The following is a 245,364-nucleotide window of genomic DNA, read 5'->3' on the forward strand; positions in this document are numbered from 1 at the left end:
AAGTTCTTTATACGTTATGAATATTAAATCCCTATCAAACATAGGGTTACCAAACACTTTCTCCCACTCTGTAGGCTGTCTCTTCATTCTCCTGATAACATCCTTAGATGCAAAACAGTTTTTAATTTTGACGAAGTCTGATTTATCTATTTTGTCTTTTGTTGCTAGTGCTTTTGGTGCCATATCTAAGAATCCATTGCTGAAAATTAGGTTCTGAAATGTTGTTAGCTGCCGTCAAGTCAGTTCCGACTAATGGCGACCCCGTGTGTGTAGAATAGAGCTGCACTGCATAGAGTTTTCAAGGCTGTGACTGTTACTGCAATTTTGTAAGTTAGAGCCGCCTGCAGCAAACAGCAAATTCTTGAGGCAGGGGTGAGGTGGGTAGCAAGAACGTTATTAGATATACCAGTATATGGAGACAGGGGAATGATCTTCTAAAGCTGTCTGTCTCCCAAAACTACAGGCCAGCTAGGGTTTTAAACGGAAAAGGGGCCATAAGTTTTAGGGACTTGTGGAATGTGCATTCTCTTTCTTTTGTTTGCTTTTGGTCATATGTCAAACATGTTGATCTTTTCCTGCCATTATCCCATCAGCCCAGAGGGTGGCTGGTGCCATCCTTTGTCTTGTTTGACAGGCTTAGATTGATATCATTTGTTTTCCAGGATCCTGTAGGGTCGCTATGAGTTGGAATCGATTCGAGGGCACTGGGTTTTTTTGTTGTTGTTGTTTTTAGGGGAAACATTGGTTAACACTTAACATTTTAGAGGCGCTAACAGTGAACTCCTACTTGGAGACAGAGACGGGTTATGGAAGGGAAAGAAAAGAAAGAAGAAAGGAAAAAAAAAGAAAAAAATGGCACGGGTACTGTTCAAGATAACGGCTGAGCAGCGTGTTTCATGACCATTTGGAAGCAGATCACAAGGCCTTATTGCCTCTGCTTGGGTCTGGATCACCAGCCTACTCCTGTGTTTTGTTCTAAGGGTTTTATGGTTTTCATCCTTATATTTAGGTTTTTGGGTTGTTTTTAGTTAATTTGCATATATTACATTCTTTTACATGTGGAAATCCGTTGTCCCAGTGCCAGTTATTGAAGAGACTATTTTTTCCCCACGGGATAAATTTAACACCTTTGTCGAAAATCAGTTGACCATAGATGTATGGGTTTCTTTCTGGTCTCTCAATTCTATTCCATTGCACTATGTCTCTATTATTATATTAGTACCAGAGTCTTTTGATTACTGTAGCTTTATGGTATGTTTTGCGATCAGGAAATGTGCTTTGTTCTTGTTTTTCAAGATTGCTTTGGCTATTTGAAACTGCTTGTAATTCCATATGCATTTGAGGACTGGCATTTCCATTTCTGCAAAAAAGGATTTCCTGAACGTGTAGATCACTTTGGGTGGTATTGAGATCTTAACAATATTAAGTACCGCAATCCATGAACATGGAATATCTTTCCATTTGTTTAGATCTTCTTTAATTTCTTGCAGCAATGTTTCATAGTTTTCAGTGTAAGCCTTTCACCTCCTTGGTTGAATTTATTCCAAGGTATTTTATTCTTTTTAGATGCTGGTGTAAATGGAATTGTTTTCTTAATTTCCTTTCAGATTGTTCAGATTTTTGTGTATTAACCTTGCTTTCTTGTGAGTCTTTTTGAATTTTCTATATATAGGATCATGTCATCTGTGAATAGGGATAGCTTTACTTTTTCCTTTCAGCATTGCATGATTTTTAATCTTTTTCTTGGCTAATTGCTTTGGCTAGGACATCCAGAACAATACTAAATAGCAGTGGTGAGAATGGACATCTTTGTCTTTTTCCTGATCTTGAGTATAGTATTAACAGTGGGTTTTTCATAAACACTCTTTATCGGATTGAGAAATTTCCCTTCTATATTCTATTTTGTTGAATGTTTTCACCATATAAGGGTGTTGGATTTTTTCAGATACCTTTCCTGCATCAATTGAGATGATCGTGTGATTCGTTTCCTTTGTTCTATTAATGTAGTGTGTTACATTGATTGAATATCTAATGTTGAGTCAACCTTACATTCCTGGAATAAATCCCACTTGGTTATGATGTCTAATCCTTTTAATATGGTATTAGATTTGGTTTGCTAGTATTTTGCTAAGGATTTTTGCATCTATATTCATAGGGAACATTGGTCTCTAGTTTTCTTTTCTTGTGGTTTCTTTGTCTGGCTTTGGCTCAGAGAAATTATTTCTAAGTTTCTATCATCATAGGTTAGTTTTACCTGATCTAGTACATCATATGAAAGCAGCTACACAGCATGAATTATTTTGTGTTTGGCCTCTTTAGCTTAGCATAATGGTTTTGAAATTTGTCCATGTTATTGCTTGTATCAGTACTTCATTCTTTTTATTATTGAATAATATTCTCATATGGATATACCACCTATCATTTGAATAGTTTTGAGATTTTTGGCTTTTAGAAAGAAATATGTTGTGAACATTTATATACAAATCTTTTTGTGGACATATATTTTCATTTCTTTTGGGAACATGCCTAGGATTGGAATTGCTAGGTCAGAGGGTATCTGGTGGTCAGCAGTTAGAATCCACCAGACACTCCTCGGAAACCCTATGTGGCAGTTCTACTCTGCCCTATAGGGTGGCTATGAATCCAAGTCAACTCGACGGCAATGGGTTGGTTGGAGGGTATCTGGTTCTTATAATACATTAAATATGACACTCAGGTTTTATAAATCTCCTGTGAGAGTTGGATCCCCTCTAAGCATGAAGACAAATAGAGTTTCTAAGACTGAAGAAAAATCCTGAATTGTGATAAATCAGTTATGGGAAGCCCCTCTAGGAGGACATTTCTGGACATTAGCAGGCCTTTTCCCCATGTTTCTCTTCTGCCCCGTTGTGGATCACGTATCCTTTCATTTAAACTCTATACATCCTAACTGTTCTATTGACCCTCGACACACTTCCACCTTTGTTGTTTTTGTTAGCTGCCAGTGAGTCGATTCCAACTCATGGTGACCCCATGTGTGCAGAGTAGAGCTGCTCCATAGGTTTTCAAGGCTGTGACCTTCCAGAAGCAGATTGCCAGCTCCATCTTCTGAGGTGCCTTTGTTGTTGTAGGTTGTTAGGTGCCATTGAGTCGATCTTGACTCATAGTGACCCTATGTACAACAGAGCGAAACAGTGCCCGTTCTGTGCCATCCTCACAATTGTTGCTATGCTTGGGCCCCTTGTTGCAGCCATTGTGTCAGTCCATCTCACTGAGGCTCTTCCTCTTTTTCCCGGACCCTCTGCTTTACCAAGTATGATGCCCTTCTCCAGGGACTGGTCCCTCCTGATAACACGGCCAAAGACTCCTCTGGGTGAGTTCAAATCTTTAACCTTTTGGCAAGTAGTCAAGGGCTTAACCTTTTGTGTCACTTGAGGACTCCCTCTTCCACCTAGAGTCCACCATTCACTGTCCACCTAGAGTCCACCATTCACTGTCCACCTAGAGTCCACCATTCACTGTCCACCTAGAGTCCACCATTCTCTGTGTCTTCAGAGTTAACTTTCCACCATGTAAGTCCAATCATATCACTGCCTAGAATTCAACAATTGCTACATACCGCCTATAACAACAACAACAAAAAAAACAACAACTTATTGCCTTCAAGTCAATTCCGACTCATAGTGACCCTACGGGGAAGGTTCAAATTGCTATCTATGGAATACAAGGCTGTCCTTGATTATGATTTTATGAAACTCTCTGGTGTTACCTGTTACCATACCCTCTGCTTCCTTTAGGCCACAGTATTTCATGAGCTCTCTCTCTCATTTCCCTCTCTCCATCATCTCTCTCTCTCTTTCTCTCCCTCCAAGGCATGGTAGCAAAGGAGCCATGACTGGCAAATCTTATGGTCTCGCCCTAGACTGCCATACTCTCAGTGCACTATTTAGGGGAGGCCCTATGACTTGAAGAGTAATAACCAAATGGCAGGCTAACCTGTCATTTGTACCTTCAGTGTCTTGGAAGCCTGAGAGGTAAATGTGTGATAACACATCAACTAGGCTCTCCAGTTAACCCATTTTAGATGAGGGAGAACGGGAACATCTCCTCACCCTTAGCCGTATCATCACCTTGGCTGGAATAGAGTCAAGCACCTTTCCCACAACAAAAGATGTTGCTCTAGTGGCTGGTTTTCAGTTTTTGCTGTTGTACTGTTGTTGATTGTGCTCATGTTTCCTTAGCCACTGTCTATAGGGCTCCAGCCTAGTCATAGAGAGTGTGGCAACCAGAGTACAAAGCTTCAACAAGCTTTGAATCAATGGAATAAATCAATGGGAGTGAGCATTGGTGGACATGGGTCATCTCAGAAAGAAACACGACTCTAATATTAAAGCTCTGAAGAGTGGTGGACGTACATTACCGAAAAAGACAACCCAAAGTAAAAAGGGAGGAAGGTGTTTAAAACTCAGAGGCAAAGTCCGTTACCACATTCCCAAATCGATTTAACAATGCTGAATCATTCATCCCCACCCAAATACGGGGCACACAGCTTTCAAGTTTCATTCTTTGTGTGACCGGACTACGATGACTGTAAAGCATTGTGAACTGCTAAACAGTCAGCAAAGACATGCATTTCCTTTGCATGTTTTATTTCTGATCTTCGAGCTTCTGTAACTGTTGTGCACGCTTAACATACAAAACCTGTCCATTAGAGAGATCTGTTATAGGTTTGTAATATTTGTTGACATTCTCTAGTTTTTACGGGCACCTGGGTTTTCTCAATTCAGTAGTAAGGTGAATTTATAGCAGAATTTGAAAATGATATCAGCATACTGCAGTACTTTCTGAAGTGTAGTATATGCATGCTTCCTGTACTTCTATCCAGTGAAATAAACATATTTAAACAGAATAGGCACTTTTCTGATGAATTCTATCTTCCTCAGAAAAATGAGGAAAAATTCTTTCTATGAAATGTAAATGGATTCTTTTCTTAGATTTGAAAATCTAGGTGTGATTATTTGTGATTTTCATGATAAAAATAAAAAAGTTTTCTCTAGATCTGCTAAAATAGAAGCATCTCAACTGATCAAAGTTCTGAAACAAAGAACAGAATTGGAAATTGCTGTTTCTTTGGATGTAGACCTGTTCAGAAAAAAAAAAGGAGCTAGGTGGTAGACAATTTAGTCATCTAAAGACAGCCTAATTAGAACACCTGAAAAATGTTGAATTGGAAGAGATGTGTTATATATATTTTTACAATAATCAAAAAACAAATAAACAAAAGCAGCCCAATTATTTACTGTAGATCACAGTCTTATTAATCCTTAATTCAAGTCTCTGTATGTCACTTTTTAATGTTTAAGTTTAATGCGAGGAGCGGCAGCTCTTGCTACATAACGTATCAAAGATAATAAAAGCAACAAAAGCTGGACTTGTCTCTTAGACTTTAAAAAAGCACCAAATTTACACGGAAAACGTGATATACAGCGATGACACAAGCTATACTCCTGTTATCAGAAAATAACACAGTTGAGTCGCACTGAGCCAGCTCAAGTTGTCATATTGCGTTGCTGTTGTTTCTTATGAAATAAATAGCTTTGTTTATTGTGGGCCGATGTGACATGGCAGCGCAAAATCATATTCCACGCTGTGGCAGCTGGGAAGAGAGCAGGCTCACCACTCAAGGAAACCTGCAAAATCCTTTGGAATTCCTATTTATTAAAGCCCACAGTTTGTGTACCTTGTTCACTGGCCACTCTACAGCTTCCGCAGGCAAATTTACAATATCTTCACTGATAAACCAATAGAGGTGCCCATTTGGAAAATTAAAGGTTGTTCTTAAGAAACACTGGAATACAAATTGATTTCACCAGGGGCAACCCAGCAGCACTGTGTCACGTACACTTACTTATGACCAATTAGTTGGCACTTTCACCACGGTTAAAATGCAGCTTCTAAAAATAGCTCGGTTCCTCTATACATAAGGGCAGTGCAGAAACCTTGCAATGTGCCATTCATAACAATGATTTCGTTTACTGGTCTCGCTACCTCCTCTTGGTTTTTCTCATTTTCTCCCCAGCATCGTGTGGCTTTTCTTTTCTAAGCTGCACTATAGAAGGTTACAGTGAGGGCATGATAATGAAGAAAAACAAAAGTAATGGGAAAAAATTATAATTAAGCAGTCCACGGCGATTTCTGCATGAAGCAATGAAGGCAATTCATGGTATTGGTCAGACCTGAAGGAAAAGCTTTGGTTGTGGTAAGGCATTTTTTCATGCTGGTAAACTATCTGTTGAGCCTAGAGTGCACTCACAATGGATTTTCCCATAAAATAACCATATTCTATATCCTGAGGTGAGGATAAAAGTAAAAAACAAATATAAAAGGAAATTGATAACAGGTATACTTTTTTCCTGCCAAAAGGGGGAAAAAATGTTTCCTTTCTCATGGACTCTGAATAAATTGTCATTTTGTTTTTTAATCGTGCTTGCCTGTGTGTATATATATGTGTGGGTGTGTATATGCACCCACACACATACATAAGTACATATATAATATAGTATATATATAAATAAATACATAATACATATATATGTAATATAGTATATAAACATATATACACACACATACACACACGCACATACATATTACCTCAGAGGACACTATAAGACAAAAAAAAAAAAAAATAAGACAAGATACCATAAATTTAGGGTTCATATTCATAGACTATTTTCTCTACATGAATCTCAAGGGACCTTTTAAAAAGTTCATTTTCAAAACATGCCTACTGATCACTTTCTACGTTCCTGATTTCAGAGATTTGTGACCTACGATAGAGGAAGGAACAGTGGTTTGCACATGTCGGTGTAATAAATGAAAGAGCTAGGCAGGCGTCGTGTCCATTTCTCCCTTCTGATAACAGCATCCTATTCCTTCCCCACCCCTTTGTACTTAGTCTTCATGGGACATGGAGGCCAAAGAGTGGCCCTATGAGCCAAGGTAGGACAATGAAGTCAGACTCTGCTTGGAATTAGAATCTTGAGTGGAGTGTCACCAGGATGGAAAATTGCTGGTACTGACTTCCCTGGATCACATGGCCTTGGAAACTTTGCTCACTACTTCCTGTAAACCAGATCTCTCGGTCTTCTCTGGAAGCTGACTTTCTAAAGCTTGGTAGTCTTGCTTTTCCTCCAGTTCCATGAGCTGCCATATACACTCCTAATAATTTTTTTCTTATTATTTAAATTAGCCAGAATAGCTTTCTGTTTTATGCATCCATAGAACACTAACTAATGTAACCAGCAATCTTTTCCACCCTGTGTAAAAGCCGCTGGATTACTCCTGAAAAATTTCTATTTCCAGTGTATAGAAAAGGCTTTCACAAGTGTAGCCATGATATAATAAATAAAGCCTGCAGTCAAAAGTTATGAACTCCAATTCTGGTTTTGTCTCATTAATTCTGGACTTTTGGCAAGTCATTTAATACCTATTTGTGTCGGTTTTTATCATTTGTAAAAATGGTGATATGTTACCCACTTAGATATTTTGAGGATTAATTGAAATATGAATTATTTGAAAATCCTTTGTAAGCTGTGAAGTGTTAACCAACTGTTAGATGTTATTAACTCCTTCATTCCAGCTCTGCCACTTACAGACTATGGGACCACTTACGTTTCTATACCTCAGCACCCTCATCTATAAAATGGAAAATGGAAAACAACAAACTCATAAGGTTGCTATGATGACGAAATGAGCATATAAGCATAAAGCACCTAGTACAAAGAATTATAGAATTGTTACCTATTATTAGCTAGAATGGAAACCGTGGTGGCGTAGTGGTTAAGTGCTATGGCTGCTAACCAAAAGGCTGGCAGTTCAAATCTGCCAGGTGCTCCTTGGAAAGTCTATGGGGCAGTTCTGCTCTGTCCTATAGGGTCGCTATAAGTCAGAATCGACTCAATGGCAACGGGTTTAGATTTTTTTTTTTTGGTATTAGCTAGAATATTCTTTTCCTAACATGAGTTCACAGTAAGCTAAATATGCATATTTTAGCATGGTATCCACTTTTTTCCTTCTATCTTTTTTCTCCCTATTTGAGATTTTGAAAAAAAAAAAATAATAAGCCACAGTAGAGACAGCCATATTGGAAAGAAGGAAGTAAAATCATCTCTACACACAGATGACACAATTTTATATATAGAAAATGCTAAGGAATTCACTAAAAAAAAACCTTCAGAACTAATAAACAAGTTCAGCAAGATTGAAGATAAAAGATCAATATAGAAGAATCAAGTTTCTATACATTTTTCAATGAACAATACAAAAATGAAATTAAGATAATAATTCCATCTAAGATAACGTCAAAGAGCATAAAATACTTGGGGAAATTTTAACAAAAGAAGTGCAAAATGTACACTGTGAAAATAACAAAACATTGCTGAAAGAAGTTAAAGGAGATCTACCTAAATGGAGGGTCCCTGGGTGGCACAAATGGCGTTCTGCACACGTAGGGTCGGAATCAACTCAGCAGCAACCAACTACAATATTTATGGATTGGAAGACTTAATATTGTTTAGATGGCATTACTCCCAAAATTTATCTACAGATGCAATGCAGTCCCTACAAGAACCCCAGAGATTTCTGAGGATTTCTTTGTACAAATTGACAAGTTGATTTTAAAGCTCATATGGAATTGCAAGGGACCCAGAATAGACAAAACCATCTTGAAAAAAGAAAGAAAGAAAAAAAAAAAGGTGGAGGACTCACACTTCCCAATTTTGAAACTTACTACAAAGTTACAGTAATCAGCACAGTAAGGTACCGGCATAAGGACAGACATACACAGCAATCGTCTAGAATTGAGAGTTCAGGAACACACATTTATGCTTCTGATCAGCTGATTTTTGACATAGGTGCCAAGACCATTCAATGAGGGCAAGAATAATCTTTTCAGCAAATGGTGCTGGGACAAATAGATAGCCACATACAAAAGAATGAAGTTAGACCCTGACTTAAAATCGTATACAAAAGTTAACTCGAGATGTATCAAAAATCTAAATGTAAAAGCTAAAACTATAAAACTCTCAGGAAAAAAGATAGGGGGAAATATTCATGACCTCAGATTTGGCCATGGATTCTTAGCTGTGACACCAAAAGCACAGGCAACAAAAGACTTTTGTCGAAATTTAAAACTTGTGCTTCAAAGGACATTATTAAGAAAGTGAAAAGTCAACCCACAGATGGGAGAAAATATTTGCAAATCATATATTAATAAAAGATTTGTATCTGGAATATAAAAATGACTCTATAACTCAAAAATTAAAAAAAAAAGTGAATCACCCAATTAAAAATGGGCAAAGAATCTGAATAGGCTTTTCTCCAAAGACGATAACTAATAAGCACATGAAAAGCTGCTTGCCATCATTAGTCATCAGAGAAGTGGAAACCAAAATCACACTGAGATATCACTTCCCATCCACTCGGAGGATGGGTAGGATCAGAAAGACAGACATTCACAATGGTTCTGAGGATGGAGACAACGAGAACGCTCACACACTGCTGGTGGGAATGTAAAATGATGCAGCCACTTTGGAAGGCCACCGGGCAGTTCCTCAAATAGTTAATTTTAAAATTACCATAAAAAAAAATTTACCACATGATTCAGCAATTCCACTCATAAGACTATATCCAACAGAAAATGAAAATACATCTACTCAAAATTTGTACATAAATGTTCATAAAAGCATTATGAAACAACACAGATGTCTACCAGCCAATGAACAGATAAACAAAGCATGGTATATCCATACAACAGAACATTATTCAGCCGTGGATGAACCTTGAAAATATTACGTTAAGTGAAAGAAGCTAGTTGCAAAACAGCATGTATTATAAGATTCCATTTATATGAAATATCCAGGATAGTCACATCTATGAAAAAAACAAAACAAAACATTGCCAGCAAGTCAGTTCTGACTCATAGCCACCCTACAGGGCAGAGTAGAACTGCCCCATAGAGTTTCCAAATAGTACTGGTGGATTCAAACTGCTGACCTTTTGGGTAGCAGCCGTAGTACTTATTCACTACACCACCAGGGTTTCCCTACAAAGACAGGGTGTATATTAATGGTTACTTAGGGCTGTGGAGATGGATGGGAGAATGGGGGGGGCGGTGAGATAGCTAAAGTACAGTGTTTCTTTTTTCAGGTGATAAAAGTTTCTAAAATTAACTGTGGTGCAGATGGAACGTATTTGTGAATATAATAAAAACAATTGAATTATACATTTTAAAGAGGTGAATTGTATGGTATGTGAGTTATATCTTAATAAAGATACAGTACATCTACAGGTAAAAAAAAAAAAAACAAAAACCTGTTGCCATGGAATAGCGACTCTATAGGACAGAGTAGAACCGCCCCATAGAGTTTCCAAGGAGCGCCTGTGGATTCAAACTGCCGACCTTTTTATTAGCAGCTGTAGGGGTCAACGACTACGCCACCAGGGTTTCCGTATCTACAGGTAGAAAGACTTCATCTCACGTACTTTGGACATGTTATCAGGATGGACCAGTCCCTGGAGAAGGACATCACACTTGGTAGAGGGTCAGCGAAAGAAAGGAAGACCCTCAAGGAGGTGGACTGACACAGTGGCCGCAACGATGGGCTCAAGCGTAACAAAGATTGTGAGGACGGCACAGAACCGGGCAGTGTTTTGTTCTGTTGTGCATAGGGTCGCTGAGTTGGAACCGACTCGACGGCACCTAACAACAACAACATAACCACGGGCAGAAATATTTAATATAAATGAATAAATACTTTTCGCAGATCAAGTCAATTTTGTATATATATTTGGAAAGTATACTATGCCCAACAGGGGTAGATAAATCGTGTAACTTATACATGGGATTCTACGTTGTGGTTGTTAGGTGCCGTCGAGCTGGTTCGGACTTATAAGGACCCTAGGTATAACAGAACAAAACATGCCTGGTCTTGTGCCATCCTGACAATCGTTGTTATGCTTGAGCCCACTGTTGCAGCCACTGTGTCAATCCATCTCATAGAGGGCCTTCCTCTTTTTCGCTGACCCTCTGCTTCACCAAGCATGATGTCCTTGACCAGCAACAGGTCCATCCTGACAACATGTCCAAAGTATGTGAGATGAAGTCTTCCCATCCTTGCTTCTAAGGAGCATTCTGGCTGTACTCCTTCCAAGACAGATGCGTTTGTTCTTCCAGCAGTCCATGGTATATTCAATATTCTTCACCAACGCTGTAATTCAAAGGCATCGATTCTTCTTCAGTCTTCCTTATTCATTGTCCAGCTTTCATATGCATATGAGGTGACTGAAAACACCATGGCTTAGGTCAGGCACACCTCAGTCCGAGTGACATCTTTGCTTTTTTAACACTTTGAAGAGATTTTTTCAGCAGATTTCTGGATGAGTCTATCAGTTTGTCATAGTCTGGTGGCTTGCATGTTGCTGCCATACCGGAAGTTCTGCCACCAGTGTTTCAAATACCAGCAGGGTCACCCTTGGTGGACGGGTTTCAGCAGAGCTTCCAGACTTAGACAGACTAGGCAGAAGGACCTGGCAGTCTGCTTCTGAAAAACTGGCCAGTGAAAACCTTATGAATGGGACTCTATAGCAGTGTCTCTACACACATCTACATGCTCAGTATTGGGTGCAGGGCTAAATACAGGAAAACACAGAACCATACTTTACTAATCTTGTCTGAGAGTTTCTCACAGTAAACTGAAGTACCTTGGCGGAAAGTAATACAATGTGTTCTTTGCTTAGGGTTGTTGACCCTTCTTAATTTTTGTTCATACTCCTTACCCCCACCCACACACAAAACAAACAAACAGAAGGAATTAACTCCCAGCTTCTCTGTTAAGCTGCTCCACCCCTCCCTCACCATCGTCTCCATCAGGATTTAACACTGTCATGTTTTGTCACAGAATTTGCATAAAATTGCATCACAGCATTGATTCTATCCTGGGACATTTCTGTTTTCAAATGCTTTTTTTCTCCACTAGATTAGAAGCTCTTTGAAGTCGGAGACTGTGTGCTATGTATTCTTATTCTTCCACAGTGATAGCCCTTCAGTCAAATTTTTTTGTGGACGTGGTGAAATTTTTAAATTTGGGCATTTTAGTAGATGGATTTTTCTAGCAACTATAACATGAAATCATAAAAATTCAGTTTTGAAAGAGGCCTTTGGAAATATTTGGTCTAAAAAAATGTATCCCTAAATGAAAGAAAACTTTTCTCAGTGTTCCTGAAGGATGGTTCGGTCAAGCTACCATGTGAACGTTTCTCATGCCAGGGAACCCACTACCTCACAATCCACTACATTTTTGATGAGCTTTTATTGTTGAAAGGCTCATCATTAACATTAAACCTGAACTTGTACCTTCCACCCTTTGGTTGGTTCAAGATCTGTCACGTATGGCTATACGACACTCTTTAATTCATCTTCCATGACAGCATATTAATTATTAAAAGACACTATTATAGTCCTTTGTCTTTGTGCAAGGCATCTCACTTTATTCAAATGTCTCTTATAGACGTGGTTTCTGGACCCCTCACCATGGGACTCAGCTCCTGTGATATCGCCAGATTTTCGATGTCCCTCTTAAGTTGTACTTTTCAGAAATGGATTCCAGTGTTTGGGACCAGCGTCAAACAGACCAAAAAAACCAAACCAAACTCGTTGCTGTAGAGTCTATTCCAATTCACAGAGACCCTATAGGATCAGAGCAGAACTGTCCCATAGGGTCTCCAAGGAGCGGCTCGTTGAACTCGAACTGCTGATCTTTTGATTAGCAGCCAAGCTCTCAAGCACTGTGCCACCAGGGTTCCAGTGTCAAACACAGGGATGCTTTTTCCTTCTTAGATATTGACACTGTGGGCTTCTGTTCATGGTTCTAAAAGTGCCTGAGCTATCTTGAACATCACATCACATCACGCCAAGGCTCCTACTAAGCTTGCACAAACTGAACTTGTATTTTTTGAATCCTGTTTAGTGAGATATCCTTAGTGCCCAAGCTTGCAGTTAATTTTGCCAGCCTCCATACAAGATTCTGCATTGATTTATGAACTACACAAGAAGCAGTGGACAAACCAGGTGCTTGGCAAATGTCTGTTCCTCTCCTTCACAGCAGCAACCGCAGAAGTAATGTTACTCCATTATGTGAGTATTTGAGAGCAGGGCATGTATGTGTTTGATCATTACTATATTCCCATCATGCGGAGGAGTGGCTGGCATGCAATAGTTGCTCAACAACACTAGTTGCTTCCATTGTCCTTTGACTCCATTTCCATGATGCTAAAAATAACAGCCAAGTCAGAGAAAGTTTGGTTGCATTGTCAGTCATGGCAAATGATGTACCTTGAGAGAAGGTAATAGTACAGTGTGCTCTTTGCTTTGGGCTATTGATCCTTCTTACTTTTCATCCAAAAGGGAGATAGAAATGGGAAGAATTAACTCCTGTAAAAGTTATCCCAGTGATGTCATAGTGACAATGTTTGAAACAACATTCCAAAAAAAAGGGGTCAGTGTCATGAACACCCAAAGTCAGTGCCAGATTTCCAAAATACGCCCCATTGTACCTAAGAATCTAACCTTTGTTTTAGACAGCTGCTAATCCCACAGCCTGAAGACCATTATTTGTACTAAGTGACTGTTCACATGCCTAGGCTCTGTAATGCTGCCTTGGAAGTCATGGGCTCACAGCCTTGGTGGTCACTGCTACCATATATAAGGTTCAAAGGAGACAGTGATGTTTCATTTTCCTAGTTTGACTCACTCATAAAAACTTTTATTTGAGGGCATAGAATTTGTGAGGGATATAATCGATTCTTGTTTCCTCGTTTAAATTCAAAGGTAAATTCAAGGATGACTCAACAAACATCTCTTTTTTTTTTTTTAGTACAAAGGCAACATAAATAAATCATAGGTACTATTGGAAGAAGAAAGCTTCTTCTCAACCTAAAATTTCTAATTAAAACTGGGCTGTCACGATCCTGTAGTCTGTGGATGCTAAAGATTACTTTTTACACCCTCTGCCAACTTGGACATATTATTTCACAAACGAAGCTTAAGATTTTAGAATTAGGCAAGCTTTTTCTCATTTTCTGAGAGTCCAATGTTTGTGAAAGAATAGGCGGGCAAGCCTCTTGTTCTTTAATAAGATCACGTCAGGTCCTTCTTGGAAACAGGACACAATAGAGAGAGAGGGACTGTTTGTGAGTCAGGGGAACACGTGCTACTGTCAACCTGAATAAGAGGCAGCAGATATTTCTGGCAATGAAAACCTCGCAGTGAGGTGAAACAGGCCACCTTCCGTCCCTTTTATTTTCAGAGATGTGATGGACTTGAAAACCATAACCTGGCTTCTTGATGCAAGGACTCGCCACATGAGTTAGTCTCCAGCACATTACTATTGGCAAGCAGGTCTTTTCCCCTTTTGTCTCCATGCATTACAGAAAATGTTAAATCAGTTTGGTGTCCACATAAACTTTTGATCCTAGGAATAGCCTAGGGTACCATCATTATCTTCCAAGAACCATGGGTAGGCCTTCAGTAGGTAGTACTAATTTAATTTCTTTGCTAGAGGGAAAAAGTAGCTGATTTTCTAGATCAATATTTGATTGAATATGTTTGAAACGTTGGCAGATAAAGGCCCCTTTTTCTGGTCCAAAGACTTTTTGAAGCACAGAGGTGTAGCGTTCTAGCTCCCCTGGGACTTGAGTGGAAGGAGGTCTCAAAGATCTGTAAGAAACCTTCCTGCTTTTCCTTGTGTTCTTCCAGCAAGACTTTCTAAAGGTTGAGATGAGAAAAAGAGAAGATCAAGAACTGGAATGTCTTTATATCCCATTTTTTTAATCTTTCCTGGGGCTTCTCTTAACTAAAAATAATCGTTTATAACACTAGTTTACAAAAACCTCCTATAATAGGATGGTAGAAAGAGAGCCCATCAGATCAGCTTTAAGGAAATAACCCAGTAACTTTGGCAAATAAATTCGAGACCTCGGATTCTACCACTCAGACCACTAATTAAACAAGAATATCAATGTGTCGTCAAAAGGGAGACGAATACAAATTAAAATGCTGAGATGTTCAACGCAGATTAGAACTTTCGTTGTCTAGATAGATTGGTAAGTAAAAGAGCTTTTCCACAAACTGTACTGGCTTTGTGAAGATATTCATAAAGAAAAAAATGGAGATTGGGAAAAATTCCATTGATGTAATATTTGAGCACACAAACAAAAAATCCAGTTGATAGGTATATATGCCACTGTTATCAGTTTTTTCTTTTTAAAGTTTTACTTAAATTAGCACCTTTCCCCACAACAAAACATGAACAGCTTATATGTGACTGAAAAATATTATTCAAAGTAAACAATTGCTAGCAACACTATGGTTTCTCAGTCTACATAGGAAATTCAAAGAAAGATTCTTGAGGAGAACGTTTTCCTTTAATTTTCTCTTTTGCTGCAGAAATGCATGGGTGTTCCCTAAGCACAAAGAGGAAAGGATACTCACAAATTCCTTCTACTTTCTTTTCTATCATTGAACTTTCATTTGGCTGAAGGATAAATTTGATTTTCCCTAGCTACTGACTTTGAACACAGAAGCACATTTTATCAAGGAGAGTAGCCACTACATGTAAGGCCAACTGCAACCCCTCTGAAGTGCAGACCCTAAAGGACTCATTTTCCCTAGGTTAAGCCAAATCAATCTCTTATTTTGAGATAGGATTATGGTCATTTAATTTTTTTCATGACAACTCCTTACAACTTCAGTCTGTTTTGGTAAAATCATCTAAGCACAGTCATGATACTTAGAATATAAACTGAATAACTATTCAGGGCATCATATCATGTTTTTTAAGTGAAATAGGAAATAATTAGCTTGCAAAAAGGGACTTGGTTTTCTCTGCTTTATTTTATAACGCTTTGCTCACTGCTAGGTATGGAATGAAGATTTAAGTCAAATATTTAATTTTTAAGTTTCTTTTTGAGAAAGAGGCATGATTTCAATTAAATAGACCAAGTTTCTATCTACAATTATATTACGTAGTCCATAATGCTAAGGCCATCAGAGGTTGTAATAGAATACTTCTCCAGAGTGCTTGTATGTCAATTTTCCATAGCATATAAGCTACTGCTACAGGAAAAAAAAAAAAAAATTTTTTTTTTTTTTTTTTTTTATAGGCAGAAGGATCTTAAATGCAAACTCAGCTTGCCCCCAGAATCTTTGATTTAGAATTCCTGCTTCAGGGTCTTCTTGAAACCAAAACCTCCCTCGTCAACCAAGCAGCTCTGATTGTTAGTCCCTGAGTTTCCATTTTTTTCATGACCTAAAAAGGAAAAAAAAAAACCAGCGAGACAAGTTATTGCATGTGAAAATTTAGAGTGACACCGGTAAGAAATATAAATTATTTCATATATCTTCCTTTAATATTATTGTTACTTAAAATTGTGATTTTACATGTTCCTTAAAACTTCACGTTTTTTAGGTAAGGTTTCATTTACATATCTCTTATTATTATTACTGTACTAGAATTCCTTTGATATGTTAAGATCCAAGGTTTTGAATTTCCTGATAATTTCCCTAAATAGAATGATGGCCACTGGGCTAACATATGTCATTAAGCACATGTAAAATCAAATCTGAAAATTTTGCCTAATTCTATAATGCACATATGGTGGTTACTTTCACAGATTCCCCATCCTTTCAGAAACAAGAATTTGGTGGGGGTTTATCTTTTCCTTCTGTACACAATCCATGTTTTCAGAGAAACTTGGCACTACTCCCAGCTCCAGGGGAGCCTACCGACTTCCTTGGAAACTTTCTCTTCCAGGAGTTGAAGAGGAAGCATGAACCCAGCTGAGGCTGGATGTCATCTTATCACCACGGCAGGATATAAAGGTTTAATGAAAGATACAGCCCTGATAAAGAAACCCATTAAGAAGAGCACAGGGTTACATCCATACCATAAACACTCTGTTGAAGCCCAACAGATCTTGTTACTCCAGCAAAGGCTATAAGCAAAGTAACTCTACTCATACTATAAAAAATGAAAAGATACGTTTAATTACATGTTGTTATGGATTGAATCGTTTCCCCCCAAAATGTGTGTCAACTTGGCTAGTCCATGATTCCCAGTAGTGTGTGACTGTCCACCATTTTGTCATCTGATGTGATTTTCCTACGTGTTGTCAATCCTACCTCTATGATGTTAATGAGGTGGGATTATGGGCAGTTATGGTAATGAGGCAGGACTCAATCTACAAGGTTAGGTTGTGTTTTAAGTCAATCTCTTTTGAGATATAAAAGACAGAAGTGAACAGAGAGACACGGGGATCTCACACCACCAAGAAACGAGAGCCAGGGGAATAGTGCACCCTTTGGACCTGGGGTCCCTGTGCTGAGAAATTCCTAGACCAGGAGAAGATTGAAGAGCAGGACATTCCCCCAGAGCTGACAGAAAGAAAGCCTTCCCCTGGAGCTAGCACCCTGAATTCAGACTTCGAGCCTCCTAAACTGCAAGAGAATAAATTTCTCTTTGTTCAAGCCATTTGCTTGTGGTATTTCTGTTACAGCAGCACTAGATAACCAAGACACATGACATTTCATTAGACTAAGACAACAAGACCAAAATATACCACCTGTTTTTTCTCTAACTACTACCGTTACTTATGTTGTTGTTGTTGCTGTTAGCTGAAGTTGAGTTGGCTCCAGCTCATGGCAACCCCGTGCACAATGGGACGAATGTTGCCCGGTTTTGTGCAATCCCCATGACTGGCTTGCAGATTGGGACTTTGAGATTCATTGGCTGATTTTCGGAAGTAGTCCATCTTAGTCTGGAAGCTCCGCTGAAACCTGTTCGGCATCACAGCAATGTGCAAGCCTACACCGATGGACGAGTGCTGGCTGTGCTTGAGGCATTGGCCAGGAATTGAGCCCGGGTCTCCTGCATGAGATGTGAGACTTCCATCACTGAAGTACCCACTGATCTATATAACAACCTTTTCGGTGATGATGATCTTAAAATAGAAAAAAGATGAATCACAGTGGCGGTATAAATTCACTCCTAGAATTTGTGGTAAAGAATTGAATACGCCACTTCCTGGAAAATGTGAGCAAACTTTGAGTTTGTATAGTATTCTGTGTGTATATATATAGACGGATAGATAGATACAGCTATTCTGTGATACAGATATATTCTGAAGAATTTGTTTTCCTTTTTCCTTAACACTGATATTTTGGAATGATTACATTCATCTTTAAACAAGCTAGTAAATAATTCTGAAAAACGAAAGCAACAACAACAACGAAAAATGCCGTGATACAACATTCTGGGTGGCTGTCAAACTGAAGCCTGAGGCATGGTGATTCCCCACCTACAGAGCAAGAAAGCCTTAGGACCACAGGGGATAAAAATGTGGTTCAGTGAGAGCAGAAGAGGAAAACATGCGTGGACGCAGTCAGAGCTGACTGTGAGGCTGCACCGAGTAGGCTGAGCACTGTGCACGGGGTCTCCCTTGCTTCTCCAGAAAGCGCTGCAGCCAAAAAGTCCAATCATGTAGAAGAGCAGAGTCACTGGGAATGCAGGAGGTAGTATGTTCTCTGTCAAATAAAAAGGGGTGGTTATCTGAGAGGTGTCCATTCTTCATCCTGGGGATGAGGCTGCTGGGTACAATGAAGGCAGCCTGGTACCATCTCCATCACTGGATGGGAATTCAGGAAAGGGTTTCAGGCCAATAGGGTGACTGGGATAAGTAGCCCATGGCAAAATAACACAAACTGGGTGGCTTATAAGAACAAAAATGCATTGTCTCATAGTTCAGGAGGCTGGAAGTTCAAATCAACACATTGACTAGGCCATGTTCTATCAGGCTCTAGAGGAAGACTCTTTCTTCTCACTCCCTGTCTCTGGTATCCCTAGGGGTTCTTCTGCTTGTAGATGGATCTGTCTGCCTCTCTGTGTCTCTTTCATAAGGACACGACTCAGATTGGATCAAGACCCACCCTGCTCCAGTATGATCTCATGTTAACGTAATTGATAACATTTTCAAAGACTTTATTTCCAAACGGGTACCAAGGGTGAGGGCTTCAACATGTCTTTTTGGGGGAACAAAATTCAGTCTACAAACTGTGATTGCAGACTGGTCTTCACAACCATGAGGCGCTCATGAGTTCATAGAGATGACGAGGGAGCTGACAAGCAACCTACGAAAGTCTTGAACCATTTCCACAGGAGATGGATGTATCAGATGATGCCATTTCTCACCAGCATTAACTATTGTTCAGAGGTTCAAGTTTCATGTTGAACAGCAACAAGCGTACTGAAGTAAGGTGGTAGAAAGGAAAAGAGCATTGATACCTGTTTGTCTCAGGAAATCTGCCAGAAACGGGTAAAACTTACAGCAGGAAGTTAATGCTGCTACTGATAGCATAATGCTGAACGATTACTCCAAAGGTTATGAATTAGGGAACATTTTAGATGATATCTTGAAATAACTTTACGTGTGGAAGCTACGATATAGGCATAAAGAAATAGGGTATGTCGGTTACATGGTGGTTGGTGGTTTCCATCAATCACGTCGCATGCTGAGCATGGTATACTGAATGGCATAGGGTCAGAGGCCCTGCCTTCCCGTCTTAGCTGTTGCCAACAACTGCATTGCTTTGGGGAAGCCAGAACCATTGTGAGCCTCCATTTCCTCATCTATGAAATGAAAGTAAGGGATTTGGTTAGGATGATCTCTAAGATCTCTCAAAAATTCCCCAGTTTTACACATTTCTGGTAGATTTCCTGAGACATCTTTATCTTTCCTTGCCCCACCTAACTTCAGTAGCCATGTTACTATTCATCATTGCATGTAAGCTGATTTTCCTAAATTGCTGTCTTTTAAAGATTAGCTACTCTCCCTCTATTCCCATAACATTCTTAAGGAAGTGGATCATATCAAACCGTGATGAGTCACTATGGTGACTCTAAACTAGTAGAAATGAAGCACCCAGCAGTGATGCTGGGTATGCAATAGCCCCCAAAAGGATAAAAGTAAGCCAGGAAACAAATCTTTGTTTTGTACCTGCATCCGGTACATTTGTGAAGGAGTGTTAATGAAAAATGAGAGTGACGTGCCCTTCGCACGTTTCGGATTACTGTGCAGCACCATCGATTGGAAACCTAATGAAACAGACACCACCTACGGAGTAGGGATATTGTGTTCCTCTGTTTGCCTGCATCCAATTTACCAAGTGACTGTATGGCCGAAGCCGCCTGTTTGAGTCCCCAGTACCGATTGGCCGTACATTTAACATTGATAATTGGCAGTGCCAATTTCCACCAGCTTCCATGGGTAAAAGTATTTTGTAGCACTTGACAATTTTACAGCGATGGTAACAGGTAGTGGGCATGTTACCACCTGGAGTGATCTCAAAATTTCAGCACTGTACCCCTTCATGATGGTGCACTGTTGGAGTTAGCCTAGGTCCCCGATAAATTAGCTGGTCATAGCTGTGTTTAACCCTTTCCATTGACAAAGGGAGCATGCTATGTATTCGTCAAATGGAACTTCTCCTAAGCAGAGAAATAACCATAAGAAACCTAGCAGGTAAGTTTCCACAAAGCATCTGAGAGACTACACAAAGCCAAAAGCTGATGTTCCAAATGGAAGCATTCTGTTCTCTGTGTTTGTGTTTGCACCTGCTCACAGTGGCATCTGGTATTAGGCTTGTGACTAGTCAGACATTACTACTATCTGTCAAGCTGGCTGGGAGAAACAAAAGAAAGAGAATACAGTGTAAAAAATGAGTTCATCCTTGTGTTATTTCCAAATGTAGTTATTGCATTTTCCTTGTCAGGCTCCCTACCTGTGTTTATCATCAACCGCCATTTCTTCTTCTTCTTTTAAATTTGATGTCTAGAAGTCATCTGGCATTCAGTCTAATTCCCACATTACAGCTCTCCGTAAGTCAGTCTGCTGACTACCTGTCAGGTTACAGGATTAAGTTTAAGGTTTTCTTAATTCATTGTGAGGTTCTTCATGGATTTGATCTATTATAGCTTTCTGAGCTTGTCCAGTCGTAGATTTCTGCGTGTGATTTATGTTGAGCAGGTGTTAGTCTGCTAGGGCTCTCTAAATATCAGCTTCACAATGTGAGGGAGGCTTGGGAAGACACCGGGACTCAAAATTGCATTGCTCCACAACTGGAGAATGGCCTCCCTGCTGAAATTCAATGTTGCTGAGCTATTTATTAAACTGAAAAGATGGATATTTCAATATATGGAAATGTAAAGAGGCTCAGGTTCCATCACCAACTCACGAGTTGCATCTATGTATTCTGTGGCTCTCAGGATACAATATGTCATTTAACAAGCACGAACTACTAGGTGAGTTTAAAAATACAGACTTACCCTTTCTGTGAATTCAGTGTTTTTTGGCTTTTGTTTGTAATGTCCTACTTTTAAGCTGAATTCTTTTGTATGATTTTTGTTTTCCTGGTGTAAAGTCTAAGTGCCTAATGGAAACCTAGCCATTGTTAAGGACAGAAAAAAAAGGCTTCCTTGAAAGAGTGTACTTAGTAAAGCATTTAAAAAATGCATTATTATACTTTCGGAAAATGTAGACAGCATTGAAGAAAACACTAAATAAAGAATAAAGTTAATTTAATGATGAATGTCCACGTAAGTGCCTGACAGCTGCTAAAAAATTCTTATGTGTCTTTTATGCAGTTTAATAAAATTTCTAGATGCATCACTTTTTAAGCAGGATGTAGTGATTTCCATAGTTCTCATGGCAGTGTGCCACTTGTCTTATCCCTGTGTGAACGACATAACACAATGTTAATTAAACCTACAAAATCCTTAGCCTCATATTGGTCTTTTGCGTGATACATATATACAGCAAATCTGCTGCAAGAGACCTCTTTAAAGTGTTAAAAAGCAAAGATGGCACCTTGAAGACTAAGGTGTGCCTGACACAAGCCATGGTGTCTTCAGTCACCTCACATGCATGCGAAAGCTAGACAATGAATAAAGAAGACAGAAGAAGAATTGACCCCTTTGAATTACGGTGTTGGCAAAGAATATTGAATATACCATGGACTGCCAGAAGAAGGAGCAAATCTGTCCTGGGAGAAGTACAACCAGAATGCTCTTTAGAGGCAAGGATGGTGAAACTCCGTCTTACATACTTTGGACATGTTGTCAGGAGGGATCAGTCCCTGGAGAAGGACATCATGCTTGGCAGAGTACAGGGTCAGCGGAAAAGAGGAAGACCCTCAACAAGATGGGCTGACACGGTAGCTGCAACAACTGACTCAAGCATAACACCAATTGTGAGGTTGGCACAGGACCCGGCGGTGTTTTGTTCCTTTGTACGTGGGGTCGCTACGAGTTGGGACTGACAAGACGGCACCTAACAACAAAGACACATACAGGTAGTTCCTGACTTACGACAGGGTTCTGTTTCAATGACTCCCTTGTAAGTTGGTTCTGACCTAAGTGCTTTTCTTTTCTTTTCCATGATTATTGCCATAGCCTGCTGTATGACCATGTTTTGGAAAGTAAATCATAATAGTGAACATCTGTGGGTGAACATCTGAGAACGCTAACATACATATTACCAATGGTAAGATGTATTTAAAAAAAAAAGACGGTTGTAAATGTGGTTCATTGTAACTCAAATACATCATAAGTCGAGGATTACTTGTATATAAAAAAAATCCCATTGCTGTTGAGTTGATTCCAACTCATAGCAACGCTATAGGACAGAATAGAACTGCCCCATAGAGTTTCCAAGGAGTGCCATAGATTTGAACTGCCAACCTTTTGGTTAGCAGCCATAGCTCTTAACCACTACGCCACCAGGGTTTCTACTACCTGTATACACACACATATATACATGTGTAGATATAAGTATAGATATATATCTATATGTATACAGATATAGATAATTTTAACCTATTCTGTTTTATAGTTATTTCTCACCTCAAGTACAAGAAGGAAATTGTTACATACGTGTTATAGATGAATAATCCAAGACACAGGGAGTTTAAGGTACTGCGCCTATGTTCATACCGAGAGTTAATAGAAATTAAAATGCACAGCTCTGAGTTCCCAGGCCACTGCTCAGCCCCTGGAGCAATGCTACTTTGCACTATAAACTGTCCCTATAATTTTAAAAATTTATAATGTGCTCATTGATTTGCATATCTGAGTATGAACTGCAAACATTAAAATTAGCTACAACTCCTCATCACCCAATTACTAACAAGAAGCATTTAAAAGGTCAAAGTCATGAAAGACAAAGTAAACAGATATGTGTGCACCTTTTGCTAAACACCAGGCATACATTCCAACATGTATTCATTATTTTTTTGATGCTATAGATAGTTTGGAAACCCTGGTGGTGTAGTGGCTAAGTGCTACGGCTGCTAACCAAAAAGTCGGCAGTTTGAGTCCACCAGGTGCTCCTTGGAAACTCTAAGGGGCTGTTCTACTCTGTCCTATAGGGTTGCTATGAGTCAGAATTGACTCAACAGCAGTGGGTTTGGTTTTTTTTTTTTTTTTAATAGTTCAAACATTGGCTTATCCATAGTAGTTGATTTTGAATTTTTAGGGATATTAAGAATGATATTTTAAAAGTTATTTGAATATGATTCAGACTTGACGACATTATCTTTAGATATGAAATATTATGGAAGGTACTAATGTACAGGAATCAGTAATAATATATAATTTGTCAATTGAAAATTGGTAAAATTAAAAAAAATAAAGTCGGTAATCTATAAAAGAGTCATGAAGCATTACAGCATGTATTAAGAACTGACTGAATATATTCCAGTTTTAGAATTTTTTGATTTTTAGGTGAATTTCCTACATAGTAAGAAGTTTTCCAGAATTTTCTACCTTCAGCCGTCGATGTTCTCATTCTTTGTCCTATTATGGTTCCATTACCTGATTTCTCACAGTTAGCTTCACTGCAGCAATTAGCCATAGAGCATCGATGAGAATGCTAACTGAAAAAGAATTGTGAAAAATTGGGAAAATCCAGGATCTTTTTAAAAAGCATGGCCATCTTCCTGAAAACTGTAACTAAAGTCCGTGTGATTCTGCTTATGTGTTTGTTACACAATTCTAATTCTACTGGTCTAGAGTTAAAGAAAATGTGGGCCCTACTGTGGTTCATAATGGAAAGCATTTGTATTCTCTAGTCAGTGATAATAAAGCTTAACTCCTTAGGGAGGGAGTTTTTCCCCTATGGTATTTGTACCACCTTTCTTTTAAATGCCGTTAAGTGTGAAATTAGTGTTGTCCCTCAAAGTGCATAAGATTAATTGTCTGTAATTGAACACATTTTGGGGGCTAATTATATTAAAAATTGATACTAAAAGAATACTACCAGATTGATTGAGTTTTATAGTTTGCATTTAGTTTTTGAATTCCACGAGTTGAAAGGCAGTGGTAAGAAACAATAAAAATCCATTCAAAGTTGCTAAAGCAAATTAATGTTTACTAGTCCTTTGAAAGGTAAATGAGTCAAATGCTGTAAGGCAGGGAAAGCAGTAAAAAATGATTCTGACATTAACTATAGAATTAAAATATCAAATGTTCTAAGATCACATGGGTTGACCACGTTTTGTGGAGGTGACTGGCTTTCCCTGTGGATCTGACTAGTTAAAGTAGAGCGAACCAGGAAATCAGGGCTATTATTTGAAAATGTAAGTTATGGTGATTTGATTGGACAATTGAAAAAACGTGTATACACTTCATTGCTTCTTATTCTTTCCAATATCTTTTTAAATTTTCAGCAAAACCCGGGTCTCCATTTCCTGAAAGATGTAGTAGATGCACTTTCCCCTATTCCTCCCATTAAGTACAATAAAAACGCTAGACATTATACAGAAAACAAACATAAGAATACTCTGAAATGTGGAGAGAAGACGGCAGACTGGCGGGGGAACTTGGGACTCAAGGAATGAGATGGTGGTGAGTTTTCTGGATTTTCTCTTTACCTCTTATATCCCAGATTGGGTGCAGAAGCTGGCAATTTGGAAACACCAATGGGTGTAAGCTATGGATTGAATCACGTCCCCCCAAAATATGCGTTGGAATCCTTACTTTTCCATACCTGTGGATGGAGTCCCTGTCGGGAACACGATTTTCTTTGCTATGTTAATGAGGTCATATCAGCGTAGGGTGTGTCCTAAACCTAATCACTTTTGAGGTATAAGGAGCAATAAGACACAGGGACAGGTGAGCACAATCGGGGAAGATGGACGCCACCTGAAGATCGCCAAGAAACTGATTAACACTGGAAGAGACAAGGATCTTCTCTCAGCATTGACAGAGGGAGAGCCTTCCCCTAGAGCTGATGTCTTGAATTCGGACTTCTAACCTCTAGGATCGTGAGGAAATAAATTTTTGTTTTTTAAAGCCACCCCCCTTCGGGTATTTCTAGTACAGAAGCACTAGGAAACTAAGTATAGTTCAAAAAAGCCTCAACAAATCCTACTCTTTCTAGGCAAGGGAACATGAAAGGGGAATCCTAGCAAGACAGAAATTTTCAGACAATAATCAAAATCGCTCTGCTCCAACAAACACCATATCAGCACCCGAGGCCAAGTGGGGAGCCCAAACTTCCACCTTCGCCAAGTTGAAACAAGGCACCCCTAATTCACCTCCCTGAGATGAACAAGATAAGAAAATACAATGAAATGAAAAACACACTAAACAGAATTACATTAAATCTTTTCTAGACATAGGAAAAAAAAAAAAAAAAAGGTTTAAGACTACAAAGAATCAAATCAAAGACAAAGCAGTTAAACTTGAGAAATGCTTCCAGACATCCAAATGACTACAGAAAGAGGGAAAACATGAATAAGAATTTAAATAGTTATAAAGAACCGAGTAAGCAGATCAGCAACAACCATCAAAGATATAACAGGAAAAAAACTCAAGATATAAAAATAGGCCTAAGACTAGAGATTAACAGGACTAAATATGTAACAGGCAAAAACTAGGGACAGAGATTAATCGCTAGACATAGCCTGGTAAATCTTTAATTTTATTCTTTTTTCTTTTTTATTGTACTTTAGATGAAAGTTTACAGAACAAATTAGTTTTTCATTAAACAATTAATATACATATCGTTTGTGACACTGGTTGCCAACCCCATGACATGTCAACGCTCTCCCCTTCTCGACTCTGGGCTTCCCACTGCCAGTTTTCCTGTCCCCTCCTGGCTTCTTGTCCTTGCCGCTGGGCTGGTGTGCCCCTTTAGTCTCGTTTTATGTTGCTGTTAGGTGCCGTCAAGTAGGTTCCGACTCATAGCGACCGTATGCACAACAGAACAAAACATGCCCAGTCCTGCGCCATTCTCACAATCGTTGCTATGCTTGAGCCCATAGTCACAGCCACTGCGTCAATCCATCTCGTTGAGGGTCTTCCTCTTTTTTTGCTGACCCCTGTACTTTACCAAGCATGATGTCCTTCTCCAGAAACTGATCCCTCCTGATAACATGTTCAAAGTACGTGAGACGTAGTCTCGCCATCCTTGCTTCTAAGAAGCGTCCTGGTTGTGCTTCTTCCAAAACAGATTTTGTTTTATAGGCCTGTCTAATCTTTGGCTGAAGGGTGAACCTCAGGAGTGACTTCAGTACTGAGTTAAAAGGGTGTCCAGGGGCTATACTGTTGGTGTTTCTCCAGTCTTTGTCAGACCAGTAAGTCTGGTCTTTTTTTGTGAGTTAGAATTTTGTTAAACCTTTTAATTTCTTGATTGATGAAGGACGCTTGTAAGCAATCTGTAGAAACACCCACATGTGCAGACCAGTTTGTCTTCGGAAGTAATTAAGTTGGCCTCTGCAAAAAATAAATATCAGAAGACAATTGGGGAAGTTTCTACAGATCTTTTAGGGGAAAAGTTATGTCCCAATCGTTTTATAACCGACCTAGTTGTTGTCCATGTGTAATGGCACTAGGAGACATCCTCAGGTACCAAAGGCCACAGAAAATACATCAGCCAGGTATAATTTCTGGAAAGCTACTTTAAGGTTCTCTTCACATTGAAAGATGAATTGACAGTAAGTTGAAAAAAAAAAAAATTTTTTTTTTTTTTTGTATCAGAGGGGGATGAGAAATAAGCACCAGAAGGTTTCCAAGGCTGTGAATCTTTACGGAAGCAGACTGCCACGTCTTTCTCCCCCAGACTGGCTGGGAGATTCGAACTGCCAACCTCTTGGTTAGCAGCCAAGTGCTTAACCACTGTGTTACCTCTGTATTGTCACAATGGTTAAAGCCATTGTGTGGTATTGTCACACAATAACCATTTAACAATGGTTAAAAAATAGACTAAAAAGTCCAAAAAATGAAACTTATTTTTTGCAATAACAGTGCTCGTGACTCCAGATTAAATTAGTGAAAACTGGTAAAAAGCTTGAGAGTGTAAGGAGAAAACTTGGAGCTCTCTGTCGACCCTAAAAAAAAGAGTCATCACTCATTATTTTGATTTTGCTAATAGGTAAATACAGATTTAACTTTAAGGCAAATAATGTATATTAAATCAACATGTTTGCCTCACAAATTATTGAAGAATATAACAGAATACAGAATGCGGTACATATCACAAACGAACTTCTGCCAACAAATAGCAATCAAATAATAAGCCAAAGAAACATAAAAATAGAAAAAGCTAAACACATAACAGTGAGCCCTGGTGGTACAGTGGTTAAGCGCTCAGGGAAGGTCGGCAGTTTGAACCACCAGCCACTTGATGGGAGAAAAACCTGGCAATCTGCTTCCGCGAAGATTACAACCTAGGAAACCCTATGGAGCAGCTCTACTTTGTCACATGGGGTCCCTATGAGTTGGAATTGACTCCATGGTATCTAACAGCAACAACAAGAGAATTTATGACAAAAAACAAACAAAAAAATCCCCTGCTGTGGAGGATTCCAACGCATAGTGACCCTAGAGGACAGAGTAGAACTGCCCCATAGGGTTTCCTAGGCTGTTATCTCAAAGGAAGCAGATCTCCAAGTCTTTTCTCCCACACAGCATCTAGTGGGTTTGAACCGTCAACCTACAGGTTAGCAGCTGAACTCTTAACCACCACCCCACCAGGGCTCCTTATATATTTTGACTAAAGAGTCAAAAATGTTTCAGATGAGAGAACCTCTAAAGACTCCTTTTTTTTTTTTTTATCAGCGTTGCCATGAAAAAAGTGCAGGAAAAAAAATGAAAAACAATTTGTAGTCACAAAAGATTTCAGCACTGTCTTAAAGAACAATTAAAATAATTACTGATTTACCCTAAAACATAGCTTAAAGTCTGACTTTTGAAGTCTCTGTTTCCCCAAACTGACTAAATTCTTCAAAAGAGAATGCCCAAGGCAAAACAGTCTTACTAGTTTATCTAGAACCTTGACTCAGAGGTGACTTTTAGAAACCAGTTTCTACAAGGCTCAAGGTTCAAAAGGACATCTAAGGGAAAAATAGCCTGGGTGGGTCATCGCAACTGGATTCCTGGAGAATTTAAAACTGTTTCTCACCACAAATGAAAACATATAATCTTATACTAACTAAAATAGTAGATTTTGGGCTTAAATTAGACACATAGGCCAATGGAACAGATAGTCCCAAAATAAATTCTATTGTGTACGATAAATGAATAATGATAGATCTTTTTATCATGTGTAATAAATTAACATGATAACCAAAAAAACGAACCAAGCCAGTTGCCCTCCAGTCGATTCCTACTCATAGTGATCCCATACGTGCAGAGCAGAACTGCTCCACAAGATTTTTAAGGCCGTGATCTTTTGGAAGCAGATTGCCAGGCCTGTCTTCCAAGGCACCTCTGAGTGGATTCGAACTGTAAGCTTTTCGCTAGTAGCGGAGCACTTAACTATTTGTGCCACCCAGGGAGCCAAAACAAATCACTTCTCACAATCGCTTGCCAATAAAAGCGGTTTCCTAGAAGTAGGGATGCCTGGCTTGTGTTTTGAAGGGTAACAGCTAAACAGAGAAAGAAAAGTTAGAATAAACAAGTGTTTCAGGCTTCAGAATGAGCATGATCGAAAGTGTAAAAACCACAAAAAGAAAACAAAAACAAAGATCACACCAAACCCATCACCTTTAAAGTCAATTCCGACTTAAGGTACAGAAGCATAAAATACTCCTACTCACAGAGACCCCGCAGGGCTTCCAAGGCTGTAAATCTCTGCGGAAGCAGACTGCCAAATCTTTCTCCCCATGAGCCGCTGGTAGTTTCAAACCACCAACCTTTCAGTCAGCAGTCCATCACTTTAACCACTGCACCACCAGGACCCCTTCCAAATAGCATAGAATATAAGGGAAATGTAAGTGGCTTGGAGAGTCTAACGCCTACACTGTGAAGCTGGAAGTGGTTGAGGTAAGATCTGGGAGATGGACAGGGAGGAGCCAGGTCAGAGAGGGCTCAGAGAGGGCTTTAGGAGATTCCAGGTTAGGAAGCTTTGACTTTTTAGGTAACAAAGGGCCAAGAAAGTACTTCAAGCAGAGCCCAAACCCATTGCCATCAAGTCGATTCCAACTCATAGCGACCCTATAGGTCAGAGTAGAACTGCCCCCATAGGGTTTCCAAAGGGCGGCTGATGAATTCCAACTGCTGACCTTTTGGTTAGCAGCTGAGCCTTTAACCACTGTGCCACCAGGGCTCCAATATGGTCACTGCAGACATCTAAAGGGCTATATGTCTGCTAGGCAGTTGGATATGTAAATATTAAGGGAGAGAGAATAGGTCAGGGCTGAAGACTTTTTTTTTTAAGTCATTAGCATTATAAGTGGAGCCAATGTTATAAAAATGATGAGATTGCCACACAGTTATACAAGAGTGTGTAACAGAAAAGCGTGAGTCAAGAATGGCACCACCATAAAGCAGGGAGGCAAGGAGAAAATCCACAAGGAAATGAAGAAAGAATGGTCAGAGGTGAGGGGAGGAGAATAAACTAACAGCAAAATGTCAACCAAGGAAATAGACAGTTGCAAGGAAATAATAATACTAAATGGAGTCACTAGCCTGGTGGCTCAATGGCTAAGCACTCAGCTGCTAACTGAAAGGCTGGGAGTTTGCACCCACCCAGTGCCCGAGGGAGAAAAGTCTGGCAATCTGCTTCCATAAAGATTTAAAAAAAAAAATTTTTTTTTTTTTTTGTTGAAAACCCTATGAGGCAGTTCTACTCCGTCATACTAGGTCACTGTGAGATGAAACTGACTCAAGGGCACCTGATAAAAACATTAAATGGACTAGGGGGGGTGGGAGGTTCAAAAAGACAGGACGAAGCCTGACCACTGGATTTGGTTACCTGAAAGTTAATGGTAGTTTTTCATCTCCCTGAGGAGTGTTGGAGGGTAATAAATGAAGCAAGGCTACTGCTTCTTTAGAGCAGTGAAGAAGAGTGGTAGAATTTCATCTTTGTGGGGCTGAAGCAGAGGGGTAGTTGTTGCTTTAAGACTACAAGATACTTGAGCATATTTATAGGATGAGAAAAATAAACCAGGAGAAGATAAAGTATGAAAATTATAAAAGAGAGAGTACAATCTTGAGTAGACAGCAAGCACTCAGCTCTAAAGCACAGAAGTGTGGATCTTAAACAGGAGAAAGTAGACCTTAATTTGAGACTTGAGAACAACAAGGAAGTATGAACACAGGTGTAGATAAGCTGCGGAAGAGGTGTAGCAGAAGACGGGGAACAAGCGGACACCTCAAACCTCAGAGCCTTCGTTTTTCTGTGAAGTGGCAGGCCAGCTCATTTGAATGGGGAGCTTGAAGTATGTAGTGAAGATATTGAAGAGTCACGGAGTCCAAATGGGGAAGAAAGCTGGTAGGACACAACGCAGAGCTGTGAAACCACATCGAGGTCCTTGAATATGCAAACAGCGCCAACCCAGGTGGCCCTGTGATCTTTCTCTAGCTATATTTAGCATCCCTGGTGGCACAGTGGTTAAGATCTATGGCGACTAACCAAAGGGCCAGCAGTTCGAGTCCACCAGCTGCTCCTTGGGAACCCTCTGGGGCAGTTCTACTCTGTCCTATGAGTCGGAATCCATTTTTTTTTTTATACTCAGCTTCAGCATCCTGAGTGTATTCACATAGAAAGTGGTCTGCCAGGTTGGCCAGGGTGAGATATTGCTGGATGGTGTGCTGGAAGCTTGGAGGCTGAAGAGCTTGGAGAGAAAATATTTCAAATGATTAAATACATAGTTTAGGCCAGGTATATAATTTATATATACAGATATATATAAATTAGGCCAGAAGGAGGCTCAGAGATTACAAAGAAATTGACAGATCAAAGGATTTTTACCTTTTTTATTTTTATAAAATCAAAGGCAGGTATAACAAGAGTGAGCCTTTATCTAAAATGGGTTTGTATTATTATTTTATAAGGAAAAATAATTTGTAGAGATTTTATGTCCACCATCAATTCAAAGTGTACAAGAACCTTATATTAATACTGCATCCAAGGATTAAAACATACCCATTTTCAGGTTATAGTAAGAAAAATAAATTAGTATCAAATACAAAATAACCATTATGGTATCAACACCCTTCCGATATTTGTGAAATCTGCACCACTTTTTTATTTGTTCTAGACGGTCAACCACAAAAAAAGCTTTCTGACAAATCCACTTCAATATTTGCACACATTTGCACCTAGATGTTAAAATTACTGTAAGTATCAGAATAAGCATGAATAAGCTTTAGCATATGCAAACAAAAACTTTCGATTTGTTGGTGTTGGTTTCAACCACATTAACACCTGGGAAGATTAAAGGAATTAAAAGGCATATGCCAAAGCATTAAAAAACGAACACTTTAATGACACCGGTCTGGTGGGGAAAGGCTAAACTGGCTTGGGTGAATTTTTCCCTTGCAATGATTTCAGGCTTTTTATTACTGATCAGAGACTAACTAAAGATAGTTGGTTCATTCATTATTCTTTCACACATTCATCATTCATTCGACAAGCATGTTTTGAATATCTACTATACCTCTGAGCTTGGTTACCAACCAAAAGGTTGGCGGTTTGAATCCACCATCTGCTCCTTAGAGACCCTATGGGGCAGTTGTACTCTGTCCTATAAAGTCACTATGAGTCAGAATTGACACAACAGCAACCCATTAGGTTTTGGTTTTGGTGTTTAGAGCTGAGGATCATGGGTAGGGTGACAAACTCGTTCTGGTTTGCCTGGGACTTCCCCAGGTACATCACTGCAAGTCCTACATCCCAGGGAATTCTTCTTGTTGCTAGGTTCCGTTGAGTCGCTCTGACTCACAGCGACACTATGGGCAACAGAACACTGCCTGGTTCTGTACCATCCTCGCAGTCGTCATAACGCTTCAGCCCACTGTTGCAGCCACTCTGTCAATCCATGTCTTTGAGGGTCTTCCTTTCCTTCACTGACTCTTCACCCTACCAAGCATGACGTCCTTCTCCTGATAACATGTCCAAAGTATGTGAGATGTAGTCTCTCCATCCTTGCGTCTAAGGAGCATTCTGGTTGTACTTCTTCCAAGAAAGATTTGTTCATTCTTTGGCAGTCCATGGTATGTTCAATAGTCTTCGCCAACGCCGCAATTTAAAGCCATCAATTCTTCTTTGATCTTCCTTATTCATAGGAACACCTAGTCCAGGGCAAACCAGGACTGTTAATCACCCTACACAGGTGAATAAGACATGATACTTGGCCACAAGGACTTCCCAGACAATTACCTAATAACTGTAGTATAACGTAGTAATGTAAACCACCACACATCTGTTGGTTTGTCGCACTGTGGTGGCTTGCGTGTTGCTGTGATGCTGGAAGCTATGCCACCGGTATTTCAAATACCAGTAGGGTCGCCCATGGTGGACAGGTTTCAGAGGAGCTTCTAGACTAAGACAAACTGGGAAGAAGGGCCTGGCGGTCTACTTCTGAAAAAAGTGGTAGTGGAACATTGTCTGATATGGTGCCGGGAAATGAGCCCCTCGGGTTGGAAGGCCCTCCAAATGTAACTAGAGAACTGCCTCCCCTAAGTAGAGTCGACCTCAATGATGTGGATGGAGTCAAGCTTTTGAGACCTTCATTTGCTGATGTGGCACGACTCAAAATGAGAAGCAAACATCCATTAATACTCGGAACATGAAATGTACCAGGTATGAATCTAGGAAAACTGGAAGTCATCAAAAATGAAATGCAATGCATAAAGATCAATATCCTAGGCATGAGTGAGCGGAAATGGACTGGTGCTGGCCATTTTGAATCAGACAGTCATGTGGTCTCCTTGGGGATAGCTGTGTTCCAAACGTCAGAATCCGTCAGGTTTTAGGGAAGGAGAATCGTGCCCGTGCCATATCTTAGGTCAAGCCCCTAGTGCGGTCTGTGCTGCTGCTGTCGTTGTTAGGTGCCGTACTGCTGGTTTGGACTCACAAGGACCCTATACACAAGAGGTCCTGCACCATCCTCACTGTGTGCATGCAAAGCAATCTAACAGGCATATTAGTGGTGGGGAACATGGGGCTTGATCCACTAGGTTATGCAGGGAATAAGCTGACAAGGATCTGCCATCTTTGGTTTCAAACGTCACTCTAAGACTCACTGCAGCAGTCCCATAATCAAACATACTGCTGTTTCTGCAGAAAACTTCATAGGTCAGGTTTGCCCCCAAATAAATGTACACCAAACACACACACACACACAAAACTTTGGTTTTCAGAGATTTTTAGGTTTTACAATTGCAGGTTAGGGGTTATAATTTTGTACAGGGCTGTCCACAGATTGACAGGGGAGCACGGAGAAGGAGGATTAGGAAAAGTTTCCCACATGTGGTAAGTCTTGAGGTGTTTTGAACAATCGTGAGCAATTACCCAGGTGAATGAGGAGGTAACAGCACTCAAAACAACAGGAAATTTACCTGTTACCCTCTAAAATTATTAATACTAAATTAATTTATGAAATAATTAATCCTAAATTAGATGTTCCCTAGTCACCTGGGTGGTGCAAACAGTTAATGTGCTCGGCTGCTAACCAAAAGGATGGAGGTTCAAGCCCACCCAGAGGCACCTTAGAAGGAAGGCTTGGTGATCTAGTTCTGAAAATCAGCCACTGAAAACCCTATGGGGCACAGTTCTACTCTGACACACATGGGGTCACCATGAGTTGGAATCTACTGGACTGCAACTGGTAGGTTTCCTTTGAAAACACTTTAGCTTCTATAGTTCATACTTGATCCAATAGGCAGTCAAGCCAGTCACCTCAGGGCCTGCTGAAAAAGACATCAGTTGGGAGTCCTCTGTTTAGGGGGAGAGCACTGAGCGAGAAATAGCAGAAATCAATACATCTAAATCATATACAGACACGGACTCACTGAAGCATTACTATAGGGTCACTACGAGTAGGAATCTACTCGACGGCAATGGGTTTCTTCTTTAGTTTCAGTAAGTCAATGTATCAAAGTTCCACGTTACTCAGAATTTAAGAGAAGGTGCCTGTATTACAAAAACCTTTTCATGCTGGAGGAAAAAACCTTTTTGGGGAGGGAGGGCAGCCGGGAAATGTTTCTGTATTATATTGTACACTCACATTAGCATTTGCTAGTTCAAGTCTAATAAAGCCCTCTCCATGAATGCATCGTTAATAAACTCTTCAAAGTGGCTCTTCTCAACGTTTTATTTTTGATTTTCCATGATTTAATTAGAGACATCTTTAAAAAGGCTGGTTTTACGACGGTAGTATCACATCTCCATTTTCAGCAGTAGGCTGTTTAATCACAATGGGTTATAAAGTGAAGCTCCCAGTACTTATTGTAATATCTAGGAAAACCCACGCGTTTTGTATTTTTAGTGCCCCTGAGTCATCATCTTATATTTGTTCATCAACATTTTAACTGCCCCTCTTAAAAAAAAAGTAATTCGACAGTTAATTCTCTAAACCTGTTATTCTTTTATTTCTTTTCAAAGTAATGACACTTCATACCCTTTTGATATGCTTCGTCTTGTACCAGAATTCTTTTCTCCAACAAGTCAAAAGTTATTTGTCTTTTTCACCGTATATTGTTTTCGTTTAGAGTCTTGATGAATCAAAATTCTTCTAAAGATCTATGACGATCGATAAAAATGAATTAGCTACCTTGTGCCACATTATTGGATAGCTTTAGAATATAAATAAACACTACGGTGGTAACGTGGAACTTGGTAGCATGAGGCTAAAGGTCTACGAAAAAATTTAACTCAGTGATTAAGAGCTCAGCTGCTAACCAAAAGGTCAGCAGTTCGAAACCACCAGTCACTCCTTGGAAACCCTGTAGGGCAGTTCTACTCTGTCTTGTGGAGTCTCTATGAGTCGCAATCAACTCGATGGCAACAAGTTTTTATATAGGTATATAAAGGAAGTATTGGTTATCTTTGATAGCAGAAAAAAAATTATTTCAAGTTATTTTCAAAGGCAAGATCACTTTTTCTAATAAAGAAAAATTCTCAGACTTTTTTTTTTTAATACTCAAAGACTGGTGAAAAAATTTTGGGGTTAATTGGCAGTTTGAGCATTTTCATTCACATCTGCTTGGCAGAATCAGGCAGATACAAAATGGGTCCCAAGCCTGCTGATGTAGGACTAGGTCTGAGTTTTCCCCCTTTCTTTTTTAATTTGCAGAGAAAAGCGGGAGGGAATTATTGAGATACCCATGCAGTGTTTGTATTGTAAGCTCCCCTGAGAGCAGGAGCCAGTTCCTAGCACTTCCCATCACGCCCAGCACCCCACCACGTTATCACTGTCTACGTTAGATGGACTTGTAGCTTAGAGTATGGATTCTGGAGTTCAGCTGCTTTGGTTTCAGTCCTGGTCCTGCCGCTTAATGGATGTGTGGCATTAGGCAAGTTACTTGATCTTCTTCCTTTCTTCCACAAAACAGCAAGAGTAACAGTATTTCCCCTATAGCCTTGTAGGAAGTCAGATACTACCATGTAAAGCACTTAGAACAACCCCTGACACATAGTAAGAACTTAATCATCGTTTCTCTGTTTCATTTTGATGGCAAGGTAAATTCTTTTACTATTTTTTATTTTCCTTTTAAGTTAACTTACTCAACAAACTCTTCTTTAAGAAGTCCCCCCCCCCATTATTTCATTCTTTTATCCAACAAGTATTTTTTGGGGCACTCTCCATGTTCTGGAGCCTTGGTGGCGTAGTGGTTAAGAGCTTGGCTGCTAACCAAAAGGCTGGCAGTTCAAATCCACCAGCCACCCCTTGGAAATCCTATGGGGCAGTTCTACTTCATCCTACTGGGTCAGAATTGACTCCAAGGCAACGGGTTTGGTTTCCACATTCCAAGAACTGCTAGATTCTGGGGGCTTAAGAGTAAACAGAAAACACAAGGCCCTATTTTCAAAATTGAGAATGAAGAAGGGACCACCCAACTAAACAAGGAATTACAATTTAGTGTTATTAAAGGGAGGACAGAAGTGGTGGAGGTTCTATGGAGCCAGAGGGGGGACACCCAACCCTGGCTGGGGAATGCACCTAGTGGGGAGCCCCAGCAGGTGGCAGTAACATTACCTTATGGGAGAATATTCTGCCTTGCCGCTCAGACTTTTTAACTCCTGAAATTTGTCCCTCCCTCATTTTAGTAAGTGCCTGCAGATTCACAAGTTGGTTTATTTGACCTCAAGGAAGGGTGTGGCCTCAGGAATCCATATATTTAGAACACACTGTAGTTGATTCTGATGCAGGGAGTGTTGAGGGTGCTTTGTAAGGAGTCTTAGGCAAAATAGACGAGACAAGAAATACTGGAATAAAACCCCAGTGCTGCTTCTCCACGTCCAAATTTCACGCAAACTGGTATCTCATCCCAATTGTATATTAAAGAAGGAGACCCTTCAGGGAGGAAGCATTTCAGGGAGAGATTTAGCCTAGATAGGACAATTCGTCAGTGTAATCACTTTATATTCAGACGTATACATGGACTATGCCAGAATTCTATTTTTAAAGTCTTCCAGAAAAGACTGTGTAGCCTCTATTGTTAATACTTTCTAATGACTGTAATATGAATTATCACAGTCCTGGGCAACATCAGGAAGTTACTCTCTGTTGCTCTTATGTTTCAAGTTCTGCACATTTTTTAACCTCAGCCACAGCTGTTGAGTCGAGTCTGACTCATAGTGATTCTATACAAAACCCATTGCCATCGAGTGGATTCTGACTGTTATGGACCCTATAAGACAGAGTACAGCTGCCCCATAGGGTTTCCGAGGCTTAGAAGCAGACTGTCACATCCTTCTTCCACGGAGTGGCTGGTGGGTTCAAACCAACATTTTTTTGGTTAGGAGCTGAGTGCTTCTAACCTCAATGGTTTCTCTAATTTCTTCTTTCCATTTTTAGTGCCCTCATCCCACCCCTTTTCTAAACTCAGTATCTATAAAGTATGTGAAGCTCATTCTCATTAAAATAATGTGATAATGACAAAGTTCAAACAATTATCCATTTCGTGGAACGTGCGTATTTTAAGGTGAGGAAAGCCTTAAAGAAATAGAAATTAAAATTCGAAATTTAAGAAAAGACAACTGGCAATATGCAGCTGGGTTTTCTCACTGTCCCTTCAACCACTCCACTATCTATGGCTCTGAAAGACAGGCAATGCTCTTTGGGGTGTTTAAGTATTTGCAATATGCAGATGATACAAGCTTGCTTGCTGAAAGTGAAGAGGACCTGAAGCACTTACTGACCAAGATCAAAGACTACAGCCTTCAGTATGGATTACACCTCGATATAAAGAAAACAAAAATCCTCACAACTGGGCCAATAAGCAAAAAAATAAATAAATAAATAAGCAACATCATAATAAACGGAGTTATCAAGGCTTTCATTTTAGTTGGATCCATAATCAACACCCATGGAAGTAGCAGTCAAGAAATTAAAAAATGCATTGCATTGGGCTAATCTGCTGCAAAAGACCTCTTTAAAGTGTTAAAAAGCAAAGATGTCACTTTGAGGACTAAGGTTTGCCTGACCTAAGCCATGGTATTTTTAATTGCCTCATATACATGTGAAAACTGTACAATGAATAAGGAAGACCAAAGAATTGTTGCCTTTGAATTACGGTGCTGGTGAAGAATATTGAATATATGGTGGACTGAGGGAAGAACAAACAAATCTGTCTTGGAAGGAGTACAGCCAGAATGCTCCTTACAAGCAATGATGGCAAGAACTCATCTCATATACTTTGGACATGTTGTCAGGAGGGACCAATTCTTGGAAAAGGACATCATGTTTGGTAAAGGAGATGGTCAGCATAAAAAAGTAAGACCCTCAATGAGATGGACCGACACGGTGGCGGCAACAATGGGCTCAAAACGTAGCAATGGTTGTCAGGATGGTGGAGGACCAGGCAGTGTTTTGTTCTGTTGTACATATGGTGGCTATGAGTTGGAGCCGACTTGACCGCACCTAACGACAGCAACAATCCCTAGGATGATTACTTTCATACTCCTCATCAGTGTATATGTTTGTTCCAGTCTGAGTGTATAGCTCATATACCGAGACATCTATGCTGTGATTTCTGAGGCATAGAAGGGGGAGCAAAATGAAATTGTACACAATAGTTTAAAAAGCCAATTGTTACCCTTTATCCATGGCAGAATAATAATAATAATTGTTACCACTTAAATAGTGCCTTTCATCCTCAGACCTCAAGGCACTTGAAAGTTTTTCACATTATTTGAGTGAATTTCTTTTGGAAGACAGAGCAAACCCAAAGACATATAATACATGGTTAGATATGCTAATTTTGTTTTCTTTAACAAATACAAAATAAATAGCCTGCTAAAAAGCCAGATAATATCTTGAAGATAAACCTTTTCTAAAATACGTTATTCTAAAAAGATGCTTTTTGTTTTGTATCAATGTAATTAAAATTTTTTTTTTTTTTAAATTCACGTACATATAAATACTGGACTTGATTAACTATACTGAATTTTTGGCTTCTGTTTGATCAGAGACACAGAAACAAGCAACTTGCCTGCACACAGAGAAACGGCTTTAATGAACAGAAAAAAAAAAAAAAAAACCTACAGCTTTTTAAAGCTTTGCTGCCTTCTAAATTTCAGGAGTAAATTCTGTGGAAAACTGTGTAAATAGAACATAATTATTTGTAAAATAAGAGCCTTTGTTATTAGTCATCTAAGTGTCATGAGTACACAAAGCACTCTGCTGTAGAGACAAAGGACTGAAAAAAGTTACCTGTAGAGAGAGTTTTTGCTTTTGAAAGAATAACAACTAAAGCAGTGGGGTGAACTTCTGACTCCCAGATGCCAATACTGAATGCTAAACCTGGCCGAGGAAATCACTTTAGCCTGACATCCAGATTACTTAGAACAAAAATAGAGAAAATTAAGAACTGAAGAGCAGAAATTAAGGTGGAATGCAATGTAAAGAGTAAGTAGAAGATGTAGGCTTTCATTTTCTCCCCCCCGCCGCCCACCCCAGCGTCCAGCTAATTAAAATCACAATCAAAATGAAAGAGTCTAAACTTGTAAATATCTTTAGCTAATGATTTTCTCTTTTTAATCATCTTCACATTCAAAGACTTCTTTTATTCATTTAGGTCTTTACAATAAACTGAAATTGTTTTTCCCCTGTAAAAATCCTGCTTTTAATTTTCCTTATCTCCTTCTCTTTACATAGTACATTTGCTAGTCCTTTTTCTCTGCCCTATTTTTTCAGCTTTTTCTTTCAACATACTTTACAGAAGGCAAACTTGTGTGAGTTCAGAGTCTGTATTTTATTTAACAATTTAACAGCTGATGCACATGCAATCCTTCTGTTGTTGTTGTTAGCTGCCATCGAGTTGATTTCAACTCATTCTAGGCCACCGTATGTATAATAAAAATAATCACTCATTATATAATATATAGGGCCCTGGTGGTGCAGTGGTTAAGAGCTCGCTAACCAAAACGTGGGTAGTTGGAATCCACTAGCGTTCCTTGGAAACCCTATGGGGCGGGTCTACTCTGTCCTATCGCGATGGTATGAGTTGGAATCGAATGGATGGTAAAAGTTTTTTTTTTTTTTTTTTTTGTATATAATGTATGCTTTATAAAATTACATTTTCAAAAATTAAATAGGTTCAGTTCTCTTACTACAAATATTTCTTTACTGACTTCAACACCAGGAATATGCTTTGTATTCCCGAACCGAATCAGAGCTGAAGATGCTGCTGACCCATGGAAATTTTGCTTTACGTCTGTGTTTACAAATGTGTTATGCTTCGAACTGGAATGAGCGTTTGCAAACTTACGGTACTCATTCATAAAGTCGCTCCAGGGCTATTTCCTTAATTCCTACCATTGCACACACAACTGTAGTTGTTTTAGGGGACAGAAATACGTGTTTATTTATAATATTGTTAATTTCATGAGATATGATTATAAAGGAATAATAATGACTTTTATAGGGGGAATGAGACTTACTACCTACTCTATGGTTGTTCTTGTTGGGTGCTGTTGAGTTGATCCCAACCCATAGCCACCCTATGTGAAAGGGGACAACTGCCGCATAGAGTTTTCTAGGCTGTAATCTTTAGAGGAGGAGATCGCCAGGTCTTCTTCCCCAGGAACCACCAACTTTTTATCTAGCACCAGAGCACTTAACTGTTGTACCACCAGGGCCCCTTTTATCATATGGTAACGTACCACATGTTCATGATTTGATATGGTCTGGGAAGCCCTGGTAGCATAGTGGTTAAGAGCTATGGCTGCTAACCAAAAACGTCAGCAGTTTGAATCCGCCAGGCGCTCCTTGGAAACTATATGGGACAGTTCTACTCTGTCCTGTAGGGTCGCTATGAATCAGAATTGACTAGACAGCAGAGGGTTTGGTTTTTTTTTTTTGATAGTCTGGTTCGCTAAAGTTTTATATTTAAGAATTACTATAATCAGATTGGAAACCTTGGTGGCATAGTGGTTAAGAGCTATGGCTACTAACCAAAAGGTCAGCGGTTTAAATCCACCAGGCACTCCTTGGAAACCCTACAGGGCAGTTCTCCCCTGTCCTGTAGGGTCACAATGACTCAGAATTGACTTCATGGCAACGGGTTTGGTTTGGTTTTTTATAATCAGATGTGTTTCAACAAATAATCTCATCAAATCTTATGTCTAACAATCTCATTAGATTTCATGTCTAACAATATGACAGTAGAAGTTGACCTGTATAGACACAGATTGCTTTGGCAAAATAAAACACACAGTAGTTACAGATTGTCTACCACTAGTAGGGGAGAGTAGAAATGTTCTTTGGGTTGTTTTCTAAAAGGTTAAATAAAGAAACAAAGTCGATACTAATAGCATAAAGTAGCAATTTATCCAGAATTTTCAGACTTAGAAAAACATAAGTCCTGAAATACCTAAAAATTTATTTGAAAAAAATCAATTTTTAATAGAAATCAATTGACAAAAATGTTCTAAGCTTTGGTCAGTGGCCTATATTTATATTGTCTTATTAATCTCATTTTAAAATTTGCTATGATAAAAAAATTCCATATTAAACACGAGACCATGTCATAAAAATCAATTTATGTGGCACATACATATTTCACATTAAAAAAAAAAACCAAACCCGATGCTGTCGAGCTGATTCCAACTCATAGCCAACCTAAAGGACAGAGCAGAACATCCCCGTAGGGTTTCCAAGGAGCACCTGATGGGTGTGAACTGCCGACCTGCTGGTTAGTAGTCGTAGCTCTTAACCACTATGCCACCAGGGTTTCTATATTTACACAGGTATACATTTAATATTCATAAGGAAGATCATGACTTAACTTGATTCCCAGCCTGGTGCTCTCCCCCACTCATCTATAGACTCAAAGCATAAAGGGGTTAGAAGAATCATTGTTGTTGGTCAATCTTTTCCTCAGTGCTGAGTCCTCGCTACGCAGCCCAGCACAAATGAGTGATCCATCCACAATCTATAACTGGCCATGGAAATTATGTTAAATTATCTTTTCTTTTAAAAAATCTATTTCTCTAGGTCAGAATTAAATGATCTTATTTGGAACTGGTTGAAATGGACCAGTCCCATGAAAACCAGCTCACTTTCAGATCCATATTGCTGTGTTTCAAATCCATACCCACTTGTGTTGCCCTACAAGTCTTGTTAAATGTAATCTCAGAATCTTTGACACATCCTGTAAGCTATATAAGCCTAAAGCAAATAGCACGTTATTCTGAGGGTTGTTTAAAAAAGAGTTTATCAAGCCCTGTCAAAATCTTTTAGGAATGGAGTAAACAAACTTTTGTTTTTTGTGTTTTCCCCAAGCGAAATATTTTCCGTGACATTACAAAGCAGCACGTGTCAAAATGAAATCTACTTGAATGCAAGGGTTCCGTTTGTAAGAGGACCCCGTGAAAAATGCTAGTCCTACATTAGCTAATATTGTCGGTATTGAAAGAATAGGACAATTTATGGTGTAAGAACTGTTCCATGAACACCACAGATTAATTTATATTCTATTCTTTATTAATGATTTCAGTATTTTTCCACAAAATTTTCAACTATGGATAAACTCTCTAAAAATGATTACTATTTCTCCTTCTCTGGTATAATCTTAATTGTATATTTTTCATACTCCCTCACTGAATCTCAAATTAATTAAAGCATCCTAAAGATCTATTTTACTGGTTCTGATACTTCTGGGCTTTAAAGTTCACTATTTTTAGCTCCTGGCAAGTACGGTCTAGCTATATGATCTAGTTTATGTTTTCAAAAAACAGAAATATAAAATTAAGACTTAAACTTTCAATTTTCATCTCCTTAAAAAAAAATCAAAATGTAAATCTATCAGTAAAGGCTTAGATTCAAGAATTCATAACCTAACCATATGATTCTAAACAAATTAGACGTTTTTAGCAACTCTTTTGTATCAGCAAGCACATCCGTGAATGTATCATCCCCACTCAAAACCCACTGCCCTTGAGTCGATTCCGACTCACAGCGACCCTACAGGACAGAGTAGAACTCCCCTGTAGAGTTTCCAAGGAGTGCCTGGCGGATTTAAACTGCTGACCTTTTGGTTAGCAGCCGTAGCTCTTAACCTCTATGCCACCAGGGTTTCCAAATGTACCATATCAGAGCACAAAAGATAGGGTACTTGCTACCAATTTTTCAATTTGTGTGGGGATACAAACTAAAATTACATGTTTCAACAAATAATCTCATCAAATCTCACGTCTCACAATCTCATTAGAGTTGATGTCTAATGATATGACAACAGAAGTTGAACTTCGGTGTAATAAGCTCACCAAATCTCACGTCTCACAATCTCATTAGAGTTGATGTCTAACGATATGACAACAGAAGCTGAACTTTGGTGTAATAATCTCACCAAATCTCACGTCTCACAATCTCATTAGAGTTGATGTCTAACGGTATGACAACAGAAGTTGACCTTCGGTGTAATAATCTCACCAAATCTCACATCTCACCATCTCATTAGAGTTCATGTCTAACGATATGACAACAGAAGTTGACCTTCAGTGTAGACACAGGTTGTTTCAACAAAACAAAAGACACAGTAGTATCTAGCACTAGTAGGTGAGATTAGGAATGTTCTTTGGATTTCGAAGAAACATCAACGAGTGCAAATTTCTATAATGAAGAGACCTCGCATAGCATAAAATTAAGGTGTAGGTTAAAACTAAGATGTTATTAGGACACCAAGAAAAAAAAAAAAAAAGAAACCCATTGCCATGGAGTCAATTACGACTCATAGCGACCCTATAGGACAGAGTAGAACTGGTCCACACGGTTTCCAGGGAGTGGCTGGTGGATTCAAACTGCCGATGTTTTAGTTAGTAGCTGAGCTCTTAACCACTGCACCACCAGGGCCCCATTATTAGGATTAGGAAAAAAAAAGAATACTCTTTGGAAATGAGCTCTGGGCAAGGTTTTGAACAAGTTGTGGCATATGAATTGGCAGGTGGAGGTAGAAAGTTCCAATAAGAAGAATCAGACAAACACAAGAAGAGAAGCAATTATAAAATAGATTTAAAAAATACTAATGGCCAGAGTGGAGATGGGTTACAAGAGTATACCACTTTTTTTTTAATAATTTTTGTTGTGTTTTAAGTGAAAGTTTACAAATCAAGTCAGTCTCTCACACAAAAACCCATATACACCTTGCTACACACTCCCAATTACTCTCCCCCTAATGAGTCAGCCCACTCTCTCCCTCCACTCTCTTTTTGTGTCCATTTCGCCAGCTTCTCGCCCCCTCCACCCTCTCATCTCCCCTCCAGGCAGGAGATGCCAACATAGTCTCAAGTGTCCACCTGATCCAAGAAGCTCACTCCTCGCCAGCATCCCTCTCCAACCCATCGTCCAGTCCAATTCATGTCTGAAGAGTTGGCTTCGGGAATGGTTCCTGTCCTGGGGCAACAGAAGGTCTGGGGGCCGTGACCACCGGGGTCCTTCTAGTCTCAGTCAGACCATTAAGTCTGGTCTTATGAGGGGTCTGCATCCCACTGCTCTCCTGCTCCCTCAGGGGTTCTCTGTTGTGTTCCCTGTCAGGGCAGTCATTGGTTGTAGTCAAGCACCATCTAGTTCTTCTGGTCTCAGGATGATGTAGTCTGTGGTTCATGTAGCCCTTTCTGTCTCTTGGGCTCGTAATCGCCTTGTGTCCTTGGTGTTCTTCATTCTCCTTTGATCCAGGTGAGTTGAGACCAATTGATGCATGTTAGATGGTTGCTTGCTAGCGTTTAAGACCCCAGACGCCACTCTTCAAAGTGGGATGCAGAATATTTTCTTAATAGATTTTATTATGCCAATTGACTTAGATGTCCCCTGAAACCATGGTCCCCAGACCCCTGCCCCTGCTACGCTGGCCTTTGAAGCATTCCGTTTATTCAGGGAACTTCTTTGCTTCTGGTTTAGTCCAGTTGTGCTGACCTCCCCTGTATTGTGTGCTGTCTTACCCTTCACCTAAAGTAGTTTCTATCTATTATCTAATTAGTGAAGAGTATACCACTTTTTGACTCATTCGCTCCTCTAATTGTTTAATTCCTTTTCTTTCAGTCCATCACCTATCACCTTCTTGCCCAATCAGCCTCGACTTTATGGTATACAACCACCCTGTCGCCAGAACACTAAATGCCATAGATCGTGTCTTGCTCCAATAACCCCAGGTATGGCCAGTTTCAGGCACCTGAGGAATAAGCTTTGTAATCGTGCCTGTATCTTGGTTGCCAGTGAAGTGAACTCATGACAAAGGTGATCGAACGTTGATTATCTTTCCAACATAACTCCTAGTCTTGCTCTTATGCAGCTTTTTCTCACGTCTTTTCATCATAATCTTAACAACTTTCATGTCAAACTATTACCTCTCTCAAAAAAAATTTTTTTTCAAAAGTCACCAATTTTGGGAAATGGAGAATTTGCTCAGGGGGAGCAGCAGCTTCACTGTTCCCTATCCAACTCCCCCTCCAGCTTTCCTTCTGTTATAACCACCTGCAAACACCCAAATTTAAATTCAGCTTCTCTGTTCTTACATTGCACAGTGTTGAAGAAAAATTCATAATTTGTTGTGGTGCTGCTACAAATCCATTATCTCTGACTTCATCTAGGCCTTCAAACCATTTGGCAAAAGTCCTACACATCAGGGTCTTAGAAGCTTGTAAGCAGCCATCTAAAACACATCACATTCGGAGCAAAAAAGAATGGAAAGAACCAAAAACAATGAAAATATTAGTCCAAAGGACTAATGGATCACATGAACCACAGCCTCCAACAGCCTGAGCCCAGAAGAACTAGATGGTGCTCAGCTACCACCACCTACCGCTCTGGCAGGGATCATAATAGAGGGTCCCGAGCAGAGTGGGAGAAAAATGTAGAACAAAATTCAAATTTAAAAAAAAAAGACCAGACTTACTGGTCTGACAGAGACTTGAGGAACCCCCAAGACTATGGCCCCTAGACACCCTACTACTCAGAACTAAAGCCACTCCTGAAGTCCACTTTTTTAGCTAAAGATTAGACAGGCCTATAAAGCCAACAATAACACACGTGAGGAACGTGCTTCTTAGTTCAACTAAATATCTGAGACCAACCAGACAACACCTGTCCAAAAGCAAAGATGAGAAGGCAGGAAGGGATGGGACATGGAGAACCCGGGGTGAAAGGGGAAAGGGGGAGAGTGTTGACACATTGTGGGGATTGCAACCAATGTGACAGAACAATTTGTGTATAAATTTTTGAATGAAAAACTAATTTGCGCTGTAAACTTTCACCTAAAACATAATAAAAAAAAAAAAATTTTTTTTTTTTTTCTCTTATTTTCCATTTTCTGTCTTCCAACTCCCTTCTGACATGGTAGGATGGCCTGCCTTCGACTTCCTACCTGCGAACCACTCTGTTGATGTGTTCTTTGTTCAAATACTGAGCTGAAGCCTATGTTGACCAGTTAATTATCAGGAGCCTCTTCTGTTATGGTGGCCTTCTGGTGAGTTTTTTTTGAAATACAAACATTTTCAGGCTCTGGGACTATTTTAGGAGAACCACCACATACATATATACATCTATTTCATAAACTTGCTTCTCATCATTTCTGCAGTTGAGTTTCTTCTAAATCATACACGATCCATATGCTCAACCACTGCCCAGGAATTTATATATATCCGACTTCCAGCCAGATCTTCTTCCATGAAAAGTGGCTAGGATGTAAAGGACAAGTTCTTCCCACTAAAGAGAGTTCTGATTTCCATGTGCTAAGACCCAGCAGTGTTCTCCCATCTGGTACAGGCATATTGTGTGGCACAATGCTAAAATCAAGCTTAAGTTTTTACATCTTCAGTTGACTGCTAGTAGGAAACTGTCTCTAGCCTAAAGGTGTGAGTTGAGGCAGGTGTGGCAGTTTGGAGAAGGCATAGGAATGTAGGACCTGTTCGGCTCCCTTGCATATTCAACTTCCACTTGATGATCAAATGTTACTAGGCAGAACAAACTTTATGGCTGGGTTGGTTGGAGAACACACAGTTCACTACCAGTAGTATGAGCCAGGTAGAATACCATGGTCAGACAGTCTCCTCCAGAGCTAGCACCAAACCAGGAACTTTTCACAAAATGTTAGCTACTGAAGAGGGCACGGGCTTTGTCCAAACTTGAGAGCCCTTCTCCGTGATTCTTCTACCTAGAGTAAAAAGAGTAGCAAGTCTATATTTAGCATTCCAGTCGGCTACAGAAAGTTCAAGTCCCATGAGAACTTCCAGGTCATAAAAACCAACTGTTGCCATTGAGTCGATTCAGTCTCATAGCGACCCTATAGGGCAGAGTAGAACTGCTCCCTAGGGTTTCCAAGTAGCGGCTGGTGGATTCAAACTGCCAACCTTTTGGTTAGCAGCAGAGCTTTTTACCACTACACCACCAGGGCTAGTTACTTGCACTGAAATCCTAGACCAGGTGCTAAGTTTTCTTTTATTATGGACCACAATCATAGATAGACAAATTTTGACTTATCTTTTTAATGGTAGAGTAAGACATACAAACATGTTGCATCCAAAATTTACATACCCACTTTGAAAAGAATAGCCTAGAATGTCACAGATCTTCAAACACCAGAGCTCTTCATTTTTACAGAAATTTATAGTCACACATATATATTAGTGAGACATCGAGGACCCTTGCTACTTTCTGATCGTCACGTCCTATCAGCACGAAGTAATACGTGTATTGGATGAGGATGACGTCCTATGCAATGGTAAGATGGTCAAGATCTCAGCAAAGTAGACTGCAGCATAGTGTTTGAGAGCTAACATATCCTTCTGGTATGAAAATAAAGATTTACTGCGCCGTGTCAATGAAGGCAATCTTCAAAATAGAAAAAAAAAAAAGTTTTGGTTACATCCATAACTACACCCTAGGTGCTAAGTGTTATCTAATTTACCCTGGTAGAGAGACCAACATTGCAGTGGCAGCCACAACTAGATCCTGAACTGATTTCGCTTCCAACAATCCACCGTCATTCTCAAAACCTATCAGATTGCTGAAGCCAATCACCAAACCTACATCTTTCGGGAAGCACTAATCTCTGCAACACCTCCAGGGTTGTGGTGTTCCTGTTCATTCCCTATTTTGACAGAAAAAGACAATGCCAAATGGCTTTCGTTTGGCCCTTCTAAAAATAACAGCCCTTACTTTACAGGTCAGGGAAACTGTATAGGAATTCTGCCAGTTTTCTGGAATATCCATTCCAATAATTCACTCAGGATTTGAGAAAATGACCCTAAGATGAATTTGGGGGTCCCATTGGGTCTTCCAGGAAATAAACTCAGTCAGAACTTCATTTTTCACCTGGACTCTATAATGATCCCCAGCTCTGACCAGCTGGCTATAGTGGAATTATAGGTCCCCAGGAATCAATGATAACTTTGAGCCAATATTTAGTATTTCCCAAGTTTAAGTATTTCCCTTTTTTCAGTGAGCAAGTTCAGATGAATGGCTGCCGGCCCTTTTTGGAAGGATAAGGCAGAAGGTTCACACTTCCCTTGTGTAGTCTTCCAGCGGTCTCTTCCCTCATAGGTACTACCCTCCCCTTCATTGCATGATGCTGGGCCTGTGAACCCAAGGCCTCTGTTCCCCAGACCGAGAACAGCGTTGGTCAGATAAATGAAGGCACACCTTCATTGGTGGCTGTCAGTTTATCCCTGGGGACCCTATGGTTAACTAACTGCAGCCAGAGATTTCTGCTACTGAAGCCATTCCCTGATCCCGGAGTGGAGCACCTGGCTGTGAAAACAACACCCACTTTGCTTCAGACTGTTAACAGCCGTCACCTGGACCAGGGCTCAGCTGGCTTCCCACATCCCCACTGAGATCGGGAATACCATCTTTATTGCAGCTTCTCCCATAAGCTTTCCCAGCCCAGGGGGACAGGGGTGGGGAGGGGGGAAGCCAGCAGACCTCTTTTATAAATATTTGGGCATTTCCTTTTCTGCTCTATTTTTATGGGCAAGGGAGAGGACTCTTCAGAGCCCTGGCAGAATATAGGGGTGAGACATGTGATCCATCCAATCTACCTTCTTATCTCCAAAAGTCTTTAAATTCTTTCCTCTACATTGTGCCAACGACGGCACTGGGTTTTTCTGGGTTACATTGTGCCAAGGGCTTTCTGGCCTTCTTTTCCCCCCCTACCAAATGAGACCAGCAGTAGGTTCCTGTTTGCTTTAGCAAACCCAGGAAACCGTTAAAACCATAGCCAACCTCCTGAGCTAACGTGCTCAGTGCAGTTTATGTTGTGTGTGAACTCATCAAAATGAATGCAGCCTGTTTGTGTTCAGAAAAAAACAAACAACAACTTAGATTTCCAACCCTGACTAAACAATAAAATAATATGGGGTGTTTTAAAAATATACGATGCCTATGATGGTGCCAAGGGCCCTGCTGGCATGGTGGTTAAGAGCTAGGCTGCTAACCAAAAGGTTGGCAGTTTGAATCCACCAGGCACTCCTTGGAAACCCTATGGGGCAGTTCTACTCGGTCGTATAGGGTCGCTATGAGTCGGAATTGACTCGATGGCAATGGTTTTTTTTTTTTTTTTTTATGACAGTGCCAGAGGTATAGCTAAGGTATGGTAGGCAGGGCACCTACCCTTGGTGCCGCTACAGGAGGAGCTAATGAGCAATTTCTATTGGCCATTGTAGGTTCCATTGCCAGCTGTGAGAGATCTTACAGCAATTTAAAACTAATTGCCATAGGCGCTACTTTCCGTCGACAACCTTCTGTAACACGCTCCCTACTCCCAGACATTTAAATCAGAATCTGTGGGACTGGACCTAGCAGCTGTATTTTTTCAAACCCTCCCAAGTGATTCTGATGCATGGCGAGGTTTGAGAACCACTACTTTAGAAGTTCTTAAACACTTCTAAGGTTTTCACTACTGCCTGAGTCCTAATGGGAAACCCTGGTGGCGTAGTGGTTAAGCGCTACGGCTGCTAACTAAAGGGTCGGCAGTTCGAATCTACCAGGTGCTCCCTGGAAACTCTGTGGGACAGTTCTACTCTGTCCTATAGGGTCGCTATGAGTCGGAATCGACTTGACGGCACTGGGTTTGATGTCCTAATGGGAGCCCCGTGGTTAAGCACTACAGCTGCTAACCAAAGGGTCGGCAGTTCGAATCCCCCAGGAAACCCTCTGGGGCAGTTCTACCCTATCCTTAGAGTCACTATGGGTTGTAATCAACTTCATGGCAATGTGCTTGGGTTTTTGGTTTTTTATATCCTAATAACCCACATTTATAAATTCTTCTAAGATCTTTCTTCTGAGCTTCAGCTCAAACCCACTATTTCTCTCTTTGCTCCCTCTCCCCAGTTTTCCAGGATGCTAGAGGTATACACAATCTAAAACGGATAATCATATATTTGCACACTTGCCATCTGCCAGGAGCTGGGCCAAGCTCAGAGTCAACGAACCAATCCTAGTCCCTGCCTTCTTTGTGCTTGCACTTGGATGCCTACGGCAGGGTTTCTCAACCTCCACATTTTGGGCTGGAATAATTCTTTGGTGTGGGGGGCTGCCTTGTACCCTGTAAGATGTTTAGCAACATCCCCGGTCTCTACCCACCAGATTCCTGGTGCACTCTATGCCCATCCCCAGCTGTGACAACTAAAACTGTCTCCAGACATTGCCAAATGTTTCCTGGGGACAAAATTGCTTTTGCTGAGAACCACTGGCCTATGGTCATCTCTAAATAAAGGTTTCATGAGAATCTACATTTTAACATCTTGTATACTAAATACAAATGGGCCCTGGTGGCACAGTGGTTAAGAGCTCAGGCTGCTAACTAAAAGGTCAGCAGTTGTAACCCACCAGCTGTTCTTTGGAAACCCTAGGGGACGGTTCTACTCTGCTCTATAGGGTCGCTGTCAGTTGGAATTGACTCGACTGGCAATGGGTTTTTGTATTAAGTATATTATTTTATCCCTTCATTGTCTCTAATCTTGGATGTTTGTACCATTATCGAGCCAGTTATTTCTTCAGGAGTTACAAAATGGTCGTTTTCAGCAGGTTTACTTCCTATTTTTTTAATTTTAAAAAATTTTCTTTGTGCTTTAAGTGAAAGTTTACAACTCAAGTCAGTCTCTCATACAAAAATTTATATACACCTTGCTATGACGGCACTGGGGTTTGTTTTTATGTACTCCTAGTTAGTCCCCCTAATGAGACAGCACACTCCTTCTCTCCACCCTGTATTTCCTTGTCCATTCAGCCAGCTTCTGACCCCCTCTGCCTTCTCATCTCCCCTCCAGACAGGAGCTGCCCACATAGTCTCATGTGTCTACTTGAGCCAAGAAGCTCACTCCTCACCAGTATCATTTTCTATCTTATAGTCCATTCTAATCCCTCAGCTGGCTTATTTTTGACACACACAATTTGAGACTTTTTTTTATTAGGTATCTAAAATGGAGACATCATTTAGTAGCTAGGTATTCAAGTCTGAATGCCAGGGCTGGAGGGAGAACTCTGTAAGTCATCAGCATATGGCTGGCATTGAATATCCACAGACTAGATGGGATTACTAAGGGCAGAGGGGAGGTGAAGAAAACGGTCCAGCCGTCAGCACTGTGGCATCCCTACTGTTACAGCCAGACGGAGAGGAAGAGCCAGAAAAGGGCTAGAAAGGCAGGATTTAAGTCCTTAACATCATTTCTTTTAACTTTTTCTTTCCCATCAAGCCCTCACCATCTCTTCCTTGGACTATGGGAATTGTCTCCTAATCGGTCTCATCTTGCACAGAGCTCTCTGAGTAATTTTTCTAAAAGCTAAATCACATCAATTCCCAGATTAAAACCCTTTAATAACTCTGTATTGCCTTTAGGATAAAGTCCAAATACCTGCTATGACCATATGAGACTCTCTCTGATGTGTTTCTTGGCTACTTGCTCAGACTCACCTGTTGCCATGGCCCATCCCTCGCCTGTAAGCATCTCATGGCAGTTTCCACAAACAGTCCAAAGTGTTAATGTTTCTATAATTTTATTAAACTCCCTTTGTGGGAAAATTTGTTTTGCTTGGTGAACACCTAACTCGTATTTTAAGACTCACCTAAAGGCAACTCACTAATTAAATCCTTTCCCAACCCTAGCTAGGTAGAACTAACCATGCTTATTTTTCCTCCAAGGAGTCCCTGGGTGGCACACACAGTTAAGCACTCAACAATTAACTGCGAGGTTAGCCGTTGGAACTCAACCAGAGGCCCCTCAGAAGACAGGCCTGGACATCTTCTGAGAGGTCACAGCCTTGAAAACCCTGTGGAATGGCTCTACTCTGACACACTTGGGGCTGCAATGAATCAGAGCTGACCTTTCAGGAACTAGTTTGGTTTTGGTTTATTCTGCCTCTGCTCTGTGTTTGGGGGTGTCTCTCAAAACGTGACTTTCATGCCCTGCTCTATGCACCACGTACAGATGCGATCACTTATTTTCTCTTCAATTAATTAACTTAGACTAGACCTTAAATCCCATACTGGATTAAAAAAAAAAAAAAAAAGTATTTTCCTCTTTGTGTTCCCTCTGTCCAATTTTCTGAGGTCCTGGAGGAGTGTCTTAGGCTGGGTTCTCCAGAAAAGCAAAACCAGCAAAGTGTATAAATATATACAGAGAGAGAGCAAGACAGAGATTTATATCAAGGAAACGGCTCACATGGCTGTAGAGGTTGGAAAGTCTCAAGTCTGCGAGTCAGACTGGGGGCTACTCTTGACTTACCTAGCTGCAGGAGCTGGCAAACTCAAGATTGGCAGGTCAGACAGCAGGCTTCTGGCTCACAGGCTGCGGAGGCTGATGAATCCCAAGATCGGCAGGTAACAGGGCAGGTAAGCTGTTAGGTCAATTGCCAAGAATCAGAGGTCAGGTCAAGAGGAGCCAGCTGCAGGATCCAGCGTAAGCAAAAGCCTGCCATCCATGCCAGAAAGTCCACCTACATTGGATGCGGGCTTCAACCCCACGGAAACTCCCTTTCAACTGATTGGTTGCTCACAACAGATCTCATCATGGAGGGGATTACATTACATCAGATCTCATTATGGAGATGATTACATCATTACATAGCTGCCAAACTACATCATAACCACCAAACCACTGAGAATCATTGCCCAGCCAAGTTGACACACAACTTTAACCATCACAAGGCTTATACAAAGTAAAAAGGGTATTCAGATGCGTATTCGCTCTGCCGTAGTCATCAGGGCTCTTAAAAAAAAAAAATCCTAGTTCTTTTAAGCACACAGTGGGTATATGTTTTTGCTCCCTTGAAGAAAGAAGTAGCCATGTTACTTTTTTGTCAGCGAAATATAAGCAGAAACGACATGTTTCACTTCCTTGTGGAAGCCTTTAAGACCTTCCCTTGTTTTGATTTTTTGATTATTTTTCCTTCTGCTGCAGTGGTTTGCGGAAGCATGTTTTGGAATGGAGTCTTCATCAGCCTGGGTCTGTTTCACTGTGATGAACACCTCAACCTGTTGGAATGTAGCATGAGTAAGAAAATAATTTTTCTTGTTTTTGTATTAAGGTTTTGGAATTTTTGTTGACACAGCATGACCTAGTATATTCTGGCTGACTGACACTCCAAGTAGGGAGAGCATAGAATCTAACGATTCTAGCAAGTAAAGCTGGTAACCAAGCCTGCCAAGTTTTCTCGCCTTTGTTTTTGACATTTGAGGCCAGGAAATTCTTGGTTATGGAGCTGTCTTGTGCATCGTATGATGTTTAACAACGTCCTTGGCTTCTACCCACTACATTCCAGTAGCACCTCCCACCTCTACTCCTGCCACTAGCTGTCTCCAGGCATTGTCAAATGTCTCCTGGGGGTCAAAATCACCCCCAGTTGAAAACCAGTGCTAAAGGGGATACAGGCCTGCTGTTGATGCAATTCTCTACTCAGGCTGATATAGATCTTTGAGAGAAACGTCATTCAGACGGTGCTGAGTCTGCCAATGTGCCCTTTGATTGCACCCGAAGAGTTACAGTGCATAGGGCTTAGCTACTCCAAAATCAAAGGGCCCACAACACCCTCCTGGCCACCCCAGAAGAATGGCATTAGAACTGATTTACATGTCTGCTTGCTAAAACGCACAGTTATGCCCCACTCCCAGAGTCTGGAATCCCCCAGGTCTGGGACGGGTGTGTGTGTGTACATTTGCACTTCTATGAAGTTCCCAGGTGATGCTGATGCTGCTGGTTCTGGGATCACATCTTAAGAACTACTGCTTTCATGTAATTTATATTTAACAGCTGCTGCGGCATTCATGTTTTCCCCTACATATCCAGAATACTGTGACAATTCTTGCCAAACCTGAAGCATTTTTAAGAATTCTAACTTTAGTGCATTTCGAGGGCAAGAAAAATCAGAAGGGGCATCTCTGATACATCTTTGCACAGATTTTGGTCTATTGCAATGTTTTGCAAATAGCAGGGCTCAAAAAACTTGATGCATCGAGCACTAATTGGAATATCGCATGGTAAATATTAATAAGTTCCTTACTTAATCAGCTTTCCTAAAAGGGAAGGAATGATTATCGTTCCTCAGAAAAATACAGGTAGGGTTGTCAGAGATAAACTATTTGTGAGGACAGTAGATCAGAACTGAGTCTCAATATAGATTTTATCGTATGTATAGTCTGTCTCTCAAACATATCTATAATTAAACTTGGTAATCCACAGAAATATGTTGTAAATGATACACTGAAGGTAATGTAATGGTTTAATATACTGTCATATATTGTAATAATTCCGTGGTGCGGGCATACAGGAAAGGCCACTAAGGGATTTCATCGTGGAAAGGGAAGTGACAGGTTCTGGATAGCAGAAGGGCTACAATACCCCGGCTGCAAAACCATCCTACACTGGGAGAAACCCCAAAGTTGTAGCGGTATGTCAATGGAGTCAAACGAAGTCATCAAAAGCGCTCTTGGGACAATCAAGGCTGGAACGCAGAGCTGCCAACTTGGAAGCATTTTGTGCTCCCGCCCCCCGCTGAGCCCCGCCCAGCCGACACTAGGCCTCCACTTCCGCTTCCGCCCGCGGAAGCCGCGAGGCGTTTTCCCGCCAAGACCCGGGTTTCCGCCTCGGGAACGCGGGCGGCAGCGGGACTGCGCATGTGCGAGGTCTGGTCCCGCTTCCAAGCCGCCTGCGGCCCGCGGACGCCGAGCTCTGGCGGTGATGGACACGAGCCTGCTGCGCCAGTGCCCGTTGCTTCTGCCCCAGAACCGGGAGAAAACCGTCTATGAGGGATTCATTTCGGCTCAGGTACTCTCCCGCTCGCGCTCCCTGGCCAGGAGAGCCTCCCTCTCGCGCCGCAGCTCCGCCCGCGGAGGTCTGTGACGGGAAGGCCGGGCTTGCGGGCTCTGACTGGGCCAGCGGAGCAGCTCACCTGAGAGCAGCGGCTTGAGAAGCGCCGCAGGTGCGGAAACCCGGCCCCGCGCCGGCCGCACACCTGAGCCGGCGTCGCCCGCGCACGCGTGTGACGTAGGAGGGGCGGGGCTTCGGGCCACGCCCCCGGCCCGTGTCTCCTCTGTTGAGTCTTGCCTCTCTGCTTGTTCAGCGTTGGCTTCAGAGTGAACTGTTTTTTTGTTTTCTTTTTTTTGCAATTTTGACCTCATTCTAAGGCTTTCCTCCCTCAGTTTGTAGGGCAATCCGTGTCAACCCTTTTATGGTTGATTTTTTTTGGAGGGAATTTTTTTGGTGATGCCACGTTTTTTCACTAATGGGATGGATGCTGTATCATTTGTTGGTAGTTTTTTTATTTTATGAAACGCGGTGCCAGTTGGAAGCATGTCATATGTGCACCATGTTCCATGAAGTGCATCACAAACGAGGTACATATCAGTACCACGGGTCCAGGAAGCACTTACCGCTTCCTGCTTGTACTTGAGCCATGTAACTTACTCAACTTTCCAAAAATACACAAAAATAACATGCAATACTAAATTAACATTGCACTAGCTGCACATAAAATTGTTATCAGTTTGATTTAGAGTGGGCCATATCGGTACCATGTTCAATGGGGGACATCACAGCTGTGGGACATATTGGTACCATGGCCCAGGAAGTGCTGAAAATGTGACTGGTAGGTTTATCTAACCAAAACCCGAAACCTGTTGCTCTGAAGTCGTTTCCAACTCATAGCTAAGGGATAGGACAGAGTAGAAGTGGCCCATAGAGTTTCCAAGGAGCACCTGGTAGATTTGAACTGCCGACCTTTTAGTTAGCAGCCCTAGCACTTAACCACTAGGCTGCCAGGGCTTCCACTAACCAAAAAGCCAAATCCCTTGCCTATTCTGGCCCACTGCCCCATAGCATTTCCAGGGAGAGGCTGGTGGATTCAAACTGCCAGCTTTTTGGTTAGCAGCTGGGCTTTTTACTGCTGTGCCTGGAAAACCTTATAGGGCAGTTCTGCTCTGTCACATGAATTGAAAATGACTGGAGGGCACCTAACAACAAGAACTGTAGGGTTCCTGGGCAGTGCAAGTTTGCATTCATCTACTAACCTAAAGGAGCCCTGGTGGCACAGTGGTTAAGAGCTCAGCTGCTAACCAAAAGGTCAGCAGTTTGAATCCACCACCTGCTCCTTGGACACCCAGTGGGGCAGTTCTACCCTCTCCTGTAGTGTCCCTGTGAGTCGGAATCAACTCGACAGCAACGGGTTTACTAACCTAAAGGCTAGCAGTTGCAACCCACCCAGCAGTGCCATGGAAGGAAGGCCTGAGGATCTGCTTCCACAGTCAAGAAAACCCCATGGAGCGGTTCTACTCTGTAACACATGAGGTCTCCATGAGTTGTGATCACTGGTGGCAACAGGTTTGGTTTTTTTATGACTAGTGGAAGGTGTGGAACTTATCAGAATGCCTTGTGATTAGTGAAGAGTTTATAGACAGAAAACTTGGCCTTCTTGGTTTGTCTTCAAATTCATCACAGCAGTCCCAGAAAGCAGAGGTTAAAAATGTAACATCTAGAGTAAAGTTAATCTGCTTTTTTACTTGCCCAATTGCAAGTGTTGGTCTTGAATTGCCTAGTTGAAAACATCACTTACTTTCAGATGTTTAGAAAAGTTTAGGAGGTACTGATTATTAAGTTACATTTTTCTCAGGAGCCACCTTATGCATAATTTTAGGCCCTTTACAGAAAGTGCTTTGTCTCATAGGCATCTTTTTTCAAAGCTGTTTAATTTACAAAACATGTTGCCATCAGAATTGAGGTGAAATTCCCTCACCACCCTTGCTGTAGCTACAATTCCAGTTTATACCTGCCCTAAGCAACTTTTTAGAATCCTAACCACTTTATTTAACTGCTTTGTTTGGCGGAGCTGATTTTGTCTAATGAGATTTTGTTTTGTGTATGATTTCAGAAAATATGCGAGACTGTGCAAAGAGATCAAGTGTACCATTACCCATATTCACAGCCTACATGTTGTCCCATTTTATTTCTCATTCCAAATGTGTGTTTGTGGGTGGGTGTATATACATTTTTTTTTCCCTGAACCATTTGAGATTAAGTCCCAGAAATACGCCCTTTATCCCTAAATACGTAATGGTATATGGCGTAAGAAAAAGGACACTCTTATGTAACCACAGTACAGCAATCAAAATCAGGAAATTTAACAATGATTCAGTGCCACTATCTTTATCTGAAATCCATGCTCAAATTTTGTTTATGGTTAATATTACATCCTTATTGCCTGTTCTCCTATCCAAAACAAGATTCTATGTTGGATTTAATTTTCATGTCTCTTTTTTTTCTTTTTTATAATTTTCATGTCTCTTTCATCTTTAATCCAAAACAGTTTCTCAGTCTTTTCTTTGTCTTTCAAAACCTTGACATTTTTCAAGACTACAGGCCAGTTATTAGGTAGAATGTCCATCATTTTGGGTTTGACTCATGTTTCACCATTAAATTCAAGTTACGCATTTTTGGCAGGGATACCAAAGAAAGAATGTTGAGTCTCACGTGGCTAAGGAGGCATCTGCCAGATTTCCCCTTTGTAATTAATAAGTACTGATTTAGGAAATAATATTGGAATTATTATTCCCGGTCCTTGAGCATAGAGGATATGACCCAGCTGGAGCTGGGCTCACAAGGACTCCCAAGGATGCACCAACTGGGCCCTGAGGTGTAAAGACAATTAAAAAAAGGATAATCTTGGAAGATACCTCTTAGGGAACCTTCACAGTTAGTCAATCAGACAGAACACAAAAGACTTTCCACTCTTTATCTTTTTCTGTTAGCATTTAGTGAATAGAAATTTGTTGGACCAGTGAAGACCCTCCTGACTGTCCTTACTGAAACCCGTGCCAATGATTGTTAAGAAAGACAATTCAGAATGGCGGATCACCGTTTCTAGCCAATCTGTGAAGAGGTGAAGCTTTTGGTGGTTTTGCTCATTTGTGATGTTAATATCTACCGATGGTGCCGTGACTTTGTTCTCTGTACTTGGGCAGACTTGGCTGTGGGAGCATGCTTGTCCTTTTTCCCATTCTTACCTGTTCTGTAACATCCCTTTGACTAGAGCAGACGTGGCTCTAGCAGCATGCTTGTCCGTTTTCCCATTCTTGCCTTTTTTAATACGTGCCAGCTAAAACTCTTTTTGCTTTACCAAACTTGGTGATGTTTTGCCCTGCAACAGTACTTTCTGGGAGGTGCTCCAAGACATCAAACTTTTATCCTCTCTCCTCAGGTTTAGCATCCGTTGACTTTTGACTGGGTCAGTTATTGCTGTGGTGGTTGCCAAATGATAAATTTCTGCATTTATTAACATGGCATTTTATTATAAGAAGTACTTTTCCCTTTCTTTTATTTATCTGTATGAGAGTGGACTCATGGATTTTTTTTTTTTTAATGGATTAGAAGCCATTAAAAAACTAAAACCAAACCTACTGCCGTCCAGTTGATTCCAACTCATAGAGACCCTGTAGGCCCGTAGGCAGAGTAGACCTGCCTCCTAGGGCTTCCAAGGCTGTAAATCTTTACGGAAGCAGACTGCCACATCTTTCTCCCATGGAATGGCTGACGGGTTCGAATCGGTGACCTTTTGGTTAGCAGCCAAGCACTTTAATTACTGCACCACCAGGGCTCCTACAACCCATTTCTTCCCTTATTTGATACTCAAATTTCCCATAGTTGGCCAGTGGGAGTACATTTTTATCAATGAAACTTTTTAAGGCAATGACGTTTCCTCTTACCACTGCTCTAAAAGTATCCCGTAGTTGCTGACTTAATGCTTTTGTCATCGTTGTTTTAGAAGTAATATAATTTCAATTTATAATGCCCCTAACATGTAGGAAATGTTTAATAAATGGTCTTAAAATTTTTTTGGTGTAAGGTCCTTTTTTTGTTTTATTAATTTCTAGTTTTATGATTAGACAGTAAAATTTCTACTCTATAGAATTCACTGATTCTTTTTTTGTGACTTAATTTTTTTTTTTAAATATATGTTCAGTTTTTTGTGACTGTTCCATTTGTGATTAAAGAGAAGGTGATTGTTATCAGGTTATCTATACCCTTTTGAAGGAGCCCTGCTGGTGCAGTGCTTAAGCACTCAGTTGCTAACCAAAAGGTCAACAGTTGGAACTGCCTAGCTATATCCCGGGAGAAAGGTGTGGCGGTATGCTCCCTTGAAGATTACAGCCTTGGAAGTCCTGTGGGCAATTTTACTCTGTCCTATAAGGTTGCTATGAGTGGAATTGACTCCATGGCAATGGGTTTACATCCACCTGAGTGAGCTTTGATAGTGTCCTTCAAGTATTTTTTTATTTCATCTAAGTTTTTTAATTTATTGGTTTAAAGTTATTTATATTCTTGTCACACTTTTAATGTTTGTAGGATCTGTAATGATGCTTCCCAGACTGGTTGTCTTTTGCTGCATAACTAATTACTCCAAACTTCATGGCTTAAAACAACAAACATTTATTATCTCAGTTTCTGTGGATTAGGAATTTAGGAGAGACTTAGTTTGGCCATTCTGGATCAGAGTCTCTCATGAATTTGAAGTTAAGATGTTGGCCAGAACATCAGTCATCTGAAGGCTTGATTTGAACTGGAGGCTTCCCTTCCATGATTGCTTGTTCACATAGCTATTGGCTGGAGGTCTCAGTTTGTTACTGGTTCTTGACAAAAGGCCTCAGTTCCTCACCAAGTGGACCTCTCTGTAGAGTTGCTTGAGTGTCACCACAACATGGCAGCTAGCTTCCCATGAGTAAGCCATCCAAGAGAGAGCAAAGAGAAAGTCTTGTAGTACCTTTTATCCCCTATCCTCTGAAGTCACTTATCAATACTTAACGCTTTTTTTCTTGGAAAGCAAGTCTCTAAATCCAGTGCATATTCAAAAGGTGGGGAATTAGGCATCGCCTCTTGAAGGGAGAAGGATCAAATAATTTATTGGCACCTCCTGTCCCCATTCCTGATATTGGCAATCTGTGTTTTCTTTCTCTCTCTGTCTTTTTTTTTTAACCTTGTGCATCTGGGTAGAATTTTACCATTTGTGTTGATGTTTTTCAAGAATATGCTTTTGGTTTCATTGATTTTTTTTTTTTTTAAGTACTTTTCTGTTTTCTAGTTCATTGATTCCTGATGTTATCTTTATTATTTCCTTTAAGTTTAATTTGCTTTTCTCTCCCTGGCTTCTTCAGGTGGAAGTTTAGGTCATTGGTATGAGACCTTCTTTGCTAATACGGATGTTTAGTGCTATAAATTTTCCTCTAAACATTGCTTTAGGTATACCCCACAACTTTTGATATGCATGTTTTCATTTCAAAATACTTTCTAATTTCAGTATTTCTTCTTGGTTTATTTAGGGGTGTAATTTATCATTTCTAAATATATCATGATTTTCCAGATATCTTTTTCTTATTGATTTCCAATTTCATACTGGTTATAGAACACACTTTGTATGATTTGAATTCTTTCAAATTTATTTAGACTTGTTTTACAGCATAAGTATGGTCTATCTTGGTAGATTTTCTCTGTATACTTGAAAAGAATGCTATTCTGCTGCTGTTAGATAGGAGTACTATAAATGTCATTTATGTGAAGTTGGTTCATAATGATATTGAAGTTTTCTATATCTTTGCAGATTTTCTGTCCACTTGTTCTATCAATTAACGAGAAAGGGATATCGAAGTCTCCAACTATAGATGTTGATTTTTTTCACTTTATATTTTCAGTTTTTTTTTGCTTAGTACTATTGTTGCCATACATTTTATTTCTACTTGTGTTTCAAGTCCCCCAGTACTGTTACTAATTGGGGTTCAGTTATCTTCCTTTTTATTGATACTTTCTTTTTATTAATGGACTTTTTTACAACATTTCCAGGTTTATAGAAAAATTGAGCATATAGTACAGAGAGTTCCCATATACTCCTCTCCCCCCTCCCTACAGTTTCCTCTAGTATTAATATCTTATGTGTCTTAGTTTTCTAGTGCTGCTGTAACAGAAGTACCACATGCGGGTGGCTTTAAGGAGCAGAAATTTACTTTTTCACAGTTCTGGAGGCTAAAATCCAAATTAAGTTCTCAGTGGTGTTGATTCCTTGGTTCCTAGGCTTGTAGATGATCTTTGAATGGCATCTGTCTTCCGCTCTGTGTGTGTGGGTCTCTGTCTCTTCTGATCTTTTTATAACTTAGAAGTGATTAGGTTTAGAATCCCCCTACACTGGTATGACTTCATTAACACAACAAAAGAAAAACCCCTATTTCCAAACAGGAGAAGGTTGACAGGTACAGGAATTAGGATTTCAGTGCTTGTTTTTGGGGGGACATAATTAAATCCATAATAGTATAATACATTTTTAAATGAATCAATATTGATATATTATTATTAACCTATATTATTATTAACTAAAATCCATACTTTATTCAGATTCTCTTAGTTTTTACTCAGTGTCCTTTTTGTGTCCAAGAATCCCATCTAGGATAGCACAATACATTTAGCTTTTATGTCTCCTTAGGCTCCTCTTGGCTGTCAGGGTTTCTCATCCTTTCCTTGTTTGTAATGATGACCTTGTCTCCTTTATGAAATGATCCTCTTTATGGAGAAGTATTGACCAGGTGTATGGTGGAATGGTTCTTATTGGGATTTTTGATACTTTTGTCATGATTAGACTGAGGTTATAGGTTTCTGGGAGGAAGACTACAGAGGTAAAATGCCATTTCATCACATCCTATCAAGGTTACATGTTATCAGCACAATTTACGAGTGCTGGTGTTGACCCTGATCACCTGGCTCAGGTAGAGTTTGTCAGGTTTCTCTACCGCACAGTTACTCCCCCTCCCTCCCACTCCCGTGCTGTACTCCTTGGAAGGACAGCACTATGTGGTGTCCACACTTACAAAGCGAAGAATTGTGCTCTCTCTTCTTTAGGGTGAAATATTGATAGAATTTCTGTGGCAGATTTCTCTCTTCTCCATTTATTAATTTTTTTCATTTATTTATTTATGGTTGTTTGGATTCATGGATATTCATTTTATATTTTGGGCTATTATCCAATATTACTTTGTTTATTTTGTTGCTCAAATTGTTCCAGCTTTGGCACAATTATCTAAGAGATATAAAAAAAATCTAAAGGATATGCTTTTATATCTAAAAGACATAAAAAATAAAAAAGTCTTTTATATTTACCAATATACTGTTTCTGATACTCCGTATTGTATATTCAGATTTATATCTTATTTCGGTTTTTTCCTAAAGGCCTTTCTTTATCATTTCTTATAATACCAGTCTGCAATTGATGGATTCTTACATCTGTTTTATATCCGAAAAGGCGTTTGTGTGGCCTTTTGAAAGATTTTTGCTGGTTATAGAAATCTTGGTTGACCTTTTTTTCCTCTTATTAATTTAAAGGTGTTATTTCATTGTCTTACATTATTTCCTTTGAGAGACCTCTGTCCAAATTCTTATCTTGGTTCCTGTATATGTTAAAAAGGCTTGGGGGCAGTGCGTGACCTCCTCTAACCACACAAGGGGGAAGGATAATCAAGATCAATAATGCAAGACAGACCCCCATGAGGCAGAGGCCAGACAAGCCTCCTTTCTCCACCGTCTTTACTAATTCTGACACCAACTGTCCCTCCCACAGCACTATCTGCCGGGTTCGATAATTCACTACAGTGGCTACACAGAACTCACAGATCATACTCACAATTATGGGGTTTATTAGGGAAGTAACAGGTTACAGTTCGGGCTCAGGAACACTCAGGATACAGTTCTTCCATCACGACAGCCTCTTCCTAGCTGTGCTCTCAGGCATACCTCTCCCTGGCCCTTAGTCTCTGCCCAGAGGCACTCAGCTTTCTCCCTCCATGGGCTAGGAAGCCTGCTGCACCATCTCCTGCCGCTGGGTTTCTGTTACTGGGTCTTTCCTGCTACTGGGTCCTCTCCTTCCTTGGTGGTGGGCTCCTCCTGTCTGCGCTGAAACTGGCTCTTTTTTAAGGCAAAACTGACCAGTCCCCTTGGTAGGCCACAATTACCTTATTCACCTGGGTTTGAGTTACAAGACCATGCATGGCTAGAAAGGCCACACACAAAAGTAATCGCAGTGTAGTATATTTTTTTCCTCTGGTTGCTTTTAAGATTTTTCTTTTTTATCACTGGTTTTAGTCAATTTGATTATGTGCCTTGGTATAGTTTCTTCATGTTTCTCCTCCATAGGGTTTGTGGACATTTTGTTCCTCTCTCTCCTCCGCGTTGGGGGCTTTAAGTACATGTATATTGGGCCAATTTAAGTAGTTCCACTGATGGTCTGTTCTTTTATTATTATTATTTTCTCTCTGTTTTATTTTGGATATGTTCTGTTACTGTGTATTCTTTTGTGGGGTCTAATCTGCTGTTGGAGTTCCTTAGTGATATAAACGGTTGAGCACTTGGCTCAACTGTTTGTACCCAGAGAGGAGCCTTGGAGGAAAGGCCTGGCAATCTATTTCTGAAGGTTCACAGCCATTTAAAACCCTATGTTATCCTCTATTCTGAAACACATCAGGGCACCACGAATCAGAATTAACCCGACAGCAAATGTTTTGTTTGTTTTAAATCTGCTGTTGATACTAGCTAGAATATTTTTATTCGAGTATTTTCCATCTCTTTGATTTGGGTCTTTCTTTATATCTTTCATTTCTCTATTTAACATGCTCGTGCTTTCCTGTATTTTTTTGAGCACATGAAATATAGTTATGACTAATTAGCTTTTTCTTTTAGTTCTAGGGTCTGTGCTACTCTTGTGTCCGTTTCTCTTGATTGATTTTTTTCCCATTATGGGTTTTATTTCCCTTTTTCTTTGATATGTCGTATTTTTTGATAGACTGCCAGACATTGTGGATTCCAGCTTTTTGGGTGCTCGGCATTTTTTTATCGTCTTAAATGTTTTTGAGATCTGTCCTGCGTTGTAGTTGAATTATGTGCAAACAGTTTGATCTTTTCAAGGCCTGTTTTTAAGCTTCGTTAGGCAGAACCAGAGTAAGGTTTAGTTCAGGGCTGAGTTTGGTCTGCCGCCGGGACAATGCCATTCTTGGGCTTAATTTGATGGCTCTTATATTAAAATGTATTTCCACTCTTGCCAGTTGGAACTTGAACTGTACCCACCCCTGCGTGAGTTCTCAGGTGGATTCGTGTGTTTTATTCCTGTGATTCTTATCCCAGTTTTGAGTGGTTTTCAACAAACAAACAAACAAACAGAAAAACCAGTTGCCACTGAGTCAATTTCGACTCATGGCAACCCCGTGCATTGCAGAGTAGAAGTGGGCTTTATAGGATTTTCAAGGCTATGACCTTTTGGAGGCAGGTCACCAGTCTTTCTTCTGAGGTGCCTCTGGGAGGGTTTGAAACTCTTAAGTTTGTGGTTAGTACTTATCATGGATTGAATTGTGTCTCCCCCAAAAACATGTGTATCAGTTTGGCTAGGCCATGATACCCAGTGTGTGATTGTCCACCATTTTTTCATCTGATATGATTTTTCTATATGTGTTATAAATCCTGTATGATATTAATGAGATGAGATTAGAGGCAGTTATGTTAATGAGGCAGGACTCAATCTGCAAGATTAGATTGTGTCTTAAGCCAATCTCTTTTGAGATATAAAAGAGAGAAGTGAGCAGAGAGACATGGAGACCTCATACCACCAAGAAAGCAGTGCCGGGAATAGAGCGCGTCCCTTGGACTCGGGGTCCCTGTGTCTGAGAAGCTCCTAGTCCAGGGGAAAATTCACGAGAAGGACCTTCCTCTGGAACCAACAGAGAGAGAAAGCTTCCCCTGGAGCTGACACCCTGAATTTGGACTTGTAGCCTACTAGACTGTGAGAGAATAAATGTCTCTTTGTTAAAGCCATCTGCTTGTGTTACTTCTTTATAGCATCACTAGATGACTAAGACAGTAGTCAAGTACTGAACCATTTGCAGCACAGAGACTTCTGGTTTCTTCATAGGCATGCACTAATTGGTACTTTGCTGAAGATTCTTTTTGAGGAACCCCCTGAAGTTCTCTGGAACTTTCTGTCTGTGTACAACTCTGTCCTCTTCATATTCTACCTTGTGAATTCTACATGTTTTGGCATTCTTCAGTTCTTAACCTGTGTCTTCTCAACTCAAGGAGAAGGCCAGGTTCTGTTTTTGTTCCCATCTCTGACCTCTTGTTGGAAACTCTCCAGGCAGGAAGGCTGGACGATTGCAGAGGTTTTGCCATTTATTTCCCTTCTTTCAAGGATTGCTGTCATGTACCGCCTGTTGCTCAGTGTCTGAAAATCATTATTTCATTTATTACATCCAGTTTTTTAGTTGTTTAAGGCAAGAGAGCAAATCCTGTCCCTGTTACTCCATCATAGCTAGAAATGGACATTCCCCTTCAGTTCTTAAAAAATTCTATTCCGTTGTTGCTTTGTTCTTCATGCTGCTTTGGGCCACCTGGTGCCAATCTTATTCTGTTGCCCATGTAAGTTATTGGTATTTTTTCCTAAAGAATCTGGATTTTCCCTTTATTTTTAGTCTCTTTATGGAAATGTGTCTCAGAGTAGATTGTCACAAGTCAATTTTCTCATGTGTCCAGTTCATTCATTTTAGTATGTGATTTCCAGAAAATGTTCTTGGATTATAATTTTAAATATTTATTATTTTCTACTATCTTGTTTTTCTTTTTAGGGGTCCCAATTATATGTATGTTGGATTTTCTCTGCATGTGTTCTATTTCAGCCACTTTTCTATGACCATCTTAAATTTTTCTCTTATTTTCTCATTTGGTAATTGTCTCGCTTTTTCTTTATCAATTTTTTATTTGACTGTATTCATCCTTCAGTAGTTCTTAATTTAATCTTCCATTTCTAATATTATTTTACCTTTCTTTTTTTCATTTCTTCCTGAGTTCAGTCAACTCATTTCTTGCTGTGTGTGTGTCTATTACAATTTCTGGTATTCATTTTTGAGTGTCTGAGTTTGGGTACAAATGCTCACTTAGTGAAATTTAATTCAGTATTATAATTTGCTTATGCTTCGTGGTTTTTGTTGGCATGGGAGATTGCCATCACCTGAAACGTTTTTATTCTCATTTTCTGCTTTCCTGTCAGAGTAGGTTTACATTGATAAAGGTGCTATCTTTGCATTTGTGAACAGTTTAGGTGTTTCAGTAGTTTATAAAATTTCTGGTTCATGAACACCCTCTTCTGTCAGTGAAGAAAAGTACAGTTTATTTAATGGATGGTTTTCTCGGAGGTTCTGGAGGAAGGAGTTGTATATTTTTCTTTTGTGTTATGTAAGATCCTGAATTTCCCACCCTTACTTTTTTCCCCCTACAACCCAGTCTCCAGATGGCGTCTCTGCCTTTCTTTTTACCATCTTCTACCTCTGTCCTATAGGGTCGCTATGAGTTGGAATTGACTCGACGGCACTGGGTTACCCCTAAAGTGTTGCCTTTCCAAGACTGCCCTCTTAAATTCTGTGCTTACGTTAAGTTCCCTCCATATTGTTGGTGCTCTGTCTCTCAGGACTCTTCGCTATTATTTTGTGCTTAGTTCAACCCCTTTTTCACTTCCATGCATTTTTTTTTTCTGGATCTCCTAGCTCTGTAAACAGGCTTTCTGTGGGAGCCCCAGAGTGGGCTCTACTGGGAAGTGGTTTTTATTTTTCTCCCTACAGGTTATTTGAAGTTTAAAGCATTCTCTGTTTCTTGTTTTGCTGAAGACATGGGGTTTTGGGGTCTTATTTGCCGTTAGGAGCCCTGGTGCTGCATTGGTTAAGAGCTCGCCTGCTAACCAAAAGGTCAGCAGTTCGAATCCACCAGCCACTCCTTGGAAACCCTGTGGGGAAGTTCTAAAGGGTTGCGATGAGTCGGAATCGACTTGACAGCAATGGGATCACAGGGTTCGCTGTTGATGTTGATGTATATAGGTTTTTTGGAGATAGTGTGGAGAGATAAGGTTTAGGCAATGTTGGTACTTATGTTCCCTATGACCTTAAAAATTTACTTCTTGAGAACTATTAATAGTTTTCATATACTTGAGTTAAAAAAACCTAATTTTGAACATTTTCTTGACTCAGAAAAGGATCGTGGCATATGACATGGCATTTGACCTTTTAAAATGGCTGAAATTTGCAAATAAGGGACTTTGGAATCTTACTGTATCAGATAACAGCACAAACTTCTAAGTAGGATAGTTTTACTGTTTTTCATGTAAATTTTGAATTCCAGATTGTTCTTACACCAAGTGTGCAATGTCTGTAAAGTTAGGTTAAAGTTACTATATAATACCTTTTAGTGCTTTAATGAAATAGTGAATTATTGTTACTTGACCTTTTGAAAAGGTCAGTAGTACATTTTGTTTCATTTTTTTTAAAGGACATTTAAATGTAATGAAAGTCAGAGACGGTAATATTACCATGAAAGTAAAGGTTATGGGGTACATTTAATTGTGTTCCTCTATTTTTGAAACTGCTTTGAGATAGACTGTGCTAAAATTCCACGTGGTAATTGTTTTTCAAGAATTTTATTACTCTCTTTCATTTTATACTGTTGGAGTAAAAGATTATATTTCTGTTTGTCTTTTTCTGCTTACCTTTGCTCAAATTTCATGTGTATTATCCTGTTTAAGGTACAAAGTTTAAACTGCTTATGTATTCAGTTTCCCAAGAAATAAAACTGAACATGTTTCTCAGACAATCGTTCTTCTTTTCCTTGGAAGAATGCTTGATTAAAATTTTAGGATATTCAAATTTATCGCTAGTAAATCTACAAATTAGAATAAATAACTTAATATGTTAGTATTTTATTTATTAAAGGTCCACAAGTGTGGGAGAATGATATATACTCTGATTTAGAAAAATATTTCTGTATGTTTAGATTGTACAGCTAAATATGTTACTGTTAAAATTGAGAAAGTAAATTGAAAATACAAAGCCTGTAATGTATTATATGCTCTTATGGTATAGTTTTTGTCTTTCATATTCAAAGCAATTTGAAGGAATTTCCTTTTTCATAAATTTATTTCATAAGAAATAACATTTACTTTTTCTTATGTCTACCTTAACAATTTCTCATATTTCTTGTGTCTATGTGAGTGACTTTCCCTTAAAAAACAAAGACCGCTCTTAGAAACTGTTTCTATTTCCCAATAATTATAAAGTTTCTGATCTATAGTTTTGACTTATTTTCCCTCAAATGTAATACTTTGTTGCTTGTATCTTAAGAAGTATAAAGCTGTGGATAAAATTGATACCTTTTAGAAAATAAGAGAAAAATTATTACCTTTTCTATGTAAGTCCATGTTTAACTTACTTCTTTTAGCACTAAGTGAGAGATGAAACTTCCAAATTTGAGTAAACCTCAATATTTTCCACAGGGAAGAGACTTCCACCTTAAAATATTGTTGCCTGAAGATTTGCAGATGAAGAATGCAAGGTGAGGTGGCCATATGTGTGTGTCTCAGTGGGGTCAGTAGTCAACTGGGGAGGCACATATCCCAGTGACTAGGACTTTTTGCTTAAAATGCATTTCAGTCATTCAACCAGAAACATTTTTTATTTTTCCCAATCAATATGGCATTAGTAAGTGATTTTCCCTTGTGTGGACATCCTTTTCAGGGTAACACATTAGTTCTGTGATTTTTTGTTTAATCATTTAAACCAGTAAACAGCAGTTGTGTGTACGTCCCTAACACGTACTGAACAGGGGTATAAAGGGAGAATACAAAGAGATTTGAAAACTTCTTTTCCAGTTTTTTCCCAGTATTTATATGTATATTCAATCTGTGGAGCCCTGGTGGCCCACTGGTTAAGAGCTTGGCTGCTAACCAGATGGTTGGCAGTTCGAAGCTACCAGTGGTTCCTTGGAAATACCATGGGGCAGTTCTACTCTGTCCCGTAGGGCTGCCGTGAGTCAGAATCGACTCCACAACAACGGATTTACAGACACAGAGAGACACACACGTATAGGAAGACGCCATGAGGTGACACAGCAGGTGTATCTCTGAGCATTAAGGAATATCAAGGATTGCCAACAGTCACCACAGACTAGAAGCGAGGCCCACAGAGTTAACGTGGCTGAGACCTCATTTGGACTTTCAGCCTCCAGAGCTGTGAGAAAGTACATTTCTGTGCCTTAAGCCATCGACTTTGTGGTATTTTGTTATGCTAGCCCTGGAGACTAAGGCAGTGATGGATGACAAAGGGGAAGGGAGACTGTTTTCAGTCACATTGGGTATGAAATATTGAGGGGGAGCTATTTAGTAGGTGTTATTGGTCTGTTGGTCTGCAACTGAATTGTGAGGTACATGTAGATGTATGTAGGGATGCAGGTAGAAGTCATAGCAGGTATGGAATCTGGGGCTGTGAGGACAGCTAGACTTCCCAGAGCCTGTATGTATGGGGTGAAAAGAGAAGGCCCTGAGGGCAGATTGACATTGAAAGGGCTGATAAAGAGGAAGTTAGAAGGAGGCTTAGGATTGACTAGAAAAATAAGAGGACAGTTTGGAGAATAATGTCTCTAAGGCCAAGTTAAGAGAGAGGTAAGGAGGGAATCCACCACCTGTCTGTCTGTTGTACTGTGGTGGCTTGCATGCCACTATGCTGGGAGCTAAGCCACTGGTGTTTCAAATGCCAGCAGGGTCACACATGTGGACGGGTTTCAGTGGAGCTTTCAGACTAAGACAGACTAGAAAGAAAGGCTTGGTGATCTTCTTCCAAAAATTAGCCATCGAAAACCTTACGGATCACAACAGAACACTGTCCGACTTGTTTGCTTTTAACACATCATCAGAAGGGGTCCATCGCTGGAGACATCATGTTTGGTGATGCTGTAGATGCCATGTTTGATGAAGTAGAGGCCAACCAGGGTGAGGGAGATCCTGAGCGAGATGGATTGGCACAATAGTGGTAATGATGGACTTGAGCGTGCCGGTAATAATGAGGCAGGAACGGGCTACGTTCTGTTTTGTTGTATGTAAGGTTGCCACAAGTGAGAGTTGACTTGGCAGCAGCTCTCTGTTTCTCTGTCCGTCTGTCTAGCTAAGGAGGGGATGGTTGATGTTGCTGAGTGTTGCAGAGGGATTCATGTTATGAATAGTCTTGGTGCAGTGACAAAAGCCAGGTTGTGCTGGGTTTTGGTGTGGGTGAGTGGGTAGTGAGGAAATGGAAATAGTAAACATTCCTTTGAAGAGAAGGAATAGCCAGAGAAGGGTATGCAGTCAAGAACTACAACCCAAACCCATTGCCGTCGAATCAATTCCAACTCATAGTGATCCTATAGGACAGAGTAGAACTGCTCCACAGGGCTTCCAAGGAGAGGTTGGTGGATTCGAACTGCCGACCTTTTGGCTAACAGTCGAGCTCTTAACTACTGTGCCACCAGGGCTTCGGGGTCAAGAAAGAGTTATAATAATGTTTTTTTTTAAGATGAGAAATAAGATACTGAAGCAAGTCAGTTTGTTAAGGAGAAAAAAAATTAGCAGAAGAGGAGAGGTTGAGGATACCACAGGAAAGGTGTAATCAGTGAATCAAAGTAACCGAGCTGGTGGCAAGCGATGGAAAGCATCTTTGGAGGGCGCCACCCATGGGTGGTGCTCTGCCAGTAAGAGTGGAGACAGGGATGGAACTGGGGGGATAGCAGACCAAGAATGGAGAGAGTAATGATGGCTTGAAAAGACCACATTGGGGAAAACTCAGAGAGGTTCCACCAGAGAGAAACGTACCACAGGTGTCTTGGAAGACAGGTCTGGCGATCTGCTTCGGAAAGGTCATGGTTTTGAAAACCCTATGGAGCCTGCTGTTGCGCACACATGGGCTTGCCATGAGTCAGCATCAACTCCGCAACAACCAGTGGCAACTCTGTAGGAGAGTTACTTTAGCAATGCTGAGTGCACAGCAGAGGTGAGCGGATAGATGGATGAACTTATCCTGCCGACGTAATTATATGTATCCTTTTAGTTAAATTAATCTGGAATTTGAAGAAGATTGTATTGCTACGTCTGCTTTTTCATACACAAATTCCATATATTAGGATCAAAATGTTGGTTTTATTTAACCTTCTTTGGGAGAGCATCTGGTTCAGTAGAAAATATATTTATTACCCTGGATATGTTAAAGTTAAAAAAAGATGTATTTTTTTTGCATGTCATTTACTGATTGCAGTTATTTATATTTTGAAATAAAATTAGTACTGACAGTTTGAAGACAAGACTTTCAACAGTATCAGTGGTAAAAATTTTATTAACTTGTCAGAATTAGGTTTATGTCATTCTTTTGTATATATGTGCGTGTTGCGTTAGCATACAAATAAGTTTTTTTCCTTTTAATTCTGAACAGTGAACAATTTTTCCCGTTAAAATTTTAGATTACTGTGTAGTTGGCAGCTGAAAACAATACTGAATGGATACCATCAAATCGTACAACAGGTAAGTCCTTTAAAAGCTTTATGTTTTAAGTGTGGATGAAAGCTTTATGTTTTAAGTGCCCATTCAGTTTGCAGGATATGGAAGCAAACTAGTTTAATGTTACCATGGTGTGTTTCATGGTATTCATACGTTATATAAAATATTCCTCCCTCCGAATTCTCAGCAGGTCTCCGGGAAACTTTTCTGTTGAAGGTGATTTCCGTTCTTCATACTTTACGTTCTTCAAACCCATTCACCCTTATCCACGTCCATCACTTGAGTGATTTATCTGCTGAGACTGAATAGTGGTGGTAGGAAAACATCCTGTGGACCTCTTTAGGAGTTACAGGATATCTGTAGCAAAAACGGGATTGGCGCTCCAGATTAGCAACACAAAAAGGAGTGGTGGAAATCACCCGGGATCACGTGTGCTTGTGTAATGAGAGCCGTCGTAAGGCCAGTGTAAGTGACATACAGGCAGAATTCATTTATCCTTAACTTTTAGGTTCCTTTACCTGAAAATTGCCTGTAAAGATTAGAGAATCTTAAAAAAAAAAAAGTCACTCTTACTAAAACAATGGAAAGTAACGAAATGCCTCTTGTAGAAAATAAATGTTAGCAGAACTGCATTTCTTTTGATGCTTTAGTCATTCTGGTGTTTTCCCAGATTTCTTATTTTTCCTCCATCTTAAGTCAGGTTATTGTCTGTAGTAGCTGACAGTGACAGTCACTCTCACATACAGCGTTACTGAACCAGGAGATAAACAATTTGATTTGTAGAATGTATGCTGTCGTCACGTCACTGCCAGTACAATTATAGCAGTTTTTTTTTTTTAATTTATTGTTTAAAGCTCAAGTTAATTTCTCATACAAAAATTTATACACATATTATTATGTGACCCTAGTTGCAGCCCCTATAATGTGACAGCACACTCTGCCTTTCCACCCTGGGTTTCCTATGTCCATTCAACCAGCTCCCGTCTCTCTCTGCCTTCTCATCCCTCCAGACAGGAACCGCCAATTTAGTCTCATGTAACTGCTTGAACTAAGAACACACTCTTTGCAAGTATTATTTTATGTTTTATAGTCCAGTCTAATCTTTATCTGAAGAGTTGGCTTCAGGAATGGTTTTGGTTCTGGGTTAACAGAGATTATGGGGGCCATGTCTCCTGGGGTTCCTCCAGTCTCAGTCAGATTCTTAAGTCTGGTCTTTTTACGTGAATTTGAGTTCTTCACCCCACTTTTCTTCTGCTCTGTCGGGGACTCTCTTTTGTGTTCCCTGTCAAGGCAGTCATTGACGGTAGCCAGGCACCGTCTAGTTCTTTTGGTCTCAGGCTGATGGAGTCTCTGGTTTATGTGACCCTTCGTCTCTTGGGCTAATATATTTGTTGCGTCTTTGGTGTTCTTCATTCTCCTTTGCTCCAGGTAGGCTGGGACCAGTTGATGCATTTCAACTGGCCGCTCACAAGCTTTTAAGACCCCAGATGCCCCTCACCAAAGTGGAATGCGGAACATTTTCTTAATAAACCTTGTTATGCCAGTTGACCTAGATGTTCCCTGAAACTGTGGTCCCGAGACCTCAGCCCCTGCTACTCTGTCCCTCAAAGGGTTTGCTTGTGTTCAGGAAACTTCTTAGCTTTTAGTTTAGTCCAGTTGTACTGACTTCCCCTGTATTAATTACAGCAGTTTTTTAAGGGGATGATTAAATTATTTCTCTCTGTCTTTTCCCCCTACCCCCACTGTGACTGATAATATTGTATACTAAAGTTTAAGAAATGAATCTATTGAGATACTTAAATAGCCTGAACAAAACTTGTTAAAAAAGAGCTAAGTATAATAGTAAGATCTGTAACTGTTTCTCTCAACCAATTTGTCAAGAGGGTTCTTAGAAAAAGTCCTATTCACTTATATATGTCCCCCTGCCCCCAGCTGGTCAGGTATTGAGAACCCAGAATTAATTTGAGTTTTTTTTTTTTAACAGTTTCTACATGTATGGTTTAGTGACATCAGTTACATTCTTCCAGTTGTGCAGCCATTCTCCCCCTCCTTTTCTGAGTTGATCCTCCCCCATTAACATAAATTCACTGCCCCCTAAGGTTCCTGTCTAATCTTTCACATTGCTGTTGTCTATTTGTCCCATATAGATAGTTCTTAAATGAGCATGATGTTCAAGGCATACCTTTTTTTATTAGTGAAGCTAAACTATTGTTTGGTTTTAGGAAGACTTCAGGGATATTTTTGGTTTAAGGTTTAAAGATTATCAAGGCAATAATTTCAGGAGTTCATCCAACCTTCATGGCTCCAGGAAGTCTGGAGTCTATGAGAATTTGAAATTCTCTCCTGTATTTTCCCTCCTTTGATCAGGATTATTCTATAGAATCTTTGATCAAAATGTTCGGTAACGATACCTGGGCACCATCCAGTCCTTCTAGCCTCTTGACAGAGGAGGCAGTTGTTCATGGAGGCAGTTAGCCACACATTCCGTATCCTCCTCGTATTCCTGAGGGTCCTTCTTCCTCTGTTGCTCCAGGCGAGTAGAGACCAATTGTCGTGCCTTGGATGGCCGCTTGTAAGCTTTTAAGACCCCAGGGCACTATGCAACGAACTAGGAGGTAGAACAGAAGCACTAAACATGCTGTCAGGCCAATTAACGAGATGTCCCATGGAACCATGACCCTAAACCTCCAAACCAAGAAACCAAATTCCATGAGGTTTTCGGTTGTACATAAGCAGCCTCAGCAGCTACTTTTTTTTTTTTTTTGTCGTTGTTATAAATATATCTGTCATAAACTTTTGCAGATTTAACTTTGTACAGGTATACAACTTGTTGATAGCAGTTACAATAATAGTACAACCCTACCCTTAATCAGTGTGATATTGCCATCACCAGTTATTCCTCCTTGTCCCCTCCCTCCCATCCCTGGTAAATGCTAATGGACTTTGTTCTCTGTGCATTTGCCTTTTATCTTTTTATATAAGTGAGATCATACAATATTTGTCCTTAGTGATTGACTTATTTTACTCAGCGTGATATCTGTCAGCTCCGTCCATAGTGTAGCAGGTATCAAGACTTCATCTCTCCTGCTGGCTGAGTAGTATCCCATTGTGTGTATGGACCACATTTTGTTTATCCATTCATCTGTTGATGGGCATTTAGCTTGTTTCCTCCTTTTGGCTATTGCGAATAGTGCTGCAGTGAACATTGGTGTACATGTCTCTTTTTTGAATCCGTGCTTTCAAGTCTTTTGTGTATATACCTAGGAATGGAATTGCTCGGACATATGGTAGTTCTATTTTTAGCTTTTTGAGGAAGCCCTTCCCCCCTTTTTTCCACAATGGCTGTATCATTTTGCATTCCCACCAGCGATGGATAAGGGTTCCAAATTCCCCATATCCTCTCCAACATTTGTTATTTTTAGGGTTTTTGTTTTTAATCTTACCCATCCTAATAGAAGTGAAATGACATCTCATTGTGGTTTTGACTTGCATCTCTGATGGCTAATAACACTGAGCATCTTTTCATGTGTCTGATGACCATCTGAATGTTCTCTTTGGTGAAAAGTCTATTCAAGCCCTTTGCCCAATTTATGACTGGGTTATTTGTTATTCTGTTGTTGTTGAAATTTTGTGTATATTTTGGTTATTAGGTTTTTTTCGTTTATGTGGTTTCCAAAGATACTCTCCCAGTCAGTAGCTTGTCTTTTTACTTTTTTGGTAAAGTCTTTTGATGAACAACAGTTTTTTATTTTTGTGAGGTCTTATTTATTTATTTATTGTGTCTTTTGCTGTTTGTGCTTTTGTTATTAGATAATCCATTGTTAAAAGTTAGGCCTGACAGTGTTGCCCTTGCCTTTCCTCTGAGAATTTTATGGTTTTAGTTTGCAAATTTAGGTCTTTAATCCATTTTGATTTTTTTTTGTTTTTTTGTATGATGTGAGGCATGGATCTTGTTTCGTTTTTCTGCATGTGGGAATCCATTTTTTCAGCGTCATTGATTGAAGAGACTTCTTTCTCCATTGAGTGAACTTATCCCCCTTGTCAACTATCCATTGAGTATAGATACGTGGATTTATTTCTAGACTTTCAGTTCTTTACCCTTGGTTTGTTTTGACTGCTGTAGCTGTATACCCATTGCAGTTGTGTCGATTCCAACTCATGGCGACCCTATACGCCAGAGTAGAACTGACTCATAGGGTTTCCAAGGAGTGGCTTCTGGATTTGAGCTGTATATATATATTTAAAAAAAGTGAAATCTGTTGCTGTCAAGTCGATTTTGACTCATAGTGACCCAATAGGACAGAGTAGAACTGCCCTGCAGGGCTTCTAAGGAGTGGCTTGTGGATTTGAACTGCTGACCTTTCATAGCTCTTAACCACTGTATTTTAAAATCACATAGTGTGAGTCCTCCTACTTTGTTTTTCTCTTTCAACATTACTTTAGCTATTTGGGGTCTCTTGCCATTCCATATAATGTTGAGGATTGAATTTTCCATTTCTGTAAGGAAGGCTGATGGAATTTTGATTTGGGTTGCGTTGAATCTGTAGATTGCTTTGGGTAATATTGACATGTCAACAATATCAAGTCTTCTGATCCATGAACATGGAACTAGTTTGACTCTTTGTTTTATTCAAAAGCCCAGATGAATATTACTGGTCTCTAGCACCACTACCACTACTCCTAGTAATCATTTTTAACTTTAGTAAATATGGCCCAGGGTTCAACATATTTTTTCCTATAATGGACCATTCAGTAAGTATTTCAGGCTTTGCGGATCTGTTGCAACTGCTCAGCTGTGCCCTTGTAGTGCAAAAGCAGCATAGATAATGCATACACCCATGGGCATGGCTGTGTTCAAATAAAACTTTATTTACAAAACCAGTAGTTGGGCTAGATTGTTCTAATGGGCTATTTTTTACTGACCCTTGATATAGTCCATTACCCATCTGTAGGAAACTTAAGAAAAACATTAGATAGAATAAGGGAGAGTCAAAGATTTGTTCTGTAAACATGTTCCTACTCAAAACTGTGTTAAGATGTTATCTTAGTAACCTAGTGCTGGTATGACAAATACAGCAAATGGGTGGCTTTAGCAAATTTATTTTCTCACAGTTTAGGAGGCTAGAAGTCCAAATTCAGGGTGCCGGCTCTTTCTCTCTCTGTTGGCTCTGGAGGACAGTCCTTGTCTCTTCTGAGCTTCTGCTCCTGGGCAGTCTTAATGTGGCTTGACATCACTCTTCCCCTGTCTCTGCTCTGCTCACTTGTTTAATCGCTTATATTTCAAAAGAGATTGACTCAAGATATATCCTGTGCTAATCTAGCATCATCAACATAACCAAGACAGCCCATTCCCAAATGGGATTATAACTACAGGCACAGAATTTGGAATTTACAACACATAATTTTGGGGGACACAATTCAGTCCATAACAGATGTGAGTCTTATGTCTTCATGCATTGCTGGAATATCTTAAATTCTTATTTTTCTCATCTAAAAGAAAGCAAACAGATTCACATATTGACTTTGTTCAGAGCCTTGTGGTATTGGTGCAATATAAAACAAAAAGTAAGAAACGACACAGTGTTTTGATTTCAGGCAGAGAACGATGTAGAGTTCTATCTAAGAAAGAAGACAATGTACAACTTAAGAATTTTCATTGCTTTCTTTTATTCCATGGTTATTTTATCTTGGAATGAAGAATTTAAAGGAAATGGAACTACAATTCTTATATACTCATTCTACTTCAGAAGTTATTTTCCTTTTGCCATCTTAGAACACTTCATATTTTATTGACAGATTGACTTCTTTTGAATTAATATGGGTTAGTAATGAAGGAGCCCTGGTGGCAGCACAGTTAAGTGCTCGGCTGTTGACCGAAAGGTTAGAGTTTCAAAGCCACCCGGTGGCTCTGTGGGAGAAAAATCTTGTCATCTGCTCCCATGAAGATTACAGCCTAGGAAACCCTGTGGGCCAGTTCTGCTATGTCACATGGGGTCGCTATGAGTCCACATCGACTTGACAGCACACAACAATAATGAGGGGACAACGATAACAATTATAGGTTGTCTTTAAGGTCAGGGAAGAATCAAAGTAGTATTGTTGATTGTTGATTAGTATTTGTTAATTCATTGTTCTGCCTAAATTTTTTTTAATTGTATGGATTTTCCTGATTTTTAAATTTTATCATCTTTCCCCTCCCATAGCCTCCCTCCTTCCTTCCCTCCCTCCCTCCCTCCCACCTCCCTCTCTCCTTGTCTTCCTTCCTCCCTCCCTCCCTGCTTTCCTCCTTCCTCCCTCCCTCCCTCTTTCTTCCCTCCCTCTCTCCCTCCCTCCCTTTCTTCCTTCCTTTATTTTTCAATGACGTGGTTTGCTAGATTTGCCAAAGTTGACAGTGAACAGTGTTGAAGGAACAGGAGAGCGTGTGAAGTTTTAACTGACGTACTTATGTAATTCAATATATCTCGCAAAAATAAATTTGAAGGCTCTCAGTGCAATTGGTAAGAGTACTAGGAACGATGACCCGTACTTTAAATATTATACTTTTAAGACATAGTTACAACAAATAATAAGATTTTTTTCGCATTCATGTGGACCTATGTCTTATTTCAACGTGAAGGAAATATTCATTGAACGAGTGAAGTTAACTGGGAATGTTGTTTTGATCTAGAGAATGCAACACTCTCCTGATCTGGTGAGCTTTATGATGGAATTGAAGATGGTTTTGGTAAGCATTTTTTTTTCTGATACTGTTACCATGTTCTGTATGTATTGATTGTTTCCGTAATTCCTTTTAAAACTAACATGACTTGAGTTGAAAACTTCTCAGCTCCCAGTCATTTAATGTTGCGTTTTACTGTGTGCCTACATGTGGATGGAGACCCTGGTGGCATAACGGTTAAGTGCTACAGCTGCTATCCAGAAGTTCAGCAGTTCGAACCCTCCAGGGGCTCCTTGGAAACTATAGGGCAGTTCTACTCTGTCCTATAGGGTTGCTATGAGTTGGAATTGACTTGACGGCAGCGGGTACAGTACGGTACGGTGTACACGTGGGTGGTACTTCACTTGAGTTGCACGAGGGACAGAACGGTAGGTAAGAGCCAGTTTGATTGTGTCGCACTGGGTACATTTCGCACTGATGTTGGGCAGGTGGTGAAGAAGTTAAGTTTATTCCTGGCCTGTCAAAGAATTTAACATCTAAAGAGAGATTAGGTAGTCCCACTTAAAGATATAATGTGGTGCATAAATAATTTTGTATACAGCTTCAGATTTTTGAAGAACATACTAAGCTTTATTATATACAGTAGTGGATTACTCTGTTAATTATGTATAAAGTACTTAATTATTTGGTTTATTTATCCTGTAAACTTTTTATCCTTTTAAAAAGGGAGCCTTTTTATTATGCAAGTTTTCAGCATAACAAAACGTAATATAAACATAAAGAAGAGCAAAGAGTATAGTGAATACCCATTGGCCCCTGACCTAACTTCAACATTTTGCCAATCCTATTTTCTCCCCTACTTTTTTTTTTTTTTTTATTTTAGGGGAAGGGAGCTGGTATTTTTAAAGGGAGTCCCGGACATTGTACCCTTCCTCCTTAAATATGTCAGTGTATATCTCTAACACCTAAGTGCTTTTTTTTTCTTTTCTATTCTTAAATATATTGTCATCTCCCTAACAAAATAAGTGATGCTTCCTTATAGCTGCTTTGAATCAATATCGAAACAAGGTCTACACATTATTTTTAATTGATATACATCTTAAGTCTTAATTTATAACAGCATCTCCTCTTTCTCCACCATTTTTTTCACCATGTCACCTACTTGCTAAATAAACAGATCGTGTGCTTTATAGTATTTCCCACCTTCTGGATTTGGTTTATTGTCTTCATGGTACCTTTTAAAATGTCCTTCTACCTACATTATTCTTTGTAATCAGGTAGTTAGACCTAGCGATCTCAACAGATTTCATTCATTTGTCCTGGTAAGAATACTTGGTGCTCTGTTCTTTCTGTTGTATGACATCAAGAGGCATGTGATGTCTAATATTTCCTGTTTCAGTAAAGTCAAAATTGATCAATGGGTTTAGATCCATCTACTGTAAAGTTCCCCATCAACCTATCACCTAACGGTTTTAGCATCTGTCTTAGTCATCTAGTGCTGCTGTAACAGAAATACCACAAGTCAATGGCTTTAACAAAGAGAAATTTATTTTCTCATAATCTAGTAGGCTAGAAGTCCAAATTCAGGGCATCAGCTCCACGGGAAAGCTTTCTCTCTCTGTCGGGTCCGGAGGAAGGTTCTTCTCATCAATCTTCCCCTAGACTAGGAGCTTCTCTCACAGGAACCCCGGGTCCAAAGGACACGCTCTGTTCTCAGCGCTGCCTTCTTGGTGGTAAGAGGTCCCCTTATTTCTCTGTTCGCTTCTCTCTTTTATATCGCAAAAGAGGTTGGCTCAAGACACAGTCCAATCTTGTAGATTGAGTCCTGCCTCATTAACATAACTGCCACCTATCCCACCTCATTAACATCTTAGAGGTAGGATTTACAACACACAGGAAAATCACATCAGATGACAAAATGGTGGACAGTCACACAATGCTGGGAATCATGGCCTAGCCAAATTGATACACATATTTTTTTGGGACACAATTCAATCCATGACAGCATCCCATGGTGATCATTACCTATATCCAGTATTTCACTAGGAGTTACGATATGGTGATTTAAACAATTCCATCATCTCTTTTGCATTCATTAGCTGAAAATCTTCTATAAAGAACTTTCCCTCTTCAGTTATTTGGTTAACTTGCGGTACAGTCCACAGTGGAGAGATGGAATAAGTGCTTGTTTCTTTCCTCCTTTTAAAAAAAACAAAAAAAATCACTGTCTAGATTGATAAGTTGGTACCTAGCAACTGCCAGAGAGGACTAATGATTTTTATTTTTTAGTATCATTATGAACTCCTGGATTTTATATATTTAATTAATTTTAATCCATTGCAGTCAATATTTTTTCTGATGGTTAAATTGTCCCAGTTGTCGTCACTGTAAGCCCCTTCACGTTGGCTTCTGAGTTCTTTCAGCACAACGTACAATTTTTGCTTTCTGGCACGAGGTGACCCAGTCTTACCTACTTATCCTGCCCCAGAACAGTAATCAGGCGTTTCTCCACAGAGTCGTGGTTTCTCCCTGAGCAACAGTACTTCGATGGCACAACCCAGGGACTGGAGTGCTTATTGCCATTGCTTTTAGACCTCTTCAGTGGGTAAAGCTCAGGAGAAATACTTTCTAGGGAGAGAATAATTGATCATGAGTTCATGCTGATATTTGATTCAAATTCAGCATTATAGGGTTTTTACTTCTTTGATTTTTATTCTTGTATTTCCATTACTCTGAAAATCTTGATTTCTAATCATGTTAATATAATTACTTATTTTCCTTTTCTACGTATATATTTCATTCTGTTGTGCGTAGGGTCACTATGAGTTGGAACCGACTCGACGGCGCCCAACAACAACAACACGTGTATATTTATTTATGTTTGCTTATATCATGACAATACCAGTGCAGGTACTAACAACTAAAAACAGTTTGATATTTCTTTTTTTTTTTAATTTTTTATTGTGCTTTAGGTGAAGGTTTACAGCTCAAGTTAGTTTCTCATGCAAAATTTGTGCACATATTGTTATGTGACCCTATTTGCTATCCCTGTAATGTGACAGCCCACTCCCCCTTTCTACTCTGGATTTCCTATGTCCATTCAACCAGCTTCTGTCCCTTTCTGCCTTCTCATCTCACCTCTGGACAGGAGCTGTGCATTTAGTCTACTTGAACTAAGAAACACACTGTTTGTGTGTATCATTTTGTATGTTATAGTCCAGTCTAATCTTTGTCTGAAGAGTTGACTTTGGGAATGGTTTTAGCTCTGGGTTAACAGAGAGTCTGGGTGCCATGTCTTCTGGGGTTCCTCCAGTCTCATTCAGACCACTAAGTCTAGTCTTTTTACGTGAATTCGAGTTCTGCACCCCACTTTTCTCCTGCTCTGTCCAGGACTCTGTTTTGTTCCCTGTCAGGGTGGTCGTTGGTGGTAGCCAGGCACCATCTAGTTCCTCTGGTCTCAGGCTAATGGAGTTTCTGGTTTATGTTGCCCATTTTGTCTCTTGGGTTAATATTTTCGTTGTATCTTTGGCGCTCTTCGTTTTCCTTTGCCCCAGGTAGGTTGGGACAAATTGATGCATCTTAAATGGCCGCTAGCTAGCTTTCAAGACCCCAGACGCCACTAACCAAAGTGGGATGCAGAACATCTTCTTAATAAACTTTGTTATGCCAGTTAACCTAGATGTCTCCTGAATCCATGGCCCCCAGACCCCCACCCTTGCTTCTCTGTCCCTCGAAGTGTTTGGTTATGTTCGGGTAACTTCTTAGCTTTTGGTTTAGTCCAGTTGTGCTGACTCCACCTGTATTGTGTATTGTCCTTCCCTTCACCTAACATAATTTTTCGCTACTATTTAGTTAGTGAATTCTCCTCTCCCTCCCTCCCCATCCTCGTAACAGCCAAAGAATGTTTTCTTCTGTGTTTAAACCTTTCCTGGAGTTCTTATATTCATAGTCTCATACAATGTTTGTCCTTTTGCAGTTGACTAATTTCACTGAGCATAATGCCTTCCAGATCCATCCATGTTGTGAGGTGTTTCGCGGATTCATCGCTGTTCTTCATCATTGAGTAGCGTTCCGTTGTGTGAATATACCATAATGGATTCATCATTGTTCTTTATCATTGAGTAGTGTTCCGTTGTGTGAATGTACCATAATGGCTTCATTGTTGAGTAGTGTTCCGTTGTGTGAACGTACCATAATGGATTCATCGTTGTTCTTCATCGTTGAGTAGTGTTCTGTTGTGTGAATGTACCATAATGGATTCATTGTTGTTCTTCATCGCTGAGTAGTGTTCCGTTGTGTGAATGTACCATAATTTGTTTATCTGTTCATCCGTTGATGGGCATCTAGGTTGTTTCCATTTTTTTTGCTCTTGTGAACAGTGCTGCAGTGATCATGGGCGCACATATATCTATTCATGTGACAGCTGTTACATCTCTAGGGTATATTCCAAGGAGTGGAATTTCTGGATCATATGGTACTTTTATTTTCTAGCTTTTTAAGGAAGCACCAAATCTGTTTCTAAAGCGATTGTACCATTTTACATTCCCAGCAGCAGGGTATAAGTATTCCAGTCTCTCCACAACCTTTGCAGCATTTATTATTTTGTGTTTTTTTGGATTGATGCCAGCCTTGTTGGGGTGAGATGGGATCTCATTGTAGTTTTGATTTGCATTTCTGTAAGTCGCTATGAGTCGTAATCGACTCGACGGCACTGGGTTTGGTTTTGGTTTTGAATGGCTGATGGGAAACCCTGGTGGCGTGGTTAAGTGCTACAGCTGCTAACCAAGAGGTTGGCAGTTCAAATCGCCAGGCGCTCCTTGGAAACTCTATGGGGCAGTTCTGTGAGTTGGAATCAACTCGACGGCATGGGTTTGGTTTTTTGTTTGGTTAATGGCTGATGATCGTGAGCATTTCCTCACGTATCTGTTAGTCGCCTGAATGTCGTCTTTGGTGAAGTGCCTGTCCGTATCTTTGCCCTTTTTTTAGTTGGGTTATTTTTGTCTTTTTGTTGTTGAGGTTTTGAAGTATCTTACAGATTTTAGACATTAGACCCTGATCGGATTTATCATAGCCCAAAATTTTTTCCCAGTTGTCTTTTGGCTCTTTTGGTGAAGTCTTTGGATGAGTATAAGCGTTTGCTTTTTAGGAGCTCCCAGTTGTCTAGTTTCTCTTCTGGTGTTTGTTACATTGTTAGTTATGGTTCGTATTCTGTTTATGCCATGTATTAGGGCTCCTAGCCTTTTTTTTCTTCCATGGTGTTTATCATTTTAGATTTTATTTTTAGGTCTTTGATCCATTCTGAGTTTGTTTTTATGCATGGTGTGAGATATGGGTCTTGTTTCCTTTTTTTTTTTTTTTTTTCTGGATGAGGGATATCTAGTTATGCCAGCAGCATTTGTTAAAGAGACCGTCTTTTCCCCATTTAACTGACTTTTGGCCTTCGTCAAGGTGGATGAATTTATATCACGATTCTCAATTCTGTTCCATTGCTCTGTGTATCTGTTGTACCAGTACCAGGCTGTTTTGACTACCATGGTGGTATAATAGGTTCTAAAATCAGGTAGTGTGAGGCCTCCTACTTTGTGCTTCTTTTTCTGTAATGTTTTACTTCTCCGGGCCTCTTCCGTTTCCATATGAAGTTGGTGATTTGTTTCTCCATCTCGTTAAAAAATGTCATTGGAACATGGATCAGAATTGTTTGTATCTGAGTTGGATATTTCTTTGTGGTTCTTTTTGAAGCCTTTTTAATTCTTAGAAATAGCTACCATATATGGAGAACTCAGTTGCTAGATTTTGTTCAGAGTTCTTTATTCTGAGTTAGGGCTTTGTTGAAATGGTTGGAATCCACATAAAGAGTTGAAAATTAATGTCTGATTAATGAAGTATGAAATTATAAACACTAATTGGTGCAGTGGTTAACTTCTCAGCTGGTGACAGAAAGGTCAGCAGTTCGAATTCACCAGCTGCTCCACGGGAGAGAGATGTGGCTGTCTGCTTCCATAAAGATCACAGCCTTGTAAACCCCATGGAGCACTTCTGCTCTGTCCTGTAGGGTCGCTCGCAATGAGTCAGAATCAATTCGGCAGCACACAACAAGAACAGTTAATAATGATCAAATTTAATTATAAATTTTATCAGATTGTAATGTAATAACCTTAAAAAGGTTGAGTTGAAGAGGTGAAGCATGGTTTTGTTCACATCTCTGTGACACTGGAAAAAAAGTTTGGAAATTTTCTTTTATCATTTTATTGGAATTAAGTTATTCTTATATGAGGACTAAGAGAACTATAAAGTAAAACTATATATATATAAAATATATATATATATGTATAAAGTCCCATTAAACTCATTTTACTTTAGTTGTAAGTCAGTTGTATTCATCATTTAGTTTTGAAGAAGCACATTGGTTTATAACTAAAATAAAATACTGAGCCTGACCTCTGATACACCATATTCTAGTGCATTTGTTATTATGTTTCAGAGTAAAATTGAGGTTCTCTATGTTAGCTTTACTAATGAAAATGTGAGCAGAGTTAATGTTATGGATTGAATTATGTCCCCCCAATATATGTGTTGTAATTCCTAACCTCTGTGTTTGTGATTATAGTCCATTTGGGAATGGGTTTTCTTTGTTACATTAATGAGGCAGGATAGTATAGGGTATGTCTTGAGTCAACCTCTACTGAAATATAAAAAAGATTAAACAAGCAAGCAGAGAGGGATGGGGTATGATAGATGTCAGGACACATGGAGATCTCCAAGGAACCAGGAAGCAGAAGCTGAAGAGATAAGGACTTTCCTCCAGAGTCTACAGAGAGAAAGCCTTCCCTAGAGTAGGCACCCTCAACTCAGACTGCTAACTGTGAGAAAATAAATCTCTGTTACAGCCATCGACTGGTGGTATTTCTGTTATACCAGCACTAGAAAACTAAGACAGTTGGCACTTTTATTGCTAAGTTAACATACTTGAAGTCAGAAGAAGTATGAGTTTATTTGATGGGTGTTGTTAGTAATAAACCAGAAACCAAAGTTGTTGCCATCGAGTTGTTTCTGAGTCATGGCGACCCTATAGTGGAACTGCCCCATAGAGTTTCCAAGTCACAGCTGGTGGATTTGAACTGCTGACCTTTTGGTTAGCAGCCGTAGCTCTTAACCATGGCCCCACCAGGTTATAATCACCGGTGAAGTTAATGCGGAATGATGCCCGAATGGAATCAGCAGTTGCTGAATTTATTCAGGAAATTTCACCAACTTTCCGGAGAGTTTACCAGCCATGACTAGGTATATAGAAGTTCAGTAAACATTGAATAACAAGCAATTATGTACATTTTAAAAGAACTCTGTGAGGGTGATTTATTATTATATTTATTTATTATTATTCAGGCCTCAGGCCTGAAAACTAAAGTCAGGACTTAAAACCTGTCTGTAGATCCTGTGTTTTTTCTGTTATGCCCTGTTGCCTTTTTTTAATCCTCCATGAAGGATGCACTGCTGTCTCCTGTTACCATTGTAGACTAGGAATGACTTGTCTAAGCCGGGACAGACAGCAGAGTTCACACATGTCATTAACATAGGAGTAAAGAAAAAAATTGTTTTTTGTTATTATCTAGGTTCCTTTTTATCTTCAGTAGTTGTGGCTAGCAGTGATTAGTATTTCTGAATAAAGATAGAAATTTTAAAGAAATTCTGAGTAACTTTTCTGTGTGCATGTACAGGGACTATATTGACTAAATATTTTATACATGGCTACTAAAGGATGGACTTAATAGTATAAATTTGTTTTTATGGACCATCAGGCTTTTTTTAGACAATATCATAATTTCTAGAGGCTAAGAAAAATGCAGGATGTCCTTGACTTCTAGGAGCTTGCATTCTGCTAAACCCATTGGGCGTCCTGTGTTTTACGAACTTGCTTTCACAGTTTTTTATCCAGAGCAGTTTGTCATTGTTTTGTGCTGTCAGGTCGGTTCCAACTCATGGTGACCCTGTGTACAACGCAAGGAAACACTGCCCAGCCCTGCGCCATCCTCACAATCATTGTTAGGCTTGAGCCCGTTGTTGCAGCCACTGTGTCAGTCCATCTCCTTGAGGACCTTCCTCTCTTTCGCTGACCCTGTATTTTATCAGGCTTAATGTCCTTCTCTGGGGACTGGTCCCTCCTCAAAATATGTCCAGGTTTGCAAGTCTTAGTTTCTCCATCCTCGCTCTAAGGAGCACCATTGTGTCACTTGCATAATGCAGGTTGTTAATGAGCAGTTTAGAACGAGAATAATAGTTAATAGTCTTGATTTTGAAATGCTATTTTATAAAATCTCTTTCTTCCTCATGTGACCTCAATATTATAGTTTCCTATCCATTATAAAAGGTGCCCTGGTGGTGCAGTGGTTAAGAACTTGGCTGCTAACCAAAAGGCTGGCAGTTCAGATCCACCGGCTGGTCCTTGGAAACCCTATGGGGCAGTTCTCCTCTGTCCTGTGAGGCCGCTATGAGTTGGAATTGACTGGATGGCAATGAGTTTTGGTTTTATCCATTACAAAAGCACCAAACAAACAAAAAGTCTAAAGACTATTAATATATTAACCTTATACTTAAAAGAATAAAAAAAATGAAACCTTTTACAAGAGTTACATTTGCCAGAAACATGTTTAATTTTTAGATTTGTTCCCATCTGGTTTTGTTATTTATTTGGCTGATTTCTCTTTTGAGCTTATTCCTTTACTTTTTATATTACCTTTTAATAATCCAGACCATATGAGCATCGAAGTAATTTATGGATACACTTATTTTTATTTTCTAAATAAGGCATTTGTCTAGTTAGCAGTTTCAAAGTAATTGTTAGTTTTCAGCCTCAGAAATTCTCATGATGTTTGTATTGCTTTTAAAAAAGGCAAATTTTGATTTTGTTTGGAGGAACATAAACCATCATAAAGAGGTTGTACTTTGGCCTGACAGGGGAAGGGACCAGGATCTAGCCAGCGGGATGGCAAAGTATTTGGACCTACTTTTTTAAAGGAGGATTAAAAGGCGCTAGGGGTGCGGTGGTGAAGCACTCAGCTATTAACCTAAAAATTGTTGGTTCAGACCTATACAGTGGCTCTGTGGGAGAGAGACCTGGCAGTCTGCTCCCATAAATACTACAGCCCAGAGAACCCTATGGGGCAGTTCTCCTTTATCACATGGGATCGCTGTGAGTTGAAATCAACTTGAAGACACCGAGCAAAAACAACAAAGGGGGAGTTAAAGAGAACATACGGGACTGAAAGAAATTAGCAGACAGATACCATAGTTTCACACAAATAACGCACACCTTCTGTGTTTGTGAACCGTACCCACCACCCCCGTGAGATATTTTCATAAGTGAGCTATGCTAATATTTTTTACAGCAACGTGTAAAAAAAAAAATAGCATAGCATGCTACAAAAATGCCTCGTGAGGAGGGGAGGGCACGGTTGACAAACATACGTGGAAGGCACATGTTTTTTGCGTAAAAATTGGTATTATGATAACAAGAGATTTTAGTTTGTAAGAATGTGGCACGTAACGGCATACGAATGTGTTTTAGTCTAGGGGATATACTTTGAGTTCAGGCTTTCCTTTAAAGGTCCATGTTTCTTTATATCAAAACATCATACCCACAGGAGTAGAAAGAGATTGAGGTCTTGAGAATGAAGGTATTTTTTTAATTAACTTTTTTCATTGCTGGTAGACGTAAGAGTGTAGGAGAATATTAAAATCTTACGTTCCTTTCATGGTATAATAAACGACATTTTTCACAACCTTCACTGTAGTCCTTTTACTTTTTCATGAGAAGGGGATAAGCCAGCTAAATTTTCTATAAGAGCAATGGGCACTTTAGGTGGGCACAAAGGACGCTATGAAGTTGTATTTTGTAATCAGGTACCAACAGTTTGCTGTCTTGCACTCCACAGCTGATTCAGGTCTTTGTTTTAAACAGGAAGTTGCTTTAAAGAATAAACAGGAGCTTCACGGACCACCCCCTCCTCCCCAGTTCTACTCACGCCTTATTCAAGAGCTAGGAGCACTCGGTTGGGACAAGTATGTCTATTTTAAAATGTTTCAGAAATGCCTTTGTTTTCCACATTTCAATTTAACATATTTCCAGTTTTAGCGATTTATTTTATACCTGTTTTTGTTCAAAAGTGTTTCATTGTCGTTAGAGTATCTGAGCCTTATTATGGGTGTGAATGAAAGAGACATTATTATTAAAAAAAAAAAAAAAAAAAAAAAGACCTAAAACTAAAATGCTAAGTATACTTTGGAAAAAAATAACATTTTTATATACATAGGAAAATATTAACCTAAATAGATATTTTCACTGAAAGTGTAATATTATTCTAAACGTTAGTAAATTATGGGTGTTTAAAAAGTGATGTTTAGAAACTTTGAAAGCGGTTGAAACAATCAATGTATTTTTGGAACATGTGTGTGCATGTTTATGTATACATATGCACGCACACAAATACCTATGTATCTATATATTTATAGTCATATAGGCATATGGTTATTCATTTTTGGTTAATATACGTTCTGCCTGTCTAAATTTAAATTTTAAATAATTTTGTAATTTGTGTAGCAGATTCAGCAACTAGGGGTTAGAAGAATCCTCTCGCTTTCTTTGAAAAGAATGATGCTTTAAAGAAGCTTAGAAGTTGAGTCTGTGGGTATGCGTGTTGTTAAAACATTGTCCGTATCCTTCTGGAAAAGTCTGTGGTGGTTCCGTTGATCTGTAATTGTCAAGCTTAGCTTCCGTCTTAGCGTGTATACTTTGAAAAATTACTCTTATTACTAGGCTTATTATAGACTTTATACTTTGAGCTAAAGCAGCAGTAAAGACCTGCCAATTTAGTACTCATCACTTCCTAGTTGCTGTTAGGGACTGAACTGGGTCCCCCCAAGATATGTGCATCTATTTGGCTAGACCATGATTGCCAGCATTGTGTGATTGTCCACCATTTTGTCATCTAATGTGATTTTCCTATGTGTTGTAAATCCTACCTCTATGATATTAATGAGGCAGGATTAGAGGCAGTTATGTTAATGAGTCAGGACTCAATCTACAAGATTAGGTTATGTCTTAAGTCAGTCTCTTTTGAGATATAAAAGAAGCAAGCAGAGAAATGGGGGAAGCCTCATACCACCAAGAAAGAAGCGCTGGGGTCCCTGTGCTGAGAAGCTCCTTGACCAGGAAAGATTGATGACAAGGACCTTTCCCCAGAGGTGACAGCAAAAGCCTTCCCCTGGAGCTGGCACCCTGAATTTGGACTTCTAGCCTCCTAGACTGTGAGAGAATAAATTTCTTTTTGTTAAAGCCATCCACCTGTGGTATTTCTGTTACAGCAGCACTAGATAACTAAAACAACCACTATTAATAAAATAGTATTTATTTATTATTTCGGTTTAGATTGTTCTATTACTAATATAAATCAAAGGCTGACTTTTAGTTACTGTGTGGAAAGAGTGTGGAATTTTTCTCCCCACTAAGTTTTCTTGAATTTGTTGAAAACATTTCTTTTTCATTTGCATATTGCTTTTAAGCTATTTTTTATGAGTTGGCCTTTGAGAACTAACCTAGAAAGAACCGGAAATTCACATAGCCATTTAAAAGAAATAAGCAAACATAATATGTTTTACGCTATTACCTGAATTACAGAAAAGAAACTAGAGCAGGGCCATAAACATATTTCAGAGTTCCACTTATTGCCATATAAGGTGCTTCTAGAGGTGATAAAAATGCAGTGTTGTCTGTTAGAGGCAGTAGCAGGGTTCTCTTCTTTTGCCCATGTCTCTTCTCCTTCTACTTCCCTTTATAAAGCTTTTTACATAGAATAATTTCTCCATTTATCCACACATCTATTTTTTCCCTCTTTTCACCACCAAGCTTGCACACATGGTCCGTATCTCTTTTAGTGTACCTCTGTACAGAGATGGGTGGGCCATTTCTCCAGCCGTGTGTGTTCGTTAGACTTTTTAATTTTTTATAGGAACATCTTAAACTTACTCTCTTCTTGGCTAATAGTGAAAGTCTGTGGATTTGTACTTAGGAGCCCAGAGTATTCATGGTTCTGTGCCATTTATGCTTCTTGCCAAAGATTGCAACTTCCCATTTCAACTGTTAAAACCATACTAAAATCTTGATTACAAGTAATAATATTTCAATGATGGATTGCTTAGAGATTATGTAATCTAGATAGTTTACATGTTTCCTACATTTTACCCCTAGATTATAACGAAACAAGACAAACCAGTGCTCTTGAGTCAGTTCCCACGCAGGGCAACCCCGTGGGTGTCAGAGTAGAGCTGCCAGTGGTTGACATTTTAGGAGATTGTGAGGTTTTTCTTCCAGGCGTCTCTGGGTGGACTCCGACCACCAAGCTTCCTGGTTACCGGCTGAGTGCCTGCACTGACCGCCCTACCCAGGGGCTGCCGCTTGGATTCTAGAGCTGCACTTGTTTTGGTTTCTTAAGGGTGCCATGTTGCTGACTTGCCATATGAAGCAGCCCTGTGAAACACATTAGGAGTTTTTGGTACAGTATTGTCTTTATGGAGCCCTGGTGGCACAGTGGTTAAGAGCTTGGCTGCTAATCAAAAGGTCAGCAGTTCAAATCCACCAGCAATTCCTTGGCAATGCTATGAGGCAGTTCCAGTCTGTCCTACCAGGTGGTTATGGGTTGGAATTGACTCAACAGCAGTGGGTTTGGTTTTTTGGTTTTATAGTCTTTATAAAGAACCATGAAAGAAGTATTCTCACATTTCAGATGTTTGAAAGCCATGCTTTTCCTGAAAAACTGACTCATTATTTAACGGATAATATGTCTGCTAGAATTGACGATACACTCTTTGACTTGACTCTTAGGAAGCTTAGTCTTAAACTTCTGGGCCACATTTTAGACCCATACTTTACATCTCAGTGTGCTAATCTTATTCTGGCTTTTATTCTCTTACTGCCCTTCTTTTGGTCTATGTTGGGATTTTTATTTTGTGTTGTCTTTGTTTTTATGAACTACTCTAAATCCTTTATGGAATGAGTGGTATTAAAATGAACAAATTTTGTGTTTTCTAAGTCTTTTGCATCCTGACTTTCATTGTCGCATACCCACTGAAATTGTGTTCATGAAGATAGCCATTATGTCCTTTCCACAAACAAAATGGTCTTTCTTCTTGACCTTTCTAGTATTTAATACTACTAACAAGCTTTGCCTTCTTAAAACTCTTTATTTTCTTGGCTTATGGGACTATTATAGACTCTCTTTTCTTTGAATTCCTTCAAATCTAATTCACTGATCTTTCTTCCCTTTCATAAATGTGGCTGTTTCTTCTTGGTTCTTTGCTTTTCTTCCCTCACAGAGATGAGCCATTCTTAGCCTTTCACCTATCACCATCACATAGTTCTGAATTACAGATATTTTGTATTTCTGTCCAGTTCATAACAACATTTTGCAATGACAGATTGACTTCTTTACCTCAAGCAAGCAAACAAAACTTTCTTACCCATCTCTCCCTCTCCTTTCAGAAACAAAAACAAACCCCTGTCTAGGTTCTTCTTTTGTAATAACGAAGCTTCCTTTCCAGGCTTTTCTTTGGTTATGTGGGCTGCAGTACAACTTGACTATTTTCACTTGTTAATTTCTATTCAATTATTATGCTTCTCTTATGTTATTATGATGGAAAATTCTCAGTTTTATAAGATCGTCCATTTAATTTTTTTAATAGCTCTTTTTTTGACAGACCACTTGGGTGTATTTCCAGTCATGAGTTACTCCTTTGCATATGGCACCCAGAACTAAGAGAAATATAGTTGTTCCCCGGCTAATAAACGTATTCTAAGTTTGTACGTTTGATATTTGACAGTGAAAACACATTCCTGTAGAAACTTCTTAAAGTGGAAATCCTAACCCATAAGTATCTATTTCAAGACTGAAATTTAGCTCCTGGGGTCTCTTAAAAACTAGCCTGAGGAGCAAAAATGATTGTATGTATCATAAAGAAAGAGGAACAAAAAAGAGACCCCGTCTACTCACTCATTTTTTTGGGCAACAGGTTAATCCTAGGCAAATTTGTGAAACAAAAGATGTTAAACCTCTATTTATATTTCCCTCCCCTGCACTCTGTAAACTTCCAAGTCCCAGTGGTCACACCTGACCAGCTACGGGCCCCTTCTCCTCTCACTTCTTCTGTAGAGTAATCCATTTCCCATCAGGACCATGGTAGCTTCCCCTAAATTTGTTAGTTTTGTTTTCCAGATAAAGTGTAGGACTTTGTGTTCAGTTTTGTTGAGTTATCCTGATTGCTTTGAATTCAAATGTATTACGTTTTTTTTAACTCTTACTTTAAAAATAATTTTAATAAATAAAAAAGTTAGAAGGTAACACATGCCCATAACTAAAGAATTGAAACAGTACGAATGTTATAAAATATTCCTCCAGCTTCACCATGAACTCAATCGTCCCGGTTTCCTTCCAGAAACGTGCTTAACGTTTTGTGTTTTCCAGAGATCTTTTACTCATATACCAGCATGTAGTTATATGTAATTAAAAAATTTTCTAACTTTTTGCTATTGCTCTGTGAAAAGGTGATTGAATTTTTTTTTAAAACTTTGGACGCATACAGAAAAGTACAAAAAAACTTAAGTGTACAGCTCTCTGAATTTTTGTAGCATGAGCACAGTTGTGAAATGAGCATCCAGATCAAGAAATAAAACTATCAGAACCTCAGACGTTTTCTGGTGCCCTTCTTATTAATATCATACCCCAGAAGGAACCATTATCCTGACTTTGCACACCATAGAATATTTTTACCTGTTTTTGAAATTTGTGTAAGTGGATCCATACAGTATATACAATTTGTATCTGGCCTTCTTTTCCTCAACTTGTGTTTGTGAGATTTATCAGTGTTGTTGCAATTTTTCATTCATTTATTGTCATGCAGTATTCCATTGTAGGAATAAGCTGGTTTATCCATTCTACTGTTGGTGAATATTTGGATTGATTCCAGTTTTGGGCTGCTGTGAATATTGCCGCACTGACCATTTGGTACCATTTCTCTTAGTTGTATAACTAGAGTATAATTCCTGGGTCATAGATTATGTATATGTCCAGTTTTCAAAGATACTGCCAAGCCATTTTCCAAAGTGGTTGAGCCAATTTAAACTCCCCCTATCAGTTTACAGGAATTCCAGTTCCTTCACATTGAGGCTAGCCTTTGACATTGACAGTTTACAGAACTGCTTTGCAAGGTTGTTGAGATCTTTCTGCATGATGCTGAGGACTAATTAATGTTTATCCATAAAGTTTTAGGCTGTATTTGGTAAGACATCGTTAAAACCTGTTGCCCTCAAGTCAATTCCGACACACAGTGACCCAATAGGACAGAGTAGAACTGCCTCATTGGGTTTCTAAGGAGCAGCTGGTGGATTCAAACCACCAACCTTTGGATTAGCAACCGAGCTCTTAATCACTGTGCTACCAGGGCTCCAACGTATCATTACTGTATAGGATTTGGGATGGATGGAAGCTTTTTTTTTTAATGCTCAATTCATTTTCTTTTACTTTTTTATTTTTTAATTGATCTTTAGATGAAGGTTTACAGAACAAACTAGTTTCTCATCAAACAGTACACACATTGTTGTATGTCATTGGTTACAAACCCCCCGACATGTCAACAGTCTCCCTTCTCAACCCTGGGTTCCCTATTACCAGCTGTCCTATTCCCTTCTACTTTCCAGTCCCTGCTCCAGGGCTGGTGTGCCCCTTTAGTCTTGTTTTGTTCCATGGGACTGTTCAACCTTTGGCTGAAAGGTGAACCTCAGGAGTGGCCTCATTACCGAGCTGAAAGGGTGTCCGGGGGCCGTACTCTCAGGACGTCTCCGGTCTCTGTGAGACCAGAAAGTCTGGTCTTTCTTTTTGAGTTAGAATTTTGTTCTCCATTTTTCTCCAGCTCTGTCCGGGACTCTCTATTGTGATCCTTGTCAGAGGAGTCGGTAGTGGTAGCCGGGCACCATCCAGTTATACTGGACTCAGTTTGGTGGAGGCCGTGGTAGATGTGGTCCATTAGTCCTTTGGACCAATCGTTCCCTTATGTTCTTTAGTTTTCTTCAGCCTTCCTTGCTCCTGAAGGGGTGAGACCAGTGGAGTATCCTAGATGGCTGCTCACAGGCTTTTAAGACCCCAGACGCTACTCACCAAAGTAGAATGTAGAACGTGTTCTTCATAAACTCTGCATGCCAGTGGACCTAGATGTTCCCTGAGACCATGGTCCCCACAGCCCTCAGCCCAGCAGTTCGGTCCCTCAGGGAGTTTGGGTGTGTCTGTGGAACCCCATGGCCTTGCCTCGTACTAGTTGTGCTGGCTTCCCCTTAACCAAAGTTAGCACTTACCTGTTGTCTGTTAATTGTTTTTCCATCCCCACCCCTCTCCTCCCTTGTAGCCATCAAATATTGTTTCTTTTTGTATGTAAACCTTTTCATGGGTTTTTACAGTAGTGGTCTCATGCAATATTTGTCCTTTTGTGACTGACTTATTTTACTCAGCGTAATGTCCTCCACATGCATCCATGTTATGAGATGCCTCACAAATGGATTGCTCTTTAGTGTTGCGTAATGCTCCATTGTGTGTACGTACCACAGTTTGTTTATCCATTCATCTGTTGATGGACATCTAGGTTGCTTCATGGATGGAAGCTTTTTAATAAAATTAAGTGTAACAGTTGAGGGGAGAGGCAGGAAAGATAAGTGGTGAATTGAGATGCATGTGTAGCAGTTCAGGCTGAGTCTGTAAAGACTTGTCTTGAGGTCCTTGATGTCATGGACCTAGTCATTGTTTGGACATAGGTTGGTGGAGTTAAGAAAAATAACTTTGATTTGTTTTTGGATACTTAAATGTTAAGATATCAGTGCTTGGGGGATACTTAGGAATGCAGGAAAGGGGAGCAGAAGGGTTCTTCCAGCTTTTACTCTTTTATATTGGTTTGGTGAGTTTGAGGCAGCTTGCTAAGTGGATCTGGCCTGGTTGGGAGAACTCCAGTAATGAAAATCAGTTGAGGCATTGAAGATGCAAATGTGAGATTTTTGAAGCATTAAGTTTTCATCCAACTAAGATTTATTGAGTACCTATAATGTAAGGCACTGGGGATACAGTGATAGGCAAGACTTACGATTCCTTATAGAACTTACTTCTGGGGGAAGAGTCAGAATTTAAGTAGCTCATCACAGTCATGATTATAACTGTGGTAAGTACTATAGAATATAATTATAGGATTCCTTGAGAGCCATTAGCAACAAAGTTATAGTAGAAATAATGCATGTATATATAATATTTAATGGAATAAGTGTTTTAACAGGTAAATAGATGGTATTGATGTGGCTTTGCTTTATACTCATTGCTCTGATGTGAGAGAAAAAGGAATACATTTTTAACTTTGATAGTAGATAAAATTCAAAAGTAAAGCTACAAATACGTCTCCCATATCACTTCCAAAACCCAAACCCACTACCTTTGAGTCTGTTCCGATTCATAGTGACCCTACAGGACAGAGCAGAACTGCCCCATAAAGTTTCCAAGGCTATAAATCTTTATGGAAGCAGACTGCGATATCTTTCTCCCATGGAGCAGGTGGTGGGTTTGAACCACTGACCTTTTGGTGAGCAGCTGAGTGCTTAACCACTGTACCACCAGTGCTCCTTCCAAATCACTCATGACGTTATAATTGTCTGTCTCCACCTTAGACTAAGATCTTTACACACAGTGACTGCCACTTATGAAGTGTGTCACGTGCCATATGTGACTCTGCTAGTCACTTTCACATGATTCTTACTTAATCTTGGTAATAAATTTCAAGATATATATTTTTATCCTCAACTTTAGATATAAAACCAATATATAGACAAGGTTGGCTACATAGCACTATTCAGCATTCTACGTGAGGTACAAAAAACCAAAACCCGTTGCTGTCGAGTCAATTCCAACTGATAGTGACCCTACAGTACAGAGTAGAACTGCCCCATAGGGTTCCTAAGGAGCGCCTGGTGCATTCTAACTGTCGACCTCTTGGTTAACAGCCTGAGCTCTTACCCACTATGCTACCAGAGTTCCATGTGAGTGATGCTCCCTGGCATTCTGTTAGGGGACAGCTCTGATGTGCAGCCTTCAGTAAAGTTCCCCTAAGATCTGGGAGCTAGTCACACATTGAGGATGAGACTAATAAAAAAAAAAAAAAACTGACCATGGGTTAAGGTGGCCATTTGCAGAATTAACCCACCCTTAAAAAAAAAAGAAAAATTTTTTTTTTTTTTTTTAGAGATGGTTTTGGAATCTGTTGTTTAAATCTGTGAGAGATCGCGATTTAATAGCAGCGACTAGGATGGATGCTTGACTGAGACTCTAACTGCTGATACCTGGTCCTTTGTTTTGTAGTCTTTACAAATAAAGGGTGTAGTAGCAGAAGACACGTTGTCTGCATGGATTGTGTTAAAGGAGGAACCAAAGAGTAAGATTTTGTCAGTATTTACTCAACACTGCGGGAGTAAGGCCGTCCTTCTCAATTTCATTCTTGTGAATCAGTTCTTAAATCAGAGCTAAAGCCGAGACCTGAACTGTGCTGTTCTCATACTGGAATTGCTACCTTTTGAGACCCTGCCTGAGCAGCTGACTGGCTTCTGAATTTAAAATACCTTCTAAAAGGATACACACAATGATTTGCATAACAAATTGATTTAAATGGATTTTCAGAATCTTAATGAATCTCGATACCATGTCAGTATGTTTATATTTTCCTTCTGCTCTAAATAATAATCTTACAGATTTATCAATGCAATAGTGAAGTCCGATGATAATATTTAAGGTAATGCAGACCTTGCTGTGTTTTTAATTACATGCTTGACATTTCTAGTCAACTCCAAGATCAGGCATTACATAAAAAATTCGGTTAGAAAGAAGAAGAAATATTTAAAATATGATTGAAATCTTTTTTTTTCCCCTTGATCTGCATACCTTTTTTTCTAGAAGTAACAATGAGAGTTAGTAGCCGACCTTAAGCTTGATCGCTTTTGTAGTAGTTTCTGTACTTGTTTTAGCTCCTTGAAAACGGAAGGTTCTCCAAAAGGTAAGGTGAGGGTGGTGTGAGAGTCCTGGGCTATTTTGTAGGTCATACTGGCTCATCAAAGTGAATGAAGCCAAAAGGTGTCTCGATAGGTTTCTGTTAGCTCCTACTTAACGTTGTTTTGCACAATGGCCCATTCCAGCAATGAGAATGAAGCAGAGCTGTTGGAGTTTAACAGGATTTTCTCTTCGGTTTTAAGAATGTCCTAGAGTCGAAAGCACGAAATACTCGTGCTTTATAGGTAGGCTAATCATACATCCCATTTTACCTACAGCAGTTCTCATTTATGCCTTTTATCCTGGCTCCTTTCAGTCTCAGAAGTGTCCCAGTTTGAATGAAATGCCGATGTTTATTTTAATCATCACAAGTCCCTAGATGACTCAGAGATCCAATGGTTTTGTCCTTTTGGACAGCATGTTATTTGTCATTCAGAGTGAGTACAGTTCAGCTGCTTGGCCTTGCAGGTTTGTCTTTGGAAAGGGCTGACTGACTTTTCCTAAACCTGATGTGCTGCGCAAAGATTGCCGACAGGAATGTGAAGTTAGGTTTTCAGTTAAGTCTGTTATCTTGGTAAAATGATAGATGATTAAATGGTGATTTTTTTTTTTTTAGAATTAATAATGCATTTCAAAGAAATATATCATGGGAAACAGAGGTTCTTGTTAATGCTAAATGAATTCCAATAACAAGACCAAAGATTTGATTCTGACTTAGCAGCCATGTGACCTTGGGCAAGTAACTTAACGTCTCTGAGCCACATTGTCTTCATTTTTCAGATGAAGGTAATAATGCCTGCCGTGGATTGAATTGTGTCCTCCAAAAATATGTGTCAATTTGGCTAGGCCATGATACCTAGTATTCTGTGGTTGTCCTCCATTTTGTGATTTGATGTAATTTTCCTGTTTTGTAAATCCTAATCCCTGCCTGTGGTTAATGAGGCAAAATTAGTTTATGTTAAAGACGGCTAGAGTGGGATGTAACACAACTTTACTCAGGTCACAGTGCTGATCTGGTGTAAAGGGAGTTTCCCTGAGGTGTGGCCCGTATCACCTTGTATCTTGCAAGACGTAAAAGGAGAGAAATAGCAGAGAGAGGGGGACCTCATACACCAAGAAAGAAGTGCCAGGAGCAGAGCGTGTCCTTTGGACCCAGGGTCCCTGTGCTGAGAAGCTCCTAGACCACGGGAAGATTTTATGACAAGGACCTTCCCCCAGAGCCGATAGAGAAAGGCTTTCCCTGAAGCTGGTGCCCTGAATTCGAATTTCTACCCTCCTAGACTGTGAGAGAATAAATTTTTGTTTGTTGAAGCCACCCAGTTGTGGTATTTCTCTTACAGCTGCACTGGATAACTAAGACAATACCAAAGAATAAGGATTAAAAAGAAACATGTGTTAAGTGACTGGCACAATTCCTTGCATAAAGTAGATGTGAAGTTGTTGAGCTACTAGTTCATCCAACAGTGTCAGACTATATCTGAGTTTTATAACGCTTAGTTAATTAGTGCTCTGATTTAATTATAACAAGTAGTTATAATTTTGGTTGTATTATATATGAGTGTAGTAATTAACAAGTATGATTTTTTATTCTGAGTACCTTTATAAACAGGGTGATTTTTCCTCATACATTAACCTAAATCACTGAGTTAGTACTCATCATCTGGTAATGAAAATGTTATTTTTTTCTAAATTGATAACGTCTCTATTATTGAATTTAAACAGAATTTGCATTCAGATGTTGTTTAAATTTTACAAGTGAATCGAAAAATATGAACCACCCTGATAATAGCTTCCCCGTGATCATATATACATAGCACGTTGACACATACGTGGACATGTAAAACATTCATGTCTCTTATATAAAAGCTCATTTGACCCGGAAGCTGACGTGAAAAGGAGTCATGTGGGAGTTTAGAGAAATGCAAAGTCTTTTTTGGCTACAAATTATTAAGCAAGTCTCTTAGAGGAGGTGGGCATTGTGATAAGCTTTGGAAGAATACAGAGCCTCAGAAAGGAGAGTATGGTGTAGGCAGGATTGTAGTGATGGAAATGTGAGTTCCTTTTGGATTTTGGAATAGATCAGTCGCTCATGTAAGGGGATTAGGCTATTAGAGCCAGACTGTGAAGAGTCTTCCCACACAGATGATGGTGACTCATTAAATATTTTTGAGCAAAAGAAAACACCCGAAACCAAACCTGTTGCCCTTGAGTCAATTCCAACTCATAGCAACCCTATAGGACAGAGAAGAACTGCCCCATAGGGTTTCTGAGCAGCGCCTGGTGGTTTAAACTGCTGACCTTTTGGTTAGCAGCTGTAGCTCTTACCCACCGCACCACCAGTTAAAAAGGTGTTTGGAAAGATTAATCTAGACACAGAGGACAGGGTAGATTGATGTACAGAAGAAACAGGAGGTAATTACCAATTAGGTAGGTAGTTTTTAGTAATCTAGGTATGAAATAGAAAATGGAGATTTTGATGCTTTATTAAAAAATGAAAGTCTTTAGTTTCCTACTGATGTCATTACAATGTAAGTTCATCTAGATAAGAGAAAAGAAAACCTAAATATCTGTTGGCCAGAATAATTGCAGCCTTCCAAGAGAAATAAAATACGTTCCTTTTGCTTCTCCATACTGATAATAGTCGGCTAGTGACAGCAGCTCAGCAACAGAAAGCCTAAGTCTGAACAGCCTTTTAAAATGTTTAAAAAACTTCATTGATTTTAGTGCCGATTTTGTTATCACAAGCTGACTCATGAACAAATGCGGCCAGTGATAAACACAGAACAAAACGGAGCGCCAAAAGCATGATATTTTATTGCTTTAGATTTTATATTTATGTTTTATATTTTCTTAGTCAAGATTTGAATATGCCTAGATAAGCAATAAATACCTAAACTCTTTCAAAATACCAATTTTAAATGTGACTTTTGTGGTACTTTGCTAGCACCTTAGCATAATAACGTTTCAGAAATTTGAGTTTTACAGTAACGGACACTTTCTAAATTTATGACTTAAATAGATTATTTATGTTTCATTTAAATGCATAAAAATTATTCATTCCATATTGTCTAGAATGAGACACCTGGCCTAACAATAGGGCAGGACATTTGAAACAGACTTTCTTAGAAAAACTGGTTTTTTCCCATTAATATCTCTTCCATAAGCCTAAACTCTAAAATATCCTTTTCTACCAAGAATAAATATAAATACGCTCTAATAGTTGGGATACAGGCTAAGCTGCTATAACAACAACAACAAAACCTGACCCCATTGCCGTTGAGTTGATTCCGACTCGTAGTGACTTTATAGGACAGAGCAGAACTGCCCCAGGTTTCCAGAGAGCGGCTGGCGGCTTCAAACTGCCAACCTTTTGATTAGGAGCCTGAGCTCAAACAAGGTAGAAATTTATTCATCTCTCGTTGAACAGTTGAGAGATAGGCAGGTAATCAACAGTGGGTTGGTGGCAGAGACAGAAAGGCCACATAAACCAGAGACTTCACCGGCCTGAGACCTGAAGAACTAGATGGCACCCGTCTACCACCGATGACTGCCCTGACAAGGGAACACAACAGAAAGTCCTGGACGGAGCGGGAGAAAACTGCGAAGCGAACTCAAGTGAAAAGACCAGACTTAATGGTCTGACGGAGACTGGAGGAACCCCCGGAACTAAGGCCCCCAAACGCTCCGTTAACCCAGAACTAAAACCATTCCTGAAGCCCACTCTCCAGACAAAGATTAGACTGGACTATATAACAAAAAATAATAACTTGTGAAGAGTGCTTCTTAGTTCAGTCAGATTCTTGAGACTAAATGGGTGGCTCCTGTCCAGAGGCAGGATGAGAAGGCAGGAAGGGACAGGAACTGGTTGAATGGACACAAGAAACCTGGGGTGGAGAAGGGGAGTGTGCTGTCATGTGGGGATTGCAACTAATGTCACATAACATATGTGTATAATTTTTTGTGTGAGAAATTAACTTGAGCTGTAAATTTTCATCTAAAATAAGCACAATTAAAAAAAAAAAAAAAGAGTGGATTGGTCGCTGTGTTCTTTGAGGTCATCCGAGAACCCAGGTTCTTTTTAACTTGTTACTCAGCCATCCCCTGCAACTTCGTTGTTCAGCACAGTAGCTGCTAGCCACATGAGGCTGTTTACATTTATATCTGACTCAAGTGAAATAAGACTTCATCATCCATACTAGCTACATTTAAAGGACGCAATAGCCACACGTGGTTAGTGGCTACTGTATCGGACAGTGTGATAGGGAACACCTGCATCGTCACAGAAAGGTCTGCTGGTCTGCACCACTCTGGAGTGGTGTCCTTGTCTGCAGGGTCTTTGCTGGCTCACACTGGCCTGTCCATGTTCTAGTCCACAAGAAGAGAGAAACCAAGAGAGTGGAAGGCAAATAGTTTTGTTACAAAGGATCCAAAAGGTGCACGTATCACTTCTGCTAACAACCCACTGACCAAAATTCAGTAATCTGAGGGCGCCTTGTGGTATGGGCAGACTGGAAGAATCACTGGCTGAATGGAGTTGTACTTTGCTACACCTTGGTTTCACGGGAGGTAGGGTAAAAAAAAAAAAAAACCCTTTGCTGTCGAAGTCGAGTCAATTCCGACTCAGAGCGACCTTATAGGTCAGAGTAGAGCTGCCCCATGAAGTTTCCAAGGAACGCCTGGTGGATTTGAACTGCCGACCTTTTGGTTAGCAGCCATAGCACTTAACCACTACACCATCAGAGTAGGGTGAGGGATTCTGTTAGTAAAAGAAAGAAGGTGAAAAAGGATTCTAGAGGACAGTTGGTAATCTAGGTCCCCTGTACTCAAGGTGTTAATAACATTAAAGTTTCTCTCCATTCCCCAAAGTAGCAAGAAATCAACATGGGTAAAATGTTCCTTAATATTAAAAGACCATGTCAAGATTAACATGAAAAGTATAAATATTTTTATGGTATTAATTCACAAAGTTTAACAAGATTTACAGTTGTTTTGACTGAGAGGCCCTATTTTGACATGTCACTGTTTTCCACTGATGTATTCTAGGTCCTAAACTTGGTGGAATGGTGAAAATCTTATATTTGTGTGTTTGCAAACAAAAGACTAGATTTACTGTTTATTTCTGTCTTATTTTATAGATGTTCAGTAATGGTTTTGAACATTTTGATAATGAGCAGCCACGTGATGTTGGTGATTTGGTTGTTCCTTCCTTCTCCCTCTTAAAGGGTATGAAAGCATGTGCTCCGTTCAGTGTCTTAATTCTGAAGTGTGGGTGTTCTCAGAGAGTCACATGTCCATATACCTGGGTCATATGGTTAATACGTGTGCTAAAGACTAATGTTCTAATTGTTTGGGATGAGATGTTTACAGGTGCACTTAAAACAGTATGAAGTATATGTGTGTGTGTATGTGTGTGTGTCTGTGTATATATATGTATATACACATACACACAACACTTATATACGTTAAAATGTATATACCAGTACCCAGTGCCCTCGAGTCGGTTCCGACTCATAGCGACTCTATAGGACAGAGTAGACCTGCCCCATAGAGTTTCCAAGGAGCGCCTGGCAGATTCGAACTATATAAGCGTTGATATTTTTATGTAAATAAACATTTACAATAAAGTTTTCGTCTATTAATGTACATTGTTACGTTTTACTTTTTATTTTGATATTGAAGATATGTATCCTCTTCATATTTAGGTCTGTTTTTTACTACAAACTGTTCCACAGCTTCGTTGCCCAGCATTTCTTGAGACTGACCCGTTTCACTGTCACACCTGGCCAGCGACCAAACTGGCTGGTAACCAAAGCCATTGCTTTACCGTCGATGTTGACTCATAGCGAACTGATAGGACAGAGTAGAACTTCCCCATAGGGTTTCCGAGGAGCGGCTGGTGGATTTGAACTGCCCACCTTTTGGTTAGCAGCTGAGCTCTTAACCACTGTGCCACCAGGGCTTGGTAGCGATGGTAACAAAATGTTTCCTAGGTAAGGAGGCTCATGTTCATTTCGAACGCTCATGGCCTCTCCCACCAGCCTGGGTGATGTGTTGTGAGTACCCTTAGACTACTTTTTATCTTTTTACAAGAGGACAGTATTGTAAAGATGTCAAAAAATATCCACATGCCCAGTTCACTGGTAAATATACTGCGGAATTTGAACCTTTTTGGCAGTAGCTCATGCTACTCAAGGGACCGTATTTTTACAGAATGGTGTACTTCAAAGGAGCTTGGTTCCCACTGTAGAAAATCCGTGCATTTAGAGCAATTTTAAGCCAGAGCAACTCTGCGTACGCTGTACGTTTAAAATATTAGTCATCTTGAGTACGTGCCCAGGTTAAGTGTCAGGGGCTATATATCGTGGAAAAAGAAAATTTATTGTTAGGAGACCAGGTCGTACCCGTGCTTATCCAGCATTTTCCTAAGGGGATCAATTTGAGCATATGAACTAATATCAGCCAGATTGTTGTACAGTAACGGTGCTGATAATAAAGGAGAAGGTCATTGAGCAGAAAAACAAAGGGAGCATAAAAGTCTCACACTGTATATGAAACTACAGACACGGAGCAAAGAGTGACAGGAAGTTTAATGTGTACGTAAGTACAGGCTGACGGGAGCACGTGGTGTGTGCCAAAGGTTCCAGTGATGGAAATCCGAAACAGAGAGCTCACTGACCACAGCATGAGCCTGACACACGTTGTAAATAACCCAGAAATCTGCGACTGCATCAAGCACCAGGCTGGTGTGTTAACGGCAGTAAATCCATAGCAGCAGAAATGGCCGGCGTGTGGAAACTCCTCAGAGTAATTCTTGTAATGGATTAATAGGGACGTAGCAAATATCTTCATTCCCAGTTCTACCATCCTCCAATTCTCCCCCACCCCAGTGATCATTTTTTATTCCCTTCTGCTCACCAGAGTCGTGTATGTGGACCCTTGCTTCAACACCTTCAAGTTAAAAGCCAAAGATGCCTCTGGGAGAGAGCACCTTATCGCTGTCAAGTTGAAGGCAAAGGTAGGTGCCTCCTTAAGCTGTTACTGTGGTCAGGAAATCCTTTATGAGTTAACACGCAAAAAGTACTGGTTTCTTTTGAAAATAACATGCCTGATGCTTTTAAAAGTTGATTTTGGGGAACCTCCAAGAATTCATTCACCAGGTTTTCAAAAGCCTAGGTAAACTTTCACGTCATTATTTTAGTCCAGGTTTGATTGAAATCTAGACTTCATAGTAAAGAAGTATGACACGTAAGATTTGGCAGGCTCAGAGTACCATAATATTATTTTTGTTACATCGCTGGTGGCGCAGTGGTTAAGAGCTCAGCAGCTAACCCAAAGGTCAGCAGTTCGAATCCACCAGCCGCTCCTTGGAAACCCTGTGGGGCAGTTCTTCTCTGTCATGTAGGGTAGCTATGAGTTGGAATCAACTCGATGGCAGTGGGTTTTTTTTTAATAGAGAAAAGTGTTGGAAGCTTCCTGTATGCCAAGTGAAGTCTGAAGAGGAAAAGTCTTGTGCCTTCAAGTCTTACTGTGGATTTCTTTTGTGGCTCTTACCTCCACCCCCGACCCTCTCTCTCCCCCAACATGCACTTTTTGTTGTCTGATTGTTTTGGCTGAAGTTTTTTGATTTGGGTATTTTATGTTAAGAATTTGGGAAGGTCTTGCCTCTTTTTATAGAACCCTTATAAACTAGTAATCTATAGCCACTCACTAGCTATATTGGCACAAAACATGGCTGTTTCATCTTTCCTTTTTAGCTCTACACTTTGGATTTTGAATAATAAGAAGAATAAGCAAGTTCAGCGTATTAATCATTTACTTAGCAATCACTAGGGAAACATTAGAATTTGAAGAAAATCAGGACATCCAACTTTTTTTTTTTGTTCCTAAGAGTCATCCATCAATTCCCTTTCAGAAGATTGTAGTGATGAAAAGATCAATTTTGTTTGTCCTTTTTAAAAATGTGTCTGGCATTTAAGCTTTCCGCAGGAGAAAATTAATATATAAAGCTGAACTGGGTGACACAGAAAAGTTGGTCCTGTATAGTGCCTCTGTGCCAGACAATTGAGAAATGACTCATTCTTTCTCACTCAGAGAATGTTTAGGTATAATTGGGAAAAAAGATTAGCGGGATAAAAATCTTATTTGTAAAATAAGTTACATGGCTAGATTTTTCATTAAAATGAAAATACTTTTTTGGTTTTTAAGCTGTGCTTTTTTTTTTTTTAAGATCTAGAAAAAATCTGCCTTTTTTCCCCCAAAAGGTCACATTCTGCCAGTGGCAAGGGTTCTGTCTTTTCCTTCAAAGCTCGATTTGTTTCCATTTTGTACACAGAGAAAAGTTGCTTTCCTGCTATGAAGACCAAAATGAAAGATGTAAAGATATCCCTATCCTGTTATTTATTTATTTTTTTAATAAACTTTTTTTTTTTTTTAGTTATTAAGGAGACAATGCTTTATGTCTACACTGCCTTAAATAGACTAGCCGGATTTTAGGGTGGATGCAAGTTCATGATGTTTATTTCCTTACCTGGCAGTATTCAGAGTAAGGGTGTAGCCACAGTATGGTCCATTCTGTCTGCTTTTTCTTTTACTTACTTCATATTTCCCTGGGGAATGTTTTCAGCTGTCAGGCTTCGCAGCATCTATTGCTGTGAAGCACGATTATGGAGGCCCTGGCAAGAGGGACGAGAAAGCTCTCTTTGAGTGGTGACGGAATTAGGGGGAAAAAAATGCTTTTTGAAAAAGAAATGAAAAAAGGTAGGATGGAACTGAGTGAATTTTATGTGGGTATGCTAGATGATTGGTTAGAATCCTTAATTCTCCATGTAGTTCAGCTTTTATAGAAGCCAAAGTTGTTTCTGAGATGTGGTCATTTCATTTTCAGGAACATGTAGGCCTGAGATTGTCACTTAAAAAGAGTGACTGCTGAAGAGTACTGTATGTTAAGATTTTGTGATACAAATTCTCATCCAAACTAAATTTTAAGGGGAAAGCTATATTTTTAGAACAAAACTTTAAAAAAGCTTACTTTTGTAAACACACAGACCTTCACTGATTTTATTTTTTGGCTGGCTAACTAAAGGAACATGTTTATTATTTTTCCGGAAAACACATACTCTCTGAATTCTGCCACTGCCCTTCACCTTTTCCAAAAACCCACAAAGAAAACAATACCAATTTTGACTAGACACCTTCTTTTAAATATTAAATATGTTAATCATAAAGAAATGTGAGAAACAGTTGGCTTTCTGACTTTTCATAGGTTTATTTTTACACAGTACTTTCTTGATTACAGAACATCCTGAACTGTGGGATGGAATTATTTTCTGTATAAAAGGAGAGTCTCAGAACTTCCTTAGGTTTGGCCACGATCACAGCTGCTTGGAAAACAGATCACAGATGTGTGTCAGGGCTTGGCCACTGTGTCTGCTGGCCATTTTTGTGACCTGTCCCAGTTTGCATGTATTCACGTTGGGGAGCAGCCTTACTGCTTAGATGGTGCAGTGACCCCGTAGGATACGCAGAAATTTCCTTTAGAATAATAGGCTGTACAGTGTAACAGGCATTGTGTGTGACAGAAATGTGTACTTAATAATACCTAATAATCAGTTGCATTAATTTATAGTTATTGATCTGCTTCAAGTAAGATTTGGAGAAAAATCCAACCAAACCAAACCCCTTACCATAGAGTTTTTTCCGACTCATAGTGTCCCTATAGGACAGAGTAGAACTGCCCCTAGGGTTTCCTAAGAGCGGCTGCTGGATTTGAACTGCTGACCTTTTGGTTAGCAGCTGTAGCTCTTAACCACTGCACCACCAGGGTGCTAAGATTTTGAATACCTTTTAAGACCCCAGATGCCACTCACCAAAGTAGAAGGTAGAACATTTTCTTTATAAACTATGTTGTGCTAATTGAGCCGGATGTCCCCCAAGACCATGGTCCCCAGCCCTCAGCCCAGTAGTTCTGTCCCTCAGGGTCATTTGATATTTTGAATTGTCTGAAATAGCTCTCCCTCCCTTAATCTCAATGTGGCCTTGCTTTCTTTCCCCAGAATTAAGCATTATAATATTTTTATATGGTTTCTTGTATATTTGCCTTTGGGTTACCAGTTCTACATGGCAAGCAATTATTAGTCAGGGAGTACTTTGATAATAAGTTTATTTTTAGCTAAGTGATCATTAATTCTTTTTAAAAGCATTGACTTCAGATGGGTTGATGATCCTTAAATTCTGTAAGGGTGGTTTTTTTTTTTTTTTTCTTTGGGTCCCTCTTTTGCTTACCCAGCGAAGTACTGAAAAATACAGGACTGAGAAAAGTGAAAGTCTAAAACTTATTTTGAGCATTTTGTCAAATGAGATAAAGACATTTTCCTAAAATTAATTTTCTTTCAGTAGATTTAACTTGGAAATGGGAGAAATGAGTATTTTTAAATTACATGTGACTCTGAAGAATCCTAGAATTGAATTTTAAAGAAATTAGCTAGTACCGTTCCTTAAGGAGAACGTCGGTTTTATGAAACACTGCCTTTCGTGTTTGTTAACTTGGAATCCTGATTTGTCCTCATGACTGTGTTATTAGAGATTTAACTTTTGAGACATCACTTTTTGTGTAACTCATTGAAAAATTAATTTTCTATTTACCAACTTTGAAAAGGTTTTTCTCCCTTAGAGGTATTTCTGTTGCTTTCGTTGTTCCTTAATCAGCCAGAAGACATTTCATTCCTTTCACTTATTTATCTTCTTGCTCAAAACAATTGCTTTAACGCGGAAAATCATTCTTTTTAATTTATAGTCAGTTGTATGTTGTTCGTTGTCGTGCATTCCTTGATTCTTTTAACAGATACTGCCTGTTTAAATGGTGACTGAGGCAATTTGAGATTAAATTTTAGAACTGGAGGGAACTTAAATATTCACTAGTTATACATCTCACTTGAAAGATAAAGAAAACTGAGATTCAGATTGGTTTACCCCTCGAACCACAGTCTCAGCAGTTGATGTGACACTGACTTAGTCCGTTACTGTTTTTCAGCACCTACTGCCTTGCCCAAAACTGGCTGCCTTGCCCAAAACTGGCTGCCTTGCCCAAAACTGGCTGCCTTGCCACTCCCAAACCCCTGAGCTGTGTATCTCCTGAGCAGAGCTTGAGTATCACTGTGATAGGGGAGTCATCATTATGTTTGGTTTATTTGAATGTGTAATAAAATATTCCTAATATATTCAGTTTTTCTAAAATACCTCGTGAAATTACCACACGGAGGCAAAAGTGACTTAATTTTGCGCTTTTCTCATAGTATCCGGCAGAATCCCCAGATTGTTTTGTGGATTTTCCTGTCCCATTTCCTGTTTCTTGGACATCACAGGTAAACTCATAAATTTACTTTAACTGGTTAAAAAGTATATTTCATTGACTTGTGAGAGGTGATTATACATTATAAAGTGATTTTTTTTTTCAGTTTTCTTTAAGCGCATATTTATAAATGAACTTTCTAAGCTTTTCTTTCATACTTCCTTGTACTTAATGTCTTTTCTCTACACACACCCCCACCCCCACCCATATCCTTCCAGCCTCCAGCTTGTTATGCTTCATTTTAGGTAAAGATAGGGGAAATTTTTTGACAGAAAATTTCCTTTAAGTTTCAATCCTAAAGAGCTAATTATAAAGCAGTGAGCAGTCAGTGGACAATTGGGTGAAATTTCCCAGTTGTCAAAACTCAACCTTGATGAGGTAACATCAGCGTGTTTTTCAGAAGAGAACGAGTTATGACTGAAAATATAAACCCTGCTGTTTTTATCCAGGTTTTATTGTTTTAAGTTCTTATTTCATCCTTGAACCTCGGCTATTTTTTGTGTGCTCTGGAGCAGTCATACTTTGAGTGAAGATAGAGAAATTCTGGTCTGCTACTGCTGCCAGTTTAATTTTCGGTACATTGATGGTATCTAGCAAGGTAATGTAAGTGGAGTACTTTGTGAAGGGTGACATTAGACAGATGAGGTAGTGTGATTGTTAGCCATCGTCAGTGTTGTGTGTGAGTCGTGAGTTTGAAAGTTGTGGTAGAATGCTAGTCAGGTTTGGAGAACAGTCTAATGATGACGAGCGTGGTCTTTTCACCAAGTCCGTTGTGGAAATTAATAGCAAAACAGAGAATATTTCTAGTATTAGGCGAAGAGAAAAAATCTCTAGTGACATTTTATAAATAGTCTCTAAATAGAGGTGGTGTAGTCATCTAGTGCCACTATAACAGAAATACCACAAGTAGATGGCTTTAACAAACAAATTTATTCTCTCCCAGTTTAGGAGGCTAGAAGTCTGTATTCAGGGCACCAGCTCCAAGGGAAGGCTTTCTTTCTCTGTTGGCCCTGGGGGAAGGTCCTTGTCATCAATTTTCCCCTGGGTCTAGGAGTTTCTTCTCAGTACAGAGACCCACCCTGGGTCCAAAGGATACACTTTGTTTCTGGCTCTTCTCTTCTGGGGGTAGGAGGTCCCTCTCCTCGCTTCTCTCTTTCATATCTCAAAAGAGATTGACTCAAGACACAACCTAATCCTGTAGATTGAGTCCTGCCTCGTCAACATAATTGCCTCTAATCCTGTCTCACTAACGTCATAGAGGTTAAGGATTTACAACACATAGGGTAATCACATCAGATCCTAAAATGGTGGGCAACCACACAGTACTGGGAATCGTGGCCTAGTCCAGCTGACACACATTTTGGGGGGACACGATTCGATCCGTAACATGAGGCTACCCATATTTTTGTTAGGAAATTTTGATTAGGTTCAAGTAAAAATTTATGCTTACATTTAAAATGTATATGAGTAAAGTAATAGTCTTGTATGTGAAATCAGTTAAGAAAAATGCCTGACAGAATTTAAATAGTCTTGTGAAGGTCTAAATGTCATAAGTTTTTCTCCCCCGATGGAAATGGAGAAAATACAGCAAAAAATAAAGGAGGGAGAAAAGACTATGATTTATTTTTGTATTTTGATATATGTTGTAAGTATATAAAATATTGTGTTGATTTTTAAAAAGTAGAATTGGAATTATATATACATTGTATTTTTTTGTTTTTTATATACATTTTATGTTTGGTTGCATCAGGTTTTTCTTTATGTTTAAGTGATATGAAAAAATATTATACCTGGTTTATATTACTCCTTTAATATTTATCAGACTTACAAGTTGAAGGATGTATTTTTGATGAGTTTCTTGGTGTTTCTTCTGTAGACACCCGTACAAATTTTCCCCAGACTCTAACCTATGAAAAAGTTCATATCTCTGCACAAAGACTACTTGGCACTTACTTTATTGTGCCGTTTAACAAAATTAATTTCTGACTCTTCCTCTATTGGAAATTCTTTGAGGGCAAATTCTTTGAAATTTTGTATCCCCACTTAACACCAGCTCTGTGCCTTGCACAAATAAGTGCAAAATGAGTGTTTATATTAAATCAGACTCAAGTTGCAGATTTAATTGTGTCATATAACAAATTTTCTGCTTTATACCAGCTCCAAGTAAACTTAGTAGTAACTGGAATGTCGTAACTTCTCTTTTTTAATTATAGACTATATCACATATTCTTAGCAAAAAACAAGTAAAAATTAAGACTCCTTTGTAACCACAACTCAAATTTGACTGATGTTAATGTATTGCCACGTTACTTCAGCCGCGTCTCTCTTCCTCTTAGAAATAAAATGTGCTAGGAACAGGTAAGACCTCACCTTCTTGCCCTCCTTCCTTTCCTCTTTCCTTCTTTCTCTCCTTTTCTAGAAATTGGTGTGTAAACTATCCATGCATTTATTTATTTTTTTTTGCTGCATTTGTTTATACTACATCCTGTAACATTTGCAATCTGACTTTTTTTACACGACATTGTTTCTGAGATCTATCCATGATATAGGTTTGTCTAGTACATTTATTTTAAATGCTTCATCTTATTTCACTATGTGAGTCAACCGCTTAATTTATATGTTGCCCTGCTGATAAGCTTCTTTTCAGTTTCTGACTGTTATTTACAGCACTTCAGTGAGCATCTGTCTACATGCTGTCTTGTGCACACCTACAAGACTTTTACTGTGGGTTATACCCTGCCATGAAAATGCTGGATTGTAGGGAGTGTGCTTCCTCAGAGTTACCAGACATTGCCCAGTTGTCTTCCTAAAGCGGCTGTATGCATTTATACTCCCACCCAGGAGGCCACAGACGTTCCCACACTCCCAAATCCTTTCCAAGTCTTAGTTCTCATCTTAATTATTCTGATTTTAATTCTTATCAGGAATTGATAAAGTATCATTATTGTGTTCACAGTCTCTCCTGTGTTTTAAAAAAAGTTTATATGCCTTTGATTGTAAGCATTCCTTATATATTTCGATACTAATTCTTTTTTGGTTATTGGGTTGTAAATATCTTCTTCCTGTAACGCACCTTTTAACTTTGTTGGTGATGTGTTTTGCCACACAGAAGTTTAACTTCTAATGTGGTAACATTTATCAGTCTCTTCCATGTAATTTGTGCTTTTTGTGTTTCAGGTAAGAAGCCTTCACTATTTTCATCTGAAAAGATATTTTCCTGTAGTTTGTTCTAAAAGTTTCTCTTTTTTTTTTTTCACATTTCTTTGAGTATGAGATAGGAATCTGTTTACACTTGCCTATTTTATATGTGATTATAGAATTTATAGAATTTGGCTGTATCTTTTTTATCTGTGAAGGTCGGAGAGTGATTTCACAGCTTCCCGCCCCGCTTTTATACATACCATTAAAACATAGGAAGTTTTCAAAAAAAAAAAATTTACCTTTTGTTTTAGAGTCCAGCATTGAATCGTAAGCATTTTGGTGATGCTGTGAGCAGGGTGGACTCTGGAATCTTTTAGACATAAGAAGAGTGTTGGCTTAGGTTGTAAAGAAAGGAGCAGAAGCAGACTTCTGTGCTGTGTGTGATTCATTGTCATTGATTGCTTGGAAAGAGTTTTCTTTGTAGGAGTTATTATTACTATTATTTTTATCAGTTGTGGACTTTCAGCGGCATCAGTGTTACCATTGTAGTCTAATAAAACCCACCCAGTGCCCTCGAATCAGTTCTGACTTACAGCAATCCTATAGGACAGAGTAGAACTGCCCCATTTAGTTTTCAGGGAGCGCCTGGTGGATTCGAACTGCCGACCCTTTGGTTAGCAGCCTAATAGTAAACTTATGTTTAAACCCAGTGCCATCAAGTCAATTCCAACTCATAGCGACCCTATAGGACAGAGTAGAACTGCCCCGTAGAGTTCCCAGGGAGCGCCTGGTGGATTCGAACTGCTGACCTCTTGGCACTTAATCACTATGCCACCAAGGTTTCCAACTTACATTTACGAGGCTGTAAATAGGTTCCAGATAATTGATTTAAAAGAAGAAAAGAAAAAAAAAAGCCCTTGTCTGCTTCTGTGCGTTTCCTCTTCGGATTCAGTGTTTCTGGACTTTAAGCTCAGAAGATCTTATTTTTCCTTTCTTTTTTTTTCTGTAAAATCATAGACTCGGCTTTGTGGCATCCATATTAAAGATGGGTAATTTTCCTTATGGTCCCTGTCTTCCTGCTGGGTTGATAATGTTTTGATGTATTTTTCTTTTGCTTTGATGAGAGGTCTGCCGCTGCTGCTCTGACATATTCATTCGGATGAGTAATTATAACTTGCACAGTGTCAAGCTGAAGATGGTAGGTTTCGTGCGTCATGACAAGCCTGGTAGCCAGCGCAGGTGTCTCACAGCATGATCAGCGGCAGCCAGTGTATTCTGGCTCAGAAGAGGCGTTCAGAGTCGTAAGAAATCAGCACCAAGGGCAAGGCTGCGGCACCACTGCCGCCCCGACGGTGCCAAAGAAACGCAGAGTGCGTCTCAAAGGCAAGCGTCCCAATACCTCTCCTCACATACGGACTTTGTTTACCCCGTGAATTTTCTCTTGTAGAATTTAGCATAGAACTTTAAGTAACATCTCATGCTTTTCTACCTGATTCCACTTCCCAGTATCACAGATGCTCCAAAATGTGTCTTTAACACTCTCCTACCCCTTAGACTTTATCATACAGGTCATGTATGTGGAAATCGATGACTAATGAGACCATAGAATGCCCTAACGTCTGGTTTTAAGCACACGGATATTAGTGCTCCTATAAAAATGAAATCCATTTTATGTAGGTCGTTGACGAAATAAGAATAGATGTTAAAAATTGCAGTTCTACCTGTAAATGCGCCATTAAGTAAGGCTTGGTAAAGTATCATTGCCGCAGCAGTTGGAATTTTCGCATTTGGTATGATGCCATGTGCAGCGGCCTTTATATTTTTTATCAGGGAAATCTGATATTCTTGGAATAATGCCGTGGATGGAAGAGGAAAACTACCGATAAGGCCTCTGGCTGATAATCTGATGGGGAATGAAGAATTTGTAATTAAAGAAAACAGCCCGATAACATAGCAGGGAGCATGGTCTGTTAGTTAGAGCAGCAGACTAACAGTTGGGTACCCTGGGTTCTGTTTACAGTTCAGCCATTGACTTAATCGGACTGTAATTTCAAACAAGTCACAAGACTGCCGTTTGCCTTCGTTCGTAAGTAAATGGAAATAATGAACTTTTTCTCTTTACAGAGAGGTTAAGAAAAATAACGTTGATTTAAAAAAAATTCACCGCCAGCTAAAAAATCGCAGTTATCTGTGTTGAGGAGCCTGTAGAAGGTCTTTTTGACAAACTGGCTTTTTTCTTTTCTTTTTTTCCTTTTGCAGTCTTTGTTGAACTTCATGGTACTGAATGCTTTTTTTTTTTGTCCACTCCGAAGTTGGTTAATTACATATGTTTTACCTACTTGCCATTCTTATTGCCACAATGATATAAACTTTTAAAAAATCAAAGGGATCAAAACAGGAACTGAATTCATTATGGAGATAGGTGACATGGTAGAAAAAGGTTGGTGGAGTCAGGTGACCTGTTAACCTGGTAACCACCTGTCTTCTTTTTTTCAAATAACTCACCATGTATTTCAAAAGTACTGTGCATTGATTCTTAAAAAAAAAAGAGAGAGAAAATACAAACAAATAAAATTAAGAAGAGATAAAAAATCACCTTTAATGTCCTTGTTTAGATTTGGAATTTCACTGGATATACTTCTCTGTTTCTTTCCCCAGGACCAGCCACTTTTAACAATTAGCTGATGCTTTTGGTCTTACAGTATAATTTATGCTCTTGTATGCCCTGGCATTTATACTGCCTTTTGTTTGTTTTGTGGGAAGAAGATGTGGCATTCGGCTCCCCTAAAGATTACAGCCTTGGAAACCCTAAGGGGCAGTTCTGCCTTGTCCTGTAGGGTCGCTATGAGTCGGAATGGAGTCCAGGGCAGTGGGTTTGGTTGTTTTAGGCACGGGCTGTTGGCTTTCCACTTTAGGTAATGAGGAGCGTGCTGTCTCTTTTGCCTGCCCCACTCCACAAGTGTGCATACTTCCTATCTTCCCGTTTCCCCCAAATGGCTGTGTTTTCGTTTTGATTATGTCAGTATTCGGTGCTTACACTGTTATGAGTGTGTATGTGTGGATATAGGAGTACTGGTGGCATGACGGTTAACGTGCTTGGCTACTAACCAAAAGGTCAGCACTTTGAACCCACCTGCCACTCTGCAAGACAAAGATGTGACAGTCTCCTTCCGTAAAGACTGTAGCCTCGGAAACACTACAGGGCAGTCCTACTCTGTCCTATAGGGTCCCTATGAGTTGGAATTGACAGCAGTGGGTTTTGGTGTGTGTGTGTATGTATATATATATCCCAAGCCCAGTGCTGTCGAGTCGGTTCCGACTCATGCTGACCTTATAGGACAGAGTAGAACTGCCCCATAGAGTTTCCAAGGAACACCTGGCGGATTTGAACTGCTGACCTTTTGGTTAGCAGCTGTAGCGCTTAACCACTATGCCACCAGGGTTTCCCTATATATGTATATATATGTATATATACACATATATGTGTATATATATATATATATACACATATATGTGTGTGTGTGTATATATATATATATATATATACCCACACCCCGAGGACCCCTACACAGTGCTTAAGCGCTCAGCTGCTAATTGAAAGGTTGGTGGTTTGAACCATGGCTCCATGGGAAAAAGACCTGACGATCTGCTCCCGTGAAGATAATGGCCTCTCGTGAAGATTATGGGGCAGTTCTACTATGTCACATTGGGTTGTTATGAGTTGGAATTAACTTGGTGGCAACAGTTTGGGTTTTTTTTTTTTTGGTTTGTGTCTGCTGAAATAGAAGTTGAATATTAGAAGCCAAACCACTTTAGCAGAGACATGTAATGAAGCAAAGCAGCATATTGGAGTTGGTAGATAGAGACAGTGAGACATATATATATTTTTAATGGCCTCTCTGTTAACAGTTTTGGCATTTTTGAGCCCTTGCGCCCCTGGCTCTGGTTGTCCGAGTTAGGTTGGTAGCCAGCAGTGCATGGTTTTCTGTTAGCCTTGACCTTATCCAATCTAAAGATTTTTATGGGCATTTATTTCATTTCTTTTTTTTTTAGTGTGAGTGATGAAAAATTAGATAGGAGGGTGACACCCTTATTTTTGGTATGATCTAACTGGAACAAAAATACTAGACAAGTTTGTTTGCTAATTGGCTTAATTTTGAGTTTTCATGGTCTACCATACAGGGTAGCTAAGGCGCTCTGGTGGCGCAGTGGTTAAGTGCTTGGCTACTAACTGAAAGGTCAGCAGTTTGAACCCTCCAGCCGTTCCGTGGGAGAAGGATGTGGCAGTCTGCTTCCGTAAATATTACAGCCTTGGAAACCCGATGGGGCAGCTCTGCCCTGTCCTATATAGTCACTAGGAGTTGAAATTGATGCCACAGCAATGGGTTTGGGGTTTTTTTGGTTTAAGGATGAGATGGAAAGTGCCTACTTATTTTCAGTTTTACTTGATGCATTTTTCTTTTCTTCATTTTTTTCTGTTTTTTATTTTTAACAAGTTGCAACAGCTTTCTGTGGTGGCTACAAATAAAGTGAACATGTTTCATTTGGCCCTATGGATAACTACCCTCTTCACATGAATAAAAACTGCTAAGAAATCCTTTAAATGAACAGTGGTCAGTTATAGTCCAAATAAATTAATTTATGTAAGAAAGATGTTAAATTCTTTATGGATTACTTGACAGGGAATAATGTTTGATTAAATTGATTCAGTCAGACATGTACCTCTAGAAAGAGTTGACAACGTCAGTGAAGTTTACAAATAAGATCCAATGAACTGTTTAGAAGGCTTATTGTCTCTTTAAAGATACGTGATTAGATATATGGTAATTAATATTAAAATTTTTTTTTTAAAGTTTAATCTCTTGATACTTCCTTATTCTGTTGAAGCCTTTTCAATCCCCTAAAGATAAAAGTGATTACTAGAGGGTTTATCTGCATGTATTATAGGAAAGTGGAAAAAATCAGAAATGGAAAGCAACTATCGCAAGTACCAGAAAATTATGCTATTAATTTAAGTGTCATCAGAGCACAAAAGATCACATTCCGAGACTGTGCGAAAATTATTAAAATACTGGAAATAATAGTCCTTAAGATGAAGATATTATCCTCTAAGATCTGGTTAAGTGACTGACATTATTATATCACTTCAGGTATTATAAAAGTAACAAAATGCTTTTAAAGATAATAAGCATTACGTTTTGAGATTGGCAGTGTTCACACTTTTCTGCTTAAGTGCTTTCCTCATCCAACATAATTTAATAACGGTTATAGGGGAGTAGCTGACATCTCAGTTCCCACGTACGCCTTTCCTCCTTCCTTCTCTAATATATACACATTTAATATACGTACGTAAAAAAGCGATAACATTTCATGCTCTCAGCGGCGGTTGGTGAACTGTTACTCTCTGCCTTCTTTGTCCTTGTTGTAAAGAAAGACTGTAGCTATTCTGTGTTTTTTTTCAGCTTCTAATTGTTGAGGAAACTATAACAAAATAGCCACTGCCATGTAAATCCATCGCTTTCCTGAAATCAGAATATGTGTGTGTGTTTTTTAAAATAACAGATCTATTGAGGTATAACTAACATACAATAAGCTGAACATTTTTAAAATGTAGCTTGGTGAGTTTTAACATATGTTTATACCTGTTAAACCATCTTCGCAGTCAAGGTAATGAACCTGTCTGTCACACTCAAGTTTCCCCTTTCTCCCTTGTAATCCCCCTCCTGGCCCTCCTCATAGCCAGCCCCACCCCTGGTCCCAGGGCAACTACTGATCCACTTTCTGTTACTGTATATTAGTTAACATTTTCTAGAATTCTGTGTAATGCCTTAGACTTTGGTATGTCAGGCTTCTTCTAGAGTAATTCTTTTGACATTCATCCACATCGTAATAACACTTGGTTTTTTAATCAATGAGTAGTACTCCACTGGATGGATGTGCCACAGATTGTTCACCTACCTGTTGATGGACACGTGGGTTGTTCCCAGGATGTGGCTGTTACATGTCAAACTGCAGTGAGCGTCATGTACGAGTCATTGTATGAACATACGCTGTCAATTCTCTTGGGTAGACATCTAGGAGGGAAACGGCTCAATCATGTAGGAGATATGTTTAACTTTTTAAGAAACTGCCAACCTCTTTTCCAAGATGGTAGCATCATTGCACATTCTCACCAATAGTGTATGAAAGCTGCAGTTCCTCTGCGTCCTCACTGGCATTTGGTAGGATCAGTCTTTTTTCATTTTAACCATCCTAGAAGGTGTGTAATAGTGTCTCATTGTGATTTTAATTTGCCTTTAATGATCAAGGATGTTGACCATCTTCTCATGTGCTTATCAGTCACTTATATGTCTTCTTTGGTAAAGTATCTACAGTTTTTTTTGCCTAATGACCTAAAAACAATGGAGAGATATTCATGGGTCGAAAGACTTACCATTGCTATGATGTCACTTCTCCCCAAATTGATATACAGGTTCAACCCAATTCCATTGAAAATCCCAACAGTTTTTTTTTTAAGAAACTAATACAGTGATTCTAAAATTCACATGGGAATGTAAAGGACCTCAAACAGTCAATATTACTTTGAAAACCAAGAACAAAGTTAGAGGGTTAACATCACCTGATTTTAAGACTTATAAAGCAATAGTTATCAAGGCAATGTGGTATTATCATAAAGCCAGACAAATCAATCGTTGAAATAGAGAGTTCAGAAATCGACCTACACAGAAGTGTATTCAGTAAGGTGCAGAGACAATTCAGTGGAGGAAGGACAGTTTTTTCAAGAAGTGATGCTGAATTAATTGGATATCTGTATGCAAGAAAGGTGAACTTCAATCCGCATACAAAAACTAACTCAATATGGATCATAAACTTAATGCAAAATCTAAAACTATAACACTTCTAGAAGAAACACAGAAGAAAGCTTTTGTGACTTAGGGTTAGGTAAAGATTTCTTAATATGACACTAAAAACAAGATCCATAAAAAAAAAATTGATAAATTTGTCTTCATCAAAACTGAAAACTTCTACTCTTCGAAAGACTATGTCAAGAGAATGAAAAGGATTCCAGGGACTAGGAGAAAATATTTGCAAATCATGTACCCGATGAAGGGCTTATATTCAGTGTGTATAAAGAACTCTCAGAAGTCAATAATAGAATACTAACAACTCAAAATGGGCGGAATGTTTGTATAGACATGCATTCTAGGTAATTCAAGGTTAACTCTTTTATTACCATTCAAACGACATATAAATTGATTTCATGTGGAAAAAAATTCACCAAAATATACGTATTTAACTTGTAACACAGCATTGAAAATACGTCACTTGCCTGTTTGACACATGGCTGGGAATCAGATGCTCCTTACTGTGCTTAATTGTGCTCACGTGGAACTTGTACATAGACCAAGAGGCAGTTGTTTGAAAAGAACAAAGGGATACTGCATTGTTTAAAATCAGGAAGGGTGTGCATCAGGTTTGTATTCTTTCACCATGCTTAATCAGTCTGTATGCTGAGCAGATAATCCTAGAAACTGGGCTATATGCAGAAGAACAGGGCATCAGAATTGGAGGAAGACTCATTAACAACCTGTGATATGCAGATAACACGACCATGTTTGCTGAAAGTGAAGAGGACTTGAAGCACTTACTGATGAAGATTGAAGACCACAGCCTTCAGTATGGATTACACCTCAACATAAAGAAAACAAAAATCCTCACAACTGGACCAATAAGCAACATCATGATAAAAAATGGAGAAAAGATTGAAGTTGTCAAGGATTTCATTCTACTTGGATCCACAATCAACACCCATGAAAGCAACAGTCCAGAAATCAAAAGACACATTGCGTTGGGCAAATCTGCTGCAAAGGACCTCTTTAAAGTGTTGAAAAGCAAACATGTCACCTTGAAGACTAAGGTGTGCCTGACCTATGCCATGGTATTTTCAGTTGCATCATATGCACATGAAAACTGGACATTAAGTAAGAAAGACCGAAGAATTGATGCCTTTGAACTATGGTGTTAGTGAAGAATATTGACTATACCATGGACTGCCAGAAGAAGGAACTAATCTGTTCTGGAAGAAGTATAGCCAGAATGTCCCTTAGAAGCGAGGATGGTGAGACTTTGTCTCACATACTTTGGACATGTTATCGGGAATGGCCAGTCCCTGGAGAAGGACATCATGCTTGGTAAAGCAGAGGGTCAGCTGAAAAGAGGAAGACCCTCAACGAGGTGGATTGACACAGTGGGTGCAACAGTGGGACCAAATATAGCAACGATTGTGAGGATGGTACAGGACTGGGGAGTGTTTCTTTCTGTTGTACATAGGGTTGGTGTGAGTTGGAATGGACTCAACAGCACCTAATAACAACAACTTTGCTTCCTTTGTGACCACATTTTACTCAGCCATATTGCTTTGATCTACTTTGTAGTGATGGAACCTGACAAAACAACCACACCTCAGCTCTGATACCACCGTATCTTACTACATGCCAAAGTTTATCTAGTGCTGAGACCAAGGACACCCATTGGAAGCACTAGACATATGTGTGAGTGAGTGAGTGAGTGAGTGAGTGTGTGTGTGTGTGTGTGTAAACCTCTGGCTGAGAGAATTAATCCCTCTTAGGGCAACTCTTGACCAGTGGGGAATGGAACCCAGTAAATAAATTCTTCCCACTTCCATTTCTTGGGCAGCACTTCTGAGGAGCTTTCTCCTACATCTTCTCCCAGAGTCCCAGCAAGATTGAGCCACAGTTGACCACAGTGACCAGCTTGAAAATACCCCCTTGTTTTGGCTTTCCCTCCTCGTTTTGCTTTCACTCTGTCCAGTCCCCGCTCCCATTCCCTAAGATCACTTCCCGTAACAGACTATATATATAAGCCCTCGTCTCAGACTTTGTTTTCTGGGAAGATCCCAATATTACCTTTGTTATTTGCTACAAGCAAAGGTGATGTAGTCCAAGGGACCAAATAGAACAATCATCCTTATGGCCCAGAAACTTACCTTCTTTAAAAAAAAAAAAAAACGCTTGGTTGTTTTTTGATTGACTTGTTTTTCAAAGATTGAACAAAACTTACTCAGCTATCTGTGACCTTTTAAGCAGTGTGACTTGGCAGACCATCTTTAAAATCAGTTTATAAATCAAAGGATGCACAAGTCTTTTCCCAGATGATTTCCTTGCCACCTGGAAAGTTGTGATCCTCTTCACAGTTGCTGTCATCTTCCTTTGACCTGTCACCACGTGTAACTAACAGTGAGCCACAGACACTAACTTAGTTTGCACTGGTGCCTTATTTATTTATAGGATATAAGAAAAGTTTTTCAGCATTTCAGTTCTAGGTGCTTGCAAGTTTTGAAGTTTAGTCCTAGGCATGTGAACAATTTATCAGTACGTCCTGACACCGTGGAAACCAGACCACTGATTTCTTTCACTAAAGGTACATCTTTGAGCCATGGAGCTAAAAAAAAATCTCCATCTACTTTCCTGTTCACTGGCCAACACTTCATAAGTAATAAGTGGAAAATGGGACACCTTTTAAGACTTTTTTTTTTTTTTAAGACTTTAGGGAAATGATATAGTGAGTTAACTGAGGATTTATTTATTGAAGATGGACAAGCACGCCCATCCTGTCCTCGCCCTGCTTGACTATCAGGGGACTTGGTTCACGTGTACAGCTTAAGGATTGGCCAGTTATGACAAAGTAGACTGTGCTTGCTTCGGCGTGGTGAAACCAGTTAGGAAGTAGAGTGAGCCTTTTAATCTTCTCTTAGGCTATGATTGGATGACCTTTTGACCAGGCTAACTTTCCAGTGACCCATGACCTAAAGGTTCAAATGCCAAATCTGTAGTACCAACAGAATGGTTTGCTCAGAAATCTTCTTAGTTGTACCAGTTCAGAAATCTTTTCAGTGAGTCAGCGCAGCGACCCCACGTAGAGATAATTTCACCGAGACACTCGTAACCAGGACAGCGCAGGTATTCTGGTTTAGGTACGGAGAAGTTCATTAAGTGCCTTATGTGAACCTAATATTGGATTGATCTCTTACTATATGCCTGCTCTTTTCAAGTCACGTGGAGGTGTCTGTTTTTTCCTTAAGATTAATACATTCTTTTTTATTCTTCTGACCTTGGCTTTTCACTACAGGAAGACTGGACTCCATATCAGGGAATATCTCTGCTGGTGAACTTAGCTTTTGTGCTCCTTGTGCATGTAATGTTGTAGAGGCAATTTTCCAATCTGTTATTTCAGTCTGTGTATTTTTTTTCAGCTACACCCCTACCCCACATAAAAAGTTATAGACAAACAGATAAAATAATCTGTTGTGTTTGATGTGAGGAGCCCTGGTGGTGCAGTGGTTAAAGCGCTTGGCTGCAAACAAAACAGTTAGTGGTTCAAACCCACCAGTGGCTCTGTGGGAGAGAGATGTGGCGGTCTGCTCCTGTAAAGGTACACAGCCACGGAAGCCCGATGGGGCAGTTCTAGTTCTGCTCGGCCTCGTAGCTATGCTATTAGTCCCAGTCGACTTGACGGCAGTGGGTTTGGTTTTGGCGTCTCATGTGCCTTCATGGTGGTTGTTTGCTGCAAACCTTTGGGGCAGGTGAAGTAGAATGCCATAGGCTCTCACCCTTTCTCACTTTGTTTTATGTTTTCTAACTTTGTCAGCATGTCTCTGTCTTAGTTTCCTAGACTCGAGAGGGTGGCTTTAAAGAACAGAAATTTGTTTTCTCACCGTTCTCAAGGCTGCAAGTTCAAATAAGGGTCTGGACTGCGTGGATTCCTTCTGTAGGCCACTCCCTGGTTCCTGGCGTCTGGCTGCAGTCCTTGGTGTTCCTTTGCTTGTCAAGGGAGGCTCACGTGGTATCTTTTTTCCCTTTGTGCGTGTGTGTCTATTCTGCTCTTTTTATAAGAGGCCTCTGAGAAGGGACTAGGTTTAGACCCACCCCACAGTAGTATGACCTCATTAACATAACAAGAAAACCCTTTCTCAGTGGTGCCCTATTTATAAATAGAGGGCTTAGAATCGCAACATAACTTTTCTCGGGACGCAATTCAATCCCTAAGTCTCTCTCTCTTTTTTTTTTTAAATAAAGTTTTAAGGATAAGAGGTTTTCCTCCCACTACACCTAGCCCTTAGGTGAGAGGCTTCTGTATCATTGTCCTGGTTTCTGGGATATTTTTCTTCTCTGTAAGAGTTTACTGCTTTCTGGGCACTCTGTGTGTGTATAGCTAATTTCTATTCTTCATTTTTTTCTTACATCGTTCTGTTTCATTTCCGTTAATCCTGTGTTTGTGTGTCTGTGCAAAAAGGATGGCTTTTTCCTTGATTAGTGAATTCACCAGTTGCAGTGTCCTGGGTGTCGTTTTTGGATCTTCACCGTATTTAGACTGTTTAATTGCTTTACTGTTCCTATTAGGGATATGTGGTTCCAAAAATGTAAAAGTTTTGGAAGACTGAGATTCTTTCCCTGTAGTTTAGAAAATAATAGTCATGTAATGCGTCATTGACTTCTCCCTTGAATACATGGGGATAGAAAATATAATACAGTACAGATGTTTTGATTCTGATATGGAAATTCTTCTGATTAGAGAAGGAAAAATGACTGTATGTTAGGCATGTAAATATGCGCATCAGGGATAAAATCTGTCTATAAGCAAGAAGTGGAAATGGAATACATTCTAGTAGTTAATGTCTCAAAAGGGAATTATAGCTACTTTTAAGTAGACAGTGTCACCTACTTTATGGATTTTCACACAAGTGTATTTAGAATTCTTGACTTTTTGACTAGTGTGTTATCTTAGAAGTTATCTCCTGGACACACTGTTACGGTGATTTAAAAACTAGATAGTCAGGAGTTCAGTGTTCTGATGCTGGGATTCTGGCACCTAAACTTGTACATAAGTACAGTTTACTGGAAGAGTGGACATTCTTCCATAAGTGTACTAACAGGAACATAGCTGGAACGTGTCCTTTCTCGTTTGGGATGATAAGGTACAGTAGCTGTGTGTATTACTGGGTTATTTTCAGACATTAATCTACTAGTTCCTACTCTTACCCTTTTTATCTGTGTCTAGGTTAAAAGAGTCGACCAGCTTTGTGAAACTAAGTCAGGAATGTATCCAAGTATAAGCCCGGGCTGAAAGGATGAAATTGAATAGGTTTTCTTTGAGTACATAGGTGCTAACTAACTAGGTATTTAGGGAAGTGAGCGCTTTTTAAAAATCTTACTTGGGGTTTATCATAGTTCTTGTATTAATCATTTTGGATGAATACATTTATAATATTTTCAGTGACTTTTTATATGTTTTGCTTATTCAAAACAATAAATAGAACCCTTCTTTTTGAAACTTTTTCAAAAGTTCGAAAACTTTTCAGACTGACTGTTTTTTATATTAAAACTATATAGTAAAATATATCTGTTAAATATACGACATTTTATGAGAAACTCCTTAGTTTAAAAGTAAAAGTATAAATTATGATGGTTTTACTGCTTACCATTTAAGGAAAATGTATTTAAGCCTGTTCTCATGAAGGATTAATGTCTAAAATACTGAATTTAGAGATTGGCTGAAAGTTAAATGTGGAAGGAAATCTTGTTTGTAATTTCTGTTTGAATCCATAAGAAGTATGTAAAAGTTTTCCATACTTTGTGGCCAGTGAGGTGTGCTAAGTTATTTACTCATAATGTTACAGGTGATCTAATTTAATCAAACTACAAATAGTGCTGCATCTAACTAGCTTTAAATACAGCAAAAATGAAATTATTTTCATACCAGAGTTCTATAGACGTTATGCCCAGTATATATTAGATGTCTTAGATACCCTAATGAAGTTGTACATATATATCTTGAATTAGTAATTACTATTAAATATATACAGTACAGGATGCATCATAACAAAAATAAATATGGTTTTAAGAAAGCCATTTTTCTACGGTAAGATGCGTAGTCGAGTGACAGAAGGGAATCCTGTTAGCTGGTGAAGGTGAAGAGGTGTGAAGCGGGGAGACCAGAGTTTTGTTCACTGGAGCCTAGTTTCTAGCTGAAATGAAACAGCTTAAAATTTCTAAATTGAGTTGTGTTTTAAGTGGAAGAGTCTCTGCTGTTGGTCGAGTGCCATGTAACTTACTCAGCGTTCATCTTTTCACAGAGCTCTTTAAAAAGCATCCATAGTCAGTTTTTGGCAGCACTGGACTCACTGAAGGCATTCTGGGATATTATGGATGAAATTGATGAGAAGACCTGGGTACTTGAGCCAGAAAAACCTACGAGGAGTGCCACAACTCGCAGGATTGCATTAGGTAGGAGTAAAAGGATTAAGGTTATTATTATCATTTTTTTTTTACGTGTTTGATTTTATTTGGTATTACTTAAGAAAATGAATCTAAAAATGAGAATTAGACTCTTTAGATAAGATTTCTTGGTATGAAGCCAACTATTAAGGTTTATTTGAGATTTACTGTAATTTAGTACAAAAAACCAAAACCAAACCTGTTGCCGTCGTGTCGATTCTGACTCAGGGTGACCCTATAGGACAGAGTGGAACTGCTGCCTAGGGTTTCCAAGGAGATGCCAACTGCTGACCTTTTGGTTCGTAGCGGAGCTCTTAACCAATGTGCCACCAGTACTGCAGATTTAAATGTAAATATTCCAGGGTGGAATGGGCAGGTACTGAGGTGCTTCCTCATAAAAGGTGGGAATGCTATGGAAGCATCATTCAGAGATAGTGTTTAATTAGATTTCAGTTCGCACACGGATAATGAAGCAGGTCACTCAGAACTTAACGTTACTTACAACAACCACAACAACGAGAAAACCGTTACAAATATCGAAGTTTTCATCTGTGAAACCAGACAAGATCGGTGTGAACAAATCTGGGGACGTTTTCTGACGAACCCATAGAAAGCCAAAACCAAACCCGTGCTGTGGAGTCAATTCCGACTCATAGCGACCCTACAGGACAGAGTAGAACTGCCCCACGCGGTTTCCAAGGACTGTCGGGTGGATTCAGACTGCCTGCCTTTTCTTGGTTAGCAGCTGTAGCTCTTAACCGCTGCGCCACCAGGGTTTCCATACAGGAGAGAATAAAAGAAACCGAAGTGAGGCATGCCACTGAAGGGTAAGCAGAAAGCACGACATAAGAATGGAAAACATTCTAAGTGTTTCTGTTTGCCTTAAATATATGAAATTAATAAATAAGATGCAGCATAACCAAAAATATCCCTGCCAAGTCACCATATTGTCTTGATTATAAAATGATTATATATTTGTGTTTTCATTATGAGCAAGCAATACGTAAAGTCAGTTTTAGAGCTCAACCTCTCAAGGTTTTAGATGCTTTAAACTGTATTCTGGGCTCATGTTAAATACTGTAGTTACTTGGTTACAAGACATCCATTTATCTCTCTCCTGATTTTTTCCTAGCCCGTATGGATATATTGCTGAGAGCTTTATAGTCCACGGGACATTTTAAATTGTGATGTGGATTATATCCAAATTACCCAACAAGTTTTATAGTTCCCACCTAGGCATAAGAGATTATTGGGGGGAGAAAAGCGATACGTTAACATGAGAAGAAGAAAGTATATGGATGCAGCAATTCTATAAATAGTATTGTTACTTCGCTAGTTTGAAAAAGTCTGAACAGTGTTTAGTTTGGAACAATTAGCAACAAGTAGGTATTATGAATGAAAAGACTTCCTTTGAAGAATTACAGTAGTTTATTATCTTCATGGCTCTATTAAAATTTTTATTCTTACAGGTTATGAGTAAGTACACTTCTATTGTCTTTTTCATCATTCAGCATAAATGGGCTGGTTTTTCTTCATCTCGTCTGTATTTACTTCTCAGCTCTCGTTTTTCCCACCTTGCGTTCATTTGCTTTCTCAGGATCGAGTTTTTAGCAACTTAATGGAAAGATGAGTTAATACAGCCATTGTTGTTAAGTGAAAGTACTTTCTAGAACTATTGGTAGATGACACTGTTAAAAGGCTAATATGGGATTTGTGTTCATGGTAAAGAACTTGTTAACCAATGAGATTGTAACGTTTTTTAAATTTTTATTTTTGTCATTCAGTGGCTTAGTAGTCACTTTTTACTGTACTTGATTGCCTCTTTTTGCCCAATTTGTAATAATTTTATTTATTTTGTTGCCAATCTTTAGCAAAAGGTCTACTCTATAGCATATGGGATTTATCAAGACATTTTCATCACAAAATGAAATCCAAATTGATCTTAAAATGTGTACTTTAAAAAAGAGCAGTAACATTTCTGAAGTCTGTACTGCACTCCAGTACAGGTGCAATTTATAAAAGAACCTAGGGCCAAGCAGAAATAACTTTTTCTTAGATTCCGTGAATTGAGTAATTGGTTGTTTTGGTAATAAAATGAATAATTTCCATTTTAACGTTGTTCACTTTCAGGGGAAAGCTTCTCACGGAACAAAAGAATTCAGATAATGTTTTTATAAATGGATCTTGGCTGTTCATAAAACTCGAGTTGCAAAACATGTTTACTCTTACCACTTATTGTATTCCTAGTCTTTTTACGTTTGACCACGGTTCTATGAAAAGTAAGCCATAAAAAGTAATTTAGACCATTACTTCTTAAACTTACGGCTTGTGGTGATATTTTTTACACTGAAGACCTTTGATTTATCCGCTCAGTAGAGAAATTTTATTCAAGCTTTACTGTAATAGAATTTTAACCAGAATTCCAATCTAAATTAACTATATTAACTAATAATTCAGCTGTTTTTTAAAACTTGGAATCCCTGAATCTTTAGTAATAATCACAATTGCAAAAATCTTTACTCAGACGCTTATTTATTTTTTGTTGATTTGATGAACTGTTTGATTTCTAAAAACTTTAATCTTCTTCTTTAATTCTAGGAAATAATACTTCAATAAATATAGAGGTAGACCCCAGGCACCCCACTATGCTTCCTGAGTGCCGCTTTCTCGGAGCCGACCATGGTAGGAGACCTCAGATCTAAGTGTTTTTAAAAGAATCATAAAATTTTTGTCTAATACTGCTAAAATAATTATTCTAAAATAATATATTAATCACAGTTATTTTAAATGAAATATCTCATCGCTCTCAGCTGTGTATAACTTTGTGAATTTTTAATACATAATATTTTTTTTTTATATGTGATTTGGATTTTCTCAGTAGTTAAAAAGCTAATTCTGTGCCGAATGTGGCTTTACAAATTACTGTTTTTTTACTAAATTTTTACTAAATTACTAATTTTTTTCCTTTTTTTAATATCCGAAGTGGTAAAGCCTCTGGGACTAAAACTAAGCAGGAATATACATTTGTGGTACGTATCTTGGAAATATAATTGTTAACTTTAGTACGCTTTCACAAATTGAACAGCAGAAATGCTTTTTTTTTTTTTCATTCTTTCAGGGATCCAGAAAATACTCTGTTACAAAACTTGAAAGATGTCTTAGAAATTGATTTTCCAGCTCGTGGTGTCCTGGAAAAATCTGTAAGTTGTTCTGTCTGTGCCTGGATAGTCCAGATAGTGTTGCATGGCGAGCGTTCAGTGCTCTTCTCTAGGTACCAAAGAAGATGAGGCTGAGAAGGGAGAGAACTGGGGCGGTATCGTAACAGACTTCTAAGCGGCAAGCAGCAGTCGCATCAGAGAGCTTACTAACCTTGGCGGTTATAAGTGTGCTTTCTTTCAATGGTTTTCAGTCAAGTGTTTAATGACGGGCATCTTTATTATTATTAAAAATGGGAAAGGCTCAGAGAAGCTCATGAGATATTTGGATTTTCTGTACTGTTTGCATAGACATGACTGAAGTCAAGTTCTCAGTAGTTCAATATAAGTGTTTGTCAAGGAAGGTGGTATAGTTTTACAAAATTAATAAGACGTCACTCCATTCCCCAAATAATAAACTTAGAATTGATTTTTAACAAAGCTGCTAAGATTCTAGACTACTAAAATGGTATCTTTTTCTTTTAGTTGCAGGATTTTCAACAGTTCAGTGATCACTAAAACCAGGGAAAACCCAAACCCATTGCCATCGAGTTGGTTTCGACTCATAGCGACCCTACAGGACAGAGTAGAACTGCCCCAGAGGGTGTCCAAGGAGCACCTGCCAGATTCCCACTGCTGACCTTTTGGTTAGCAGCTGTCGCTCTTAACCACTGGACCAGTGTCAATTCCTGTCTTTTACAGTTAAATACAATAGTTAACCCTTTTGTGCCCGGCGGTACGTATAGTGACTATGAACTTTTTCAGCCTCTGGGGGCTGGTGGCGTAGTGGTTAAGAGTTGACTACTAACCAAAAGGTCTGCAGTTGGAGTCCACCAGGCGCTCCTTGGAAACTCTGTGGGGCAGTTCTACTCTGTCCTATAGGGTCGCTGTGAGTTCGAATCGACTTGACGAGTTTTGGTTTGGGGCTTATTGGGAAGCTGCTGTACCACTGACAGTGCATGGTGCCACAAGGCAGGGGACTGTACAACCCTGTGAAACTGAAGAAACGGGCGTGTGCCACAAACTGCTGTCTTTACGGGGTATTGTACGAGGTGTCGCAAACCCTGGTGGTATAGTGGTTAAGTGCTATGGCTGCTAATAAAAGGGTCGGCAGTTCGAATCCACCAGGTGCTCCTCGGAAACTCTACGGGGCAGCTCTACTCTGTCCTATCGGGTCGCTATGATTCGGAATAGACTCGACGGCACTAGGTTTGGTTTTTTTGGTACGAGGTGGCTGAATTTTTGGTAGGAAAAATAGAAAATTTTTAATTTATTACATGTACGTACCAATAGACTCCAGTGGGGACTCTGGGGTAGAATAAAATGGTTTGTAGGAGGGAGCAAGAAAAAAAGATCCATAAAAAAAAAAAAAAAATTTTTTTTTTTTTTTATGTCCATAGCACGTACCAAAAATTCAGACATGCCAGTGGTTCAGCATACTCCATTAATGGAATCACATGGTATTGGCAAAAAATTCAAAGCAAAAAATAATTGGTCACCAAAGGGTAAAATAATGGGCATTATTTCTCTTCATAAAAACGTGTATCTATAAAAATTTAATACAGGTGATACCATATTATTTACTCTTCCTTACCTCACCTTGTGTGCTTTAAACATGTTTACAAATATTTATTTTCTTTGGAAGGATTTCACTATGGATTGTGGAATTTGCTATGCTTATCAACTTGATGGTGCAATTCCTGACCAAGTGTGTGATAATCCCCAGTGTGGACAGCCTTTCCATCAGCTATGCTTATACGAGGTAAAACGAAATTAAAAATAACCCCAGCAACGCTGTTTTCAGCCAGCACTTAACACAGAAAATATGCATACCTGAAATACACAGAATATGAAACCTGCTTTTAGTAAATAGCCATCTCCTTTTTTGCCAGTCAGTCCTTTCACCAGTTTTTTGCAGACGACCGTGTGCTTCATTTCTTTATGTGGTTATCAGTGAGCGAAGCAATGTCCCCACTTTTAGTATCCAGGAAGGGGAGAAATGTGTCCAGAATATATTCACGGCTGAGCTCACTGACACATGACAAATCCAATGGGCTGTGCAGCGGAATCTTTCCATGAGTACCTCAAGTAACCACCACGCAAACTCTATAGACTCATCCAAGTGGGGAGCAGTGGCAGTGACAAGAAAGGGAAACTACTTTCCAGGCTAGATTGAAGCGTAGAATAGATTCCATAATCCTGCTTTTGATACTGGGGAGAAGGCTTTTTTGTCATCTGCACGTCTCCCAGCACCCTTAAGCGATACCGTTTTATTTGCTTTTTGCTTACTGCGTGTGAAGGCTGCTTTCATCCCTGTCTTTGGTCATATGCTCTCTAAAGAAAGGGTTGTGGGGCACAGCTGATGTATGCTTAATTACAGGTGGGTCAGCACATTAAACACTGTGCATCGTGTGGTGCTTTCAGGTTGTGGCTTCTCTGTCATCCACATCACCTCTTCATTTCCGTGGTTACTGAGAGAGATAGCAGTTCGTATTATCTACACTTGAACAATGGGGAACTTAGGTACTGAAACACAATGTACTTTATATAAGATCATAAAATAGCAGGTCCAGTTACAGGGATACTCTAAGGGAACATGGGCTTTCTTTTATAATAATGAATATTCATTTAATTTCTTAAGCCACTGCCTCAAGTAATTTATGGATTGAGGTTTAACCCACTGTTGGCAATTCAAGAAAGGCCAGAATTAAGACCTAAAATTTTAAGAGCCCTTCATACCTTTTACAGCAGAGGTGCTTAATTCCTGCTTAATGGATTTAGGGAAGGTGTATAAACCCCACGGAACTCTATGTGTGACTTTTGTGTGTGTTCATTGTGGGCGTAGAGAAGGTGCATAAACCTTCATCAAGTTCTTAAAAGGGCCCATAATTTGACCAAAAACCAGCAGTCTGCACGTTGAATCCCATGCCGATTTCGTTTTGTTACCCAGCGTATTAAGAGTCTGGTATTGGCTTAAGAAATGCACCCCTCTTTTTACAAAGCCTAATAAGGAAGGTTGTTGATCTTCTGGATTAAAAACAACACATTCCAAAAGGAAAGAAATGCTGGTTGGACTGTCCGTTATCATCCTGACACTGCTTCCTTCTCTTTTTAATATTTTCAGTGGTTGAGAGGACTGCTGACCAGTAGACAGAGTTTCAACATCATATTTGGTGAATGTCCATATTGTAGTAAGGTAAGAAAATCACTCATCCCATTTGATAGAGTGTGTCTGGCTTTTACTAATGAGTTTTACAAGATGGATATCTATATAGCGTATCAACTTATCTAAAACTTTTAAAGTTTCTGTTATTCTGTGTATTAAAAGGGTAGTAAAATTTTCCATAAGATAAATTGTATCTGTGACATTATAATTTTCAAATTGCCCCCTTGATCAAAAAAAGGTCAGCCATTTTCCCAGATTTCCTAGGTGAGCTGAAACTTCACAGGAGTATTTTCCAATCTGTAACATGACACCTTTCGTAGTATAAAGCAATTTTATTTTTACAGCGTCCAAAAATTTGCTTTGTTAAAATGAATTCTCTCTTTTTATAAGCCAATTATGCTGAAAATGTCTGGAAGGAAGCCCTGAAATAAGAATGCAACATTTTTGTGAAGAAATGGAATCTTTGAAAATTACCAAAAGGATTTTTATTTGAGATCTTCAGAGAAAATATAAAGCAAGAAATATTAACATCAAAAGGAAAAGTATGAGTAAGCTGTAAAAATACACACCTGTCTTTGTCTCTTCACTAAGGGTAAACTGGGACATTGCAGGCCAAAGTCCTAGAGAACTTTCTAACTCTGTGACCCCTGTGCCAACATCGTCTGTATACCAATCTGGAGACCTTGATTTGTTGTTTATGTCTGGACTGGTAAAATCTTGATGGTACTCATAAAATGGATTTGGGGGTTGTATACAGCTAGATTTTTGCAGGGAACTTTTTACTTCATTCAGGTATTCTTGAGGCTCATATTTTTGTCTTCTCCGTGTAGTTTCCTATGGAAGAATACATGTAGAGTTTGTTGAGTTATCCAGGTTTTTATTTTATGTACTCTATGAAAATGCTACATAAAACTTGTTATATGGCATGATCAAGGTTTTCTGCATTTTTTAATTTTTCCTGGTAAATTAGTTTTTAGGTAGAAAATCCTGGATTTTAGAGTTTTATAAAGCACTTACTGGCATCCAGCAACCAAACCTGGTTGGTCTTACTGGTTCTTTTAAACCATGTGAGCTAGGTCATCTCTTAAGTAATTTATAATGTGAATAAGATTTTAGCGATAAAAATGATATACATCTAACTGCATATTTTGGAAAGTGTTTCTTCTAGTTGGCTTTACATTGTGTACATATTTTTTAATCTAAAAATAGGATAGAATATTGAAAACTGGCATTTCTTGGCAAGATAAAAAACTGGGCTTAATCTTTATGGGAGTAAGTCATTTTTATAGAAAGCTTTTGGTTATCTGTCGTTAGAATAGTGACTCAGTTTTTGCGTACTGTGGAAACTCATTGTTTCTGCTCTGTGTTAGGAATAGGACGAGGCTGCCACAGCCAGAGGAACTGCCCCGGGGGGCATATTGTGACAGACCTTTTGGAAAGCTATAGGTACAAATCGATCACTATAGACGTTGACATAAAACAGGTTACTGAAAATGGCCAAAAAAGTGGAAACCACCAAGACATGAGGGTGAATGGATAAACACTGCTACATCCATACAGTGGAGATTATTCAGCAATAAAAAGAAATGAGCCATCAAGCCACGAAAAGACCTGGAGGAACTTAAATGTGTGACATTGTGGAAAAAGCAGAACTACAGAGACAGTGTAAATATCAGTGGCTGTCAGGGGTCTGGGGGAGAGGGATGGACAGTTGGAGCACAGAGCATCTTTAGGGCAGTGAAACGATCATGTATGACACTGAGATGGTGGACACACGATGTCACGCATTTGTGAGAACCCACAGGACTGTGCAGCACAGAGGGAGCCCTGATGTAAACCGAAACACCAAACCAGCCGCTGTCCAGTCAGTTCTGACCCCGGCGACCCCACGTGTGTCGGAGTAGACCTGCGCTCCAGAGTGTTCGCAATGGCTGATTTTTCCGAACTAGATTGCCAGGCCTTTCTTCTGAGGTGCCTCTGGGTGGACTTGAACTTTCAATCACTCAGCAGTGAGCACTTTAACCGTTTGTACCGCCTGGGGACTCCCATCTAAACTATGGACTTTAGTTAATAATAAGAACCATGCATTCATCAATTGTAAGACATACACCACACTTAATGGAGGACGTTAACAGGAGAGACTGCGGGGGAAGACAGGTATATGGGAACTCTGCACTTTCTGCCCAATTTTTATGTAAACCTAAGAATCTTTTTTTTTAATTACCACACCTATTTTTTTTTTTTTTATGAGACATAGGAAAATGTTATCTACAACCAGAAGAAAAGTATTCTATCCATGACCAATAGAAACAGACTTAGAGAAGACCCAGGCGGTATATTAACAGACAAGGACAATAAAACATATACATAGATATGTTCAAGGCCTTAAAAGCAAAGTTGAACATAATTAGTGAACTGACAGTAGAATATCAGCAGAGAAATGAAAAATCCACTGGAGACAATGTACAGCTGATTTAACACCACTGAAAAAGATCCATCAACCACCTTGAGGCCAGGAGAGAGAAAATACCCAGACGGAAACACAACAAGACAAAGACTGATTTGAAAAATGAACAGAGCCTCAGTTACTGAAAACCAGGATAAAGCATCCTAACCTGCGTCTCTGGAGTCTCAGAGAAATGGGAAGGATTAAGGGATGGAACAAACGGAGAAGATGGAGTCAGTGCATTCTTCCTTATTCTTCCTGCTAACTACAACTAAAAACTCTCAACAAAAGCAACTATCAGCTCACTCTGAGAGTTGAAGTAGAGAAGGTAAACTGAGGTCGTCAGGACTAAGGGATGATCCAGCTGTGAAAACCTCCCCCCCTGCCCTTTTTTTTCTGGGGCCTCCTATGTATTCTGGCTTGGGTCATAAGGTAGCCTACAGTCTGGAAATACCAATATGCACAGGTAAAAGGTTCAATGAAAGCCTGCTTTCTCTAACCAGAGGACCAAGGAGAAGACAGCGCTACAGGACAGAAGTCTTGACTATACGTGCTGTACCCCAGATGCTGTGGAAATTGTAGGGCGAAGCCCAGTCGACCAGCACCAGCCTGCACGAACCAAGCAGCTCTCCTGCACCTTCCCCCTGGGCACCGTGGAGACTGGGGCAGAGTCCTGTTGACCACCTCCACACTAACAAGGTGGCACTCACCCCACTGAGCGTTGTGGAGATAGACGGAGTCCTGTCAGCCATTCCCACCCGACACTATTGAGGCCACGTCTCTCTCACTCCCCATATGGAGACGGGAGGGCAGAGCCGAGGCCCTCCTCCTCAGCAGGCAGTGTGGAGACTGCGGTAGAGCCCTGTCAGCCATCCCACCTGCAGTAAACAAACATCGGCAGAGAGAGAACGTTCTGCTTCCTCAGTGGCTGGAGAGAATGTGGGGAGAATTGCTGCTGAGAAGCCCTGTTGTGCAATAAAGGAGTGAAAGAACATCAGAGAGGCACCCCGCACCCTCCCAACTAGAAAACCGTGTTGTCAATAGTCAGTTTCACTACTGGACAGAAAATCAGCAAAGATATGAAGAACAGAATAACACCAGACACCAGTGGGAGGTAACTGATACTTACGGGGTACTCCACCCCAAAACCAGAGAATACATGTTCTTTTCAAGTGCAATTGGGATATTCGCCAAGATAGACCAAATGTTGGGGGCATAAAACGAACCGTAACAAATTTAAAACAAAACTGTACAAAGTATGTTCTCAGACCATAATAAAATTAAAGTAGAAATCAGTAACAGGAAGGTAACAGAAATGTCTTCGAACCCTTGAAAATAGTTCTAAGTGAACCAGGAGTCAAAAAAAAAAAAAAATCTGAAGGAAAAGTATAAAATATTTTGAACTGAGTGAAATGAAATACAACATATCAAAACAGGTTAGGAAACTCATTGCCATCAAGTCAACTCCAACTCCTACTGACTGTGGGCCGGAGCAGCACTGCCCGCAGGGTTTCCGAGGCTGTGAGTCTCGACGGAAGCAGGCTGCCGCGTCTTTCTCCCGGGTGGCTGCTGGTAGGTTTGAACTGCCAGCCCTTGGGTTAGCAGCAGAACACGCAAACCACTGCGCCCTCAGGGCTCCTTAAATGCTTATATTAGAAAAAAAGAGAGGGCAAATCAATTGCTTAACTTTCCACCTAAACTAGAAAGAGAAGAAAACAAACCCAGATCAAGCTGAAGGAAGGAAACCAAAGGAAAATCTCCAAATACTGGAAAATCTAATACCACACTTCTGAGTGGGTCAAAGAGGAAGTCTCAAAGGCAAATAAGAAAATTTATTGAACTGAACAAAAATGAAAATACAACGTATTAAAATGCCAGATATGCCTAATGCGGTGCTTAGAGGGAAATCTATAATGTGAAATATTTATTTAGTAAAGAAGAAAAGTCTGAAATCAGTAATCTAAATTTTACCTCCAGAGCTAGAAAGAGAAAAATAAATCCAAAGCAAGCAGAAAGATGGAATAAAGTGCAGAAATCAATGAAATTGACAATATAAAAATACCAACCTAACAAAAAACTTGGTTCTGTGAAAAGACCAATAAAATAAAAAAAAACCTCTAGCAAGACAAAAGAGAAAACGCAAACTATTAATATAGGAATGAATCAGACCTCACTACAGACCCAACAGACATTTAAGTGTTTAAATAAGAGAATACTATGAACAATTCTAAGCCCATAAATTTGACAACTTAGATGAAATGCACCAATTTCTAGAAACCTACAAGTTACCCAAACTAACACAAGGTGAAAGATATCAGGGGTTGGTAAAGTGTTCTGCAGGCCAAATCTAGCCCACCACCTAAGAAATGGTTTCTATACTTCTTAACACGTTAGGAAAAAAATCAGATAGTTCATAACACTTAAAAATCAAATTTTAGTGCCATAAATAAGTTGTGTTGGAACTCAGCCAGACTCATTTGTTGATGTAGGGCTGCTCTCCTGCTATGGTGCAGAGCTGAATAGCTGTGACAGAGGCTGTATGGCCTGCAAAGCCTAGATATTTACTGTCTGGCTCTTAGCAGAAAAGTATGTCCTGAAACAGATAATCTGAATAGCCTTGTTGAAGAAACTGAATTCATAGTTAAAAACTTCCTGGGGGGGGGGATACCCAGGTTCAAATGTTTCACTGGTGAGTTCTGATATTTACTGCAGAAATAATACCAATTCTGCACATTTTCCTTCAGAAAAATAGAATTGGGAGGAAGACTTCCCAAGTCATTAGAGAAGGCCAGCGTTACCTTGATATCAAAACCAGGCAAAGACAGTGGAAAAAAGAGAAAACGATAGACTGACAGCCCTCATGTACACAAATGCAAAAGTCCTCAACGAAATACTAATGAACTCAGCAATGTATAAAAGTAATAATATGCCATGACCAAGTAGGGCTGATTTGAGGAGTGTAAGAGTGTTTTGGTATTCAAAACTGAATGTCATCTACCATCTTAGTCTAAACAAGAAAAGCCACGTGATCACATCAGTTAATACAGAAAAGCATTTGACAAAATTGAACACTCATTGACGCTGGAAGCTCTCACTACACTAGAAACAGAAGGGACGCTTCCTCAGCTTGATTGATAGAGAACATTTACAAAAGTTTTACAGTTAACATAATACTAAATAATGAAAGGCTGAACGTTTTCCCAAGATCAGGAACAAGGCAAGAGTGTCTACTCTTATCACTCCTATTAATATAGTACTGGAAATCCTGGTCAGTGTAATAGGGCAAGAAAAAGAAATAAAAAGGCAACACATAGTGGAATAAATAAGACTTCCCCTGATTGAATAAATAAAGCTTTTCCTAGTTGCAGATATTTTCTATGTAGAAAATCCCAAGGTATCTTTAAAAAAAAACCAAACTCTACAACTAAGAAATGAGTTTCACATGTTGCAAGATACAAGGTCAACACTTAAAACTTTTTATTCTGTCAGCAATTGGAAACCAAAATTAAAAACAAAAAACACCATTTTTTAATAGCTCCAAAAAACCAAGTAGTAGCCCACCAGTATACCCACCCGTAAGTAGTATCAATCCACAAAACATGCTGAAACCTGTAGAACTGCAGTGAAAATACCTAAACCGCCGACCTTCTGGTTAGCAGCCAAGCTCCTAACCACTGGGCCACCAGATAACACGTCACAGGTGGCACACAAAATCGAAGTGCACTTCGTTACATTCTTAGGATAAAGAAAGAAGGCAGATCCGTGGGCAGACGTGCTTACCACCCTCCTGTCTGGTAACTGGTGTCGGCTGCCTTGATTTTATCACCTACTGGGTAGGATATTTTCTGTCCTATTCTTTTAACAAAACCATATAACCTTGGCCCTCAGGAGAAAAGAAAACGTCTTTATTCCCAAAGGGCATTAAGGGGAAAAACAAAAACAAAACCCTCTCACCTGAGTAGTTCGGTTGTTCATCAACCCACCCAGCTTCTCCTCATCTTGCTCCTGTTTCCTTCTTGCACGGGACTCAGCACTTTTCTCACTGGGAGCTTTCTTCTCCATCAACCTATTTTGCATCTGATCGACCTGCTTTGTTACAACTTTCTGTGAATCAGCCTGTTGATTTAAAAAAAAAAAAAAAAATCCCCGTTGCTGTAGATTCGGACTCACAGTGACCCTATAGAACAAGGTAGAACTGCCCCATAGGATTTCCAAGGAAGGCTTGGTGGATTCAAACTGTCGACCTGTTGGTTAGCAGCTGAGCTCTCAACCACTGTGCCTAGGTAGTTGATAGAGAGCAACAAAAATACACAGTATTGAGACTGTGTTGGCATCTCCTGTCTGGAGAGGGGATGGGAGGATAGAGAGAGTTGGAAGCTGGCAAAATTGTCACGAAAGGAGAGACTGGAAGGGTTGACTCATTAGGGGGAGAGCAAGTGGGAGTACAGAGTAAGGTGTGTATAAACTTATATGTGACAGTGTGACTTGATTTGTAAACGTTCACTTGAAGCTCAATAAAAGTTAAAAAAAAATACACAGTGAAAACTTTGGACGCTAGTAAAAAAAAATGTATTCGCGTATGGATTCTTGAAAATTCTAAACTTGCCAAACTTTGAAAAAGAAAAAAAAAAAGAAGAAAGCAACAGATGGACAGCGGAGAAAAAAAACTATCCTAGTTGGCAGGACCCAGACCCTGTCTCGTCAGTACGGTGAGACCAGTGAATATCAGTGTCCCTGTGAGGCACTCTAGAAATTTTCTCTGAAGAGACTTGCTTATTGAAAACGGCATTTTTACAGAAAAAACTCACATTTTAAAACCACCCATGAGTTCCTGATTGGCCTTTGCTACAAGTGGATCCAGTACATCTCTGTGGTTTAAATTCTTATTAAAATACGAGTTGTCTGTCACCGAAGTGAGCTACATTAATATGAAAGTATAGAAGGAGCGTGCGGTGTTGTGTACTTTTTTATGCAGGTAACTTAAGCTTTGAGCAAGACGAGTGACAGTTGCTATCACCTGATGCCCTGTCCCAGTACCAGGGGTTATGTTCTACAACAGGCTTGATGACTCTGCGATTTCTGTTTCACATCAGGGAGACATCTGGGGGACGACTCACTCTCCAGAACCTTGAAGTAGACACAGACATGGAAGGGGGGTTCCACAACACAGGCTGGGAGACCGAGAGCCATGGAGAAGGTCCTTATGTGAAATACTTGCTCAGGCCGCTTCGTGTTTACAGCAGCTGAGTGTGTCATCGCTTTTTTTCATGGGTTAAATAGGGGGCAGACGATAGGAACCCACAGGAGGAAATAATGGAGTAGCCAGTGCCAACACTGAATGAATTACATTGGCTGGGAGAGCAGGGCCTTAATTTGTAGTCTCTCAGTTTTTAGCTACTGTTGCCAACTGGTTCACTCCTTCCTCCCCTTTGGAACAACATGCTGGTGTTTTGTGGCTAGGTCTAAGTTGTCACAGCACCATTCTTCACGCCCTGCTTCTCCCAAGGTCCCGGCTATCAAAAGATGGCAAAACCAGTGCCTTTCAGTAACCTGCAAATTGGACACGCTTCCTAATCACTCAGAGGTCCTTCATTTCCACCATCCAGCCTTCCCAAACAACTGGGAAAATTTGTGTGTCACCAGCTCCTGAGCCGCTCTTCCACCATGGCCACACTGGTAATACATGAACATCACACCGCTCGTGTGGAACAAAGGGGTTCGCAAGACTACAACACACTGTTTTAGCCTATTAAAAAACCGGCTTACCGATCATTGTGAAAATGTGTTCTACAATAGAAAGGATTAGTTGAGATATTTATTTGGGTTTTTAAGTGCCTCCTATATGCTAGACACTTTTGATGAACACAGTTTTTGCCACAGGAGCCTCTGATATACAAACAAAAAAAAAAAACCCAAACCCGTTGCCATTGAGTCAATTCTGACTCATAGCAACCCTACAGGACAGACTCGAACTGCCCCATAGAGTTTCCAGGGAGCGCCAGGTGGATTTGAACTGCCCACCTTTTGGTTAGCATCCTTACCACTTAACCACTTCCCCAGCAGGGTTTCTGATATACAGATAGAAACTGCGGCATAAAGTATTCAGCCCTCTGTGCAGCTTCCTGGAAGAGAGATGCCTCCAGGCTCTGCTGTCCGTTGGCCGGGTGGTTAAGTGCAGCTGCCGTGGGTTCTTCTAGCTAATCAGTAAAACGATATCCAGTGTATGGAAAATTTCTAGGGAAACTTTTTAAATGGTTAAGAAAGAATAAAGTGGGATGATGAGGTTTAATTCTTAACTGTGTACCAAGTAAAGCTTTCTATTTCTCAAGGATAATAAAAGGAAATAGAAAACACCCTGGGCGTCGCACACGATCAGATAGGATACTCTCCAGCTGTGGTCTGTCCCAGAAAGTGGCCGTTAAAATGAGGTGCTCTTCATTTAACTTTCCATGGGTACTTACAGCTGTTCCGCAAAACCAGGGATACTTTTGGGCTTCTCAAAATCCCTAAGCCGAAGGTATGCATTTAACGGAGAATTTGTGCTTTACTTTTCTCATGTACAAAAAATAACTGAATGACAAGTTTCATAGGATTATTTTGAACACTAAAGTTCAAGAAACAATTTTGTAAACTTTTAAGTGCTCTACAGAGATGACTACTTCCAAGGACAATATATTCCCCTCTGGATTTGTTGGGGGAACCTGCGATTTAGAGTGAATGAGGGAAGAAACTTTTACTGTCTGACGTGTCGGGTAGCGTGAACTTTGTAGCCCTGACCTACAGCTGCTACTCCGCACTCAGGAAGCGTGGGTGGCTCGTTGTACCCATGCCTGCACCATTACAATATGCGTTCAGGTGCCGCGGGACAGGGGATACTGGACGTGTTCTACATTCTACTTTGGTGAGTGGTGTCTGGGGTCTTAAACGCTTATAAGTGGCCGTCTAGGATACTCCACTGGTTTCACCCTGTTTGGAGCAAAGGAAAACAAAGAAAATCAAAGATGCAAGGGAAGGATTAGTCCGGAGGACTAATGGCCCACAACTCCCACAGCCTCCAGCAGACCGCGTCCAGCACAGCTAGATGGTACCCGGCTCCCACCACCGACTGCCCGGACAGGGATCACAGTAGAGGGCCCGGACAGAGCTGGAGAAAAACGGAGAACAAAATTCTAACCAAAAAAGAAAGAAAGATCTGACTTACGGGTCTGACAAAGACCGGAGAAACCCCAAGAGTATGGCCCCCAAACACTCTTGAACACCAGCCCAGGGGCGAGGACGAGAAGCCGGGAGGAAAGCTGGCCATGGGGAGCCCGAGGTAGAGAAGGGAAGAGTGTTGGCATGGTGTGGGGTCGTTAACCAATGTCACAAAACAATGTGTCTATTAACTGTTTGATGAGAAGCAAGTTTGCTCTGTGAACTTTTATCCAGAGTACAGTTTTTTTAAAAGGGGGTACTGGTAGACTGCTAACGGGACCCACTGCTTCTTGAAGGGGAACTAACTCGGAGGATGAGCTGGGACCTTCAGTACTGCTGGTTTCCCGGTCTGGCAATTCTGCAGCTTTAGTTCACGTCCAAATAAGCATTCTTAGTGAAAAAGGTCCCCTTCGGTGGATTTTGGAGGCTGAATCCCTGAGATTGGCATAAATAGTCTGGGGCACTGTGGTGACAGATTGTCCTCAGTAGCTCCCGGAACTACTAGGGAGTGCTGTCAGCTGTGCACACCGTCGTCTGGTTGAGGCAAACACCCAGAAAGATCTGCTCTTAAGGAAAAAGTATCAGTGTCTCCAAAATCTTAACAACAATTCATTTCTAATTTGACTCGACTAACAGTGTTTGAGGACTTGAAGAGGAAAGCCCAGTCTATGGAGATAGCTCTTTTCCAAAAAGAGGCTGTAAGTTTGCCGAGATCCTCAGCGTGTGCTATTTTCGAACACCTAATGGAAACGTATTTTTGTTAAAAACACGCAATTTAAAAGGCACAACTACTTATACTGAGGGAAATAACTTTTTTTTAAATTAAACAAACACTCATAAAAAAAAAATTTTTTTTTTTTATAGAGACATATTATTCATATCTGCATACTTTTTCTGGTTCCATGACTTGAAGTACTTTTGTCCAAAAGAGTACAGATCTGAAGTTCGTCCACTATTCAGACAATCAGAGTGATCCGCGTATAGCGAGTGCATCAAGAGCTGATGAGTTTTAGTTTCTTACGAGGGAATTCGGAAACCCTGGTGGCGCAGTGGTTAAGTGCTATGGCTGCCAACCAAGAGGTCAGCAGTTCGAATCCGCCAGGCACTCCTTGGAAACCCTGTGGGGCAGTTTTACTCTGTCCTGTAGGGTCACTATGAGTCAGGATTGACTTGACGGCAGTAGGTTTTTTAGTGGATGAGGGAATTGTGTCTGACTAACATGAGAGGAGTTTGGGACCACGTGACTGATACTTGTTTTGGTCTTTAATGATTCCTGTAACACAAGCAATCCAGTGTGGAAAGCGCCCTGTATTTGCATCATTCAGGGAAACTGAGGCCAGGGCAGTTGATTTTGCTGTACCTCGCCCTGGAACATTTTCAAGCTTGGTTTTTGCAGCCTTCAAAGTAAAAAATCAAATGCTTAAGCTTTAGAGGCATGTGGCAAACCTATGCTTTATACTATGGTTATTAAATGTATTTGTGTACTTAAAATATTAGAGAAATAATGCCATTGTCAAATAGATACGAATCTGCTGTGAAATCCATCCTCAGGTCATCTCACTGCTTGTGCCCCCAGGCCGATCGCATCGTTAGCAGGAATCAGCCACGGTCTTAAGAATGCATATTATTCTTAGTGCTTTCTTTTTACTCATAAGCAAAGTGCTCTCATCAAAAAAAAAAAAAAAAAAGGAATAAAATACTTTTGATGGAGGCTCTCTGGAAAAAAATGTTTTATGTTCTATTGTCTGCATATAAAAATGGTTTCACAACAAACATTCTTTCTGTTTGATGAAACTGAAAATTCTGGTGGATAATAATTAGAATTTTATATCCAAAGATACAGCTATCAGTTTTTAAAATGGCTTGTTTTATATTTCAATTAAGTTTATGAAACTGAAAAATTACAAAAAGGGAGGGGAAAAAAAACTACTTAAACTGAGGTGGATTAAGCAGTGACCATTATTGCCAGGGAAATACTATGCTGAGGAAATGACTTTTGTTGCAAAAGTGATAAAAACACAAAAGTCAATAAAACTGTTCAAATCAGTCTCAGTAATTACCCAGATCAAAATCCGGTGGCTTTTTATTAAACATGAACTTTTGTTCTGCCTTCTGCAATACGTAAATAGTGCTGACAATTGGTTCGCGAGGCACTTGCTACAATAAAATGTAATTGTATCATGAGAGAAAGGTGACAATCAGGAGATCATGGAAAAATTACATATTCTCACTGGTAGTTAATTAGCCATGCAAAACCTCCTCAAACAGATACTCTCTTCTATTAGGAATGATTACTATGTGGGCCTGCAGATGTCAATACCGCAGTCATTCAAATACTTCTTTCCCTCCTAATTGAAGGCTGTAAAGCTCTGGTGCCAAGGTTTTGCTTCCAAAGAGCTAATTTATGACTAGAAGGATATTTTATGTCTTCAGTTGCAGCAGCTACAAAATCCAGCAAATCAGAGCCATCTGTGCTCCGATACTTGACTCACCCTTCATCTAGCGGCCTATCTATCAGTCACATTCGTTTGCATCCTGCATTCTTGGCTCAGGAACACTTGTGATGATCCAAAGTTCATAAGAAATATTAAAAATGAATGGCATCCTGACCCTGCCTTATTGTACACACATCAGAATAAAAAAAAAAACCTTATTCTTGCCATATGGATAGTGTCAAGCAGGAAACAGACGTGTAGGTGTCTGCCCAGTGATGTTGCTAACAGCAGGCTCAGGTTTCCCCCACCCTCTTAAAAAATGTCTTAATTCTTTTGTATTGTTCCAAGTTCTAATTTTTTTTTTTTAATTGGCATGAGGGAGTCAGTTGGAAGATGGTAGAGTAAAAGAGGATGTGTAACTTTTAAAAAAAATGATAGTTGTTTATTCTAAATAAAATTTTCTACAGATTGAAATATCAACACATACAAATAATCTGGTTAAACCTGGGAGTATTATTGTCGTCACCAAATCGTGGCCAGACTGGTAGGCAAACACAGCGGGCAGTAAAAGCCAGTGAAGGCGCTCACTAAGGAAGTCAGAGCAGCCTTTAATCTCAGCCCAGTCATATCCCATGACATCAGTGGCTGCTTTCCTCCTTACATAGTACACGACGGGCCACAGACCCTACTCATTTCTCTAAAAACTTTGAACAAGCTTTCTCCCTGAAGGCTGAGATCGTTACACTTTAGTAGAGTTAAGGGAAATAAGAATTAAATATAATGAGCAAGAAACTGGGTTGGTAGACTCAATTTGAGACCTAACACAACTTCACTGGGTAGGCAAGGATCCCAGGGACTACATTACTTACTTTTTGATTGTCTGGAGGACGCACATTTACACCGGGTCTGTGAGTGGCAAATTCCAGTGGTCCTAAAGGTATTCCACCTGGGTTCAGAATTTTCTTGAGCATCTGATAGTTTGGCTTTTCATCATATGCTAAACTATGAGCGCATTCCAAAAATTGGGCTATTTCACCTGTGAAGTATTAAATATTCTTCAAGTCATTCATAATTGGGAAGAATGGTCAAGACCCCAATAACCTCATCATCTCTTTGTTCTGTCTGCCTGCCTTTCTCACACACACATACACACACAGGTCCAAAAGAAACTAAGAATGAGACAATTAAAAGAAAGCACTTTTTAAAAGACATTCAAAAAATGCCTGAAGTAGAGTGACCCACAAATTTGGCAAGATGAAAGGAACTGTAATATTTTTTTTTTAATCTTTGTTGAGTGGTTTACAATTCAGTAATCTCACAGAGGAGCCCTCGTGGTGCTATGGTTAAGAATCCGGCAGCTAACCAAAGGTCAGCACTTCAAATCTACTCGTCGCTCCTTGGAAGCCCTTTGGGGCATTTCTGCTCTGACCTGTAGGGTCGCTATGAGTTGGAATCGACTCGAGAGCAATGGATTTAATCTTACAGAAGGAAGGAAATTTTAGTAATTGTGGTTAGTGATTTTAATTCATGGGATGCAACCACTAAGAACTACACAAACAATACAGAAGACCAGACGCATTTCATACTGCCTTTTTAAAGATGAACCTTTAAAAATTCAGTTAAAAACACCATAAAAAACACATTGCCATTGCGTGGATTCCGACTCATAGTGAACCTACAGAACAGAGTAGAACTGCCACGTTGGGTTTCCGTGGCTGTAATCTTCACAAAGCAGACTGCCACATCTTTCTCTCGTGGAGCATGGGTTTGAATTGCTGACCCATGGGTTTGAACCACTGACCGAGGGATTAACCACTGCACCACCAGGGTTCCTTAGTTAAAAACAAACTTGTTGCCGTGGAGTCAGTTCCAATTCCTAGTGACCCTATAGGACAGAGCAGAACGGCCCCATAGGGTTTCCAAGGAGCGCCAAATGGATTTGAACTGCCAGCCTTTTGGTTAGCAGCCGTATCTCTTAACCAGTACCTCACCAAGGTTACCTAATTACAAACAGGTGTTTCATAATAGAACCTCCTTTACTATATAGGGTCGCTATGGGTTGGAATCAACTCGAGGACAGTGGGTTTTTACATATATATATGTGTGTAAAATTTTAATTAATGTTTTGACTGCAATTGTAACAGTATATTTAAAGATGACCTGGAATTCCATATTTTTTAGCCATGACTGGGGCCTTGGTACACAGCAGTTAAGAGCTTGGCTGCTAACTAAAAAGTCGGCAGTTCAAATCTACCAGCTGCTCCTTGGAAACTCTATGGGGCAGTTCTACTCTGTCCTGTAGGGTCCCTGTGAGTTGGAGTCGCCTTGACGGCCGTGGGTTTGTTTTTGGTTTTAGCATGACTGGCTTTGGAATGTGCCGCCTTCCTCAGGTCCTCCATAGCTAGTCTTCCCGATGATTGTGCTGAGGGAGGAGGCGGTGCCACCCTGTACCCTCTCTGATGCATTCTCTAATTCCCCAAGACTACATAGAAGCCCCTCCAAGACGTGAATTACTTCTAAACACATGTAGGATTAGTAACCAGAAGTTAAAACATAGCTGCGTTTCAGTGTACGTAGCTTAAGGTAGAGGCTCAGTCAAACAGTGGGATACAAGTGACAAAAACTAGACACTACTCAAAAACTGGCTTGTTTTCATTTGGCTACAGAGAGCTTTAGCTGCTCCACAAACTAGTTTTTACCAACTTTCTCCTTCATAATCTTATCACTGACCCGAACACTAGCACTCTTACTTTCTCACTAAGTTATTTACATCCCAAACCAAACAAACACACCAACCCATTGTTATCCAGTCAGTCCCCACTCATAACGACCCTGTAGGACAGAGTATAACTGCCCCATAGGGTTTCCAAGGAGCAGCTGGTGGATTTGAACTGCCGACCTTTTGGTTAGCAGCTGAGCTGTCCGTGCTGGGAAAACCTAGGAAGCCTCCTGGGTTGGCAAGATTAACTCCTAATCCTTCACTTCCCCTCCAGGCCCACCTCCACCCACGTGGGGAATGGCAGAGGAACTGCTTTTCACTCCCTGTAGGGAAAAATCCTGAGGGGAATGGCAATCATTCCCTTCCACTATTAAAGTCAGAGTGCGACAATTTTATACCACAAGCTCCAGACCTATTTGCTGAGGCAAATGTGGCTAGAAGAAGAACACTTGGCTTTTTTTTTTTTTTTTTTTGACACCATGGCAATTATGTGACCTATTTTTTTTCCTCTCTAATTTATAGATATATCAGATTCTCTTATTCAGTCAACCAGATCTCTACTGACTAGCCAGGGCTGCTTCTTTACATTCATAACTGATGTTTCCAGGAGCCCCTTGGGAGTGACCCAGTCCTGACGAGATGGTCAAAACAACAACAACAAAAGATTAAGTTATATTCAGTATCGTCGTACTAGAGATATTCTTTTGTTCTTTGGTCCTGTGAAGACTGGTAACCCAAGTTTGGTATGGATGACAATTCCCCTAACCAAAATATCCCAAGTAGAGAAGAGAGCTGAATATGTTGGGAAGACTCTTCACAAATCACTGTTAGAAGACAGTGGAGGACTCCTGGCACTTCACCACCTGAGAGCAGCTACGCTGCAAAGCCTTTAGGAGTCTCAGGTTTGGAAGAATGAGGTACCATTGAAGTAGGAGAGGAAGAAGAAGAAAAGAGCGCCCTCCATTATAAGCTTACTCTTATAAACCTGAAACGTAGACTAGTCTGATGAAGTGCTGGGGTGAACATCAGCCTTTCGAGATCTGCATTTACTACATCAAGTACGTTTTTTAATTTACTAGCGTATTTCCAGGGCTATAAAACAAAATGCTTTGAGTAGTACAGAATTACGATATTCTCGATCACCTGCTCTGTCAGAGAGTGAAATATGAAGGATCATTACTATTGTCCCAAGAGACAGAAACTTGTGAAACTATCGTTAACACTGAGACGAACGTGCAAGTGGCAAACTTCTTGGCTGTTTTATTTCACAAAAAAAGAAGTCTTAGGAATGAAGCTTTTGCAAACCTAGTCCTTTAATTTTCAGGCAATATTCACTGTCTTAAGCACAAACAACTTAAGTGAAGAAACCTTTACTTAATATTAAAGTTTCAACATTTTGTGCTTTTGAAATAAAACATTTTTTATACAACAAAAACTGTAGGTTTAACCAAGTGGTTTGTACTGAAAAGGAGAAACCTGGCATTGCTCCCCCCGTGTAGAGTTCTTGATTGACTCAATTCATCTTATCTCTAGCCACAGACATACCACAGCATTCATGTCTACAACCCAGGGCTTTCTTTTCTAATCCTAAACTGAAAAGTTACTTTTTGCGCAGGAGGGACAGGAAGGATACAAAGAGATAGACCATTAAAAAAAAAAAGACATCTCCTCATCCCTCTTTCTTACAGTCCTTTTGAGTAAAACATAAATTGTATGGCTTGGTAAAAATGCAGTGAGGGTATTAGCCAAGAAGGAATACTAACATTTTGACCCAGTGATTCAGTGCAGTTACAAAAACAGAAATCCAGTCTTCATCCAACTCACCCCTCCAGATGAGACTATCATGCCTCGTTTGTTCTCCTTCCATTGAAGAAAAGCTACTACAGAAAGCAGGAAGCAGGAGACTCACACTGGGACAGACCATGGGACTTGGGAGATGGAGGTGGTTAGAACTCATTCATTCTTTAAGTTTTCCTTCCTCTTTCATTTCCTGAGGAAATGAAAATTTTGGTCTCTAGTCAAAGAAGTGAGGCAATGGGCTCAAACATAACGATTGTGAGGATGACACAGGACCAGGCAGTGTGTCGTTCTGTCGTAAGTAAGGTTACTATGGGTCGGAACCAACTCAATGGCACCTACCAACAACAGTCAAAGAAGGGATGTAAATAGAAGTGTAGGATGACTTACTCTGCTTTTCAACTCTCAGATGGAAACTGATGTCACCTGACCTTAGCTAGAGGGTCAGGTTAGATACCAACTTTGAGAAGTCAGCTAAAGGCTAACTTTGTGATAGCCCAATATACCTAGAGAACAAGATTTTCTCTGCTTACCTGTCTCTGAAAAAGCAAGCCTGACAGCCGGAGCTGGCTCTTTTCTATAAGACAGTCTAACTCAGTTAAATTAGGGCTGAACTGTGTGCCATGTATGCACATACAAATGACAGGAACTTGAGTAATTCTGAATTGACTCACTATTTCATACTGATAATAACTGTCAAAGAATTCCAAAAAAGGTCTATGCTAACTTGAAAGAAAAAACAAAAACATTTAATGAAATATAACTCCAAATCCCAAGGTAATAAGCCTTTGACAACTCAATTTTTTTTTTTTTTTTCTGAGTGTTCAGTCACAAAGTAAGCCATGTCTGTGCAGTATTCCAATGTTTAATGATTTGGTTTTTTAAATTACTGATTGAAAGCAGTCTTTCCTTAGGTTGACTTTATCTTCTCTCAACAACTACAGAGAAACAAACACAGAAATTCCTAACTCTGGAGATAACAGATACAGTTGATCATTAAACCTCTGCATAATTCTCAAAATAAGTATCTAAAAAAATGTAATCAGCAGTGGGTTCTTGTGTTTTAATGTCAACCAAAAACCAAACCCACTGCTGTGGAATTGATTCTGACTCCTAGTGACCCTACAGGACACAGCAGAATTGCCCCATAGGGTTTCCAGGGCTGTAAATCTTTACGGGAGCAGACTGTCATATCTCTGTCCCATGGAGCAGCTGGTGGGTTCCAACTGCTGACCTTTTGGTTAGCAGCCGAGCACTTTAACCACTGTGCAACCAGGGCTCCTTTTTATTGTCAAACCAAAACCAAACTAAACCTGTTGCCATCATGTTGGCTCCGACTCATAGCGACCTTATAGGACAGAGAAGAACTGCCCCGCGGGGTTTCCAAGGAGCACCTGGTGGCTTCAAACTGCCGACCTTTTTGGTTAGCAGCCATAGCTCTTAACCACGATGCCACTAGGGTTTCTTTAATGTCAAAGATGATCTAAATACTCCCTTTCTAGCAAACTATCTGTGACTCTGACAGTTTCCTCCTTGCCTGTTGGGAATGGGAGAGGGTAGGGTAAGCCAAAGCTACAAAGCTGGAGTGGAGAATGCGGTGAACCGTAAACCTTACAGGCCAAGGTAGAAGCCATCATCTGACTTACGGCAGCTGCTTCCAGAAGGAGCCCATCTGAGCACTGACTCGGGGAGCTCATCCAGCAGACTAGAACAAAACAGAATCACAGACATTGACTTTGTTTAAAATCCAGGGACTCAGTGCTTTGATTAGAAAACAAAGCTCTTCTTCTAGATGGTGGGTCACCAGAATCATGGCTTTCAGTGACTTGTTTCGCCCACTGCAGTGGCTGGATGGGTGGCTAAGGAGAGGTAGGGAAAGACCCCTCAATTCCCATGGACCAATTTTATATCAGCCAGCTAGAAACTAAATGATGCAGAATTACAGTACGAATGCTTTAATTCAAAGTCTGTGCATGTGGACACACAGACATAGGGATGTCTGTCATGATCATTTTACTAAAAACAAAAAAAATTTACAGGAGAAACACGGTATCTGGATTTTCAGGGTTTTATTCTTCAGGTATTATCATTGGAGAGGGGCACATTATTTATCTGTGTACGTGATTCTCCTTCAGGCAGTTTTTTCTGCTACCTTAGGATTAAGCAGGTCAACTAGAATATCCTAAAGACAAAAAGGACAAACAAACCCCAAGGTCCTAACACTTCCCAGTGCTTTAGACTGACCAGGTGCAACTCTCTTAACTGTTTCGGCCACAAAGATGTAAACATGCGGCTGAAATGTTCGATGGGAGCGTTTGATTCACAAACTCAGACAGGAGTGCGACGATAAATGCATCGATCTAATACCACCCTATCTTAGGAAGATGAAGGGCACACAGGAGATACACTCTTAGGGTTGACTATACAAACATGACCTTATGGGGAAGTTCAACATTAGGTTTTCTAGAGCTAGCTGGGTAAATTATGATCATGTATGATATACTATAAGAACTTTAAAAATGTCTATGGTTTCTCTGAACTATAAATTTCATAACATTAGGCTTACTGGTCTATAAAACCTGTTGCTGTCGAGTCGATTCTGACTCACAGGGACCCTATAGGATAGAGTAGAACTGCCCTATAGGGTTTCCAAGGAATGGCTGGTAGATTCAAACCGCCGACCTTTTGGTTAGCAGCTGAGCTCTTAACCACTGTGACATAGTCCATAATCAAATCAAAATAAAGATATTAATATTTATAAGAGTCCTCAAATATAAATGAGGTTATTAGTATTATTTTATGTGACACCATTATTCTGCCTGAATATACCTAAGTAGATACCTTCATTACAGGTACCTACAAGGACTGCGTCTCCTACAGGTGGTAGGTAGGTAGATAAATAGTGAGATACTGACATAGATGACTGACAGATTGAACACTAAAACAAATCATATTGGTAAATCTTATTAAAAGAAACACACATGAGATATTAGAATTAAAATGTTAGTTTTTCAAATAAAGTACGTCATTCAAATTAGGTAAACTGAGTTGGACAACTGGCTACCACGACTGTTTATCTATGCTCATGACTTGACCCCTCATCTGGTGATTGTCTGTTACATGAAGGATAATATGTGTGCCTCAGTCACTGCAGTGAAAAAACTGATTAGAGAGTTCCAATATGGCTTAACATAAGTGTGTTCATTTTGGGGAAGGCACTGGAATGGTGAAGATTCCAAGTGGGGGAATATTACATCTCTGTTAGGATTCGCAAACGTAATCTGCATTATCCTCAGTCTGCAGGCTAACCTTTCTGTCCACTGAGGACAGTTGCCACACTGACCGTGAAGACTTCCGCGGCTAAGCTGCCCCCTTTGCACGCTTCTGTTGTGACCTGCCCTACTTAAAACTTAGCTGCCTTTTCCAGTGGTGATATTTATCCGCAGACAACTACTCTGGAATACGCTGGCGGACAGTGAAAAGCTGCCTGTTCTGTGCAACACGTCGCTGACTTTTTCTCAGGCCTGGTCAGGGAGAGGATAGTAAGACAGTAACATGCTCTATTCTTAGGCCTGATTTTCACGCCAACAGATTCTAGGTGATAAAAATTGAATGTGGAATATTAAAACTGCCCACGTGACGCTAAGATTATCTTGTATGTAAATATCCCCTATAGAAGTCGTTTGTTTCTTCCTCAAGAAATAAAATGCATTCCCTCCGAGACGGGGGGCGATAAGAAAGAGGTGCATTGCTCTCATTTGAAAAACGTAAGCCCTGCTTGTTCCATTCCACGCTGTTGCTTTGTACGGTTAATACCCATCACACCAGGCTCAGACTGCCTCTGTATACCTGTATGATGCTAATTTGAAAGCACTCTTCCTTGAAAATACCACCACCCAGGATCTAAGCTTTGGAAAACGCCATATAAAGGAACACATATTTCACTTTACGTTTGGCATTACCACTCACGTACATGTGACTTTCAAGGTGTTATCTAAGTGGGTTTTATGTTTCTTAGCTGTTTGGGGCTTTGGACAATATTTTTTAAATTAAAGAAATTTGCTCTGGCTTTCATGTGGGATGGACGGCAACCTTCTCTGGGATATTAGCTCTCTCAGACGTGTTTCAGGAAATGATGGACTCCTTGCATGTTCGTACTTTGTCTTAGCCGCCTGGACAGCCGCGGGGTTCTTCAGGTCCTGTTCCCAGGGCAGTTTCCCACATAACCATCTCAGCGTGCAGTAGCCGAGGATTTCAAGGTCACTTCGTCTGGACAGGGCTACAGGAGCAAACATTAAGAGTCAGAGATGAGGGATAGGGAAGTTCTTGAGAAATAGAGAAATCTTTGAGTCAACTACTGTTGATAAAAAATGAAACAGCCAAATGGGCAAAGGGCTTTGTTTGTTCAGCTGGAATAAAACTTAAACGCCCGGGCGTTTGGCCCCAGTCCACAGACAGGCAGTGACTTGTTGCCGCGGAAAGTGAGGGTCAGTTTCCTCACCTCCCCCAGCTTCATCCTTCCTTAGTCTAGCCTGTCACATGAAGTTGATCCCTGTGGCCTCTGACATGATCCAGACAACCCATAACCCGGCACCAACACTTTCTCAAAGAGCTAAGCAGTAAAACAAAGAAATAAATGTCTGCAGCTAAATTGCTAACATATGTTCCAGGAAGTCCACGGGGTCCGCATTGGTCATGCAGAGACCCTTTGAGTCCAGACTAAACACCGATGGCCTTTCCTGTTCCAGTCGCAGGAGCGGTATCTGAAGCCAGAAGGATATGACAAAGCTGCCATCTAGTGTGCGGTGTGGAGAACCAGGCCATCTTCAGACTCCTCGGTTACGTGGAAGTCCCGGAGAAAGCACGCCGACGGTTTTGGGTGCACAGTTCTAAGATTTTACAACATTATTTTTAGACAAAAACTGCACTAAGCTGAAGCTCTCGTCCTGTATCCTGAACAGAACATGTGAAGACGAGGCACTGGTGCGTCTGCTGGGGAGGGGGCGGTGAAGAGGGTGAGGGGGCAGGGAGTGGATTCTAAAGTCGGGCTAACAGAGGCTTCTGGAATTTAATATAAGACAGGTTTTCATGAAAAATACAGCGAGAGAACATTTTCAGGCCGTGTAAATACCATTTATATCAAACTATTAAATGCCAGTGGACCAACTGCATCATAATTTTATGTATTTTTTTAAGGGCCTTGTTTCAAAAGATGGACAATGGAGCCTAAGAAACACGCCAAATATAACTGACAGTTACTAAGAAATCAGTGAAAACAGGGATTAAAACACTAACAAATCGCCACACAATACGCTCATTATTTTTATAACCATTCTAAATCGTTACGGAACGATGGGCTGGCCTCTGCGCGTCCCCCAGCGCTCGGGTGTCCATCTGTGTAGGTTATATAACCTTTACGGACAACATGTGGCTGTGGAACCTGCTGTCAACAAATATCCCCCTTTATTGTCTTCCATCAAATGCATTCTGAAAAATCACTCCGTAGACTGAGTTTTTCATTTACAAAGTCACCTAAGAGCAGTGCTGCCAACACATCAGAACCACTCTTGGTTACCAGACCTAAGTTATTAGGAAAGCAGAAGACAAGATTAGCTCTTCAACATAGTCTGTCTTAACTGCTGTTAGAGTACTGGGTTATTAAAGGCCCTTCAATCTAGCGGAATGCTGCGGTCCCATGGGTGCCATTCGCTTCCTGCACAAGCTTCAGCTGTGTCCTAATGCAAGACTTGGCTCTCATATTAAAATAAAAACATGATCTCTACCACGCTCTTCTGGAGCGATTTCTTCCATAATAAATCTCCCATTAATAACAAAATGGTTCCATTTGTACAGATGTGTTCCCAAGTCCCTTTCCCATCATGGCGATTCCCAACTACCATCACTTAAAAACAAAACCACATCGTCCAGTTTTCCAAAACGGGTATTCTGGCACCTGTTTGGATGACATAGGCTCCACACAAGAGGCTCCTTGAGGAAAAACAATCGGAATTCAAGTGGAATGAACCTTCCCAGCCACTTTCCCCTGCCCCCCAACTGAGGGATTAATTGCTATGAAGCTGTAAGTAATGATATGCCAGCTAGACTTCTGAATCCAGTCGTCCATAAACGGGTCTTCATCTGAAATGGCCCTCCGAGAGCTCACCTTACTTCACTATTATAGTTGGTCTTCCCAGATTACCATACATTATCACATTTTCTATCTTTTACCGCACACATACATTAATAACTATGGCTAGGTAAATAAACATTTTGCTACTTTTTCCACTAAGTTCTACAGAAATAAAAGTAATTTAAAAAAGAACGTGCACAGTCACCCTCTGCCATCACTAAAGAGAGAGACAAAAGCATTAAAAATGTTTCCGAGTCGCTACACCTCATTGGAATTCCTCCCAGAGAAACAGATTTAAAAGCGTGGTTGTTGTAGTGAAATTAAAATCTCAAACTGACCAATGATTTTGTCTTCTTTTCAAGTACTATACACGAAAAAGTGATTTTAATACCTCGTAAATTAATTAAAAATAAATATTCTAGATGACACGGAGCCCTGGTGGCACAGTGGTTAAAGCGATCGGCTGCTAACCTAAAGGTCAGTGGTTCGAAACCACCTGTGGCTCCCTGGGAGAAAGACATGGAAGTCTATTGTACAGATTTACAGCTTTGGAAACCCTACGGGGTCGCAATGAATCAGAATTAACTCGATGGCAATAGGTTTGGTTTTATTCTAACCCAAAAACCCAGTGCAGTTGAGTCGATTCCGACTCATAGCGACCCATCCTAGATGACAATGTTAGAATATGTATGTATATGTGTATAATTAAAACAAAGAATTGATCATAGTTGAAAAGGACTATGAAAATATGTATTTTTTTTTGAAAGTTGCTTCTTTCATTATACGGTTTTCAAATTCATTTAAAAACGTGCTAAATGAAGCACTAAATAGAAAGAGCCCTGGATCAGAGATCGGATTCGAGCCCTGCCACTACTGTTTCTAGCGCTAAAATTCAGTGATGGTGGGAAATATATATCTTTTTAATACATTTTCATTCATTTGGGTAGAAAATACATTATGAACTGCTTTGTTTCTCTTTGAGTAAAATATTTGTATATTTGACCATAATACCTAAAGGTCCTCAGTTGCCTTTGATAATTAATAGAACCATTAAAATCATGTTTCCATATAAAAAAAAAAAGATTGCTTAAAAAAAAATGAAGCTTTATTCAAGGTACTATTGCTTAAAAATGTAACAATATTTAGTAATTAACAAGACTTTCCTTCTAAACTTTTTCAAGTCAGTTTCTAAATATTATTTGGCATCTAATTTTTATCTAGCTTACAAACGTGGAACAATGTTAAATGCCTCTTTTCATTGAAAGCCTGTGGCGCTCTCCAGCATTCAACATTTAAAAACTTATAAAGTATTGCCAAGAATAACAGTAAGAAAAGAAAAATAGGCACAGGTGGGAATTTGAGCTCTATTTCACTGGAAGGCAGAGCCCAGGAACAGCCGATGCTAGAATGCATATTTAAAATAAAAGCAATTGATGTGATTTACGGAGCTGCTACTGTGCCATGCATTCTAACTGCTTTCATATTATCTCACGTAATCGTCCCAGCAATCATCCTTCTCCCTGTTCACAAGAAAACAGAGGCTCAGAGAGGTGAAGTAACTTGCTCAACATCACAGAGCACACGTTGAAAGATCTCAGCACGAAACCCAAATCTGTCAGAGTCCAAAGCCCACGCCCAATCTAGATAAAAGCTAGACAAAAATTGCTTTGCCTCCAGAATATCTTAACACCAGTCATACAACATAACACACTTTACTTCTACAGTTAGGTAAATAGTTAAAGCAGACGTTTTAGCTTAAAACACATGGAGGCATTCTGACATAAAGATGGTTGTTTTGGGAAGACATGAACAAGCAGCACATCCTGAGGTCTGAGCTGCGCGACCAACAGAAATTTTCATGCAACTCTTCTTTGACCAAACTGTTTCTTTCAAACGACTTCATACCAATGAAGAAGGGTCTCCAGTTGAAATGGTTATTTGTAAACTGTTAAATGGCCTTTCCAAACTGGTAGGAGAACATCAGAAAAGGGACGTTGGCGGACTAATCATAAAGACAAACAGAAATAAATTATTTGTGTCCAATTCCGCAAACGGAATGAAAGGGGAATTCGGAGAAAAGAGAAGTGTAAATGTTAACGCCAAAATGGGCCTGAATAGCTGCATAAAGTGTTTTCTGTTTTATTATATACAGTACCGTTATGGAATACACACACACACACACACACACACTATGGAAGGTGTGGCAGGAAATACTATAGTGAAATGGAAAATTTTTGTCTCAGGCAGACAGACAGAGTGTAAATGCCCCAAATACTAGTTACTGTATGTGCTCAGGAACAACAAGAAAGACGCTCATCTGATGAAGTGGAAGGTGACTATCTGCAGAACAAATTTAAAGTTCCCTGTTGCATTTCCAACTAGTAACCTGTGTAACTGAGAATTTTGTTAAATTGGGTGTGGAAAGAGCTGGAAAATTTTATGGTGACCACTATTTACTGGAATTTCAAGAAAGAGTATTCGGGGAAATAGAATGCGATGTGTCACATTTCAAAGAAAACATTAAGCCCAAGCTTCTCCTCTTTTTTTCTGTACCTTTTAAATTCTAAGCACAGTGGTGTTTTGGCAACACTACTGTGTGAGGCTGAGGGGAAGTTATTCCACAGAGCAAAGGTACCTCACATTTTGGCCGCCGTGTGTTCTTACCTCCACCAAATAGTTCAGTCAAAAAGCCAACATATTTCAACGCTTTACAAGGCATGTCCAAACATAAAAATTGGGTATATGTCATACAGAAAAAAAGAGAGCCTTAATTATTGTTTATCTCTATTATTAACTAAGAACTATTTACAGCAAATTTACCTAAAAGAAGAAATCAACAATATGTTTTTCTGACTACCAATGGAGCGTATCAATAAGTTGCTGATTTATCTTAATATCTTACCATAATTGGAAAATGGGTTCCCATTTTCGAATTATTGTTTAAGAAGGTAGGTATCATGTAAGCCGTGTCATTTTCCAAAGTTTGGTGACGTGAAAATACACTCCTACTTTGTTTCACATATATTTTTATTTTATTTCACATGTAAGTTGGAGGGCTGGATTAGAGAGACGTGAAGCCATGCAAGAAATAACAGACGACTTGGATTTCATATACTGTAGCGACTGGCAGAAATTTAAAAGTATGGAATAGCTCTCTTTCCTTAATACTGAATACATTACGTAAACAAATGGACATTTAAAATGTAATTTAGATATCATATTTTATGCTCATCAATGATGGTGAATTAAAACAGGTATTACACACCCGACGCACAGGTCTCAAGTATTTAAAAAAGCTCAATATGTTAAATGCAATATATCTCTAGAGAAATTAGGTATTGACTGCCTGCCTCAGTGAGCAGAAAAATCTACAAAAATCCATAGCATACATTGATCCAAATATTGCTTTTTAACATTACTAAGAATGTAACAAATTTTAGAATAGCGTATTTGACACAGACATAGTTCTCTTTAATTATCAGGCTACAAGTCCAAGATGTGTTAATGTTTACACATGCTAGTTTTTATGACGAGTAGAAAATTAATAATAGAAGAAGTAAGCCCAACATGTGTTACCCTCATTTCACACTAAATGAAGCACTTCAGTTCCTTAGAAAATACCTTTAGGTCACACGAGAGAATTGAGTTTGGAAGATTACCTACGATTTTTATAAAAAAACATAGAGGTAGATGTATGACAGTTCCAGTAAAAATTATCTATCCATCCACCCATCTATTTTTCCACATGTATTTTTTTGGTTTCTAATAATATCTGTGTATGCTTTTTGACTTGTAGTAACACAAGCTAGTGAACAAAACCTTTTTTTTTTCTTTCCCTTTCAATACCCTTCCCTTTTATATAAAGTTGAACTAGATGACGCTTAGGTGCAAAGACGGATCAGAACCTTATACAGGCTCCTTCATTACAAAAATCCAGTCAATCCAAAGGAAAGAGAGATTTAGCTTCAGTTTCTGACAAACCACTACAAAAAGGAACAAAAACCAGACCATGGACAGGTTAAGGGTCTCTGCTGAGTGACGCACTCCTACGTCAGTTGTACGTGGAAGTCTGACTATTTCCTTCGGCCTGACCGGACACAGATACACCTGCGACATAACAGATATTTCCACAACCGGGGCTGTGTTTCCACTGATGACTTTTTTCCTCCGTATGCTTCCACTGCATTATCTGTCTTGGTATTTATCTGATCTCCTAGCTGGGCTGGTATAGAAAAGATTTTTGAGATTAAACTACACAGTGACTATATGGATAGTAAACACACGAATATGTATGAATCTGACCTTCTACATTTATCTACAGGATTTATGGCCCTGTTTATTTTGGTTTCTAGATATGGATAAATGATTGTTTCATTTCTAATAAAACTCTAATCTGAAATGTTTTATTTTGGAAATTAAATGTAAAACATTACGAATGAAGAGAATTGAAACATTTGAGGACCTCAGAACCTCCATTTTACATACCACGTTATTAAATTTTCAGCATATATGTATGTGTGTGTGTATGTTCCTAGAAGTTTAGTGTAAATCCTATTTTAAATGCACTGAACTCATTACCAAACCAAACCCACTGCTGTTGAGTCGATTCCAGTTCATAGCAACCCTATAGGATAGTAGAACTGCCCCATAGGGTTTCCAAGGAGTACCTGGTGAATTCGAACTGCCGACCTTTTGGCTAGCAGCTATAGCTCTTAACCACTACACCATCAGGGTTTCCAAATGCACTGAAGGAGTATACTATTTTACAGAAATCTTATGTGAAAACTATGATAAAAATGAGTGTTCACACCACCATATATTTTTTTGGGGGGCAAATATCAAAAATACTTAACGTAGACTCTCTCTGCATGGTTTTCTCAGGGAGCGTCTATCGTCTTGCTATGATGAATCTCAGTTTCATCTTCTCCGCAAAGACTTAGCATGGTGAAAGCCGCCCAACTCATTAACGTGTTATTATTCAGGGGGAAAAACTAAATGGACTACCAAATCAAAGTTTGCTCATATCTTTCATAAAGATAGCCCAAAGAAAATGAAGCCCTACACTGTGGAAGAACTTCAGAATTTCTATGGTCTAAACATTGACCAGCCAACATGTAGTAGCAATTCCGCTTCCCCTTCCACAGCTGTAATGGTTTCTTAGCTATTTCAGTAGCAAAATACATACCAGATCAATGTTAGAGCTGTTAGTTGAAATAAGTGGTCTAAACATAAATTAGTTTTGTTATTAACATAACCAGACCAAAGCTTAAGAATCTCTATGATGAATTTCCAGTTACACCATTATCAAAAAGTAGTCTTGTGTTTCTGAAAATTCTATTATACCAATAAATCTGGCAAAGGTGAAGAATGAAGTTCACTGAGGATGAAAGAACTTCAAATTGAAAAACAAAAAGATGCTATCAATGAGTATTTAATCCTTTTATTTTTAATTTAATTAAAGCAATATCCCATCTTTAAATGCTCATTAATAAGATTTATTTATGGTGAAAAATTACACAATATTACTAAATTTCTGAGTGATCTATTACTTCTCTAACTAAACTATATTTGGAAAAAAAATTTAGTAGTTCCTCTCCCTCTAATCAAGACTAAAAGCTAATTTCCACTTCAGAAAATTTAATCTACGATTCTTCCTGAAAAGAAGAAGGTGTATAACTGACAGACTTGTTTCACTTTTTCATTGGCTTACCTTAATGTACTGTGGATTTTAATTGCTCTAGAAAATGACCAAGACCCTCTACATTACATGGTCAATGGTCCTTTTAATAGAAAAGGCAACAGTATACAGTTGTTTGCGCCAACTAAAACTCGTCAGAAAGTATTAGTTTAAGGTAACAGCTCAACAGCCATTAACAAGTACAAATGTCTAATTGCCTTTCAGTGAAAATGCGGTCCTTCAAAGCTGCTTAAAAAGTCTTTGTTTGGTTTAGCATATGTGAAAATAGTTTTATAAACAAAGTTTACACAGAATATAATTTTGAAAGCCAAAGTTTTTCAATAATCGCCATTTTTTTTTTTTCACTAGCATAACATTAAAATTGACTTTTTGTCTTGCTGACAGAGCAACTAAGAAAGTACAGTTGCATTGACGACATTGATTGGGAACCAGGCAACCATCAGTGGGATTCTGCCATATATTTTCAATATTGACCTCCTCCTTCCTTTTCCATGGCTTTCTGGGTCGGCTATTGGATTTGGGCTGCAGTGTAATAAACAGCTAAGGTTTAATTAATGGTAAATGAATACAAGACATAGGTTATGACTTTAACTAATTAGGGAATTGTTGAATTAAGTCTGCCTTGGAATGCAAGGCAGTACGATCAATATCCAATAAAAGGACTATGTATGTAATTTACCTGCAAATGTGTTTCCAATACCATCAAAGTGAGTTTAAATAAGTAAGATATATGAGAGGTGACTGGGAGAGACTGCCACAAGTTAACACTTTAGAGTTTCAGAAAAGATTTCCTTCTTGTTGAGAGATGATGTCTCCCCATGCTCTGATAAGGACACAATGAAACGCAGAGGTAATTCTTCACACGTGCCCCTCCGCCCGATCTGTGATGTACACTATAGCATAGAACACGGTTGCTGACCTGCAGGTTTACCTGTACAAACTGTCAGTTTCCTGGCCCAGGTGAGCATCAAGTTGTGCATACATTACAGCCTTCTGCTCCCTTCTCACTTATCAGTCTGTATCTCTTTCACTTTTAGAAGAGATACTAAATTCACTGCTTTGGATAAAAATTTCACCAGTGCTCTTACTTTTCCAACTGACTATGCAAAGGCCGTTTCATGCAGGTTTCTTACTCTTCTCTCATCATTTTGCTGAAATAAAAACAAGAAAAAAAAAAACCCACCTACTCCCTTGTGCGCATCCAAGCTGGTAAACTCCATTGTCCCATTATGGCCTTTTCTGGGATTTTCCTGATACTGTTTGTGGTTCCCATTGGGACAATATCTGTAAGAAAGTCCATAATCTGCAAGATAAACCTGGAAGACATGAACAGACAAATGAGTAATGCTTTTGTCCTCTGAAAATATAACCTTCATAATTAAGTCTTAAGAAACCGATGGGTTAAGAACAGCCTCGGATCTGCATTTTATTAAACCAAATGGTGCTTTAGGATAAAACATATACAGCTGGGGACCGTAACAACTGACCTTCTAACTTACGTCCTTCCTTCATCATGGGGTATCTTATTTCTCAGCTGACTCAGATTTTTAGCTTTTTTATTTTGCTCCTAAGTTCCCTTTCCTCCAGGTGGACATCTAGACATCATAAACCATAATATGTCTTCTTATTTATATTCACACAGCTTATGAGGCTCTGCCTTCCCTTGTAACTCCTCCCTGCCACATGAAACTGTTCCAAGCAGGGAGCGGAGATGAGAGCAAATGTTCTCAAAACATAAACCTAATGTTACAGGAGTCTCCCTTAACGGGAAGTATGAAAAGAGTGAATAGACTGTAAAAAGCAATGACTCTTTAAAAAACAAAAAAGCAAAAAAAAAAAAAAAATACCATCATGCTGTCTGTATTTAAGAATGGAACATCAGTGTGAGACTTTTGGCCTTTCAGACCAATCCATATCGTCGCTGTTATCTTTGTAAGTCGGTCAGAATTGCAAGCAGGGTCTCCAAACAGAATATAGATCGTTAAACGTCAGAAAGCAATTCAAGTGAATTTATCTCAGATTACTTTTGGAGAGTGAGAGAAGGGGTAGGAGGAGGAGTAATTCTACAGCGACAGAATACATTGAATGAAGAACCGTTTTGATTAGATATTTATTCTGACATGTAGGCAGAAAATAGTAGTTTCCAACTATATGTCATCACGGCCTCCCCCCAAGAGATGGTTGCAACTGTCAAGAAGTTTTGTTTCACATATACATCTTTAACATTTAGGGATCTGGGCAACATTTCATGATGCAGCATCATGATATAGGGTACTGCAATATGACCTGCACCTTAAAATTTAATACCTATTAAAAGAAAACTTAGTATTGAAATATAGTTTTTTTAAATGGAAACACTGGTGACATAGTGTGGTTAAGTGCTACGGTTGCTAACCAAAAGGTGTGCAGTTCAAATCCACCAGGCGCTCCTTGGAAACTCTATGGGAGAGCACTACTCTGTCCTATAGGGTCGCTGTGAGGCAGAATCAACTTGACGGCAACAGGTTTGGTTTTGAAGTTTTTGGTCTCCGGATAGCCTAAGTAGGAGACACTTGGAACTTCAGCACAGAGTTGTTTTCCTTCCAGGGAACAGAACTTGCTAGAGTGTTTGAAACATGGTATTTCTGTTTGGTCTTTCTCCCACAGATGCTACTTCTCAATATGCCTCAGAAGTAACTAGTTCTGTGCCCTAAGTAACTAGACTTCGGGGTCCGATGGATAACCGGCCACTTGCTTTCACTGTTCCTGTTGAGTTTTTGTCTTTATTCATTTTGAGCACAGTAGGTATCGCGAAAATGTACACATTACAGACTTAGGAATGGAACTCGTTCACAATCCGGGGTCCGCCTGTATGTATCTTTCTGTGGTTGTTTATCTCCTAGTTTCACATTGGCATGAGACAGAATCGACTGGAAGGCAACTGTTTTTTGTTATTGTTGCAGTTGTTTAGTTTTCACTTTTGCATATGGTTCAGAATATTTATGTTCTTATAAATTCTATGAGAGCCAGGCAGCACAAGTTCTCCGAAGTTATCATTAAATTTTTACCATTAGCGTCTATCAATATATTTTTAAAATACAGATTTTGGGGTACTATTGAAGAATCTCAGAGTGTCTGCCTTTGGAGGCAGAGATGGCTGTGAGAGGAAATAAAATCAATAATCTGTCCCACATAATCAAAATGTTGACAAATTAATTTGATTTAGTTTAAGCCAGAGTATCTACTAAGATAACTTAGTAGTAATAGGAAGTCCTAAAATTTTGTTAGGACAACTCAAAGAAATGAAAGAAAGAAAGAAAGAAAAAAAGCTGGGAAAAAATTGTCAAACCAGGTAAGGAAGAAGGGAAAGGAACTAATATTTGCTGAGGGTCCGTTACATGGTAATAACTGGGCAAAGTAATCTTCATAAATTATCTCATTATATCCAGGCAAGCACCCAGCCAGATAGCTCTGGTCTCATTTTACATATGAGGAAGCTAAGCATCCCATTAGTTTAAAAACTTGCCCAAGTCACAGATCTAGTAAAGGATGAAAGCAGGATTCAAACCCAGGCCAAGCTGACTTCAAAGTCATTCTCTTTAAAAAAAAACACAATAAGAATCTGGGGTTCTGTCCATTTCTGAAATTTTGTTCAAATCAAAGATGAGGTTAAGCGGAGCTCAGCTGGCAGCAGGGATCGCAGTTGAGGGCCTATTTTTCTGTGCCCTTGAGCTAAGAATGGTTTTCACATTTTTATAGGATTGTTAAAAAAAAGAAAGAAAGAATATGCAACAGAGACCCACAGAGCTCATAAAAGCCTAAAATATTTACTATCTGGCCATTTACAGAAAAAGTTTTCCAGCCCCTAAAATCTAGAGTAAAACTTGGTTTTTAACTGAAAACATTAACTGCCTTTTTGGTTTATTATCTATTTTCCCTCTGAAATAAAAAATAACAATTAGTTAATATTTTTCACTTTCTTAAGTATAAATATGTGTAATATCCTTGGTTTTAGACAAGCCTGTCATAGGAACCCTACTCACGGCAATATGGAAACCCTGGTGGCATAGTGGTTAAGCCTTTGGCTGCTAAGCAAAAGGCTGGCAGTTCGAATCCACCAAGCACTCCTTGGAAACTCTATGGGACAGCTCTACTCTGTCCTATTCGACGGCAATGGGTTTGGTTTTTTTTTTTTTTTTAGTCACAGGAAACTCAAGATTTACAATAAAATCCGATACGGGTGATTTTTTAACAGGACGAATTTTTGTAATCGGAATAATTTAAACAGCTAGCTCCCAAATGCATTTAGAATTATTTTCTTTTCATGCCACTTTTCTGAACCTAGTAACCATTTCTTCTCTGCATGAGTACCAGGGACAGCCCTGGGTGCTTCCCTTCACGTCCATCCCAGTGCCTCTGACTTCCAGTCCAGAGATCTTTCTTATACTATACTGCCTCTCCCAGTTCCACATGGCACTCTTTTTCTTTTCTCACCTTTCTTAGGTATGTAGTATGTTTCTACACAATTCTGTCAGGTAGATTGAGAAGCTGTATGCCATTATCCACATTTAACAGATGAAGAATAATGGGATACACCCAAATAATACAAGTCACCCAACATAGTGTCATGTCCAGTTGCTACGAAGGATTGTATTTTTTTTAGAGAATTCCTCACCCCTCTCTTCCCTCCCTCCCCCCTGCCCAAATACCTATCTGACCTAATGCTTTCATGGACTTCTCGAATGTTAATATTTTACTATTAAAAAGGTAGCATGTCAGCCAAGGAGGTACAATTCCATCTACAAAGAGCTGGTCTTTCTGCTGTAGAGTCCAATAAGCTGACAGCCTCCAGCAGCAAGACCACCGGGACCCACCAGGACATGTGGACCAAGGCTATGCTCTTCCCTAAAGATGTCAAGTCCTGCCCCCATTCCTATTAATGTGACCCTGTTTCCCCTTGAAGACGTTACCCGTTAGGTTAACATGAAGTCATACTGGAGTAGGGCGGGTCCTAACCCTGTATGTCTGGTGCCCTTATAAAAGTAGAGAAGACACATAAGACAGAGAGGAGGAGAATAATATCAGGTGACAATGCAGCTGCAAGCCAAGGAAGGCACGGAGCTACCAGAAGCCAGGAGACAGGTGTGGCAGAGTCTCCCTCAAAGCCTCAGAAGGAATCAACCCAGCCAACACCCTCATTTCGGACTCCCAGTCTCCAGAACGAAGACAGTCAATTTCTGTCTTTTAAAGTCAGCTGCTTTGTAGCATTTTGTCATGCTAGGAAGCTAAGACACTACCAACATGATAATCCTCTAATTTACTACTACATGGTGCCACTCGTGCTCCCAGTTCCCCACTAGACCCCTTGAGGCCTGGTCAGATCTGCATCACCTTCTCAGCTGCTCCCTACCCGGTCCTGCTGCTTGTCCCCTTTCCTTTCAAAGGCATCAGATCAGCACCCCACTCGGAAAGCTTTCCCTTCCCATTCCTGCTTCTCTTTCATCTTTCAGACTTATTCTACCTCTTTCCCCCAATAAAACTCTTACACGCTAATTCTTCCTCAGCGTCTGCCTCCCTTCTGAGGTGTCAATTTGATGCCAAATTTGGTGTCGATTTGACACCAAAAAAACCCCAAAACCATTGCAGTCAGGATGATCCTAATTCATAGAACCCAACAGGACAGAGTAGAACTGCCCCACAGGGCTTCCAAGGAGTGGCTGGTGGATTCAAACTGTTGACCTGTTGGTTAGTGACCAAGCTCTGAACCACTGTGTCACCACTGTCATAGCCCTGATTAAAAGCTCTAAAAAAATGAAGATGAAGAACAAGTTAGCCCTTAGGTGACCACGAAAAACAACAAATTCTTACACTAAGCAGGTCCGTTTAAAAAGTCAACTTATTTTACCTAGCCAGGTTTGCACCCATAGATGCCACATTCTTGAGTTCTGCACTTAGTTAAGCCTCTCCTTCCAGCCTGCTCTGCTTCCTGGGGCTTGCAGACTCCTACACTGCTGTATTTTCCCAGATGGGCGGGTGAAACCAACAATTAAAGCATACCCGGTATCACCTGGAGCGAAGAAGAATGAAGAGCACCAAAGACACCAGGTAATTACGAGCTCAAGAGACAGAAAGGGCCACATAAACCAGAGACTACATCAGCCTGAGACCAAAAGAACTAGATGGTGCCTGGATACAACCGATGACTTCCCTGAGAGGGAACACAACAGAGAACCCCTGAGGGAGCAGGAGAGCAGTGGGATGCAGACCTCAAATTCTCGTAAAAAGACCAGACTTAATGATCTGACTGAGACTAGAAGGACCCGGAGGTCATGGTACCCAGATCTTCTGTTAGCCCAAGACAGGAACCGTTCCCAAAGCCAACTCTTCAGACAGTGGCCAGGAAAATGTTTTATATATATCTCTATATCTTTGTATCCATGACACTGCCCATGCCCAGGCCTTCTGCACAGTAGGTTTAAATACATTTTTATTGATTTGACTTGATGGTAATAATTGGACAGATTGAACTCAATTCATTTCAACAGATATCTGAGTGCTGAGCATGATAAGATAAAAGGATGGAGAATCTTCCTGTTTAGAAGAAGAAAATGGAATGCATATATATTGAATATCTGCTAGATGAGAGAATTAAGTACTTTACAGAGATTTAATTATTTAATCCTCATGACCCTGAGAGGTTATTTTTAGCTCTGTTTGAGGATGAAAAAATAGGAAAAAATAGGTTAGGTGTTCTGTGCAAAACAAATAAACTTTCAGTAACTGGCAAAACTAGGATTTGAACTTAAATCAGGCTGACCAGAAGGCTGGGTTTTTTCCCATCTGCCCCACACAGAGGAAGGGGAGATGACATAAGCAGCTTACAGATCCATCTGTAGGTATACATGCTCTGACAAAAGTATAATAACCTATGGGATTTTAGGGCAAGGGGAAGTTATTTCTAATGGGGGGACTCATAGAAAGAAACATTTGAGCTGGGACTTGAGAAGTATCTACAATTTCCACATATTGAGACAGGGAAGCAGAACCAACACAAGAAAGAAAAACAGGACCTAGGTCAGTGTGTATTGGGAGGGAAGAGAGTATTAGAAAAAACAACACAAGTTGGAAGGGAGGTTAGCATCAGCTTTGAAACCAGGCTAAGAAGCTGGGGCACAATTTTTGTAAGCAAACACAGGTCGCCGAAGGTTTTTTGGCAAGAAATACCATCAGCGCTGGGACCACCAGAAAGGAGGGAAGTAGCATTCACTTAGGAGAGTAGAACAACAACAGTCCAGGCGAGAGGCAACGCAAGCCTGGACTAGAGCGCTGGTGAACAAAAGGAAGGAAGGAGAGAGACAAGGAAGTCAGAACTTACTGGCCAAGAGGGTTGAGAGCGTCAAAGACATCTGTGAAAACGCTGTGGCTGGGTAAGTGATGACTCAGTGCACAGAGAAAGAGACCAACAGGAGGAAGAGGTTTGGAAAGAAAATGATGTGTTTACTTTTATACCAAAAGCAAACTGGTTGGTTGGTGGCCGATACCCTAAACCAGCCAGCTTCAGGTTCTGTCAGTTTATGCAGGACTGAATGACCAGGTCATTGTTGATGGGGCAAAAACTGCTGCCTTCCTGCTCCTCCAACAATCAGAAACCGAGTACTGGGTGGGCCAGGATGGCTCAAATGGAACCAGTTCTCAATAGCTGATCAGAGGTTGATATGGTAGAGAGGAGAATGCCAGCAGAAGAGGGAAAACAAGAGATTATGGAGCAGGCAGAGATGCAGGGCATTAATGTGAATAAAAACCACCGTCCATCGGTGTGTGGACTTCAATCACACGTGTCCACTACTTTGTGTACCTCCACCATGCAGATTCACATCAGAGGAGAGACGTACATGCAGTCCAAAAAATAAGCCTCACTTTTGAAGAACATCATTGAGTAGATACACTTATATTTTTTCTGGTGTATCACCAAATGCCTTATCATAATTTAGACGATTTTAGATAATTAAATCATTTTAATTACAACACTCTGTTGTAAAGAGGAATGTGTCCATTAAGCTCTTATTATCATGGACTTACGGAACTTATGGAGGAAGACAGTCACTATTCATGACTTTTTAAATGCAAGTTTAGAAAACACTTTTAAAACCCTAAGAACATATAACTCATTGAGCAACTTTAAAGGCTCCTATTTAAAAAAAAAAAAAAAAAAGTCAATATTTATCTTATTTGAATGTTCTTGTTAAGTTGTCATGGAATTAGCTCCAAGTAATGGCGACCTGCAGAAACTCTGGTGGCGTAGTGGTTAAGTGCTACGGCTGCTAACCAAACGGTGGGCAGGTCGAATCCTCCAGGCACTTCTTGGAAACTCTATGGGGCAGTTCTACTCTGTCCTACAGGGTCGCTATGAGTCGGAATCGACTCGATGGCACTGGGTTTGGTTTTGGGTTTTAATGGCGATCTTACGTGATACAGAACAAAACATTGCCTGGTCCTGCACCATCTCCACAACTGTTGGGATGTTTGGGTCCATTGTTGAGGTCACACTTATCTGAATAGGTCATAATCTTTTCCCATTCTTTCAACAATTGCTAATGACAATCACTATACCCCCAGATGAAAAAGACGCACAGAATGAACAAGCAGCAGCTTACGTTCACAAGAATCATTTGTATCTGTTGGCCTACACACAGTTACATAGAGGCTACCACATTTTAATATAAATCTATGCCTCGTATTCTTTTAATATGCAGTTGTTTTTTAAATTTAACAGACATTTATTGAGCACTCCAAAGTGATAGTAAAAGGGGGGAGGAATAAATATATTTACCGGTCGCCATCAAGCCCATTCCAATTCATGGCAACCCCATGTGTTGGAGAGTAGAACTGCACTCCATAGGGTTTTCAAGGCTGTGATCTTTCAGAAGCAGATAGCCAGGCCTTCCTTCTGAGATGCCTCTGCATGGGTTCAAACTGCCAACCTTTCGGTTAGTAGTTGAGCACTTAATGGTTTGCACCACCCAGGGACTCCTGAATATATTTAGAGACTAGCAAGTAAGATAAGAAGCCACAGAAGCAAATTCCCCAACAGGGGAGAACTACATAACTCGTCAGTGGCAGAGTTAAGTCTCAAACCAAAGTCATTTATTTTGAATCCGCTGCCGTTTCTCCTACACCAAGCACCCCCCAAAAGTCTGAAGTTGGACCATTGTTAAAAAAAACAAAACCTGTTGCCACAGTGTCGATTCCGACTCATAGTGCCCTGTAGGGCAGAGTATAAAGTTTTTGTGTGTTGGTTTGTTTCTTCTCAAATTCTCTATCTTGCTGGCCAATCATAAAATGCCACAGATGGATACATGTACATTACCACAACTCAGTCTAGAAAAAAAACACAACTTAAAGAGAGTGCTAACGTTTACTTTTCAAACATGGATGTTTATTGGAACAAGCATGAAGCTGTATTTTTCAAAAATATAAATTGACCTTACTTCAGAGAATGGTAAAAAAGCTGCAGTTTCTGATCACTGATGGAAGTAATATGCTCTTATTCTTAAAATAATCTGTTTAATATGGTAGATTTTTTTCCTCCTAGATCTCATAGCTACCTAGTCATATCTCAAATCTGAAATTTTATCCATTCTTTTTCTTTACATTTAATATTCATTGAGAATGAGAGATTTAAAAACACACCTATGGAGATCATATGAAGGACAGCAGAAAAGTTGTGCCTCTCATTAGTATTTTTTCACTCATCTAAGGAGCCCTGGTGGCACAGTGGTTAAGTGCTTGGCTGCTAACCAAAAGTTCAGGGGTTCAAACCCAGCAGCTGCTCTGTGGGAGAAAGATGTGGCAGCCTTCTTTCATAAATATTTACTGCCTTGGAAACCTTATGAGGCAGTTTTACTCTGTCCTATAGGGTTGCTATGAGTCAATCAACTCGATGACAACAGGTTTGGTTTTTTTGTACTGCTCCATCAGCCCCCAAAACTACAGCTTCCTTAAATGGTGCCATTAATTCAAGTATCAAAATAAAACGGTGAGGTACTTTCAGCAATATTCAAAGTGAAGTTAGCATTTGGAACTCATGACCCACTTTTCTATTCTAATCTGGTCTTTTGGCAAAATGTGAAAGCCTACTGGATTAACTTGGATTGTGACCAAACATACTTTCCAGACTTTTGGGGTAAATTCCCTCAATAGTTTATAGGCTAGAAATTGCTTCTTTACTAAAAGTGCCTTCACCTACAAAAGAAATCCTTTCCAATAACAGCCTATTTCTGACTTCTCCTTTTTAACACAAGTTCTAAAGGATCCTATGAAAGAAGCTACAATAACCTAATTTCCAATCTGATATCAGAGAACAAAATTTGTTTTTGTTCTTTAACAAAATAAATAAGCACTGGAAAAGAACAATCTGGATCGCATCCAATTTACGGTCTTCCTCTTTGTCTAAATCAAATCTGAACTTAATCAAGACTTGTCAATGTCAGGAAGCATTATCAGAGCTTGGTACATCTGTAAATAGCAGACACGCACAAAATGTTAGCTGACATAATCTGATTGTCATTTCTATAATATTATAAAAAGATTCACCATACGTAGGTTGCATCTACATAAACCACAGCAGTCCAGCATTAAAAATGACTCCCCTGCCAGCGAGGTGGCAATACCTTGCAGGGTTGGGACAATGTTCTCCAGGGAGCGGTATGTGCTCTAAACCAGGGTCCAATATATGGTGCTGTTTCTCCCATAGCCAGGATTCACGGGTGTAGGATCCAGGGGTGGAAATGTGAGTGGCACCACTCACTATTAGCCCTAGTAACCCACTTACAAAATTTTTGCTTCCTGTTCTGCCACCTATGCTCTGCAGGTCTAGAGGTTTTAGCTCCGAAGGGAGGAATGCTCCCAGGAGACACAACACTGATTCCACTGACCTGGAAGTTGAGAATGCCACTTGGCCACTTTGGGCTCCGTATGTCTCTGGATCAACAGGCAAAGACGGGAGCTACCATATTGGCTGGTGGGATTGATCCCTATCATCTAGTGGAAATTGGGTTGATATTACATAATGGAGGTAAAGAAGAGTACGTCTGGAATGCAGAAGATCTGTCAGATGTCTCTTAGTACTACCACGCCCTGTAGTTAAAATCAGTGGAAACCTACAGCAACCCAATTCCGGCATGACTGCTAATGGCCCAGACCCTTCAGGAATGAAGGTTTGGGTAACCCCATGAGGCAAAGAACCACAACCAGCTGAGGTGCTTGCCGAGGGCGAAGGGAATACAGAATGACAGAATGGGCGGTGGAAGAAGGCAGTTCTAAGTACCAGTTACGCCCATGTGATCAGCTGCAGAAAGGAGGCCTGTAACTGTTATGAGTATTTCTGCTTTGTATGTGTGCATCAAATATTTTTGTTTTTTTTTTCACTTAAATAAGATGTAAAGTGGGCTAGTGCGTTTTTGGTTGTACCCATTAGTCGTATCATGTTAGGTACAAGTATGACCTTATAATTGTCTTTATTTAGAGATTATGTATAGTTTAAGCAGATGTGTACAGGTGCCAAGTTGACAAGGAGTGGTCTGGGATAGTATATGTGCCTACTTGGCGAGGCCATGATTCTCAGTGGTTTGGCAGATATTAGGTAATCATCCTTCATTTTGTGATCTGATGTGAGCAGCCAATCAATTGAAAGGGGAGTTTCCTTGGGGGTGTGTCCTGCATCCTATATGGATGTTCTGGCAAAACTCGCCCTCTCTTGACCCTGTATCTGACTCCTCATCCTCTGATCTCCAGTTCTTGGGATGTGAGCCAGCAGCCTACCACCTGACCTGCAGATTTTGGGATTCGCCAGCTCCTGAAACCCTGTGAGCCAGCAGCTTTCTGCCCGACCTGCTGATTTTGGGTCCATCAGCCCCTGCAATCAGGTGAGTCAGAAGAAGCCTGTAGGCTGACACCTGACCCATGAATTTGAGACTTGCCATCCTGCACAACTGTATCAGCCATTTCCTTGAAATAAATCTTTATATTTGTACACATGCTCCACTGGTTTTGCTGTTCTAGAGAACCCAGCCTAAGACACGTTTCAAATGATTCAATCTTCATAACACCTCTTTGAGGGAGATACTATTATCCTTATTTTAGATGCAAAAACGGAAGCACAGAGAGGTAAAATAACCTGGCCAAGAACACAGAGCTAATAAGAGGTAGAGCCAGGACTCAAACCCAGGGAGTCTGACCCTATAGACTGTACCCCTAGCAGTGCTCAGCCAAATCCTAAGCATAACTGAATATATTGCAAATATGGCTTCAGAAAATAGTCTTAACCTTCTTTTATCAAACTTTTTGCCTAGAATGAAGAGAAGGTAAATACCCCTCTTTTTACGCCTTCTTTCTGATCCTAAACAAGAACACCTAGCCCCAGAATAATAAAGTAAATTGCATAATGAAGTGGACAGCCTAACACACATGTTAAAGAAATAACTGCTGGGAGGCCCCGCGGGCAAGAACAAATCATTTTAGAAACACTAACTGATTTTTCATCTTCTGGAATGGCCCTGGGACTCTGGTAGCACAGTGGTTAAAAAAGAGCTCAGGCTGCTGACCAAAAGGTTGGCCGTTCAAATCCACCAGCCAATTCTTGGAAACCCTATGGGGCAGTTCTACTCTATTGTATAGGGTCGCTATGAGTTGGAATCAACTTGACGGCAAAAGGTTTGCTTTTTGGGGGGGGGGGGTTGGAATGGTCCTAGACTCTCTCCTCCCCCACCTTGCCCCCCGAAGAATAGGTAACTTCTCTCTGCCCTTTTGTTTCTGCTTTTTCCCCTTTCCTGTTCTGGGACCCAGATATCACAGAGGGTGCAATCTCCCACTTCAAGGAAAGCATCTAATAAATACACTGATATTCATGTAACAGACCCTTATCCTGAGATTTCTATTAAAAATACTTGGAAATTTTCTGATTAAAACTCTACCCAAAGATTTATGTCTAGGACCCCATTTCCAGTTTCTCTCTGTGAATATACTGATCGAGCTCTGTGTGTAAGAAAATATCCATAATGGCTGTATTGAATGAATAGCAAATGTCTTCTGGCATGATGTCTAGATCGCTCCTGAAAGGAAATTAAGAAATGTACAAAAGACTCAGTTACTGTACCTGGATATACTGTGTCCGGCTCTGCTTGGTTGGCTTTACCTCTTATACCTGAACAATGACTGACTAATTAATCGATTCATTTATAAATTAATCTATTCAGTTACTCATTGTTCACTCATCAATTATTTAAGCCAGGCTCCGCGCCAGTGGCTGGATATATTTCAGTGAATAGAGCATAATCTCTGTTTTCCTGTTCACGAGACTAGACACTTGCTCTCCTGATGTCCCTTCTAACTGAAAGCAGTCATGAGCACCTGGTTCTGTACCTGTAGCTGCCTAAGTCAGACTCAGAGGTGATGAGGGCTAAAAGAGACCAAAGACATCACCTGATCTTGGTTGTTCAATTTACAGAAAGGCAAACCGTGGCACAGAGAAGTCTCCTGAGATAGTAAAAAAGGAAAAGAAGGCTTAGGTACATCTGAAAAACAAAAACACAGTTGTCTATATTCCCATTTTCTCATGAATTTTAGGACAAAGAAAGAGGACAGTGGAAGAAATCCAACTGTACGTGATATTAAGGCGTGACTGCTAATTTTGTTAAGTGTGGTAATGGCATTGTGATAATACAGAGAACTGTCTTTATTTTTCGGAGATGTGTACATGCTTAATTATTAGAGGTAAATGCCATGGTATATGTAATTTACTTAAAAAAATACATCAGCTGAAATATTGATAAAAGAAATTTTCGAATCTTGTTTTTTTTTGAGTATGTTTAAAATTTTTTGAAACAGAAGGTCATAGAAAAAAAGTTCTTCTAGAGTCAAAGTTATATATGTATTTAACAGGTTTTCACTTGTCTCAGAGGCTTAGCACTGGGAAATACGCTTCACAAAATAATAATTTTACTGTGGAGACCACACCTCTAAGTAATAGTCGTGATATTTCAATATTTTCCACCCATCACCACCTTCCATTAATAATAAGACTCTTGTAGCCTGTATTCATAGAGCTGTAACTTGCAAAATATCATGAAATAATAATTTGTTATTTTTATATGGTTCTAATCTTATTTTTTTTTAAAATCTTATTTAGGAAGAAAGACCTTGAGGTCTGCTCCTGTAAAATTACAGCCAGGAAAACCCTCTGATGCACAGCTCTACTCTGAAACACTTGGGCACCAGGAGTCGGAATTAACACGGGGGCAACTGATTCCGTTCTAATCTGACTTAAAAACAGGCACCTTAACATGAACATGGCGAGAATGGATTCTGTTCACCATCACTCACCCAAGAACCTTACTAATTCTCAGATAACAGAGCTGAAATGCATTAGATTTCTTAAACAATTTAAACACCTTAATAAATCAGATTTTAGTAAAACATGGCAATATTAACACATTACAGAATTTTTGAAGGAATTAAAATTTGAGACTGACTATGTTTAGCTGACTAATCATACTGAAAAAAACCCCAAGCAGTAAGTTTGTAGAACTGATCAAAGAGAATCAGATATAAAGCAAGCTATTAAAACTAAAAAAAAAAAAAAAAAATCTAAGAATATTTGTATCAATATATTTATTTGAAGAAGTGCAAATAAATATATTGATACAAAAAAATTCAGTGAAAGTGTGTCTTTTTAAAATAACCCTATTAGTCTAAAACTTACAAAAAGGTCCAAGTAAGTCAAACCACAGGGACAATTTCAAAGCCTCTTTGCTCAAATGAACGTACATACAACGGAGCTTCGCCAGGAGGAAAGAGAAGAACACTGTGCCTGTTGCTGCCCATTGTAAGTGACTGGAAGCACCACCATGTCACTGAGTCTATACGATGACCCATCCACTTGATATTAACGAACTTTCAAATAGCCTTAAGAGGTGCACCACGCAGTAGTAGTATGGTACCAGTAAGCTGTGGTAAATACCGTCCAGTCTGGAGATAATGAAATGCAGAAGTACATTACGAGAACTAAATCTTATATATGTTCCACAAAGGAAATCCTACTTCTAAACGGTAACTGTACTACGTGTATCTACCATGTAAAAACACACATTCGCACTCCATCTTACAAGCAACTGTGATTGATAAATGGATTGTGTTAGAATTCCCTGCAGCAAACAGTGAACAAGCAGCTTTAATGAGGCTTATGACCCTACCCTATGGATATCCTAGGGAATCTGAAAGTGAATGTTTTGCCACCAGGTACAAGTCATGTGCTACGACTCCCGCTCCCAGATCATTAGTTTTTCGAAATTTAAACTTTTCAACTTCCTTAGCTGTGTAAAAATAGGCAAGACGCTCTGGAGACATTCTAAGAAGCACGACCTTCTGCAATGAGCGTTAAGTACTTGGGGAATAGGTTTGCAGAGAATCACAGAGTTGTGGAACTAGAAGGAACCTCATTTAGTCAAAGCCCCGCATTTTACAGATGAGAAAGGCAACATCCACAGAGGTTAAATGATTTCCTGAGGGCCTCCATTCTGATTGGGTGGCAGAGCTGGAATTGGAACATGGTCTCCTGATTCTCAGTCCTTCACGGCTCCCTCCCAGTGGTCAAGAGAGACTAGACAAGTGTTTTTTTTTTTTTTTTTTTTTTTTTATAATAACTTTTATTAAGCTTCAAGTGAACGTTTACAAATCCAATCAGTCTGTCACATATAAGTTTACATACATCTCACTCCCTACTCCCACTTACTCTCCCCGTCTTGAGTCAGCCCTTTCAGTCTCTCCTTTCTTGACAATTTTGCCGGCTTCCCTCTCTCTCTATCCTCCCATCCCCCCTCCAGACAAGAGTTGCCAACACAATCTCAAGTGTACACCTGATATAATTAGCTCACTCTTCATCAGCGTCTCTCTCCCACCCGCTGACCAGTCCCTTTCATGTCTGATGAGTTGTCTTCAGGGATGGTTCCTGTCCTGTGTCAACAGAAGGTCTGGAGAGCATGACCGCCGGGATTCCTCCAGTCTCAGTCAGACCATTAAGTTTGGTCTTCTTATGAGAATTTGGGGTCTGCATCCCACTGCTCACCTGCTCCCTCAGGGGTCCTCTGCTGAGCTCCCTGTCAGGGCAGTCATCGATTGTGGCCGGGCACCAACTAGTTCTTCTGGTCTCAGGATGATGTAGGTCTCTGGTTCATGTGGCCCTTTCTGTCTCTTGGGCTCTTAGTTGTCACGTGGGCTTGGTGTTCTTCATTTTCCTTTGCTCCAGGTGGGTTGAGACCAATTGCTGCATCTTAGATGGCTGCTTGTTAGCATTTAAGACCCCAGACGCCACATTTCAAAGTGGGATGCAGAATGATTTCATAATAGAATTATTTTGCCAATTGACTTAGAAGTCCCCGCAAACCATGTTCCCCAGACCCCCGCGCTTGCTCCGCTGAGCTTTGAAGCATTCATTTTATCCCGGAAACTTCTTTGCTTTTGGTCCAGTCCAATTGAGCTGACCTTCCATGTATTGAGTGTTGTCTTTCCCTTCACCTAAAGCAGTTCTTATCTACTGATTAATCAATAAAAAAAACCTCTCCCACCCTCCCTCCCTCCCCCCCTCGTAACCACAAAAGTATGTGTTCTTCTCAGGTTTACTATTTCTCAAGATCTTATAATAGTGGTCTTATACAATATTTGTCCTTTTGCCTCTGACTCATTTCGCTCAGCATAATGCCTTCCAGGTTCCTCCATGTTATGAAATGTTTCAGAGATTCGTCACTGTTCTTTATCGATGCGTAGTATTCCATTGTGTGAATATACCACAATTTATTTACCCATTCATCCGTTGATGGACACCTTGGTTGCTTCCAGCTTTTTGCTATTGTAAACAGAGCTGCAATAAACATGGGTGTGCATATATCTGTTTGTATGAAGGCTCTTGTATCTCTAGGGTATATTCCGAGGAGTGGGATTTCTGGGTTGTATGGTAGTTCTATTTCTAACTGTTTAAGATAACGCCAGATAGATTTCCAAAGTGGTTGTACCATTTTACATTCCCACCAGCAGTGTATGAGAGTTCCAATCTCTCCGCAGCCTCTCCAACATTTATTATTTTGTGTTTTTTGGATTAATGCCAGCCTTGCTGGTGTGAGATGGAATCTCATCGTAGTTTTAATTTGCATTTCTCTAATGGCTAATGATCGAGAGCATTTTCTCATGTATCTGTTGGCTGCCTGAATATCTTCTTTAGAGAAATGTGTGTTCATATCCTTTGCCCACTTCTTGATTGGGTTGTTTGTCTTTTTGTGGTTGAGTTTTGACAGAATCATGTAGATTTTAGAGATCAGGCGCTGGTCGGAGATGTCATAGCTGAAAATTCTTTCCCAATCTGTAGGTGGTCTTTTTACTCTTTTGGTGAACTCTTTAGATGAGCATAGGTGTTTGATTTTTAGGAGCTCCCAGTTATCGGGTTTCTCTTCATCATTTTTGGTAATGTTTTGTATTCTGTTTATACCTTGTATTAGGGCTCCTAGGGTTGTCCCAATTTTTTCTTCCATGATCTTTATCGTTTTAGTCTTTATGTTTAGGTCTTTGATCCACTTGGAGTTAGTTTTTGTGCATGGTGTGAGGTATGGGTCCTGTTTCATTTTTTTGCAAATGGATATCCAGTTATGCCAGCACCATTTGTTAAAAAGGCTGTCTTTTCCCCAGTTAATTGACACTGGTCCTTTGTCAAATATCAGCTGCTCATACGTGGATGGATCTATGTCTGGGTTCTCAATTCTGTTCCATTGGTCTATGTGTCTGTTGTTGTACCAATACCAGGCTGTTTTGACTACTGTGGCTGTATAATAGGTTCTGAAGTCAGGTAAGGTGAGGCCTCCCACTTTCTTCTTCTTTTTCAGTAGTGCTTTGCTTATCCGGGGCTTCTTTCCCTTCCATATGAAATTGGTGATTTGTTTCTCTATCCCCTTAAAATATGACATTGGAATTTGGATCGGAAGTGCGTTAAATGTATAGATGGCTTTTGGTAGAATAGACATTTTTACTATGTTAAGTCTTCCTATCCATGAGCAAGGTATGTTTTTCCACTTAAGTATGTCCTTTTGAATTTCTTGTAGTAGAGCTTTGTAGTTTTCTTTGTATAGGTCTTTTACATCCTTGGTAAGATTTATTCCTAAGTATCTTATCTTCTTGGGGGCTACCGTGAATGGTATTGATTTGGTTATTTCCTCTTCGGTGTTCTTTTTGTTGATGTAGAGGAATCCAAGTGATTTTTGTATGTTTATTTTATAACCTGAGACTCTGCCAAACTCTTCGATTAGTTTCAGTAGTTTTCTGGAGGATTCCTTAGGGTTTTCTGTGTATATAATCATGTCATCTGCAAATAGTGATAACTTTACTTCTTCCTTGCCAATCCGGATACCTTTTATTTCTTTGTCTAGCCTGATTGCCCTGGCTAAGACTTCCAACACGATGTTGAATAAGAGCGGTGATAAAGGGCATCCTTGTCTGGTTCCCGTTCTCAAGGGAAATGCTTTCAGGTTCTCTCCATTTAGAGTGATATTGGCTGTTGGCTTTGCATAGATGCCCTTTATTATGTTGAGGAATTTTCCTTCAATTCCTATTTTGGTAAGAGTTTTTATCATAAATGGGTGTTGGACTTTGTCAAATGCCTTTTCTGCATCAATTGATAAGATCATGTGGTTTTTGTCTTTTGTTTTATTTATGTGATGGATTACATTAATGGTTTTTCTGATATTAAACCAGCCTTGCATACCTGGTATAAATCCCACTTGATCAGGGTGAATTATTTTTTTGATGTGTTGTTGGATTCTATTGGCTAGAATTTTGTTGAGGATTTTTGCATCAATGTTCATGAGGGATATAGGTCTATAATTTTCTTTTTTTGTAATGTCTTTACCTGGTTTTGGTATCAGGGAGATGGTGGCTTCATAGAATGAGTTGGGTAGTATTCCGTCATTTTCTATGCTTTGGAATACCTTTAGTAGTAGTGGTGTTAACTCTTCTCTGAAAATTTGGTAGAACTCTGCAGTGAAGCCGTCCGGGCCAGGACTTTTTTTTGTTGGGAGTTTTTTGATTACCGTTTCAATCTCTTTTTTTGTTATGGGTCTATTTAGTTGTTCTGCTTCTGAATGTGTTAGTTTAGGTAGGTAGTGTTTTTCAAGGAATTCATCCATTTCTTCTAGGTTTTCAAATTTGTTAGAGTACAATTTTTCATAATAATCTGAAATGATTCTTTTAATTTCATTTGGTTCTGTTGTGATGTGGTCCTTCTCATTTCTTATTCGGGTTATTTGTTTCCTTTCCTGTATTTCTTTAGTCAGTCTAGCCAATGGTTTATCAATTTTGTTAATTTTTTCAAAGAACCAGCTTTTGGCTTTGTTAATTCTTTCAATTGTTTTTCTGTTCTCTAATTCATTTAGTTCAGCTCTAATTTTTATTATTTGTTTTCTTCTGGTGCCTGATGGATTCTTTTGTTGCTCACTTTCTATTTGTTCAAGTTGTAGGGACAGTTCTCTGATTTTGGCTCTTTCTTCTTTTTGTATGTGTGCATTTATTGATATAAATTGACCTCTGAGCACTGCTTTTGCTGTGTCCCAGAGGTTTTGATAGGAAGTATTTTCATTCTCGTTGCTTTCTATGAATTTCCTTATTCCCTCCTTGATGTCTTCTATAACCCAGTCTTTTTTCAGGAGGGTATTGTTCATTTTCCAAGTATTTGATTTCTTTTCCCTCGTTCTTCTGTTATTGATCTCTAGTTTTATTGCCTTGTGGTCTGAGAAGATGCTTTGTAATATTTCGATGTTTTGGACTCTGCAAAGGTTTGTTTTATGACCTAATATGTGGTCTATTCTAGAGAATGTTCCATGTGCGCTAGAAAAAAAAGTATATTTTGCAGCAGTTGGGTGGAGAGTTCTGTATAAGTCAATGAGGTCAAGTTGGTTGATTGTTGTAATTAGATCTTCCGTGTCTCTGTTGAGCTTCTTACTGGATGTCCTGTCCTTCTCCGAAAGGGGTGTGTTGAAGTCTCCTACTATAATTGTGGAGGTATCTATCTCGCTTTTCAGTTCTGTTAAAATTTGATTTATATATCTTGCAGCCCTGTCATTGGGTGCGTAAATATTTAATATGGTTATGTCTTCCTGATCAATTGTCCCTTTTATCATTATATAGTGTCCTTCTTTATCCTTTGTGGTGGATTTAAGTCTAAAGTCTATTTTGTCAGAAATTAATATTGCTACTCCTCTTCTTTTTTGCTTATTGTTTGCTTGATATACTTTTTTCCATCCTTTGAGTTTTAGTTTGTTTGTGTCTCTAAGTCTAAGGTGTGTCTCTTGTAGGCAGCATATAGATGGATCGTGTTTCTTTATCCAGTCTGTGACTCTCTGTCTCTTTATTGGTGCATTTAGTCCATTTACATTCAGGGTAATTATAGATAAATAAGTTTTTAGTGCTGTCATTTTGATGCCTTTTTATGTGTGTTGTTGACAATTTCATTTTTCCACATACTTTTTTGTGCTGAGGCGTTTTTCTTAGTAAATTGTGAGATCCTCACTTTCATAGTGTTTGACTTTATGTTAGTTGAGTCGTTACGTTTTTCTTGGTTTTTGTCTTGAGTTATAGAGTTGTTATACCTTTTTGTGGTTACCTCATTATATACCCCTATTTTTCTAAGTAAAAACCTAACTTGTATTGTTCTATATCGCCTTGTATCACTCTCCATATGGCAGTTCAATGCCTCCTGTATTTAGTCCCTCTTTTTGATTATTGTGATCTTTTACCTATTGACTTCCATGATTCCCTGTTATGTGTATTTTTTTTTAATTAATCTTAATTTGTTTGTTTTTGTGATTTCCCTATTTGAGTTGATATCAGGACGTTCTGTTTTGTGACCTTGTGTTGTGCTGATATCTGATATTATTGGTTCTCTGACCAAACAATATCCTTTAGTATTTCTTGTAGCTTTGGTTTGGTTTTTGCAAATTCTCTAAACTTGTGTTTGTCTGTAAATATCTTAATTTCGCCTTCATATTTCAGAGAGAGTTTTGCTGGATATATGATCCTTGGTTGGCAGTTTTTCTCCTTCAGTGTTCTGTATATGTCGTCCCATTCCCTTCTTGCCTGCATGGTTTCTGCTGAGTAGTCAGAACATATTCTTATTGATTCTCCCTTGAAGGAAACCTTTCTTTTCTCCCTGGCTGCTTTTAAAATTTTCTGTTTATCTTTGGTTTTGGTGAGTTTGATGATAATATGTCTTGGTGTTTTTCTTTTTGGATCAATCTTAAATGGGGTTCGATGAGCATCTTGGATAGATATCCTTTCGTCTTTCATGATGTCAGGGAAGTTTTCTGTCAGAAGTTCTTCAACTATTTTCTCTGTGTTTTCTGTCCCCCCTCCCTGTTCTGGGACTCCAATCACCCGCAGGTTATCCTTCTTGATAGAGTCCCACATAATTCTTAGGGTTTCTTCATTTTTTTTTAATTCTTTTATCTGATTTTTTTTCAGCTATGTTGGTGTTGATTCCCTGGTCCTCCAGATGTCCCAGTCTGCATTCTAATTGCTCGAGTCTGCTCCTCTGACTTCCTAGTGTGTTGTCTAATTCTGTTATTTTATTGTTAATCTTTTGGATTTCTACATGTTGTCTCTCTATGGATTCTTGCAACTTATTAATTTTTCCAGTATGTTCTTGAATAATCTTTTTGAGTTCTTCAACAGTTTTATCAGTGTGTTCCTTGGCTTTTTCTGCAGATATCCTAATTTCATTTGTGATATCATTAAGCATTCTGTAAATTAGTTTTTTATATTCTGTATCTGATAGTTCCAAAATTGTATCTTCATTTGGGAAAGATTTTGATTCTTTTGTTTGGGGAGTTGGAGAAGCTGTCACGGTCTGCTTCTTTAAGTGGTTTGATATGGATTGTTGTCTCCGAGCCATCACTGGGAAACTAGTTTTTCCAGAAAATCCGCTAAAAAAAAACTGCAGTCAGATCCCTATCAGAGTTCTCCCTCTGGCTCAGGCTATTCAGATGTTAATGAAGCCGCCTGGGGAGGGTGGGGGAGGGAACAGAGAGATAGGAGAGTAGCACCTCAGAATATAGCCAGAGTTGCTTGTCTTGCTTGGAATGACTATTATATCTGAGATTCCCGCGGGCGCGTCGCCTATGTGTGCTGTCTGTGTGGAGATTGCCCCCGGGGGGTCTGGCCCGCTGGAGTCACGGTCAGATCCTCCGCTTCCAGCCCCACGCCCAGCGTCAAGGCTCCCCTACTGGGACGGTGCACTCTCGACTCCAAAATCAGTCGCTGCCTCCCGGGGACTTCTCGTCCCTCCAGCCGCGTGGCCGTGCCGCCCCCGTGAACCAGGTGGGCCCCCTCCCGGGGTTAGTTCAGATGGGTGGAGTAGCTCCCCGTGCTTGGGCCGCGACCGAGTGTCCCGGCTGGAACGCTGTTCTCCCCGCTCCAATACCAGTCGCTGCCTCCCGGGGACTTCTCCTACCGGCTGCGTCCCACGCCGCCCGCGCGACCCGGATGGTCACCTTCCCGGGGTTAGTTCAGGGGGTGGAGCAACTCTCCGTGTTTATGGCGTACCTGCGTGCAGTCCAAATCCCTGTGGGACGGTTCCCCGGCTCGGATGCTGCTCTTTCTGCTCCAAGATCAGTCACTGCCTCCCGGGGACTTCTCCTAACGGCTGCGTCCCACGCCGCCCGTGGAACCGGCTAGTCCCCCTCCCGGGGTTAGTTCAGGGGGGTGGAGCAGGTCTCTGTGCTTGTGCCGTACCTGACTGGTATGCTGGCTCCAGGCTCTGGAAACAATCGTTGCTTCCCCGTATTAGTTCGTTCTCCGTCTCTAAATCTGTTTTTGTTGTTCAGGGTTCGTAGATTGTTATGTATGTGATCGATTCACTTGTTTTTCCGTGTCTTTGTTGTAAGAGGGATCCGAGGTAGCGTCTGCCTAGTCCGCCATCTTGGCTCCCTAGACAAGTGTTTTTAAAGATCACAGGTTTCCTCAGTCATAAATATCAGTCCAAATGTTGACATGAGGAACTACTCTACCTGGGAGGGCCATCAGATCCTCTGATTTAGCAGGCAGTTCTGTGGCAGGAACACAAGGAGCACAGTGGCGCCAGAGGGCTGAACAATCAAGGTACTCCAGGCACTGAGTGAGATGACAAATATGGCATCAGGATCAACCTCACACCTTGAGTAATCAATTAAGTACTACCTGAAGGGTTACTATGTGAAAAACACTAATCTAGGTGCCTTGAAGAATACACAAGGAAGAAGAGAAGGGACACAAGATGAGGAAGGGAGGAGGGTTATACCTACCTATAAGCCCCCAGGAGTTCATTCTAGTTCAGAACGCAACACAACACAAGTCATACACGAGGGCTCACGTGTTTAAAACAGACACCCCAAGCCCATGGCCACTAAGTCTATTCTGAGTCACAGCAACACTATACAACAGAGTAGGGCTGCCCCATAGGGTTTCCAAGGCTGTAAATCTTCACAGAGGCAGACTGGTACCTCTTTCTCCTGTGGAGTGGCTGGTGGATTCAAATAGGCGACCTTTTGGTTAACCATTGGGTCACCAGGGCTCCTTAAAAAATAGACATTGGGAACTACAGGAAACCAGGAAAGGATCAGATCAGAATAGAGTAGAACCATCAAGAAGGGCTTCATGTAAGGGCAGAGATGTAAGCTGGTCCTTGAAAAAGAGAATATATTTCTGATCAAAGAGGTGACCCTCCTGATACAAAGAGAGCATCTGTACCACTGATATAAAAAGACATACACAAGCCTTCATTTAAGTTGAACTGTTTCACCATTCTTCACTGGTGACACCGGAAGATACAGCCAAATTGGGAGGAGGAGGGTTACTCCATTGTGAAAACACCATTTGCCATCACTTCTGGAAATGCCATTATAAATAATGAAATGAGAAAGACACACTCACTTTCCAATTACTCGATTAGCACTCATCATCTTAACCATCCAGTAATCAACCCTGTAACACCATCTTATATTCCAAAATCAGCGAGGTTTCAAACAGAATTTAGACAACTTAGGTCCTCTAGAAAGATGATAGCTATCTACCACCAGGGAAGCATGAATTTAGAAACATTATTTTATTTAAAGACTATAACGTAATGTCTAGAACATAGTAAATGTTCAAAAAAGATAGCTGGAATTGATTTTTTTTCCTAAGATGTACCACTTCTATAAGAAGACTTTAAAATGTAATTTAAATTTTTAATTTGAATAAATCCTTTAGATCAAATCAGTACTTTTGCTTTCCTTTTCTTCTTACTTAATACAACATTATAACTGAAGCATTTTCTTTTGCCTTTTGTCTAAAATTTTAAAGGATTAAAATCTTATTAAAGTAAAAGCGATATGTAGGAGCACGTCAGGAGTCCAAAGGCGTTCGTCTTTAAAGGAGATTTTGCCACAGGTGGAGCTGAGGTCTTTTTTCCTTCAATAAAAATGCTGAAGACGAAGAAGGAGAAAAGGTAACTGGTAGACACTTTGAGAGTCTTTAAAATTCCAGATTTGAAGAAGTATTAAAGGGATGATTGAGAAATGGTCAAAAAACAATTAAGATGTAGAAAAAAACACTAGAAGAATAGAAACGATCTATAATAAGCCATTCAGCCTCTGAATGAGGCTCTCTAACTTTAAAGAAAAACATTGTTTTTATTCCAGTATGAATAGTATTTTGGGAAAATTTTCCCTAAAAGCCAATAAAAGGAAATACCCTAGAACATCAATTGTGCTCCAGTGGACTATTCTGGGCATTACTTTGACTGTCATCCCTATCAGGACTCTCCCCGTTTCACCTCAGCCAAGATGGCTGCTGTTCTTACCCAAGGCCTCTTCAATCCTGGCTCTCAATTCTGCCTTAATCTTTATAACTCCTACTGCTGTGTCAAAGGCTCATAAATGCCACTTTCTCTTGTCCTTTTCTCTTGCTAAAATCATTCAACAATGTCTTCCATCTCTAATTTTGAATCTTTCTCTTCACTTATTTTTTCTCTTCTTAAATAACCTTTTGCTGCAGTTCCTTTCACCACAGTTTTCATCAAAACATAATGAGAGAACTAATATTCAAAGCTATAATCCAAGGAAACTTTCTGGAAGTAAAAGGCCTCATCTATATAGCAAGAGGACCCTCCAGATACCTGGGAAAATTGATACACAAGGATCTACTGTACTCGAAGACATATCCTAGGTAAAGCCAATAGACATCAGTAATAAAGAAAAAATCCAAAAGGCAGCAAGGCAAAAAGCACAAATAATAAGAAATAATAGGATTGGAATGGTAGCAGACTTCTCAAAAGCACCATGTAAAGTAAGGCAATAACAGAGCAGCACTGTAAAGAAGTTCAAGGAAAGAAACTATGAACCAGATATTTAAAATGCATCCGAGGTAACCTTCAAGTATCAATGTTATTGAAAAAGTTTTAAACATACAAGAGAATGATGTTCTCATGGGCACTTCTTGAGCAATATACTAGATGAGCTTCATCCAACTGAGAGATGACTGGGAAATTTTGGCCAAAGGTTGAAGGGTGAGCATTTAATATATTTAATTATATTTAAGACTAAAACAAGGGATGACGGAAGAAAAATAACATACAAGTGATATGTGTTCTCACAAAGTAAAGTCAGACAACTAAAAAAATGAGAAAAAAAACAGGAAGAGAGAAAATAGAGTAAGCTCATCATTGATAGATTAAGGTCATTGATAGGTAGAAGTCAATGGATATCACAAAAAAATTATCAAACTAGTAATAGAAAGTCAAATAAAGGTGGGCAAAGGGCATCCTAAAAATATATAAGTACCAAGGTAACCACTAGAAAAAAAAAAAATCAGAGCTATCCTAAACATAAAAAAATAAGTAAAAGATAAGAGAAAAACATATAACGTAAGAAGGAAACACGGCAAATATAAGTAATAAATATTTATTTTCCAAATAACATAGCAATGGCCTTTATAAAACAGGAACTACAGGAGAAGTCAGGAGATAATCAGAAACACACTGACAGGAAGGGCTTTTAAATACCAGCTACCTGAAGAAAATTTAAAAACGACTGCATCTGTACATAAAAAGGAACTGCCAGAAGTTCAAGCTAGATTCAGAAGAGGACATGGAACAAGGAGTACCACTGCTAATGTCAGATGGATCCTGACTGATAGCAGAGAATACCAGAAAGATGTTTCCCTGTGTTTTACTGACTATGCAAAGGCATTCAGCTGGGTGGATCATAACCAGTTATGAATAAAATTGTGAAGAATGGGAAATCCAGAACACTTAATTGTGCACATGAGGAATCTGTATCTGGATCAAGAGGCAGTCGTTGGAACCGAGCAAGGCGATACTGCTTGGCTCAAAATTAAAAAAGCTGTAAAGGCAGGTCTGTATTCTTTCACCATACTTATTCAGTCTGTATGCTGAGCAAATAATCCAAAAACTGGAACTATATGAAGAAGAATGCGGCATCAGGATTAAAGAAAGACTCACTAACAACCTTCGATATGCATATGACACAACCTTGCTTGCCAAAAATGAGGACAACTTAAAGCACTTACTGATGAAGGTAAAAGGCTACAGCCTTCAGTATGAGTTACACCTAAACGTAAAGAAAACAAAAATCCTCACAACTGGTCTGACAGACATCACCCTAATAAATGGAGAAAAAACTGAAACTGTCAACAATTTCATTCTACATGGATCAATTATCAACATCCATGGAAGCAGCAGTCAAGACATCAAACGACATTTTGTAGTGGAGAAAACTGCAGCAAAAGCCCTCTTTAAAGTTCTGAAAAGCAAAGATGTCACTTTGATGACTAACGTGTTCCTGATCCAAGCCATGGTCTTTTCAATAACTTCGTATGCATGTGAAAGCTGAACAATGACAACAGGAGACAGAAGAGAAACTGATGCGTTTGAATTGGGGTGTTGGTGAAGGATACTGACTATACTGTGGACTGCCAAAAGAAGGAACAAATTGGTCTTGGAGCAAGTACAGCCAGAATGTTCCTCAGAGGCAAGGATGGCGTGACTTCATCTTACTTACTTTGAACGTGTCATCAGGAAAGACCAGGAAAAAAAGGGAAATCCTCAAGGAGATGGACTGACACAATACCCACAATAATGGGGTCAAATATCATCAAATATCACGGAATTGGTGCAGGACTAGGCAACATTTCATTTTGTTATACATAAGGTCAAAAAGGAGCCCTGGTGGCGCAGTGGTTAAGCACTTGGCTGCTAACCAAAAGGTTGGTGGGTTGAACCTACCAGAGGCTCCGAGGGAGAAAGATAAGGCGGTCTGCTTCCATAAAGATGACAGCCTTGGAAACCCCATGGGCAGTTCTACTCAGTCCTGTCGGGTCACTATGAGTCGGAACTGACTCAATGGCAATGAGTTTCGGTTTTATACACGCGGTCACCATGAGTTGAAGCCGACTCGATGGCAACTAACAATAACCAAGTATAAAACAGATCAAATACTTCATTTACTTATAAATGATAAAGATATAGATAACAAAGCAATATAATCAATTAGGTAGATCATCTGGATATATATTGAACTTCATACCTTCTTTTTCTCATGCAAACATGGAGACTGACAAAAGCTGATCATATTTTAAGTCACAATTAAAGCATCAGTGCCATTGCAAAGAGTAAAATTAATATGAACAATACCCTGACCAAATGTTAATAAACCCAGATATTAATTTAAAAAATTTTACACATCTCTTTCGCCTGGGCATTAAAACACCTTCCATTGAACCACTTTTTGGAAAGGAGAAATACAAACCTTCTAAAAAAAAAGATAGTAAAAACACTATGTAGTAAGATTTATCAGATATATTCAATGCAGTAACCACAAGAAAGTTCATAGCCTTAAACATTCATGCAAACAAAAAATGGAGGAATGAAATAAATGCTTAGATTCCAAATTGAAGACTTGGGTGTGGGAGAGAACAGAGTAAAATAAAAATTTTAAAAGCACAAGCTATAAAGGCAAAGGCAGAAATTAATGAGATAGAGAACAGAAAAATAACATATCTCATTAATATAACAAAATCCGAGTTTCCTGAATAATTAACAAAATGAACAAACCAAAAGTTACTTTCATTATGAAAAAAAAAAGGGAGAAAGCTAAATAAATAAATCTAACTATAAGGAAAAAACCACTGAAGAAGAAATTTAAAAATCATGAGACTACTTTGTAGGACACCATACAAATAAATTTGAAAAACTAGATGAAATGTATGCATACTGAAATTGACCCAATTAGAGATAGAAAGCATAAACAACCAGTTTCTACAGGGGGGGGGGGAAGGAGAGAGTACAAGGAACTACTTCAGAGAAAAGCAGCGGAACCAGATGGTTTCACATCCAAAGACCAGATGGTCCCAATACAACAGAAATTTCTCTGAAACAGAAAGTAAAGGAAAACTTTCAAATTTCTTTCATGAAGCAAGTATAATGTTGATACTTATATCTGATAATGACAGTACAAAAACAGAAAATTCCAGCCCAATATCACTTATGAGTATCAATATGAAAACACAACATAAAATATTAATGAACGTATACCAACACTATATTAAGTAAATAATAAACCATAACAAAGTGGGATTTATTCCTGGAAAGTAAAGTTGCATCAATATTAGGAAGCCCATCAATATTTATACCCTATTAATAGATCTGAGCGGAAAAACAAGATTATTTTCAATAAATGCTGAACAAGGTTTAGATAAAATTCAACACCCATTCCTCCATTAAAAAAAAAAAATTCTAGGACATAGGAATTCATGGTTCTTTCCTTAACTTGACTTTAAACACACACGTGCACCTTAGTCCTAAAGTCAGAATCTTATTTAATAGGATAGTACTTCAGACATTTCCACTAAACTCAAGAAGAGGCAAGGATGTTTACCACCTTCACTACCATTTAACATTGTACTGGATGTTCTAGACAATGCACTAAGACAAGATAAATCAATTAGACATACATTCAGCTTTATTCCTGAAGAAACAAACATATACTTGAGGAAATACAAAAACACCCCTTGTGGTTTACTAGAAGACCTATAAAGTTGTCAGTTCTCCCTAAATTAGTATGAAAATTTAACAAAATGCCTGAAAAAAAGAACCTAAAAAACTGAAAATCAACTGCTCTTCTTAGAGCCATCAGAAAATTGAGGTCACAGGGCAAGCTGCAGCTCCAAAAGCACGAGAGACAAGAAAACGCAGAAAATAACAACTTACCAGGAGCAGAAGGCCAGGAGCAAAAGCCCACCATTGGAGCCATTTTTGGTAGGAACACTTAAACTGTAACTAACAAATTGCAGGAGGCAGAGTATGAATTAGTTTGAGAGTTAAAAACTCCAGAGGGCCCAGTTTTTGGAGCGGCCTCCACACTTTTGTGAGTTTTACCACCAGAAGCCCCACCAGGTTCTCAAGGTGAAGGTCAGAGAAAAATCCCCTTGTGCTTCCAGCAGGGGGAGGAAAAAAGTAGCCATTGTAAAATATACCCAGAGCATTCTGTTCTCCTTTAAAAAATTAAAAAAATCAAAACCTGCCCTCAAAAGAAACTATTTTGCCATGCCTAAAGGACTTGGGTTTTATAACCTGGTGGCATAGTGGTTAAGTGCTACAGCTGCTAACCAAAAGGTCAGCAGTTCAAATCCACCAGGCACTCCTTGGAAACCCTGTGGGGGAGTTCTACCCTGTCCCGTAAGGTTGCTATGAGTCAGAATTGACTCGACAGCAGTGGGTGAGAACCAACCTAGTGAAAGGAAACTATCCACCTTCAACCTCCTCTAGCCTTCCACGTGGTAGAAATACCCAACTCAGCCCCCTCTAGCTTTCCTGTCTTACCTAAACAAAAAACCAAACCCATTGCCGTCAAGTTGATTCCTACTCATAGCAACCCTATAGGACGGAGTAGAACTGCTGCCATAGAGTTCCCAAGGCTATAAATCTTGATGGAAGCAGACTGGCACATCTTTCTCCCACAGAACAGCTGGTGGGTTTGAACTGCCAACCTATCAATTAGCAGCCCAGTGCTTAACCACTGCACCACCAGGGATCCTTTGTCTTACCTACAGGGGGTAAAAAGCCAAGAAGCACTTGTCAAGATTACAGACCAGGGGCACAAACTCATTAAAGACTGAGACCTAACCATAGGATCAATATCGCTTATGAACTGATACGAAAATACTACAATACTTTCCCTTCCCCCACACTTTACAACTGCATCAATCAGGCTTCTGTATACCAACAGGGAATTACAGTGGAAAGCACTAAAGCCTCAGATCCTATTTAAAAAGGCTCTAGGGAAATCCAAAGACAACAGGGGAGACAAAATACAAGAACTCTAGAGGGTATTTTAGCCCGTGACACCCACAGCTACAGCTACAGCAAACAGTAAACCCAGACTCACATAAAAAAAAAAAAACACAATAATTACCAATTTGCCTCAGTTTCTTTAGCCCGATATATCATGATCAGCTTTTAACACAGACTTGCAGGACATGATAAAAGGCAAAAACAAAGTTCTAAGAAACAGGGCAAGCATCAGAATCAGACACAGAAATGGCAGATATTTTGGAAAGATCAGAACCAGGAATTTAAAATAACTCTGATTAATATGCTAAGGGCTCTAATGGAAAAAGTGGACAACATGCAAAAACAGATGGGTAATGTAAGCACAGAAATGGAAACCCTAAGAAGGAATCAGAAGGAAATGCCAGGAAACAAAAATAATAACAGAAATGAAGAATGGGCTCATCAGTAGACTGATCAGGGCTGAGGAAATTCTCAGTGAGCATAAAGATATGTTAATAGAAACTTCCCAAACTGATAAGCAAGAGAAAGAAAACCAAACAGAATATCCAAGAACTGTAGGACAATTATAAAAAAAAATAATAAAAGGTACATTTAATATATGCATAATGGGAATACCAGAAGAAGAAGAATGAAAGGAACAGAAGAAACATTTAAAGTGGTAATGGCTGAGAATTTTCCACAATCAATGACAGACACAAAACCACAGGCCCATGAAGAACACCGAGCAGGATAAATACCAAAAAATACACATTGAGGCAGATCACATTCAAACTGCAAAAAAATCGAAGACAAACAAAAATCTTGAAAGAAGCCAGAGGAACAAGGATAAAAATTACACCAGCTTCTCTTCAGAAAACTTTCAAACAGGAAGCGAGTGGAGTTAAATATTTAAAATGTTGAAAGGAAAAAAAAAAAAAAAAGCCACCAGTCTAGAATTCTGTATCTAGCAAAATCATCCTTCAAAAGTGAAGGAGAAATAGAAGTTTTCTCAGGCAAACAAATATTGAGGGAATTTGTTACCAGTAGATCTGCTTTGCAAAAAATGTTAAAAGAAGCTTCTCAGAGAGAAGTAAAATGATATAGGTCAGAAACATATATATGATAAAGGACTTGTACCCAAAATACACAAAGAACTCTTAAAACTCAACATTAAGAAAACAAGCAGCCCAATTAAAAAATAGGCAAAAATTCTGAACAAACACTTCCCCAAAGAAAATACACAGATGGCAAATAAGCATATGAAAATATACTCAACATCATATGGCATTAAAAAAAAAAAATCAAATCCACTGCCATCGAGTGGATTCTGACTCATAGCGACCCTATGGGACACTGTAGAGCTGCCCTACAGCATTTCCAAGGCTGTAAATCTTTTCAGAAGCAGACTGCCACATCCTTCTCCCACCATATGGCATTAGAGAATTGCAAATTAAAACAATAAAGAGATACTCCTGCATACCAATTAGAATGGCTAAAATCCAAAACAGTGACAACACCAAATGCTGGCCAGGATGTGAAGCCACAGGAACTCTTATTTGCTGCTGATGGGAACATAAAATGATACAGCCACTTTGGAAGACAATCTGGCAGTTTCTTACAAAGGTAAACATAGTCCTTTCATACGGCTCCGCAATCACGCTCCTTGGTATTTACCCAAGTAAGTTGAAAACTTATGCCCACACAAAAACCTGTACATGAATGTTTATAGCAGCTTTATTCATAATTGCCAAAACTTGGAAGAAACTCAAGATGTCCTTTAAAAAGCTGAATGGATAAAAAAACTGTTACATCCAGACAATGGAAAATTATCCATCGATGAAAATAAATAATGTATCAAGCCACAAAATGACACGAATAAATCTTAAATGCATATTGCTAAGAGGAAGAAGTCACTCTGAAAATTCTACATCCATATGATCCCAATTACATGACATTCTGGAAAAGGGAAAACTATACAGATAATAAACAACAGATCAGTGACTCCCAGGGGTTTGGGAGGAGGGTTAAATAGGTAAAGCACAGGATATTTTTAAAGTGGTGAAATTATTCTGTGTGATAAAAGATAACTTGGTGGAAACAAGACATTAAACATTTGTCTAAATCCACAGAACTTTACATCATAAAGGGTAAACTTTAATGTATGAAAAGTTTCAAAAAATAATTACAAATGTCAGGGGGTCCCAGGATGCCACGGAAAATGTGACAAGACAATACAACTGTATGAAACAACCTCGTTAAAGACAGTATAGGAAAAAGATGCTGACTAAGTAACTTTAGAATGAATGGCACCTGTATGACTAAAAGCAAAAGAAACCTTACATATGCACTGTATTCTAGCTGATAAAGTTTTTCCAACAGGGGTATGGGATTGTAATTTCAAAAGCACTATACATACATACTGCAAATGAAAAATTAAGCAAAAGGATGGTGAACTGGGGAGCCAGGTTTATTACTCTTGGAGTGGAAGAATACAAATAAACAAGGGGGGAGGTGAGGCTAGAATGATCAATGTGTGTTTAGCCTAATATACACACAGGTGATTACACATATAAATATTTGTGACTATGTGTACACACAAGGTTTAGTATACACACATATATCTCCTTGCTCTTTCAGCTAAGAGGGTCTATAAGCAAAGACATCCCAGTAGAACCAAAACCAAACCAAACCCGTTGCTCTCAAGTCGATTCTGACTCATAGCAACCCTATAGACATCCCAATAGCAGTGAGCAAAATTAGCACCCAGATGTTAGTTTCTAACACTGATCTCTAACCCAATAAAAGAAATGCGGAGAAATGTTCATTTCTAGGATTTGGGCAGGAGATATACAGGGTGAGCCTGGAGTATACTGTACTGCCAGAAATTAAGGAAGTGCTCAAAAACAATCACAACAACAACAAAAATCCTACAACTATAGGAATATATCACTCTAATTGCAAAATGAGACAATTTGAGGAACAAAATAGAGTAGTGTCAGATTATAATGCAAAGTATAAAATAATTATCCACCAGTTTAATGTTATAAGAGAAATATTTAACAAGTAAATAAATAAATAGGGAGAACAGAGAGATCCTCCACACAGAATTCCAAATAATTTATGCAGACGCTATGCCTTTAAGGAGGTAGACCATACCTCCCCATTCTTTAAGTGTGGGCTAAGCATAATGACTTCCATCATTTCAGAAAATACACTGTAGGAAAGGAGGGGGAAAAAAAGGAGTAACTTTATATCGGAGGAACCTGCCCAATATTACCTCAAGCCAGGTGATCGATGTTAACGTCAATAGTGGTATCATATTGACAGTACATACTCTTGATTGATATAAGGGCCCCTGGTGGTGCACATGGTTAAGCACTCAGCTGCTAACCAAAAGGTTGGTGGTTCAAACCCACCCAACTGCTCCATGGGAAAAAGACCTGGTGATCTGTTTCTGTAAAGTTTACAGCCAAGAAAATCCTATGGGACAGTCTATTCTGTCACATGGGATTGCTACAAGCTGAATTCCATGCAATGGTACCCAACAACAACACCCTTAATACGATGGAATAAGAATGGCATATACTCTGTGGTCCTTCCTTCCAAAAACACATTACCACTGTCTAATCTTGAAGAAAATGTTAGACAAATCCCAACTGCACAGATTACACCATCAATAATCCTGAAAACTGTCAAGGTCATCAAAGACAAGGAAAGTCTGAGAAACTATCATAACCAAGAGGAGTCTAAAGAGAAATTACTACTAAATATAATTTGATAACCTGGATGGGAGCCTAAAACAGATAAAGGACATTAGGGAAAAACTGAGGAAACCTGAAAAAAGGATGGACTTTAATTAATATTACTGTATTAATACTGGTCCATTAAATGTGACAAATGTGTCACACTAATGTAAGATAGCAATAATGGGGGGACTGGGTATGATCACATGGTAACTCTCCAGGCTATCTCTGTAAAAATCCTGTAAATCTTAAAACTATTCTAAAATAAAAAGAAAATTTTAAGAAAATGGTCAAAAGTGATGAAAACTATAGACCCACACATCCAAAAGGCTCAACAAATTCCAAATAAGGTACACCTACACATGTACACACACAAACATAATAATTAGAAAACAGTGACACAGAAAATCTTAAAAGCAGCAAGGACAAAAAAAGACACATCTTATTGAAAGGAACAAAGATGAGAATGACAGCAGACTTCCTGTAAGGAACCACACAAGCTAAAGGAGAATGAAAGAGCATCTTCAAAGTGCTGATAGAAAACTATTTCCAACCCTAAATTCTATGGTAGTGTTAAACTCAATGATAGAAGTAACTACTTTAAATGCAAATGGTCTAAACACATTTTTAACCATCTGAACGGAGAAAATAGCAAGTCCTGACTATGTACAGTCTTGAGAAGTTTACCTTAAATATAAAGACAAAAATAGAGTAAAAGTAAAGAATGAAAAATATATACTATGCAAATGCTAATCAAAAATAGCTAATGTGGCTATATGGTGGTGGTGGTTGTTGTTGTTAGGTGCTATCAAGTCATTTCCAACTCATAGTGACCCTATAGGACAGAGTAGAACTGCCCCATATGGTTTCCAAGAAGCAGCTGGTGGATTTGAGCGGCTGACCTTTTGGTTAGCAGCCGAACTCTTAACCACTACGCCACCAAGGCTCTGTGGCTATATTAGTATCACACAACAGATCCCAGAAGAAGAAATATTACCTGAGACAAAGAGAACATTTCATAATGAGAAAGGAGACAATTCATAAGGAAGACATAAAGGTCCTAAGCGTATACGTACCAAATAACAGAATTCCAACATACATTAAGTAAAATCTGACAGGGGAAAAAAGACAAATTCATAATTATAATTGGAAGTTTCCATAACTCTTCTCAGTAGGGATGTGGAAAGTCTGAGTAAGTCAACCACCTTGACTTAATGGACATTTAGAAAACACTCTACCCCAAAACAGTAGAATACATATTCTTTAAAGGGCTCATAAACATGCACCAAGTTAGCCCATAAGTTCAGACATTTAAATAAGTCTCAACAGACATAAAAGTACTGAAATCATATAGAATTGAGAGTCAAAAAATAAATCACAATGTAAATTAGAAAATATTTTGAGCCTAATAAAAATGAAAACAAAAGAAATAAAAATGAGTGTTGAAAAGACTATCCTTTCCCCAGTGAATTACCCAGGCATCTCATCAGAAGATTCAATATTGTTAAGATGTCAATTCCCTCAATTGATCTATATAGTTCAACACAATTCCAGTGAAAATCCTAGTAGGCTTTTTTTTTGGTAGAAATTGACTAGATGATTGTAAAATACTATATATTGAAGAAATTGACTAGGTGATTGTAAAATATTATATATTGAATTGCAAAGCAGCCAGAATAACCAAGAGAATTTAAAAAAAAAAAGTTGCAAGATTCACAATACCTGATTTCAAGACTTCTGTTCTCAGGTGCTGGGGAGTTGATTCCGACTTACGGTGACTCCATGACTAGGAGACTACAATGATTGAAATAGTGTGATACTGGTGTAGAGACAGACATGTTGATCAATGGAACACAAGACAATCCAGAGATAAACCCCTACATAGATGGCCAATTGTTTTTGACAAAGGTGCCAAGGTAATTCACTGGCAAAATGATATTCTTTTCAACATATGGTGCTGGAACAACTGGACATCAATATGCAGAAAATAAACCTTGACTCTTACCTTGTACCAAATACAAAAATTAGCTTAAAATCAATCAGGGATCAAAATGTGACACTTCCTGAAGAAAGGTCATAAGAAAATGTGACCTGGTCTAGGACATAAAAAGCACGAGTCATAAAAGAAAAACATTATGAATTAGACTTTATCCAAATGAAAAATTTCTGTTATTTGAAAGACAATGATAAGAAAATGAAAAGGTAATCCACAGATGCAGAAAATATATGCAATAAAAAATCTGACAAAGGACTCCTATTCTCAAAATATAACAATCTCAACTCAATATGAAAATAACCCAATTGTGGCAAAAATTTGAACAGGCACTTCACCAAAGAATTCTTCTGTGGGTGGCAAATTAGTACATGAAAGATGCTAAGTATCACTAGTCATTAGTGATGGCTGCTGCAAATTAAAACTACTAAATATGACTGCACAGCCAGTACAACCTGTACAAGGCAAGGTCATGGTAGCTCCATAAAAAAAAAAAAAAATACACATCCAAATTCCCTGAGGGTTGAGGCCAGTGGGGACCATGGGCTTGGGGAACATCTAGCTCAACTGGCATAACATGGTTCATAATGAAAATGTGCTACATTCTCCTTTGGTGAGTAGCATCTGGGGTCTTAAAAGCCTGTGAGTGGCCGTCTAGGATACTCCACTGGTCTTACTCCTTTGGAGGAAAAGAAGAACGAAGAAAACTAAAGATACAAGGGAAACATTAGTCCAAAGGACTGATGGACCACATCTACCACAGCCTCCACCAGACTGAGGCCAGTTCAACTAGATGACTGCTCTGACAGGGATCACAATAGAGGGTCCCAGACAGAGCTGAAGAAAAACGTAGAACAAAAACCTAACTCAAAGACAAGACTTGCTGCCCTGACAGGGACTGGAGAAACCCTGAGAGTATGGCCCCCGAACACCCTTTCAGCTCAGTAATGAGGTCACTCCTGAGGTTCAGCCTTCAGCCAAAGATTGAACAGGCCCATGGACCAAGACTAAAGGGGCACACCAGCCCTGGGGCAGGGACTGGAAGGCAAGAGGGAACAGGAAAGCTGGTAATAGATGGAAGAGCGCTGACATGTCATGGGGTTGTTAACCAATGTCATACAACAATGTGTGTACTAACTGTTTGATAAGAAACTAGTTTGTTCTGTAAACCTTCATCTAAAGTGCAATTAAAAAAATAAATAAATATGACTATAAAACACCCAGTATAATGGCTAAATCATACAAGACTGATAATACCAAGTGCTGGCAAGATGTGGAGCGAAGGGAATTATCACAAATCGCAGGTGGAAAGGTATAATGACACAATCACCCTGGAAAAGAGTTTGGCAGTTTCTTATAAAGTTAAATATACTCTTAACATATGACCCAGAAATTACACTCCTAGTGATTTATCCACACGAAATAAGAACATATGCCTACACAAAACTCCAAACATGAATGCATATAGCAACTTTATTCATTATCCCCCCAAACTGGAAACAATTCAATGGTCTATCAACAGGTGAATAAATTATAGCAGCATTTGGGGGAATACTACCCGGCAATAAAAAGGAACGAAGTACTGACGAACTTCAATACATATAAATCTCAGAAGCATTATACTAAGTGAAAGAAGCCAGGCACAAATGGACTACAGACTCTATAATTTCATTTATTTATATGACATTTCTGAAAATGCAAAACTATAGAGGTAGAAATCAGTTCACATCATTGCCAGGGCTTGGGGGTGGAAGAAGAAGACCGATCGCAAAGGGAGAAAAGAGAGCTTTTGGGGTTGATGAAAATGTTCTGTATCTTGACTATGATGCTTGTGACAAGACATACATGAGTCAAAACTTGTCAAACCCCATATGTTTAAAGGGGTGAATTTTGCTATTTATAAATTATACCACAATAGACCTGACCTTAAAAAAGCACGCAGACTTCTAAAGGATTTTAACATAGATTGCCTAACTGCCTTCCATTAACTTCATTTATTCTCCTATTCCCATTTAATTGACATTCCCACTGGCATTCTACAAGTGCCTGCACTCTCGTCAGCGTCAATATTACCAGATCGTTATTTTAGATATTTCCAATTTGTAAGTTTTTTTTTTTAACAGTGCCTTACTGTTTTGATTTGAATACCTTTTAGTTCCCAGTGAAGGTTAACTTCTTTTCATCGTTTTCTTGAACAGTTGTATTTCTTTTTCTCTGATGTCTGTTCATTCCTTTTAATCATGGTTTTAAAAATGTGTTTTACGTTTTTCTATTAGTTTCTTTTAGAATTTGTTATATATAAAATATATTAGTTACAAACATTTGTAATAAATATTTCTCAGTTTCTCATTTACTTGCCTTTCATTATTTTGCAATTTTTTAAATACACAGACCTTAAATTTTTAAATCTACTAATATTATTTACGATTACTTCTCCTGCATTTTTATTTAGAAATGTCCTTCTCTAATCAAAGATAAGTTAAATATTCAACTCTACCTTTTTCTAATTTTTTTACACTCGATTTTTTAGCTCTTTAAACCTGTGCTGTCTGATATAATAATTCCAAACCACAAGTGGTTATTTAAATTTAAAGTAATGAAAATTAAATTAGAAATTCAGTTCCTCAGTAACAGGAGCCACATGTCAGGTGCTAAACAGCCACACGTGGTTCCTGGCTACCATGGTGAATGACCAAAGAGAGCCCATTTCCACTGTCACAGAAAGTTCTGTTGGAAATGCTGCTCTATGTAAAACTTCATTGGTTGGCTAGCAGGAAAAGAGGAGCTAATGGGACAGGTTTTTTTTTTGTTTCCCCTCTGTATAATCCTTCCCTTCTCTCACTGGATTTTGATGGCTCCTTTACGTATCAATATTTGCTCAGAAGTTCAAATTCCTGCTCAGCCACTTCTTAGCTATGTGACCACGAACAAATTATTTGACCCCTCTGAGTCTCAGTTTCCTCATCCTAATTACTCATTAGTAGAGTGAAAGAATTAAGTGAGATAAGCAAGTAAGAGAAATCACAATGTTCACCACGTTAAGCCCTCACTGTAGACTCTTCCGGGTCAGGAGTTTGTTTTTTGAATGACTCAGTACGGTACACTGAGGACACTTAACTGAAAGCAAAAACTTCATAATGTACTTACCCGATCTGGATTTTTATAACCCAAAAGGAGATTTGCTGCTTTTATATCACCGTGAATATATTCATTTTCATGTATATATTCCAGTACATCCAACTGTAAAAAGAAAGAAATAATATGAGGTTATACTGCTGTCTATCTAAAACTCATCATCAACTAGAACTCATCATCAACCTGAACATTTGAATAGAAAATAACATGTGTCTTTTTTTTTCATATTAACAGTGGTAAACCGACATAGTTCACAATTATAGGTTAATTACCCTATGCTAAACTATCACCTCTTGCTTTCTTCCTGTATGATGTCCTTCCACAATTAGTCTGGTCATCGATCACTAGTGTTCAATGCATCAAATCTATTCTTCAGATGGTCTCTAAATTCAGGTGGGATATACTCAAAGTCATATTTTGGCTCTCGTGGACTTGCTCTGATTTTCTTCAGCTTCATCTTTAACTTGCATATAAGCAATTGATGGTCTGTTCCACAGTCGGCCCCTGGCCTTGTTCTGACTGATGATATTGAGCTTTTCCATCGTCTCTTTCTGCAGATGTAGTCAATTTGATTTCTGTGTGTTCCATCTGGCGAGGTCCACGTGTACAGTTGCCGTTTATGTTGGTGAAAGAAGGTATTTGAAATGAAGAAGTCGTTGGTCTTGCAAAATTCTATCATTCTATCTCCGGCATTGTTTCTATTACCAAGGCCATATTTTCCAACTACTGGTCCTTCTTGTTTCCAACTTTCGCATTCCAAACACCAGTAATTATCAATGCATCTTGATTGCATGTTCGATCAATTTCAGACTGCAGCAGCTGATAAAAGTCTTCTATTTCTTCATCTTTGGCCCTAGTGGTTGGTGCGTTAATTTGAATAATAGTTATATTAACTTGTCTTCCTTGTAGGTGTATGGATAGTATCCTATCACTGACTGCATTGTATTTCAGGATAGATCTTAAAACGTTCTTTTTGATGATGAATGCAACACCAGTCCTCTTTGAGCTGTCATTCCCAGCATAGTACACTACATGGCTCTCTGATTCAAAATGGCCAACACCAGTCCATTTCAGCTCACTAATGCCTAGGATGTAGATATTTATGCATTCCATTTCATTTTTGACAATTTCCAATTTTCCTAGATTCATACTTTGTACATTCCAGGTTCCGATTATCAATGGATGTTTGCAGCTGTTTCTTCTCATTTTGAGTCGTGCCACATCAGCAAATGTAAAGCCACATCAGCTTTACTCCAGCCACGTCATTAAGGTTGACCCTACTTTGAAGAGGCAGCTCTTCCTCAATCATCTTTTGAGTGCCTTCCAACCTGGGGGGCTCATCTTCCAGCAAAGTTCCGCTGCTATTCATAAGGTTTATACTGGCTAACGCTTTTCAGAAGTAGACGGCCGGGTCCTTCTTCCTAGTCTGTCTTAATCTGGAATCTCAGCTGAAACCTGTCCTCCATGGATGACCCTGCTGGTATCTGAATACCGGTGGCATAGCTTCCAGCATCACAGCAACACGCAAGCCCCCACAGTACGACAAACTGACAGACATGTGGGGCACTGAAAAGACAGGAAAGAACGAAAAGGCCAAGATGGATGTCAGAGGAGACTCTGAAACTTACTCTTGAGCGTCAAGCAGCTAAAGCAAAAAGAAGAATTGATGAAGTAAAAGAACTGAACAGAAGATTTCACAGGCCGGCTCGAGAAGACAAAGTATTATAATGACATGCGCAAAGAGCTGGAGACGGAAAACCAAAAGGGAAGAACATGCTTGGCATTTCTCAAGCTGAATGAACTGAAGAAAAAATTCAAGCCTCGAATTGCAATAGTGAAGGATTCCATGGGGAAAATATTAAACGATGCAGGAAGCATCAAAAGAAGATGGAAGGAATACACAGAGTCATTATACCAAAAAGAATTAGTCGATGTTCAACCATTTCAAGAGGTGGCATATGATCAGGAACCGATGGTACTGAAGGAAGAAATCCAAGCTGCTCTGAAGGCACTGGTGAAAAACAAGGCCCCAGGAATTGATGGAATATCAATTGAGATGTTTCAACAAACAGATGTAGCGCTGGAGGTGCTCACTCATCTATGCCAAGAAATATGGAAGACAGCTTCCTGGCAAACTGACTGGAAGAGATCCATATTTATGCCTATTCCCAAGAAAGGTGATCCAACTGAATTCAGAAATTATTGAACAACATCATTAATATCACACGCAAGGAAAATTTCGCTGAAGATCATTCAAAAACGGCTGCAGCAGTATATTGACAGGGAACTGCCAGAAATTCAGGCTGGTTTCAGAAGAGGACGTGGAACCAGGGATATCATTGCTGATGTCAGATGGATCCTGGCTGAAAGCAGAGAATACCAGAAGGATGTTTACCTGTGCTTTATTGACTATGCAAAGGCATCCGACTGTGTGGATCATAACAAACTATGGATAACATTGCGAAGAAATGGGAATTCCAGAACACTTAATTGTGCTCATGAGGAACCTTCACACAGATCAAGAGGCAGTTGTTCAGACAGAAGAAGGGGATATTGATTGGTTTAAAGTCAGGAAAGGTGTGGTCAGGGTTGTATTCTTTCACCATACCTATTCAATCTGTATGCTGAGCAAATAATCCGAGAAGCTGGACTATACGAAGAAGAACAGGGCATCAGGATTGGAGGAAGGCTCATTAACAACCTGCATTATGCAGATGACACAACCTTGCTTGCTGAAAGTGAAGAGGACTTGAAGCACTTACTAATGAAGATCAAAGACCACAGCCTTCAGTATGGATTACACCTCAACATAAAGAAAACAAAAATCCTCACAACTGGACCAGTGAGCAATATCATGATAACCGGAGAAAAGACTGAAGTTGTCAAGGATTTCATTTTACTTGGATCCACAATCAACAGCCATGGAAGCAGCAGTAAAAAAATCAAAAGACGCATTGCATTGGGTAAATCTGCTGCAAAGGACCTCTTCAACGTATTGAAAAGCAAAGATGTCAACCTGAAGACTAAGGTGCGCCTTACCCAAGCCATTGTATTTTCAATCACATCATATGCATGTGAAAGCTGGACGATGAATAAGGAAGACCAAAGAAGAGTTGACGCCTTTGAATTGTGGTGTTGGTGAAGGATATTGAATATACCATGGGCTGCCAGAAGAACGAACAAATCTGTCTTGGAAGAAGTGCGGCCAGAATGCTCCTTAGAAGCAAGGATGGTGAGCCTGCGTCTTACATACTTTGGACATGTTGTCAGGAGGGATCAGTCCCTGGAGAAGGACATCGTGCTTGGCAGAGCACAGGGTCAGCGGAAAAGAGGAAGACCCTCAATGAGGTGGATTGACACTGTGGCTTCAACAATGAGCTCAAGCATAACAACTATTGTAAGGATGGCACAGGACCAGGCAGTGTTTCGTTCTGTTGTGCGTAGGGTCGCTATTAGTCGGGACCGACTCGACGGCACCTAACAGCAACAAACTATCACCTTTTCTGGTTGTTCATTCTGTAAAAATGGTGATAAAATGATCCTCAAATACCAAATGTTTTCAACAAACGTGTCATGGAAGGAAACCTGAATTCAACAACACCTCAATGCCTATGGAAACCCTGGTTGCATAATGGTTAAGAGCTACGGCTGCTAACCAAAAGGTCAGCAGTTCAAAACTACTAGGTGCTCCTTGAAAACTCTATGAGACAGTTCTACTTCGTCTTATAGGGTCGCTGTGAGTCAGAATCGTCTTGACAACAGCGGGTTTGTTTTTGGTTTCAATGCCCATGCCTTTGGCAGCTCAATGGCCAAATCACACTGTATAAAAAGGAGAAACACAGAATATGTCAAAGAGATCTACAGTAAAATAAACACACAGCCACTCAGCAATTCCTCACCCAAGCTATACTATAAATGAAGTCTTGGAGACCCCACAACAAAACACCATGTCCCTGAGCACAGGGAAAGGCATGCTCCCTCCCTACAGGGATCAACAGGTCCTCGGCCTCATCTCTGGAGCATGATGCATACAGGCGGTGATCTATAAGCATTTGCTGGGTCGACGAATGGACAGATGGACGGACGGACAGATGGATGGATGAAGAGATAAATTAAGGAGCTCTGTTTGCCACATCCCAACTTGGCGTCAGTAGTTTCACACTACTTAAAATGGAAAAAAAATAAAAGGTTTAGGAAAAGAAGACACAAACAAGCTAAGATGAATATGTGGTATAAAGAAAATGTGTGCACGGGTGCTATGAAGGCTTCATTGCTCCTTATTTGGCAGAGTATATGCTGTTCATTGCCACGACTAAGTACTTCTACCATCCCAAACTCATCATAAAAATTTTATAGCACCCCCATACTGTCGCACGTTCAGCATGGAAAATAATCTCTTTCGCCTTGATTTGCATTGTTATCGATTTAACTGACCAAAGAGAGCTTATTCTTACAGCGATAGAAACGTGTTCTGATACTTAAAACAAATGTGTGAGGAAAAAAGAAATGGGACTGCAGAACCAATGCCTAATTGGGTTTGTGATGCCAAACACGGCACATTCTGTCACTCACACGGCCTGCTCTTCATCAATTTCACCAAAATAGCCTCCGCTGTCAATAACTGGCATTTCTAGGGCAACGATCCTTCGTTCTCTGATAATTCCACAAAGGGCAAAGATCTGCGTATTTAACAAGGCAATAATCTGAAAGTGGAGCACGTGAAATAAACCGTTCCTTCTTACCATTCGGATAGCGAGCTGCAGGACGGTCGACTTTTCAAAAGTGCCGCTGCGGTCTGCGAGCGTCTGTAAATCCACTCCTAGTCTTTCCATCACCATGAATCTGTAACTATAAGAAGGAGGCATCAAAAAGAGGTCTTCTTGATACAGGGATCCTTGGAACGGCCCGTCAATGAATCCGAAACAAGGAAAAATACTTCCAGCCTGACAGGACAGGACGACGCGACCAGAACCTGGAGAGAGTGTGTGCCCAGGAGTAATCCTGCTGCCCCGTTACAGAAAGTGACCGTTCAGATTTACTCCGCAGCCTTTGTCTCACAGGAGAATGCCGCGCTGAACCGTCCACTGTTGTAGATCACAAGGACAGGACAGTCTTTTTAAATCTGTCCTGAATGGAAGACAGTTGACTTCATCACCCTCTCACCATGTGACCTTGAATGAATTATTTGTATGCCTGGAAAATTTCATTTGTATTTGTTTTTTGACCTTACAAGATCAAATTTCATTCACAAGCCACTGCTTTCTATAAATGCATGAATGTCATCGTGACACACGCTTTTTTTGCTGATTTATTGTGCTTTAGGTGAGACTTTATGGAGCAAATTAGTTCCTCATTCGACATTTATCCACAAATGGTTTTGTGACCTCAGTTGCAATCTGCACAATGTGTCAGCATTCTCCCCTTCCACTCCCCACTTCCCTGTTCCCATCCTTCCATTTTTCCCATCCCTTCCTGCCTTCTTGCCATTGCTTGTGGGCAAGTGTTGCCCTTTTGGTCTCGTATACATGATTGAACTAAGACGCACATTCCTCACCTGTGTTATTGTTTGTTGTATAGACCTGTCTAATCTTTCGCTGAAGGGTGAATTTCAGAAGACGCATGCTTTTTAAAAATGTGCTCGTCCCTTTTCTCTTCTGTTTGGTGCCTTCTGCCCATCTTTTCTTCCCTTAACCTATATACCCATACCAGCCACAATTCTATATCTATTTGTGTATATACATACACATAAACACACACGTGTAAGAATTTTTAAGTCTTTAATTTACAAAATTGCGATCTTATTATACGCACGTTTCTGCATCTTACTTTTTTCAACAGTACTTCACTGAAATCCTTCCAAGTCAACTGAGGAAGCTCCAGTTGATTTCTTTAATGGACCACAGAATATCGCATCATGTGGATATACCATAGTTTACTCGGTCATTCACTCCCCCTTTGGTAGTCCTTTACTTTGTTTTCAAAAATTATTGTTGGTTCATTTTTGTTTTTACCTACATCCTTTAAAGATCATTTGAGCAAGACACTGACCTCTGAGCCTATTTTCTCACCTATGAAATAAAAATAATATTTTTTATTTTAAAAGGCTATTTGAAAGGACAAAATAAGGCAACGTAAATGAAAATTCCTGCCAGAAAACGGGTACTTAACCAATGATAGATTTTTTTAATAAGGTCATTATTTGTGAATTATTTATAGATGGTGACTCGCCATATTTAGTGGTTTTAAATTCTACAAATTCTTTGTTGCACCTCCCCTGAAGAGATACAGCTTAATTGATCCCCCTGTCTTGAGTTTCAGGTGAACTTAGTGACTTGTGTCTAGCAAAGATAATAAGCAGAAGTAATAAGATATCACTTTCAGCATTAAACCCCATTGCCATCCAGTCGATTCCAATCCATAGCAACCCTGTAAGACAGAGCAGAATTGCCCGATAGGGTTTCCAAGGAGTGCTAGTTAGCAGCCAATCTTTTGGTTAGCAGCTGTGTCACTTAGCCACTGCGCCACTAGAGCACTGGGTTATAAAAAGACTGTGGTTTGCCATTGTACACATGTGCACACACACTCTCTCTGAACTACCTGCTCTCGGGAAAGCCATGTGCCACGTCCATGAAGGCACCCAGGCAACCTACGGGTAAGCTCGTGAGCAGCAGAGGTCTCCCAGCATCACAGAGAGTTTAGAAGCAGATCTTCCGAAGCCTGCCAGGAGTCATGCGAGGGTGCTTAGAAGTGGACCCTCCTCTAGCTGAGCCCTGAAATGACTACAGCCCGGCAGAAAGCGGACTATACCCCCACGAGAGATCCTGAGCCAGAACTACCCAGGTCAGCCACTCTCAGATTCCTGCCCCACAGACACTGTGAGAGAACATGTTCCTTGTTTTAAACCACTATGTTCAAGTAATTTTTTACACAGTAACAATAAGGAATAGTTACAGGGCACTATTTGATTATAATGTCATTTTACCTTCTTCCCTTGAATGTAGTCAGACCAGATCCATAAAATAGAGGAATTCCTAAATAATCAAGTTGCTTGAGTGCTATCCACCTTTTGACTGCAAAGACAAATTTGATACCAAAAAAGGTTCTCATTATTTACAAAACTATTTCTTACTTTTGCTTAGATGCTAAGGCTTACTTAGTTAACCTAAATGGCAGTAAGACCCTTACATGCTAGCTAATTACTACATATAAAAAATGCTCACTACCAAAGGATCGATAGGTATATGCTTTTTCTTCCCTTTTCCTTCAAAACCGAAGGCACTGGTGGTAGTCTAAAAAACAGAAACTGACCAGAAAAATCATCTTACCCTGAAACCATGTTATACAGAAATTGTTTTCGATTAAATTTAGCTTTAAAATATCAAACTCACTTAAACAATCAACGGGCATATTTACTTTTATACTTTTCTAGTCTATATGTTTAATGTTTAAGACAGCTCTACTGATAAGCAATCAAGTTTAATGGATTCTATTTGTCACTCTGACATACTTTAAGCAGTTAGTAAAGACTACAGCCTTAATGTTTACAAGGTTCTGTTAAGAAAAACAAAGTTAATTATTGAGGCTAAGCCATTATTCTTTTTCCTAAACATGATACAAAATATATCTACTATAATACAGCCATTACTCAAAGGACCTTCTTGAATGTTTTTCTTAGCCCATCTATATCACATAGTATTTACAGCATATTTTTATTCTTCTGTATTTCTGCTCATATTCATTTCATAGTTAAATCCTCTAACCTACTATTTCTTGCATCTGATATACAGCTCAAATTAATTTCCCAATGTTCGAGTTTCTAATATTTTTAACTTACTTTCTCGAACACCTTAATATTTAATCATTTCTCTACCCCTTAATCCATTCTAAGATCTTTGTTTGTTTATATACCTCGTGACCATTTTCATGCATTTTTCCTTACATCCTTCTTATCCAAATGGTTCTTATAAAAGAAATAATAATCTCATTCTCCTTTCACACTTAGATAATTCTTCATAGCTTAGATCAACAGCCCGACATTTTATGTAAAGTAGTGGAAACAACTTTGACTTAAAAATATATAATCCATTATGTATGCCATACCAAAGATTTTTACACCATCTGTCTTGCTTTTATATGTTATAGCAGTTAACTGTATCACTTTACAATAAAATTTCTTATTGAGAAGAATTTTCCAGAAGGCCAGAAAAAGACCAAAACATTAACACTTACTTTCACAAGCACATATATAGAAGTAGTGTGCTTTGTTAATTTTACTTACTACAGTCTTTTTTTGCAGCTCTTTGATAAAATTTAAGCTCTGAAAATAATGGGCCATTTTCTTGATATTCCTATAAAAGAAGAGAATAATTAATTATACAAGGAAAGAAATAATCCTCAAGATGGAACTGATATTTCAACTATGAATTTATGAGTATACATATGCAATATAAAACAGCACTTGGACCGAATTTCCTGAAACACAGGCCCCAGATTTTCACTAAAAACCTCTTAAAGGCACTAAATAAACTTGAAGAATCTCATTTTAAATATGATATACTGTGACTACTATCCCTATATGTCTTACCCAAACCAAATCCATTGCCATCAAGCTGATTTCGACTCATAGTGACGTTGTAAGACAGAGTAGAACTGCCCTAAGGGTTCTCAAGGCTGTAAATCTTTACAGAAGCAGATTGGCTGGTGGGTTCGAACCTCCAAACTTCCAGTTAGCAGCTGAGCGCTTAACCACTGAACCACCAGGGCTCTTCCTATATGTCTTCCACATGAAAAAACTAGTTTTCTTACGGAAAGCACTTACTCAAAGTAGTGAGAATTGTGTGTAGGGTACACATTGTATACTGACATGTATATAAAGTCTGATACATTGTACACGAGCCTGGTGGCTCACTCATACATAATATACCTTTACTGAGTGTCTGCTATATTTTATTCACTGTATTGGGCACACACACAGAGAAATAAAACTCTGTCCCTGCCTTTAAGGACCTTACCATCTATAGTTAGGATAGTTAAATAATAAATAGACTAATAGAAAGATGGATAGACAGATGATAGATAGATGGAGAGACAGATGATAGATAGATGGATAGACAGAGAAATGATAGCATGATGGCAATAGAGAAGAAGATTCCCCAGTATTTGTATTTTAATAATGTGAAAAATAATCATGAACTAAGTTTATTAGAAATAATTGTATGAATTAAGATGACAGACATTTCTTACAAAAATAAAGCGAATAAAACAGAAACGTGTCAAGTATACGTGAAATAAAAATTTAAAAGCAATACTTACCACTTTTATGACATGCCTTGCATCTTCATCTGGTTTATTTGGGGGGAACGCTGCAGGAAAAAAAAAAAAAGGCAGGAAAAAACAGTTGTTTCTAATTACAGAATACTCCTATATCCCAGATACTGTGCTAAGCATTTCAACCACCTCTTAAGGAAGGTGTCATCTCCACTTTACATAATGTGCAGTGAGAGTTTAGAGACATTGAATAACTTACACACTAAGAAAAGGCAGTCTGGAGAACAAAACTCAACTCTATGCCACACAGTCCATGCCATCTACCATAAGCCCTATTTACATATTCAAACATGGAAACCAACAGATGATATTGATTACATGGATCCAAAATGTAGGAGATAATATTTTTATGGTATTAAATCCAATAGATGATACATAGTTAAGTCCATTTGTTCAATTCCACCAAATTAGAATCTATGATAATTTAGAAATGAAAATTGATACATTTTGAATATATATTTGAAAACATTCCTACTTGGCAGAATTCCAGAATAAACCAGGTTAAAATGAGAATTAAGTCCTAAAAAATCATATTCTGAGTCTAGCATCATTATTCCTGCATTAAAGAATATGTATCTCATACGTCCCTTTCAGTTTCAAGTTTTTGTCCTGCTTCATTTAAATTCCTACTTTCCATTTACATTTCAGATAAATAATCCAACCATTGAAAACTCTAGTATTAAAAATTTTTAGGACTCAAACTTTTTTTCTACCTTATCTGATTAAAAAATTGCTCTATTTTCAAATCTCAGTAAGAGTTTACATATATAATTGTATTGTGAAGGTCTACAATTTTGTCACTCATTCATTTGTTCACTCTTCATCCATTTATTACTTCATTCCAATTAACCAATATTTATCAAGAAGCTTCAATATACCAAGCATTGTGTTAAGTGTTAGACGGGATGATGTTTTAAGGGGGGGGGGAGTTGGAGCTAGTGTTGAATATAATTAAAGATCAGTACTTAGCAGATACAACAAGATCAAATTCTCCAGGTATAGTTTCACTATATTTATCAAAACACCTGTGTTCCCCTAATGCTTTTTTCCTGCCTTCTTCTAACTACATCAATGGTTATCTTTTCTCTGTTAATTCATATCTTAGATGTAAATAAATACCTAACAAATTTAAGTATATAAATTCTATTTTACAGTTGAGCAAACTCATGCACAATTTTGTCTGCCATTCTCCACAGTATTTTTGAGGTCAGCAATACTATTGGCCAGTTTAAGAAATAACTTCAATTTTAGCTGATATTAGATATAAACTGTGAATTCAGACTTCTGTACAGTAATAAAGAAACTAAACCACATTTGTATCTATTCCTCTTTCCATCTTTATTCATGTAAAGTTACCTCATTTTTCTCCCACACAGTAGCCCCAAGGGAACTGGAAGGGGAGTGGATTATGCAGAATAGGAAAGGAGAAAACTGAAGAAAGTATATACTACAGGGGAAGGGGTCCAACCCTGGTTATGAGGAATACATCCATGGTATGGTGCTGGAGGCTGGGAGAGAAACAACCCTGCCCCAGCCCTAGTCCACTCAGAACAAAGCCTGCTCTAGGCAATGGTCTTTGCTTCCTGATGTATAAATGGTAGAAACTACCTGCTTCTAGCCAAAAAGCAAGTAACCTTAGCAGCAGATAAACCTTCGAGTCCAGTAGATTGCAATGAGCAGAAAGGCACAGAGGGAAAAGAGGGGTTTCACCTGACCAATAACTTATTTCATTGCCAGCGGCAGGAAAAGATACCCAACTACTCCAGTGCCCTACTCCTTGCTGATTTCAATCAGTATATCCCTATTATTTTATGAAATTATTCACATTATTTCACATAAACATAATCATGTGTTGACACACACTTGTAGATACATCCCATATTTGTCATTTGATAGCTGAACAACATTCTCTATGAACTTCTAAGCCAGCGTATGTTGGAAGGCCTAAATGCAGAACCAACTGACTAGAAAGCTCTTACAAATAGACGTTATATGAATAAACAGATTATCCTAGTACCATGGTTGGGGGTAGTGGTAGAATTCTTAACCTTCCATGTGGGAGACCTGGCTTTGTTCCTCGAGCAATGCACCTCAAATGCAGCCTCTACCCACCTTTCAGTGGAGGCTATAGCATGTTGCTATAATGCTGAACAGGTTTCAGCGAAGTTTCCCAACCAAGGCAGACTAGGAAGAAAGGCCTGGCAATTTATTTCTGAAAAATCAGACAATGAAAGCCTATGGATCTCAACAATCACATCCCACTGTGCTTGGCTGTCATGAATTGGGGACCAACTTGACAGCAGCTATCAACAATAACAGTACCATGGAGACATCCTTACGGTAGAATAATCAATCAGACAATTAAGGAAACAGTTATTTATTTTCTACTGTAGGACAAGCTTGATTCTAACTAGTGGTTTAAAATTATGACAAGAAACAGACATGGTCCCTGCTTTTACAATCAAATGGAGAAATCAGACACTCAACAAACACTCATACACAAATGTAGTGCTGTGATTATAATAAACATAAAAAGGAAAGAAAGGTACTAGAATACATAATTTAATCTGTACAGAGGAAAATAACTGAACAAGAATAGTTGGAAAAGTAGTGAAGAGCCAGGTACAATTTCCGTTATTAATTTCTGTCTAATGGTGTCTAAGGGCATTGTTAGAGGTCTGCATTAGGAGCAGACTGCTGTATTCCAGGGTGGAGACCAGACTGAAGGGGATTCGGAGCGGGTCAGTTAGGCTTTACTTTTGGCAATCAGGCAAAAAGGGTTATAGCTGAGACTAGAGTGTTAATGGTACGTAAGAGAAACGAGCAAATCCCAGATATAGTCAAGAAGTAACAGGATGCAATTAAACCACGTATTTATTGCTTGTTTTCCCCTACTAAAATGTATGCACCTCAATAACAGAAATATTTTGTTTTATTCAGGTGTGGGTCAGGCACCTGCAGCCCTGGTGGCACAGTGGTTAAAGCACTCACTTGCTAAACAAAAGGTCAGTGCTTTAAACCTGTCAGCCACTCCCCAGGAGAAAGACGTGGCTGTCTGCTTCCATAAAGATTCATAGCCTTGGAAATCCTATAGGGCAGTTCTTCTCTATCCTGTAGGGTTGCTATGAGCCAGGATGGGCTCAATGGCAGTGAGTGGGTCCCAAACACCTAGAAAAGGGCTGAGTAGGCATTTATTAAATATTGGGTAAATAAAGTAATGAAGGTAGGTGGTACCTAGAGGGAAATTTATACCATCACCATTGGGTGGTTATATATATATATATATATTTTTTTTTTTTTTTACTGAAAAATGAGTGAGCTAAGTACCCAACAAAAAAGACTGGAAAAATAAAAATATGAACAGAGATTGGTGAATAAAAACAAACAGACTGCTGAGAAGCCCTTAGGGAATAATCTCCCAGTAGAAATAAACACACCTAGCATCCACAATATGGCTTCTAAACACCATTTTCCAAATCAAAGGAACTTCACCATTTCACATACATTCTCATTATCCAAAGATAATAAACATAAGCAGAACATAAACAGATACTAGAACCATTAATTTTTCTTCTTGATGATCTCTTTGTCATTTTTCTGTAGATTAAATTTGCTTTGCTTGCTTATTACAATATAACTAATTCTTTGCCCAGCTGCCTCTCTTCTTTCCTTAAGCCCGCTATCCATGTTCCAGTATTGTTAGAGCACTTACATATTCAAAACTATTTTTCAGTATCTCATAGATTTTCAGGGTCACAGGGAACAGTCCTTCCTCCAATAAAAATTTCTTATTTTTACACAGACCCTGATACTACAATCTACACTAAAGTAGCTAATTTCAGAACATTCATACTTGCTCAAGAGCGTTCAGCTGAAGTGGAAATTCTGAAGATTATGGAAGTCTATACCATTTTTTTTCTTCCCCTTTCCATCACATAGCAATGTTTGCCCATTGGCTACACAACTTTGTTTGGGTTTCTTTTCACTTGTCTTGAAGTATATTGTGAGGGGATTTTTTTTAGTGGCTTTTATTACTTTTCATTTCTACCATCCTCCAAATGCTTGGAAAGAGGCTAACGTAACTAATACTTCATTCTTAACTGTAATACATCTGACACTGCAGCTCTAAGTTAGAAATTTAACACGTGATTTTTAAGCAGACACAAGATCAAGTATAACGAATAGCTTTTCCTCACGTTCACCAGAAACTGAAATTAAGGATCCTGGTGGTGCAGTGGTTAAGAGCTTGGCTGCTAACCAAAGTTGGTAGTTCGAACCCACCAGGTGCTCCTTGGAAACCCTATGGGGCAGTTCTGCTCTGTCCTTTAGGGTCACGATGAGTCAGAGTCAACTTGAGAGCTACGGGTTGTGGTGGTGTAGCGGCTAAAGCGCTCAGCTGCTAACTGAAGAGCCAGCGGTTAAACTCGCGGCCGTCCCACCAGAGAAAGATGAGGCGGTCGGCTTCTGTAACGACGTACAGCTTCGGAAACCCTGTGGGCAGTTACTCGGTCCCACGGGGTCGCTATGGACCAGCATCAACCAGACAGCAATATTGATATACATTTTTAACCACTAGAAGTGTTCAAAGCCATGTACTTTAATGTAATAGGCTGTATTTTGTTCATTCTTTTCCTTGCTATGTGTACACTCCAAAGTGGGGGGAAAATTCTAACATAAAAACTAGCATTGCGATATCTAACAAATCTCTCTTCTCTACTGAAAATACCTAAGGTTTACCTCTACATGAAATGTTCTAATTTTTTTCATACAGTCATCTATAGGTATGTAAGAAATACCTTAGTACTGTATAATAGTATCTTGACTTGAGTGAATAATGTCCTAAAAACTAAAATTTCATTATAAAGAAAATACTGGGTATCTGAAACAAATTCTGTAAGGGAACATATTTATTAAGATTCCACTTATCCAAGTACTCATTTATTTACTCTTTAAAAGACTAAATGATACCTCTTTAAATTATCATCCAATGAAAAAGCACGGTCAAGAATACTGCAATATTTGAGAACATCTATTTTTACATGATGCTCATTAAAAACCCATCATATGCATTTAAAAAGAGGCCTTTTTCGATTTTCCTGCTGCTTATTAAACTGAAAACAAATGCATAAATCCCTAGAGACACATTTACTCATTTCTGAAAAGCATAAAAATCTACCAAACCTTTCTCTTCAGATTTTATGCACTCTTGATTTACTATTCTCATTTTTTTTCCATGAAAATATTGTTTGATCTACGACATGGTACATTTGAAACGCATTTTCTTCCAGTCCTCAACATTAGGCTTACTATAAAGATCAGATGTTCTTTCACAGATTTTGTGATCTTAATAATATTAAAGACATATCACTGATGCTCTATGCCTCAGGCTGTCAATTTCAGTGGAAAATGACACGACTCTTAGCATCATCACTAACAGATTTCTTAAATTAGCTGCCAATACTATCAATGACATATTTCATCATTATCTTAGACATGAATGTGTCATAAGCATGTCATTTGCCACTATTTTCTCTGGCCAGCAATACATGCAAAGTGTTCCTTGACAAGGGACATGGCCAAGTAGAGCAGAGACCTGGTGTCAGATGGAGATGGACACAATTACTAAATCTGTGGTCCGGAGGCAAACTATTGAACCTCCCTAGACCTAACACCTTCCTTACTAGGTTGCTGGGAAGATTAAACAGAACAATGCTCGCAAAGCACTTCACACACAGCTGGGCACATGCTGAGGGAAAGGTTTTAGTAGTTGAACGTGAAGACGATCATCAACTAAAAACTAATTCAAGGACCATCCCTCGCAGCACTATTATCAGAGGCATAGAAGCATCTGACACACCGTTCCTCTTCACCAAACCCCCTCTCAGTCCTCTTCACCTTCCTCTGCTCCGTATTCCAGGCCTCCTGAGTAGGGCTTTGCTAACATTACAGCTCAGAGTTCCATTAGGTGGCCCTCAGAACACCTAAAACAGAGCGTTGTTCTCCATGAGCCCCTTTCACACGTTTCCTAGCTCCAGACCACTCTTGCTTGAAATCAATTTGCGGGAAGCTGTCTTCTTCACTCCACACTAAGCCTAAAGCCTAGGAGAGAAAAATGGCCAGTGTCTTTGGAGAATAATTAACAAAAGACAGTTTGTTTCATCTTCATGATAAAATACAGCGTCCCTATTAAAAGGCAGATTCATCATCCCAAAAGTTAAAGAGAATGACACTTTAAAAGTAATTCCAGCTGATTAAATTCAGGGTTCTGGAAAAAAATTTTTTTTTTGTAATTTGTGAATATACTCTGAATCTTTCATTTGATTGTAAAACGTATTAATGATCATTTAACGTGGCGCCCTGGCCTCTCAGTGTTCTATTCTGAGCTAGTCAGACAAGTGGTGGCAGGCACGCGGGGCTCAGTAATACTGCCTCTCCTAGTTAAATACCCTAATTCACTTGGATTGCAAATTAGAAAGGGTCTCCTGCACCCAGACACGTATTCAATGATGGCTTTTGCAAAATGTGTTGATTTTTCCTACACTGTTTTGCCTCTGTGTATGTCAACTTTGGCCTCCTTTTCTTGCTCTTTGAAGCCATTGTCTGCCTGATACGAAAAATGTACGTTAAACCACATGACTAATTACATAGATAGGAAATTCCCAATCTCCAGCATAAACTGCCTACGCTCAGAAACCATAACAAAAGCTTCTATGTCCAAAACCCTAACCAAACCTTTCATAGGTTGGGATTAAAAGAAATTCTAATGATTTATTTTTTATTAAAATTGTGTTCACCATCTTTGAAAAGTTGACTTCTTATGCATGTTACATGCCTACAAGTCAATCCGTTTAAGAGTGAACGTCATGCTTTCTCCCCACAAAAGTTTATACCTGCAGTTAGGTCTGTTTCAATTAAATGCTACTCAGTAGAATTGTTTTGCTCTAAACATACAACTGGTAAATCTTAACACAATGCCCATTTGTTAATTCTCCCCACACTGTGTGTAAACACAGTAGGCTTCACCAGTAGATTCTATAGACTATGGATTAAGTACATGGCTTCTTGTATTTTAAAAACATACTTGAAAGGAAAGTAACAGATATTTCTCTACCCACAGTCTCCTCAAAATATATGAAAATAATGTCTCTAAATTCAAAAGTGCAGTGGTTTATATATAGGTAACATGTTGTAATAGGCAGAACACAAAATTCAGTCCTATTTAACCTATTTATTGGGAAATGATTTTATTTAAATAACAGACAAGTTCTAGAGTTAATTAAACAAATCATTTTTTGTAAACTATAATATTCAAGGCCTTGTTTGAAGCACTCTGACTGTCCATAAGGAATTTATAATCTAGTATATTTGTGTGTACGGGGGGTGGGAGGGATAGATAATAAAAACCAAAACCCAGTGCCATTGAGTCAATTCCAACTCATAGCAACCCTACAGGACAGGGTAGAATTGCCCCACAGGGTTTCCAGGGAGCGGCTGGTGGATTTGAACTGCTGACATTTTGGTTAGCAGCTGAGCTCTTAGGCACTACCCCACCAGGGCTCCAGTATATAAATAGCACACAGTATACAAACGGTAATCATATGAAACACAGAGATTAGCACTATGAGAGGCACAGAGCCCCATGGGAACAAAGAGAGAGAAAGTTGTGGATACTCCCGCTGGCCTCTTTAAAAAAGGCCTCTTTAGCATGACAAAATTCCCCTAAGAAGACCTTCCCGGAACAGTCATTGGTTTTCAGACCAACCCTCACAACAGACCCTCCTAGCTTCCAGTCTACCAAGTCTAGGTAGCCTGCGGTGGCTTGCCTTTTGCTAGACCACTTCTCTCTGCCTCTAGCTGTTGCCCATCTCATAGTTAGCAAGTGCAGGAGGTATGTCACGTGTCGCCACACTCAGGGAGCCGTGGAATAACTAACGCTGCACCAACTGCCTAGTTCAACCCTGGATGTGAGATTTTTGTTTCTTGAAAATGATGTTTCAGAACTGGAAGATGAGAAGACGAGGGGGGAAAGTAGCCACACTAGCTGCTCTTCAGAAACGGCCACAATACCTAGCAGGTTGGATTAAGGTCTATGCATGAGGCAAAGCTTAGAGTTTCATTGCCTTTGTTGGCTCATGTCACTTCTTTAATTAATGTCACTTTCTCTGGTTTAATATCGGAGCAAGTGACAAGAGTGCTTTGGATGAATTGTGTTTTCCGAGGACTGTATGGCACACTCTCCCGCAGTCTGACAGAGGGACGTGCCAGTTTTACTTGGCAGTTACAACGCACCAGCTTTAGTTTTAGTAGTTTAATTTGTGGTTATATGTTTTGAATACGTTGAAGTATTCACAACAGTCTCATGGAATCTGTTCCATAGATAACGTTTACACAGTGGAAAAGAAAAAGCAATGGCTATAAGGCTATTAGAACAAGCTTCTCTTGGCCACAGCTGGTCTTACAGGCATTCCTGTAAATTTAAGAGCATTCAGGGGGTGTAATTAAAGTAATCACAGGCAATGAGGCCTCTTTTTTTTTTTTTTTGGTCCACTTCTGTGGTGGGTGTGAGACGATCATAAGGAAAAAGATGTTTAGAACTCGTATTATGCAAAATCCATTATTCAAGAAGCGAAGTTTATATACATGATAGACATGCAACAAAATAAATGGAAGAATAGGGAGCTTTGTTACGTATGCGTTAAACTGGTTCTAACATCTTGGTAAACTAAGTTTCTATTGATTAAAAAAATCCAGAAGAATTTCTGCCTTGAGAGAAAGGGCCCAACTTTTTCCTTTGGTTCAGTGAAGACCGTTGTTGTTAAGTTGAGCGCTCTGGAGGGTTTTTATTTGGTGTTTTTCCTTCATCTCCTCTATATACTTTTGTGAAGCCTCATCAGCTCGTGGTGAGAAGAGCTGCCACCGAGGAGTTCTTCCCAACTTTGTCTGCCCTTTCTAAATTTAGGGTTCTCTCCTGCAGCAGGTTGAAGATCTGGCTCTGACTGCACCGGGCTCTGCTGGAGAACAGAAATATTCATCTCTCCTGAATGCATGCTGCTTAAGTGCCCGAGGCGTTTGCAGGAGAATCTCTCTCACTGGAAACTTCATTACAACACTTTCTCTTCCCACATGAAGGAGTAATTCTCATACACCAAAGATAGAACTTTGCCTGACACAGCCACAGGAGCCCCTGTTTGACTCGCAAAATGAATCAACCTCTAAGTTGGAGTAGAAATGGCATGTCCTTTAACCTTAAGCACAAAAAGCTCTCAGCAGACTGTAGTTTTTACATCCCTGGATGGGAGTTTGGGCCCCTGATACTTAAACTTGATGCACATACTGGGTTTCTGGCATGCTTTTTCCCATACCCATCTGCTAGCCTGGCACCGTGCCCATTCAGAAGGTGTGATGCCAGTTTCAATAGGGCATAGGTGCCAATCAAAGATGGGTTTGGAGGGGCAGCATGCAGAACGCAGCAAAAGTCAGCCTTTCTGCCAGAAGACCCTCCTGTTATCATATAATGCCAATGAAGGGCCACATGCTTTATTGATTGGGACCACATTGCCTCTGTGGATGTTTCTGGCCCTCAGTGGATGTCTTTCTACAAATCCTCTTCCTCAAGCATCACTTGATTGGAGGTGTTAAAGAAAACACAAGTCTACCTGGCTAACTAAAAGTGTCGCCTTTTTAGAAATAAATAATTCAAGTCTTCAACAACTGTCTTAAGACAACTGCTGAGTTTTCTGCCTGTTCTCCTAAAAGACCTTTTCACAGAGAACACTGTATAGTATTTGGAGAAAACTCAGTTCATGCAATGGAGTTAAACGGGACACACAGTCCGAAGAACTGACTTCGAAACCAAGTACCTAAGCAGCTTAAAAATCCGTTAACATCGCACGTCATCGCTAAGTGTGGGCGATGGACAGATTTCTGTCACCCAAATAGCTAATTTCTAACTAGCCCTCTCAATTAAAGCTTTGAACTTTTAAAAGTTTCTTCTCATGTATTTTATAAACATATATATTCCTGTGTCTTAAAAGAAAGAACATACCTCCTACTATTTATTCCTCTTCTTCCTTATCTAAAGAAAATAACCAAAAATACTGCAGAAGCAGAAGCCTATCCATATTTCATAAGAAAGCCAGAAGCTCTCAAAAGCTGAGAATTCTTTTATTGTGAAGCAACAGAGGTGAGCTCATTTCCTGAAGAAGAAATTTCCCTATAGCAATAGGTTTCAAATTAAAGAACCTTGACCGCGGTAAACAGTGACAAGATGGTAACAGGTGGAAGAGACGTTAACACATAAATGCACTGAAGAAAGGAGTTGCTTGTAAGCCTTCCTTTAAGGTAACAGTTTTAGGCTAAAAAATGTTGCGAATGAACAACTGTAATATAAAACATGTTACGAAAAGACTGGACATTTAAAAATAGGACAAAGACAAGCAAAGACTAAGACTTATCAGACCTTTCCCCTTTTATAGAAAGAATCCAAACTTTCTTAAATACTTACATTTTTCAACTGATAGGTAAATGAACACTGCTATCTCTTTAAAAGTTAATAGCCCAAACAAAATTAAAATACACCTTCTAGGGACTTTTATTCCTTGTCTATAGGTCCAACAATTCATGAAATTCACGAAAGCATACTCCTTGTTTATAGGACCTATTATCTCACCTTCGTCTGGGTGTTATTAAGTATACATACTACTGGAAACTCTGGTGGTGTAGTGGGTAAGAGCTATGGCTGCTAACAAAAGGTTGGCAGTTCAAATCCACCAGGCGCTCCTTGGAAACCCTATGGGACAATTCTACTCTGTCCTTTAGGGTCGCTATGAGTTGGAATGCACTTGACAGAAACAGGTTTTTTTGTTTTTTTTTTTAAATAGTTTATACTACCTGTTGCTGTCAAGTCAATTCTGACTCATAAAGACCTCATAGGGCAGAAAAGAACTGCTCCAAAGAGTTTCCAAAGAGCGGCTGGCAGATTCGAACTTTTGGTTAGCAGCTGAGCTCTTAACCACTGTGCCAGTGGAGGCCTGGTGGCTATCGGACACTACCAAAGTAACATTTAACTACTGCACGTGTAATGAAGCAATATGACTTCCAATAACCCCACCTTGTTAACATTATCACTGGCCTCTTCCAAGCATTACTTGGCAGACCTTAAAAATCAGTCCATTACAGCTAACTAAAAAAATAAATTAAAAAAATCACACATGTACAAATATTTTCCTCTATTTTTTCATAAACAGAAATATTTTTCCTCATCAATAAAACAAAGGAGTTAAACTTTGATAATTTCTAAAAATCTTAGCCATCCTACCTCCCCTTCCAAAAAAAAAAACTCCTTCCATGTTTCCAAAGAGCAAATTAGGCTAATCTAAGACCGTGATCCTGAAAATGTATGACAGTTACATGGATGACATCTAAACATGTAATCCCTATCCCTGGATAAGTGATTTGATCTTAATGACTTCACCACAGTTAATTTTTGTTATAATCGTGTTACTATTCCCTGCTGGCTCAGTGGTTGAAGAGATCAACCGCTAACCGATAGGTCAGTGGTTCGAAACCACCCGCAGCTCCTGGGAGAAAGATGTGGCAGTCTGCTTCCATAGAGATTTACAGCCTTGGAAACCCTACGGTCACTGTGAATCAGAATCGACTTGATGGCTGTGAATTTTGGGTGGCTTCTTTCTAAAAAGATAATGCTATTGTTTTACTATCAATAAAACACGCATAGATTCTTTAGGTGACATCATGATAGTTATCTCATCTCAATTTCCTTGTGACTAAGGGTGCTCGTCTGTAAGATTACAGGCTGGACTTAATGTAACTATGGAAGAAAAAAACTGGCTTGTGTGAGACAAATACCCAACCTCAGACTCAACCTCTCAGGCAAATAACTGCTAAACATCAACTCTGCACTAGATACTCCAAAGATGCTAAATGGTCAGTACGCCCAACATCAAAAAACTAACACTTCACAGACAGATCATGTCGGTTTTTGTTCACCTAACACGCTGTCAAAGGAATCGGGCTGAAGTTTACCTCATAATTCTTTTTTTTTTTTTTTTCCTGGATTTTGACAAATTTCTGAAACCCCAACATCATTCGTACTTGAAGCAGATAAGATATGGCTTAAGTAGAACTTCTCACTGTGTCATCATGGCTACTGTAATAAATTATAGTAGAAAAAATAAACACAGGTCAGTAGGTCAAATGTAATCAACTCTTCCACTGATATCTTTGATGTTCCTAGTTTTTACCATAATTGTAGCTAAATCCATCACAATTCGTGGCAGGTCTTTGCCATCATCCCAATCTCCTGTGGCACCAGACACACTGACCCTAGAGCTCACCTATCACTGAAGATCCAAAAAACCAAAACAAACCCACTGTTGTCAAGTCGATGCCAACTCAAAACAACCCTATAGGGTTTCTGAAGCTACAAATCTCTGTTGAAGCAGACTGCCACGTCTTTCCCCCACGGAGCTGCTGGTGGTTTCGAACTGCCCACCTTTTGGTTAGCAGTCAATTGCTTTCATCGCCACACCACCAGGGCTCCTGGAAGTAGTAAATGCATAAATAAATATTTAGTGCTTACCAAATTCCACAAGTTATTTTAAAACATTATCTCACTTCATCCCCACAACTTTTATTATCCCAATTACACAGAATAGAAACGAAGACTCTAAAGGACAAGATGACTGGGGGAAGGGCACACAGTTTCTACGTGGCTTAGTCAGGTTAGGATTCAAACCCAGAGTTGCCTAATGGCAAAAATCATGCTCTCACTTATACAATGCTCTCTTAGTTTGCCTGGTTCCAGGTTAAACACAGCATTAAAGTGGGTTTCATCAAAACCCTCAGTTCTTTCTCCTTCCCTAGAGTTTTAGAAACTTTTCCACTTATTTGATTCTAAAATGACAGCAATTTTTCCCTTCCCCTAAACCACTTTTCTCCCCCTATCCCTTTTCATATACAAAGAAAGAACCCTGACTTTGTTCTCGTATTCAGACTTTTCTTTTCCCTCTTTTAACTATTTCTATGAATGCTACAGGCACATTATTTCCCCAAGTCAAGAGTAAGTGGCCAGACTTCTCTGCCCCTTCCCCTTTTCTGAAAGTTGCTGATTACTGAGAGGCCTTGGCTATTGATCTCAGAGCTAGAGGACAGTTGTAGGGGCACAGTAACTTAGACACAGCAGCAGGTTTCTTCTCAGCCTTAGGCACAAATGCTAATGAAGTGTCTGCCGGAAACACCGGATCTAGAAAAAATAATACCTGAAAACATAGCTGGACACAAATGTATCGAGGAAAATGTGAATTTACCTGCTTCTTCAGATATATATACACAACGTGATGAGAGCCATGGTGAAATGCAAAAATGTGATGTAATTTCACACACATTTCACTTTAAAAATAATCGGTAAAAACTACGTTTAACGGAGTTATTACTGAAGGCAACTCAATGAAGAGCTGATTCTATGATTTATTAAAACCATTTTTGATGGTGCAGTGACACAGGCAAGACACAGCTTTATTATATACTCTTAATTTTTTTTCCTTAGATAATAAAGCTTTTTTCTCAAAATAGTTAAACATTTCTTTAGAGTCTTTCCCCAATGATGGTTACTTGCTAATATTGCCAGGCTCCAGGTTCTAAAACCCAAGCAGTGGAGGGTGCTGCATAACATATGGACCCCTGAAATTTGTTGTAAAACAAATATTATTTTGGTAACTAATAAAAAATATAGGACATGTACTTAGAGTCAAAGAAGCAAGGTTTTTTCTGCATTTGAATAGGGATAAATAAATCACACGTCTGAGCAAATACAGCTGGGTCCTGGTATCCATGACTGGTTCCAGGACCCCTCGGATACCAAAATCCACGGATGCTCAAGTCCCTTATACATAATGGCCATCGTTTTTGCATATAACCTACGCACATCCTCCCATATGCTTTAAGTCATCTCTAAATGACTTATAATACCTAATGCTACATAAATAGTTGTTACGCAGTACTGCATTGTTTAGGGAATAATGACAAGACATGAGACACACAATGCTCAGACACCGTGTGCTGGAGAGAGACTGAGGGTCTGTGAGGGGGGCAGGCTACAGCAGGGGACGCTGCACGTCATTGCATTAGCGTGCGTTCAGCACAGCGCTTCCTCGGCCTGCAGCAAATTCAAGTTTTCCTTTTGGGAACTTTCTTTTCTGAATACTTTCAATCTGCAGTTGGTTGAATCCAAAGATGCGGAACCCATGGATACAGAGGGCTGAATGTATATTCCTTTTCATTAACAGGAACCACACAAATTTAGTATGTGTACACGTGTATACACACATGCATACATAACCTGAAGAGCCAAACGCTTTGCCGTTGAGTCAGTCCCAACTCCTAGTGGCCCTAAACGACAGAGTGGAACAGCCCCATAGGGTTTCCGAGGAGCAACTGGATTCAAACTACCGACTTTTTGGTTAGGGGCAGAACTCTTAACCACTGCAACGCCAGGGCTACACACAAACACACCCACATATAATTTTAAATTTAAATATGCATTTAAATTGATATATTCATATGTATAGTATTTGCATTTCAAAAAGAGACAGGGATGAGATCTCACAATCAATCCTTTCCTCTAGTCCTTTGAAGTTACTCAAATAAGGTAAACATTAGAAAACTAAACCTGTAAGTGGTGAGCTACAGCATCCAAGGCCAAATCGGCAATAATTTATTCAACTCCGTATCTCTGACCTTGAGTCAAGACCGTATGCTAGAGATTTTCAGTCTTTGCTATAAAACAGAATCCGCTAATTCAAAGTCTCCAACAACACTTATTCTACCGGGAATTCTACTTACAATGGACTCCAAGTCTTCTCCTGGTCTTTATCTGCTCTATCCAATATGGTAGCCACTACCCACACGTGGCTACCGATCCCTAGGAACGTGGCTAAGATATACCCTAAGTTTGGAAAACTAAGTAGAACAAAAAAGTAAAGTATTTCATTATTTTTGATAGTATGTTGAAGTGATACTATTTTGGTATATCGAACTAAATAGTTTCTATTATTAAAATAATTTTCACCTGTTTTTCATATTTCTTTTTTAACGTGGACCTTAGAAAATCCTAAATGACCTACGTGGCTTGCGTTGCATTTCTTTTAAGCACTGCTGCCTATGTCACTCAATCTAGCACTTAGGTTCACTGCACTTTTCAAGCAAGTTTTAACCCTTTAAATGAGGAAACTGCCCTTTACTTAGCCCATATGATTTTTGTGTGTTCTTGTCTTTTCAACTAGATTAGACACAGACGTGATTAGTAAGTGTTTATTGACTGAATTTCATTCATTTAAAGCTACAGTCTTAATTTTATCAGAAGAGGCACAATATTCTCTGTTATCCATGAAACATGTTTGTTTGGAAGTGTGTATGAGGAACCCAAGATTATCCCATTGTGGGTATTTCATCAACTTCTACAATCCTACAGAACTAGACGTAATGAATCAATACATTTAGGAGAACTTGTCCTTGAGGGGAATTTTTTTTTTTAATTATTAACGTTTATTTTATTCATTGAATCTCATCATGTAATGGATAACCCCTCCTCATTCCACCACAGATGTAAGGTAGCTCTGAACGATCCTTCTAAATTCAGTTAACCTGTGGTATAAAAAGTATACTGAGCTATCTCAATCAGTTCTCAAGCAGAGCTCCTCATCTGTACCAAGAACAAAGAACATAATCTCAGTGTCTGTTTTCTCAGTTATGTCAAGGATGGCGCATAACTGGCATCGGTCTAGATTCACAGGAGAGAAGTTAATTCATTCTGCAATAGATGCCTTGAGGCATTAAGGCTTAATTCTTAAGTGGAGCCCAGTTAAGAAAAGCCTAGACCTGTGTATGACTTAAATATTAATGATTAAGATTCACAAACGGAAAGTGTTTGTATTTATACATTTGTGGTTTCTGAGCGGCAACAAGCCATGCTTCTAGGAAAACAAGCTCTAAAAAGAACATAGCATTTTGTCTGGCAGATTCTATAATGGTGCTCTGAAAAGACTTCTAAGAGTCATTCAGAAAACCATGGAGAACAAAGAGTGAGGTCTCACAAGTCTTGGACCTAGACATTTTACTGGACTTTAACTCTCTTTATGTTCCTTAATATGTTTACGAATTCCATTTATTTCAAAGTTTCCATTTTTGGAATAATATTAAGTAATTACAGTTACAGTCCCATTGTAAGAATACTTGGTAACTTGCGGTTATACTTTACCTAAATATATCAGTCCAAATCCTCCAGAGCCAATCATCTTGCCCAGCACCCATTGTCTCCCTTCTGTATCATCCAGAACCTTGCCTTCTGGGAGTGGGTCAGGAAGCTTGTATTTGTCATTTCTTTTTGGTGGCATCGCTTCTATTGATAGAAGAGGTGGGATAAGTGATTAAAAACAAAAACGAATTAAAAAAAAAATTAGTTAAAACACATCTTTGGTGGGGCACTTTTCTCAGATTTCTTGAAATTAGGATTCTGAGGTTAAATCAGTTTGGGAAAGTTTGGACACTATATTCCAAGTAGAGATTCACAAACATTATGATACTGAATTCTAAGAGTGCTGGTAAAAAAAATACAAACAAGCAAATAAACCTGTTGAATTTTATCGAAGCCAACATTTCCACAATTCATTTAGGGATCTATAGTATGGAGTCTCTGGATGGCACAGTTAAGCACTCAACTATTAAAGCAGAAGGTGGCTGTTAGAATCCACCCAGGGGCACCTCCAGAGAAAGGCCTGGCAATCTGCTTCTGAAAAATCACAGCCATTGAAAAGCCCACTGAGCAAGGTTCTACTCTACTCTGCACACATGGGGTTGCCATGAGTCTGAATTGACTCAAGAGCAACTGGGTTTTGTCTGTTTTCTTAACACCTCTTAACAGTACAGAGTACATTTTAAGAAACAGTGAGTTAATTTTCAGTGACAAATAAAAAAAAACCCAGTGACAAATGGACAATACATTTCATACACATTCAAATACTCCTTTCATCGAGAATGCCAAGTGTCAGAGGTCAGAGGATTGTCAGTCACGAAGAAAGAAGACAGCTTTGGATTGGGAAGACATGGACAGTGGCAACATACATCACCACCAAGCAGAGCACCTGATGGAGCAGGTACTTGTGACTCTGTTAAATGAACAAGTGAAATTCATGAAGATATAACTTAGAGTACTAAGGGGCCAGTTTTAGGTTGGCAGGCTGATCTCTCAGCTTCTTGCCTTTTCTCCACCTTTTCTCCCTTCCCTAACCCAAAGTGAGAGTTGTCTGCTTTACAGAGAGAGTACTGCGGTACTGCCAACCACAAAAGTGGAGTTTCCACAGTATAGCCATACAGATTTCATCAATTCTGATAATTTACCCAGGTTAGTGAATTTCACAACGTGGGATTTTGAGGTGGGAGAGAAAACAGAGAACAAAAAAAGTACCAGCATATTATGCCTGAAACTACGGTCCTTTAAATGTGAAGGGAGCTATGATCGTTTTTTTTTTTTTTTTTAATTAACTGATGAGTGTACACATATATGTATCTGAACACACATATATGCATATGTACCTGTACATGTATGTGTATATAGTATATATCTAAAGCAAAGTTTTCTTTGGGTAACCTTTCCAACTTCCCAGGACAAAGTTTGTGTACCCTTTAATAGGTTTTCCGCTTCGCACGCTGTAATCCGAGGCCTTGCTGTCCCAGACCCAGTGAGAGAACAGAGCAGAAACCCTAAACAGCCCTGAGAGCAGCCCGAGGCAGCTGGCAGTTCAGCCGATGAACCCTGCCCAGGAAAAGTTTGTCTAGGGGCCCCCTGGGTGACTTAAAAGCCAGTGTCTCTGAAGAGGGCATAAACACTAAAAAATCCTAAAGCGGGTGAGCACCACGGGGAGTCTCACGGAGCCTGAGCCCTGGAAGGGGAGCCGGGGTGTTAACAGGCAGGGCCTGGCGTGGGTCCCGCGTCCCCCCAGGCCAGGCCCCGACTCGGGTGGCCCTCTGCTCCGGGGTCACTCCTGGGGCGACGATGGAGAGCGCTCAGCACGCGCTTCCGGGGACAAGCCGGGGCCCAGCGGCCTCCACTCGGGCCGGGCCGGGCTCGGGCGGCCCCTCCTCGGCGCCCGGGACCCCTTCCCGCCCCCGGCTCTGGCGACGGGCCGACGACGGGACGCCCGGGCCTGCGCTCCTCACCCCGCCGCCTCCGCCCCAGCCCGAGCCCTTCCGGGAAGGCAGCCGGCAGGGCGCGGTCTCCGAGCGGCAACGCCGAGCACCCGGCCGCCGGAGCGGCGACCCCTCCTGGGCCCGGGCGCCGGCAGCCCGGCTCCTCCGCCGCCGGCAGCTCAGCCCGGACCGGCCGGCAGCTCAGCCCGGACCGCCGAGGTCGCCCCCGGCCCGGGACCCCAGCGACGGACGACTAACCGAGCACTCGGTGTTCCCGCCGGCCGCGTGACACCTCCCTGCCGCTCGGGGTGGGCGGCCCGACGCCTGCAGTCCACGGGGAGGCGGGCCCTGTGCCGGGCCGCCCTCGCGTCCGGGCCTCCCCGCCTCTCAGGGCCGCCCCCGGGGACCAGGCTCTCCGCCCCCGGGCCGCCCCGGGCCGCCCCCGGGGACGGCCTCCCCGCCTCTCAGGGCCGCTCCCTGGGACCCGGCCTCCCCGCCTCTCAGGGTCGCCCCCGGGGACCAGGCCTCCCCGCCTCCCGGGCCGCCCCCCGGGACGCTCCTCGCTCCTGCCCTCTGGAACCGGGCCTCCCCTTCTCTCCTCTCAGGGCCGCCCTGGGAGACCAGCCCTCCTTTCCTCTCCTCTCAGGGTGCTCTCAGGGACCAGAGCCTCCTCCCTCTCAGGGCCACCCTGGGGGACCAGCCTTCCTCTCTTCTCAGGGTTTCCTGAAGGGTGAAGGCTAGCCCTCCTCTCTTCCAGGGCTGCCCTCCAGGGGCCAGGCTAGCCCTCCTCGCCTCTCAGTCCCCCCTAGGTGTGATTGTTAAGATTGTGTGTCAGCTTCCTCGGGCCATGATTCTCAGTGGTTTGACAGGATGTTGTTTGGCAGTCATATAATGATGTAATCACTTCCATGAGGAGATCTGCTGTGAGTAGCCAATCAGTTGAAAGGGAGTTTCCTTGGGAGTGTGGCCTGCATCCAGTGTAGGTGGACTTTCTGGCAAGGCTCACAGCTTTTGCTAGCTCTGGATCCTGCAGCTGGCTCCTGTGCATCTGACCTCGGGTTCCTGGGACTTGAGCTAGCAGCTTATCTGCCAGTCTTGCAGTTTGTCAGCCTCTGCAGCCTGTGAGCCAGAGGCCTGTTGTCTGACCTGACCATCTTGAGTTCACCAGCCCCTGCAGCTACGTGAGTCAGGAGAAGCCTCCAGCCTGACCTGTGGACTTGGGACTTTGTAGCTTCTATAATCATGTGAGCCATTTCCTTGATATTAATCTCTCTCTCACTTTTACTTTCTCTTTCTATAGATTCTTCCCTGGTTTTGCTTCTCTAGAGAACCCAGCCTAAGACATTTGGTACTCAGAATGATTCTAGAGAAACAAACTTGTAAGGATAAGTTTTCTAAATTGGTTTTCAATTCTGATTAGTCTTAAAGATGTTGATGGCTCTGCTTCCAGCAGTGAAGAGGGCACTGCTAACCCATGGCTTGAAGTAGCTATAGAAATATGAAAAATATCACTACCAATAGATCAAGTATTGGTGAGAGGCGAGGCTCTGGGTAATTCCATGTTTGATACCTGTCTACAATTTTATCATCATGAGAAATATAAGGAAGCTGGTTGGTTAGTCCTACTTCAACTAGACAGAAGTGGTGAAAGAAAGAGATGAGCTCAGGTCTTCAAAGTCAGAGCTCAAGCACCATGTAAATGACCTTAAAGCTTCCACTCATGCCTTGAAAGAATGCCTTATTTCTTGTAGTAACAGAGCTGATATTGCCAAAACCCAAACCCAGAGTTTTATCATAAGAGTGGCTGAATTACAACACCACCTGAATTCCCAACCTCAGATGGTATCTGAAGTTAAAGTGAGGGCATCGATTGGGAAGAAATGGGATCCTGAGACTTGGCATGGGGACATATGGGCAGGTAATCAGGAAGCTGGGAACACTGAGCCCCTAAATTCTGTGGAATCGTTCCTGCCAGCAGAACCAAACCTCTCACTTCCATCTGAAGAGATTACACCATCTCTGTCTGCTAAGTCACCCTCCCCAGTAAAACTGTTATCCCCCTCTGCCCACATCTGGAGAACCGTGGTGGTGTAATGGTTAAGAGCTACGGCTGCTAACCAGAATCCACCAGGTGCTCCTTGGAAACTCTATGAGGCAGTTCTATTCTGTGTTATAGGGTCGCTGTGAGTTACAATCAGCTTGACGGCAGCGGGTTTGGTTTTTGTTTTGTGCCCCCATCTGAGGAGATTAATCTAGCTATGTCTGAAGAGCCATTGTCTGAGTCATTGTCTGGGGCATCTCCTGAGGCAGATGCCTTACAAGACAATGCTGAATGTTCTCAAAACACATCTCCACCATCCCTTTTGGCTTCTAGACCTATAACTAAAGTCCCAGCAAGCCCCAAAAGGTGACCCAGGAAGAGGTATGGTACACTCCATAAGAACGGCTTGACTTTTTAATATGTACAAACAGAAGCCTGGGGAATATGTGTGGGAATGGCTATTAAGGGTGTGAGATAATGGTGCAAGGAACATAAAGATGGGTCCGTTTGACTTTATCAATGTGGGCCTGCTAAGCACAGATTCTTCATTCAGTGTTTCAGCTCGAGAGGTTAGGAAAGGATCTAATAGTTTATTTGGTTGGATCGCTGAAGCATAGATTATGTGGTGACCTACACTAAATCAAGTTGAAGTACCAGACCTGCCTTGGCATACTGTAGAAGAAGGCATCCAAAGACTCAGGGAAATTGGCATATTAGAGTGGATTTATCAGGTTAGACCCACGGACCCACACATGGAGTGTCCAGAGGACAGACCTTTTACTACAACAGTGAGGAAAAAAATTGTGAAGGGAGACCCAGCATCCTTGAAGACTTCTGTGATTGCTATCTTATGTAAGTCATATTTGACAGTGGGAACTGGCCTAATTGAATTAAGACACTTAACTACAATGGGGCTGATTGGACCCCATGGTGGTAGGGGCCAAGTGGTGACACTCAGTTGACAAAGACAAGGTGGGCGTGGTTACAGTAATGGACAGCAGAGTCAAAGCAGTAATCAGAATAGTCTGACTTGTATGGACTTATGGTATTGACTACTTACTTAGTCACAGTGTCCCTAAGTACAATAGATAAGAAATCTACTAAATATTTACTTGGTCTGTACAAATGGAAGAATTCTAGGTCAAGTGAACAGCAGTCAAACTCAAATTGCTAGAGTAGAGTCACTGCCCCTCAATCAATTCTGAGACTTGAATGAGTTTACAGACCCATAAGCCCTTGAATGAAAGGGAGACTGGGTCCCCTTGAGGAAGGACCCCATTACACTGCCAAAAATTTATACTGTTAATCTTTCTCCCAGCCTTCCCCAAAGGAATCTACACCCTTTTGCAAGAGTGTCTGTTCCCTGGGGGAAAATAAATAATCAGACTTTTCAGGGATTACTGGATACTGGCTCCGAACTGACACTAATTCCAGGAGATTCAAAATGTCACTGTGGCCCACCGGTCAGAGTGGGGTCCTATGGAGGTCAGGTTATTAAGTCTTAGCTCATGTCCATCACACAGTAGGTCCACTGGGTCCTCGAACCCATGCTGTAGTGATTTTCCCAGTTCCAGAATGCATAATTGGAATAGATATACCCAGCAACTGTCAGAACTCCACATTGGATCCCTGACAAGTGGAGTAAGGGCTATTATGGTAGGAAAAGCCAAGCGGAAGCCATTAGAACTGCCCCTACCTAGGAAAATAGTAAACCAAAAGCAATACCACGTTCTTGGAGGGACTGCAGAGATTACTGCCACCATCAAGGACTTAAAGGATGCAGGAGTAGTGATTCTCACCACATCCCCATTCAAAGTGCCTGTTTGGCCTGTGCAAAAAACAGACAGATCTTGTAGAATGACAGTGGATTATGGAAAACTTGACCAGGTCGTGACTCCAATTGCAGCTGCTGTTCCAGATGTAGTTACATTGCTTGACCGAACTAATCCATCTCCTGGTACCTGGTGTGCAGCTATTGATCTGGCTAAAGCCTTTTTCTCCGTGCCTGTTCTGAAGGACCACCAGAAGCAGTTGGCCTTCAGCTGGCAAAGCCAGCAATACACCTTCAGAGTCCTACCTCAGACTTATTATCAACTCTTCAGCCCCATGTCATAATTTAGTCTGCAGGGGCCTTGATTGCCTTTCCTTTCTGCAAGACTTCACACTGGTCTATTACACTGATGACATTATGCTGACTGGATGTAGTAGGGAAGAAGTCAATGACTCGGGACTTACTTGTAAAACATTTGCATGCTAGAGGGTGGGAAATTAACTGGACAAAAATTTAGGTACCTTCCACCTCTAAAATTTCTAGAGGTCCAGTGGTGTGGGGCATGTTGAGATATTCCTTCTAAAGTGAAGGATAAGTTATTGCATCTGGCCCCTCCCACAGCTAAAAAGGAGGCACAAAGCCTAGAGAGTCTCTTTGGATTTTGGAGGCAACATATCCTTCATTTGGGTGTGCTTCTCCCGCCTATTTATCAAGTGACTTGAAAAGCTGCTAGTTTTGAGTGGGGCCCAGACCAGGAGAAGGCTCTGCAACAGGTTCAAGCTACTGTGCAAGTGGCTCTGCCACTTGGGCCATATGATCCAGCTAATCCAATGGTGCTTGAAGTGTCAGTGGCAAATTGGGGACAAGGAGGTATGGGGAAGAGGTGTGTGGATAGACCCCTCTGAATGGGCCAAAGAAGTGAAGATATTTGTGCCTCATGTGAATGCTATCAAAGAGTGACCTCAGCAGAGGAAGATTTTAACAATCAAGTGGATAGGATGACGTGTTCTGTAGAAACCAGTTGCCTTCTTTCCCCGGCCACCCCCATCATTGCCCAATGGGCTCATGAACAACGTGGCCATGATGGCAGGGATGGAGGTTATGCATGGGCTCAGCAACATGGACTTCCACTCATGAAGGCTGCCTTGGCTACAGCCACTGCTGAGTGCCCAATCTGCCAGCAATAGAGACCATCACTGAGTCCCCAATATGGCATCATTCCTTAAGGTGATCAGTCAACAATCTGGTGGCAGATTGATCACCCTGGATCCTTTCATCATGGAAAGGACATTTTGTTCTTATTGGAATAGACACTTATTCTGGGTACGGATTTGTTTTCCATGTATGCAACGCTTCTGCCAAAACTACCATCAGTGTGCTTACTGAATGCCTTATCCATTGTCATGATAACCCACACAGTATTGCCTCTGATCAAGGGACTCACTTCAAAGCAAATGAAGTGTGGCAATGGGCCCATGCTCATGGAATTTACTGGTATTACCATGTTTCCCATCATCCTGAGGCAGCTGGCTTGATAGAACGATGGGATGGCTTTCTAAAGACAATTACAGCACCAGCTAAGTGGCAGTTCCTTGCAGGGTTGGGGGAATGTTCTCCAGGAGGCTGTATATGCTCTAAACCGGTGTCCATTATATGGTGCTGTTTCTCCCATAGCCAGGATTCATGGGTCCAGGAATCAAGGGGTGGAAATAGGAGCAGCACCATTCACTATTACCCCTAGTGACCCACTCACAAGATTTTTGCTTCCTGTCCCCGCTACTCTATGCTCTGTGGGCCTAGAGGTCTTAGCTCCAAAGGGAAGAATACTACCACCTGGAGACACATCACTGATTCCATTGACCTGAAAGTTGATAATGCCACCTGGCTCCTTGGGCTCCTTATGCCTCTGGATCAACAAGCAAAGAGAGCTACCATATTGATTGGTGTGATTGATCCTGATTATCAAGAGGAAATCAGATTGCCATTACATAATGGAGGTAGGGAAGAGTATGTCTGGAATGCAGGAGATCCCTTAGGGCATCTCTTGGCACTACTGTGCCCTGTGATTGAAGTCAATGGAAAAGTACAGCAACTCAATTCTGACATGACTACTAATGACTCAAAACCTTCAGGAACGCAGGTTTGTGTCACCCCACCAGGCAAAGAACCACGAACAGCTGAGGTGCTTGCTGAAGGCAAAGGGAATAAAGAATGAGTGGTGGAAGAAGATAATTCTAAATACCAGTTATGAACACATGGCCAGTTGCAGAAACAAGGACTGTAATTGTAAGTTTCTTCCTTGTATGTGTGCATCAAATATTTTTGTTTTCTTCACTTACAAAATGTAAGATGTAAGCCAGGCTAGTGCATTTTCAGTTGAGTAGGTGTTAGTTGTATCGTATTAGGTGTGAGTAAGACTTTATAATTGTCTTTATTAAGAGATTATATGTCTTTAAGGAGATGTGTACATGTGCCAAGTTGACAAGGGGTGGACTGTGATGATTAAGGTTGTGTGTCAACGTGCCTAGGCCATGATTCTCAATGTTTGGCAGGTTTGGCAGTTATGATGTAGTCTGGCAGTTGTATAATGATGTAATCACTTCCATGATGAGATCTGATATAAGGTTATCACCTCCATGACGAGATCATCTGTGAGGAGCCAACTGGTTGAAAGGGATTTTCCTTGGGGGTCTGGCCTGCTTCCAATATAGATGGACTTTCTGGCAAGGCTCTCTGGCTTTTGCCTGCTCTGGATCCTGCCCCTGGCTCCTGTTCTTCTGACCTTTGTGGTTCTTGGGACTTGAGCTAGCAGCCTTCTGATTTTGGGATTCGTCAGCCTTTGCAGTCTGTGAACTAGAGGCCTGTTGTCTGACCTGCCGATCTTGGGTTTGCCGGCCCCTGCAGCTGTGTAAGTCAGGAGAAGCCTCCAGCCTGACCCACAGACTTGGAACTTTCCGGCCTCTACAACCGGCTGAGCCATTTTCCTTAATTAAATCTTTCTCTCTAGATACTTCATGGGTTTTGCTTCTCTAGAGAACTCAGCCTAAGACAGGGCCAGGCTAGCCCTCCTCTCCTCTTGGGCTGCCCTCTGAGGGTGGAGGGGGGAGCAGGCTAGCCCTCGTCTCCTCTTGGACAGCCCTCGGAGGGCCACGCTAGCCCTCTTCTCCTCTTCAGTTGCCCTCAGAATGCCAGGATAGCCCTTCTCTCTGGCCACCCTGGTAGAGCCAGACTAGCTCTCCTCTCCTCTCAGGCCACCCTAGGGGAAACAGGCTAACCCTCATCTCCTCTCAGGCCATCCTTGGAGGGCCAGGCCTGGGGCCCTCAGAGCCTCGGATGGGCTGCAGCTAGCAATTTCCTTCCACATCCTTTCTGAACGCCCTGCAGATGCTGAAGGGAAGAAGAAAGTGGCAGATCTAATTGGGAATGGGAGCTGTTTCTGCCATTTGTCCCCTTTCCCAGAGTCTGGGGGTGAGCCATCACATTGATCAGTGTGGGACAACCACTGACTCGTGTTTATGCAGGATGAATTTTAGGTCTCCTGCAACAAGACCAAGAAGCCCTGGTGACGCAGTGGTGAAGTGCTCCACAGAAAGGCGGTTGGAACCCACTAGCTACCCCTCAGGAGAGAGATGTGGCATTCTGCTTCCATAAAGATTAGACCCCCCCCAAAAAAACAAAAAAAAAAAAACAAACTGTTGACTTTGAGTGTCTTCTGACTCATAGCGACCCTGTAGGACAGAGTAGAGCTGCCCAGTAGGGTTTCCAAGGCTGTAATCTTTATGGAAGAAGATTGCCACGTCTTTCTTCTGCGGAGCAGCTGGAGGGTTTGAGCCCCCTTCGGTCTATTCACAACAAGCAGCCCAGTGATCCTTTTAAAAGCTCGTCAGACAGTTTCTCTGGTCAAAACACTTCCATGTCATTCTGTTTCACTCAGTATAAGTGAGACCTTACTGTGACATTTCTTAACCTTTTGGACCTGATGATACTTGGAGAACGAAGAGTTGGGCTATCCAGTGCACCGCAGGAGGTTTAGCACCATCCCTGGTCTCTACCCACTACATGCCAGTAGCATACCTCCCCGAGTTATGGCAACCGAAAATGTCTCCAGACATTGCCAAACTTTGCTGATGTTGCCCTTGGTTGAGAGCCACTGACCTACAATGATTTACATATTCTGTCCTCCTCCCACATCTTTTATAATTCACTGGAACCACTTTGCCACCCTTGCTATTCTTTGAACTTTTCCATCTGTCTGGACCTCTCTTCAATCTGACCCCTGCATGTATGACCAACTCCATCACTTCCTTCATGTTGTTATTCAAATGTCGGCTTCTCAGTGAGATCTTTCCTAACCGTCTATATAAAATTTTATCCTACTTATAACCCCCTCATGGCCTCCCACCAGGACTTACTACCAGATAACCACATTATAAGTTGTTACAGGGTTATAGGTCGGAATCAACTTAACGGCAATGGGTATATGTTATTTATTTTGTCTCTTGTCTGTCCTCCCCAGTAAATTGCCCCATGAGGTCAGGAAACATTGTTGCCTGTTTTACTCAAAATTTTATCCCCAGTTCCTAAAATGGTGCTGACACATCATTTTTTTTTTTTTTTTTTTGGTGTTTCATGGGTAAATAAATCACAGTGGTTCCATTTCTCTTTCCCGCCCTTGGCTTAGGCGGTGAGTAGGTGACAGCTCTAGGTAATAAGGGGTTGAAGAAAAGTCTCCTGGACATACCTAGAAAGAGTAGTCTTTTCTGGATATTTTTGTTTCTGGATGTAATGCCTAAAACTGCCACAACCATCTTATGACCATGAGAGTAGGAAAAAATACAGATCTAACATACCAGAAATTGCAGAACATTTAACAAATGGTGCTGGAACACTCAGACACCCATCTGCAAAAATGTTTAAAAACTAACCTCACTCTTAACTTGAACCCCACATAAAAATTAACTTGAAATAAATAATAGACAAAAATCTAAATACAAGCACTAAAACTGTAAAACTTTTGGAAGAAAACCTAAGAGAAAAATCTTTGTGATTTTGGGTTTGGTAAAGATTTCTTAGAAAGTACACAGAAAAGCAGGAACACTAAGGAGAAATTGGTGAGTGAAGTTCATTAAATTAAGACTTTTGCCCTTCGATAAACACTGGTAGGAGCCCTGGTGGCACAGTCGTTAAGAGCTCAGTTGCTACTGAGAAGGTCAGCAGTTGAGATCTACCAGCTGCTCTCTGGGAACCCTATGGGGCAGTTCTACTCCGTCCTACAGGGTTGCTGTGAGTCGGCGTCCACTCGACGGCACTGGGTTTGATTTGGTTTTTTAAACACTGGTCAAGTAGCAAGTGTTGCAAGATGTGGAGTAACTGGAACTTTCTGACTTGGTTGATGGAGATCCAAAATGGTACAACCACTTTGCAAAACAGCTAGGTGTTTTTTAATAAAGTTAAACATATGACCTAATGTCCGACCTATCCGTCCCTTGTTTTACCCAAAAGGAAAGTAAACCTATGCGAACACAAATACTTCCATGGTGTGATTATAGCAGCTTCAATAACGATAGCCCCGAACTGGAAGGAACACAAATGCCCATCAACTCGGCAATAAAAAGGAAGAAACTGAAATACATGCAACAATCTGGATAAATCTCAAAAGTGTGATATGTTCTGTGAAAGAAACAGTTCACAGAAGAGTACATACTTGATGTTTCTATTTATATGAAATTGCCAGGGACTGGGTTGGGGGGATGGGATTGACTGCAATGGGACTGATGGAACTTTGGGAATGATATAAATATTCAATGTCTTGATTGTGATGGTAGTTACATGACTGTACATTTGTCAAAATTCAGCTAACCGTACCCTTAAAGTTGATAAATTTTATGTAAATTATTCCTCAATCAAAATTATTGAAGAGAAAAGAATAGAAGAACAGGAGATGGGAAGAACTCGAGTTTTTGAGGCCAATACCAAACTGCTAGAATTAACTAGCCCTGGTGCCACCATGGAAACCCTGGTGGCGTAGTGGGCAAGTGCTACGGCTACTAACCAAAGGGTCGGCAGTTCGAATCTACCAGGTGCTCCTTGGAAACTCTATGGGGCAGGTCTGCTCTGTCCTATGGGGTCACTATGAGTTGGGACTGACTTGACGGCACTGGGTTTGGTTTTTTTTGGTTTGGTACCACCATACTTTTCACATTCATTCATGAGTTAAATGTGCTTACTATTTAAGCCACTTAGCATTGGTTTTTCTGTTTCTTGAAGCCAAAATCTTCTTGACAGATAAAATAAAGTTTCAAGTTTCCTAAGTGCCAATGAATTTAAATTGTTGGTAAATTTGTACGAAATAGAAATGGAAACAGAAGTTCAGGTAAACCTATATTGAGAATCTGTTTTTGTAAGCGTTAAGATTTAATGCAGAATTTTATGATTCGGAGCATATTGCTGTGTGTGTGTTTCAAGATGAAAACTGACAGAATATAGAAATACAAATTTTGGAACTAGCGAAAGAACTTCTTCTGAATGAACGTGATGAGAAACAAGAAAGAAAAGAGAACCTAGACTCAAAAGCACTGGAGTCTGAGTCATCAGAAAAAAATAGGGAAAACAAGGTTTTCAAACAAAGCTGTTTTGATAGATCTCGTGAATGATTCACGGGGAACACACACACACACACACACACTTACACAAAAGGGTTTTCTTGGCTGTATGCCAGCTTGTAGGTATGGCTCAGGTCCTGCTTTTCAAAGAACCAGGTACTGTGAAATGCTTACAATAGCTCAAAGGGAGTAGAAAAACTAACCATTTAGTAGTGAGGACACTTTACAAGGCCAAGATCATTTCAGATCCATTAAAGTGTTAAAGATGTGGCACAGACAAAACATTTAGAAAATTTTAGTCTTTGTTGTTTAATGCGAGTGAAGGAGATCACTTCAGTAGAAATATTTTGCCTGCCAAAGAAGAGCTAGTTTTTGTTTTATAAAAATCAGAAGGCTATTGGCACTTTGAAATCCACAATCCCTGTAGGGCCAAGCAGTTACTGACATAGAAATTTTGAAAATAATAGTTATTCAGATGAATGGCATCTCAAACCTATCAGATATACAACCAGACCAAATATCTATATCTTTTATATGCTTTTTGTATAAAGCCATTACAAAGTATGAACTTCTACCTCCAGTAGACATAATCTCAATTGTCCATATAAGTGGGAGACAAGGCCAGAAAAATAATTTAAAATGTTATTTGTCAGTATGTCAATAGGCTCAATAAACTCTTCCATCGTTATTAATAAGTATAGTGGATCTCTGCTGTTACACAATTTGAAGGTAAATATGTATCAAATTATCTGTGTGACAAAATCATTTTGATTCTCCTGGAATCTAGACTTCAGGGTTCATGGAATTGGGGTGATACACCCAGCCCATCTGTCCTTAGGCGTCCTTTTGAACCTTGTAGGAACTGGTTCTTTAGGTCAAACAGTAGCCAAGCAAGCAGCTCATTGGAGAACGTTTTGCCCTAGGCATTGAGTTCTTTTGGAAAATTATCTATGTATAGCCAGCTTTGAAAAACAGGAGGCTGTGTTTTAGGATAAACGGTGTGTCCCTGGTGATTCTGCTTGTGTAACCAATGTACCCTGAAGCCCTGCTCGTGGTGTGGTATTATCTTCCGATAAATTAACATAACAGTGGTCCACATCACTCGCTTTCACTGTCCCCTCTTCTGAGCACCTTCTTGTTAATACTTTCAGGAGTTGATGCTGCCAGATTCAAAATGTATCTACTCACAATAAATATCCGTTAGGCTAATTTTTGGTGTTTCTGTAAACAATTTAAGTTTTTGACATGTGAAACATAATTGAAGGTGGTAAAATCAAATATTTGGCTAACCAAAAGTGGTATTGGTCCTTCCCTGCCCATTCCCCGAATGTAAGTGTTAGAAAAGGTCAATCATATATAAGACTGTATTTACATTTGACATCCTCTTTCTCCCCAAATAAATGCCTGTAATAATTTTTACCATAAGCTAGAAAAGGAGCTGTCGTTGGTTTTTGAACAAGCTGTGTGTTTAGCAAGTATAGAGTTGATGACGTATTCACAGGAAAGATAAACAGTTTTCCCATTTGTCGTGTAAGACGTGCTTTTGGACTTTCCTTTCACGGAAATGCAGCACCACCTTCTTAGGACCTGAGAAGAGCTCTCTATTCCCTAAATATTCCTAACCACCCCCCAATGGCTTTCTCAGATGTGCTCCTAAATAAGCCTGTCATTGTCTTTACCCTACTGTGGACCTTCGTTGGTATCTACTGTTGACACATGACTTTCTAAGAAGCTAGGTGGAAGGCACCCGGTTAAGTCTTGCTACCTGCCTCCTTCTAGGCAGTTCCATCCCTGACACCCTGCAGCCTGCAAACTCAAAGTGGACTTGGGTTTTCTGGAACCCTCTAAGCTCTTAAGTCAAGTGCTTTGTGGTCTGTGGGCCTTGCAGAAACAAGGACTCTCTTGCCCATTTGGTTACAATTTGTCTTAGTTAACCTACACTTCACTCCTTTGAGAGCCCTGGTGGCACAGTTGTTAAGAGCTACAGCTGCTAACCAAAAGGTCGGCAGTTCAAATCCACCAGCCACTCCTTGGAAACCCTATGGGGCAGTTGTACTCTGTCCTACAGGGTCACTAGGAGTTGAATTTGGCTTGACAGCAACAAGCATTTTTTTTTTTTTACTTCAGAAGATGGCATAATTTGTAGTTTATGCAGTTTATTCAGATTTTTCTTAAAAGCTCCCCCCAAATTCAGGACTTAACTATGGGGTGGAAAGCAGGTGGACACAGCAAGTAGTAGACACCACATTTTTTTCAGATTTGTTGGCCCTTAGGACATCAGAAGGAGCCCTGGTGGTAGAACAGTTAAGAGCTAGTATGCTAACCAAGAGGTCGACAGTTCGAATCAACCAGCTGCTCCTTGGAAATGCTTTGGGGCAATTCTTTTCTGTCCTATAGGGTCACTATGAGTTGGAATTGATGGCAATGGGATTTTTTAGGACATTAGAAAAGTTTTCTGACAAACCTCCTCTTCTTGACTTCTCCTGTTGTGGCAATGACTTTGCCTCCCTGGAGGCTCCTTGTTTTCTTAAGCAAATACACTCAAATGTATCTACATCTAGAAGTGAGCAAAAATGTAGACTCAAGCTGGGACAATTACCAGATTTCTTAAACTATGCCAGTGTTTAAGTCTATTTATTATAAAATACACTCTTACCATAGTAATTGAGAAGATACCAAAAAGTAGAAGAGGGGAGAAAACCTGCCCAAAGAGAAACAATCCAAAACTAAGCCCTGTAAATATTTGATGCATTTCCTTTCACTATTTATTTTTACCTTCCCATAAAAGGTTTTAGGTTATTTGTGTTCCATAGTTGCAGTCATACTGTGTGTAGATAATATTTTTATTCTCCTTTTTTCAGTCAACACTATAACAAGCACATTTTTCCTCTCCTTCAGTGCTTTCCCACCCTTGAACAATTAGTCGCCTGGTCCTGAGTCTTTAGTGTGCCTACTGAGCTAATGAGTTGGGGGAGGATGGAGAAAGACCTCAGGAAGTCAGCAAATTTACATCAAAATAAAGGAGAACTACTAGGGAGAGAAAACAATAGACCAAAAATGCAGAGGAAAAGCAGAAAAGACAAGAGTTCAATCCTATTGGGTGTAATGGAGACTTTTAGGGAGTAAGCAGAGAGGAAGAAGAGAGGGTTTTTTTTTTTTTTTGGAAAGCAGCTGCTGTGAATTGAGACAAAAAGAGATAGAAGCTGAGCATTTTTAAGACTTGAATGCACGCCCCCTTTTGGCAATGTTCTGAGGAAGTGCAATAAAGATACACATTGCTTTCAATTATCTTTGGCTGTAGGAGAGCTGTTTCTTGGAAACTGATGCTAAGCTGAGGCTGTTTTCAAAATGAGAGAACAAGCTGGCCTGGGTTATTCAGGTTACATAAAAATTTATTTTGGTTATTTAGTATTTTTACATAAATGGAATAATACCTTACTGTTCTACATCTTGATTTTTTTTTATCAATTAACAGTGTCTTGGCTTCCCCAACTTACGTCAGTACATAATTATTTTACTGCGCTCTACTTTTAAGCATTTTCTAGTATTCCATTGTACTCTGTTGATTCAGTGACAGAATTCTTGCCTTCCATGGGGGAGACCCAGTTTCGACTTCATAGTATCGATGTATCATGATTTAACCCTTTTCTTTTAGGTAGACACTTAGTTGTTTCACCAGTGCTTAGAACAGTGTTGGGCATGTAGTAGGCAGTCAAATGCAGGTAGTCACCAACTTACGACTTATTCGAGTTACAACAAACTACACTTAGAACCATCTTTATTTTTTTGGACATTTTATCATTAGTAATATGTTGCAGCTTGTAATTTGCCGTTGTTATCATTCTTGCAGATACTCAGTTTTATGACTTACTGTACAAAACACTGCCGGATTTATAAAGATGGCGATAATAACGAAAACAAAAACAAACGAAGTATTCAACTTACGTCAGAACTGTCTTATGATGGAATGGAACCCCGTCGTAAACCGGGGACTATCTGCATATGCCTGATGAATTATTTTGCTGCTATAATTTTCATTTTCCTGATTACTACTGAGGTTGAATAACTTCTCATGTGTTAATTGGATATTTGTACTTACTAAAATTATCTTTTTTGTCCACAGCACTGCCCAGTTTTCTCTTTAGTTTGATCTTTTTCTGAAGACAGTATCTTTATTGGCAAAAGGGGAAGAAATTATGTTGAAGGTGTATTGTAAGATTTAAGTGAGGAAAAGGTGGTAAAGCTTCTACCAGTAGATATCCCCTCAGATACTAGTAATAATCTTAAGCTTTCATAACCCTGGGAATACTCTTCATGGCAAGTTATCGGCTCATCCCCTTTGACATGTTTAGCCCAACAATGGGGAGCTTGGTTCCTGCTCTTCCACAACTTTCCTTCAAGTTTTCTATTGTATATATGCAAATACTTACGGAATAAAGGTTATAACCACTTTGGTTTTTTCGCACAGAAGATAAATTTTTACAGAGTTCTTCAGTTTTTACTCCTAGGACCTATAAGCCTTGGGCTGAGGCTGTCTGAGATAAAATTATGGAGAATCTTAAGTGTTTCATAAGGAGTTTGAACTGGATACCATATAACTGTACTTTCCAGTATAGTAGCCTCTACGTACATGTGTCCATTTATATTTAAATTAATTAAAATTAAACAAAATTAAAAATTCAGTACCTCAGGTTCATTAGCCACATTTCAAGTGGTAAGTAGCCATTTAACCATTCAATAGTGGCTAGTACATACCCTATTGGACAACATTGTTGTTAGGTGCCACAGAGTCAGTTCCGACTCATAGTGACCCTCTGCACAACAGAACAAAACACTGCCCGGTCCTGTGCTACCCTCACAATCGTTATGCTTGAGCCCATTGTTGCAGCCCCTGTTCAGTCCACCTCTTTGAGGGCCTTCCTCTTTTCTACTGATGCTGTACTTTACCAAGCATGATGTCCTTCTCCAGAGACTGATCCCTCCTGACAACATGTTCAAAGTATATAAGATGCAGTCTTACCATCCTTGCTTCTAAGGAGCTTTCTGGTTGTACTTCTTCCAAGATAGATTAGTTCGTTCTTTTGGCAGTCCACGGTATATTCAATATTCTTCACCAACACAATTCAAAGGCGTCAATTCTTCTTCAGTTTTCCTTATTCACTGTCCAGCTTTCACATGCATATGATGCAATTGAAAATACCATGGCTTAGGTCAGGCACACCTTAGTCTTCAAGGTGACATCTTTACTTTTCAACACTTTAAAGAGGTCCTTTTCCGCAGATTTGCCCAATGCAATGCGTCTTTTGATTTCTTGACTGCAGCTTCCATGGGTGTTGATTGTGGATCCAAGTAAAATGAAATCCTTAACAACTTCAGTATTTTCTCCATTTATCGTGATGTTGCTTATTGGTCCAGTTGTGAGGACTTTTGTTTTTTTATGTTGAGGTGTAATCTCTACTGAAGGCTGTGGTCTTTGATTTTCATCAGTAAGTGCTTCAAGTCCTCTTCACTTTCAGCAAGCAAGGTTGTGTCATCTGCATAAGACAGGTTGTTAACGAGTCTTCCTCCAATCCTGATGCCCTGCTCTTCTTCATATAATCCAGCTTCTCGGCTTATTTGCTCAGCATACAGATTGAATGGGCTTGGTGAAAGGATACAACCCTGACACACACCTTTCCTGACTTTAAACCACTCTGTATTCCCTTGTTCTGTCCGAAAAAAAATGCCTCTTGATCTATGTACAGGTTCCTCATGAGCACAATTAAGTGTTCTGGAATTCCCATTCTTCGCAATGTTATCCATAGTTTGTTATGATCCACACAGTCGGATGCCTTTGCATAGTCAATAAAGCACAGGTAAACATCCTTCTGGTATTCTCTGCTTTCAGCCAGGATCCATCTGACATCAGCAATGATATCCCCGGTTCCACGTACTCTTCTGAAACCAGCCTGAATTTCTGGAATTTCCCTGTCGATATACTGCTGCAGCCATTTTTGAATGATCTTCAGCAAAATTTTGCTTGCATGTGATATTAATGATATTGTTCTATAATTTCCGAATTCGGTTGGATCACCTTTCTTGGGAATAGGCATAAACATGGATCTCTTCCAGTTTGCCAGGAAGCTGTCTTCCATATTTCTTGGCATAGATGAGTAAGCACTTCCAGCGCTGCATCTGTTTGTTGGAAGCATCTCAATTGATATTCTGTCAGTTCCTGGCACCGTGGACAGCATAGGTTGTAGAATACTTCCATTATCATAGGAAGTGCTATTGGATGGCACTGCTGTAAAAAAATGGAGAATCGTTGGAAACTTGCGGAGGCTAACACTAACTGCTCATGTGTGAGGGCCACACAGAGTAGAGTGGTATACATCTGAAAGGTCTGTTCCTTAGCCAATATCATATTCTTTTGATTGTAGTAATTTTGTAATAGGAGCCTGGGTGGAGGAAGCAGTTTGTGATACCCGGCTAACCTAAAGGTTTGTGGTCTGAACCCATCATGCAATTCTGTGGAAAAAAGACCTGGTGAATTGCTTCCCTAAAAATCACAGCCAAGAAAACTCTATGAAGCAGTTCTACTCTGTAACGCGTGAGGTCACCATGAGTCAGGGGCTGATTCAACAGCAGCTAACAAAAACAAATTTTATAATACATTTAAATACTTCTCTATTCTATTTTGATTTTTTTTTTGCTATTTTTATATATTTGTTTCTTCTGTGTCCTATAAGGTTGCTATGAGTCACAATCGATGGCAATGAATATATATTTACTTATTTAGTTAAGGTTCCTGGGTTGTGCAAACACTTTGTTCTCGGTTAAAGACCAAGAGGTTGACAGTCTGAACCTACCCAGCAGCACTGCAGAAGAAAGGCCTGTCAGGATTACAGCCTAGAAAACCCTGTGGGGCTGTTCTTTTCTGTAACAGATGGGGTTGCTATGAGTCAGAATTGACTTGACATAATAGGTTCTTGGTTTGATATATTAGCTTTATTTGTATGAACATAGAAGAGGGTGTGGAAGAAATACCCATCCCGATACTGATTATATCAGGTCATCTCAGGTTGTGGGATAAGAAGGGTGAGGGTAAATGAATACTTTAGACCTTTGAAGTATTTTGCTGACTACAACAAAGAGTAAGCCGACCATCTTTTCTCTGCGCAATGAACTTCATGATATGCCCACCAACACCTCACCACATTTGTTTTAAAAACAGTCCTAAGGGGAAGATTAAAAAAAAAAAAGGGGGAAGATTACTGGGTACTAAATAGAATGTAGTGGAAACCTTGGTGGCGTAGTGGTTAAGTGCTGCAGCCACTAACCAAAAGGTCAGCAATTTGAATCCACCAGCACTCCTTGGGAACTCTATGGGGCAGTTCTGCTCTGTCCTGTAGGGTTGCTATGAGTCGGAATCGATTAAGTGGCAGTGGGTAAATAGAAGGTAGGTACTTTATAGTTTAGAAGACCATTTAAAAAAATTTTTTTTTCTAAGTAGGACAGCCAAAATAGTATTATTATATCAAACACACTTCCTTTTCTTTGTGGAAAAAGCAATTTGATGTTACTTTTTTATACCCTACTCCCTATTTACCAAATACATTAAGTGAGGGAAATTATCATGTAATTTGGACCACTTAAGAAATCAATTGGATCAAATTAATTATATGTTGTGATGGTCTCAGTTCTGGAAATACCATACAGAATATAGCTGTCCCAGATATATAAGGAAAAAAATTACCGTTATTCAAGGCTGTTTAAGAGAATACTATAAGCCACACTTGTGAAGTCGTTCTGATGGATAACAGCCATAGCTAGCATTAAGAGTTCTTCCAACTTTAATCCCCCGATGATACAGTTCAAAAGAAAAACCCTGTTTTGAGGGCAGTGTTTTTTTATACAGTAATTTCATTTTATACCTTAATATTATTCACACCTCAGTGTTTAATGTTTTCATACATAGGTGGTTGGGTTCCACCTGAT

At 39.8% G+C, this 245,364-nt stretch overlaps 2 protein-coding genes across 4 annotated transcripts; one reads left to right on the forward strand and one right to left on the reverse strand.

Annotated features, from left to right (window-relative positions):
* The first annotated feature begins 54,918 nt into the window (after positions 1-54,918).
* On the forward strand, positions 54,919-132,379 carry FANCL (FA complementation group L). The gene is made up of 14 exons (XM_049870150.1): positions 54,919-55,293; positions 68,849-68,907; positions 71,836-71,896; positions 78,540-78,596; positions 88,486-88,586; positions 104,558-104,654; positions 108,931-108,999; positions 125,281-125,431; positions 128,021-128,104; positions 128,406-128,451; positions 128,541-128,622; positions 130,262-130,378; positions 131,741-131,812; positions 132,173-132,379. Exons 1-14 carry the CDS (start codon positions 54,919-54,921, stop codon positions 132,206-132,208), a joined length of 1,407 nt encoding a protein of 468 aa, XP_049726107.1. The 3' UTR covers positions 132,209-132,379.
* Positions 132,195-227,405, reverse strand: VRK2 (VRK serine/threonine kinase 2). Of its 3 annotated transcripts, XM_049870650.1 has the most exons (13): positions 227,232-227,405; positions 225,046-225,186; positions 208,755-208,804; positions 207,721-207,790; positions 206,425-206,512; positions 204,185-204,290; positions 199,455-199,547; positions 161,385-161,517; positions 152,532-152,652; positions 150,020-150,078; positions 144,727-144,893; positions 138,183-138,344; positions 132,195-132,616 (listed from the first exon to the last, which is right to left on the reverse strand). In XM_049870650.1, exons 2-13 carry the CDS (start codon positions 225,179-225,181, stop codon positions 132,281-132,283), a joined length of 1,521 nt encoding a protein of 506 aa, XP_049726607.1. In that variant the 5' UTR covers positions 225,182-225,186; positions 227,232-227,405; the 3' UTR covers positions 132,195-132,280. The 3 variants fall into 3 exon arrangements, with proteins under 3 accessions (XP_049726607.1, XP_049726609.1, XP_049726608.1); XM_049870652.1 differs by lacking the exons at positions 206,425-206,512; positions 208,755-208,804; positions 225,046-225,186; positions 227,232-227,405 and having other exon boundaries at positions 207,721-207,776; XM_049870651.1 differs by lacking the exons at positions 207,721-207,790; positions 208,755-208,804; positions 225,046-225,186; positions 227,232-227,405 and having other exon boundaries at positions 204,185-205,510; positions 206,425-206,511.
* Positions 227,406-245,364: the final 17,959 nt, after the last annotated feature.

This window comes from Elephas maximus, chromosome 26 (genome assembly GCF_024166365.1).
Source record: "Elephas maximus indicus isolate mEleMax1 chromosome 26, mEleMax1 primary haplotype, whole genome shotgun sequence".
Taxonomy (NCBI): Eukaryota; Metazoa; Chordata; class Mammalia; order Proboscidea; family Elephantidae; genus Elephas; species Elephas maximus.

Excerpts from the sequence above, each read along its gene's own strand:
- FANCL (XM_049870150.1), top strand. The coding sequence starts at position 54,919 with ATGTCAATGGAGTCAAACGAAGTCATCAAAAGCGCTCTTGGGACAATC. Across the intron at positions 109,000-125,280 it reads CTGTTTCTTGGACATCACAG|AGCTCTTTAAAAAGCATCCA; the intron begins GTAAACTCATAA and ends ATCTTTTCACAG. Across the intron at positions 128,105-128,405 it reads CTTTCTCGGAGCCGACCATG|TGGTAAAGCCTCTGGGACTA; the intron begins GTAGGAGACCTC and ends TAATATCCGAAG.
- VRK2 (XM_049870650.1), bottom strand. The coding sequence starts at position 225,181 with ATGCCACCAAAAAGAAATGACAAATACAAGCTTCCTGACCCACTCCCA. Across the intron at positions 206,513-207,720 it reads AGCTGCAAAAAAAGACTGTA|TCAAAAGGTGGATAGCACTC; the intron begins GTAAGTAAAATT and ends TTGTCTTTGCAG. Across the intron at positions 152,653-161,384 it reads GGATGCGCACAAGGGAGTAG|CCCTGTCCAGACGAAGTGAC; the intron begins GTGGGTTTTTTT and ends TTGCTCCTGTAG.